This window comes from Poecile atricapillus, chromosome 14 (assembly GCF_030490865.1).
Source record: "Poecile atricapillus isolate bPoeAtr1 chromosome 14, bPoeAtr1.hap1, whole genome shotgun sequence".
NCBI classification, from domain to species: domain Eukaryota; kingdom Metazoa; phylum Chordata; class Aves; order Passeriformes; family Paridae; genus Poecile; species Poecile atricapillus.
Genome location: NC_081262.1, coordinates 9,190,092 through 9,478,449, shown reverse-complemented (window position 1 = coordinate 9,478,449; position 288,358 = coordinate 9,190,092). Strand labels below are relative to the sequence as shown.

Below are 288,358 nucleotides of genomic sequence, written 5' to 3'. Positions count from 1 at the left end.
TGCAGGTGACAGCTGTTTTGCCACACTGCCAAGTTCACAGCAAGCTTTGTATCACACCCAGAGCAGCTCCAGGAAAACTATACCCAGGCCATGAGCCTCTGTGGTGACGTGAAGACTTTGTCAATGGATAAAACATCACACGGTCCTGCCAGGGCACGGGGGAGGCTGGGCTCACCTCAGCTCACCTCCAGCTTTCTGGACACAGAAACATCCTCCTTCTTCCAGACACCCTTAGCAGAAACTGAAATGGGGGGCAAAGGGGAGAGGACATTATTTTTGTCTTGTTTGTACCTTTACAGATTTAGGCTAAGCCTTCAAAAACAAGGGGTATATGTCTGCTGATTTCAGGGAAATTTGGAGCAGTTTAAAACCTCTTGACCTTTTTTTTTTCCCATTTAAATTAACACCTACATTTCTTTTTCCACATTTAATTCAAGCATTGCCAATAACAGTTAGATATTAATTACCATCCTGGGTCATCAGCCAGCATCAAGCTCAGTGGAGGAGAAAGGCATTGACTGCACAGCTGCAGTATCTGCTGCTGCTCAGATCACACCAAGAAATTGGGATGTGCTCCTGATCACAGCTGCTCTTCAATGGTCCATTAATATCTGCTCTGCTTTAAACCCTCTCTTCTGATTTTAATTCTTAGGGCAGTCAATGTCATTAGAGTAACTGGCTTCCTTGTCCCCATCCCTACTTGTATTGTATTGAATTATGTACTTTAAGAACATCTTCCCAACTGACTGATCAAACCTATCTTTGCTGGGTGAGCTCGGCCTTTAATATTGTGTCAGAAACGTGTTGAGTCCTTAGCCTGCCGGGAATAAACTAAGTTTGCTGAAATATTGTAAGAGACTCTTCTCTAAGAAGTCATGAGAGCAAATCACTTTCTCTGTAAGTAAACAGATATACCTCCTGTGAAATACTAAACATTTTCTGCTTTCATTACTTCAGTATGAAAATTGTGTTTTTCTTTTTCTAATCCAACAGGTCAGTTTGAAGGTCTAAATGAAGCTCAGATGTTGTAATGTCCCCGCATCTAATTTAATATTTACCTCTACTGCAAATGTTCACAGTTATTTTGATTTTGGATTTGTGAGTTCAAAGGACTTTACCTGCTCATTGTTTGCAAATTCCTCCACAGAAATGGTACCTAATATATTTAATGAAGACTGGGATAAAGAGAATGAAGTTAGGTGGGAATTTTCCTCCCTCCTTGTTGCCACTTTCTTAATGGCATTCCCTGCTTCCCATCCTAAATAGCACCAGCTGCAGATAGCTACATGTCAGGCACATTTCTAGAGGCCTCACAGCTGCCAATTACAGAAATCTGACTTCATCTCTTGACTGTGAAATGCTGTAACAAAAACCAACTCCATGGCCAACAGCAGCATCTCTTCAATATATGACTCTTAATACAAGAGATTAAAAAGCTGTTGCCTGGCTTATTTAAAAAAATCACACATGGTTCAGAATATACACCTTTTTTGCTATTTCAAAGTGCTTTTAAAATGAAGAAAGAAGGTAAATTAATTACTAGTAGGGAATTATATAGGGATCTATATAAGAGAGACACAGAAAATCACTGCAGAGCACTAGAGAATAACACAGTCACTCTCCTCTCTCACAACAGCCAGTCAGTTGACTGAAATCACCATTTATTATTCTATTTGCATCATCTGAAATGAAGCAGTGTGTTAATGTGCTCTGTCAAATAAGGAATGGTGGAGATCTATTCAGCATTTCAACAAAAAGACGGTGCAGGAGCTGGTTCCTGAGTTCAGTGTGTTGGTAGCACTCAGTACCTGCCCCTGCTCTGCACCAGGAGGGCAGACTGGGGACTTTCCTCTCTATCCCTTGCCAAAAATCTTCTCTGGTAGTTGTTAGTTTCTCATAGAAGCTCATTACCTTTCATAAGACAGGAAAACATCATCAGGCTGCAGTAAGAGGACTCACCACTCTTTTAGCCACTCTGTTTTCCCCACAGCCTGTTCTCTAGATGTTTTTTCCTCAGTAAAGGGCAGCAAATCAAGTATATAAGAAAAACTGCAGCACTTGGATTTATATATATATATATATTTTTTGGACACTTGGATGACTTTTTGAGAGGGTCTGCTTTGACAGGTTGAGTTCATGCCCACCAGACTTGTCTTTTCATTCACAAGTATAGCAAAATCTCCTAGTCTGCATTTTACCTGCCTCCATGCGTCATTTAGTCAGAACAAGGAGCCAAGTGTTACATTTTCCTTGGATAAACATTTTATAAAGTATATATTTCACCTACCCAGGACACACTGATCAACCCAAAATAAAACCTCCTGCTTTTGAATGGTGTCTGTCAAGGAAACAGGAACAGGAGACCCCAGATCTGTGCTCATGTAGCACTGAGCACTCTGACTGCAGAGAGCTCTGGGGGCTTGGAGAGCCTTCTGCTTCTGCTTGGACTTCAAATTAAGTAAGGACAACTGGAGCCTTGATCAAAGCTCTTCACAGACATTTACACTGAGCTGATCCCAGAGGATAACAGCCAGGACACAGCCGTGCTGGATGGCAGAATCTGGCCCCACAAATACAGAGATATTCCAGGATGTTTCCTGTATTAATTTTCTCCAATAAATTTGTCCAATGATTTGAAGGAATTGAGGTGTTTTTTTAAAAAAATCTGAGGTCAAAATGGAAGATTAACAAGTTTTCTGTCAGTGGTTTATGTGTATTTACTGCCAATCTATTTACTGGATTTAGGTAGTGTTATACCCAGTCTGCCAATATCTGACTTTCTGTCTAGATTTGTGAAGGAACATAAATCTGGAGAATGACTGCAGATCCTTTTTTCTTGAAAAATCTAATTTTATTTTCAGCTTAGTGCTGATTCATATAATAACTGATTTTTAAAAAGAACATTTCCAGATATTTTGATCTTACAAGTGTTTTTAAATTCAAGAGCTTCATCCACATTGGAAAACCACTCAGAGAATACATAGAGAAAATTAATTAGAGTTCAGTTCCTGACAGAAGCTGAGCATCTGCTGAGTACACAGATCCCATTTCCAGTGGGAAATAAATAAATAAAAAATCAAACCCCAAATTAAATCAATTTGTATTACAGGCACTCAGAAGCATTCAGAACTGGGCATTTGTGATCTAACTTTAACATAAAGATGTTCAGAGCTAGCTGGTGTAAGCAGCTTTTTCACACCAGTCCTGACATCAGTGTAGCATTAGCACCAAGGAGTTTGGGACTATTTCAGAGCAAGCAGGAGCTGCCTGTTAGCAATGACCTGGATCATGCTCAGTTTTGATTAAAGACTCAAGTATTTTATCACATATCATGACAGATAAAAGTATGATAATTACTATTAAATGCAGCTGGTTTTATAACAGAATTTAGCTCCTTGTCAAGAAACAATTAAACCCTTGGGATAAGGTTTAGTGCAATTCTCAGTGATTTAGCTCTGTGGTTCATTAGAAGTCACTTTTCTTAAAGCCTTCTATGTTGACTGTGAAATTTTTGGCTGTTGCTTCAGATTTTCCTGTTATCTCCCCTCTCTGCACTTCATATCAATAGATCCATTTCAAGATCATCTTTGTGCTTTATTCTGCATATTAAGGACACCCTCCCACCTGGGCCACTGATTTCATTAACTCTCAGTTGCACATATTCTTACCTTCTCCTCTCTAACCTCCACAGGAAAAGCATCTTATGCCTTATAAAGGTGGTAGCACAAATCCATGTATGAAAGTGAATTAGAAGAAAATTTAAAAAAACTAGTTTTTAATACATGATTCATTCAAAGACAACACAGTTACCCAAAAGGTATAAACATGAAAGTTTTAATTTCAGAGGGTCATTAGTTCATGAGAGCAGCAAGGAGCAGATCTTTTGGGGTAATTAACCTTGCAATGCACAGAGGAGCCTGCAGAGAGGCCCATGCTCACTGTGTTGTTGCATGCTGCCAGTACCAAAATTATTGATAAAAGTGTCATTATTCTAACTAGGTTATTGCTGACCTAAAAATGCCAATAGATATTTAAGACCCATTCAATGATAGTTGAGTCTCCAGTGATACTCTGGCAGGGCAGATATGGGTTTGTGTGCAGAGCTTGGAAAATAATAATATCCCCAAAGCCCTGGCCTTCAAAATTCTGCCCTGGACAGAGGGATTGTTTGTAACACAGAACCAAGGTCTCAGGAGAAAGAAATAGTAATAAATTATGCAGCTCTTACTGTTTTAGGATGCTACTGCTGCCTATTCATCCTTTCATTTTCTCTGTTTTCTTTAAAAGACAAAATCTCTCACTAAGCATTGTTGATAACCTTTGGGAATATTTCAATACAGGATCAGAAAACAAAACCAACAGGGAAATACACATCATCCCTACTTGGTAATTAAAAAGGATGACCAGTTACAGTCTAAACCAAAATCTATCACATCACTGAAACAGTGCAGGATGGTAATTAACAGCAAATGGCAGCATTATTACAGCACTAATGCAGTGCAGCCATGTGGGAATACTGAGATCCCTGGAATGTGAGAAGAATTTAAAATCCAGCTGATAAGGCTGTAAATCATCACTCAGTAAGACTGCAGGTATGAACTGGGAAAAAAAAAAAAAAAAAGAGTGGAAAAACTCCATCATCCATTTTGTTATATACTTTCCCCTTCCATGTCTCCCTCACTCTCCCCAGTTTCAATTTCTAACAAAATTGGTAATGGTAAAATTCATGTCCTTTTCCATCACTTTGTCTACTCTCTTCCAGCTAGAACTATCATTAGAATGAAAATTGCTTTCTTTCTTTTTCACTGCCTTTAATAATACACAAGACTAATTCTTTATTTTGCCACAGTTTAATTTGCAGCTAGAATACAATGAAGAGACAGTGCATGCCATCTTGCCAAAAAGAGAGGGTAACAGTAAACAGGATGATCAGTTGACATGGCCAGGGACAGGCCCATAGTGTAGGAAAATTTTTATTGCCCTTCTTTTTTTAATCAACTATGACTACCAATTGATATTTAAAATGGATCCAAGACATTTTTTTACATTATTTTAGTTTGGATGTAGTCAGAAGAAAGAAGCTGAATCAAATCACTGTTTTGTAAAATTTAGTAAAATCTCACCTGAGCCACAAAATGAAGATAAAGTACTGAAATGTCAGTTGAACTAGGAGATTCTGTCCTTTCCAAAATTAGATAACTGTAGGCTTCAATGAATTTTGAATTTTGTCTGAGTTGGGCCTTCTTCAATACAGTTCTGCCTTTCTAGCCTGCTCTCCTGTACTTGCTGCTCCTCTGACTTTGGAGGTGGTTTACTGCATTCTGTAAATAACTATCTGGAAAGTTAGTGCTGGCAAAAAGCACCTAGAATTCTGAAAAGTCTTCTCTTTAAAAGTTAATATGTAAAAAACCACATTAAAAATGCAAAAAACCTATTCCTACTGGACACTAAATTGTTTCCACACCCTGTTCTATTCTGCCTAAATAGAACCTTCCTTTCAGAGGGTTTTTAGCACCCTTGAACTTACACAGGACTTGCAGACTGCCCAGCTGATGGCACGGAATGGCTGCAGCCTCTGCAGCCAGGGCTTGGCTTCCTTTGCCACCTGACACCTCCCCACTGGTCAAGACCAGCTCCATAGAGGTAAAAATCCTCCCTTCCACAAAGTGACAAGCTCTGGGACAGTCCTCTCCTCTCTGTTCAGGCTATTCCTTGTCCAGCACAGCTAAAAGTGTTTTCTCCTTTTTTTCCTTTCAGAAGCTCAGTTAATGTAGGGCAGGGACAAAATCATCACATTCACAGTAAAAATGAGAGGAAGTATTTTCTCAACAGGAGATGGCAGCTGTATTATTTACCAGGAATTAACCAACACCCTGAGAAGGGGATAACCTTAAGTCAAGGAAAAAGATCGCTGCTCAGAAGCCAGGTCATGCCTGGAGAAGTGTCACCTCTAAAAAGGTTTTGCACGGGTTGTTGCAAGCCATGAATAATGTTCTGCACACATACAATATTTTGTGAAACCAAGACCTGAATAACTTCAGAAACACAGATTTAAACATCCTTTGTACAATTGATGTATCACACAATGCTCAGTACATTTTAAGATGTTCTTATTTTTCACCAGCATCGTATGAAAATACATTTATTATTTGTTATACGAGAGATAGTAAAATCATGGGTTTATTCAGATTGGTGGCATTGCAGTATATTACCAAATCCATGTTCCCACCAGATCAAACATACCACACTTTAGATTGGCATTTAATACAGATTTTTGTAGCCTGCAGGAATAATAAATGGAACTAATTAAGTTTAATAATTCAAGAGAACTTGGCATGCCTGATTGCTACATAAAGGCTAATTATCTTTCTCCTTTTCTTCCAGATCTCCCCCTCCTCTCACCAAATTAATCTGGAAACTTCATAAAATATGAAAATATTAAGAAAAAAATCATAATGGTAAATCCTTTCAACACACAGAGAACAACCTGCAACATATTTACAGCTGATGCAAACTTACTAAAATCCTACAGATGTTTTAAAGAGTATTGTCTGTTTTTACAAGTAGTCAGCTTAGTCATAAAGGAGATTTATTTTCTTATACGCCCTCTCATCACAATAACAGGACCCAAAAATTGTCTTAGGCAGACCTTACTAAATCCAAGTCATCAGCAGCACTTTAGCAGAGATCTCAGATAGTGCAGTCTCTGTACCAATTATTTCACATGTGGCACACAGTAACTTTTATTGAAGACCTACTTCATTCAGCAGTGGAATGTTTAAAAGCACTAATATTTCTAGAAAATTACTGCTCTCTTCTTTTCCCACATTTACGAGACAGGGTCGGTCAAAACACAAGTTTAAATTAACTGTTTGAAACCTTAATAGTGTCTTAGGCTGAGAGAAAAACAATTTGTCAGTTAAGAGAAGATAAAATTGAGAGAAGGCTTTATCAGAAGCACTGGACTCAAGAGGGGAAGTTCATATGAAAAGAGTTTGCCTAGGATGCAAAACACTCATTGTGAAGCACTCCAGTTCAGCAGGTACCCACACAGAAAGCAACATGCAGGGTGTTTCTTCCTCACACAGAATGTACCACCAAATTACAACAAAATCCAAGCTCCAATCCCAGCTGCCTCTATTCATTCTCTTCCAAAATCCACTTCTAGCCAATAGTCTTTTTCCAAGGTGAAGAATTAAAGAAAATACTCTTTAACAGATGATTAATTTTGTTCACAGTACAGAGAAAATCTTTAGAGCCAGAGGTTGACTTAGATTACCTTGCTAACTAATAAAGAGAGCAGGTTTTTAATTAGGTTGCCTAAAGCTCATTCTCCCTTCATTATTTATGATTCTTCCTTTGCACAGTGTAATTATTACCAGCAATATGTATGTATAGGCATTTCTGCTGAACAGTAACCATGCAAAGAGAGTCCTGGCACGTGCAAACATCAGTTTTCTCTTCTTCAGGTCCCTCTTCTTCTGGAACATCTACAAGATACAGGAGGATAATAGGAGGGCTGCTGGGCAGTGTAACTATAACCATGGCATTTCTTCTCATTGTGTACATCCATGTGACATTCATTTTTGACTGGAAGCTCTTCCAGGCAAGGCTGTTTTCTTTTTTAGTGCCTAGCACACAGGGCCTTGACCAGCAGTGATGGGTTCTCAGCAGCATCATGAAACCCACCATTTTTTGTGTGTAAAACAGATTCAACATTTGCCTGATGGAATAACACTGAACAAGGCTGGCTCCCACACTGCAGTTTGAAATTACTGGAATGGTGTGTTTCATGTGTACATCGTGTGGGATGTGCAGAGAGCTACATAAAGGCTGTGAATTATTTACAATTTAAGCATTATTCATTGCAGAGGAATGCCTTTGCTCACCATGTCCCATGTTTCCTCATTTGCTGTGACCATCAGGGAGACTGTGTTAAACCAAACATCCACCCAGAGCCTGTGCTAGACTCACATCTCACCGAGGGCTGGAGTACAGCAGCTCTGGGGAAGCTCTGCTGTGACATGTGGGGGAGGTACCAAAGCCAAGCAGCTCCTCTTGAATGTTGAGCTGTCATTATTTCACTGTTTTCAGGCAGAGATGGCTACTGAATACAGGCAAGAAAAATGTAAGCCTACACACCACAAAAATTTACTTCCCAGGTTAAAAGGATTGAAGTCTTCAGTTGCAACCACTGCTTAGACCAACATCTGCAAAGGCTCCAAACTTTGCACAATATTTGGTTTTGTGAGAGTCTTTGGGACAGGCTTTGTTGGCTTCTGTATTTCACCTGTGCAGGTTTCTTCATTTTCCTCTGCTGTGCCCAGAGAGATCATTTGAGGCCAGTAATCACATACCCACAGCACATCCTCCTGCTGCTGTACACTATGCTTTTTCAAAGTTTAATAAGGCTCTGAAAAAAATGAGCATTCCTGCTCAGTTGCACTGGGGTGTAATAAAGTTATTTATTTTTTCCCCAAGGGTTGAATTTATTCACACTAGCACCCTGGCTATGCAGATATACTGCCACCATTATTTGGGCACAGAGGAAAGAAAGTTTGTGGCATTGTTCATTTGCATTATAGCTGTCCTAGAAACCCTGTCACTGACCAAGCAATGCCTTTGGATCCTAAGAGACCAGGAAGAACAACTCCAGTCAATGGGCTCATAATCCAATTTAACTGGGAAATTGTTACTGCTTTTCTAGCTTTGGCTTCTAAGAAAAAAAAGCTTATTAGGCTCAGGGATGACTTTTCTCCATGTGCTTTGCATGCATAAATCAAAAAATCTGGTGCCAGTCCATTGAAAAAGAAAGACCAGAAAATATGTAATACATTAAATAATCAGCAGCACCACCAAAAAAATAAACCAAGAACAAAAACCAAACAAAAACAAACAAACAAAACCAACAAACATACAAACAAACCAGCCAAACCATAATTGTTTTTTGCTTTAAAGCACATGAAGAGGGGAGTAGAAGGCACCCAGGCTTGCTGTTAAAGTAGCTCATAAACATATGGAACAGCAGCTCCCCAGCAGAGATGCAGGGCTCTGTTTTCTGCTCAGACTGGCATGCAGGGTCCTGCTGCAGGAGGGAGGACACTGCCCTTTCTTGGCACCATGAATGCAGAGAGCAGCTCAGGACAGTCAACCCCACAACACCAGCATGAAAACACACTTAGTGCTCTCCCTGAGCAGATATAAGTGAGAAATTTGTGTACACACATGGCTTTAAAGCAGGGAACACATACTGGCACTACTGACCTCCACGGACACTCCGTGCACTGAATGTTGTTGCCCACCATGCATTCACTCATGTGCCTGCAGTGCTCCTGGCAATGCTTGTAATTGCCCAGAGTTGATTTACATGTCGCATTTTAAGCACTAGAGATGAGTGTAAAGTTGCCTGAAGGTCTGAATCCTTTTGAAAACATTGTTTATCATGCTAGGGGAGCTAGATGAACAGTTCTCCGACAATGCAAGAGCAGGAAGAAAGCTCCCTCCAGTACTTCTGCAGCATCTATTCCATACATCAATGACTAATTTGGACTACTAAAACTTCACTTAGGCCCATACAGTCACACTGAAAAGAAGAATTATTCCATTGTGTCTGTACAAGGGCCTATTCCATGATTATTGCAAAAATAAGTGCCTTTTAAATACATACATATCGGTGAATTCAGTTTAGGCATGAGAAATACTGATATACTCAGCGAGCCAACAACAGGACAGATTCCAATGGTGTTACTGATTTGGTTTTGATAGTCTTATTTCAGGGGGGATGTTGTGTGAAGTGTGCACTGCTTGGTAGAAGTGAGACTACCCAGAACCTAATCCTGGATTAGCAATTCACCCAGGAAATTTCATGATCCTTTAAAACCTCAAAGGTATTCATGAAGTATATTCAAAAGTAAATACATATGCAGAGTTATAGGTATGATCCTTCCAGATACTGCCAGAAAGGCTTCACCCCCTGTTTTGGATATATCCACTGTAATATCTGGTTAACTTTAAACACATGCTAAAGAAACCAGTGAGAAATAAATGCCAGCCTTTGAATAGATGCTTCTGTCCAGAAAGTCCCTTGAATCAGAGGTCTACATTTACCAAAAGGCATGTTATTACTTATCAACTCACCAGGAAAAAAAAAAAAATTAATTCAATATCTCCCCATGCAAATTTTAATCACTTTTTCAATGTCAAACCTTTAATTAGGCTGTTCCTAGGAAGAAGTGTAACCAGGCCATTAGCAATGCAGCCACAGAACAAAACTCTATTAGGAAAATGACACTTTCACTACAGCAGACTCAGACACACCAGCATAGTTAATCTAAATCAGACTCTAAGTAAAAACAAGAAAATACTGCAACAGTGTTCTGAATGCCCTCGACTGCTCATCAGAACTGTAATTTGTACATACATGATACAGTAAAACTGTACAGAAATGCCAAAGAGAAAGTCTAAGTTTACTAAAAAGCAAATGTTACACTATGTCATTTTTGCTACTGTTATGAAATTTCTGTCAGAGGCAGCACTTCCTTTATTTGCATCCACCACAGGGAAACAGACATTTCTTCATTTTATTTAGGAGAGCACTGGGACAACTTATGGAACAAAGAGCTTGCAGCACTGAAACCCTGAACGAGCTCATGAACCAGGGCAACAATTGCTTACATTAATTATAGGACTGACAGACAAGGACCTGGACTCCTCCAAAAAACACTAGTGTGTGGTACCTAACAATAAATCTAACCATTATTAGAAATAATGCCATCCTCTTGGGTACTGGGAACTATTGCCCTGGTACTTCTTTTCTCAGACACACTTGTGCATTCTCCAGGGTTCAAGCTGTATTGCAGAGAGTCGAAGCAGAATACACCCTCACAAGGGCATGGCAAAGCAAGAGAACAGGGAGGAAAAGAAAAAAATACCATTATATTCAAGTTACAAAAGGCTGAGCAAAAAATAGATTTTAAACAGTAAGTGGAAAAGAAAAAAAGCTATAGCTAGAGATTAAAAAAATACAGTGGCTAGGCCTTGATGACTTGAAGAGAGTTTCTTTGAAGAGCCTAAATCGAAACAAAAGCTCCTCCATTTGTATTAGTAATGGAGCAATAATCAACCCTCTGGGCAAAATATGGCAGCAAGGCACATCAGAGCTCAAGTGCAAGACGTGAAAATTTTATGCTCAATCTTAGAAGTGAAATGTTTTTATCTGAGGAGGTTATTGTAAACAGTTTTATTTTAGGAGCTGCCCTTTCAAAAGCTACTACACAAAAATGCACACAGAAGAAAGCAAGATGCTTTTCTCTATTTGAACTTTGCCTTAACAGAAAAAATGCTGTTTGATATTTATAAAAATATCTGAGTGCTGGCAGCTCTTAAAGCATGTCCCCATACTTAAATGCTTTTATAGTTTCAAAAATCTCAAATAATCAAGTGATTCTTATATGAAACTCATGAAGAGCTGCTGAGATCCTTATTGTAAAGCTGTAAGTACAGCCCATGAAAGCTCATCTTTGCTCTAGACATTTAGAAATATGGATGAGTTCAATTCCAATTTTAACATCCATGGTCCAAGCAGTGTATGAACCTCTCATGCACCAGTACAAATAGTCTCCATGAATCTTCCATCTCTTTGATAAGCAATAAAACACATCTTAGTTGTTAATACTTACCATCTAAACTGGCAATGTGGAAATTGCCAAGTGACAGAAGTGCAGGGATATTAGACAACAGTGAACTTTATGGGAGGTGGCAATTGTCATTTTTAGGTGTATTAAATTTCACAAGCATCAGAGCTGTGCTGTGACTTTGAGTTTAGTACAATGAACTAGCTCTTGCTAAGGATGGAAACACAGAACATCTACCCAAGTTTGTCTTAGCTATTTATGTGACTCCAGTGTAGAAATTGCTTGTACACAGCTCTGATACTCAAAAATCAACCCAAACCTAAAACACTGGTAGAAGACAAATTCTTCTCATGTAATGATCACTTTAAACTCAGAAAACAGACTTCTGGAGCCCCTCTACTTATGGTAGATAAATGTTTTGATAGCAAGTCCCCTAACATGGTACTGGGCTCTGTAACATGGGCACAGACCTGGGGACACTTTCTCTAAAGCATCACCTGCAATGATTTTCTTCTCAGCAGGTTATTTGACCAAGCTGAGTTGTATGACAGCAGAAATACTGTTCATAGATTTTTTTCCCCACAGTATTTAATAATTGATCCATTTTTCTACTACACAGACCTAAAAAAATGCTTCACCAGCAATTCCCTGCTTCTCTACAAGCTACTTTAACTCCAGCATCTTGATTTAGTCCAGCTCAGTCCAGGAAATATAACAGGAGGTAAACAACACTACCTTCAGCCATTAACATCCTGAAAATGCACAATGGAGCATGGAAAAGTTTCAGACTCCATGATGGAAGTGGGCATGTGCCACCAGACCCAGCCAGGCTCTGCACTAGGAGCCCAGGAAAGGGGTTGAAATGTGTCCCCAGCACACATCCCACAGATGCCACTGATGGAAATTCTCCTGGGAGCACATGCCAATGGAGAATTGTTAATTTACTGTGCAAGTTGCACTTGGCTTTTCCTCTCATGTGCGAAAATATCCAAAAAACTGGCTGAGGAAATCCAGCAGCTACAGCTCAGCTCAGAGAGTTCTCCTCCACCTGCACATCTGCTCCACAGGGACTGGCACTCTGCAGAGGGTTTGATGACCCTGAATATTAACAAGGATTTCTCTACACCACCCAGGTAACCTTGCTGATGTACCTGGAGCGATGATGGTGTTCTACCCTTGAAAGCTCTCCCAGAAACGTCTCAGTCGCTCTATAGGAGACAGTAATAAATTCAGCGAGGTACTTCGCCTGTACAGATCCTGGCTGAAGTGTAATTTTACTGACATGCATGAAGTTACATCAGAATTGATTCACCCCAGTAAGTTAGATTTTAGCTCAGTGTCTGCATCCTTGTTGCCTTTCAGAAGTGTGTGTGCAGTCAGCCCACAAGGACAGACTTGTTGCTTGCTTGAACTCAAGCCCCAGAAGGTGTTCTCGTGGTCAGGCAGAGCAGGCTCAAAGGAAAGGGTTCATCTGGTGCCTTGAGAGGCTGGAAATACTTTTTCAAAGGGGTCAAAACACAGGCTGGCAAAGCCTCCAGACTGCCACAGAAAGGCTGAGAGCACATTTTGGCTATTCCTGAATATGAGCTGTAAAAAATAGCCTCTAGGTTAAATCTGTAGTTCTTATATTGTGTGTGTTAGGACTAAGTGATCCAAAGGATCTAAATGAATTTGGTGGGAATGCTCTTGAGAATCACTGATTTTTAATTTTTTTTCTTTAAAGAGTACAAAGATTGTCTTTCCAGAAGCTCTTTTCTTGTTGATGGTGAAGTTTTGTGTGCCCTTGGCTTCTTGTGATCGGTGGGACATTCAGCAGCAAGCACTCTTTGAGATTCTTTGGTATTTTCAAGGGTAGGAGAGAACTTCACTCCTTTCGAGTACCACTCAGACAAAGATGAAAAGCTTGTGAGGGTGCCAATTATATAACCTGGCTGAGCTGTCTTGCCAGTGAAAAGCTTTGCAGGATGCATTCTGGCTTCACAAGATGGAAATTCAGCTTCTATTCAAGTAGTTTGATTTGGTGACTTCACCATTTAATCCATGTGGCCACTGTGATCAGTCAGAAGCAGTAACTGAAAAGGAGGTAGCTCAAATTAATTCTACCAGGATTTCACAGTGTTTACTATTCTGCATCTCTCTGGCAGCATGCCAGTGGGACAACAGTTCAAGACAACAATTGATGTGTTCTGCACTGGAGACAACATATTCTTACACTACATGACAGAGCCTTAAGATGAGATGCTGGATGAGCCCCAAGTAGGTTCCCACAGTGCAGTGGGCAGATCTGGCCTGGAAGTTGCATAGCCACATTTGTGCTGAATTAAATCCAAATCAGTAAAACCTGTCTCCTGGCTTATTACTGTGGGCAAGGTACCAAGCCATATACAGCCAATACTATTTTCCAGTCTAAACTGGCCTGTGTGCAGCTGACTGTGTCACTCAGAGACAGCACTTCTCCTCTCCTCAGTCTCTGTATATGTGGACTTTAATAATTAAAGTGGCCAGGACTTTGGGACAGGTCTTTTTCTTACAGGTCTGGGTGGTACCTTCCATCTTCTGTCTCACTGTTGAACACAAATGCACAAGTGCCCCTGCAGTTGAGTAACAGCAGCTCTTCCTTGTGTAGCAGGAGGACTGAGCAATAAAACTGCTGCTCTGGTAGAAATTGAGAGAAAAATATCATCAAAATGTGTGATGGAAATGAAGGAAAACCAATTCAGAGCTTATTAGACAAGTTGCATACAAGCTTAAAAAATGTATCAGCCTAGACTTGGAAATTTATGTTGAAAGCCACGAATTCAGAGTTAATTTATTATGCAGCAGATTTCCAGCTCCACTGAGCTAATGGGATTTGTTATTCTGTTAAATGGGCTTTTCCCACAGAGCACCTTGTTTCATTACACCATTTAACAAAGGTTTGGGAGAATGAGGTGTGTAAACACAGTACAGCCATGCCAGCTGCCTCTTTGTTTTGCACACTAAAGTGCTAATTCCACTTACAGACCATGGGGGCACATGTACTGCACTCTGTGCAGGAAGCATGGGGGTTTCACTTTAGTGAAAGCTAAAGAGAAAGTGCAGAAAATTTCCCAGATTTCTTGAGAGAAGGCTTTTTCTGGTGTGTTTAGAGTTAAAAACTGGAACTATCTTCCTTACACTAACAATGTTGATGATGGGTTCTCTAGCACTTTGTGAAATGTCAGATGTAAACAGAACTGTCTATAATTAATAACACTTTAATTAATAGCAGGACTAAGCGGACCAGACAAAATCAAGGCCCTGAGAGTCTCTGTTTCCTGTAAAGTATCAACAAAGGGAAAAAAATAAAATAAATAAAAAAGAGAAGGTGAAAGATCAAGCTCTGTTTCATAGAAGTGAAACCAAGTCATGGAAGAAGCACATGAGCCTGGCAACAGCCCCTGCTTGTTCATTCAACACCCAGATGAAACTCCTTTTCTGATATTCCTCACAGCATCCTACCCCAGTGTGCCCAAACTACATAAACTCCCAATATCCATATCTCTGGTGAGAAAAGAAATGCTTTCACTCCAGGAATAACCGGAACATTAATTTTCTATCAACTTTAAGCTTTTAAAATGAGAGTTCTTTGCCATTCTGATCAGCAAGTTGAGAGCAAATGCTATAACCCTTGGTAAAGCAATGTATCCATTAAGGAGATATGCTGCACCTTTTCAGGATGCAGCCTTATACTGTACAACTGACTGACCATATTCCCACCGTTTATAATAATTCAATTTTCAGTGATTATATTTTGATATTTCCTGAGGAAAACTTAAAAGCAATTCCAGCAGCTATTAGGCATTGTCAGTGAAACTCCATTTATGATGAAAAGAATAAACCTGACAAAATTGTCAAGGAAACCAGGAAAGTCAATGTCTGCATTCCTGACAGCATCAGGAATAACAAATATATTTTTAAATGGCATGAGTTTTCCTCAGATATCCATTTTAAAACTGGTATAGAATAGAAATCTTGTTGAAAGTAAAATTAATGTACAGAACAAGGACTGAAAAAATTAATAAAAGCTGTGGGACTTGAAAAGAAATGGTTTCTTTCTCTGTCACTTTTATTTGTGTGTGTATTCATGACTGTGTAAATCTAAATACATTCCCAAGCCTGAGGGCAATTTTGATTCAGAAACACAGAATAAAAATTAAAGAGCCAATGGCCTGTTGAAATTAATGGCAAAACTCCCTTGACTTCAGCAGAGACAGAATTTTGCCCCAGATATTTGGGCCAAAGTTATCAACAGCCAGGAGGTAGTAAATTTGACCTTTGAAAACCAGTGAACAAGAGAAAGAAAATGGCCTTTGGGTTGTCCACCTGTTCTGTAAAATCTTCCTGAAAATATAACAGAAAGTGTTCAAAACTGGCTTCCCTACCCCCACCTCATTTTAATCTGGTGATGTTTCTTTCTCCACTACTTGAGGGGAGGAGCAAGCTCATTAGTAGATGTGTTGGTCTGGAGTTAGGTGGGGTAATTACACCTTCAACTTCAGGTAAGATAGGGCAGATCAGAATTTACTTTCAAGACCTCTCAGATGACTTCACACTCACTTTGTGCTAGGAGTGTGCAGTGGAGGGGAAGAGTGCAGGCTAACTCATGGTGGACACATCCATGGCACCCCGTGCTTCCACATGGAGACAAGCCAAAGCTGGTTACCCTGGAGTTTCTCACCTCCTCACACTTACCCCTGCAGCTGCTGTGCTCAAATACAGAGAAGAGCCATGGTCCCTCATTTCCAGATGGAGGCACTGAAAAAAGGAGAGACTGTAACTCAGCATCCTTCATGTATTTATACTGATTTCAGAGGCTGGGTTATAGAAAGCATGGATTGGAAGATGGCTGGGAGGGACAGCCATTCTCTTGAACCTGGGAACAGGTTCCTGCAGGGGACAGTGAGGATGGTGATGGGATGTCACCAGCTCCCCACAGACCCTGCATGGTTCCCTTGCACACCCGAGGTCTGGCACCTACTGCTGGTGGTCCTGTGATCCCAAGCTCGTCCTGGCACCCAGCCCCCGTGGCTGCTGAGGATGGCACAGAAAAAGGCTGCTCCCTCTCTGTGGTGTCAGGGAAAATGAGGTGAAGTCAGCCAGACACTGGCTTGTTACAGGAGGCTGTCTGATCTCACAAATGAACCTTCTTTCTACTGGCATGAGCCCAGCTCTTTCTCCTTGTTACTGTAAAGCAGCAGCCACCAGACAGGTAGGATTTAACAATGCCATTATAATAACAACAACAGTCTTCAGGCAGAGAGGAACCCCTGACAGAACAAAGCCCAGCTAAAGGTGGAATAATGCATGTCTGGGACAACCCCTACTGCTCTAATTTTTCTTATGTATTTATGTTTAATTAGCTAGTGATTCAGAATGGCTCTGGGAGTAAATCCCTCCTGGATGAATCCCAAGGTCACTTCCTTAGCTGCAGGATGGAGAAATGCACTGAAGCCTGGCCAACTGATAATCTTTTGCTTGCTTATACCAATTGAATCCTTTTTTCTCTTGGATGAACTTATCTGGGAGCTAGCTAGGCTGTAGGCCCCTGTTAAATAATGATGATTATGTTCTTTTTGCTCACTGTCGACAAAGAATTATAGCCCCTCATTTAGAGCTCATTTCAAAACCATAAGATTCTGTAATTGAAAGTGGCTGAAGCTAATTTGATAACCCAGTTCTGAACACAGCCGAGTAACTACTTTCCCTTTGTCCTTTCAACAGTAATGGCCTTGTCAGGAAAGTCTTCTGTGCTACTTTAAAGAGAGCAATTATGACAGAGGCTAAAAACTATTGTCCTGTGGCAGTGTGCAATTTCAGCACTGCCTTCAGCTTCCCAGCAAGGCCAGGGGATGGCAGGAGGGTCAAACTCCCTCCAGCCACAGCTGCCCCCTCTCACACCCCTCAGTGCTCACTCTCTCGGGTGAGTGACTGTGCTGCGCTCCCCAGGATGCAGAGCTCCATCCAGAACACCTGACTCTTCCTCTGATGCCATGGGGCTTTGCTGGGCTCTCCCAGGATGGGAGGGGGAAGAATGTCTCAGTCTCAGTGTCTGTGTCTTGCCTGGCTCCCTCAGACATGCTGGACCATCCGGCCTTGTGGTTAAAGCCCCACACCAGGACACCCTGGAGGCTCCTTCTCCCTTGCAGCAGCCAAGCTGACTGCACTGGTGGTGTAGGAGAAAGAGAATCCTCCTCTTGTGCCTAAGAGATGGGTAAATTCTTACAGCACAGACAGGCAGGAGAGGAACTCCCCTGGTGAACAGCCCCATGTGGACGAGCAGGACACCGTGGCCCTCAGCAAGGGCAAAGCAGCCCAAACTCACACAAAATAGAATATAAACCCTAAATGGATGCCCACCTAGTGCTCTGTCTGGTGTCCCCCAGACCACCTGGCTCCTGTGATTAACTCTGATCTCTGAACACATTTATTGGTACAAGCAGCAGTGCAAGAAACCCCTTTGGCCTCCAGTTCCTGTCTCCTGTTCAGACCTGTACCTGGATATTCAGAGATTTCAGGAGATGAGAGAAACTTTCCTTAAGCCTCCCTTCCAGTGATCATGGAGAGAAACCCACCAATTGCAAGATGAGTATTTCTGATATCTTAATAAATTTTCCTCATGTATTTTGGATTCTGGGCCTTTCCCCAGGTAAGTGGGGGAAATGTAAATAACATAGCAAACATTTCTCTAGCCATAGCCTGAAGCTGTGCTCAGAAAACTGCTCTGGCTGTTGTAGTAATTAGCACAAACAAATTGCTAAATTGTGTGCCGTGATAAAATGATGGATTACAGCATGGAAGAAATCATTAACTCATTGATTAGCTGCACATGCCTTTAAAACCACTATCTAAGCAAATTCTGAGAATTGTGGCAGTTTTGTAAATGTTACAACTGCTGTCTCCCATAAGCAAGAATCATGAAATATTAATATATAAATCACCAAAATGAAATTTTAACTATTAAATTTGTTTCTTGAATGGTTTCTAATATTTATTGTAGCTGCTCATGTGGGGCTCCTGTTCTGGGTCTCCCTATACTCACAGGGAAAAGGCTGCACTTACATGTTGAGAGGATCTCCTGCTCAAAGTCAGTGTGGTTCAGTGGCAGCATCTGTTTCTAGGTATTCCCTCCTGGTGGCTCTAATAATCAAAGCAGCCTGTTATTGCCAGATCTAATAGCAGTAGACTTCACTTCTTATTCAGCATGAGTGCTCAGTAGTTTATAAAATTACTCATTTAAATGGGTTTCCTTTTATTAGGATCAGCAGGCCAATCCCATCCCTCCTCCCCACATCTCTCCCTCTCTTGTTTTAAGCAAGATGAGACATATTGAATATTATCATTGTAACAGAAATGTGTGTGTCAGTAGCTGCTGTGAAAGTGGGATATGGGAGCCCTCCCCACAGCTCTGTGTCAGCATAGATCCCATACCTAATCCCAGAGGATCCCCAAATTCATTATCAGGAGAACAGAAAATCAACACCAGACTGATTTCACCTATTGACTTGGCTACTGCCACAGTAGAGAGGAGTGAACCTAAAGGCCTTGCTGTGGTGCTCACTGCCAATTTGAGCACCCACTGATGGTGGGAGGATAAATCCAGGGGCAGGGACACCAAAGGGTCAGTCTAGGCTGGGGAAATGCTCAGCAGGGTCCCTCCCACCTCTAACCCCACTCAACACCCCTGAGCAGTGTGATTCAGGGAACAACCCCACCTGAAAAGGGCCAGGTTACCACAGCTTGGTGCTCGGGAGGTTCCCTTTTGCTACCACACTTCTCTCTGCCTTTGCTGGCATTTCTAGCACTCCCCTCCATCCAGCTCATGCACCTTCCTCTGCTTTTTCTTTATTTCTGACACCATTCCACCTTTCAAAGGTGCTGCTCTCCCATAGTAGGGCCAAAGGTTTAGCGATTCTGATTATTTTACATATCTCACAGCCAGGTCATTACATCTGTTTCTGGGTCCTCCAGGGGAACGGAAAGGAAGAAGAGAAAGAGATCTGAAAAACATTTGCATCTGTTTTGCCAGAGGTGAATATCTGGGTTTCCCTTTGTTTCACTGTCAGATTAAATCATGGACATGGAAACTAGTGACCAGATTTCATGTCTGCATCTGTAAATGAAAGAGAGTTTCAGTAAGAGGTTAATTTATTTCACTTAATTAAACCTACTGATTTGTCATATGAATCCATTCAATAAAATGCCCTTTTAATAAGTAAAAGAATACCTTTCAGAATTGAAAGATTTGCAGTTTTGATCTTCAGTTCCCACTTCAATTCAGCTGCAAGGTAGTTCTTGGAAATGAGAGACAAAGCATTCCTCTCCAAGGAGAGTCCATTTTATGAGTGTCTGGTGGCATACTTATCTGCTCACTGTCTCTCTCCCAAAATCTAGCATCTCACTGGAATTCTTTTTTTTTGAAAACTAATTAGGCAATTTTATACATAGTTCCAAGAGTACCTCTTAGGAGAGCATTAATTTTAATAGCATCTTAAAATGACAAATTCAAGATATGCCACTAACAGTGAATACATGTAGTTAATAGATTTTCTTCACGCTGCTTTTGCTTGGCACTACATTTATCATAGCAGAGTTCCTGCTTCAGCACCATTCTCATCCATTCTTTATCCACTGATTTTTCTATCATAACATATCTTTTACTAGCAGCATAATTTCTGCATTACCATACAGGCAATGTCACATACTTAACAAACTCTTCATAAACATTTACATCAGCAGCTGTCTGTTAGACATCAAATGTTCTTTTCTGGAGGAGTCTGCAGTTTCAACTATTATTGTGGTAAATCATCTCCCAGAAACAGTCTTAGACATATCCCTCAAAAATTTAAGCATTGTTACCTTCTCCGAGCAGCCTTCACCCAAGCAGCTGTAGGAAATTGTCACCGTTTTTGTCATGATAAGGAATGTGCAGGCTGCAGGCAGTGCTGAGGAATGACCCAGCAGCCAGCCCCTCCACCAGATACCCCCCATCAGACCAGCCTGACTGGCCATCTCATGGCACAAGTCCCTGTTTTCCTATTTTTAGCAGAATCTTGCCCCTTTTTTGCATTTCTTCAGAGTCTGGACCACTTGACATTATTTGTGGCTGTTTGAAGAGAAAGGGCTGTTTTGCAGTGACACAAATCAGCATGGTATTACCAAAATTTGTCTTTGGTGCTGTTTTTGCTAGGAGGGCTGGTTTGTAAGACAAAGCTTGTGAGTACTCACTCAAACGGAGTTTGCACCTAAAAGCTATGTGAGAGCAGAAACAAAGTTTGGTGCCATCAGTCACAGAATAATGCAGACATTAAAAATCTGAAACCCAGGAAGAACAGTTTAATTTTCCAGGTATGTTTGAGTGATTTCATTTGACTACTTACAATAGTTTTTTGGTACTTCACACTGGAGGTAGCCAGGAACAGCACAAGTTTGCAGAGTTGAAAATGCTTGCCATGCTCTCCAGCACACTGTAGATATTTGGTTATCCTCCAAACCACAACACTTATGTTCCTTCTAGAGCCATCTTGACTCTGGTCAACTGAAGAAAAGAAAACAAAAGCACTGATAAATCTTTACACTACAAAGTTATTACTTGAGTGTTTGACTTTGGGTTGCATCTCACTGGAGCCTGGCAATAAAGTCTGCAACTGGAGATCTAATTCTATCCAGCTGGGGCAAGGACAGGCATGCACAAGGATGGAGGCTGCAAAAGGGCTTGTGTTTTCTTCCTGCTGCAAAAAGTGCATGGGGACAGTGAAGAGGGGAAAAATCTGATTTGTCAGCTCTGGAAACTACTGCTCAGGAGTTTCAGCTGAGGGAAGGTGTCCTAGAGATCACAGAGGGGAGGATTTTTATGTATGGCAAGAAAACACCTCTGTAGGTTTAGTGAGATGAGGAAGAAAAGAGCTGAGCTGGCTGCAGAAATGGGAGGAATGCCAAGCAGCAAGGCTTGCCCCAGGGCTTCCCCTGCCTGCGCTGTTTCCACCCTTCCCAGCCACCACCTGACAGCAGCCCCCAGGAACCAGGTGATGCCTACAGCAAACAGGAGCTCAGGACACAGCATCCTCCTTAGGAAAAGCACTATAAAGCTGTGGTGTGTTAAACATTATAGTTGATGAAATCCTCATTCTATTGAAGGCAATGCCAAAACTACCTCTGATTTCAATGGAGCAAGTGTTTTTCCTATCCCACTGTCTCTCCGATCAGATCTCTGCTCCCTTTGTCACCCATTCTATTTTTCTCAACTCTTTCAAACATTTCCAGAGGAAATTAACTGATTTCATCTCTTCTAGTTTTAACATTTCTGTAATATAATTGTATTCTTTGTCCTAATAGGGAACTCTGGCAGTATACTTTTCAAGTTTTCCATCTTGCACAGTTCATTTCTGTAGGAATCAATAAAGGTCACACTATTTAAAAATGCACAGCCTGAGCAGAGTGCAGAAAAGACCACAGAACTGCTCAGTGTTGCCACAGCAATGCATGTTGGTGGTTTTTTTTTCAGCAGCAGATGGTAGGGCTGACATCTACAAAAGCAAAAGGGCACAGCTGGGCTACATCTCAGGTTATGGAAAGCAACAACATCTACTATGTGTCACCTGTTTTGACTGCATAATTCATTTTTCTCTGAGAACAAAGAGCTTCCCCTATGCATAGAAAATGACTCTGTGTTTCCTATTTAAAGTGATGCCTCTTACTCCAGTGGGATAAAAAATCCAGGGCCTCTAGTACTAATATGACATTCATAACAAAAAGCAAAGCTACCAGCCTCCAAGGTGTTTTCTACATTCTGGAATTAAAACCATTTTCATGACAGATGTTAACCTAAGACCAATAATCAGTATTTTAACAAGAAAGGAAGGCCATTTTCTGTGGGATTGTGTGTGTTTCAGTACTGCTCTATTTTTTAAAGCAATGGTGATGCTTACATTGAGGATGTCAGCTGGAGGCTGGAGCACTGCAGGGGCAGCGAGAGCTGGGGAAAGGGGGTGCCCATGTGCCACACGTGCAGGGGGCACCAGGAACATCCCAGCCCTGCTCCCCCTCCCCAGCTGCCTGCGGTCCTGCTACCCAAGAGGAGAGGAAAACAGCTTTTGGTCCTGGGGAAGGAGTTAGCAAGCAAATTCAAAGAGAGCACACAGCAAGTTTCCAACCACTGAGCAGAAACTGGTGGATTTTAGATCACACTAATTGTATCTTTCTGGCTTTACTGTCCAGCATTGCTGAAAAGAGCTCTTTATAACTCTGTTGTGATTCAGTCTGTGCCAAGTGCTTCCCAGTCTGGATTCCACCCCAGGTATTCTACTTCTGTGCATTACTTGGATGTACTAACCCAACACACAACATCAGAGATAAGGAACTTGTGCAGAGAAGGGTATTCCTGAATGCAGAGCAAACAGCTGATGCTGTCAGATGCTCTCATCTCAGTTGTGTGCATTCAGAGCAGCTGATAATGCAGTTTGGTGTTTCCCTGGAAGCAGGAGGAGGGCATGCACTCTCAGAGGAAGAGATGGCATGGCTGCAAGAGCACCCCAAAGTTCAGTCCCACCCCCTTATTTGTCCTGTATTAAAGATACTCTGTGTGCTTTCTGTCAGGGACTTTTCTGCATGCTGGTGATAATGTTGCCTTGTTCAGAGGGGTCAGCAAGAACAGTACAGAGTATTTTCCTATTAAATGGTTGGAATTACCAAGCTGAGTCCTTTTATTTAAAAAAAAAAAAAAAAGAGTTGCTTAACATTTCAGCAAAACAAGATCTCTTTGGCTTGATTCAGGCTTGCATCTAAAAACTAAAAGGGCAAGAGTGCAAACGGCATCCTGTCCTTGGAGTGGGAAATAAACCCAAAACTGAGGCTACGCCTTCTGCAACTACCTCCAGATCTTAACTCCTGATGTCAGAGCTCAGCTCTGAGGTACTCATACCTCAGACACTTTTGTTTTCTTCATCTGATGTATACACAGTCTCAGTGGGATAGCATTTCACAGCTTAATGGGAAACTGCAGGGCTGTGCACGGCTTTTGAGAGGGTCCAGAAAATCCTACAAAATAGCAATGAGATTAGGTACAAACAATGAGATATAAATACCTCACACCAAAGCAGTCCAACTGCTATCTTGTTATTATTTATATATAGCTGATATCAATAACTATCAAGAGGGTAATACTATACAATCAGACAATAGGTCTCTATCCCCTAATTCTGAGAGACAGTTGATACACAGCTCACAGAGGCTACTGCTGATTAGGAGAAATGACAACAACAAAACAGGATTTTGTTGATTTCATGCATCACTCCAGCCTGGAGGCATCCCTGGCCTCTAGAAAGTGGGAAAGATCTCCCCAGTCTGTCTTGTCAAAGCCAAACGTCTGCAAGTATGGCTTTGAAACCTGGGCTAGGGCTCCCTGGGCATCTTTCTCAAGCAGAAATCAAGTGATTGGCCTGTAATCTCAAAACAAATATGGATCTTTAATAAAGGAGATGCTTTAACTACCATTGGAAGCATCTAAAAGCTGAAAGAGCAATACATGTCTTTCAGTGGCCCAGTGATTTTGGAGCCAGCATTGTCTCCAGCAGCACCAGGAGGAAGGGCACCAGAACTGCATCCTCTGCAGCTACAGACTAAAATCCTAAATTCCTGGGGACAGATCCGTGGAACCACTGGCACTGAAGGCATTTGAGGAATTGCAGAGTAGTCTCTAGCTGTTCTTCCTGTTTTCTCTGTCGGATGGAGAAGCTTTCCCAAAGGAACCGAGGCTGTGCAGAAGATGGACAATGTCTTACAGGGTGGGGAAGAGCAGGAAGTAAAAAACTGTCTGGATTAATACTATCATTAAAAACCAGCAATATATATTTAAAAGCCTCATTTTGCAGGGCTCCAGACCTCTCATTGTGTGCTCTTAACAGCAACAACCAAAAGCACCTGTAGGGGCCACAGAGAAGCTTTCCTCAGCCTTGTCCTCACCTTGGTGGAATGCAGGAATGGGCTCCCATCTCCAACGAATGCTGTAAACTAAGGGCCATTTTCCAGCTGAAATCAGTGAGAGCTGTGACAGCTCCTGTTCTCTGCTTCTCCCTAAAATGTCCAATTAATTCTACCCAAGAACAAAAGTCTGCAACACTTTCAGGTAGCTGCCTTCTAAATTTGGGATTTGAGGTGCCCATCATCCTCCTAATCTCCCTGTAAAAGGCAGAGAGGTGCTCCTGTCTCTGAAAGTGACATAATCATAATAAATGCATTTGCTGGAAGAAATTAAACAACAACAGGTGTCCTTCAGAGTCCTCAATGACTGTCAAAAGAATTTAAATTTGTGAATAAACAGCAGCAGAAATTCTTTTTCTGACAGCTTCTCATTATTAAAATTAGGACCCTGCTTAATCCTGCCAATGTCAGTGGGACCCAAGATGACCTGCTAAGTGCTGGTCACAAAAGTTAATGTTGAGTAAGGGAAGTATTAATGGAAGCAGCCCTTTTTCTTAAAAAAAAAAAAAAAAAAAGTATAAAAAATATTTTGGAGCTGGCTTTGTGGATGTTGAAGTCAACAGCAAAATCTCACAGCTTTCAGTGGAGCAATGAAGAAGAGCTTTTAGAAACTGTGTGTAACCCCTGTGCAATAGCACACATTTAGGGACTTGCACTGGGAGGAAGGTTGTTCCTGTACAGTCAGATGTGCTCCACCAAACAGTGCCCAGAGCTGAAGCTGCACATCCCCTTGGAGAAAATTCCTTATCTGTTCCACAGCCTTCCCATCACCTTGACAGACATTTTTCCCTCTGCCTGCAAAATGAGAATGTTGTGGTCATCTGTACTTCTGATATGCTTTTAAAGTTTAATCCACTTGGGAAGTTTCTCCCCAGTGTTGTTAAATTACCCAGTTTGAGAAATAAGATATCTGACAATGCCATAATTTTGAGTGAGACCTTAAATTCAAACCCTGATCACTTAGCAGAGAGCATATACCACATATGCTTAATGAGGCTTGCTGTGAGCAATGTTAAGGAAGATAGGGAAGCTTTTATGCTGACTAGCTTTCCTTTTTTTTTCCCTGTATATTTTATTGCTACTCAAAAGTTAAGGATTGAAAGGAAAACCATGCATTTGTAGTAGATTTGTCAAAAGGTAAAAATATTGATTTTTGAAGAAGCTTGCCTACAGTGTAAAAATAAGTCAAAGTTAAAATCAATAGGGATAAATTAGGACTTCTCCAGTTATATAAATATTGCAATAAAAGAGGCTTTAATGCATAAAAATACTGTACATCAGAAGACAAAAATAGTTTAAACTTACTTTTTACTTAAATTTAAATTAAAATTAAAATTTTAAAAGGCGAAGTAAAATATCCATTACCTGCTAGTCCAAATTTTGAACATTAGAGCAGGTAATTTTTTGAGAGATATTATTTTCCAGATATACTATTTTTCCAGAGCACCAATCAGTGCTTGTTATCCTCACATCATGATGCTCAGCCAGCATGGGACTGCACAGGTACTCCCTGGGGAAGATGCTCTTGTCCCAGGACTGCAGAGAAACATCAGCTGGGCAAATTTTATAACCCTTTTTGTGGCCACCTGCAAAGGTTTCCACGTGTGTGTTAAACCCTTGTCCCAAACTCCAGAGCCATGTCCCACACCAATGGGGCTTGTGACCCTGAGCTGTTCACCAGTGGGAGTTAGTGAAGGGAAAACCCTGCTCTGAGCCTTTCTGCTCAATTAGATGCCACCATTAGGATACATCCTTAATTACTTTTTCAGTCCAAGGTGTATGAGGCACTGTCCTTCAATAACTTCTTTGCTACTGCTGGACCCATATTACACCTGTTCCCATCTTGTTTTCTCCTTTTTGTTTTTCTTGCCATTATAGCAAGTTTCTAGCATAGCCCCTTGCTTGACCAAGTTGTCCTCCTGCATCTCTCCAATTATTTTAACCTTTTGATGTCTGGTTGAATTAGGCTAGGCACCATGGAAGAGCAGGATTACCCAGGGAGCAGCAGATGTGGCCACCCCTCTGACCTTACCCCATCTTCCTGGAGATTTTGGCCTGGTGATTTTAAATGTCTCCTTGTCTCAAATCACTAAACAAGGGCAGCACTGCCTCTCAGGCACCAGTATGAATCATATGAATATTTTCCTGTATACAAAATTCTTGTAGGGACCTAAAGAAGCACTCTGGATTATTTGGAATACCCTGTGACTGACCACAAAAGGGGTCAGCCCCACAGGTGTTCTGAGAGCTCAGGTGTGGTGAGTGTTTGCAGGAAGGGATGAGACAAAGATTCTTCTTCCAATTGCTGCCTGTCTTACCAACAACTTTACATTCAGCCAGAACTGTCCTGTGAGAGAAGGTCAGCAGCTATTCCCCTTGAGTCTGAGAATAGATTGTTTAAATACTTATGATGGGCTTTCAGACTATACATTTTTGCTGCAGTTATGCTATTCATAAGAAGTGGCTCAAAGGAGACTTTTCAATTGCTTATGTGGGAGGAAGCATTTGGCAACCAGACAGAGAAAACCAGATTTTTTTTAGGAGATGCCTTATCCCCAAAGTACAATTGTTCTGTCACACATTTCTTTGAGTCTCTCAAGGCTGAAGTTTTTGGCAGCAATAATGTGGAGCTTGCAAAAGACATGGTTTCCAGCCCATTGTGTCAGATAACCCTAATGAGACAGATCCTTGGTGTCTGTAAGTGGGTCCAGCTCCTTTTACAATGGGACAAGACTGATGTACACTGCAGAAGATAAGACCCAATATGTTTTAAACTTGGAGGTTAGAATTATAACTCTGAACACAGTTTTATGGCTCAAACCTTTACTCTGTTTCAGTACTGTGTACAATGCCACTGCCATGAACTGTGCTAATGGGAATTATACCATTACAATAGTTTTGATTGGCTTCTTCTTTCTCTGTTGTTTTTTTTTGTTTGTTTGTTTTTTGTGAGGGTTTTTTTTTTTTTTTTAATGAATGGCTTTTTAGTGATATTTTCATTGCATCTACTGTAGTAGATGATTAGACCTGAGAAAGGGAAAGCTTGTTTACTACACTTTCTTGACTAAAGGCTGGTGCAAGTCCTGGTGCCAAACTGTGCAGAGGTATTAACACACGGTGAGGGATGCAGGGTCATGCTGTACAGCTTCACTTGTCCTGTGCTACTCCCTGGCAATATATCAAGAGAAGTGGGCTCTAGGGCCTGTTCTCTTTATCTTTATCCCATTCTCATGGTTTTTCCTTGCTAGAAAGGGCACAATCAGGCCCTGGGTGTTAAGCAAAAATCAAAAAAATCTGTTTTACATGTTTGTAAATTCCAACAGTGTTTTAGCTCTCTGAAGAGTCATTAAGTGCATTTTACACAAAATTTAACTCATTTCTTTATAAATTTCTCCATACAGGGCTTCCTAAAATGTTTACTGGTGCAATAAACCATTACATGGATTGTTTTAAGTCATTTGCCTCCAGACAAAACAGACATTTTAGAGCATTTTGATTTCTGCTGTCTAATAAATGAAGTGCTACAATTCTAAACTTAATATCTGTCATCCCCATTATTTTTCCATACTTTACATCTTTCCTAGAGGTTCACTATGACACAAAAAAGATAAATTGTTGTAATATTTTCTGCACATAAGGCAACATTTATTTTTTCCTCCAAGTTTGTCTTTCAAGATGACTTACTGTAGCTTGCCTTTTTTTATTTTCCAAGTATATTTAGTTTATAAAAGCTTGAGTTCTGATTAGAGCCTAATTCACTGGAGCTTAGAAATGTTCTGTAATAATTGAGAATTGTGGATTTTTGGACAGAATCCCACTTTCTGTGAATGGACCTTGTCCTTGAAAAGCCAACACACTTGACATTTCTTCATTTATTTAAACCATTGATGCTTTTAAATTTGAGCAGTTTTATCGTTTTTCCTGTACTTGTGATTATTCTAAAAAAAAAATTGCCAATATCTTATACTGTTGTATAAACAATCCCCCCCCTCACCAAGGACATTTTCATTGATGCAATTGAGAATTTTATGGCATCTCTTTCCAAACTGGATGCTTTGGCAGCTCATCATTATTTTACAATTATCCAAAGCAGTTAGGTTTGTGATGTCCAGTTGCTGAGTCTGGTGTTTGTAGCAGAAGTCCCTGGAGCCTCTGAGTCCATCTTTTATGACACAAATACTGGGACACAACCTCACAGCTCCTCTGGAAAGAACCCCAGTTTTTATCCTTCATCCCTCATTTCTCTCCATCCCTTCCCTGCCACTGCCAGCACCAGCTCTGCCAGTGTTGAGAGCCATTTCAGCAGGGACCACCAGCCTCTGACAGTGCCAAGACACAGAAGGTCCCTTTGATCTTAAATAGGGTCAGAGAAACCAACTGTAAAAAAGTCCATTCCATGATCTTATTTTCTCTTCTCAGTCTTGCCATCTAAACACCAGCAAAAATGAATGCTTTACTTCAGACATGGTTCCTGTGTCTCTCTACAAAAATTTCTGGCTGTGAAGCTGTTTAACCATTCCAGTTCACTCATTCATTCATTCATCCATCACACGTAATGTCACTTATCTCTTAGCTTCCCGCAGCATTACAACTTTAAGACTCATATTTTATGAGCTGTAACTACATTTGATGCAGCTTCCCGCTATTGAAAATAAAAGTAAGAGCTTGGAAATGGGAAAACAAATCATAGTATGATATCACTTGTATAAAGCATGCCTGGACTTAGTGTTTTCCCCAATAATACTTGGGGAAAAAAATTGCAAAAATTAATTGACTTTGAATGTGTATCCATTAGGTAACTAGAATTTAAAAGCCTTCCTTTATAGGGAATCACATATTTCAAAAGACTAGTTTAAAAGGTAATGGTTTTACATTCTTAAAACCTAATTCATATCTAGTGCAATCTATTTACATCATCCTGCACTGAAGGTTCCCACGTGATGATTTAAGATCGCTGTGCTTAGTTCAGCAAAAGCCTCCTGGTTTCCCAGTTTCACAGCCTGAGGGGGGTTGCTCCAGGCTTTTTGCAGTCTCACCTGTGCCTTGCAAAATACTTCACAAAAATATACAAAATCTGCTTCCTGATCCATTGCCTCCTCCAGTGTTATTTTCAGGGGGTTTTATTCACAGGGAGGATTAGTGTCTGGAAGAGCCATGAGTGATATTTATTGGAATCATTAAGACTTGGTCACCTACATCAGTGCTTCCTGAAGGAACTCGAGTCTTCATTTTGCACAGGACTGATACAACAATTGTTGATCAGAAATGTACCATGATCAACAACAAACTGTAAGACATTTTTAAGCACAGAAATTAATTACTGAATTAGAGCCATTCTTGATCTTTCTCTTCAACCATTTGCATTTCCAAAAAGTCTCAGCTCTTAAATACTTCCAGAGAACATGCCAAAAATGTTTCTCCATAACATGCCATAGCCCTAAAACTGAAACTGGAAATCTAGAAATCATTCTGTATTACCAGTTTCAGAGCAGTCACACTAGAACTTTACAACTTCAACAAAATGGAACCCTTCCTAATGAAATGTCCCAATGTTCACCTGTAACAGTGTCAGCTCTCCCAGCAATTTTATAACTCAAAACAGATTATCTGTCTCTGTATTCTGGGATTAGATTGACTTCATTCATCAATACCATCAATGTATAATCATGATTTATGGAGCCAATTTGCCAAAAGGTGACTTGACACAAACAATATTTGCATGCCTCAGTGTCTGATATGTGCTCAGCTGCACTGGAAGTGGGCTTGAAACAAATGTGGGGAGGAGATGGCAAGAGCACCAGAGATTGAGTCATGCAAGCCCTAATGGTGTTTGCATAAAATCTGCCTGATTGGCTCCCTAATGATGTGCACCTCGAGTTGCCACTGCTCGTACCTGCTCCTGCCTTCGAATCACAACGTGCAAGCTCCACACCCACATTTAGGAGCATTTTGATTGGAGCTCTAGGAAAGGATATACACAACGTATTAAAAATGTGAATCTCTTGTGGAGCTGCCTGAATCAAGAGAAATGTAGGGATGTTCCTGCTCCTCTTCACCCACACTCTGTGAGTGTCCATCAGTTAGGATGGGTTTTGTAGTTTTTTCTTAGCCAAAGGTCCCTGTGAATAGTGCAGGCACAGCCTCCTCTGTAGGTCAAAGCCATGTCCTGGAAAGCCTGGTGTGTTCAGTGCACTGGCTATACCCACACTTTACAACATCTCAGAGCTGTTCTTCCCTCTGCCTCTGTGTCACTATCTTCAAGGAGACTAAATAAAGATTTAGACAAAAAAATTTCTTCAAAGCTGAATTTGGAGGGCTTCATCTGCAGTGTTTGGCTTTCAGTGGTTGAGAAAGTAAAGCAGAGCCAAGGTCTAACTTATCTCTAAGACAGAGGAACACTGGCCTTTATTTATTTGGCCTTTGTATTACAGTGCTATGATGAATAGAAGGAAATATATACAAGAGAAATTAACTTGAGCTTGTGAAGATTATTTTATTCAAGACTTCATTTAACTCTCTGCTTTTTAAATATGCTGTGGTACTTTTCTTGTATCTAGTTTTGGTTTAATAAAAAAGAAAAATCCCTTCCACTGTCAGTCCTGAAAACATAGGAAAAGTGTCTCAGCAGAATGCTAAGAAAATGATGCAGTGAAGTATTTAGAGACAAGAATGTACCTTGATATGAACAGCTGGGATTAGCCTCAAGTTATGTGATAGGAAAATGCATGCAAATAACAAACTCACTGTCATGTTCTTTTTCTCCCTTTCCTCATCTCACTGAAAATTCATTAGTATGGGGACTGCTGAAAAAGTCAACACTCTCCCCAAGAGAGGGAAAACAGAGGTGCCAGGATTAGCCAGGTTCTATTATTTCTGCTTGATTAAGTAGATTAAGGGTTGACAATCATGCAGGGCACCACAACAGGGCTCCATTTTTTGTATTTCTGCGGCTAAGAGCTGACATTTACAGTCTGCAGAAGTACAGGGGACGGCTCCCATCTCTGTAAACTTGCACATCACAATGACTGCACTAGAAAAAATCAGTTTATACATCTAGAGCTCTGGCTATAAAAGTCAGGGTAGGAGCTTGTCAGAATCCTCACCTTTTATTTCCAAACACTGGAGTAGTGGTGACTGATCTTGTCATCTTCTCATCAGCACCAGACAGCTTTGTGTAAAGTGCATGCTTACATTTTTTTGCTCCTCACGTTTTTCTAGCTTTGAAAGTCTCCCTTAGGGCCAGAAATTTATCATCAAGGCTACCAAATCTCTTTGAAGAGTAGCAGCAGTCTTGCTCAGGATTTAGAATTCTACCAGGTCAGTTGGATTTCAGTTTAAGAAGCTTAATAGAACAAATATTAGTTATTAATGAGTTTTACCATTGGGAACTCCACTGCAAACCTGATACAAGTGCCTGGGTGGATCATTATCAGGTATCTTCATTTTAACACTGAAGGGAAATAGAAAGAAGAATATGCACAGCAACATTCCTCATTTTCAATAATGTTATTTACCAGCCCATTATGACACCAAAACATCATCCAGATGTTATTGCAGCCCTTTCAGATCTCTATACATATGTCTCAAAGCAGAGAAACTCAGGCTGAATATGTAACAGTAATTACAAGAGACATCTGCAGCACTCCTTATTCCATTTGAAAATTCTTCAGCTGTTCTGTCTTGGGTTTCTTCACGTTCTTTAAACATGATTTGGCAAAATAATTACAATCAGAGATCAGAACAACACTGTTGGAATGCACTGTCTTATTTCTTTGAAAGTATATATTGCTTCATTGGATTTCATTTCTGTGTTAGTGTTTGCAGTGTTTATTCAGATTTTGTACATCATGCCTTAATATTAATCTTTATTTCATCTGTCCTGGTACAGGAATCCCAGGGTCAGTGATTTTCCAATCTCAGCAGCACAGTCTCCTCGTGCCTGTCATGTGTATCAGACAGGTACTGAGCACCAAATGCTGCTCCTGAGGAGAAAGCTGATGGTGAAGCTGCTTCTCCCTTCTGCTCCTCACTAGGGCTTTTGCCAGGAGAGAGGGACTCCTTCAGCACACCTTCAAACTCACTTTGCAGAGCTGACTCTCATCCATGCTCCCAGAACAATATCAAAGCAATCCTTTGGGCAGAGCTGTGCACAGACCCCTCCAGTGAAGCCAGGAGACAGCAGTGACACCCCACAGCCTCCAGGAGCAGCTGAAGTGCTGAAGGGATGCTCCCTCCCCTCGTGCTGGACTTGCAAAGCCAAGTGAAACCCTTTGAGAGTAACAGCATAAACACACAAACACATAAAACCCCACCCAGCCCAGCCTGTGCACACTGTTAATAGCATTTACACAGTTTGCTGAGGTAAAAGCAGTTCTACAGCAACAGGCTAGAGGGAATGCAGCCGAGTTCAGGACATGGAGAAATTCCCTGGAGCTGGCATCAAATACTGAAGGTAACATGAAAAACAAATTCCTCTTCCTTCCACAGACTACTGCACAGTCTGTTCACTACTCCAAAACAGGATACAAACTCTTCATCACACCAAGACTTTAACTGACAACAAAAAATATTCCTGAACAAGGTAAACTCAGACCTATCTTCCCTGAATGGATGCTGGGAAGACTCTAAACATGGAAAGTCATAACACATGCTGTGAGTAGATGCAGACTTCTACACCTGAATTTATTCCAAGGAATTCCATTTTGACCAAGGATTTCAGAGCCATCAGGTAACATTGAGAGGGGCCCTTACCACAATTTAACTTCAGGAGAGGGGAGTAGGTTATGCTGCCTTCCATTCTTTTCACTGGAACAAACCAGGTGCAGTACCTGCCTTGATGCTGACAGAGGGATCCTTGAGCATCCAGCTCTTTGAAGAGATGGTAACACACACACACATATCAAAGAAGAGGGCCCTCAACTAGGAAATATCCTAAAATACTCTCTGGAAGACACTCCAAGTGTACATTTTAAGAATAGTAATACCCTTCCCCCTCCGGTCTCTTCATTAGCCTTTACCTGTGACTCTTGCTACCCAGGTCTCAGCTTCACAGATATGCCAGGCTGGGTTTGTCCTCCCTGACATTTTCCCTTTGGAACCTTGGCATTTGACATTTTGGAGGACTGGAAACAGAGTTATACAGATTAGCAACCTGGCCTCAATGCAACAGTGGAAACAACACAAGGGACCATGGCTGCTGTAGCTTGTCTAAGTGGATGCTGGTCTTTCCAGCAGTCAACCAACACTGGCAGCTAGGCTTCAGTCTGGCTTCTGGATGAGTTTCAGTTGCATCCTCAGCTATGGCAGTTTCTAAACACTCTTGTTCCATTTTCTCCTGTCACCTAAATTTTCACTTTGCAGGTACAAGCTCAAGAACAAAATACGGCTTAGTCAGAGCAAAGCCTTCCAGAGAACAAACTCCTCTCAGTGCTGAAGTGAGGAAGTGCCTGCTCTGTCTTCAGCATAATCTGTAAACAGTGCAGTTGGCATCATAAAATGAGCCTGGTAGCAAATCTACAGAAAGAACATGTAGTATTAGAGAAGATTCCACAAACTTTATGAAGTCTCTAGAATCTTATGGTCTAACACAAATCCATCCCTGACTCATCACTCTTGATGTCCAGTGTTCAAAGTGTTGTCTTTGGGATAGCCCTTGGAGGAAAATAGAAGCTGAAGGGAAATCACTGCTCACCCAAGTATTTCCAAAAACAGTCTGATGGTGTTAAAAGCAGCTGTAGGTATTTTCAGGGGCTTTTTGGTGAGTCTGTGGTAGTGTATGTGGGGCCAATGTGCTGTAAATCACAGAATAAGATTAACTAATTAACTAATATAGAATGAGATTAGCTAACATATACTTTCTTTACAAGCACAGGGCCATGGAAACATGCAGTGCTTCTATGGTCTGAAGTCCTGCAAAACATCATAGTCTGTAGGGAGTTACTTCTCCATAAGTATGTAGAATAATTGCTTTGTAGCCAGATTCTCTGATTTAAAAATTATTTCTTCTTCTCTTGTCATCATGTATTTTATGAGCACAATACTCCCTGTGTCAGTAGACAAATATTTGGATTCACCAGAGATGATCTTCTGGAAGCGACAGCTTCTCTACCTGTTGTACAGGTGGTAGGAACTGAGGAGCCAGAAAATAGCATTTACCATTCAAAAGAGAGAGAGACTTCTTATACTTAACATTAAACTATGTTAATTGCACCTAACAGGGAAAATAGAGCAGATATTCTCCCCAGCTGAGCTGAGCCTGACTGCAACCTGGCCACCTGTAGTATGAAACTTCATGACTGCAACACACAAATTGTGTGACTTGTCTCCCAGGACAAGCAGGAACATATCTTTATGCTGCACAGTCCTTTTGACTGTAATGACAAGTGAATGACATTATCTGGTGCTGATCACACTTTCTTCTAGACAAATCTGAGCCTTCAAATGAACATTAGGCTAATTTGATACTCATTGACTGAGGATGAGGCTAGAGACAGCCATCTAGTTTCTCTGTGCTCCAGCTTCCCATTTGTAAAATGGATATGATATTACTTCAGGGGTGATGCAAGGACAAGTGAATTGCAATTTGCAAAGGTCTTCAAAACTGTTACTGATGGGAACAGGAATAAGTCTGATACAGCTGTGACCCTGACCAGGACAGCTTTCCCTGCAACAGCACATCACTGCTCTGTGCCCAGAGTATAGGTCCTATATATGTGTGTGTATCTGTATCTGTATCTGTATCTGTATCTGTATCTGTATCTATATCTATATCTATATCTATATCTGTATCTGTATCTGTATCTATATCTATATCTATATCTATATCTATATCTATATCTATATCTATATCTATATATCTATATCTATATCTATATCTATATCTATATCTAATCTATTTAGCTATCTATATATCAGTTCTTCTTTATGCATGATTCTCACTGTATATACAGCTATGCCTGAGAATACAGGTATAGGTAACTCCAGAAAACACAGACACCTTTGTTGAATAGCACAAAGTGATCTTGAATTTGATCTCTGGTGCTACCTTACTCCACCAAATCATCACAGTTCATTTCGTTGCACACTGGGGTTCTCCATCTAGATAGGTTTTCTGCTTGAAATTACACTCCATTCCTAGAAGGTTTTAGAAGAATGGATTCACATTTTCAGGCTGTTTTATTCATTCATATACCACCCATCCAACAAAAAAGGTAGATAAATCAAGACATAGACACATAAACATACCTATAAAATCTCTGTTATTAGAACAGTGCTAGCCTACAGCTAAAGAGTATTTTCATGGTATATGAAGACCCTTAACTTACACTTAGATCTCCAAAGAATAAATCAAGTATTAATTCCCACAAACAACTGGGCAACTCTAATGCAGGAATTATTTCAGTGACTTCAGAGGATCTGTCTGTCCTGAGCTGCACCAGCTGATGCATCAGCTCACTGCAGTTAATTATCACTGTGAAACTGCTGGATAAAAGGCTCCAGAGAAAAACGTCCCAGCACATTCCTCAATTATTTCAAAAGTAGCACTATAAACCAGCAAGGCTGTCTACACTGGGTTTGAGGCTGGGCAGATCTTCAGCTTTGTGTTGGTTCATTAATGGAGGGAACAACTGGGGTGTGACTGCTCTGTGTATTTACTACACTGGTTGGAAAAGCATCTTATATTGCTGCAGATAACGTTGCTGTGCAGCTAGGCTTCCTAATAACCAGTTTTCCTTTGTAAAGATATATGAGAGCTAGAAACAATGGTAATACCTGCAGGATCATCTTTTATTATTTTTCTTTCATAGCAAAGAAAACTGGAGCATATGAATATATACAAGGGGCAATAAAAATGGGGAACAGAATATAGGAGGCTCTTATAAATCAAATGAATAAATTAATGTAAGCTTATGCTTACACTGTTATGCTGATGTATGCAGATTTTTTGGTTCATGTAGCATGCCACCAGGTTACTCAGTGGTTCCCACACCAGGGTATCATCCCCCACCAGGCGTTGCTGCTTTGCTCAGGTGAGTGTCAGTCCAAAGACAGGCAGCTGCAGTGGTGGTGACTCCAGAGCACAGACACAAACACAGATTGTTTTGAACTCATTTCCCAACAGTCTCTCATCACCACAGCACTCACCTGTTACACATCATGACTGGAGCCACCTACAAAACATCTCAGCAACAAACGCAAAATTCAGTTTTGTGTTGGTGCCAGGGAGAGAAGGGCAGGGAGTGGGTGGGGTGAGGTGTCTCTCTGGGAGATCCATGGTTTTCAAAGTCTGTGTGCATAGAAGTCAGGATATGGCAGTGGGGAGAAGCAAGACAAACAAGTGACAGTGATGAGAGCCAGGGGAGACTCCAGGACTTTTGGGGAGCTGTTGGAGAGGAAGGCTGGGAGGGGTGAGTGAGATTTTTGAGGGGGGCTGCAGAAGGGTTTGGAAGTGAGTGTTTCTGAATCCTCACTTCCTCTCCTGCTGTCTCAGGCATGGGACATTTCATGTCATCATAGTCCAGCCCCCAGCCCACCAGCATCCTCTGCAATGAGGCTGCAGAAAGGACAAAGCCAGGAGGGGACAAAACCCCAGAGATTTCTGTTTCTATCAGGGAGGATGGAGACAAGTATGAAGGCAGCACTAGAAGATCCAGTGAGAGCTTCCTGCTTCTCTCTCATCTCCTGGCAGAAGGCTGGGGAATCTGTGAGCAGTTTAGAGCTCTTCTCATCCCTCCCCATGACCTCCCCATTTCTGGTAGTCCTGGAGGAGGAGAGGTGCTCCCTGCAGCCTGGCAGACCTGCCTCCAGCCTCCTCTGCCAGAGTCTGGGACAAGTTCTTTTCCCAGGTCCATCTCAAAATATTATATTTAGAATTACATAACCAAATTCATGTCTAATTTAGCCTAACCTCATCAATGATTAAACAATAAAACTTATTATTGTTTTTCTATCTAATCCAGAAGGCATCATAATGAAATAGCGTGTCTGGAAGAAATGCAAACAGCTGAGCAGTTAGACAGAGATCCAGAGGAGGGATGAAAGCACAACCAGGGCGTTTAATGAGTGTCTGGGTGACCACTTCAAAGAGTTTCATTCTTCCAGGCTTCCCTGTCCCTCGGCATCTTGCAGACAAGGCCACTGTTCCCGTTGCCAAATGCTGGTTGTAAATGTGAAGTACAAATGAGTGCAAGAACGGGATCAGGGAAGCTGAGAGGCGCTGGATCCTCCCTATCCCCAGCTCACAGCCATGCCATCCCTGAGCTCTGGTGGTTTGGGACTGGGCAGCAGAGAGCTGCCTCTGACACAGCTCAGCTGTGACCCAGCAAAGACAGGAGAGGGATTCAGTTTTCAGGAACCACCGGAGCGCACTGACATCGCTCCTTACCCGAGCTGCTGTGAGAGAACATTCAGTGATAAGGAATTACCAGTGAAAACACTTCACCTGTGGAGAACGCCTTCCCTCTTTCTGCCAGATTTTCATGGCATGCTGTATCTCTTGTCTTTTCTCTCAGGCATTTTGGAGAGTTGGTCATTTAAGGACAAGGAGGAAAAATCAGTAATGTGCTACTTTGGCAAGGCTCTGAAGCTTGCCTTCATTTAAAACCTGCCAATAGCTCAACCAAATACAAGACAGTTTTCATTAAAATATTGCCAAAACACAATTAATTCTCTTAGAATATCATATCCATGTTAAAAAGAAAATTGATGCAGAATTGTTAGTCAAATCTTTACATCTCAAACATAAAACTAATCAGTCTTTTTCAAAATTTCTAGAAATCTGGAGGAGGTTGAATTAAAATTCCTGGACCAAAATACCTCTTCAAATCTGTTATTCTGTGTAGCATTCAAAGCACAGGCTCTCATCACTGGCTATCATTAGATGCAGCCCAGGCAACAAGTTTTATTTGTATTGTTGGCATCAACAATACCTGAACCTTTCCCTCTAGCTCACAGCTAATCCTTGTAAAGCCACTGCAGAGCGCAAGGCTGCTCCCTTACACATCTGGTTTGTTTTGGTTCAGTTTCATCCTATTATTTCCCACAATCACATGGTACAATTATCTGATCTATAATTTACACTGCTATTCAGAGCAGTATAAATAGTTTACTTTATTGCTGCAGGAGCACAGCATGTCCAGATAACATCAATATTTTATTTATCACTGTTTCTGTCTGTGTTTGGTTATCTAGGTGCTTATTAAGTACAGAATTATTATAATAGCAGAGAATAAATAGCAACTGAAAAGAAGCAAAAATAAGACTGGAAACAAAACGTGTCTGAAATAGTGTGTTCTCTTTGTGTCCCTCTCCTGTCCACCAAGTATCTAAAACAAAGAGCATATTCAGAGAATTTCCAAAGAGCTAAACCAACCTCCATGGGTGGGGATGAATAATTCTCATTAGTGGTATCTCACATTTCCAGAAACTTTGTCTTAGCTGGCAGGTCTGAATTGAACCACTTGCATTTTCAGGGTTCTTAAAAGCAAATGAAATCCTTCAGGGTGTTGTATTTAATCACCAATTTGAATTTCATCATCTTGACAGTGATATAAAGTGACACCCAAAATTCAAGCAAGAATTGAGTTGAATGGAATGTCAAACAAATAGACTTGTTTACAAGAAGTGAAACAACTTCCTAATTTATTAAAAAGTGACTCGGGTAATTAAACAAAAATTGGAAAATTCTGTGTTGGTTCAATTTTATCTTAGTACAGCAATAACATTAACAGCCCTGGTCTTCTGACACGTTACACAGTGATGGTGGCTTCTGAAGCATTTAACTTTTAATGTGGATTCCAAGTTAAGTGGGCTAAATGCATGCAGAAAGCAGCAGAAAATTTCACAAAAGTTTATGAGCCTGATCCTGCATTGCTTATGCATCATGAGCTTAAGCAGATACAATCCCATATGCTAATCTATTTTATGAATTGTTCAATCACATTTACTTTGGATATATAGATGGAAAAAGAAACATTACTCCCTGATAGGAGGGAGAAGGAAGGCATAACCAGCACCAACAGCTTGCTATTCAGTGGTTTGGTTGTTGTGTCGACACAAAAAATTAAAGTATGTGAATAATAATGCAGGCACATAAACATATGATTATGTTACAACCATATACCCTTGCTCAAAAATCACTTACCTTTTCCCTTCTGTTCTGAAAAGTTTCCCTTTTTCAGAAATATTTTCTGAAACCCAATGATACTCATGTAGAAACAGCAATGGGTGATTTCAACAAAATGCTTTTCCTGCAGCTGCTTGAATTTTGTCAGCTTTTAAGAGAGAATCTACAGGGGGTGTTCACTGTTACAGATAATGAGGAAGTAAAGGAGGAAAAGGTGTAGATCCAACACTGTAAGGACAAATTGTAAAGACAAATACTGAACATTTTGGAGTTGCTTGCTCAGCCTTGGAGTTGGTTGAAATTCTGAGCAATTAACTTCTTTTCAAAAAATCTAGATAGCCAGTGAAGAAATGCAAAAAAATAAAATCCACTCTTCAAATAATTTTCCCTGATTTTTTCCCTTCCACATGATTCTTACAAGCTTCCCCAAACCCAAGTCACTTCCCGAGCTCTCCAGTTTCTGTAATACATTGTCACTGCTCTCCTGTGGTGGAACATCATCTTTCATGCCACAATACAGCCACCATAAAGACAGGATCCCATAGTGGCACTGCAGTCATGGTGTGACATAAATAATTCTAAGCACTGTTCAGAAAAGAAATTTCAACTCTCACAGTCCCTCACTTTCTCTTCGAGAAATAAAGGTGGTTCTGAAAAAAAATAGGCTAATATGATTTATGTACAATGTATTATTTTGGTTTTGGGTGAGTTTTTTTTCATTTCACCCATATTTTCTAATATTAAATTGTGGTTTTACTATTGCCTGTGTAATATAAGCTGCTTAAAGAACAAATGAATACCAAAGGGAGCTGTTTTCTAGGACATATATATAGGCTTGTGCAGGTAGCCCATCATTACCCCAGTTAGCATTACACAGTTCCCATCCCACTAGAATATGCAAGTAAAAAGTACTGTAGGTAGCAAAATAACCATCCTGCCAGGTGGCCATTAGCTAGTGCATGCCAGACACTACATACATTATTTGTGGCAGGCTTCTACCTTGAGAATAATGATAAAAAAGCTTTTGATGAGAACAAGCCCCAAATGGTCCATCACTAGGAACTGCATGTCTTTTGCAAATACGTCAATCAGCCAGCCTGATGTGCTGGATTATAGCTGGCACCAGTTGGATAAGACACTGAGGTCTTGAGAAAAATAATGTGATTTATTTGAAGAAAGGTAATGTTCAACTTCTCTAGTGCCAGAAATCTTCAGAGCAGAGGACCTCTTTGAACCCAAGGCTGAGAGATTTCACCACCAAGAGCTACCTTCTTTGTGAGTGGGTTAATTCAAAATGTTCCTACCTGAACCCAGACACACCCAGGAGCCCCAGCCATGAACAAATCCTTCCTACAACATTTCCTACAGAAATACAAAGAGAGTAGAGAGAGCAAAGTCAGTTCTGCCTGGATTCACTCCAGAACCAGGAATGCTGGTGCAGAACCATTCCCCACACATGCATGCACTGTGCACACAGATACACAAGCGTGAGTTAAAAACCAAAATCTACAATTGTCAGTACTGAAATGGGACAAGAAGGTGAGCTGTAGGCTCTTAAAATTATTATGGGGACAGGGTCCTTTATAGGAAACTGAGAATGTGTAGAAAAGCAAAACCTGAGCTTCTCACTTCCAGGATTTTTTCAGCTGCCCGAGCAGAGCTTTGCCTCTGCACAAACAATGGTGTTCAGAGGCAGCAACAACTGCCACACAATTGATGGGCTGAAGAATAACAAGCTGACGAGTGGATTTGGCATCCCCACAGCCAGAGCCCAAAGATTTATTGCACTGGAGTGGTGCACGTCAGTTTTCTTTATCACTGGAGTCCCACAGCAGATTTATACATGGTGACGTTAATTGAAAAGGAATAAAGACACACATTCTTCTAACAACTGGGGCTCACTCAGCATCTCTGCCTGGCAGCCCAGCAACCACTGCTCTCATCAGGGTCAGGCACCTGGCACTGAGAATAGCCCTACAGAGAAACAGGGTCACAGCTGGGCTCTGTGCTGAAGGATGCTTTAACCAAATGCCAGCTATTTCCAAGGAATCTATTCATCTTCTACAGCTCTAACCTAGAGTCCATTAAATGCATCTCTTCCCTTGCTTCTCGTGACCTAAATGGTTTACGATGTCTTCTTTATATGCCTAAGAGAAGATGGGCTTCTCCCTTGTTATTTAGTTTACTCTGCAGAGAAGTAAGAGAGCCCTTCCCCTGCTTTACAGCAGTTCTTGTTTCCATAACATAACCTGGCTCTGGTCTGGTTGTTTGAGCCTTCCCACTGCCATTTCCTTTACTACCAGAGAGTCATTCCATGTGTTTTCTTCTCTGGGTCATTTGCCAAGCTTGTGGTAGGCACTGACTGCTAGAAAGAAAACCTGGAAACCAAGTAGAAAGGAGTAAATAAGAGCAAACTGTTCTCTCTTCTGCATGTTAAAAAATAAGTGCGAGTTGTGCTTGATAATCCTTCCCTAAGGCCAAGTGTTTCGGCAGGATCACTGAGCCTACTTGTATAAAATATAACTCCAATTCCTGTTCCTCCACACCACCTGGCCAGGGGACACACCAGCCTCGCTCTGCTCCCTTTGGAACCCCAGATATTTGTCTGGGAGCAGAGTCAAAGCAGCTCCTTCACTGCTGAAACCCCCCTGGAAAGCCCAGGCTCGGGACCTGCCTGGGGTGGGCTCACGGACTCTCCTGGGAGGTGCTGCTTTCACGAGCTCATCTGCAATTCCTGCCTTTGAGGGTGAGCAGCTGCTCACAGCTTCTGAGAGGTTTTCTAGGGTTATTCTGTCCTGATGGACACCTGTGAGTCCTGCCACTGACCCAGCCTACCTCGCCCTGTGCCAGGGACCAGCCACCTTCCTGCAGGGAGGAACACAAAATGCCATCCCAGGCAAAGGTGGTTTTATAAGGAGAGAAACCTTGTTATTTCTTCTGTGAACCTTATTGGCTTTTTGTTGTTTCCATTAACTTCGAAAAGTTTAATAAACATGCCCAATTTTAAAAAATAAAGTGTTTTCTCAAGCCTGGAAATTGGATTTTCCATGTTGTCAAAACACAACAGCTGTTTTAAACTGTTCACCAGGAGAAATCACTGAAACAGCACTTCTCAATATTTTTTGTTATTTCACTGTGAAAAACACATTGATTATTTGGAATATAGTCTCTAAATTGATTGTGTTCACTGTTGTATAAACCCAGCAAAAGAGCAAAACCAGCAAAGAACATCTTTACTTATGGAATGACTTAAAATCTTTTCTGCTCAGCTGCTCATTGGCCAAATCTTAAACATAGTGACTCCATTCATTAGTGTATTTAATCTCTTTTGTGATGGTAAAAGTCAGACTTAAAAATAGCAGGACTAACACAGTGACTCGATGACACTTCACATAAAATCAGCTGTAAGTGTTAATGGTGCTCCTGTCTCAGAAGCATGTAAATGATGGCAAATAGAGATCATGGCCAGATAGAATCTAGTTTCCCTCACAGTTTTCCTTCAGAGCTCACCAATCTCACAATTACTGGAGCACAGTGGTAGCTCAAAGTCACCTTTGTTAAACCAGCCAAGCTTTACTCTGTGCATGTCCCTGCAGCCCCAGCTCTGCACCAAGGTCTGGCTGAATTAAAATAGGTGCGAACCCTTCCGAAAACTGAAAGGTCTTTGCAAGGACTGAAAGTGTCACTTGATTACAAGAAAGGTGTCAGCTGAGGGAAAAACACAGCTAATTTAAGTGTTGCAGGACCTGAAATGCAGCCCAGTTGGCCAGAGGGCTCTGGCAAGTGAGGTCAGGTACAGCACCTGCCTAATTACTCTCCCTGGGCTAAATGTGGACATGAACATTGGGTCACTATTGAGAAGCAGCTCCACTGACTCTCAATAGATGCAGAAATTAAATAGGAACTTACTAAAAACCTGCATTTTGTTCTGAAAATGCAGTATATATTTAAATCCCTTTCCAGTAATCCCATAATTATATGTATATATATATATATAATCCAGAATTATAATTTAGGAATACCTAGATTTTCATCTAGCCTCTGTGGAATTCTGCTTTATCCAGCCTCTTCCAAAACAAACCTAATCAGTTTACAGCTACTGCAAGCCCCAAGAAAAATAAAGTGGAGTCTTTGATAGAAATTGAGCTGCCTTTCCTGACGGTTCCCGTGTTACTGTGCTGGGGTAAACTCTAATGAAATATGGACAGTGAGACGAAGGCCTTTCCCTCTCCTCAGCTCATGTTCAAATTATTATTATAAAACCATTTCCAGCAAAGCCATATTTATTTGGCCCAGGCTCTAGGGCAAAAATTCTCTATCTGATGTTTAAATAATGACAACCAATTTGCAGGATCCTGGTAATCTGAGATCAATTGCCCACAAGCTGTTAAAAAAAAAAAAAAATTAAAAACCTTTCTCTGCACACTCTTCAGCAGAATGTGAGCAGGCTGCAGAGTGGGAAAGCTGCAGAGCAGAATGGAGCATCAAACCAATGGGCTTTGTGACATTGTGCAACCAGCAGCTGCAATCTGGAAGAAAATGCTATTTAAAAGTCCACTTCCAATGAAAACACTTGTCCTCACACCTGTAAGCTACACAGAGTAACTCGCTTTCTCCCACGGTTTTCTTCCTTTGCTTTCTATCTTCTGGCTGAAACGTTCAGCTTTGGGGTCAGCAGGAGCACACTCCCCTCCAATGCCCTCCTTCCCGAGTGGAACAGGACAGGGGAGCAGCGGCTCTGAAGCACACCCTGCATGGACCAGCCATGCCCATCCCTGCAGGAACAAAAACAGGGGACAAAAACAAAGAACTCAGCAGGTCAGAAGACTTTTGAGCTGCCCTGAGTCTCAGCTGCACCCACCAGTGCATCCACCTGCCCCATGGGGGCTGCCTCCCACAGGCAGGGAAATGTTCCTGCAACCCTCTGAAAGGAATAACAGGAATCTTCCCCCAGGACTGTAAAGCTGCCCAACAGAGTTCCACCAAAGTGACAAAATTCTCTGTAAGAATCTATACAGCATTCAAGTAGTCTCTACAGAGCTCTGCTCTCTTCAAGTTCATTCCAATTAACAAGCTGGGTACTTAGAGATTAAAAAAAAAAAAAAAGCACAGTTATTTGGTTTTGCCTCATAAGCAAGAGTTAGTTACAAAAATACTTGGTATTTTTAGTGCAATCTGGGATATTGTAACTGGGCTACATAAAATATCTCATTTTCTAACTTCTGTTTCTCAGCCTCGAGATTAACTCTGTCCCTCACTCTTGCTCTCTATTTCTGCAGCCTGTGGGCTGTCACTGAAACAACTTCAAACTGGGCACTTTGGTTTCTTCTTTCTGATCACACCTCATTAACTTAAAGTTCTGAATTTCAAAACATTCCAGTAAGAAGCACATCCCTGCATAGTCTCAGTAGGTGAGGATAAAGCAGGATAATACACCCACTGCTGCTGCCATCCACCAACACACCTGGCTAGCAGCTGCCTTCTGTCACAAAGCCACATTTAAAGGACTTGATCAGCCCTCAGCTGCAAGAAGGAAAACTCAACACAAACCTGCTGATGTCAGTGACATTTCAGTGACTGGGTGTAAGCAAGATGTGAGTGTGGAGCTGGCTCCCACCAGCAGCACACACAACATGGAATTACACCAGGCAAGGTGGCTCCTGCAAAGGATTTTTTTTATTTCTTGCTGCACAGCCCAGCCAAAGCTGGACCTTTTATTTGGGGAATAGAAGAGCCCTGAGCACAGAGCTGTAGGATTCCCTCCAGCAATAATTCAGCCTCACTGGAGACAACCAACTTAATGCAATCTTAATGTGATAAACTGCTAACTTGATTGGATTCAATGAGATGTAAATTATTAGATTCAATAAGTACACAGAGACCATTTCACCTTGCATTCTGCTCAAGAGGGCTCTGCCTCCAGTCTCTTCATCATTCCTCTTAATTATATGCAATGCATCATAAAGATGGGAACAGTTTGGGGCTTAGGCTGTCCTCTGACTCCTCACAAGCATCCACACTGTTCCCTTCTGGGTAGCATGTCTTTTATTGATAACTTTTTCAGAACAGCTGCCATCACTTACAGACACAAACTGATCTTCAGCATGATCAAATTTGATCTAAAAAAACTCTGTTCCCCCATATTTCTGCAAAATTCCCACATGTTTAAGGCAGAGAATGTCTTCCCATGTGGATTAATGTTCAGTACCCAAAAACTTTGTGGCAACCAGCAGACTTTTATAGCTTCTTATTCACTGAAAGATTCTTTAAAATCCGTTCTGCTGAGCAGAGAAATCTGCACTACCATTCCAAAAAAGGGGAAAAAATGATGGGACGTTATTTAAATACGTACAAAGAGATTCACAAAAATATGAGTCCAGCGCAGTGTCTCTGGGCTTGTAAAACTCAAGTGGGATTTACATTCCCCTGTGGTTCATAAACATTTTGAAAAGATTTCTGCTTATAACCTTTTTCAGATTCTGACTCAGACAAGTGAATTTTTTTAAAAAATTATATTTAGCTGGCATATTTCTAATCAAAGAAAAGTGTTGGTTCAGACTTTGTGCACTGTGTGCCACTCACCTTCTCCTCACCTTTAATTTTCCTGTCTGCCATCCAGAGGGGTTTTTTTACCACCCAACTCCTCACACAATATTTTCAGATGTTTCCAATTTACCAAGATGTAATTCATAACTACCACCCTTTTTGACAATTAACCTTTGCTGTGAGGAAGGCACACTTTCCACTTTACAGATGTTGCTTTTTCATTGAACAAGGTCCACAGATTTTTCTTCAATATATAGTCCTTCATGTTAAAAGCCTTTGAGAAAATAACACATAATCTTTTGATCCTATTAAGAACACCATAGTGTACCATTTAGCAGAGATCATAGGTATTCCTTCACTTCAGGCATCTCTGAAAGGAATTCTTTAAATAAAAAAACTCCTACTTGAATTTGCTCAACAGTTTTATACCGAATAAGGCTCTGTCAAAATAAAGATTCTGATCGATGTTCTCAAAGGATTTGTTTAAGAGTTCAAAACCAAATCAAAACAGTTAATTTTAGACTCCACACTTCAAGCTGACTTTTTCATTTTGCCTTTGAGGAGTGTTTCTGAGGTCCCAAGTGATGCTAAGGCTGTTGCCCTATAGTTCCCCAAATGCAGACACTCGACATTCCTCTGCTTATCCATGGTTAAGGATTCACCAACATCAGCAGTACCTTCCAAATGACACTTCTGCCCATGTAAGAGCTGCTCATGCTGCTCTTTTCCCTCAGACTAGAACTGAGCTTCATGCTCCCTGCAATTCTCAAAAATGCAACCTGATGTCTGACTTTGTGGGCATTCTTCATCTCATTTGTTTTCCTACACTCGCTGACAGGTCAGTTATTTCTAGTTTATGCTGGTGAATAGTGAGCAATTGCATTCCCAATTAGAAAATCCCTTTGGGATGCAAAGCCACAAATGCTGCAGTATGGACAGACAGATAATTAGAGGCCAGTTTAATGCAAAATCCACTGAAATCAAGACACAAGAAAGGAGGAGCTATACTGAGTATTCACTGCCCAAAAATACCAGTGCAACTTCTGCAGGGAACCTGTTGAAATACCTCTAAAGTATTTTTGGTGTTGGATTTGGGAAAAGAAGGCAGAAAAATAAAAAAGAGATTGGGAAATCCATCCAGCTCTCAAACAGAGCCTCTACAGTCACCTTGATGGTGAAGGAAAATGTGAACCTCTTGAGGACAACCTGAACTGAAAGAGAAGCATTTTGGGGTGTGAGGTAGTTTAGAGAGAGGTCAAGCCTGAGCAGGACCTTAGCTGGCAGTAATTTTACAAGCTCTGCCTCCAGAAAATGAACTGCTCATCCAGAGCTGTGTTTCCCTCCCAAGTTCATGCTGCCATGTGCTACTCTGAAAGGTCAGATAGAGGCATTAGAGCATTGTTTCCAGACAAGCTGTTAATGCTCAGCCTTACAAACCCAAAGGAAGGCACAAAGCTCGTTCTGCTAGATTAATACAAATAGGGACTTTTATTTCCCATTGACTTATGTGTACTTAGCCATATTATCACCTGGTACTAATGTGTAGCCCAAAGGACAGGATTTGAGCCCAGCTTTAATTGGTTTACTGTAATGAGGTAAACCACATTTCACCTTTCCAAGGAAGTAATTATTTGCACTCTTCTTGCTTTTCAGTACTTGCACCACCTTCTTCATTTGTAGTGGGGGGAAGCTACTGCCTGATTTATCAGAAATTCAGCAGGACCAGCACATATAGACAGAAATGACAAGGAAAAGCTCCTGAAAATGACACAATGGACCACAGGTAAGTAAAGTAAAGGTGTAAAGGACAAAGCCAGCCTTGAGACAAAGTGCTTTTAAGACACGTCACCTCATTAGTGTCCAGCTCTGGCAGGGAAGAGGCCAGTCTGCTGTCCTGTGGTGCTCCAGTGTCCCTGAGGCACCTTGAGCTGGAGGTGAGCATTTCCCAGAGCCGGGGCACAGGGGGCTCTGGGCTGGTGCAGGAGCTCTGGGCTGGCACAGGAGCTCTGGGCTGGCACAGGAGCTCTGGGTTGGTACAGGAGCTCTGGGCTGGCACAGGGAGCTCTGGGCTGGCACAGGAGCTCTGGGCTGGCACAGGGAGCTCTGGGCTGGCACAGGGAGCTCTGGGCTGGCACAGGAGCTCTGGGCTGGCACAGGGAGCTCTGGGCTGGCACAGGAGCTCTGGGCTGGTACAGGAGCTCTGGGCTGGCACAGGGAGCTCTGGGCTGGCACAGGAGCTCTGGGCTGGTACAGGAGCTCTGGGCTGGTACAGGAGCTCTGGGCTGGCACAGGGGGCTCTGGGCTTGTACAGGGAGCTCTGGGCTGGCACAGGGAGCTCTGGGCTGGTACAGGAGCTCTGGGTTGGTACAGGGGGCTCTGGGCTGGCACAGGAGCTCTGGGCTGGTACAGGAGCTCTGGGCTGGCACAGGAGCTCTGGGCTGGCACAGGGGGCTCTGGGCTGGTACAGGAGCTCTGGGCTGGTACAGGAGCTCTGGGCTGGCACAGGAGCTCTGGGCAGGTACAGGGAGCTCTGGGCTGGTACAGGAGCTCTGGGCTGGTACAGGGGGCTCTGGGCTGGTACAGGGGGCTCTGGGCTGGTACAGGAGCTCTGGGCTGGTACAGGGGGCTCTGGGCTGGTACAGGAGCTCTGGGTTGGTACAGGGGGCTCTGGGCTGGTACAGGAGCTCTGGGCTGGTACAGGGGGCTCTGGGCTGGTACAGGGGGCTCTGGGCTGGTACAGGAGCTCTGGGCTGGTACAGGGGGCTCTGGGCTGGTACAGGAGCTCTGGGCTGGCACAGGGAGCTCTGGGCTGGCACAGGGAGCTCTGGGCTGGCACAGGGAGCTCTGGGCTGGTACAGGGGGCTCTGGGCTGGTACAGGAGCTCTGGGCTGGTACAGGAGCTCTGGGCTGGTACAGCAGCTCTGGGCTGGCACAGGAGCTCTGGGCTGGCACAGGGGGCTCTGGGCTGGTACAGGGAGCTCTGGGCTGGCACAGGGAGCTCTGGGCTGGCACAGGGGGCTCTGGGCTGGCACAGGGAGCTCTGGGCTGGCACAGGGGGCTCTGGGGATGTGCTGAGCTCAGCTCCCACCGTGGCTCCAGGCTGCAGAGCTCCAGGGATGGCTCAGGCAGGCAGGACCTGCTCAACACCAGGGCTCTGCTGCAGGGGGAAGGAAACAGGTCTGCAGCACAGCTCATGGGAATTAAACAAAAATGAGGACTTGTAAGTTGTTCTGGCTCCACAGGGCAGTTCCCCATACCTGGGGATTAGGCAGCAAGGTGTCTTATGCTAGGATCCGGTGTACAGGAATACTTTCCATTTTCTGAATGCAATAACACGAAGGATCCCCAAGCTGGGGCTTCTCCCCACCAAGTTCTTTCCCTTAACTCAGAACACTTACATGAGTGTAAAAGTAAGCTAAAATAAGAAACCCAAACCTTGAAAAAATATTTGGGTAACAATGACGTACATTCAAGATAGTTAGGGATGACATCTGCTAAAGGGGAAGCTTTTAGTTTTTACAAAACAATAGGACAAAATATTTATTTTTTAAAAAGGGGCATTTTTTCTTTAAAAAGTGGTTTAGATCCTGCTTTCATACAATGATAGCCCCTGCCAGTGCTAAGCAGCTCCTGCCCTCAGGGGAGCAAATGGGCCAGGGTTGCCCTAATAATAGGGATTTCTGTCTCCATATGAAATAATCACCTGTTTCTCAAAAAGTATTCAAAGGGACTGTTGCCTAAGAGATTCTGAAAATCCCAGTTGTTAAATCTCATCTGTAGATATCTAAATATCTTTTAAAATTTTGTTCTAAATAAAATTGAGTAAGACCTGTCTATGGCTCAGCATACTCTAGCTAAACTCTTCCTGGAAATTTCCTTTTTTTTTTTTTCAGAAAAGGTATCACTGCTGCAAAAAATTAACCCAGGTTTTTAAACAACCTCATCTATAAAAAAAGGATAATATTAAACAAGAGAGCCATGAAATAAGAATGATCAAATACTTCCATGCATTATCATCAATAAGACTGTAAATCTGGCCACACCAGTTCACTTCAGGGCATCTGCTCACATTTAATTGAATGATTGTTTTAATTTTTCATTGTTTAAAACCACTCAACCACTTATCAAAAGTCAGTTCTGCTCCTAGAGCTGGGCATAAAGACTTTTTGCTCATCTACACTGAAAAGTCCCTTTTTTTCCAGGAATCCTGGACCCTGTGAGAGCTGCATAAATCCACCCTGTGGGGTTTCTCAGGCAGAATTCCAAATGTGGGACCAGATCCTCAGACATCTCCCTGGGACTGTTGCTTGCTTTTATCAGAGGAAAGCTAGGGTGCTATTTCCTCCCCAAAACTGTCAAGAGGCCATTTCCTCTCCAGCTTTTTTGTTTATTTAAGGAATCTCAGAGGCAGAACTTCATATGAAATAATGCAGATAAAGGATCGGTGTCCTTCTCCAAACAGCCTTAGTGTATGGATCATTTCCTGTAGGGTCAGATGTTTCCAGAAAGTCTGGAGACTCTTTAAGCAATGTGGAGCGGTGGTGGCACTGGGAGCAGTTACCTGGTTAATACAAATGATGGCATCAGCTGACACCTGGAAGGTCTGAACTCCTCAGCTCATACTGGACACTGTACAGAAAGCAAATTGATCATCCCTACCTTAAAGAGCTTCCATTCCATGAAATCGTGGCAACAGAAGAGAAGAAATCCTTGTCACAGTGGTGCTGGCAGTGCTCTCCTCCTTGGCACACTCAGAGATCTCTGGCTGTGCTGCAGGAGGGGAGCAGAGCCCTGCTCCCCACTGCAGCCCCCATGCTCTGTGTCACCCTGCAGGTAAAGCTGGCAGGGCTCAGAGCCCAGGGGAAAACCCCTGAGAGGCAGCAAGAAGCAGCAGTCAGAAAAAGAGCCAGATTCAGGATTAGCATCCTTGAGTTTGACAAAATGATCCAACATAACCTCAGAACATCTTTTGAACCAAGGCTTAGATTGTGTTTTTAAGTCCTGCTTATTACACCTAGGAAGATGAGACAGTCAGGTGATCCCCATTTGTGGCGAGACAAGAAAGCCAAAGGAAAGGAAATCCAAAGGAAGTCCATAATCCTTGCACATCAAAAAAACTTCTGCTGTCTTTAGGAAAGAGGCCACATTCTCAGGAGTGCTGGCTTTTTCTCCATTGGTACTAAGGGCACAAACCAGTGCAGCATATGTAAAATCCAGCCTCAGTTTATTTTTTCAGGGCAGCTTTCCCTGCAGCATTCATCCCCAAAAAAGCCTGATCTCCAGAATAAGAGTTGTACATATAATGGGTGTATAATTTGTCAAATCTAAATATCTGTACCTTCCAATATTTTTTAAATCATCCCCTATTGTTTTTTTGTTTATTTTCTTTGTTTAATTTACTTTTTTAATAACAACTCAGTTTTGGAATGTAAACACTGTGTCAAAGCAAAAGCTAGAATACTTGAGAAAAATTATTTAGCTTATCCAAAGCAAATGTCTCCAGTTTTTCTCCCAAAGTATTTGCTGAATGTCATTGGAATTCACAGAAAGCTTCAGATCTGCGGAAAATGCTGTTGTTTGGTTTGGGACTTTTTTAAAAAAATAAAACTTTGCATTCACTGAAAGCAACTTCCCATTATGAGATTGGGTCTCTTGTGAGATGGATTCTAAAATCATGAGATGTTAAAAAACATAAGTGAGAATCTTTAGTCCTTTGGCCTGTAAGCCTTGCCTAGTCCCTCAGCTCGTCTGTGCAAGCTAATCTTTGCTACTCTGCAGTACAGAAACTTTTTTTTTTTTAATGAAACTGAGAATCTTATGTAATTGAAAGAGTCCAGCATCAAATATTGTGATACAATCTCAATTTGGGAGTCTTGCAATTGCAGATGTCTTAGGGCTAAAACCTATCATTTCCCTGAGTCTGGACTGATTGTGTAGAATTACTGTGGGCTTTCCTCAGTACAGCAGATGGTGGAGGCTCAAGGGAATCAGTTCCAGGTCCCTGATTCTCCTTCCCATCCATGCCCTGTTCTACATCAAATAGTCCATTATTTTACCACTGGCAAGGAAAAGGCCCCATTCTCACCTTAGAGAAGACATGAGCAGAAGTGCAAGGGTCACGTTCTCCTGCAGATGCTCACCCCACCTTTCCTTGCACTGCAGAAATTTGCTGGGGTCAACCTGCAAGTAAAATCAGATGCTTGTCCTTCCTCACCCCTATGTGACACTACAGTCACAGGCAATAGCCCACCTGAGATGACAGCAGGGGCTGAGACCACCAAATTACCCCAGATGGATGGCAAAACTGAGGAGAGCTCCAAATTTGTAAAATTATGAAACCCCTAGGGCCCAGTGCAAGGATAATTGTCTACTTTAGGTCTTTGAGTGCAATTACCAGCACTAATGGTTACAGGGACAGATTCCAAGCAAGCACTATTTAAAACTCAGAACTGGAGGGTTTGGGATAATGCTAAAGCCAAGCAGATAATCTTTATAAAAGAAGAAAACAAAACTGTGATTACACTAGTGCCACGCTCGCCTGATATTGTAAATTATGTGGAAGTTATACCAGGACACACAATACTGAGAAGGAACAATCTGGATTTTTTTTTTTGCAAATGCTGTTGGTGGTTGATATCCAGACATTGGTCGTTAGATCTAGTTTTATTGCAGCCATAAAAGAAGTGAGTCAACAGCTTAGTCATATCAGGCAGGATATGCTTCAAGCACAGTCTGAATGAAAGAATGAAGTTAAACACTGAGAAATACAAGGTAATTAGAAAAAGAACCCTAATAGTTTCTTCCCTAAACCAGCACGAGGTAACGTGCAGGATAGTCTTCAAGCCAGACTGCACGGCACCCTGCGAGGCAGCAGGGCATGGATTTAAAGGAAATAAGATGGGCTTATCAGCATGTATATCAGGACAGCAGTTTATTAGCTATCACCACAGGTCTTCTGGCTTTCACGTGTATCAGGTATCTTCATCTTGTAAAAGAAATGCAAAGGAAGATATGAAGTCAGGTTCTTGTCCTACATCTGCTGCCTGTTGACTCCGTCTGTGCAGGTTATCTAATTACTAAAGGCAAGTTCTGTCAGTGTGAAGTGTTAGAATAAATAAGAGAAACAGGTCAGCAGGTTCTGGTAACTTCAACATGCCGTATGGGTCTGGAGTGACCTTTCAAGAGTGGTCCAGAAGAGAGTCTGTTCCCTCAGACTGTTATTTTTTATTTTAAACTGAAGTAGTGGCTAAGTACTGTGCCCACAGGAAGAGAAGAGAAAGTTACAGTGAGAGGGATGGGAAGAGAAGAAGGCAGGAAACTTCTGCAGGTAAGTCAAAATTATCATGTCACTGCAGGACTAGAAATAAGTCTTTCAGAGGCAGCATGGCAGATTTATACCACTCAAGGTTTGCCTCCAGGAGGCTGGAAAGTTGGAGTGAGCTTTTCAGAGCGTAGTTTTGTTTCAATGTGGGTACAGGACAAAACCTCAACACTGAAGAAGTTTAATGACAGTATATTTTCAAGGGAAACATGAAATATATATAGACATGGTCACATATACCTCCTGTCTGATGGCAAGGACTAGCATTTTCTATTGCACTAGAAAATATGAATGGGGTTGGGGTTTTGTGAGTAATACACTGGGGTGGGAGAAGGGGACTGTGGATTTACTCCTGAACCCCTGGAGGCCATCAAAAAGGCCAATGTTTCTGTAAGCAGTTAACAAGGTCTTTGCACAGCTGGTTTGCAATATGTGCAAAAAAGGACATTAACTTCTCCTTTGGGATCCACAGATGCAAAGGATCTGCGAGGAAGGATCAATGTGGGTAAAAGTGAATATGCCTCAAGAGAGCAGTGAATGAAATGCGTTGGGTTTTGTTTGTAAGAGACAAGGTACCTGGATAAAACCACTAAACCAGCTAAATTTTACACCTACAGACAGCTCCTGGCCTGATTCGCTGATGCTTTGGTGACTCCCTGTCAGTTTGATGCTGGAATGGCTTGGTGGGAAGCAGAGGAGCTGTGTGGATACAAGAACTCCTCAAGGAATCACACAAGGAGGTGTCCAGTCAGTGCTGCTGTGCTGGGAGCTGCTCACGGGTGAGCTGGGGAAGCGATGACCGGCGGGAGGAACTTTCCTCTAAACACACACCAAGCCAAAAGCTTCCAGCAGAGGGAAAGGCTCCCCAGGCTGGCAGCACACATCAGCTCAGGCACTGCTGCAGGCAGGGCTGTGTCCCACAGCACCCCCTCCCCAAGGGCTGCTCTGCCCACAGGTTCTGCTTGTGCCAGTGGGACACACACACAGCCACTGCTCCACCTCGCTCCCAAAGCATCCTCCAGCCAAGGGAATATCCTTCCTATGGGCTGGGAGGAGGTGGGGCAGCTGCTGTGGTTCTGCTGCTTTATTCTGCTTTGTCCTCAGTGTGCAATTACCCAAAACACAGAGTCATAAGACACAATTTACAATCCCTGCAGCTTTTTGGCATCCCACTGTATTGGCTTACAGATAGAATTGGTAGTAGGATGCAGCAGATAAAGACAACACTCTAATTACAGATTTACATTAAGAGGAAGGTTTAAAAGCTAATAGGACATTATTAGAATAATGATCCCTAGATGTTCTCCCAGCTGAACATCTGCCATTACTAATTAAAAACAAATTAAAGTCAACCTGTTCAAAGAGAAATCAATATTTACAGAAACTAGATACCCCATTAACGTTAGACATGGTGCTGACCTACAAGTCCCTTCCCACATGCCACACCAAATCAAGGATCTCAAAAAGCACATTGGTTATAAATTGGAGCCTGTGCAAAAACCACCTTTGTAAAACCAACTCAGAAATTTGACTCATGTACAGCCTGTTTGTCTCTTTCATTAGTCAGCTGCCCAACAGTTTTAAATTATTGCCTCATAAAATGATAGGTTACCCACTTTCTCAGACTGGGGTGTCATTTTTTCCAAAAGCAGGTTAGAAATTGCATTTCAAGTGGCAGATGAAAATAATCTTGCAGCCTCTGTCTCATCTGTTTGCATCCTTGATTGCTATTGAACAGAGTGTCATTTTGTGGACAGAATCTGCATCAGTCTCACTACATGTAAGAGTCAGTCCTGGAAGTGAAGGCATACAGTTACAGACAGAAAACAATTAGGCCGAAAAATTACAATAGCAAATGGCTTTGAAATCCATTAGCTACCTCAAACTGCAAAACAAGTGCTTATTGAATTGGTCATTGTACAACCATCACAAAACACTACAAATCCCTGAAAATGGGGAAACACTCAGCTGTCTGATCCAAAATGTATTTTAAGATCTACCACCAATATCATGCAAGAGAAATTCAAAATTATGTGAGCTCATACGAAGAATAAAAGAAGGGCATCGAACCCACAGCTGCAGGCAACTCCTTGCTAGCACAGCACCCATCAGTGCTTGCCAGGAACTTAACAAAATTAACAGGGGTTCACTTGCATCAGCTGGCCCAGGACACTGCTGGTACAAAGAAAAAAAAAAAGGAAAGGGTTGAAATCCTCCTAATGATTTGCCTTTCCCTTCTCACATAAACTCAAATCTATTAAAAAAATATTAAAGCCAAGTCTGACTCTGGAATTTAATTTTGCCATTGATCTGCCAAAGCCCTTGCATATCAACCATGAGGAGCAGGTGCACAACAATCAACTTGAGGCCTCAGACTGGAACTGTTGGCCAGTGACAGCTTCCACAGGCGAAGATCAGTGGCCCCTTTGGAAAAAACTGTTCCATTTGTGTCTGGAAGAAGAGCTCTGTGGTCAGTAAGTGCTCTCGCGTTCCCAGGCCAACAGCAGTGGAAGAGGAGAGTCAATGGCAGAGGAGTCTCTGCTTTTATAGCAGTGCCCAAGTTGGACTTCAGGGGCCAATAGCAAGCACTGCATGACCCTGCATTTCTGATTCCATGGGCTGTATTATTGGAGACTTCTGTGTTTGCAGTGTGGGAGCAATAAAGAGCAAAGGCAAGAAATAAAGAGCCTCCGGGTGCTGACATAAAATTAAATCCTGACTTCTCTTTCAAGTTCAAGGTAGGAAAATCACAGCTGTATGTCTTTGTCAAAAGTGTGCCCAAGCACTAATATCATCAAGGACAGAAACTTTTACCATGTAATCTTACCACACACTGTATATCATCCTGAGCCTTTGTGGACTTGGATGTAAAATAAACTACTAACCCTCTTTAAAACATGCCAGCAAGCAGGCATTGGCCCCATTTAAGTAACTTTAGATTACCGATGCCTGATCCACAGGGAGACCAAAACTCCCTTCAGGGCAATATCTGATTAGAGGAGAAACAGTTATTGGCCTCTAGGAAACTGCAAATAATTTTTTGTTCAAACCCTCAGGGATTTTTGCAAGGCCTGCTGAGCCAATTTAAACAGGGAAAAATATCTGAGAACCCTACAATAATATTCTCTGCAGTTTTCTAAAACCCAGGTCCTGCTCATCCCACTCAGTGAAGCAATCTCACTGAAGTTAATGAAACCAGTCCCACCTAGAAGCCAGGCTCGCTGCAGCTCTGCTGCTGCACAGAGAATTGCTCCATGGTCTCGGTTGAGTTGAGCCACATCAGGTTGTTTGCAGTTACATCCCTCTCCCTGCTCATACTGACAAGTTCAATTTTTTCAGTTTGTTTTCCTCCCTTTCTTTTTTTTCTTCCTTTCTTCAATGATGTGTTCCAACATTTTTTCCTCCTGCCATAGAAAGAGGCAGGTGAACTGCAGAATAAACATAAAGATATCAGAGTGCTGCACCTGCCTGTAAAATGACATGAATTTAATCAAAACCATTTCTAGTCTCAGGGCTCAGGCACACGACTGCTCTTGTTGCTCTTCCCCTGGGCAGCTGCTGGTGGTGCCTCTAGTGTGGGCTTGGACATATGTTTGACATCAGCAGCAAGCACTAAGTGAGCTGTAGGGGGATTGTATTATTTGATTTCTGATTATGTAGAGCTTCCTTCCTTTTGTGCTCTCATTGACCTCATGGATTACAGTAAAGCTGTGGCTAACCCGAGACAGATTCTGCTTATGCCTCACTTATGCCAAAGTAAATCAAGAGAAATCGTGGCACAGTCAGTGGAACTACACAAGAATAAGACTGGATACAAAGCTCATTAACATTTTTAATGGCACTACTTTTTGATTAAGCAGTTATTCATTTTACCTAGAACAATAACAACAACAAAAATTCAACCCTGAAGGTGGAGAATGTGTCCACTGACAGACAAATTACTCTTGCTGAAAATTCAAAATAAGGTTTTTGGGGTTTTTTTATAACAAGGAAATAAAACCAAATTAATAGTGGCTTTTATAACCACTTTAAGCATCCACCTGCAGGGATTTTTGCTGTAGTGTGGTACCTAAAAATACCCACAATACCTAGAAAGTGAGAAAAAAAATCAGCCTTTTCTTCTGATCATTTTATAATGGTTACATCTAATTCAAAGTGTATCAGACAAGAAAAGAGAAGTTCAAGGGAGCCAGAACCTTTAATCTACTTAATTAACAGTGGGGAATAGCATGTGAAAGGTTTATGTAAAAGGAGAAAGTAATCTTATTCTGCTCAGGCTGGCTGCGCTTTTGGTGGACGGGCAGAAGTTACCAAGGGGCCCTGCAATCTATTTAATTGGCACAAAATCAGTCTGCAATCAGCCTCTTTTCCATGGAGCAGCTCCTCTGTGCCCCCTGTTCCTTCCCACAGCAAATGAAGGTGATGCTGCAGGGCCTCCCCTCGTTCCCAGCAGAGGCTGGCCGCATTCAGCACTCACGCAGCTGCAGCATTGCAGGGCTGCAGGGGCTGCAGGGCTGCAGGGACTGCAGGGGCTGCCGGGTTGCAAGGGTTGCAGGGATGCAGGGGCTGCAGGGGTTGCAGGGATGCAGGGGCTACAGGGATGCAGGGATGCAGGGGTTGCAGGGGTTACAGGGGTTACAGGGGTTGCAGGGATGCAGGGGTTGCAGGGATGCAGGTGTTGCAGGGATGCAGAGGTTGCAGGGGCTGCAAGGATGCAGGGCTTGCAGGGATGCAAGGGCTGCAGGGCTGCAGGGGCTACAGGGCTGCCGGGTTGCAGGGGATGCAGGGGATGCAGGGGTTGCAGGGGTTGCAGGGGCTGCAGGGGTTGCAGGGTTGCAGGGTTGCAGGGGTTGCAGGGATGCAGGGGTTGCAGGGGCTGCAGGGGTTGCAGGACTGCAGGAGCTGCAGGGTTGCAGGGGTGCTGCTGTGCATGCCCGTGCCAGGCACAGCCGTGCCAGGGACACCCCCTGACAGGACACTGTCTGGAGGAGCCCTGTCAGCAGCCAGCTGTGACCGTGCCACACAGGATGTGGCTGGTGCTCGCTGCGCTCCAGTAACGCAAAAGCACCAAGGAAATACAGGGAAAATTCTGTGTTTTCTTAAAGAAAAGCTCCAAATCCAAATCATTATTCTGAGATGTGCAGGGGGGATCTAACCACACCAGCCAAACATGGTGTTTGTGTAGGAAACCCTAAACTTCAGAATAGAGTACTGAACTTTGTGACTTGATCCTGAAATGAGCCCTAATGAGGTGTAGCATGACAAACAGTAATGCACTGTAATGTTGTAATAATATCTTATTCTTTTTTCAATAATTAGTAAAAGTGATTGGTACAATGATTTTAAAATGAGCAATAATCTAAACTGTTTTCACCCTTCTTGGTATTCACAGGCTGGAGCTGATTTCTGCTCAGTAGCAGGGTAAGGGAAGTGTCACCTCCATTTGTCAGCATTCCACTGTGAGCTCTGTGCATGCCACACCTTTTCTAGTTAAATCACTTGGAATTTCCAGCCCAAGCAAACTTGAACATTCAAGTACTTTCTTATCCAACTTTTTAAAATCACAGTGGAGGAAATGCAGAGTCTGTGACACGCATCTCATATGCTTTCTTTTCATCTTAGGGAGAGGATAAATTAGCCTCCATCTCCAGAAGTATTTGTCAAGTAGTTACTTTTTAATCCTAATTTATTTGTGTCTAAATCCAGCAAAGGATTTAAGCATATGCTTATGCTAAAAATATGAATTAGCCCAGTAATTCCATAGTTAAGCATCATACAAGTACATCATACAAGCTCGTGATGGATCCTTTTCAGTTTCTTGTCTTCCAGAAAGAGTTTGACTTCTCTTGTGTGTAACAGATTAATTTTATCTGAAACACCACCTATATGATCACTATTGCAAAATAGCACTGATTTGTCATAACCACTGCAAACTGGACAGGTCAAATGAGTTTATCTCAGTGCACATTTCTATCAGATGTCTTCAATGTAACCTGAAAAAGAATACACTGGAAAATTAGGTGTATCATCTACCAATTAAATATAAACAAAACACAGTTTGTTTTGTAATTCTTTAAAACAACAGATGTTAGGTTAAATCTCGTGTTCAGGCATTTATCACATCTGTTTTCTGTTCCCTTGGAAAATGTACTCACAATAGAGCTCAAATTAATTACAATGAGATTTGTCAGCTGAAACCTAAAAGGGAGTTCAGGGAATAAACATTTAATTCTAGAAAGAAATAATTGGTGTTTAAAAGCTTTAAACTTGTTTTCAGTAGGTTCACATAGGCAAAGCTCCATTACAGACAGTGTTTGAGACCTGTTGTAACCTTCATGGGGTCTGCAAGGAGATAGGAGGCCAGAGGAAGAAGGGATGAAGAGGAGTCTCCAGGGCTGGGGAGCCTGAGGGTGCAGGCTGGGAACCTGCAGCACAAGCTGCAGAAGCCATGATCCACCCACAGCCTTCCCTGGCAACAAGAAACACTTCTGACCTTAAAAATGAATAAATCTTCACTGTTCTCTCATAAAACTGGAGCCTGCCAATGCATAGGTATTGAGGAGGCTCCAGTAAAGAACTTCCATAATCACCTTTTTTTTCCTTAATGGCTTTTATGAGAACATAGAAAGGTCTCCCTCACCTTCCAAGTCTGGAGAGACCTGCAGAATGCTATTGAAAAAGACAGTTCTTTAACTCAAAAGGAGTAGAATTTGACTCAATTATCCTGCATCCTAACAGTACAGAAAGATAAAAATATTGCTTTGAAGGAAAGGGTTTCATTGCAGCAAAATTATATACAAGCATCAAATAAGGTATAATCTAAGATTTGTCATTCCTATAGATATCATTTTCTCTGTAACTGTTCTGAGTTTAATTCCTGCAGCACTACTACACAGGTAAGACAGCCTTGATCAGGCTCTAAACCAGTTCTCTTGCCAATGTCCCTGGCCTCTTGTAACTGTTAACACACATATTTTTGGCCAAACAACACCTCTTCCTTTGAGAGACTTCACACAGCCTCTCCCAATCCCTTTACACACTCCTTGCATTGTCCTTCCAGTTTCACCTTTGCTATTTCCAGGCATGTTACTCATAGAAATGTGTTGCAACAACACAACATTTGGTTCTACCCCAGTCCCTCAGTAAATGGCTCTTGTCTCCTGAAGTCTCCAGTGCTTTTGTTCCACAGCCTGCCTGGATGGGGGGGTGTGTGACTAACTTGTTCCTCCATCCTCCTGCCCCCAGGATCACTGTCTGGCTGTTTCTAGGAAGGCTCATTTCCTCTAAAAAAAAAATAAAAATAAAAGAAAGCTAACCAAGTTCAAGTACCTCTGAAATTTTCAAGTGAAGTACAGCCACCTGTTATTGTTATGTAGCATGCCATGAAAACAATAAACTGCTCTTAGGAAAAGAATAAACATCATTTGCTGCCTAAGCATGTGGCTGTTTAGGAGATGAGCTTCAGGAATTGTCCTCCTCAAGGTTCCAGAGGCATCTGCGTGTTAATTCAGCAGAGCAGTGTTCTCCTCACTGTGGCCCACATAAATGTCATCCCTTTAGAAAACAGCAAGAAGCTTAAAAATAAATAGCTATAAGTAGAAGCAAGCATTGTGGTTAGTTTTGAATTGGCTTTATTGACATTTCTGTCTGGGGTTCTGTTACTGCACAATTCAGAGAGCAGAACAACCAAATTCATTTCATTTAGGCCAAAAGTGGTTTGAAATTGTTTTAAGGACAGAAGCCCCTCCAAATACCATTTACACACAGAACACAAGAGCAATCTTCGTCTTTACTTTGGGACCTTAATTCTGATATATTACAAAGTATTTCACAAATTCTACTTTAGTGAAGCAAAAGCAAATCAAATGTGGAAACCCAGCTCATCCTGCCTTAGAAGCTCTTGGTGCAGGGAGGCAGAAAAGTTCTTCAAGAAGATTTAATCAAGCCAGCTGAGGTACGAGGAGCAGATTTACATTCTGTGGCCTCTCCATCTGCAGGGCAGGAGAGAGGGAACTGTTAGTGAATGTGAATAAATTTCCTCTTACAACAGGAACATGTCACGTGCATCAGAGCCTCCTGTGAGGCTCTACTGAGAGTTCCAGATGAGAAGATAGGAAAAGATTCTTACTACAATCAGCTCTCCTCAGCACACGAGCAGCTACCTGAACTGGGCCCTGGAGACAATTCCAGCTCTGAGGAAACATATGCTTCTATTACAGAAATGGCCCTCTCCATGGAAGCCCAATTGCTCAGGATGTTCAGAACTGGCCCAGACTTAAAAGTGGCAGCAGCACAACAGAAAATAGATGGCAGAGGTTCTTCCTTAGCCTCCAGCTCCTTGTGGCATTTTCCTGCTGTAACCTGGCAAGTTGAGAGACTCATAGTGCTGCAAACTGGATGTGGCACTTTTTAACCACCACTTGCTCCATTGCCATCTCCTTCTCTTGTGTTGTGTTTTGCTGATGAGCTTCACTTGGCTTCAAAGCAGTGAGTCAGGCTTCCAGCCCTGCTGATGTACTTACTCCCCCCAAGAAAAGGCTCCAGGCAAAATCACTTCTCTTTTGGGAGGCAATAAAAGATTTCTTTCCTCCTCAGGTCTGTTGCAGAAACATGAGAAGAACTTAAAATAAAAAAAACCAAACCTGTAGGTTAAATAGCTCGGGGAAAAAAACAGACAAAGCTGAATTCATGGGACTTACACTGCTTTATACACTGCTTTGTACACTTTTGCTGGTTATTTCAATGAATGGTTTGGAAAAAGTTCTTTTCAAAAGGAATACATCCACATAAAAGCTGTATCAGTAGACAATAACTTGCTTTCATGAAGACATCCACTGAAAAAGCAGAAAAACCCCATATTTTTTCCAGCATGTTTAACTTGGGAAGGTGGACAGCAGTTTCAGTACCACTCAAAAAGTCTAAAGCTAAAAAGCTATTAAGCATTTAAGCACATGAACAATCTTACTGACTGAGAAAAGTAACTTACTCAAGCCCTCACAAGACCAGAGCTTTACTTGCTCCTGGTTGTGTTTCCAAACAAGCTAAACTGCTTCTCAAACAAGACCATGGAAATCCAAAGGTTCAGAAGTCCTTACTTAGTCCCCTGATGGTCCACCATTATCCACGCTAAGCAGCCAGAGGTTTTCAGAGAGTAAGGATCACATCTTTCTTTATTTCCATAAGCCACCTACTGTATCTTGTGTGTATCCCATCAGACACACCTCCTTGAGCAGCCTCACACACATTGCACATGTACATCCCTCTTGGCTTGCCCTGGCAGCCTCAGAAACCCATGGGGTTCTTCCAACACACAGTCCTGGTCTGTGGGGCTCAACCCTACACACTTTGGGTGAAAAGGCATCTTCTTTCCAGCTGAGTAGGCATGCACTGTAATGAAATATCTCTTTTATCACTAGACCATGACCTCCTGGACATATCAATGTACTAACACCTGACCAGACCACTCAGTAGCACAAAGGACAGGGCTGCACAACCCTAACCTAACAAGCCTAACTCTAAACCCTTTTATTAGTTATGCCTGGGACTATGTAGTGACATACACAAGCCTTAAGGAATGAAGGGTGAAGAAGGTTTTAAAAATTCTGATTTCCCTTCACCATTGTCCTGCGGGAGCCGTTCCCGGGGGTGTCCCTGCTGGATCAGGCAGTGTGTCATTGCTGGAGCACAGCAGTGTCCCCGCTGGAGCACAGCAGTGTCCCTCCCCACTGGAGCACAGCAGTGTCCCCACTGGAGCACAGCAGTGTCCCCGCTGGAGCACAGCAGTGTCCCCGCTGGAGCACAGCAGTGTCCCCACTGGAGCACAGCAGTGTCCCCACTGGAGCACAGCAGTGTCCCGGCTGGCAGCACCGTCCTTCACCCCGCAGCACTGCGGGGACAAGAGGAGGACAGTGCAATGTTAACCCGGCTCTGCGTTTCGGTGCCGCAGATACAAACGCCCATGGCTGGATGAGCCCCTGCCTGTCCAGGCGGTCTGAAGCACAGCCCAGGGCTGCAGCCAGGCACGCCGCTGGCAGCCTCTGCTCTTCTCCTATTGACTCGTGCGCCAGCTTGGAGGAAAAATCCCTTTTCCCGGGGCCGGCTGCGGGGCTCGCCCGCTGCCCAGCGCCAAGGCGGCGGCTCCCGGCGGCGGTCCCCGCTCGCAGCCGGGCTGGCGGGGGCGGCCCGAGGCGGGGCCGGTCCCGCCCCTCCCCGCCCGGCCCGGCCCGGCCCCGCCGGCTCCCGGGGGCCGCTCCATGTGCCGCCGCCCGCCGCGGGGCCGCGCCGCGCTCCCGCCGCCGCTGAGCGAGCGAGGGGCGGCCCGTGCGGCGGAGCCAGCGCCGGCAGCGGGGACAGCGGGTCCATGGAGCACAACCACCTCCACCTCCACAACGGCTCGCTCCTGGCGCACCACCGCTATGGCTGCGGCTTGGGGTACGCACCTGTCGTCTACTACAGCCTGCTGCTGTGCCTCGGGCTGCCGGGTGAGTGCCGCGGGACGGGCGAGGCTGCGGAGCGGCTCCTGACCGCTGTGCGGGATGGGGGCAGCGCCCGCGGTGTCCTCGGGATGCCCCGGGCTCCGCGCGGCCGGTTCAGACAGAGCATCTCCCGGACAGAGCATCCCCCGGACAGCAGCATCCCCCGGACAGCAGCATCCCTCCGCCGGGTGCTGCCGTCCCGGCGCTGCCTCCCTCGCCGCGGTTTGTCCCTGCCTGCTCTCGCCCTCCCCCCCGCCTTAGCGCACCCTGACTTTGAACTTGACATACAGAGTGAGCCTGTGGTGAAGTTTCTGCCGCTGTCGTTTCGGCCATGTGAGTACCAGAGCGGTACCCACACGGCCGGGTCCCCACCGATCGCCTGCCGGGCCGGCAGTGAGTGCAAGTGTAGCTGCCGAATTTTTCTGCTCCAAATTCCCACCCGACTCCGTGGGGCAGGGCTGGCTTTAGGAAGAGACACGCTACTGCCACGGAACCTGACTGGGGAAGGAGCACGCTGTCAGGGGCTTAGCAGAGAGTTGTCACACTCGTGAGCCTGTCCCCGTGGCTGGTGGAGCAGGACAGGAGGTAGAAAGTCCAGTCTTGAGGTCAGTGCGCTGCAAAGGCAATGGCAATGCTGACACTGAGACCCCTGAATGCAGGTACAGGGCTCGGAAGAAAGTCCCAGCTGACAGGCACCAGCCTCCAGAGTGTATAATCCTGAGCAAAATTTCCTACTTGAAAAGGGGACAAAGATGATTGGAACAAGAAAAGCTGGAGACGGCACAGATAAGGAGGGAAAGGATGTCCCAGTCTTGGATGTGAACAGCTGTGAGGCTCCACTGCCAGCACACAGCTCCAAACGTGCAGATGCCACACGAGCATCACATCGGCAGCACTGTCGAGCTGAGACAGGGACTGAGCAGGTGCTCCCTCCTGGAGGGGGCTGCCTGTGGCTGCTGCCAGTGAGATTCCTCGGCACACAGGACCGAGGGGAGCTGCTGTAGTTACAGTGGGCAGAGCTGCCATCCCAGCGCAGCTTGGGTGGGCAAACAGCATGGCTTGCTCACTGGTTTAACACCTCCAGCCTGAGAGTGACTTAGAGTGATCCCAAGGACAGGTAGAATGAGTCGGGAAAAAGTTCTGATGCGCTGAGGTGAATTGGTATTTTAAGGGTGTTATAAAAGAGAGTTTGGTTGTGTCTTTGTAGAGCTACACATTTTAAGTGCTGTGTGGAATGGCAAGCAGCAATGATAGGTAATAGCCTACAGTTTCTAAATGCTTGTTCATCGTAATTCCTTCTTCTAGCAATTATTTCATAGAAAAATTTTTAATCAGACATGAAGAGAAGCCTGCCTCTGAGCAGCATGCATGTAATTACCACTCTCTGTATTGATGTGCTTTGTGTTGTTTCGGTTTGGGTTTTTTTCCCATTTCTGGCTTATAATTAAAATTTGCTGATTGGCTAATAGTTCAGAGAACTGGAAAGTTAAGTCCTGTATTTACCCACAGAGGATGCAGAGTACAGGAAAGTATCTGTGCTCCAAAACATTGATGAGTCTCAGTCCTGACCTGAAGAGACCCAGCCAGCAGGGATAGGAGGTTGTTTCCTCTTCATTAATTCCTTAGGGGCTGCTTAGATATCCATAGTAATGTAATAAAAAGGCTCTGATTTCAGCAGCAGTCCCCTAGGAACTGAGCAAGAGCCTCTCAGGATTATCAGGTGAAGAAGTTGCCAAGAAGCACTCTGTGGCTAAGCTTGCCTTTGTATGTCTCTGAAATGGGGGAAAGTCTTGCATGCCCAGACAAGAAAAATAATTTAATGAACGTTCTGCACATACTTGCACCAGCTCCCTTAGGATACTGCATTGTAATTACAGACCCAACACTGTCATTCTAAGAACATGGTTAAAATCAGACATGGTCCAAATTAGCAATGGTTTCATGCATTTCTCAAGGGATTGGAGATTAGAGCAGTGGCACCAGTGCCAGTGCTTAACAGAACTGGCCAAAGTATGTGGTGGTGCAGCCCTGCTGGGTTCAGTGGGCTTTCATCAGGTGTGGATGTGTCCAGAGTGCATTGTCTGAGGACAGCACTGGCACTGACACCTGGACTTGCTGCACATGTACAGTATGCTGAGTAAAAGCACAGCGTGCTGAGTGCATGAGAAATTCATGAGATGCACATGCACAGAGATGAGAACAAGCTGGATGGGCTTAGGGGAAGACTCACACAGCCAGGCTTCATTGAGGTGGGGTACAGCAGTGTTAAAAAGAGCTTTTCGTGTTCTAAGTTGAAGCTGCTCTTTAGTTTTTTAACATTAGAAATTTGTAAAGGTAGCAGACTTTATTGGCTGTTAGAAAAAGAGTCCTGAAGTACATGGGATTAGCGCTGTGTGATGCCAAGAATTTAAGAGAAAACCTGTCTAGGATCTGTCCTCAAATGCAGCAATAGTGCATTGTTTTGCTGAAATGGAAAGAGTTAACTCCTTGCCACAAATCTTGGAGAAAGACTGATGAGAAGCCAGTTAACTGATTCTACCTTTCCTGCTGTACTGTCTGAAGTAAATTTCACTAACTCAACAACTCCACGTTGAGGCCAAGCGATGCCAGGCCTGGCTGTGTGTGCAGTGGAGGCATCCTCTGCCTCCCACCCCTGTATAACCCAGGCACCTCAGCAGACCCTGTTCTCAGCAGTGGCTCCTTCTCCCTCTCTGTTCAGCCAGGCACCAGAAAGCCTGTAAAAAGCAGAGAGGAGAGAGAGCAAAGTGAGCTCCATTCAGCCCTGCTCTGGCAGTAGCACACAGAGGCAAGAGCCAGGCTGCACCCTACAAAGAGAGGCACCCACAGAGGCACCACTGCACACTGACCCTGCACGGCTGGTACTGCACCCGAGGCGGCTGCAGCTCGCCCAGGGGTCATCGTGTCTTCAGGCAGCTGGACCAGGAAACTGCTTCTGTTCCCTCTAAGCAGAGGCTGGTAACACAAAGACAGTTTCTTGAAACTTGTTTTGAGTGCAGGCGTGCAAAGGTGTCCCACAAGTACGCGGTCCTGCTGCCAGGAGTGGGGTGTCTCAGGATCAGGCTGCAGGGAACAAGGAGAAAATGGCAATGCAAACACGAGGCAGAGGTTCTGGAAGTGGGGTCCTCTCCCATTTAGAGGGGAAGGTTTCTTATTTATGGAGCTGTTCTGCAGCTCCTGCTCTGTTAACCCTATTCTCCCTTTGTCTGTCAGAGAAAACCTCTGAAGCACCTGCAGTTTGCTGAGAGGCAAGAGAAGGGCTGGAAAAAGTCTTAATGGAAGTGTATCTTGCTTTAGTGAGAGAAAATGCTAGAGAAGGGATGGTTTTGGATGTGGGGGAGGGAATAAACTGCTCTGATTCAGTCCAAGAAGGGGCTGGTAAAGGTGAGAAAGCAAAGAGCAACAGGTACCGCTCTCAGTCTGTCCCTTTGTCAGTGAGAGCTGCACAAAGCAGCTGCACCAAAGAGCTCCTTCTGTGGTAGGACCACTGAACACACCAAGAAGTTCAGGCACAGAAGCAGCACTGCTTGCTGCAGACACCTGCCTTTGACCTTGATTCCTGCTTCATTAGAAGGAGCAGCAGCAATGTGGCTGCCTTGTATGCAGTCACTTTTTCCATCAGGAGTAGTGTATTGCTGCTGGAAGGACAGAGCATCAGCATTTCCTACATCAGGGTCTGGCCTGATCCAAGTTCCCAGGGCTCATCTCCTCCTGACAGTGTGAAAGGCAGAGTGAAATCTGGCTTTCCTAGCCAGTCCCAGTAGGATTGCTGGTTCCATTTTGCTCCCCAGTAGTTGCCTACCTGGGATGCACTTTGGCTCTGGGGATCATTGCATCCCAGTGACACAAAGCACAGCACCTTTACAGCATCTCCAGGAGGCAACAGACTCACAGTAATATCCCAGGGAGGTGCAACTCCAAACTTCAGGAGCCTGGTCCACAACTGTTTCTTTTATTTGTGCTTTAGGCTTTTGCATTAAACTGATCACACTGATCTAAATGTAGATTCAGGACTTCACAAGCTTGGGAAAGCAGCCTGGACATGGTTGGATGCTCCCAGCTGGAAGGTGTGAACAGGTAGTGTTCATGTCAGACCTGCTGCTGAAGAAGATGACGTGGAGATGGGGACAACCTGGGTCATTTAAAGCCCAGCCAAGCACAGAGTGCATTCACCGGGCTCCATGTGGAGGGGAAGAAGCTGCAGTCCTGACCTGGAGGAGTGTGTGAGCTCAGCAGGGGTGCCTAGCTGGTGTAACACTCTGTGAAGAGACAGATACACCTTATGGGCCTTGCTCTAACAGATGACAGGTTGGATGTCATTGCCCAGCAAGGCAGATGCTTCCCGGGGTGTTGGATTGACACGTGGGTGCACTGTGCCCACTGCAAACTGCAGTACAGTCACAGGCAAGCCCAAAAGATGGAGACATGATCCTCCTGGGGTTTTCTCCCTATATAAAGTTTGGAATGAGGAGGCTCTCTGGGAGATGTGCATGCCTGGCTCATCATCCTGGTAAGGCAGGTGCTGTTGGTGGGCTGAGGACCCCTGATCAAGAGACCTCACCACGCAGCAGCCCAGCTGTGTTCCCTGCACTCCTCAGCTGTGCGGGGGAGCGAGACCTGGAGAGGATTGCTGTGCCCACAGCTGTACCCAGCTGCTACCACGAGCACTGAGGGGGACAGGTAGCAGTGTTAGTTGGTGACTCACGTGGCGTGTAGTAGCAGTAAATACCAAAGCAGGCAGAGGTACATAGAGCACACGACGCTGTAGAAGTGTCTGACTCGTTTTGGATTCCTGCCATCTACTGCCTAGTATATTCTTCTGCAATCACAGTACAGGCTTCTGATTAAAGAGACCATTTCCAAGACCTAAACAGTCTTTCTCATAGCAGCATACCTGAAAAAGAGAAGTGCTAAAGGAAGATCCGAAATATGAGTGGGAGAGTTGTTACAATGTAGAGTTATGACCTTGAAAAAACAGCACTCTCTGCTGCTGCTCATTAGTGAATAAGAACCAAACCCTCCTGAGACCTGATTCAACCACCCTTTTTACTCAAAGGCCATATATTCTCTAACTTAAAATCTGAATTGGATGCAAGGCCCATACATTGCATCCTACTAAAAAGGGGACAACAGATTGCCAGAACTTTAGCTTGGCTATGGAGCAACTGAAGGGTGCTACAGCTCACTTACAATAGCAGTACTGGACAGAGGGGAACAAAACTGCTGCTAACATGCTTAAAATGAGTAATTTCCTATTGTAAAATGAATGCTTGTTCTTTAGGAGAGAAGAACCATTATGAAAAATGACAGATTCATTCTGTTCCTGCACAGAACTGGTGACATCAAGGTGTGCAGATGGGAGTGATTTAGTTTGGTCAGTACATCTGGAGCCTGTAGCCTCTAAAATCTTGCAGCCTGAAAGACAGCATGTGGCTGAATCCATGCACAGATTGTGGAGAAGTTGATTGTACATTTCTGGATGCCACTAGACAGAGTGCAATTGCGAACTTTGGATTTCTTCTGCCACGTCAGTAGGAAACAACACTGTCAGGGCTGTAATGATAATGAGGTGCCATATTTGGGAGGCTCAGCAGACTATGAAGCGCACAACCTTGCATGGCAGGCTGCTAAAATGGATTGGAAAGGAAAAACTCCAAAGTACATTTTTCCTTGAAATGACAACGACACAAAAGAGAGAGCACAGCCAGTTTTCACGGTAGGTGGGTAATGCAGAGCCCCCAGTTGTTAAGAAGTCAAAACATTCAGAAGCACTAGGCAGTCTAATATCCTGCTGTTCTTCATCCACTCCCTTACTTAGTTCTCTCCTCCTCATCCTCTTTCTGCTCCCTTCTGTAAAATGGGGGTGAATCAGCAGAAACAAGCCAGCAGAAGGCCTTTAACCACACACGTCACAATTTGGTGTAGGCAAACAAACAACATGGAGATGTCCTGATGGGGGCTGTGCTCTGCTTTTGCCAAGGGCAAAACAATCCCTGTTCACAAAAGCTTCCACCTTCCGTTTCAGGTGGTCTTTTTGAACCTATAATCTCTTTTCTCATTAGCTTGAGACACCAGAAAAGGAAACAAAGCCAAAATTAACTCCTTGAGCACAAGAGGCCTTACACACAAATCAGTTCTCATTTTGCAGAATATGGATATGTACTTACAGATATGAAAACCCAATGTCTGGAGTGCCCGTGGTGCTGTTCTTGGAGGGACATCATGGGAGAAGATGGTATTGGGTTACCAATACAGTGTGGCTGTGCAGAGAGAATGAAGTGCAGGCAGCCAAGCAGGACCAGAATTAGCAGTACAGAAGATGACCAAAAAGAATTGTATCCCTTTATCCATGGAAGAAAAGAGAAGTTTGCCTGTTGTAACACTGAAATTCTTCCCTTCTACCAGCTGAAACAGTGTCCTTGCAATGTACAGTCATTAATCCTCTCCATCTTTTCCATCACATGGAGTATTGCCTGCACGGACAGGTGCTCCAGAGGTTGCTTTTGGTCTCAAGACAAATCACCTGTCAGTCAGTTACATCAGACTAGGATATTTCTCACATATTTGTTCGCTCCAAGTGTGTTTTCTTCAATGTCCTGACTAGCACACCACAGTGATATATCTAGTGGGGATGCAGTATATTCTCCGTGGGGGAATAAAGCCAAACTGCAATGGTTTTACAAAGTCTGTAATTTCCTGCATACTGTGTAAAATTGGCATCATCTCTGAGAAAGCTTGGCCATGGGGTTTGCAAGCATGAGCTCCTATTGCATTACCTAATGCTTTAGGAAGACATAAAGACTGGTTTATTTTAGCAAAACCACAATCAAAGGTAAAATTCTCTTAATTATTCATGTTCAGTAAAGAATTCATGGCAGTGTCCTTATGAAATCACATCCTCTCTCCATCCCAGTCATCCCATGAAACACCTCTGGCACCTGCCTCGGTACTTTGGCATTTGGTTTCAAAAGGGTAGAATGGTTTTGTCACCCTGGAGCTCAAGTTACTCAGCTTGAGACCCCTTACACTGCCCTGACAGCCCACATTTAGAAGCCACAGACACCTGCCTAATGAGACACCCAAATTGCCCTGAAAATCCCTGTCTGTCCAGATATGTTGCATGAATAACCAAATTCCTTTTATGATTTCTGCATCATTTTGCAGATCACTTTTTCTGTTCCCAGCACCAGTTTCCATTAGAAAGCTGTACTGCTCTAGTAGCAAGATGCAAGGCTAGACTTTGAGATGTGCATTTTAGACATTTTTATCCTTGTGTGGGTACCTCTAAATAAGGCTTTAGAGTGGCAGGAGCAATGTCTGAGATTCATTAGAGACTTTCTGCTCTGTAGGTCCATTTCAGGAAAGGTGGACAAGGAGGGTGAAGATGACAAGAGGAGAACCAGATCCCTGTCCCATTTATGCACATATGGCCCCAGTGAGCCCAAACCAGACCTCCCCACGTCCTTGCCCAGTGTTTATCTGGGCCATTCTCATACTGCAGAAATAGCCCTATTTTATACAGACTACTCCAGAAAACTCCAGTGGTCTGGGAAAGCCAAAAGCAGCACGGTGTAATTGCACCTTTCTGCCAGACTCGGTGGCTGGCAAGGCTCAAAGGGAGTATCAGCCATTGGCATCTCTGTGCCATTACTGTCTGTGCCCTCCAACTGTGAGGAAGTGCTTGTGCTGGATTAAAATCCTTCTCTGGCCTCTGTGGCCCACTGATGGCTAATGCCAGCTGCAGAACAGAGTACCTCTCTCACTGCATCTTTCCCCAGAGCCATCTCAGCTAATAAATGCTGTCAGTGAGAAAAATGGCCCCAGAGGCCAGATTTCATTGTCAGAATCTGGCCTCTGGCACTGATGTCTCATTCACTTGTGACTTGTAAGCACAAGGCCGTGTTGTGTTTTCCCTGACAGTAACTAACCCTGGCTCCTGCACATAGGAGGGAGTTTGGGTTGTCCTGGGCAGGAGCTTGGACATCCTCTACCTCCAGGTTCTCTTTCAGCCTCAGAACTCACGTGTTCTGTCCTGGCACATGAGATTTTCTAAGTGCAAGCCACACGAGGGCCTTCCTACAAGGTGTGAAACCTCCTCCAGTAGCAGTCCTGTCTGCCATAATTTCATGATGATTTTTTTGGGTTTTTTTTCCCCCCCAACATATTCCTCTCCATTCCCCGGGAGATGATGCAGGCACTAGCAGAAGGGGCTGACAGCTCTTCCCTCTTGGGGGTGCCTTGCTGTGTGCTGTTTGACAGCACTCAGACATCTGAACAACAAATAAATCCACTTATTTTCAAAAATCAATCCTCACAGGAACTCCCCGGAAAGACAAAACTTGTATTGCAGTAATTATATTCTATAAAGTATCTCTTTATGCTTCACAGCAGTTTAAGGAAGAAACTCAGAATATGCTAATAAAAGAGAGGAACAAACTGAAGCACCGTTCATTCTGTCCCCATCTGCTCTACTGCTGGGTTTGATCTATATTGGATCAAATCGGTTGTAAGAGGAAAATGTGGACCTACCCTATCTTCTTTAAGGGCAAACAGCATGCTGAGGTCATTTAAAAAGGTCACATAACCAGCTATAGCCAACATAATTATAATGTATTTACGGTGCCACAGTATTCTTGGTTGGTTTCTTTTTTTTTTTTTTTGTTAATAATTTCTGTTATGTAGCACCTTTGTCAGAAATCACCCATTGTCATCAGCTTCTCCAGAGAGCTCCCACACAAAATGAGGGCTGAATGCCATCCTCATCTCCAGTCTGGTAACTACTGGTGAGCAGCTGTGTTAGGAACTGTGGCCAGATCTGCCTGCTGGACACAGTACCTGTTTACATTTGAATATTGCCTCCTAGATTAGAGGAAATCATCTATTTCCATCAAGCCAGAACATCCCTTTTTCTCACCACTTATTTTTAGCATATTGTACTTACATTCTCAGAGTTCTTAACTCTGAGAAGGAGGTGTTACTAACATTTTTTCTGAGGCAATTTAAAATTTACCATTTGTAGCTGTCTCCCTGTGCCAGTCAGGTAACTGCTGCTAAGCCTGTAGAGAAGTCTCACACATTACACAATAATTTGTGGGGATCCTAGCAACAGCTGTGTTGGGTAAAAGGTGTCCATTATATTCCATGACCTAACGTTTATCATGCTCAGTGAGCAACACTCGTGGCTACTTCATTTAGGTAGTTTATAAAGCTGAACTGCTGAACTACAGAACCAGCCCTGTTCCCAGGGCAGGGAGCCACTGCTTGTGTTGTAAAGGCCATTTGACTGCACAGGCTGCTGTGTACGTGCAAAGTGCTCTCAATTAAAAAAAGAAAAAACAAACCACAAATAAAGCCCAGAACTATGCCTATTTCTTCTTTAGACAGATAGAATGGCTCCTGCTTAAGCTCACATGCAGTGAAAATAGTCACTGAAAGGAGCTCTTCCAATCCCCTGCAAAGGCTGTTGTTATTCACTATTTGAGTGATGACTGTAATCCATGAAATGAGAAGCTGGGGGGCAAAACTGTTCTTGAGGCACAGGCACTGCTTTGAGGCAGAGAAGACTGCCCAGGCTTCACAACCCAAATCCACACAGGAACCAAAGTTACTCCCAAAGGAAGATCCCTGTCAGACACAAAGGACCTGCAATGAATTTTGGTGCTGCTGTTTGTACTCAGAAACTGATAAAGTCAGAAGAGATGTCAAAGGAGGGATGTAAGTGTCCTGTGATGGAGCCCAGCTGAGTTAGAAGGTTGCCTTGTTTTGAGCAGCCTGGAACAAAGGTGTTTGGGTATCAGAGGCCTTTGGATGCTGTGTCTCAAGTGTCTCACATCCTCATGCCTGGAGGGAAAGAATTGAGACTGCCATTTTGTACAGTTGCTTCTAATCATCATCATCAGCACCTCAAGGCTTCAGCCAGCTAGTCCCCAATCAAGCCCTGGTTCTCAAACAGATATTTATAAATTCAGAATACTGCACTGCAGCAAGTGACGCTGGCATAAATTCCCATCTGTCATCCCCTAATCATCTCCCAGCACAGTGATCAATCTCTTTCAAATTCAAATGATCTTAACCACTTAGTATCTAGAAAATACATCGCAGGAAATGGGCAGTGTACCATCCAGGACAGTTTAGGGGTGCTGACCTATCCAGCAGCTGTATGTAGCTCCACCTATATTACAGCAGAGACAGATATTTTTATATCTCCATCATCATCATCATCATCATCATCTCTGCCATAGTTCTCCTTACAGACTACCATGCTAGTGCAAGAATTAGTGTCAGCAAGGTTAAAATATAAGGTCACAAATACTCTTCCATCACCTTTCACCCCCAGTGGGTAATTTTTGCCCACCAGAGAGCAGGACACTGAGGAGACACTCAGGAGTTACTGAGAGACTGGCACAAGGACACAGTTGGTCACACAGAGTGGTGTGCCACTCACTTCCATTTTACTGAGCTTTAGACACCCTCTGAGGACACACCAAGGACCAGCTTAACGCTGCCTAGGAAATGGATGAACGATTGAGGCATCCACAGCTTATCTACACTTCCCCTAAACAGTGTGCAGGAGGAAAAATACTCACAGCTCCTGTGCTAAAACACTGGCATACTGGCAACTTTCTGCTGCAGCCCAGTATGTATCTGTTTTCACAAAGTCAGTGGTGTTACTATATTTCATATCATCCAGCAAGAAAAAAAGCTCTAATGTGATCCCAGGGAAAGCATTTCCAATAGAAGATACAGTAACCCTTCCAGAAAAAATTGGGTAGAGTTCGTGTGTACTTCATCACATCAATTTTCTAATCTGGCTCACCAAGCAAGGGTTGCTGGCCTTAGACAAATAACTTGCATTTCAGCACACGCTGTTACTGCTGTGGCTGGGCACCCTGAGAGAGGCAGGGGCAAAGGGTGCAAGGGACTGCTCATAAATCTACTATTTGCTGCTCCTGTAGCAAAACAGAGCAGGGTTAGAAGCAAGCAGCAGGACCCCTGCAATAGATAGAAAGTGTGAGGAGCAGGGCTGCTGTACCTGAGCACAGCATGGCTGCAGCATCCCTGCAGGAGCTGCTCTGACAGTCAGGCCAGAGTTACCAGCAGGGACCAGTGCCTTCAGACATCCCCCTCGCTGCTCACTGGCTCCAGCTGCTGCTACTGGAATGAGTCAAGTCCAGAGGATTTAAAGAGAAGATGCACCCCATGGGTCACATCCAATATCTGTGAAGCTGAGCCAGTCAGCCTGGCTGGCCAAAGCCAGCAGTGGCTGCAGAGCCATGATAAACACTCCAGCTCGAGGATTTCCTTGACAGTACATCACTCACTGCACCTCCAGGGCTCATCAGCAGGCACAGCAGAGGCATTTCTAAGCAAGTAAGTGAAAAATGACACAGCAGTTCTCTCTGTATCACCTCTTGTCTCCCACGTCTGCGCTGAGCTGAAATCAATGCAGTTGCATTCACGTTAATGGAGGACAGAATTGGGAAAATTCCCCTGAAGGCAATTTGAGACAGTACCATTGGAAAGATCGTGCTTATTTTTATTTTTTTTTAATATAGGGAGTTGATTGTCATGTTTGGTTTAGGTTTTTTTTTTCCCAAGATACAAAATTAATACATTCAGTTAACACAAAAATAGGTGAGGGCTATTAGTCAAAATCATTCACTCTTCTGCAGTTCATTTCCCTGGTGGCAGAAATCTGCTCCCAGACAGCAGGCTTTGAAGGCATTCATGAAGGAGGAAGTTTTTTCAGTGCCAAGTAAAGCAGTTTTTTAAAAAACAAGCATTTTCAGTTGTAGGACGTGTCCTAGGCCATCATTACCTTTATGTTACCAACTTCCTTTTTCTCTGGTTTAAAGGAATCTTTACAATTATTGTTGATTTGTTTTGGGAAATCCATCAAAGCTGCAGAAATGTTTGAAGCACTGAATGCACAGAAGAGGTGATTTACAGAACACTTAGGAAAGTATCAACTACGAACATTTGGCAGCCACTTGTACAGTAAACCAGATCTCTGATTTTTAAGTACTTCTTCAGGTATTCTAGCCAAGTGATTCCAGCCTCTTATGGGAGCAATCTTGTGTCTCATTCTAGTCAAACTGATAGTAGGAATAATAGGAATTTATTTTTTTTCCAATTCAAGACTAGACAGTAAGTTCTAGCAAACGAGAGGAAGTAGTTAAAATTTGGCTACGCCTTAGTGTTCCAGCAAATCTCGCAAGTACCACAAGGGCTGTTTATATTCCCTTCTCATTCATCCCTCATTATATGAAAAAGTGAAAAAAGCAAGGTGGGAAATAAGAGCAAGTGTGTGTGTGAGCTTTTTTTCTCCTGCTACCACTCCCTTTGTGTGCACAGACAGGAGTCCCAGCACCCTCTGCTCAGGGGGTGGGTTCCAGAGTTGGGAGCAGGGCCACATGGTCCTGTCATTGCAACACCTGGTCTGAGACACCCAGCTGGGCTGTTTTCCTTTTGGTATCTTGAACTTTAATAAGGTGGTCATGTTGCCAAGTGCTTGAACAACTCCAATCAAGGGCTCAGAAAAGCTAATGTTACATCTTAATAGCCTAACTCTGTGTTTCTTTCTTCACAGCAAACATCTTGACAGTCATCATCCTCTCCCAGCTTGTAGCTCGCAGGCAGAAGTCCTCCTATAATTACCTTCTAGCTCTAGCTGCTGCTGACATCCTGGTTCTCTTCTTCATCGTCTTTGTTGACTTCCTCATGGAAGACTTCATCTTAAACAAACAGATGCCTCAGGTACTGGACAAAATAATTGAGGTCTTGGAATTTTCTTCCATCCACACGTCCATTTGGATTACAGTCCCGTTGACCATCGACAGGTACATCGCCGTGTGCCACCCCCTCAAGTACCACACGGTCTCCTACCCTGCTCGTACTCGCAAAGTCATCGTCAGCGTCTACGTCACCTGCTTCTTGACCAGCATCCCCTACTACTGGTGGCCCAACATTTGGATTGAAGACTACATCAGCACGTCCATGCACCACGTCCTCATCTGGGTCCACTGCTTCACTGTGTACTTAGTGCCCTGCTCCATCTTCTTCATCCTGAATTCCATCATTGTCTACAAGCTGCGGCGAAAGAGCAATTTCCGCCTGCGAGGGTACTCCACAGGGAAAACAACAGCCATTTTGTTTACTATAACTTCTATTTTTGCCATATTGTGGGCGCCAAGAATAATCATGATATTGTATCACCTCTACGTGTCTCCTATAAACAACAGCTGGGTGGTCCATATTGTGTCGGACATCGCCAATATGCTGGCACTGCTGAACACTGCAATTAATTTCTTCCTCTACTGTTTTATTAGCAAAAGATTTCGCACAATGGCAGCTGCCACCTTGAAAGCCTTCTTTAAGTGTCAGAAGCAACCTGTGCAATTCTATACAAACCATAACTTTTCCATAACAAGCAGCCCTTGGATTTCCCCAGCCAACTCTCACTGCATCAAAATGCTTGTTTACCAGTATGATAAGAATGGAAAGCCTATAAAAATATCACCATGAAGAGGCAAATAGCTGGAGTTTCCGGGTGCAAGTTCTTTTCAAGTGGTTACATCTTCAGGATGTAATTTTCTGAAATGGCTGTTTTGAAGAGAGGTCATTTGATTTCATTTCCCTGGGTGGCCAGGGGCAGATCAGACTGTCGGGAGGAAACAGGAGCACTTGATTTTAGGAGCAAAAGTGAGAAGGCAAACACCTCCATCTCTTATATAGCATCTTGAATATCCTTCAGAGTTCAAGTCTTAGTGTTCAGTCACACTCAAACGTTTTGCATCCCAACACCAATGCAATCCAAAGTCATCAGAAGGGCAAAGCCACAGCAGTGTTTAATTACAACCTGTTCAAACACAACAAAACCTTACTTGACCATCAGTTTGCTATTGAGAAAGTAAATGGATGTTTTTGTGTACTCTGGAAGGTGCCATTTCTGAAGCGTGTGCTTGCCAAAAATTCCGTGTCGATTCTGGCATGAGATGCCACCACACACAGTTGTGCTGTCAAGACCTCCTTGCAGGAGGCAGCCTGTGAGACACAAGTGGTGACAAGCCTGGTTTTGGCTCATTTGAACAAGGCTCAAGGACCAGTACAGTACCTGCTGCAGCCTTGGCATGGAAAGCAATCCTGCAAGCTGCCAATATTTGCGTGTTTTAAGTTGTTATTTAAGAATGTGACTGAGACAGGGGAGCTCAGGGAAGGGAGGGATGTTTCTAGAGCCAAGAACAAAAGCAGCATCTTTCCCCAACTATTTCAGTCATGGTGTCTAAGTACTTTCAAGGGTGAAACTGCCTGAAGTGGAGCTCTCACCAGAGCTGCTCCTGTGAGCAGTGATCAGAGCCTTTAGGTTCCTTCTTAATCAATACAGATTCTCAGTTATCCCCTATGTTCAAGCCTTTGGGGATTCACATATAAAAAGCTCAGCTTAAGATTTTCTCCTGATGGATGATGCCATCCTATTGCAGATTTTCCATTTAGTTGTTAAACAAACAAACAAAACAAAACAAAAAAACCGTGAAAGAAACTCATTAAATACTCAACAGCAGTAAAAGCATTAAAGCCTTAGTTTAAGCTGATGTGTTTCCCTTATTTAAAGGTGGTTAACTTCTCTTCCTTCACACTCAGAAAACAGCATCCCATCAATGCTGAGTGTAGAAAATAAGAGATTTACAGGAGGGCTGAAAATGCACTTCTTTTAATTTCTTTCCCTTTCAGATCTTGGCATGTAGTCTCTTGGAGCCACATGCCACAACCTCTTTATTCTACACTGGGCACTTACTAGGGCCTGTGTGGTGTGAGGATGTGGTGAACAGGAGCCCAGCGTGGTCAGTGCACACAGCAGCTCCTCAGGAGCTGCAGATCAGCAGTAGCTTGGTGCTGATGCTGTGTTTGTGCCCCTGCCCCTCTCCAGTGCCAGCAGGGAGCTTGTGGTGCATCAGGAACTAACACAGAGAGTCCTCTGAGGAGGGATCCAGTCAGGCCCACTATGGTGGGATCAGAGGGCTGAAAACATCTCTCTAAGACACATGGATGGCTCAGCTTTGGTGCAAATCCCCTAAGAAATGCCAAGGGAAGTCCTGCTGTGAAGAAGAGCCTGGTTCCCTTCTGCCACAGAGGTTGTGTTTGCACAATGCCTGGTACCCACATCCTGCAAGAGCCAACCCCAGCAAAGCTGAGCTCACCTTCCCCAGAAGGGAACGGCAGCAGAAGGCACAGGCCATGAAAGCCAGGCCCCCAAAGACACACAGGGGCGATCTCAAGAGAGACCCAGGCTCGCTCAGGAGCAGAGAGGGGATGCCCAGGGCCCCAGGACCACACACTGCCCAGGGCCCTCGAGTGGCAGAACTCTCAGCAATTCTCTGTGAGGTGCTCAGGCACCCCAGGGACCACAGAGGCCAGAGCAAGGACAGGGGCACCTCTGGGGAAATGGGCTGAGAGCAAACACTGAGCTTTTCCACCCTTGCCCACCACAGGCTGCTCATCCTTGTGATATCAAAGCTTCACCCTTGCAATAATAAAGTGTAAAAGGGATGCTCAGCCTTGCTGTATTGGTCATGACAAGGTTAAAATTATTGCTCCCTTTATAGTGTTTTACAGAAAATCAGTTTTGTGGCCATCCTCCCTGCCCTTCTCTCAGAAACCTCCCTCTGGTCTTTGTCAGTTGATAGTAACCAAAGTTACCTTATGGAAAAGGTAGTGTACATTTCATTTTGAAAAAAACACTGTATTTATAACTTATTTTTATTCTGCATTTGTTATGAGGAATGCTTGTCTCAGTTAAATGTGAATGAGTCTGAAGTGCAATACCTATATAGATAAGTGGTTAATTTTTGAGAATGTATCTATTGAAAAAATACCTATTTATACAAGAAGTTCACTATTCTACTTAATATAATAGTAACCTTAAAGAAAATAGTGAATGTTTAGGGCTTTTATTTATTAAAAAAAATAAATTAAGTGCATGGCATATGCTGCCATTCACATGCTGTGACATATTAATTTTTGTAACATAATGTTTATCCTGCAAACTATCAGTGTCATCTGTTTTTTTCTGTCCTGATAATGTATTTTTGTAAATTACCATATTTAAAAACAAAAATCTTTCTGCGTATTTTTTTTCCCTATGAAAAAGAACGCATTAAATTCTTCTAACTTATTTGGAAAAACTCACAATTGTTTTCCATATCATTTTAGAAATGACAAGGTGCAATTTTCATGTACAGTGGATTGATCATTTCACTTCTGATAAATTAGGGCTTTAAAATCTTGCTTCCAAAGCCCTTTGAAGTCAAAGGGAAGGTTGCTAGTGGGTTTTGTGGTTGGTTTTTCCAATCCCCATCATTTTAGGAGGGCTTTGCATCAAGCTGTATCTTGTTAGCAGACATTCAAAGCCTTCTTAGAGTCCAGTTTGGATAATAAAGCCTTGACTTTTTAGTCTGCCATATGGGAGCTGCTGTTGATAATACTTGCCTTATTTTTGATTGTGTGAAGCCTCTTGCAATGACTGTTGCTAACTAGCCATTGTCTTGCTGTATTATTTGTACCTCCTAATTTTCCAATAGTAAAAACTAAAAAAGCACATGTAGTATCATTATTTAGGGAAAAAGTATCCTGGAGACAAAACCATCTTTATTGTGGAGATGGTCATTTGTACTCTAATTTTATTTCAAATATCTACAATTAGAAAAAATAAGCTGTGAATGGACAGTTTTACAATTACTTATAGGTATACATTCTTGAAGACCACAGCTAGGAACAAAATACTTTTTAGATGAGTTGCTGGTATATAAAATTATGGGACCTATCACCTATTTAAATTGTGAATATTGATATTTTCATAAGTAGACAATATATTGTGTTTGACAAACTTGTTTGTATTATAATAAATTATGGTGCATAACTTACTCCTGTGTTTGGAGCTATTGTTTGGTTTATGGATTCTTACATACTTCTGATTTATAGATACTTATGATACACTACGAATCAGACTGAGAAAGTGGATGCAGAACCTCAGGAGACTGCTCACGGAAGAAGCCCTACATTTACTGAAATGAAAATTTCTAACATTGCAGGCAAATGTAAAACTATCTGGGATCAAGTTCCTAATTTCTCTGGAGAAGTAAAAGGACATGAAAAGGACAAAACCCACTAAAACTAAACAGAGACTAGAGAAGAATGTGACCAGAAAAGTGCTGTGTCTTAGAGCTCAAACACTGCAGGGTGAAGCACACTGAGAGGAGAGGACCATGCAGGCAGTGTCTGACCTGCTTGTCAGATTTCCCTGCTGTCAAAGGCTTGGGAACAGGTTTTAAAATACAGCTTCAAAGAGACAAATGAGGGGGAAGGGGCACTTCAGAAAGGGGCAGTGTCAGATTTGATGGAGCTTATCAGAGTTGTTCCTTAAGGAAGGAGCCTAGGGTCTGCCTGTCTTGGTGCTTTCATTAACAGCTGTGGCATGAGAAGTACTGATCAAGTGTACAGGCTATAAAAATGGAATTATACTGCTGGCAGAGGACTGAAGGACAGGTGTTTCATGTAAGAATCAGATGACCTTGCAGATTGCAGTGATAAAAATGGGATGAATTCAATAATAATAAACACAAGGTTCTCCACTTGCCTGCCTCTAACAATACATTTTCTGTAAAACCTCAGCAGTCAGAAACAACCAAGAACCCAGTGCTGCCAGCTGGGCTTGAATGACAATGAGTCACCAACAGAAGGCAGCTGAGAAAAATCCCAGAATGTAATCACAGACACTTCTAACGATACAGCACAGTATTAATTGCATTTTATAAGACTTAATGTGCTACATGCAAATGTATATAAAGGGATAAATAGCAGTGCAGAAAAGCTTGATGAAACTGAGATGGAACAAAAATAAGCAGTTATGAATTTTCCTCAGGTAAATTTGTCCTGGCAGTTAGAAGACATTCTAAAGCAGGGAGGCTCAGCAAAAGCCTTGCTAGCAGCCAGGCTGGTTTTAAATGGAGCTTGGTAGGTTCACACATAGAATTATGAGATGAGGCAGGTGGCAAAACACATTGGGACCGTGCTTCCTTGGAGCTGGCAGGTCTTTAACTCAGCTTAAAGGACAGCAGAGGTGTCCATCCCATCTTGTGCTGAGGGACAGTGTGAGAACCATGAGAGCCAGCAGCTACTCAGAGCAATTCCTGCAGTGAGCCACAATTCCTGCAGTGAGCCACGATTCCTGCAGTGAGCCACAATTCCTGCAGTGAGCCACAATTCCTGCAGTGAGCCACAATTCCTGCAGTGAGCCACAATTCCTGCAGTGAGCCACAATTCCTGCAGTGAGCCACAATTCCTGCAGTGAGCCACAATTCCCTCAGCAGCTCTCCCTGTGGGTGCTGCAGGTGGGACCTCTCCAGTGCAGCCCCACTGAACTTGCACCACCTTCTGCCTCAGCTTTCAGTTCTTTAAACACCTCTTTAAACCCGACAAAAGAGTAGAAATTTTAAAAGCAGCCTCATACAGTCCTGAACAATTAAATAATAATCCTGCTCTTAGCGGGCTGTGGCTGGATTTGCAGGATCTGCATTTCTGACAGTATGCAATTAATTCCCAGGAGTTGCCAGACACACCAAGGGGGTTGAAAGGCTCCAGCCTTTTGTAATATATAAGCATCAAAAATGAATTTACTATTAGCTTCCTACAGGGAACCAAATACACATAAATAGTTATTACAATTACAAAATCGTGTCAAAAAATATCAAAGGCTCATGTTTTCCTGCCTTGCCAACAGGCTAGAAATGCTGCTCCACCTATTTCTCCCAATCTGCACCTTCTTCTAGCAGACTAAATGGACAAGTTGAACTGCAGGCAAAAGTATGATATTGAATATTACAGTCTTACAGATTAATTTGCTGCAACAGAATGTACTGAAGACCTTCAGCTGAGCATGGCTCAGAATTGGCTCGTGCTGTACAGCACATAATGAAACAGCCCCTGGTCTGAGGATTTTGCAGGGACACGTGGTGTCCAGGCAGAGCCTTGTGTTCCAGCAGGTCCATCAGGTGCAGGTTAGCCTGGGAAGGGCAGTAATGTGGAGCAGAAAGAGGCACACTGTGATGCTGTCCCTGCCATGGCAGGGAGAGACACCCTGGGATGGGCTCTGCTGCTGGAACCTGGCTCCAAATGGGGCAGTGACCCCCAGGGACAGGCACGGCTCTGCAGATAGACAGTGGCCTTCACACTCCCAAACAAAAAGCAGAAAAGGGTTAGTGTCACAGGAGGGATCAGCTTCTGGTGGCCTAAAACATAATTTCTCCCACCCTTCCAGTGTCACAGCCCAGTGAGGCAGCCCATCCAGAGGAGAAGTGCCAGGCCCCTTGCTGTCCCTGCAGATCTGCCTTGCAGGTGGGATTCCCCTCATGACATGAAGATGACTGTCATGTAGAAAGTCCTCACCAGCCACTCATCCCAGCTAGCAAAGAGAAATTCATCTCAGCCACTGAAAATGCCCAAAGCGCAGGAGAGGGGACACGTGCCATGGTCCCAAGTCGTACATTGTACAAATGAGGACAATGAGCCCTGCCTCCACCAGCCACCCTGCCCACTTGGCAAAGGGCAAAGAGTTTAAACAGCCAAAACTTTTCCCTCCTGGATTTTATAATGGAATTTGCAGCCCAGCCTCAGGACAACCAGACTTTCCAACAGGATTGGAGACATTGAGCCTTGTGAATTAAATATCACCGTGAACCTGGTGACGGGCAGTGGCTTCCAGCAGTACCTTCCTAGTCATTTGTCACAGTCATCTTTGTAAATGTAACTGATTCTGCTGGACTGAGCTCCCACAGGTTTCTGTCCTGCAGGTGCAGACCTTTAGCATTGCTACATTTCTAGAATAAAAGTGTGAATAAAAGACCAAATCTGAGATGTCATGTTCAGGAGGAAATCCACCAGCCTATGACTAGTGCACATCTCAGGTATTGGGCTAAAATCACACAGGGCTGCAGCTAAACAAAATGGTTCATTTTAGCAAACATTGCTTAAAATGGTCTTCAGCAGAGATCCAGTTTCCTGAATTTCTTCTGTGTGTGTTTTATTTTTAATAGGTCTCCACTCTCCCCCATATCCTTTAATGAAGAAAAATAGAGAATGTACTGTGCAGTTTTTTCTCCTTTTTCTTTCATCTACTTATGAGTTTCAGAAAAAGCAACCTAATTGAACTGTGGACAATTTTAAGGAGGGGATAACTGTGCCCAGTAACACGGGAGCAGAGGAATAATTTGCATTACCTCCTCTTTTAAGCTTTATTGCTGGGCCCAGTTTAGACAGAAACAACCCAACCCCCTATCTCTTGCTGTGCATCCTGAACAGGTCATATGATGTCAGATAATTGCTCTGCTTGTGTTTAAGACAAGAAGTTCATGTTGGTGATGTTGAACCACGAGGTGCAGCATGCTCCAGCTCCTCCAGGAGCTTCTGCTCTCTCTCTGAGCTATCAGCCCAGCTCCAGGCTCAAAAATGGTCACCTGTCCTCCCCCTGCCACCATCACAGCCCAGCAGCCCGCTCAGACCCCCTTTCCCTTCTCACCCTGCCCCTGCTCACAGACAGGCAGGGCTGCAGGGCTTCCCCACACCCTGGCCCTGTGTCCAGCCACTGCCTGGCAGGGACACTGCAGGCATCTGCTGCATGGCAAGTTTGCATGGAGGCAAAAATGGGGAAGTTTGGGGAGGTGCTGCTATAAGCAACCCCTTATCCCTAGACTAGAGAGCATTACACAGAGCTCAGGGGTGAGAAGCCAAGACCAGAAGATGCTACTATTTTGATTTTGAATTGTAGATGTCAAATGAATCATATTGTCTACAACTCCCCAATCTCATCAAATAGTCACTTTAAATCTGTTATTTATCACCAATAGAGGTTGTGTAGGGGAAAATTAGCTGAAAGCTGCTTTATAGATTAAAACTGACTCAGATTAGAAAAGCACAAACTCAGTAAAGAGAACCAAGAACTATCCTGATATATAAAAGCCTTTGAAAGGAGTCCCCCTCAGTGCCAGCACAGCTTCAAGTGGACCAGAGGTGCATCCTCCCCCTGAAAAGCTCCACACACCAGTGGTGAGGACAAGGAGCAGCCCTGAGTGCACTGATGGGGTGTAATGTGCCCAATGTGGGGTGTAAAAGCACCCTCAGTCTGGCTGAGCCAACCAACACGCACAACTGCAAATCATCCAAACCATCTCTTGAAGCTGCATCCCAGGGGATCTCCAGCAGACATCTGGCCACAGCTGGCTGCTTAATCAGCTGCCTGCAGGAAGAGCCACATGCATAATAAACCAACTTCATTTAAGCCAATCCTGCACTGGTGTGACCTTTTCCAGGAGTGGCTTTGGGTGAACTCCAGCGATCAGCAGCACTGAGGCTCTGCAGCTGTGGGAGGGGAGGCTGCGGCTGTCGGGGCCTGGGAGCCCAGGGGTGCAGCCAGGAGCAGAACAGCACACGGTGTTTGTGTCTGTGAGCACTGGGGACAGCAGCACTCGGGGGGAGATGATCAGGCTGCACATCTGCAGGCTGGCTGGAGAGGCTGCTTTACATGCAAAGCCACCGCACGGAATGTGAGCTACAGCAGCGCTGACTCAGAGGGGAGAATGAACGGGGAAGGGAGGAAATGTGCAGTTTAATTAAACTACTCAGAATTATCAAAGTGGGGGAAACAGAGGAGCAGCACAGGGGACTCCAGGGGCAGTGGCTGTCACCTCATACAGGAGCACATTCGTGTAAATTAAAGGAATTCCAATCAAGAGCATCAGTGGGTCTCTGGAGGGAGGAATCCAGAGACGTCAGGACAAGAGTCAGGCCACTCAGAGTCATAGAGTCATTTAGATTGGACAAGACCCTTTATCACCTGAAGTCCAGCCGTGGTACAAAGCAGAGAAAGGCCAGAGTTCCTCTTATCACCACCTCAGAGGGGTTGTACGAGGTCCCTGCATAGACTGTGGGTGCTGCAGACCACACAGGAGGGCCTCCCCTTCAAGGCCTGTCCCCATAACCCTCAGTCTTGTCTTAATTAGGGCCAGAGTGAGTATGACAACAGCACTGCGGAGGAAAGTGCTGCTTCCACGTTATATTGGTTTTGAGTGGCAACATTTTTGCAGCAGGGAGGCCCCTCCTGCAGCACAGCCCCCCCTGCCCCATCCCAAAGCAGAGGGGGCTGCCCATGCAGGACATTGCCTCAAGAGAAGAGCACATTAAATGTAAGGCTCTGCCCAATCACAGACATTAACAGCAGCACTTAACAGAGCCTCACACTTGTTCAGTAACCACCTGCCAGCCTGAGCAGTTCCTGCACTGCAACCAGCAGACACACTGCAAGGTTACCCTAAGCATGGATGCAGCCACAATCCAGCAGCTGAAGGCACTGATGACAATCTATCAGTGCTGCTAAGGTACATTAAACAAAACCAAACCATTCTCCACTCGGGCCTCTCTGCACTAGTTACCCTCTTACACCCCCATAAAGCAACACAGGAGAAATATCAATATCTTTGTGGGGCTTTTAACAGCTGAGTTTGTCATTATTTCTCCCCACTCTGTGAGTCTTGGGGAGATGGATTGGGCAGAGGATTCCTGCTCTGTGGTGAGTCCACTGGCCTTGCCCACTTAGGGAGGTGTTTGATTGATAGCAGAGTGAGAAAGCCCCAGATGGCAGAACATGCCACCACACCAGCATTCCCACTGTGCCTCTTCAGCAGGGCAGGACTCACCTGCAGAGACCCAGGACAGATTCTTGAGCACCAAATTGCAGGGCTCTGCTCCCACTGGAGCTGGGGTTAAACTCCAAGAGAGAGCTGAGTGAAGATACAGGTCGAGCAGCTCCACATGGTTTTGGAACCAGGTTTAAAAGATTTAAATGTCCCAGGAGATGAAAGTATTGGCTACTAAATGGATTCAATAAAACTCATCCTTATGCTCACAGGAGACTGAGCACTTAAAATCTACATTGCACACATTTTCTAGTGATTTTCTGGAAAACTGGCTATTACATTACAAGTTAAAAGACTGCTGTAATTTTGTTTGTTTCATTTTCTAAAAAGACAAAACTCAGGCAGGTTTTTACCACATAGTCCTCCTGTCTCCAGGAGGCCATCAGACATCCTTCTTGGCTCACAAGCCACACACACACCTACCCATGGCCACACTGGGACCACAGCCAGTTCCCCCCACATCCATTTCTGTAATGATCACTGGGTCACAAAGAGGAACACTGACCGCTTTCTTGTCAGTCAATAGTTTATGGCAGTCAGTATCAGACAGGGAAAACTCAGCTTTTGAATTCTTACAGGTGTTCTGTCCTTGTCCTTCAGAGCAGGTTTGTACACGCAGAGTTCCCACCTTTACCTGGAGCCACACCAGCCTCCTACAACAAACAGCTCTGCTGACTCCACATAAATCCAGTGGGCCCTGAGAGCTTGGCAGCCTCTGACACAGCTCTCACATTATAGGGAAGCAGGTGGAGAAATGAATGTTGCTGTGGGTTCTCAGATTGGTATATACCAACCTCCTGACGGGTGGGAGTGCCACCACCCCCACCTCGCCTCCCAGCAGAGCCATTTCCTGCACCTGCAAAGCCCCATCTCCTCAGACAGCACTAGCACATTCCCAGTGGCCACAGGAGGCTCATTGGTGGGGTCTGTGACACAGCCCAGACACGCAGGGGCTGGGCAATGTGAGCTGCTCATGTCCGGTGAGCTCCCAGCTAAGCCCTGGGTGATCAGAAGAAATGATATTTCCAAAGCAGCTCAGCTGGATAAGCCTTTTAAATCACATTGTTCTCACCAAGGCATCTCAGTTTTACAGTTCCTAAACCCAACCTCTCCTTGATGTAAATAAACAAGCAAGAGCTGAAGGCTGAGTTAGTGCAGGACAAAGGACGTGCCAATACCTGCAGGCACACGAGCACTTTGTGAATCCAGTTTATAATGAACTGGGCACACTGCTAAAGTTTGGCTGGCCAGGCTGGCCTCTCAGCAGGTACAGAGATTTGCTTCCTGACCTGGGGGTAAGATAGACAGCTGCTTTCCAGGATGTGGGGATACTCCTCAGGATCACTGCCTGGACTTTTTTTTTAATAAATAGTTTGTTTTGAGAACATCATTGATGCAAAAATCTGCTGGAAGGATTACTGCAAATAGATGAATCTACATTAAAGAGCAAATTTTTAGCCAGTGCATGATTTCCAGAAGACTCCTGCCTCCCTCAGGAAACCACAATGTACACCTGCATGCAGGGACAGCTGTACTACAGCCAGTGTCACCTGACAAAGCTGTAACAAGCCAAAGGTGGCTCCATCAATAACACCAAATGCTGTCAGTGCCACATCTGGTCACTTGGGACAAGTTTCTGTTGCAAAGACACTTTACTTCATAGCCTGATTGTAGAGGAAAAGCTGAAGATTTTTTCAATGGTTTAAGGATCAGGAACAAGAACTCAACAAGTCACAAATGGACAGAAGGCTACAAACTGTGGAAACAGAGCCAGGGCTGGGAAATCCAGGAGACCAGGCCAGGGTGTACTTTCCACAGTGGCTGTTAAAGCATTTATCCCTTTCTACCATCTTGAAATCCCTGGGGGGATGGTGGGGGAGAACCACCTTGCATGTCCTGAGCAAGCACAACATTCAAGTGCAGAGGAGAGACTGTTCTGGCATGTCCTGCAGCCCAGCACAAGGTGGAAGATCTACGAGCAGGCCTGGGACATCTCAGCCACCCAGAGCAGTGACACTGATGGCAGCTCTCAGCCTGGACTGTGTCCCAGACCTGGCACCTCACTCAGCTCCTGGGCCACAGGCCACCAGATAATGGAGTAATGACACTTAACCAGACATTGTGATAACTTCACTGTCCTGGGAATAGCCACAGGAGGAGCAGATAACCCCCCACACCTGCATTTCCCACCTGCCCACAGCAGGCTGTGGAGCTCACCGCTGTGCTTTGTGTACATTTGGAAAAGTCGTGTTGCCAAGTGTCCTGCAGTGACTGCTGCAGTAGTGGAGTCCAACGTGAGACAGTCACGCTGCAGAACTGATCCTGCACATGGCTGCTGGAGCAGAGTGCTCCAGAGAGCCTCCAGATGGTACTTCTGGCACTGCTTTATTGTGTTTGCCAGGGACACCCCAGAAAACAGTATGCAGGCATTGAGTTAATGAAACTAGCTGCTAGGCATGAAGGGTTAACAGTTCATCTAGAAAGATTAATTTATGCCCCAAACCCTTTCTGTTGTCACTTACTGAGAGAAAAAAGTTAAGCACTGTAAAATGGGCAGTGATAATTGCGTTTCCTTAAGGACGTGTCTGGCAGGAGGTCGCTATCTGCTCCATGAAGTACGTGACCATGATACTGTCATTTTGACAGAATCAATGTATGCAGTCATTAATCTTACAAATTAAAAACCCATAAATCTCTCTTAAACCCACTGTCATTGATTAGGAATTGCATTACCACAATACACAGAAGCCTTTTAATTTTGTTTTTCCTCCAAAATGAATAAACAGGTCTGTTCAGTTTATCTTCTCCTATGCTGGAGTGATAAAGGGCAAAACCGTTTCATGGCTATGCATCATCGTTTTGGAACAAAATCATACCTAAGAAGCTTGGGAAAGGGGGGAATGAAGAAGAAAAGTCAGTTTCCAGGGATTTAGCCCAACTACCTATTATTACTTCTCAGGAGTATCAAATACTGGGGCAGAATTTGTCAAACCTTAAATCTTGTAAATTTGATTGGTATACACCCTCTGAATAATCCAGCAGGTCTCCTCATGAAAAAGATAAGGCATTTGTTGTGTCAAACTTTTACCTGCTTGCCTACTTTATTTTAATGCTCCTAGTCACTGGAAATAGTCCAGTTTGATCAGTTATACAATCAATTGACCTTCCAAGCTAACAGATAATTACTTCTCATTACAGTAATGACTCAGTAATTCACATAAATGACTAGGAAATCTACTGCCTTCCTCTGAATTTTGACATCTGGGTGGTGCTCTAAAATGCAAAATGCAAATGCAAAATGCTCTAAAATACAAAAGTAGACATGAACTTCAGAATACAAGACAATTCAATTAGAGACAGGGATTGATGTTCTGATAGTTCAACGCACGGATTCTCTCCTAGACCAGCCTGACTCCATCTTCACTACAAACCCTGCAGTTCTGGTGTGATTAGGTCACCACTTCATTTTGTTCAAGTATTTGGGAAGCAAAGTAAGGTCTTTCTGATTATTAGTTATGAAATGGGGACCTACTGTTCAGATTTAGCCATCTGTCAGTTTTATTGTTGGCAGAATACATATAAAAGAAGACTTCTGAGAATAAGGACTCAGACAAGAGCTTTCTGGGGGATGTTTCTGAGAGCAGCTGGTGAGCACAGGAATGGGAGAGTGAGCAGCCATGGATACACACCCAAGGCAAGACCAATGTCCCAGCTGCATTCCAGTAGCTCCAGCAGGAAACAGAAAGGGTTCAAGAACTGAAACTTGTTCAACTCTTCTACCTTCTTCACTTTTCTCACAATGTCCATCCCCTGTAACTACCCCTGACTTCAAACAAGGGGAAAAGAAACTCTACAAGCTGTCGGAGTTTGGATGCAAGCACCTCAATGGAGGCTAATTAAATATAGCATATGTTCTCTTTTAGTACTTGTTTACAGCTGGAAGATCAAATGGTTTTCTCAGACTTTGATCTTGATGTTTCTCCTTGAAAAAACACACAGACAACTTCAATGGACCCTAGCTGCAACTTTTTAGGGATGATGTTGATTGGATTCAGTGCCCCTTAGCAGAGCTGCACCGCTTCAGGCTGGGGAAGCAGACAGTTTTTCCAGCCTGAAAGGGGAACATACCTGTAGTAATACATCTGAACAGCTTGGGCCATGAGGTGCTCCAGCCAAACTGTATTTAGAGTTTATTATCAGACACTCTGGAATTTCTCAAGGTTGCTGAGACATAAGCTATTCTAAAAATAAGAAAGACGAGGCTGAAAAATAAGAAAACAGGACCACAAGAGCCAGATAACAGAGGGCAGTGGAACACCTGGACTGTCAGCAATCCTGTGCCACGAGAGGTGTGTGCAGAGTGTGTGGACAGGATAGGGGCACCAATGAGAAGATGCTTCTTCACATGAACAGTCTCAGTTTGTCCAGTCACTTCCTGACTTCATCATTTCAGGGGAGGTAAGAAGCCAGTGCCCAAATCAAGCTCTGTAAACCAGAATCAAAGCCTACTTCCCACCCCATACAGAGTGGGAGAGAGAAATGCAGGGACAAACTTCCAAGTTACTGCATTGTCTTTGGTGACACCAATGCAATTTTAAACAAAACCTTTTTGTGTGTTTCAACCCCCCTCCAAATACTAAACCCAAAAGCCTTAATCCTTCTCCACCCCATCTTGGGAGTCTCTCAGCCAGCACAGCTTTTACAATGACATGCTCTTTCCCTAATCCTGATTTATGCTAATGTTGTTCTGGAATTGATTACTAGGGCAAACTGCTTAGTGGTGTCTCTCCAAATCAATATTTCACTGCTCTCAAACCACTCAGTTGTCCTCCCCCAGAGCAAAAGCCCATGTGAAGTGCCCAGTAACTTCAGCAGAATTTCAGTGAAGGCCAGCAGTGCAGATCCTCCACCACGCTCAGTCGATCAATCTTTATGGATTTCAGTGGAGCTGCACTGATCTGCACTGGCTGGTGATTTAGACCAGCATCATTACACAGTGGGAGCCTAAAGAAGTTTTTATACCTTTTCACATCACCTATAAAGCAAGGCCTGGTAGCATCTGCAATGGGCAGACCTGCAGCAGCTCCTTTTGGGTAGTTAACAGCCCACACAGCAGCAAATCACCACTAATGTCTGCTTCTCATATCACAGGGGCTGCAGAGCAAACCCACCTCCAGAGCTGCATTCAGAACTGCTGCTGCAGCTGAAACTTCAATCATCTCCAAAGAGGCCAACTTGACCATGCCTTAAAATCCTTCCTCACCTTCCCCTTCAAGGTTCTCCTTTGGGGCAGAAGCAGGTGCCCCTGAGCTGTGGTGGTGGTCACACAGGCAGGGCAGGAGAGCATTTCCCAGCTCCCTCTCTGGAGATGAAAACCTGTGGTTTCACAGGTATTTCCACTCAACAGTGTCTGCAGGGGACAGGAGGTATGTCCTTTTCCAGTTTAGGTCACGATGAAGAATGTGATTCACAGACCTAAATGCAAGTGAATTCTGTGCAAGGACCCGTCCTAACCCACAAAGGAAGAAGGTACCAAGGTGTGGGTCCTACAGCAAATTGATTTCTCCCCTATAAAATATATCTGGGCCTGAAGCCAATTACTTCAGTGTCTGTTTCATGCTAACATTTAGGTCAGAAGCAACTGAATTAAACAAATTCAAATTCCATTTGTATTTTTAGTCTTTATGGTGGTTTGCCTTAAAAGAAAACTGATTCTCAGAAAGTCCCAGGCAACTGAGTAAATGGAGGCATTTTTAATCTCAAGATGGGCACCCAAAGAAAGGGAGTGGGAAGCCATGAGCACTGCTGCTGAGCACTGGTCTGGTAAAAGAGGAAATTATTCCCAGCTCCCAAACTGTAAAGAATTTGGGTAGAGTTCCTTATTTGTAAATGTGAATATATTTTAATTAAAATAATTTGGCATTATTTCAGCACCATTTAAGTTATTTTGGCAAAACTAGTAAATCTGATAATTCAGGACTGAATATAACCAATTAGATTTACTGTATGATGCACCATAATCTGATCAAGCAGTCTCAAAGGATTTGACTTGTTAGCATTTCAAAAGCATAGGAGGTTTTTGAATAATTTATCGCATTTCTTTCAAGCTCATCTTTGTTAATTCATTATGTAAAGATAAGGCAGATATTATACAGAGATATTGTGCCATATATATTTTAACTTGTATTAATCTGTTGCCAAAGACACCCCCTTTTGACAGACAGCTCAGTGAAAATAACACGTACTGAAAATGTTTTAGGAGCAGATGAGGGTTGTGGCTTTCAAATTTCAGTTTTGGAGATAAGGGAACTTCCCACAAACCCCTCCACCCTTTCTGAGAAAGAAGATTTGTTCATTTACTTCTCCCTGGTTTCCTGTCTCCAGTCTCTCTGTCTCACTCAAGTTTAGTTTTAACACATCCACTCATCTTTCTGCTAGGAGCTACAGCATTTCTTGCATCAAAACCTCTGGAAACAGAATCATCAGCTGGGTTAAACAAACCCACAGCAGCTCAGTTCAGCCTGGTTCAGGAGGTATTTTTCCCCCTGCCCACTAACACAGGCTGTGAGCAGGCATTTGCTCACCCAGCTCAGCACCAGACTTCACTCCCTCCTCTGCCTCACAGCAGCTGTTCAGGGGAGCAGTTTCCTGCCTCCCTTGCATCCCGAGGGCACACTCACCACAGCTTATTTTCCTTTGTTCTTCTTCTGCCCAGCAGAGTCATTCACCAGAGGCTTGAATTCCTGTCTACAAACTTTACCTTTTCCATTTGGAAAAGGGCACACGTTCATTGCTTGCTGTTTTCTGGGAGTTCAGGGCAGCAGGAGAACTCTCCAGGGCTACAAACACACAGCACAAGGACTTCTTCTACCTGTAAATACCAAACAGTGACCAGCAGTGCTCACCTGGAAACCTACAGTGAAAATCATCTCACCTCATAAGTGGTAAATAGTTACCACACAAGCAGCTGCAATTCAGACACTTCTCTTGGAATATGACGGATCTGGAGCTGTCTCTCCCTACTGGATATAGGAGTATAGACAGATACCCTAAACTTGGCAGATGTCTAACCCTAGGATGATAGAAAACCCTGTGTTCTTCAGCTAGGAGAGGGACTAAAATTCTGCACTTTGAGACTGTAGTTGTGGAAAGTAGCACTGCTGATGCAGGCAAGCAAAATTATGGTCTTACCCACAGGAAAGAAGAAATCACTTGGAGATTTCTTAGAAGTCTATGCCAGGGCGAAAGATTTAGGCAACTTGAAAGGATGTTTGCTGAAACTGAAGGCAATTTGAAGCAGAATTGTATTAGTAAAAGCTACAGACATGTAAATGAGAACTCTGTAACCCAGCAAGCACAATTCATGAATGAACATTACTGCTCTAAGTGAGGGCTGGGACCATCTGAGGAAGTCCCTGCTGCATCCAGTTCAATATTGTGCTATCCAACAACCCTTCATGGGAAAACAGCCCTTTAAGTGTCCTTTGAACCAAGGCTGACAGTGCTTGCTATCACAGGTCAGCCAAACTTCCCCATTCTAAGTATTCTGAGGGTCAGGACTCAACGTTTGGCTAAGTTACATGGTCAGCATCTGCACCAAGAAGAAAAAACTGTGTATGGAAGCACACTGTAAGATGGGCTTTTAACTCATACCTGTGATGGTGCTCTTGTGCAGTACTGAGCTAAAAAAGAAATCCAGCAATAAAGTTGGAATAATCCCAACATCTAATAATCTTCCTTAGCAATTTGGATTTTTTTTTTTTTCAACAATAATGAGCTTTGAATTATATCATTAGCTAGAATGCAAATTCTGATCCAGGAAGCTGTATTTTATCTTGATTCCATTTTCAAAACCATCTGGACGTAAACCACACAGATGAAGTAGCATCAGAAATACACGGCTATTACTAATTATGGTATGCTGTGCCATTTCTCCCACCACCTGCTAGCAATGACACAACATTACTCAAGAATCAAGCTTGATAAGCTTGATGAATAATTTTAATATTATTTTATTCAGCTTGCAAATTATCTCTGAGCAGATTTTTCCTCCCCCCACCCCTCCCTGTATCTATCTTGTTATTTAAAGTTACTCACAAGGGTTTCGGTGACTAATTTCTGATCTGTAACTTGTTTATGAGAATTGTGTTGCAAGTGTTTGAGATTTGAAATTCAAAATTTGGTGTAGTTTAGATCTGACATGTAATTCAGTAGTGGTTTACTCCCTGATAACAACCCAGTCATCCTCCCAGGGTGAATATTTACGTATGAGGACCCAAAGCTCACTTTTTTTCAATGTGTAGTGGTTCCTTACAGCGTGCTGTACACCTTCACAGAATGTTCTAAGAATGCAGCAACAGTGAAAATATTAAGGAAGCTGGAGGATTGGAGAAAAGAAAGATGTAAGGAATTGCCTGAGATTTTCTGGTTTTATGGGATTAGCTTTGAAAATAACAGTAGAGTCAGCTGTTCCAAACAATGCTTCCAAAAATGTTCACCACTGGATCAATTAACAGGAGGCTTCACAAGCACCTGCAGGCAAAGGCAATGACCTTGTGAAAACAACTGTTCATGTCCCAGCCACCTTCCTGCACAGGTAAGAGTGGCCTTGTTAAGGCAGAGCTCTAACCCTGAGGAGTTGCTCACTGAATTTTGCTTCCTCACTTTTCCCATCTGTTAACCTCCAGACATGCATCAGTTTCCTCTTGAAGCTGGACATATTTGAAAGCACAACATAAACTGAGCAAGGCACTTCTCAGATGGGAGAGGGGTAAAGCAGGATATTCCTACAATCTCCCAGCTGCTCAGATCCAAGCCTACGTTTTGGGAGGGATATTATCACACTGCAGTCCAAGGAGACAACACATCCCTCTCCTCTGTAAACCCCTTCCAGAGCAGCCCAGGAAGTCTCCATTCAGCCCTGTGCAATTCTGAAGGAAGATGAAACACAAGGCAGGCACCCCCAGGAGAAGGATTTACCCACATGGAGCAGAATGCTGGGATCAATAAGTGCCCAGGACTGGGGAGCTGAGCATTGAGAAAGAGCACAGCCACTGCAAACCACAGGGATCAGACCTGCTGCCACCCAGCCTCCACAGGCACTGACACTACTCTTGCAGTCAAATATTTCTGGAAATATCCTGTAGTATATGCTGAATTAAAAAAATAAAAAATAAATAAAATAAAAAAAAAATTCAGATACCCTTCCTTGGCTGATATTTTGCAGGGGTCTGAAGTACTCTAAAAGCATGACACATGAAACTTGTGAGAAAAACTTGCACTTTCAGTACAAAACAGACTTACCAAAGAGTAGAAAAGGCTTATGAAGCAGCTGTAGCATCTGCCCCGTCAGACTACACCTCATGTAACACCCTGGGCCAAAATGCTCTGATTTTATCACACTGGTTTTTTACACAGGATAGCACAAGCAAATCACAAAGGTCCCCCCAGCCTAATGTTTATGAATGTGTCATCACAGAATTTTCTAGAACTGCAGTGCTCACCCAGCTGCCTTGTCACAGGCATTTGAGGGCATGCAATGATGTGTCATAACCAATATTAAACTTAATTATTAATTAAAACACCTTAGAACAGTTAAAGTTCAGTATTAATTTTATTCTATTAATTATGATTAAAGTACTTTTCACAACTTGCTAGTAGCATTTTCTTCATTAAGGCAGTAATTTTACTCATCTGCAAGTCAGTTTCACACCAGCACTTGAGTTTGCTTTGTAAAAGTAAAAGAATCAAAAAGAGGAACCAAATCCACTCTTTCCAATGAAAAGTTCTTCTGTGCTTCAGCTCAGGAAGTTAATTCAGCTATATGCTCCTAATTTACAGTTCTGTCCCAGGGAGATGAAATGCACAGTCAAGCTCCTTACAGGTTTAATTGAATAAGACAGAACCACTTTGATAGAAGATTTAAGTTAGAAAGAGGGGGAAACCTTCTCAAAGCTAGATTAATGCTCCAGTGGGTGCTTCAGATTAACTCCCAAGTTCTGCCTGTTTCTCAGCTATGCAGAACAGTCACGTTTGCAGTTTCCCTGAAAGTTTTTGTCCTGGTGCTCCTGGGTGAAATGCTCAGGTTCCCCCCTCCATGGTGATGTTTCCCAGCAATGCACAAGATCTTTGGCTATCTGTCAGGGTGACTCACACATTCAGACTGGCTCCTGTTTGATGTTACTCACCAGGAAAACAAAGCTTCTGCCTTCCTTCATATGACTTCTTTATCCCCAGATCATAATTTATTGTGTCCTCCTTACCAAGGAAAATTTTATTTAATGGAGAAGAAACCAAACTAGGTTTTAGAATCATTTTGCTGAAAATAAAATGCTCTGTCTGGCACAGTTGGGCATGGACAGCACACATTACTGGCAGCAGCAAGTGGCTAAAGCAAGGATAACAAACATGAAAGGATAAAATCCAGAAAGTGGGGAAAGGACTTTGGCACTAGGACTGCAGGCTGCAAATCTGTTTCCTACTGCTGTGTGTAACCCCAAGAGAAAGGTGAAGAACTGAGGTTTGGGTGGTTCTGTGGGACCAGGAATAGGGCACAAGGTGCTGCCTCTGATGAAGTCCTGCTACACCAGGGCAGCAGTCAGAGCCTTGACTCCACGCAGTGCTGGGGAACAGACTTCATCACAAGGCATGAGGTGAACGGCTCTGGGCTTCACCATAAATTGCAGACTACTGTAAAGGGCCTGTAGGGAGAAGGAAAGAGGAGAGACCCATCTAATTCTTTAGACCTCCACCCCAGCTGCCTAACTGCAGCTGGCTTGGGAAATGACTGTCATGGGGCCCAGCTCTCCACCAGTCAGTGACATTTCTCCTACTCAGCACCTCTCAGAGAGCTCAGGAAGAATGCCAGGGGTCTCAGACCCCCGAGGCACACACCCACTGTGATCACTTGGATGTCAAGTCTATAAAAACAGGGTATTTTCCTCAAAAGCACCTGCTCAGAAGCAACCTGACTTGTCTCATTTTGAAACTACATGAGTATCCACACACACCTTTAAATACAAACCTGGACTTCACACCCAACAGGCTTCTGAAGAGCCTGAAAGTCACCCAAAGGATTTGTTCTTGAGGAATCCAGCCCTGACACCACAGGAGCATCCAGGTTTCATTAGCACAGCTCCTGCACATTTGAGAGCACCATGGATCACCAATCTATAAACCACACAGCCATGCTCTAAAGACAGTAACAAAGCTTGTAGTGCTTACAAGCCACAAACATTAAATGGTATGTATTGCTTATTTAAAAGCATCACAAGGTTCTTATTTGTGTGATTAACAACCTGCTCAGTGCTATAATCAAATGAGAAGCCCGGATCTTTGCTGACCCCAAAACACTTAAAACAATCAGGAACAGCTATATAAGAACTGTCCTCCATTTTACTTTCCCATTTTACCTTTCCATAGAGCTTTCTCCTCTATTGTTTCTCCTCTTTCTCCTCTACACAGCCCCCAGCAAGATGACATAAGTCCTTCCAGGTCCTTAAAAGCATTCCCACAGACCTATTTTTAAGCCTGCTAAAGTCACCTTGTTAATTGTGTCTTCTCAACTTCCTCAGCTGACCATTACCAAGGGTCACTTCATTTTAGGGAGGAATTTGGCCGTTTATGTAGATATTCACATATCATTTTCACAGCACAGACTTTAGCAGAGCAAACATCTGAGCTGGGTCCTGGTGTTCTGTCACACAAGCTGTATTTTGGGGCTCAGGGTTTGGTGAGCACCTGTGTTGATAAGCAATGTTAGGCAGCATGCTCAAGGGGATGCTGTGAACATGGTGTGTTAACCCCCTCAGAGTCCTCCCCAACAGCCAGGGAAATGCTCTGCATGATTCAGGTGTAGGAGACAGGCAAAGCACCTGAGCTGATCTTAACTACCTCAGGCTGGAATTAACAGAAACACAGGAGAGAGCCTGGCTGGCCCAGGCCAGGCAGGGAGCAGAGCCTGGACCTGACAAGTCACCTCTTGGTGGTGGTGTGGCTGCAGCCACGCTGTTGGCAGTAAATCAGATGGCTCCAGCAGAGCCCACTCGGGAAGGGCAGCACAAACCCCACCCACAATGATTCTTCTTTGCCCTCAGACCCACCACCCTGACCCACCGTGTCCCCTCTGCAGTCATCAAGGCAGCAACAGAGGCCTGTATTAACTTTGCTTGCTCTCATCTTACCTCCTCCTCTGGGAAAGTTTTGAGCCTCCTAACATTTGCCACCAGCTGTCAAGATAATTAGAATTATTGTTTGTCACAGCAAAGCCCTTTGACTGACATCCCTGTGAGAGGGCAGAGCTACTGTCCTGTGGCAGAGCTGGAGATAAGCACAGAGTGCCATTAATTTTGAGGCAGGTAGAGAAGAGCAGGGATGTTACTCCTCCTTTGGCTTCCCCTTTATAGCTCTTATTTAAGAGATGACAATGCAGTTTCTTGAGTTTAGCTTTATCTTAAGTGGGTCAGACAGTCCTGGCTGCTGTTTCTTATTGCAATGCTACATCCGGAGAGTGAAGAACAAAGCCCAGCAAATCTTGGGAGGAAGATGCATTTTCACTCTTTTATAAAGGGTCCCAGCATGAGTTTACAAGTGTCAGTGAAACTTCTCTAACTCCAGCCTCAGGAGCTTTGTTAGGTCCTTGCTGCTCAGTCATACACATTACAAAGAATAGACATGAATGGCTTAAAAATACCTTTACACAGGTCAGCATTGGTCCTTCCCTGGGTTACATCTAGGAACTTTCCTGGGTTTTATCTCTATAAATCTACTCCTCAAATAATGTTTTGCTATGGCACAAAGCCCCCAAGAATAAAATAAGAACTAGTCTGAAGTAATAAGGGCAGACCTGTCTACATAAGAAAACGCAAGAAAACAAAAATTGACATTTTGGCTAAAAAATAACTTGCTGAAAGACTGTGTTTGGAACTGAAGTTTAGAGTCTGTTATATAGTTTGTTTAAATACCCATTGGACTTTAATGTTTAAGGGCATGTGAGATACCATCAGCTGGTTGGATTCACACAGGACCAGCACAACTTTAGTCTCAGGTCTTTCTCCTCCATGCAGAAAAGTAATATATTTCCCAAAATGCAAAGGTGACACCAAAAATTTCACCAGATATTACTCTGCTCTTATAAAACTGCAATAAACCAAAACCTGACTCAACAAATCAGCAAGTAATTGGTAACCCCACTGAGTTCTGTTTTTCAGTAGATGTTGAGGCATGTCTGACCCCTGAGGCCAGGATCAGGCTCTGGCAAACACCCATCCCAAAAAGTCACAACTCTGCTCTCTATTTTCAATATACATTAACAGAAAGCATGTTCAGCATCTGACCTTTCCAGATACATTATTCTCATGTCAATGTACTATAAACCTCCTACATAGCTACATTCACCCTAAACTGTCTAAAACAGCTGCTGTTCCACCACTTTACTCCCACTTAGTACCAGGCTGATGAAAGAGCATCTCCTAAGCATTCCTGACTCTGAGTAAGATATGTACAGACAAATAGATCTCATTTTAAGAAGCATCCTAATCAGCACCAAGATCTATGTTCAATGTATATTTAATGTTTTTAAGCAGTAAAAAAAAAAAAAGGCTGAGAAGATTAAAGATTTTTCAAAGGTTTAAAACTGAAATTTGGCACAAGCTCAAAGATGCTTGTTAAAAGGCAAGAAGTAGGAAGAATTTTAATAACAGAGGTTCACTAGTCCATCCCTAATTAACAACATGATAGAGTTTACACTACAACAGGGTGATTTTGGGTAGAGAAAACACAGTATTAGTAGTAAATAAGTATTTATTTTGTATTTGTATTAACACTTGGGCTCAGCATTGCAAAGCACACCCAGGAAAATACAAAGGAAACCCCAGAGTTCATCCATGCTCCAGCAGTTTTTGCACTCCCTGTTTTCTCCTTTTTCCCTGCAATGTAGTCCAGGCCTCTCTGATGCAGCATCACAAGCCATGTGCTCCTCACGTCCCTGGGGTTCCAGAAGGGCCACCAGGACATGGAGCTGAACCTCTGCCTGGGGGGTCTGCGTGCTCCACTTCCCAATGACAGCACCAGGCATCCAAGCCCGCCCTGCATTCACACTCAACTCTTCCTAGAATAAAAATTAAGCAAGGCACACTAACTAGCAACAGCCAAAGTCCTCCCTGCACTTTTTGCCAGGCAAGAATAGGGAGGCAGAATCCTGCTGCTTAACTGCATCTTCATGCTGTAATGACCTGCCATGCCCTGCTCATATTGAAGGCAGTGGGGTGGCCTTGATCCCTTAAAAGATATTGGCTCTCAGTGAAGGATGAGCATCTGCAATTAGCAGCACAGGCTGGTTTCATCCCTCTCCAGTGCCCGGGGGAGCCGACTCTCAGAATAGCTCCAGCTGTTTAATAAAGCTCAAACCTGCTGTCTAAAGGTTAGACCCTTTCTAAACCACAGCAAACACTTCAGGGGGCCTGGCTTTGTGGGCCACTTGCACAAAGGACTCTGCATCCCTTGTCCTTCTGTGATTTAATGGCATAAGGTGAATAGAGCAAGAGGCAGAGGGGAGGGCAGAGAGCACCACTGCCAAAGCCTGGGACACACAAAGGACTGACAACACACTAAAGGGCAGCTCATGGGCTGCAGGGGGAAGTGAAGACCAGGAGACAAACTGCACACAGCAGCAAGAGCTGCTGAACACCTCCAGGCACCTCTGCAGAGGGGAGAGGACGATGCTGCAGTTCATCCTAATCTAACTATGGGCTGTAAAACACAAAAACATGTAGCAAGCTGGTGTGAGGTGTAACAGTGAAAAAACTAACCATGTCAGATTAAAAAGGGATGGGGGTGATGACAATCATGAGAGCAGAATTGTGTGCAGCCTCCCAGGGATGTACCATCCTCCCAAAACAGACAGCCCATCTCCCATGCCAGGCATGGAGCATCCATCCTCGTTCAGATCAGGCCCTTAGTGCAGGCATTCACACTTGGCAAGGTCTTCTCACCCATTTCCCATCCTTCTACTCTGAAAACAGACACTATTCAAAAGGAAAGAAGCAAAACCCCAGAGAATGGGGAACATTTGCATAAAATGTGATTGGAGAGGTTTTCAGCAACAGTTTTTGGGTGGATCAGGGTGGCTGCTGAACTATTAATTTCAGTACCTCAGAATCTGAGAAGAAATAAGTGGAGCAACACTGTATGTTTATGACAGTGGCCTTGATACCACCATCATTTCTTTTTTCCTTTACTCTGAAGTTTCATACCTGCTGTGCAACATCCTGCTGAGGCCAATGCAGCTGCCAGACACCAACACCAGCACCCTGTGGGGGAGCTGAGCCATTTGTGCTCTCCTTGGAGCCTCCACTGCCTCACTTGGACAGGCAGCTTGTGCCCTGCATGCTTTTGGCAAAGTTCCACCTGCTGTCAAACCTGCCACCTTCAGGCAAGTCCCCAGGGACCTCAGAACCATTTAACTCAAGCCTCTTCTGCACAGACCACTGCAGGGCACCTTTGCAGCAACACAAACCACTGTCCCCACTGCACCCTGGCTTTTAAAGAGTGATGTTCAAGAACAGCACCCTTCTCTGTGTCTCACCAAGCCTAAAAAAACCCCAAAACCCAACTCCTTCCACTGCTTGCTGAAGGCTGAGGTGGAGAGATAAGTTTCCTTGGCCAAGAGAATTTGGGAGAAAGCTTTTCTTTCAAAGAGTACAGGCTTTCCTGGACTCTGCCTCTCCTAATAAAAGATTATACATTTAGAACCAATTGCAGCTTAACATCACAAAACATTCACTGTCCATGCTTCTAAGGAGATGAAGAGAAATTGGTCCATGTCTGGAAGGCTCAGAAATCAAAGCTATACAGCCCATAGCACTGTACCTGCACACAAGAAGACAAAGCTGCAGGATCAGCCTCTGGCAAGCTCACCCTGCTTCTCGGAAAACACAGAAACAAGGAAATATTCCCAGCATTTTTCTCTTGGGTCTCATTTAAAGACTGTTTTCCCTAAAGCTAAGGTTCCAACCCAGCAATGAATTTGTAAAGGGAAGGCACAGCAGGCAGCAGAGCTCAGGAAAGCTGGAACAAGAGGCAACACCCAACAGGCTGAAATTTCTGTGGAAAGTAGCAGCTCCAGCCTGGCCAGCCAGTGTCAGTGACACCAGCTGAACACTGCCAGCAGCAGGTACAAACAGTGATTCCGTGTCTCTTCCGCACTTCTAACAGAAATAACCTCTTGGTATAGGGATGGGTCCGTCTGTCCAATCAACCAGAGGTTAGGCAAAGAGCAAAATGGGAAGAAAGGATGAACATACAGTGCCAATTATTTCTTTATCCTCATTTTGGACTCTCTCCACCCCCACCTGAGTCTCTATCCCTTGCAGCCTCTAGCTTTTTCCCCTCCAACATCATGCATCACTTTTATCACTCCTGCCATTTGGTTTCTTAAGTCTGCCTCATCTAATCAGTGAAAACTTTATCTGTCTCTCCCCGAAACAAAGTCTCAGGGAACTATTTTGGAAGAGATGCCAAGAGCATATCTTTGTGCTGACAGCCAAAGTCTGGGAAACTGCCTAATCATGGTCCTGATACCCTGTGTGACAGTCAATTCAATGCATTACCTGATACTTTCTGGCATTAAAGAGATAACATAAGTTTTTTAAAAAGCTCCTAATGCCTAATCTCCGGTGACATCTTTAACTCTGACTGCCAAAACTTGTGCTTACTCATCCATTGTTATTCCCTGTCCCATGTTTTCTGAATGGGAAGTCAAAAAGCTGAACATATTTGAACCTAAATAGAGATTTACTGACATCAACAGCAGCAACAGCTATACATCACTGACATGTTTTATATTTTAAGGGGAAATTAGTTTCTTGCAGTGTATTTCAGCTATTGCCCTTCCCAGGATGGGAGTCAGGCAGGGCTGGGATCAATGCTGGGCAGGCAGGAGCAGACACAGCAGGCAGACTGTGAAGAAAGAGCTCAAAGTGATTTTCCATAGAGGGACAAGCTTGTACCAAAGGTAGAAAAGCCTACCTAAGCATATAATGACATATTATTAGTATATAGTTGCAGTATTACAGTGGGTAATAGGATAATGTATTTGTAGAATAAATATAATTACCACCTAAGCTTTGAGTAATACATTAGCAGTAACTATAGGAATTTCACACTGAATTCTCTGAGTCAGCCCAAGGTCCTCCCTGAGCAGCTCTGGGCTGTTCCTGCTCCAAAGTAAGGATGTCCATGGAATGCACAGAGCGCCACTGCCCCACAGGCTGCTGCTGCCCATCCAGGACCCACTGCAGGCTGTGTGCCATTCCCAAAGGAGCCACAACCAATGCCACCCCCTGCACCAGCACGAGGAACACAATTCCAGCACAGGCCAGCACAGCCCCACTCACTGGGTTTGCTCCTGATCACCGTGGAGTGGAGACTGGAACAATTGGACAACAGTCATTTTTCCTGCAACAAAAGGATATTTTACATAATGTTTCTCATGACATCATAGCAAATATTAATCATGTAATTATACAGTTATAGCAACTTTTTTTAAATTAGTTATGATAATTAGTGTCAATTCTTCTGCATGTAGTACATTATCCCTTCCTATCCCAGCACTATTTTTCCTTTACTTTACACTTGGGTTGTATTGCAGAAGTGGGACATGAAATATTTACAACCATAATACCCCCAGAAAGTATTTCTTTCCTAATTCAAAAACTAGATCCACTAGTTCCAACAAAAGCTTTGATTAATATTATATTTTAATAAAAATCCTGTAGGAAAAAAAAATATCCTTTGAGTAGTTCTTGCTGCAGTTCTTACTCATGTCCCTGTCAGCAGTGCCCACAGCAAGTTCTGTCAGCACGAGCTTATGGCAACCTTGTAATGAGGGACAAGAATGGGATAAAAGGCCAGATGGGAAGATGATAAAGTGAAAGATGGAAAAGGAAAATGCTGTCCTTCCCAGCGCCACAAGCTGCTGTCAGGAGGGCTGGTGAGCCAGGCAGGCTGCAGAGTGCCTGCGAGGGGTTACAGAGCTGCGGGGATGCTCAGCCTCCTCCCGCCCCGCTGCTCCCGGGGCTCCCCGGGACCGTCCCCACAGCGCTCGGCCAGCAACGGGACAAGTCCCGAACCCCAAAAGCGGCTCAAAGGCAAGATCCGAGGCAGCTCTGGTGCTCTGGTACCCTGAGAGTGAGGGATGCACGTACCCTCAGCGCTAGGAGAGGGCTAAAGCTGTGCCGAGGATTGCCCGATGGAGACACCTCGGAGCAGCTCTCCCGAGTCCCACACATCCATCCTCGCTCCCAAGTCAATGGTGCCACCTAGTGCCACCTAGTGCCACCCAATGCCACCCAATGCCACCCAATGCCACCCAATGCCACCTAGTGCCACCCAATGCTACCCAGTGCCACCCAGTGCCACCAGCCCCAGCTGGCACAGCGCAGCTCTCCCTGCTTCACCCACATCCCCTTGGGCAAACTGGCCCGGCTGTGCCTGATCACGCACTGCCACACTGCTAAAGGGAAAAGGGGCAAGGGAGGGAGCCATCGGGAGCAAAACCCCTGAGCTTTGGCATCCTGGATCTTGGGGACACGCTCTGGAGAGGGCAGCTGTGGAGGTGCTGCTGCACTCTAACCTGAGCTTCCATGGCCAGGCTCCTCCCAGGGAAGAGAGTCCCTGTCTGGTCACTGCCACTGGCACTGGCCACAAACCACCTCCTCACAGACCCCACCACACTCCACTTTCAGGCCTCCAGGGAGATTGCAAACTGGGAGTAGCCAGAAGTCATACTGGACACAAGCAGAAGGTTAAAGTCTCACCTGATGAGCCCAGAAAATCTGCTGAGGGTAATTTAACTGTCAGACCTCCCTGAATTGGGGATTTATCCAATTTAATCCTAACTGGGGCTGCCTGGCTGGAGTGCCAGGACCAGTGCAGATGTGCTGGGCCAAAAGGAGAGGAGTTTGTGGTGACCCCAGTAGAGATGAGAATCTCCAGTGGGCCCATCTGTGGAGGTTCACAGGTGACACTCACTGGCTCAGATCACTGCAGCAGCAGACACATCAACAGTGATGCAGCTGCTCCAGGATTGCACCAGCACCTGGGTTTCACTGTGCAGACAGAAGCCAAATCCCAAAAATGGGAGGCAGAATGGAACTTCATCCCCACCACGAACAGAGCCATGGCCCACTGACTCTGCTGTAAGGGCAGGATGGGGCAGCTTGCTTCTCCTCAGGGCAGTGGTGTGTGACAAAGGCTGGTTTAGACACAAGACTGCTCAATACCCCACTCAGCAAATACTTTCCTGCCATCTCTTTGTGCTACAAGCCAGAGCTCACAGGCCAAAGGCAGAAGAAAGAAGACCAGCTGCCTTGCTGAGTTTTTCACCTGCCACACAAGAGTACAATAAACCCATCAATACTGCCAGGGTTCTCCCTCCAGGACAGTACCTCAGCCCAAGAAATTAAGATTAGCAGAAATTTGTTAAAAGGGATACAGTATTGAAATTTTTTTTTCTTTTTTTTTTTTTCTTTTTTTTTTTTTCTTTTCTGAAATCAATAAACTGCATCCACTGGAAAAATATTCATGTGAGAATAGAGCCAAAATTTTGTTACTATTCCAAAGCACAGCCGTGCATACACCAAAGGTAATTTCAGCTAAATTAGGGTGAATTGATATCAACATCATTTCCTCTACATGGAGGTGGGGAGCAAATTTTACTGTCAGCATTAGTTAAGGAAACTCATCACTTGACTGTGCATTTATTCAAGGGTTTCCCTGGGTTTCCAGAAAATCAGCCCAGTCTGTGCTTTTCAGAGGTGCACATGACCTGCAAAGGAATCACTTAATTTCATGGCCTCGAGATACAAAAGGGCAATTCCAGTTTTTGGCAAGAGAATGAAGTTGGGTCTGAAAGACGGGGTTCTCATTTAGATCGAAGTCCTGGCCAGCCAGCACAGTGCTGCCAGCTCACAGATCAGTGCCCAAGCTGCCTTTTGAGTCTCTTAGTGACTGGCCTTGGTCGATGCTTTGAGAGGCTGTTCATGGCTCACCCCATCTCAGCGGTGCTTCCTGGTGATGGAGCCATGCAGGCTCTGCAAGGGGCTGGGTAGTGACATGATCAGCTCCTGTAAGGTGAATTTGAATGTTCAGTTCTTTGAATGTATTTTCCCATTTTCCCTGTTGCCTTCTTTACGCACTATTATTGCTCAACAGCAGTAAATTCATCCAGTGCAGGCAGACTGCAGGGACATGGGGCCAAGAGAAGCTGGCACACAGGGAGCACGAGGAAGGCATGTGAGCAGGTCTGAGTGTTTGTGCAGGTCTGCACAAACATCAGCCTGAGCAAGGCAGAAAACATCCCTGTGCTGCTGCTCCCAGCACCACCCCCTTAACGCCCTGCCACAGCTGCTGGCTCTGCCTTGCCCCCTCTCCAGTATTAATGCCACCAAAACTCACACCACAGCCACACCAGACACCAGGAGCCTCCCAGCACCTGTTTGGGGATAGAGAGGAAGGAATAGACCTGTCAGTCCCAGCCATGAAAGGACCAAGGGTTCTGGTAGAGGGTGTGAGGGCCCAGATGGCTCCAGCTCCTGGTGGCCGTCAGCTCCTAACCCTGCCAGGCTTCACCCAAATCACACACAGCACACCTGGACTCCTCCCCAGGCAGACACTGTCCTCTCCACCTTCCTGAGGCATCCTCAGGCTGCAGATACTCCTGAGAGAGGCTGCACCAAAAGCAGCATGACTTCAGTGCAGGGAAAGAGGAGCGTCCCTCTCTCCAAGCCACGACAAGGGAGCACCTCATGGCAGGGCAGGCTGAGGGAGCGAGGACAGGAAGGTCCATCCACCCTTTCCTAGACCAGAACCAGCCTTATTGCTGCAGGCAGAGCCAAGCTGTGTCAAACACATCATGTATTCCCCAGGATACAGCGATTTAGGTACACTCTTGAAGAGACATTGTGCTCTGTGCCCCTGAGGCCAGGAGACACAGCTGGCACCCACTGTTCTCCCTGCTGGGCTTCAGTGGCTGTGCAGGCAGAGGCCAAAATCCCCGGGAGCAGCAGGCAGAGTGGAACTGCAGCCTCACCGAGACCAGAGGCACGGCCCTCTGACACTGCAGTGAGGACAGGATGGATCCTGCCAGGCAGATCCTGTTGGGCTGGTAGGGATAATCACTGAAGCCAGGCAAAGGCTGTGCAGGCTGTTCGGGGAAAACGAAACCCACTCCAATTCAACCGGGAGACCGTGGGGGAAAGTGCAGGGAGCAGGGAATGTCCCTGAAACCTCTGTTCCACGCATGCCTTTATCTTTCGGTGGCACGGCAGCACCATCTGTTGGGAATGCATGGGAGCCGGGCAGGCTGCTCCGCAGGGATGCTGGGACAGGCACACGGCTCACACGGACGGGCAGGGGCCGATTGAAGCCCCAGTGCCCTGCTTCAGCCCTGTGGTTATCAACCAGGTAAACGTGTGCCTCTCCCTCAGAAACATTAAAGCCCTGTCAAATCTGACATCCACCCCACACCAGGGCACTCCTGCTGCTGCTGGACCTGGTGACTGCATGAACATGAGGACACAGGCGTGGCCACAACAGTGAAATGCGAAATGCATGGGCCTCATGAAGATGAGATTTCAGAGAGGGGTCACTACATCCTGAGCTTGTGCCACAAGCTGCAACAGACCCATGGCTCATTGGAAATTGCTCAGCAGGGGATGATAGAGTTGCTCCAGACACAAAATTTAGCCCTTTGTGACCCTTTGGTTGGACAAAGTGCTGATCTTTACACTTGGAAAGGTTGACACAGGTTGAAACAAAGAAGTACATATGCATTATGCCTTTCTCATGGGAGATCTCCAATTTCTTGTCTGAAATTCAGTAGGGCAGCACAAACCTCTGTTCTCCCTCCCTTCCCAGCAGCAGACACAGAGCCCTTGCAGCAGTGAAGCAGATGAAGAGGTCCGTGATGCCAGAGCAGAAGTGTTACCTCTGGAAAAGGTGAGCAAGCTGTAGAGGTCCTTGCACACTGAGAAGAGTCCACATTTGGATTTGAGCTGATCACCCACTGCCTGCCCAAACAATTCTAAACTTCCTTTTCAGTGAGAAAAGCCCTTCTCAATGCCTGTGCCAGCTTCAGGGATTTCAGAGCAGTGAGTCCTGGCCTGGGGGCTGAGCTCCCACAGCCGAAGCATTCGCTCCACTGGGCATTCCTGCCATGTCCTCCCTGGCTGTGCCTCCACACGTCATTAAACCAGCACTAGCACTGCCCCCTCCTACTGCTGCTGTGGCAAACTGCCCCTGCCCTGTGTCCTGCAGCTCACTAAACACATTTCAGTTTAAAATGTAAAAAAAGGACCAGATTTCCAAAGACTGCACCTGACTGAGCGCGGTGCTGCACAGCCACACTGTGCCCAGCGCCTGCAGAGGCGATGCCACGTGCCTGCCGATGGCCATCCAGCACAGGGGCTGCAGCAGGAGGATCCCTGCCTCCCTCAATCCCAGCCAGCAGCACCTGGGGATCCCTGGGCAGGCCTAGATGTACCAGCCTGGTGACCCTCCTTGTGCTTCAATCCCTGCACCTGCAGTGACACAGGCTCCACTGCTACAGCCAGATTCTCTCTCTGCATTCGTGCACTGCCTTCCTCCCCTGTACTTCCATTTTATGTAATTGGCCATGTCAAAAGAGCCCTTACATAACCACAGCCACCCCAGGCACATGTCTCGAAACACATGCATGCCTCCCCTCTCTGTCAATTGTGATCTTTTGCACATGGATGGATTCAGTCCTTACCCAGGAACTACTAAAAATAAAGAAACCACACTGGCAAACATCAGGGATTCACAGAGCTTGGCATAATGTCTCTCATAGACAGTGTCTGCACACTGGAACATAAAGACCTGGGCACAACACATGCCAGGGGGAAAAGAATAGCTTGCTTTACTGAGTCACCTTCTCTGCATTCAAGCAGAGCAAGTTTTCTTAATGAAAATGTTCTTTTTTAATCTTTGTAAGTGAACAGATCTGTGTGCAAGCCATCCATACAGACCAGGGAGTTGCACAGAGGCTAAAAACACTTTGGACAAAGTTATTTTAATCATCTAAGTGGTTCCATTGATTTTTTTGGGGGGCTACTTGCATATCTAAATTAATCTGAACATTTGCATAACTTCTGCCCAAAAGTTTACTGTCTAAAAGCATTGGCACAACTCCCCATGAGCTCAGCTTTATCACTGGCACAGGGAATCACATTGACTGCTCACACAGATCATTTGCAGGGGCAGAGTATCACTTACAGATGAAACAAGCTGGGGCCTGTTGTGCAGTGGTGAACCCAAGGGGCACTTTGGCACCCACTTCAGGGAAAGGCAGATCAGGGTCCAGATAACCATGGGCATGATTTGTTTGCAAAGCCAAGAGACACTCACTCTGCCTGACCAGGCACTGCAGCCTCACTTCTCTCTGACAGCAAGACTTTGTAGTTTCTTTTCCTGTTCATCTCCCTACTCTGCTTCCACGTCCCTTGTGTCGAAGCTGGTGGCTTTCCTCACCCCTGCCATCAGTAACTGCAAAGCTGTTAACTCCATGCTAAAAGGAGATGGGATCTGATCACATCTGTTAAAATTATTTTGGCCTCAGACAACTTCCAGAATGCTGAAGGCAAACAGTTGTTTGGTCCTTTTTATATTCAGCATTTGGTTTTACAAGGTTCATTGCAGCAGCTCTTCAATGCCCACATAGACTACTAAAGTGTTGTCTGGCCTGAAAATCTTCCTAATTTATGAGATGATATCAAAGCCTTGGACTGGGGAGGCTGTGCTGACATCAGTCCATCTAATGATGGTCTTTTTGGAAGGATCACAGATTGTGTTAGGGTTATTGATGGTGATGGAGTCACCACATAAAGGCCAATCAGTCACTAATCATTTACTTACATGAATGACTTTTCCAGCCCAGCAATTCAGCTGGCACAGAAATGACAGTGGCTTTCTCCTGCTTGGATTTGGGTCGTGCTGGGCTTTGTCCAGACCTGGACATCAGCCCACTGTCAGCCCCTGGGCAGGACATTCCCAGCAGTGAGGCTCAGTGCCTGGCAGGCCACACTGCCTGGGCCACTGGGATACTCAGCGTTTAGAGAGAGGCAGGAGAGCAGGAATCAGGGCTCAGGAGATGCACTCTTTCGCACTGAGATGCTGCATTTTGTGATTTTCTTTTTTTTTTTTAAGTGAAATGGATGCAATTTGAATATGACTGAAGTTACAATGTCAAATTTAGATTGCCCACACTAGAAAAGTTACCACATTTAGGCAAAAGTGTGCTCCTGGTGGAAAAATTCAGACAGCCATGTGCTCAACAACCCTTCACAGGTACTGGGCTGTGGCTGACCTCTGGCCCCTGACTGTGCAAACATCACAATAATCCACATCTTCGGGGTGGCTCTGGGAAGGAACAACTAATGCAGCTGTCAGAAACCACACCGCTCAGTATTTTGACAGAAAGTTTTCAGGCAGCTCTAAGGAGAAATACAGAAATCCCCAGGAGCCTCCTCCCCACCCTGCCTGGCTGTTTTCCTCAGGAGAGCTCTCTGTCTCACGAGCATGAATTTGAGTCGCTGGCTGCGAAGTGAGGCGAGGATTTCTGGGGAAATGTGTGCTCGGGAATCTGGAGATGCACCCACTGGGGTTTGCTTCAGTTCAGCACCTTCCTCCTGTTAGCAACGGTGGATGGGGTTTTTCTAAACTGGCTGAGATTCCCAGCAAAGTTTTTTTTACTTTAAAAGTTAAGCTCTCTGTAATAGGAGATTCTGAAGGATCAGCAGCCTAAGCGCTCATCTAAGCATTGTACTGTTAGCACTGAGAGAGAACACCCAATATGATTTTTGTTTGCCTTTTCCCAAAGATATAATTCAATCATGCTCAGTCTCAGTTAAAGCAAAGCAAATGTTGTGCAGGGATGGGGAAGCATAACACAGCACACACAAGCACTACACAAACTAAAGCCTGTTTTTCTCCTGAAAGCCTCCTGGCTTCCCATAGATCCTCCACATCTCTGCTCCCAAATGCACAGGACTGTCATAGGAATAAATACATGAAGGCTGAGTGTGCTGAGCTGCAGTGGTAGGTAGGACCATAACACAGATTTACAGAAAAAAAACCACACACAGAATTGTTCATATGAGAGAAGCTGGGGTCATTTAGCTTCAAACAACATTGAAGTGAGCTGATCCATTTCCTCCTGAGGCACAAGGACCTTGCTGACCAAACACAAGTTTACCTGTAAGCCAGCCACCCACATTCCCAGGTGTCAGTCAGGAACTGGGACCCAGCAGCTCTGATCCAATACAGAGTCCATCATGCTCTTCACAAACACACAGCAAAGACATGAGCATTGACATAAATATGCTCCTATTTTTGCTGGGGTGGCACTGGGCTGCCAGTGACAGATGGGTAAGCCTGCAGACCCAGGGATCAGCACAGGAGGATGCTCTAGGTGGGAGGCAGCCTGATGGTTTCAGTGTAGTGATTAGCAGCACTTTGGGTAAAAATGTTAAATTCACCCCAATTTTTTTAAGTCTGGTTCAGAAAAGTCTCCTCAGATAGAAAAACAAATAATATTTAAATAACCAATCCATCTTTTGTGGTCAGTCACCAGCCTCCCTACTTATCCCATGCATCCCCCCATCTACTCAGCCCTACTCTCAACTTTTGCTGTGGGATTTCAAACCTGCACTTAGGAATTTTATTTTACCATCTTTATTTCCCACCTTGCTTTCCTTTCTCATGTAATCGATACCATAGATCAAAACATTGTGATGCTTCATAGAGCTGTTGTGAAACCAAAGGCCCTCTGGCTTAGGAGTCTTCCTCAGCAAGCTTTGTCAGCTCCCCCAGCTCCAGGAAAATAAAGCTGGGTCAAGTCAACAGCACAGCTTGTGACAGCACAAAGCATCCATCTCTGGGGATAAACAAGTTATTTGCATGCTTTTTCACTCTTCACCACCGTGTTTGCCAGCCACTGTAAATAGTAAAACAAAGCCACGCTTCATCCTGCTGGCCAGAGGCCTCCATCTTCTGAGGGTGCAATGGCAAACAACAGACAAGTGAATTCTATCCCAAATATAAACAGAACAATGATTCAACCCAGTGTTTTTTTTTTTCACATGGGTGTACAAATTAACCTGCCAGATTAGGAAAGAATTGATATTATGTGGGTACATGGCTGTGTGCAGCACCTGGAGCTGTGTTTGCAGGAAGCTGGAGCTCACACAGCAGTGGGACTCTCCACTGGCCTGGTCAGAACTGGAAAATACTTGAAGTGCCATGACACCTGAGGACTTGCTAACACACACAGTGCTGCTTGCATCCATGTTTGCAAAATCAAACACCTTAAATGCACTTTCAGGCTTTGATCTCCAGCTGTGGCAGCCCAGCTCCTGCCCCAGGGCACAGTCCCTGGTGCTGCCTGCCAGCTGGGAGCACTCCAGGGCTGGGCTGCACAGCCAACACGTGCTGCCCTTCCAGGGATGCTGTGTGCACACATCCCATTTAAACACAGACTTTCTGCCAGGGCAGCACCTGTGTGGATACTGTTCCTCAAGGCCAAGAGTTCATGAAATCAACAATTAATATTTCTAAAATGAAGTTTATAATTTTCTGTCCAATTCCTTCATTTTAGATCCTGAAAACAGAAAGGGCCTTTTATTCTTCCCTACTGCAATATTAACCCCAAGAAAGAGCAGAAACCAGAAGGAGCCTGGAGGAACATGACCTTCGATGGCCTCAGAAACATCAAATGTCCTCCAAAACCCCTTTCAATATCAGCCAGATTTGCAGCCTGAACCTGAACAAAATAAAATCCCTCTGCAGCATGTAGGAGGAACATCAGCTGGCCAAAGGGAGGGGGAGGAAAAGGACCACATTTCTGCAGCTGTGTTTGCTAGGTAGCTTTGCTAATGATAATTTAATTCATAGCCCCACTGGTCTGGCTGTGTCTGGTGGCACTGAGTGCCCCTTCAAAAGCTGCTGTCTCACTGTGGGCCTCAGACTCTGCAGGTTTCCAGCTGGCTGCAGTGAGGACAACCTGCCCTTCCATAGCTCCAGGGGAGGCAGAGGAAGGGCCCAAAGTCCTGCCCAAGAGGCAGGAGGGAGCACACTTGGTCTGCCTCTTGTCAGCAGGGCAGGGGCTCCTATAAAAGCATCCTGACAAATGAATGTCTCTGGCCTTTCACTGCCCCTCAAAGTGTGACAGCAGTGGCATCCTGCACCAGAGGGGGTGAAAGGTGCAGAACTTTGAATTAGGTACACCTAAACCTCTCCCTCATGGTGAGCTCCATGAAGATCAAAAGGCTTCTGACCTCAAACAGACAGGCATCACCTGAAGGGGAAAAAAAAGACACTTAACTTCCTAAACAAATTCAAAGTCAAACTACTGGTGGCAGAACATGCTGCCCTCTGCCTACCCTGTTTCAAGGCTTGGCTGCGAGTCAGTGGTGTTTGAGCTGCAGCCAGCTGTGCCTGCCCAAGTGGATCCCGGGGGAGCCCCAAGCCTGGCTGCCTTCTGCCCAAGCCTCTGCAGTGTCCTGATCTCTGTGACATGGGGTGGATGCTGTGCTGCACACTGCCAGTCATGGCTGAGTCTCCCCAAAAACCAGCACCTTCTCCCCAGCTGCCCAGCTCAGCTGGTGTGGCTCCCCCTCTCCTCCCCAGCCAAAGGCAGCATTCCTAAGGGCAGCTACCAGGGAAACATCCTGCATCCATAACACAAGAGCTTCGCCCTCATGCCTCAAAAACCTCCCTCAAAAATTCTGTTCCTTGACCAAGCCCCAACAACAGCAGCTGTGTCAGCCCCAAGCCATGGGAAATGTTCATCATCCTAACACTGAAATCCAAGACCAGCCAACAGTCCCTGTTAACTCTGGGGCTGTGTCTGAGGGAAGGCACACGAGCACGGTCAGCTCATCTCACTGTGATAACCCTGTCACCAGAAACATCACCGAGCCCAGACAAGCTTCAGGTGATGAAAACTGTAATGCAGCACAAGGACTTTACTTTTGACCTTCAATCCTCCCTTTTGCTGAGATACGTCACTGTATTCTCACAGCTTGAGCAGTCCCTTTGCTGGATCTGTTTGTGACGTGTAATGTTTTTGCTCAAACTCCATTTCCTTCCTTCCAAAGAATTAAGATTTACTTATGACTCAGCTTCAATAAAACACACAGCAAGGACCATCAAAATGTGTGTGCAATGCAGGGATAAAATTCACAGGCTATATTCTTTAGGCTAGAATCTCCACTGCCCTTTATTTCCCCTCAAAAAGAATATGAACTCACACTAAGTCTCAGTGCAAAGCAAATCTACCAACAAAAGAGAAGTTTTAAAGGGAATCTATCTCCATGTGATAAACAAAGTGATAGATGGGACTGCAGAGGCTGTGATAGCCCTGGAGAGCCCACGCTCCTGAGCCTGTACAGGACTTACAGCAGTAAATAACCATCCTCTGCCTGAACAGAGATCCCACCAGCTCCAAGGAAATCACTTGCTGAGGAGTGTGGGTGGAAAGCAGAGAAGGAAGCCACGGGGATTTTTTCTGGTTTAGCATTCACAAATTTGAAAAGAGCATTTCAGGCAAAGCCTCGTTTATTCTCAATGAAGATGGAGAGGCTGTGGTTTCTCTCTGTTGGTGTTTGAGAACTGGCCCCGGGGTCTACCTGGTTGTGAGCCAGAGCTCTTCAAGTTCTCTTGGCACAGAATGGCCTGGAAGTGTTTTGCACTTTACAACAGAGCACAAGAAGGGAGTAGGGAGGTAACTCTGGGGGAGGTAAATGGCATTGGGGTGGAGACTGAGGCTCAGCATCCAGGATGAATCCACCAGTTTCAAAGGTCTCTCAAGATATTTTGAAATCTGATCCTAAATTCTCTGAATTTACGCTTTCCACTGAATTTAGTGGAATTTCACAAAGTGAAAACAACTCTCTGGTTTTCTTTTTGAGACAGACATCCAGGCACGCAGTGTTCTCTAACAACAATAAAGCTTGTAAGTGTCTAAGCACAAGAACAGAGTGAAGGGAAATAAAGGGAAATTATAAACACAGAAAAAAACCGCAACCAATCACAAAAAAAAACCCTCACCAAACAAAAAATTTTAATTTCTAATAAGAAATAAAAATACAGCCACTTTGCATAAATTCACTTCTAGGGGTTGACTCCAGACAGTCAAAAAGTATCTTTAAAGTGCATGAAATCTATTTTTTACAGATATGAACTAAGAGGCTTATGGAAAAACATCCATAAAAAAATCTCTTCTTTAAAGTTTCAGTATGACATGCAGCACAACTTGAGGGTTACTTTAGACATGCTTTCAGGCAGCCATACCCTTGTGTAACACCAAGTGAGCTGAGGATAATTGTAATGAAACAGCCTCTATGGCACCAGCTTTCCTTTCCTATCAGCAGTCCTGCAGGATGCTGGTAACACAGCTCAATTATGTAAGAAAAAGCCACAGATTCTTGGGAAGAACTCTAGACAGTGGTGCTCCACTGGAATAACAGGTGCAGTTCAGCACCTGTTTTACAGCTCAGAACTCATTTCTGAGTCTGAAAGAGAAAAATCACAACTGAACAACGCATTTCAGGTGCTGCAGTGAGCTGCTCTCAGGTCTGGGGGGAAACAGGACAGCATTCCTCAAAACGAGGAGAATAAACCACCCTGCAAACCCTTATTCCAGCTGTAAATTCAGACTTGCTCAGACTTACACCAGCTGAGAGTCTGGCCCAAAGACTGGCAGAGAATGAGCTATCAGTGACAACAGATGGGAGGGCAGGACAAGGGCAGGGCTGAAAGAGCTTTTCAGAGCAATTCTTTTCCTTTCCTGTAAAAGCTGTAGTGTACAGCTTCAGTAAAGGTCCTTTGATTCCTGTTGAGCTCTGCTGGTCAATACAAAGATGTGACCATTTCTTAAGGCCATCTTGTGTCCATGGTCTAATGTGACAAAAACCTGCCAGAGGCAGGATAACTAGTCTTTTGTCTCCTTTTCTTTTTTATTTTTCTCCCCCTTCCCCTGGCTTATTGGTTATGGCTTAGTTTGCCATAGTTAAGCTTAGATAAATTTACTGGAACCAGCATTTTACCCCACAAGTTCACTGTGATAACAACCTGGTTTCCTTTGCATTAAAACTCCATGAAATTTAGATGTTTTATAAATGAGGAAGCTCTCCTGATCTGCCTCCATTTACAGAATTACCTTCCTGTTTAGAGTCAGATAAACCAGGAACATCTCAATGTGTAATTTCTAAAGGCAAACCCCAGTATTTAATCCATCAGCTTCTGAGGTTGTTCCCGAGATCCTGGCGAGCCTCTCCGTGGCCAGCAGGTGACAGTCTCAGCAGCAGAAACCCTGGGCACATCACGAAGAGGGGATTGTTCAATCATTTGCGAGGATACAAACGTTATTTTTTTGGTTTTAGATACATAGACAGTCTACAACATACCACTAAAGAGAAAGACCAGAAAAAAATCCGTGTGTGATTTCCCACTTTCCTCAGGAGATATTACAGATAAGAGCATTAATGATGCTGCCTTCAAGAGGTAGCAGCACCACTCTTAGCAGCATTCAGAAAAACCCTTTACACCTCAGCGTAGGTGTGAAACCAGCAGGTGTAAATAAAAGCACTTCTAAATCAAGCCCATTTGAAGCATAAGTGCATTCAAGGGTGACACAGTTACACTGGGTGATAGCTTTAATGTGTTGAGGAGTGAACAGGATGTGGAGAATCTCTATGTGCATTGTAGGTGACTGTAACAACTCCCTGCAGCAGTCACCCCAAGAAACCTCACTGCACCCAGCACCATCCACAGCTCCACAGCAGAAGATGCTGCTCCTGGCCAGGGTCACTGTCTCTCCAACACATTCACTTTAAAGGAAGTTTTCTCATGCCCAGAACAGAAAGCCACAAATAATTTGCTTGATCAAACTAATTTTAATACAACTGGAACTTTGTCTTGTGCAAAGGTCAGTTATAAACTGTTTAAATCTAAACAGTTTGGCCAGTTTGAGATTTATCTAGTCAATGCCTCAGAGAGGCTATAGCAACAACTCAATATACCAGAGATATGCTGATTTAAATACCTATCTCTATCTGATTTAAATACCTATCTGGTGGTTTTCCTTGTGAAATGAAGATTTGAAGGTGTGCAAATTCCCAGTCATAAGGATTTTAATCATGTGCCTGGTGTCACAGACCTTCTTGACTCAAATTGTGTTTTAACTGAATTCTACCAGCTGCATTAAATCATAAAACTTCCCCATGTTTCTCTACAGTTTAAATAAAGCATTTTTGCATTACTAGTGTAAAGGAATGTGTTGAGAAAACAAATATCATATTGACTGCACTGTAAATCTCACCTGCATCGCTGCTGCCTTGTCCTGGTGCTCAGAGCTGTGACTGTTAAGTGGAGGAGATTCACTGCCTTCCCTGTATGTCCAAACAAGTGATGGGGTGAACCACAGGACAGGTTGTATTTATTACCAAACAGAAAAGGAATTATTAGAATGTGCAATGCTGTAAAAGTGTTTCCTCACCTCAGTTTGTTTAATGCAAGCTGAAAAAACAGGTATAATTTGGATTTGAATGTGGATGTGTGGCCATTTACCCACGCTCTCCGTCCTGAGAGCATCTTTCCTTTGTGCCATGGATAGAAGCTTTTCCAGATTATGTTTCTCCATAATGTTTCAATAATTCTTTCTTTCTCTGTCCTCCATGCATCCATCTCCTTCCCAACACCCATCTTTTTCTTCAAAGTGATTTCAAGATTCTCCTTCTTTCATTTTCCCTTCTCTCCTTCTCCTCACTAACTCCATTTGGTGACTCAGACCCATTTCACAGAGCACTGTGGAGAGCAGACTCTGCCCTGGGCAATGCCAGGAGTGATGTGTGAAACCCTGTGCAGTAACAGAGAAAGCATCTCACAGGGGTCACACAAATCTCGCTGTCTCCTTGATGCTGCCAACCAACGGGAGCACCAGGATTTGTATCCTGCCCTGAGAAAAAGCAGGGCAAGTATTATGCAAACTAATCACGCTGCAGGGATTTGTGTAATGGAAAGTACCTCTGCTTGGGGGTCTGAAATGCTGTGAATCAACCACACCATTGCCAGGGGCAAACTCACCTGGTATCTCCTTATTCTCTCCTGTCAAAATCATTCTTGTGGCATCTCAACCTCTAGAACAGATACCAGAGCCTGGCCACCCCATGATTAAGGCACACACAGTCTGTCTCAGGGCAATCTAAAGTGATTTACACAGGGCTGCCTTCCCCCTGTGCTGTGCAGCCCTGTCTGTGCCTGGGGCCTCTACACACTCCCTAATGCAAACAAAGTAATGCAGACTTAATGATCGCTGTCATTTCCATGTGCCTACTGCTGATCTCTTAATGAAATATTCCACTTAAATTGCACTGGCACAAGCACAGTTCCATGCTGGCAGGAGCTGCAAAACCGGAGTACCCAGTGAAAAGGTTCTGCAGCACAAAGGAAAGCTGGGAGTGAAACACTGCTCAATTGTTTTTGTGCCTGCTCCTGCAATAAACACCTGCCAGGCTTTCTGAAGGGTAAGAAAATAACAGAGGATGGAAACTGCCTTTATCTCAGGTTGGGACACAGGAAAACCAGCTGAAATGAGGATGATGGTCAGTGGGGATATGGATTTGGCATTCATGGATGGGTGAGTGGTGTCCGCTCAGCGCTGCTGTAACAGCCTTTGCTCCCTCCTGTCAAATCCTGCTGGGAGCACTGCTGCAAGAGAAACACTGGGAACATGCAGCACCACACAAACTCTTGGTTTACCTATGGTCACAAGCAGTAAACCAAATATTGGTGGGGAGAAAGCTAAAAACCTGTTCAATGACTAAATGTGTGTTATAGGAAATAGGGGTAAAAATTACTGAAAAGCACTGGGGCTTTTGAAAGTTGACTATAGTGTACACTCAGTCTAAAATAAAGACAAATAGTACCATACATGCTGTTCACCATTCTAGAGATGAGCAAAAGCATTGAGCTTACCTTTCTTTAGACCATCGGCTCTTGCAAAATTGGATGGCAAAAGAGAAGATCTCTAAATTATGTCTCTATTTTGGCCTTGCACACCTCACCCCTTCCTCAGTGTCCTGTAAGCACTGATCACATGCAAGCAGCTGCTGGCTACAGACACTGCAGGGTCCCAGGAACTGGTTAGGTAGGAGTAGAGAGCACCTTCTGAAATGAGGGAATTCACACAGTCTGCCTGGGTCACAGCACCCACTCCATCCTTCCACCTGCTCTCTCACAGGGAGGAAATGCTGAAGGTGCTGATGAGTTTGTGGCTGATTGATACAAATACTTTTCCCCTAAACAAAAGCCTATTTTAAGAGCATATTTTTCAAAGCTAACTAGGTGAAAACTAATGCAACAGGAGTTGTGATTTGGTCCAGCTACTCTACCAAGTCCTTCTATAATTTCCTGGATGATTTGGAGTCCTGTCTTACACTTTTACATGGTAGCTAACACTAAAAACTGCTTCAGCAGGAGAGAAACCAGCCCTATTCAGTACTGATCCACTAGTAATGGTTGAGAGGGGCATTATCTTCCCTGTTCTATCGGTACAAGGCAAATGGGGGAGGCCATTTCCTTCAGGGAACCAGGGCTGTGTTAGAGACACAGGAAGAAGGGAACAATGCCCAAGATTTGCATTTGCTGAAGGGCTCAGTACATTGCTCCCTTGTGAGCCGGCCAAGAGTGACAGCACATGAATCCTTGTGATTCATCCTTCCCCCTGGTCTACCTCTCTGTATCCAGCACGGCACAGAGAACTCTGTGTGTTTATTTATACACAAAAAGGTCTTTACTTGGTACTGTAGTATTTGGGTGCTTGGCTCAGGCTCCCAAGATGGAACAGGGGTACAGACTGATCTGTTGAATCAGTATTTTCTACTTTTCTGCCAGACTGCTGGGTGACCTTGGGCGGTTTACAGCAACTTCACCTCTCACCACCTCAGTTTCTGTAAAATTATCCTGCTTAACTCTGAATGGAGTGTAGCTGTCAAGTGATGCAAGGGCAGGGTATGTTGTTTACGTGTGACTCAAATAATGCCAGTGCCTAAAACCTGAAAGCAGCAAGATAGAGAAACTGAGAAAGAACAGAAATGTGAAATTGTTCCTCCGCCTCAGCTTTTCTCTGCCTGCTGCCCTTCCTAAACACAGACAAGTATAGTCCAACCCCACCATCCAATTTACTCCATGTCAACCATGCTGAGAAGTTCAGGTTACCCCCAGGGCATCATAAATGACAGGTAAATAAGCCCACGCATGTTAGAAAGAGTCTCTTCAAAGGTTACAGCTCTGCTGTGCTGAAGAACGCACGTTTCAGGGCAGGTATTTCCCTTTGGAAGGCTCTGGATATGGAAACCTGGCAAGAAGGGCAGGTGCTCAGGAAGGACACATTCCAGGCACTCCCTGCTGCTGATGCCATGTCAGCTGTGGCTGCCCAGACTATCGTCAGTGGTTTAAGTGGCAGCATAACCCAGGGATGCAGGGGTGTATAACCCAGGGATGCAGGGGTGTATAACCCAGGGATGCGGGGGTGTATAACCCAGGGATGCATGACATGGTGAGGCTGCTGCTCATGGACATGTCTGGCTGTTGAACAGGCTCATGAGTTTCTGCTGCTCATGAACATCCTATACCGAAGCTTTTCCTCCTAGAAATAACTCCTCCTGGAGTTTGTAGGAAGCCCTAAAGGTTATGACTGTCTCGGGGTTGAACTGTGGAGAAGCTGAAAAGCAGGACACCAGCTGCCCACGGGGGGTAGGAGGCAGACACGGGGCAGTGCCCAGCACCGCCTTTGCAGGACCTCCCGCGCTCGCAGGGGCTGCTCCTGCGTGTGAAGTGTCACTTGCACAGCACACAGGGTCCCTTCCGAGTGTTTTTTTAGCTGTTGTCTCGGGCTGTGGCAGGACTGAAGCTGCATCTGGAGAAGGTTTGAACGTATCCAGTCCCTTTCAAAATCCGCCGTTGTCAGAGGGCTGAAAACCCCCTCACCTCTGCAGTCCCACACCTGGCCATAGGTGTGTGCATGCCCAGCCAGCCTGCCCGGGAGGGGGTTCCCAAGCCTTGTTCCCGCACTCATTTGCGGAGACAGGAGCAGGCGGGAATGCCGCTCCGTGTGCCTGCTCCCGGCCCGCGCTGTGTCCTGCCCTCCTGTCACCCGAGCACGTAGGGCTGCGGCCATGCCCGTGTCCCCCGTGCCAGCCCGCGCTCCCAGCGCCGCTACGTGCCCGGCCGCACACGCTGAGCGGTGTGACGGCTGCGGAGCGGGAGCTGCGAGTGTGAGGACGTGTAGCGTGTTTCAGGGACTGTGAGCAGTGTGTGTGTGTAAGCAGTGTGTGTGTGAGCAGTGCGTGTGTGTGTGTAAGTGTGCGCCCTCCCCCGGGAGCCGGGCAGCCCCGCACGGCCACAGCGCCGCTGTCACTGTCCCCAGGGTCCCCTGCCCCGCCGAGCCGAGCGGAGCCGGGCCGGGCAGTGCGGAGCCGTGCCCGAGCGGAGCGGGGCGGGGCGGTGGGAGGGGGTTGGCCGCGGGCCGTGCTCGGTGGAGCGGCGGGGGCAGACACGGCTCCGCTCCGCTCCGCTCCGCACGGCGCGCACCGGGGCCAGCGCTCCATGAGCCGCCGCGGGGGCGGTCGGCGCTGCGCTCGCTCCCCGCCGCGGAGCCGCCGCGCCGCCGGAGCCGGGATGTGACTTGCGGAGGGCTGGCGGACACAGCTGCCCCGCCGCCCTCGGCCGCAGCAGACAGCGGGTGAGCCGGCGGGGGGACGGCGGCCCCGGACCGGCTCCGGGGGTACGCCCGGGGTAACGCTGCGGGCCAGGGGAGCGTAGCGGAGCCGCTCGCCCGGCTCTGCGCCCTGCGCTGCCCGCAGAATTAGCCCGGTGGCTGCCAGCAGACAACAGGATGGATATAGGAATCCTGGGGGGGATTAGACGGGATATAGGGCAGGACGAGGGGGGGGAGGGCTCCGAGCAGGGGGCTGCGCTGCGGGGAGCGGGGCGGAAGGCTGGCGAGGAGGGCAGTGGAGTTCGGAGGGGATGGGGAAGAAGAGCGGGGACGGGCGGGGGAGGAAGAGACGGAAAAAAGAAACCGAAGAGAGAAATGGGCGAAGGGACAAAAGAGCGGAGGCTGAAGCGGGATAGGTAGCGTCCAGGAGGAGGAGGTTGCAGGCGGATTAAGGCGAGCGGAGCGGAGCGGAGCGGAGGCAGCCGCGCACCGGCCGCACGGAGGGGCCGCTTGGCCTCGCACCGCGGTCGTACCGGGGCACTTGCAGCCAAGCCCGGCACCTCATCGCATTCCCCAGCGGGAGCTCAAGGGCAGTGACAGGGAAGAGGCCGAGGGGGAAGAGCCTTTTGTTGGCCCCTGGCCGCCACGGTCCGGTCCCGGGAGCTCGGGCTGGCTGCGGGTGCGCAGCGGTTTTCTCTCTAGTTAATAAAAGCCCTATCTCTGTGTTACCTCTTCGCAAAGCCACGCAGAGAGAGGATTTAGCATTTACGTGAACCCTTTGTTTACACCTGCCTTTAATGTTTATCCCACGGCTAACAGGATTTCCTGCGTGCTGAACCCAAACAGCCAGCTTGGTGATGAGCGCTAGTACCGAATAGCTGTTTAACGGGGATACCCGGCTGCTTACCGGCAGGGAGTATCGGGGCTGAGGTATTGTCTCGCTAAATCAGGAGAAATCAGGTGACAGAACACATCTGCTAGGAGGCTATGGCGTGAATAGAAACAGTATTAGAATTAGCAAAGAAAATAAAAACAGTTGATTACTGGCATTGATTGCTGTCGGTTGTGAATTCAACACCAGGCACTGTGGTTAGGAGTACCTAGGCACACGTGATGCACAGATTCTGGTCAAAGGGAATTGAGCTCCTAGAAAATTAGAAAGATAATTTCTTAGGGTTTTCAGCGTCACAAAGTATTGCTAAATGAAAGCAATACTTTTTCTAGATGTCCTTTTTGGAGTGGGATCTCGCCTTCTGTAACCACGAGGCTGTAACAGAGCATGATGTGTATCTAATGCAGGGGCTGTCAAAATCACTGCTGTAGTTTTGCCTACAAAGCACAATTGCACTATTAATTATTATTCTGGGAATACACACATCTTTTGAGTAGTCTGATCTCAGCTTGGCTGTTGCTGCTCTGTTATCAGTCCTGGAGCTCATTCTTCAGTTCTGATCAAAAGCAGCTGGCAGAGATCCTGTGTTGTGATTAATTCCTCACTCACTCGCATCTCTCCACAACACTTGGTGGTGGGGGTGGTTTTCTTTTGGAAATTGCACAGTGAGCCAGTCTTCTGCCTGTGTGGCAGAGCAGGTTACTATTTGTGCCACTATTGCTTATATTTACTAGTTTGTTTTTCTTCTCTGCATGCATGAATGCATCTCCCTGTGTCAGTTGACTAACGTTTGAACTCCAGGTCCAGGAGCAGATAATGCATCTAACCATGAATAGCCCAACCTTAAATCTTTGCACAATTACAGATTTTTTTCTCTATATATATTCTGTAGCAGCATACAGCCGTGTCTTTTTGATCCCTTTGCAAGCTTTGGTCAGAAGACTTTAGCTACAGAAAGCCTCATTGATTTTTAACCATGACAACTTTTTGATGACAACTGTGAGATTTTCTGTTTCTGCTTAGTTGCTTGTAATTGTAGTTTGTACCCGCTGGGGCAGCTTTGTGTCTGCAATTTCTGTAGTGACTCTATGCCAGATAATGTAATGAAGGGGATCTCACAGTAGAAAATAGTGGAGCTATTACAGCTGTCATTGAGAGCAGATTTTGAGCCAAAAATTGAGTACTGGATTTGAAGCTGTCCTGCTAATTGTTTGCTGCTTTTGCCTAAAATGTGTAAGGCTTATTGATTAGAATATTGATTGTCAGTGTTCCTGATTGCTCTGGTTTCAGGTATGTTGCCTTAATGGCTTTACCAAAATAAAATTCTGGAGAGGAATCTGGGGGGGGGGGAAAAATCTCAAGTTGCTTTTCTTCTCTTTTTCATTGGAGTATGCAGGGGATGTATCGGTGCTGCTGAGTGTATCTGTGCTGGAATGTTTCTGTGGCATTCCTGTGTTACTGTAGTTCTCTGGCAGCAGAAGTGCCAGCCAAATAGAGCGCTATTGTTACTACTGTGAGGTTGCATAACTTTAGTAAGAGCTAATCTAGACATACAGAGGTAAAAATACTCTTCCTCTACAGTTACTGATTTAAGTAACAACCAACAAGAACGTATAGTAAAATTTTACTGTAAAATCTCAAGAGGCACAGAACTCTGCCATCCTACCCACTGCACAGGCTTGAGGAAGATGCTATCTTAATAAAATCCCCATAATGAAGTCTCTTTTTTTTTGTCTTTATTTTTTTTTTTCCCAGAAACAACTTTCCTGGGGAAAAAAAACCTTCACACTTTTCCCTTAAAATTATGTATTCTATGGCTTTAGCTAAGGTTGTGATAGTAATTTGCCAAACTTGTGTGTTGTAATGCAGTGTTTTCCCTTGTTTTTCCAACTGTCTGTGTTCAGTGCTGAGTATCAGCACTAGAAAGAGGATTTTTTCTTGGTTGGTAATGTCTCAGGGGGTAGATTATTAACATTGCCTGTTTTTACCCAGTTAGGTAGAAATGGATAGTAAACAGGTTAGAAACAAACTGCTTTGTTGATAGCAGTTAGGAGGAAAAGATTCCTTCTTTGGAGACTTCAAGCCCTGCTTGCCAGCTTTGGTCTGGGCAGGATCTAGTGTTTAGTGAGACTGACATTGGGTAGGAAATTATTTCACACCAGGAATAACTGTCAGCAGTCCTAGAGATTTCTTGGTCAGTCCTGTGGCTGTCTAGCCCCTTTCTAAGAGGGCCACTGATTATGTCCCATCCACATTCCCAAAAGTAGGAATAAACTTGGGAAAATTCCTCTTAAGTTGAACATCTCTATATTTCAGAATACATATTCTGAATTCTGAATATATTTTGTCACAGCTTAACTCCCCCTTTCCAAAACTAACCATTTCTTCATGGAGGGGGAAATACTCAAATTCATTAACCCTCCCTTCCCCCTCCCAAACACTTCCAAATAGGAAGAGGAAACAAATGATGGCCTGACAATATGACTGCTTACCCATGCAGCACAATCTCCATGGAAACAGACTGTCCTAGAATAGCTCAATCACATGAGGGTTACATGACATGAATAAAGTAACCAGAAAACTGGAAAATATCTTAGAACTGGGGATACTCACACTTAATTCATTAACCCTCAGGTCTTAGGAGAGTAGCTAATAAACAAAGCTTGTACTGAAAGCAATTTGGTTCATGCTTATCATAATTTGTAAGTGATGGGATAGTGGAAAATTAGCATGACCCTCACTTCAGGGCTGTTTATTGTTTCTAGTTTGGGTGACATTTAGAATGAATTTTGAGTCATTTTCCACATGACCTCCTACTTCTTGAAATGGTATCACTGGTTTGGAGCATTACCTTAGCAGCTCCCAGGGGATTTCCCCCCTTTGTGTCAGCAGGCACTGACCATTTCACACTTTTTAGGACGTTTCAAACACTCTAAAGAGGAAATTCACTAGTTGCAATAGGAATTGACTGTGCATAAAAGGAGTTGGAGAACTATCTTTGGAATGTTTTCTTCTAGTTAATTATGTACTCAAAGGGCAAGGGGATTTATTGAGCGTATAGTCAATACAAAAATGAATATATTTCACTGATGGTTGGTTTTCTGTCTGTATAGTCAGTGTTTTTAAGGTGAGTGTTGCAACAGAGTCATTGAAGGACCTGTTACACAAATCAGATATAAACAAGTGTATATTCTACCAATTTCCCATAAAGTAAATTGCAGATAGGTAGAAAACAAATCATTTGTCCTTAGCAGGTCATTGCATCATTAGAACATTGCAGCCTTTCCAATAGTGCAAAGATTCATTTCTGTGGGCTGGCAGAGACTGCCCATTACCCATTTCCTGTTTGTCCAAGCCCAGATCACATTATTTGTCACAGCTTCCACTTCTGAGATGAAGGTTTGGAATAGGATGTTTTGTATCCTGTGTCAGTGAAGACCATGGAGTTATTACACATTTATATTGGCATGTTTACTGTCTTGGTGCCCCTAATAGGAAACATCATAAGCTTCATCATCTGTCTCTTGACAGAGGCTGAAAATGGCCATTGGTCATTACACTGGTTTAACATTGGTTTGAAGATTCAGATCCTCAAGATTTAACTTTGGTCATTACAGGACTGTAAAGCACAGGATTGTAATGCATGAGAATATCCAGAGTTCTCAGCTCTAAGAGATACAGTACAGTTTCAGACAATCTGTGTAAATAGATTTTGTGTTGGTTATGACCAATTGTGCTCAATGCAACATTGCACTGCTACTTTAAATTATTTTCAACTCTCATTAAATTTTTCATTAAGAGCAGTTCTAATCTACAATATCTCTTTGGACAGGTAACCAGTTAGGGCTGTTGTATGGCTTACAAAAGAGCTCCTGATCATTTATCTGCTTTTCATTTTGCATCCTAAACATGTCCCATGAGCTGTGTGACTCATATTGACTAACATTACTGCCTCCTTATGTGGTGCTTTTCTTCCTCATGGTCATACAGTACAAGTGGGAGTCTGAAACGCTCCTCACATCAATGAAAATCCTGCTGGAACCTGCAGCACTGACTGCTAGTGAAGGTTAACAGAGTCAGGTTTCATATCTGCTCCACGCAGTGTTTACTCCAGCCTGCCCTTACAGGGCGGCTGGGGCTGAGGCAGACTGGGAGTTAAAGGTTACATTTTTTAACAATCTCCTTTGCTGTGCTATGTTTAATAAAAGCAAATGCCATAATGTGTGTTTTCGAAGTGCCTAACCCATGTTCTTCCTAAAACTAAGCTGGGACTTGTCTAGGCTTTTGGTCCTGATGGTCAGGTGGGATGTGTTGTGTTCCATTGTCCACTCTCTGGATCCAAGAAAGTGATGCTCTGGTTTTTGTTATTTGTTTCCTTTGAATGGCTTTGGACTGGCAAAGAAGCACAGTGAAGCATTCATTTTTGATTAGTTGATTGATGACACTGCATGTGTGCAGCATTGTCACAGAATATGGGATTTTTCTAGACTACCATTCCCCTTTCCAAATGCAATCTAATATCTGGCCTTTGGAAGAGGATGAAAGAAGTGAATATGATAACTGCCTATTGACTGAGCATGAAAACAACATTTATTTATTTTTTTAAGAATGTACAATGTTTATTTTCCTTGGATTGCTTTATCCTTTAAAAAGTAATAATGTAAAAAGTGGTTTTGACTTTGCCTTTGTTCCAGTAAAAGGAGCAAGGCTGTGGGACAGTGATTGTGATATAGCTTACACCTGCAGCAAGCCCACTGCAGCTTAACCATGCTTTAAACACCTTGACTTGAATGGGATATTACATTTAAACAGGTAGTAAGTGTCTAAGTATTGCAGATAATGTCATATTTGCAACAGGATACATTATTTTTTTTTCTGGTTGTGTTTTAAACCATTTGCAGGGTCAGAGTTTGGAAATGTTGTTTTCAATCTGTGCAAACAGAGCAATGAGTCATTTTGCATTCTGAGTACAACAGGCAAAAGCAGCTTTTGGGAGGGCAGTGAAGGGGGCTGGGGGGAGGCTGTGCCAGCTGCAAATCCAGTGCAAAAACTGTAAACATGGGCTACTGAAACAAGCTGGGCTTCAGAGGCTGTCAAATCCTCCAAACTCAGCTCTAGCTAAACAAATATTTTGTTGTCTCAGACAGAAAAATGAAAACCTACCCAGCCATTGGTTTCTTCCTCCTCTTCGTGATCAGCTATGGCTCTTCAGAAAACTCCAGCACTCCTCGAGGGTGTGGACTGGATCTCCTCCCTCAGTACGTTCACCTGTGTGACCTGGATGCCATCTGGGGGATCGTTCTGGAGGCGGTGGCGGGGGCAGGTGTGCTGACCACGTTACTGCTGATGCTGATTCTGCTGGTGAGGCTCCCCTTCATCAAGGACAAAGAGAAGAAGAGCCCCCTGGGAACGCATTTCCTCTTTCTCTTTGGGACTCTGGGACTGTTTGGGCTGACGTTTGCTTTCATCATCCAGGAAGATGAAATGGTGTGCTCTACCCGAAGGTTTCTGTGGGGAGTTATCTTTGCTTTGTGCTTCTCGTGCTTGCTAGCTCAAGCCTGGAGACTTCGCAGACTCGTTCGCCATGGGAAGAGCCCCTCTGGCTGGCACCTGGCTGGGGTGGCCATCTGCCTGATGCTGGTGCAGGTCATCATCGCAACCGAGTGGCTGATCCTGACCATTGTCAGAGATAACAAGCTGGCCTGCAGCTACGAACCCATGGATTTTGCGATGGCTTCCATTTACGTTATGTTCCTGATGGTATTTACCATGGGATTTTCGTTTTTCACTCTCTGTGGGAAGTTTAAGAAATGGAAGAAAAACGGAGTATGCCTCATTATAACCCTTTTTTTTTCCATTCTGATTTGGGTAGCCTGGATGACTATGTACCTCTTCGGTAACGCCGAGCTCCAGAGAAGAGACAAATGGAGTGATCCCACTCTGGCTATTGCACTGGTGTCCAGTGGTTGGGTGTTTGTTATTTTTCATGCCATCCCAGAGGTCCACTGTACCATCCTTCCATCACAGCAGGAAAACACACCCAATTATTTTGATACTTCACAGCCAAGGATGCGTGAAACCGCTTTTGAGGAAGATATACAGCTTCCTCGGAGCTACATGGAAAATAAAGCCTTTTCAATGGATGAACATAATGCAGGTAAGAATTGGCTATAAAGGACTGTATTTTTTTGTAATGTCAAGAAGACTCTCTGTATGAGGCATTTTTCAGGTGTTGAAAACAAAGGTCATGATAAATACAATAATTTTCACACTACACCTTGTTCCCTTTTACAATTTTCACTTAGATCATCTAGTGAGGGAGAAAAATGAAAAAAATGCAGACAATACAAATGTTAGGTTAAAATGATTCTTCTGCATGTTGATTTTCCTTTGAAGAAGTGAACAACTTCAAATGCAAAGCTAACACCAAAAGAATTAAAAAATTCATTGTGGAAAAAATAATAGTTATTTTAAATAATTTAAATGACATTTTTTTGTAATTAGCAGTTATGAACATTTAATACAAAATATTTTCCAAAAAACTCAAAAAAAACAATTGTGGCCTATGTTACAAATTGCTCAGCCACTTAAGTAACTAAATAATTATTATTAGTTATATTTCCATTAAACTGGATTTAGTGCCACTTTGTGTTCCCTGTGGGGGAAAAAAATGCCAGGTGGCTTATGGACAGTTCAAAGACAGCCTTTGTTCTGAAGGCTTGAATGTCTGAGGTTTCATGGAGGTTTCGAGGTAATTTGCCTTCCTTGTTGTAGAATGATGTGTGATGACACATCATTAAATTTTGCAGTGGAAATGTTTCTGAGTGATTGCTGAAAGGACCAGCAACAACTTCAGAGATCCAAAGCCTTGCTGAACATTTAACCTGTGTCAGAAATCCCAGGGATGCCTCTGTGAGCAGCAGTGGGAAGCAGGAGCCCTTGGTGTTCTTAGGAGGGATGTGGTCTGGTGCTGCCCCACACCTGCATAAGGATTTTGTTACAAGTCACCCTGATTTTTATTCACTCTAACTGAGAAGAATACTGGCCTGCTATCCCAGGCAGCAGTTGCCACATTGCTCTGGCAGCCCCTGACAGAAGGCTTAGGGCACATGGTCCAGGCACTTCACCTTCTTATTCATCTTTATGTGTCTTTGATTTCCTCTGGGTTTGATGTTTCCCTGGGAGGAAAACAGCACTTTTGTTTGGCACAGCCTTGGGTCAGGAAGGCATTTTTTCCTCTAAGTTTTTTAGCAGGAACTTTAAAGGTCTCCTTCTAGTGGGGAGTTTGTTCTGTGAGTAGATACCATAAGGGCAGTGGTAAAACAAAAATAATCACATGAATAAAAGAATGGCTGTTATTATTAATGTTCCAAAGCAAGAGGCAGTTGCACTATGGACTGTTAAAAGCACTCTTTTTTTTCTGTGGTGGTTTTATTTTTACTGTCCTCCATCCCCCATTAAATTAATTTCATAGTAAAGTACTGCAGTGGCTTCAGTGAAGCTATTTCTGGCTAAGGCAGATCTAAGAACAAAATTGGATCTTCCACTCCGTATAATTCTCATTCATGGATGCATTTTAAAAAAAGAACTGGAAGCGCCTTTTTGATCTAATTATTCAGCAATTAAGTTTTTTTGTTAAATTGATAGATAAATGATAGCTATAAAATCATTATACTGTCTATTATAGTTCAATTTATGTTCTGTTTTAATCTATCTGAATTATAATACAATACAAAATATATTTCCTTATCTGATGCCCTTATTAATGTATACCATAATAAATGCCTGTCATTCCTATTCCTGTGGCATATAGGAATTTTTACTACATCAAAACAGATTAAATATTCTTTTGCAGCAGTTCTTTAAGGGCTAGCTTGGGACAGCAGGGTTTAGAGACAAAACTTAGTAGCATGGTAGAGATTTAAATACAGGCAATAATAACCGAGTCACTAAGTCTGATCCCAGTGCTGATGGTTGTCAGAGGCAAAGCACCTTAAACATCATTTAACCAGCATATTAATCTGGGATTTAAATATTTATATGATAGGTTGAAATATCTCTTTAGAAGAGTTATTTTTATAGGTGTGCATTCTAAAATTATATTAAAGTATTTAGAAAACCTGTACAAAGAGCAGTTGACTGAGTTCTCTGTGCTCTCTGGAAAGGCAGTGCACACTAGTAGGGAAAACTCTATAGCCAGAGAGAATTTGCCTTAAACAAGAGAAATCTGGATGTGGAATGTAGAATGTTACAGCTGTCAGGAAACCCAAGCAGCTCTGGTATCATTAAATTTCATTTAATAACTTCTAGTGCTACCAGTCACCGTCACCGCCAATGCCTAAAAACAAAGTGAACAAAATTTAGAACGTGTTAAAAAGAGGCTTTGATACATTTACTTGAATATCCTCAGAACTGCTTGGTTTTTACCTATATATATCCTATGCAAGTGGATTTATTTAATAGTAATGTAAAAAGTACAAGGAAAAATGGTAAAATTGGTGTGAGAAAAAAATCCAAAATGAGTATTTTGTCTACGAACTTTGTCACAGATTCTCATGTCAAAAAAAGTGTAGATGTTTGCAATAATAGGGAAAGAAAATTTAGCAATATGAATTTGAATTTACTGTCTCTTTAAGATAGCTTTGAAATGACTGTGTATGTTTTGTGTAAATATTCTGTATAAATATTTTAATGATGGTGTGCATGATAAATACTATTTTTGTGTCTGTGTGTACTAGCAACTACCGCTGCAATCATGTGTGTTTATCACACAAGAAGTAGTCAAATAGCAAAGAAAAAAATAAGTTACTGACCTTGAGATGGTTAAATATCTAATAAAAAAATACTTAGTTCCAGTTTAGGCATTTTCATAATTTTTTTTCCCAGCGTTCTGCAAAAATATGTAATTTTCAAACAGAGAGCAAGTGAGGGTCTATATGTATCTGAAGTCAACAGCTGAGCATTTGCAGGGTGGAATTTCTTGAATTTCCATGCTAAATCAATACTAGTCTTCATCTTGGTGCACAGCTCCCAGAGAGAGGAGTAGCAGTGAATAGAGGACAGCATATGGCAGTAGGATCCATTTAAATCTTCTTCTACACCGAGCAACTACATTGGAGATAAATCCTGGCTTCATTAAAGTCTGTGTTGAAATTCTCTAAAACAAACTTCAGCTCATTCATGATTACAGCCAGAGACTGTAGAATTGTAATTTGAATTAAATCTAAGAGAAGTTCTTGCCCCAGGTGCCTGAACTGGGCATGTTTCTGTTTAGCAGCTGACAGATGAGTATTGCCCATTGTGACCACGCACAACGTGTGGATAAATGAGCTCTGTTCCCTGGCCACGTCTGAGTTCAGTGAAGTCATTATTTACCCTCAAAATTAAAGAGGGAGTTTGGATGTGCCAATCCCCAGACTGCTTTAGAGAGAGCAGCATATCCCTCACTATGTATATCTCATTCAGAATTTACATCTTGAACCCAAACTTGTACTAAAATTAGTGTGGAGACCTATTTATTCCTGATTTAAACATCTAAAAGGACAATCAGTATCTTCCCTTTGGCTTCAGTGATTTGCCATATTTAAGCTATTCGAAAGCAGTATTTATTCCATCTTTCTAGTTTCTCAGAGTAAATATAATCTGAAACATCTGGAAAATCCTTATATGCTAGTCATGCTGAAGTAATGCTCAGGGGGTTGTGAGCATTGCTTGCTGGCTTGAGCAAGGCTTTGGATCCCTGTCCACCGAGTTTGATAGAAAGCAAAATGTAACACATTTCACTTAACCCCACAGTACCCAGACCAACACAGGGAGCAACTTTGCAAAATGCATTGTTCAGGACATATCACAGGTTTGGTGACTGAAGACATTGTGCTCCCACTGAAATGAGATTAAGCAAGCTTCAGAAATTTGGTTCCTTTTTCCCCCTCCCTAGCAAACAGTTCATTTAATGTAAATCTGATTCTTCTGAGATCCGTTCCCAAAATGTAAGAGAAACAGCTGTTCAAAAGCAACATGGAAGTTAAATCAGTGGCAAAGTTCCCAATAAACTGGAAGGAAAATACTCTGTGATTGCACAGCTTTCCTTGTGTTCTAAGAGTGATCTCTCTTTTCCAAACACAGCGCTAAGAACGGCAGGATTTCGAAACGGCAGTTTGGGAAGCCGGCCTAGTGCTCCTTTTAGAAGCAATGTTTATCAGCCAACTGAGATGGCAGTTGTGCTAAATGGTGGGACTGTAAGTATCAAAATGTGATGATTTAAGAAATCTTTGAAATGCACTGATATATACAACCATTAATAATTGAAAAACCTGCTTTAGCTTATTCACAGCAGGGGGAAAGCTATAAATGAAAATTTAAGGCAGCAAATATGCATGTAATGCTTCCCTTCCCTCTAGAAAATATGTAATTAACAAGTATTTTGCATTTGTTTACTTGGCTATTCACATTTTGCAGTGCAGCTTCAGTGAACCAAGTTTTTTTTGTGAGACAACATATTCAATGGCCCTTTCAAATTAAATTTCTGTTAAGGTATTTAACATAACTATTAAGTGACACCATTTCTGACCTGATTTCTTTCAAGATGGTGTGAGTCACACAGATGTTTTCAGGCAGAACATTAAAAAATTATGCAGATGATGGTGGTCTCTCATATATTCCATTTTCTTGTAAAATAAAAAATAATTCTTTGTAACTTACAGATTTGTACATCTTTTGAAAAGGGATCCATAAGAGAAGAATATAGAATATTTTAATGTTAATAGTATCAATTTTTCTTCCTTAGACAATGGTTTGGCATGTCATTCTTTGATAGACCTGTATTTTTGCAGCCTGGTTGTTGTAAGATTGGTTTAGTGATGCCAAACGGACTTTACAACTGTTTTTCACATTATGTCTAATTTTCACTTAAGACATTTCATATAGCAGACATTATGTTGAAAAAGAAGACTTTTCATCCCCACATTTTTCATGCATATCTACATGCTTCTTAAAAATCTACTCATGAGCTGGTTTGTACTCATGTGAGTTGGGTTTTCTTTCTTTTGAATCATGAGCTGATTCCATAACTCAACCTCTACATTTAAAACCAAATAATGAACTGATTGCAGGTCTGGTTTTGTTTTTAAGTAAGTAGAGTTTTGGCTGATTTTAGTGAACAAGAGGGACTAAATACAAGAATTCTCCTGTGTGGGTAAGATTGTGAAACATGTCAACTTGAGTAAAATGAAAAGGCTTGGCTTTGCTGTCAGTAATGGATTGCATCTTTCAGATGTTTGAATTCATCTCTGCCTGTTTTCTGATACCAGAATGTGCAGCTCAGGAAGAAGGCAGTTAAGGGATGAGAAGCTTGAGAATTTGGTTTTTTTGTTTGTTTTGCTTTGTTCTGAGTTGGATACAAAGCTCATGTGTATATGTAGTCATGGTTTTACAGAGAGATAAATGCACTGTATGGGAGGAAGATGAGTTTCTTTGTATCACTTTGCTCTAGAACTACTATTTGGAAAGCTCTCATGTAGCATAACACTGGTTTTTGAACAGTCTAGATCTCTCAGTTATGGGTTTATTATCCTTATTTCCAGATACCAACTGCTCCGCCAAGTTACACTGGACGACACCTCTGGTGAAAAGCTGTAGGCTGTAGAGAATAAGAATCCTTGTTGCAGATGTTGTTCCCTGGCAGTGTGTCTTTGAGGGAAGGAATCCATAACAGTACCAGAACAAAGCAACAAAACCTCCAGGATTTTTCTAAATCTGCCTAAATGTGAACACCATTGAACGGAGAATTGCGAAAATAAAATCGTAAAACTAAATCTGAATCTAATTTAAAACAGAAGTAGGCACACCTTAAATTGGCAGAGGGGATATTGCATTCTGAAGCGTAAGATACTCTCTTGTCTGTAACTCGTGTGCCAGGCAAGCCTGATTTTGGTGGTTGGCAGTTGCTTGCAAAATACCCTCCTCTCACCTAAACTTAATTCATTTTGCCACGAGAGATTGCAGCTACAGTGTGAAAACACGCAGGATTTTTCCCATTTTGCTCCTTTTCCTGTCATTTCCAACATGAGAAGTCCCTTGTTTGCTCCTCCCTAGCTGTGCTGTACAGTCACTCAGCATGGTGTGTAGTCAGACACGGTCCCTGTGGCGGCTCAGTGCCCGGTGCTCTGTGGCTGAAGCTCTGCTCTCCAGAAGCCGCCCGAGGAGGGCAGTTCTGGAGGGATGGGGTACGAGGGTACCACAGTGACCCGTTCCACGCGTGGCTCGGCCACAGCCGCTCCCGGAACCGGCCTCGAGCGGGGGGCGAGCAGAGAGCCCGCGGCTCCCGCAGGCCAAGCCGCTCCTCGCAGGATGAGTTTGTGGAGGGCTTGGCTGGGAGAGGAGGTGCCTGGCGGTGCTGCTGGAGGGAGGAAGGGATGAAGGGAGGCTCCTGAGGCCGGCCCGGGGCGCTGCCTGGGCAGGGACCCCGGGCAGCAGAGGGGGAGCCCCGAGCCGCTGGCCCAGCCCGGTGCCCCGGACCGCAGCTGTTCGTGCGTTTCAATGTGGTTGTGCATTTTAGTGCCTAGAAAGTAGAATCTCTGTGCTGGAAGTGGTTTGTTGTTGTTTTTGTTTATTTAAGGTGGTTTCTTCCCCACTCCTCCCCATCCATTTTCTTGAGTTGATATAAAGCAGACTTTTCAAAGCTTTTCATCTTCGTTTTCTCCGGGTTATTTAAACGGTTCCCATTGCCCATTTGTTGTGCCATGGTTTTTCATTACGTTCGAGCAATCATTCCTTTCTTTAACATTTAATACATATCGGACATTGAAAACATCACTGTATCCTCACTGTTTGGCCAATGTTAATCTTAGCTTTCCTCAATACTAAAAGCTAATTGTTTTTACTTGAAGGTATAGGAAACATATAACAATTAAACTTTGCATATGCTGTAATAAAAATATATATTTTCAAACTAAAAAAAGAATTAAAATGTACAAATAACTGAATAGCTTAGTAGCTTCACAGAGAGAAGTTACTTGCTCTATACTGCAGAAGACAGACAAGCTTTTTATTTTTCAAGAGTCTTCCTGATTCCTCATGTACCTCCATTTCTACTGAATTAGGAACCTAGTCCTGCAGACTTGTACTCCCACCAGTAGTCCCATCGACACCAGTAGGTCTACGTACCGGTACAGAGGCTGCAAGGCCAGTCCCTAAGTGTTGCACACAGATATATGTATATATATATATGGAAAAGTATATATCGCCATTCTTGCCATGATCATCTTATGGGGTTTTATTTCAAAGCCCTTCTCCTCCAGAAGCAATGTTTTTCTGTCATGCATGAGTGAAGGAGTATGTCAGCTCCCCCCTGCCCTCCCCTCCTCGAGGCAAAGGAAGCATGTGCTTGTTTTAGGGATCCTTTATTTCATTTTCTATGTAACTAGATGGCCTTAGTAACCAAGTAGGGTAGGGGTGGATATTGCATGCTATCCAGTGACTTAGAAATACATTTTGCTTGTTATGAGCAGAGCTTTGATCAAATAAGATAATATTTAAAATAATGATAGCCACCCAGAGGACACGTAATTTGGAACAATAAAAAAAAACCTATTACTATAATTTGCCTGCAGAATTTTACTTTTAAAAACCAGTTTAAAAAAATCCCTCATAAAACTCTTATCATAAAAACATATAAGATGACCATGGCATAAATGGTAGGACAGCTTTCTTTTAAAAAGTTTATCATGCTACAACCAAGACTTATGAATTATAACACACATTTTACAGACCTTTGACAAAATCTACACAAGACACAGTTATCTTAAGAAACTTTATTTTTCTTTTTCTAGATGTGACTGAATTGATAGAGTTCCCAATCCTGCTTCTGATGAAGTTGTTTTGGAATTTCAGGGCTTATGCAAAGATACAGCCAGATTTTACAAACTGCTATTCACATGACTAGTCTCGCTGGGTTAGTCATGTGGACTATTCACTGAATTAAAAATTAGCAGGATTGGGTTTAATGTGTGGTGGTGAAAGTGTGGCAATAGATTTAGGAGGGTCTTTATTTTCCAATTTTATCCAATTAGTAGTCAGCAACTTTTTTTTGTAAGTCACTAGTCTGTGATGTAAAATGCCCCAAAATAAAACTGTAATTGAAGAAAGGCACCTTTATGTTAACTTACATTTTTGTTACAGTATTTACTTTTGCCTTTTTTGAAAGTTTGCTAGAATGTAGAGCATCTGTGAACAACATGAACAAGTAAGCACAAGCCTTTCACAGTTCTCCTAATTATAATTAGCTTTTATACTATAAAAGCTACTATGTTGTCCCTTGATGGTTATGTGCTCATGGTGTTTCCATGCAGAAAAATGAAATCACAAAGAATCTGACAAAGGCATCTATTACCAAAACAAGGTTTATAATGACTGGCTTTTGATAAATGGCAGGAAAAGCGTTCAAAGTCACACAGATCCTGGCCTGCTTTCAGATGGGTTGAGGGTGTTTGACACTTGCCAGAAAATAATGTAGCATCTTCAGAAGAACACTCTCAATACATCCAGCTGTTTCTATAAACAAGGTACATGAAATACTATAGAATTAGCTGTTTCAGCTTCTAGTCTAAACACAGGCATCTTGTTTGGCTTTGTTTGAGCTTGATGCCTTGGGTCTAACCAAAGGCCATACAAAAGGGAGCATTGTAGCTTTTATAATAAAACAATTGGATTATTCTACCAACTTACAGGATTACAAAGCAGGTGCTTTTTATTAATTGATGAGAGCTAAAGCTCATTTTTGATAGATAATATATATTTATTAAATGTATTAACGTGTGTTTTATAACGTACCCTTTTTTCCGCTGATTGTTGCATACTGGTATCTTATTAAGTACATCTTTAAAGGATTTTCAAGACAATCAATGTGTACCATGATGACTGTACATAAGTATACAAAACTACAAAGGTTGTAAAGCATGGGCAAATGTTTTATTTTCAAAATGCTGTTCTTAATGAGAATAAAGGCTTTACTATTTACTTACAATGTTTGTGTCCACTTGGTTTTAAAATCCACACAGATTTTTTTCCATTGCAGTGCTACCAACAGAATTGCCCCTTGGTGCAGGTCTTCAATATAAGCAGAGTTAAACTGAAGGAAAGGGCTCCTAAACCACATTCCTCCACCTTTGGCCATATTCCCACACTTACCCTTAGCTCTGGCACCTATCAAACAAAGAGTGAGCCAGTCAAGGAGCTCAGCAGCCAAACTCTTAACACAAAAGGGATATTTTTTTTTCCCCTGTTGGCTCAGCAGTTTCCTGTTCTGGTTCAATTGCTTGTGCTTGTGAAAAGGAGGAGACAGGAGAATACAGCTGGGCTTGAAGAGTGCAGGATGAGAGTTTTTGCTTCAAATGGTTTGATTTTCCAGATCTGGAACTATCATCACCAACTAGGAAAAAACGCGAGGGGTGGGTCGGTGTAACAGTGAAGACAAAGTCTGTGCAAGTGATGGAAGAAATCCATGTGGAACCACAGCAAGTACTAGAGACCACCCCTGTTTTATGAGGTGTTCAGTTAAAACAACTACACCTTTGATTCCTTACATGGAATTATTTGTAGTTCTGCTACTATCTTCTCTAATTGTGAAATTATAAAGACATAAATAGGACTGTGCTCAACAGGGCTAAGTTAAAAAAATAATAAAGGTTCCTTAGCAAGGGGCCCAATCTGATTTTTACTGTGCTTGGACCTGAAAAAAGTAAGTAGCCAGCATAAGATTGCTGAAAATGCTGACACTGGGATCTTAATTCTACACTTTCTCAGCACATGTGCAAAGTGGTAACAAAAGGGCCTTTGACTTTTCTTCCCTGCAGAAATGCAGAGCAACCCCAGCTCTCATTGCCTTCCATTGGAAGTGCAGGGGCACAGTGTTTCTGCAAATTTGTCCATTCTGAAAAGAGCCAGGAGTTGTGTAAATTGTCACAGCTCTGCAGGAGTCAGAGAAATCCAGTTTATGATAAATGAAGATTTAACACTTGCCTACATGTGAGTAGAACCCCATTTAATTTCATCCAGAGTTTTGTTCCTTTCAGAAAAGGTTTTAAGTGAGGATTCAGGAACACAAGATAAACACAGATTCAACATTTTTGGCTAGATGTATGCCATTCCATCTGTTTTAACAGAATTGTGCTCACTTAGACTAAGACTGAATTTTGTCTTGGCATGCTGGGTCCTTACATAACCTGCCTTTGATTTACAATACCTCACATGTAAAACTTTAATGCTAAAAGCGTTTCTAAGTCAGTATCACAAAGTCCATGAGCTCTGTGCTTTGCAATTTCAGTGAGGAAATTAAAATTGAGATGTTGAAGGATTTTGTGTACGTTAGTCCAGCTCTTCTGATTTGCTTCCCACTGCAACCATACAAAAAATAAATAAATTAACAAGCACAGAAACAAAAAAGAAAACATCCATACTTCCACAGCAAATACTCTGTTGTTCAATAAATAAATAAAAATCCCCTGCCCAACTCAAAAAGTGTATTTCTTCTTTGTATGGCATTTTTTCTCGTGTTTTGACACAGCTTCAGCACTCAGATACTTGCACATAGTTCTCTGTGGCAGCTGTGGGAGTTGTGCATGTGTGGCTGAGAGCAGAGCTGTTTGCTAAGAAGTCACTGGATTGTTAAAAAAAAAAATTCAAAGCAGCTCTTTGAGGTTTTTTCTTTGAAGAATTTTCAATTAAAAGTCAGTGATGAAGTCATACAGTTCACCTAGCATATAAATATATTTTTGTCATTTAGGACAACAAGCAGGGTCAATAAAGAATAGTTTTTCTATGTCTCAGTGGAAAGAAGAATGTTATCCATGTGATTGCAAAGGGTTTGCCAAATGGGAAAAATCAGTCAAACAAAGAGCACAGGGTTGCTTGCTGGAGTAAACAATTCTAAATGAACAAAAGCTCTACATAAAAGTAAAATGTCCCACCCCCTAGTGAAAGCTGTTTTCAAAGCTCTGTATTCTTTCAGAGTGTTGTAATACAGATTAACCTAATGTTTTTCTTCTGCTGATACAACAGTCTGGTTTCTCATTCTATTTGTGTGATTTCAGCTATCTTATTCTGGTTTTGATATTTTTCACTTTTACAAACTGCCTTTCAATTTAAATCTGCTTTTCTATTTCCTACACTTCAGAAGATGTGTCTGTACTATACACTTTTTACATCAAGCAAGTTTGTTGAGAGATTTATATATAAAAGCTAAGCTAGAGGCAAAGAAAGCCAAATAAGCCCAAAAAGATCCCATTTTGAACGTACAGTTTCAGGAGAGCTTAGTTACCCTTCCAAAATACACAACTGAAAACCAGCAAACAAAATCCTCTTGGTGCATACTGGGAATACTGGGCTGCAACAGGCCCATGTGCTAATTTAAGGTGCTCAGTGTGCTCCCAGCCCGGAGACTCTCAGCTCATAGGAAGTTCACGGGAAAAGTGCTGGATGAGGAGGGACACAGCAATCCCTTAGAAACCCAAAATGAGACGGCAGCAGCAGGACAAACCCTGTTTTACAGTGGTCAAGGCAATACATGCTCAGTGCCTTGATGGCACAAGACCTTTCTGGATTTTAGAGCTTCTGTTTGTACAGCTGTTAAGCAGAGAAATCAAGAGTGGATGTAATGTCCCATGTGACTGTGAATGTCCTGTATACAAAATACTTTCTATTGCACTGAATTTTATCTAATCTTCCTTGATGTGATGAGGCTGACATTTGCAAATATTTAATAAAAATTGCGACATTCAGAAACCTCAGGGCTCACACACTTTCAGATTAAAATGAGCAGGTGTTTTAGGTATCTGCTAGCAGTGCTTTTAGTCAGTAGTGTCCTTTTCTTATCATAACCTGTGTTACTTAAGCATAACAATTTCCAATCACATCACACCAAGCAGGAAGCACAGGCTGTCAGCATAAATCTGGATTTCAGGCAGTTATTTAAATAGTTTTTGACATATACTTGCTTCCTATGCAGATAGAAAAGTAAGATGTCCTCAGGATTCAAATAAGCTGGAAAGATGGAGAAAGAAGCTGCCTGGCTACGTATCTCCACTAGAAATTTCCATTGGAGAAATGTATTTTTCAGACTGTGACACCTCAAACTGAACTAGCTTACTTCAAATATTTTTAAATGCCTAAGGAAGATGTTTAGAACAACTTACACCACCTGATAATCCAGGTGGTTTTTTCAGACAACACTTATCTAAAGCAATGAACAGTGTAAATGTCAACATCAACAGCCTGGCTTACAACTGTGCCATTCCTTATGCTGAATTTTAGTTATTCCAGTCCTAGAAGTCTAGAAGTCCTATCATTGTTTCAATAGAGGGATAAACCCCTTTCAGTTTTCAGTTGCATTTAATAAAGTATTAAATCTGAACTTAAGCAGCACCATTCCTGTTCCATCTCTCCGTGTCACTGTGTGCAGTTATGCAGGGCCAGCTCCCACCACTGTGGGAACCACAGCTGTGATTCTGCTGCAATGAAACCATTCCCTTTTCTCTGCTGAGATTTCCTGCATGCTGGGGAAAGGCATATGGACATAACTGGGCAGAACAAACTGGCCCAGGATGCCATTTACACAGTGGGGATTGCAACTGTGCAGGCAATGCCAAGAAAAGTGATCTCACAGAAAGCTGGATTCAGGAAAATTGCAAGCACTTTAAATCCCAAGATGTTTGTGTAACTGATTGTATGAAAACTATTTACAGAGAATGTCTAATTTAAGGAGGTACAGTATTAGAATTAACAATCATGCTCCTTGGCAGCATGATCAGTATTTCATATTCTTCTAAAACATCAGCTCCTATTTGAAGTCCTGAGACACAGAGGAACTGAGGCCCTTAAGTGCTGTAACAGTGTAAGTTAAGAAAAAATAAAATCTCAGATCTCACTTATTTCTTCTAGTACTGGTATTTCTACCTGAACAGGTCATATGGTTTCTCCTATCAGAACAGTTTAAATTTTTAGGACTATGTTTCAGTCTTTTTACTCCTTACTCTTATTTTTTCATAGTAAGAAAACCTGATTAAACGATGCTTTAGTCACATGCACGTTCTAAATCATAGGACACTATAGCCACTACTGCAATAATAAGCACTAGTGGGGACTGTGATTAATTTCTTTGGAGGTGAAGTGGGGGTGTTCTTGAGGAGCACAACTGTTAACTGCTATTTTTGACCTGCTACTCCTACTACAATAAAGTCAACTACTACTTGGTCTGCCACGTTCCTTGGGAATGCAGCTCATTTGACATAGTTTATCATGTCTGTGCTGCAATGCTGAGGCACAGATGATGGCTAAAGGGAGCACTAGAATGTATCTGGATTTACTGTTCATTAGCTCCTGGGAAGGGAAAATTCAAAAATCTGCAAAACTTGGAGCTTTTGTCCTATTTATATAAGCATTAAGATCAAACATCCTTATCTAATTTGGGTGGAAGACATAATTTCCCCTCATCTTAATGTCCAGGACTGGTGTTCTGGTTGGACACTTGGTTGTTTCAGCATAACAGTGAATAAACTATGACCTACTTTGTGCACTACTGTTTAACACAACTGGCTTGTGACAGTAGCTTAGGAAAGGTTTATGCTCCCACTCTTTATTGAGTGCACTTCTTCACAAAACTCTAAGAACTACATTTAGTAATTTAAACAGTTGAAAACCGTAATGAAAACTACTATAGACTCAGACTATAAGAAGATGAAAATCCATTAAAGAAAATCTATTGGAATAACTTATTAGCAGGGGCTTAGAGTAAAATATATATATAGAAATGAGTTTCACCCTAGCCTCCCAATGAAATGCCAAAGAAGCCTGAACATGAAATTGGAGCCACCAGCAATCTTGCCGAAATAAGACCTGACTTTTAAAGAGACAGTTTTTTTCTAAAGCATTTATAGTTTTAGCCTCTTACTATTGGAAGGCTGCCTGTATACAATTATTAGTGAAACCTTTCACTCCAGGAAATATTCAGTCACTAGTGATAGGAAAATGATCTATTGAATACAGATATATTAACCAAAGAAGTGATAAAATGGAAATGATACTCATAGACACTCCTGCATGTCATTAATCTGAAATGGAACTGTTAGAGGATCACTCAGCAGAAGAGGCTTCTGCAAAATGGATTTTTAAAAGGGACAGGACAAACCTAATTCTCCAAATCAGGAACAGAGTTTGTCAAATGCTTAGTCTAGCCTTCATGACTGTAGAGGACAAAAAGTTTCAGGGCATTTTTTAATTCACTTAGGATCAGATTAGCAAAGCAAGAGCTGACATACAGGAGACTTCCAAACACCAACATTCAGCGATGCATATGGGAAATAAGGGCTGAAAGATCTCCAGCAGAATTTGTTTCTGCAATGCACCATTGCTTTCTTCTGATTTTGACAGGAAGACTCAGAATTCATTAGAATATATTTGAATGGCATTTTTACAATTCAAGGTGCACAAAAAGAAGAGAAATATGGGAAGATACAAGTATTAGAGTAGATGAGCAACTGACACGAACACCTCAGGAGAGAAAAAACTTCAGAGAAGTAGATGTACTGGAGACTATTGCTTACAATTATCCAATTGTCCTCCAAATCATTCAATGACCTGAGATTTATGAAGAGACAGCCGCAGAAACACAACAGTTTATGGAACACAACCCTGAACGGAGAAGAAAATCCAGAATGAAGGCAACCAGCACATTTCCAAAGCATCTGATTAATGAGGTACTTTTCAATATAAATAGTCAAGGTAGAAAAAGAGAATGATGGAAACAGAAAGAACTGACCAGAAATAGAAATCATTCCTGAGTGGCAGGTCCTCACCTAAAAGCATTTGGGGATTTACAGGCAGAAACCCAGAATTCCAGATTTGCTGGGAAGCTTCATGAAAACTGCATTTATACCCATTAGCCCCTCTTAGTTCTGACATTATTCCAATTTGCAAAAATGTGATAGGTTCTGCGAAGTTACCGAATTTAAACTCTTGTGCAGACTAAAACAAAGCATCAGGTAAGAAAGCAGACTGTTATGTCAGAAAAGACATCCAGGTGACTGATGCCACAGGGAGGGTTTCAAGGGAGTCAGGGCAAGCAGCTCCGGTGTTCTGCAATCTGTCACCCACTTCTTTGTATTCTCTGAGTCGTATTTTAACACTCCACTAACACCTCGTGGTCTTCCTTTCCCTGCCCCACTTCCCCTCGTTTTGTTTTTTTTTTAACCAAGAGTCTCAAATCTAGTTTTGCTGCAGGACTATTTGGACACTTTCTTTTTCAGTTGGTGACAGCCTTTTCTCCAGGCTTCTAACACATCCCAGAGTTATAAAGAGAAATTTGGGGTTTGCTTATCTAAATGGCTCACAAAAAACACCGGCAGCATTTTTAATAAAAATGCTCCAATGTTTTTCACTTTTAAGGTTAAAAGCAGAAAAAGGAAACAAAGGAGATTGCAGAACCCATGAAGAATTTCTCCTCTCCTTAATAAAAAAAGAAAAAAACAAACAAAAAAAGAAGGCGTTTATATAATCACAGAAAAATCACCAAATTGCAATTGTCCTTTTTTTCCCATTACAAATGATTATTAACAACTGCAGAGTGATGAGTGAAAATACAGCTTTGGTACTGGAGGATTAGTTCAGACTTGTGCTCACAGGCCTGCTGCTGTGCCTGTGTAAGCACAGTTCAGAAGATCACATGCTGTAGTTTATCTAAATGATCATCTTTCCTTTTTATTTTTTCAAACATTCTCAACGTAGTTTCAGAAATTAAATGTTACTGTAATCTTTATAAATTTTCAAAGATGTCTGAGTCCAGGGTGTGGACCAATAAATTGGATTCTGTATCGTGAGTCTTATGACTTTTATCACTACATTCTCAGCTGTTAGTGCCAAGATTAAACTTTCAGAAACATCTCAAGCATTTTGAATTAGGCTTGATGAAAACCACCAGCACATACTCGGCCTTTGGTACTGCTTTGTTCTTTAATTTTCTTTTTTTTTTTTCCTTAAAAAAAATATATATAAATTTTAATGTCTTCTTCTATGTAAGTCAAATTTTATACATGTGCTTTTAAATCAAAAGTAATCATATATTTGCCCCTATTCTGACTGCAGCACTTTTGCTTTCAGAAAGAAAAACCAAATACCTGTAAATACAGTCATGTTTTTAGAAATAGGGAGAGTGAAATTACTTTAAGCACGGTGTCCTAGTGACAGCAAGCAACCTTCCACTTTTAACCTGTTTATAAAGCTTGGTTTGAAACCAAATTATTAGAAAAAATACATTCAACATCTAAGATCTTAATATATATGTGTGTATCTAAATTTTTTATATAGCAGATTAAAAGTGTAAAACCATAGAATATGAGGAGGTCATCACTTAAAAGAATTCCACTATGAGATTAATTAAAGAATTACAGCTGCAGTAAAAGGAGATGAAATTAGAAACAATTATTTTGTTTAAAATCTTCCTCAATTATTTCAATCACCCTTGGTGAAAGTGGTGGGGGGAAAAACGAAACTCTCACATAAAACTAATTCCTTGTATTTTACAGGGCTGAATTTTCCTAAATAAACCACTGAGATGCAGTTTTTAAGAAATCCATTAGCTATCAGATTATGTCTTTTCCTAATCCAACATTATTACCTGCAGTAATTTTAAATATTTTCTTAAGCCTAGTGTAAGATTTCCCATTTACAAAGATATCCTCTCTTCAATATTTCCTTTGGGAAACAACTCAGTCCTACAAACATGCATGTGGTTGTAACTTCATTTATGGCCCCCAATAATAAGGATGTTTATAGAATGAATTTAAAGAAGTTTCACAGTGTGGCCATTTTTTCCTGGTTTTGAATTTAGCATTTTTCTCTTCTCCCATTAATTCTGCTTTGATGTGATATGATTGCATACAGGCATCCTTCAAAAGTATGCAGACTAGACTTCCCCTGTTCAGCTAACTTCATATTAAGCTTTTGAATCCTTCCTCATCATTCAGGTGGAGACATCACAGCTGTATAAGGAATAAATGCATTTCTTTGCTTTTGACACTATGCATCTGTTCCTGCTCTAGCACCACAAATATGCAGCCTGTTCTCCCTTTCATCTCGTTCATATTTGCAAGGATTTTCCAGAACACCTCCATTTTGAGTTCTACAGAGTATTGCTGGATGCATCTTCCCAAGGGAAAAGATTGTTTCCACTAAAGAAGTATTTTTCAAATCTCTCCAGATAGGTAAGTAATAACTTTTACTGCCAAAGGAAAAATACAGCTTGAAAATTGAATGGAATGTAAAAGAATATTCCCTCCTGTATCTGGAAATCACCCTCCTCACCTGCTGTGAAGATCACTTTCTGTCTTATTTTGATTTAACTACATTTTCCACACACTGTGCTTTCTCTGTTACTCAAGTGCCTTGCAAAGCCCAGGCTATGGTTGATTTATAAGACCTGCCAGCTAATAGGGTCACAATAGGTACTGCCATAAACCCAGGACTATTTATTTGTTTTACTATTTTCCCTAAGAACACTGATTTTTAAAACTAAAATGTTACAAATTTTTTGCAGATAAGAAGAACAAGAAAAAATTCCTTTAGGACAGCGTAGCTGAAAGTACTGTTTGTGTAAGAGCAGCATTGGTCTTTCTAACAGCAGAGAAGTAACCATTGCAACAGAGTGTCAGTAGAGTGTTTTGGTCACAGAAGTGATGAACCAAGATTTTGGCATTTTCAGTAAAAAGTTTAAATACTTTACAAATTCCTTGCACTGTAGGACAGACACTTTTTCCTTTCCAGGGCTGTCCCATCAGTACTAAATCTGCACAAAACAGTGCTCAGAAGCACAATCTGCTATTCACTCACATTCTCTGGAGGTTGAGTTTTAATTAACTGCATTTTCAAAGCAAAAGATTTTTTAATTCTGTAAAAAGTTCTGGAACAAATTTATCCCATCAGCTGTGCTACACTAGAGAAAATTCTTTCTCCCTTCAAGTCTAAAGCTGTGAGCCACTAAACTGAGTCTTAAGTGTTATGCTTATCTCTACATTTTCAGTCTGAAATTGTTCCGAGTAAGGACTGTCATACCTTAAATATAGTTCATTTTGTGGAATGTAATTTTACACAGCAGTTGAGCAGTATAGCAAATAAAATGTCAGCCAAGAATGCTGTAGCTTTATGATCCTGGATATATGTTGAAAGAAACACACTTTTTTCTTCTCACTCAGAAAGAAATTTTGCCAGCATATGCATTAAAAGAGGTCAACAGTCCTGCAAGGTGCTATTAATGCATAAAGTGATTTTCATGCAGTTTTCACACTTTCTGTCCTCGAGCACTTTGCAGAACTAATAGTAAAGAGTATAAAAGCCGGGCTGAGAGAGGACGGAAGGGTTTCCCAGGGAGGAGTGGGAGAGCTGGCCGTGCTGTGGAGCCGGGCCCGCAGCTCCCCGGGCTCGCCTCACAGCGAGCGGCCCTCACGGCGCGGCTCCGTCCCGGTCTGTGTGCTGCCCGCAGCCCTTGCTGTGGGTGGAAAGGGTGTCAGTACCGCTGAGCCTGGCAGGCTGATCCGGCAGAAAACCCTGCCGAGAGCGGCGGAGCAGAGCCCAGGAGCGGGGCGGAGGCAGCCGGCAGCGCCGCTGGCAGGGAGCGGGCGATGGCAGCGGCCTCGGGGCTACAGCGCTGCCTTCGGAACGGGAGAGCGGCTGCAGCAGCCCATCCAAACCGGGCTCCTGGGCTCCACTGCAAAAACAAAACACCCACCACAAGTGTTTCATTCTGCTCTAGTTCTAATGAAAACTCAACTGTTTGTTTCAAAACTAACGGACGTGGTTTAACGACTTTCTGAAACACGAAAAATAAATGAAGAATTACTTTTTGGATTTGTTAATTACAATGAGTTTACAATTCTAATATCTTCTTACTATCTTTTTTTTTTTAAGTATCATCCACAAACACCATTTCATAAAGTTATGTTTTTACCTAGAACATACCCTTGCAATAAGGTTTCATTGTGCTGAAAATCCCTACAAAGCAGACTGCCTGTTAGCTCCCATTAACTGAGGCTTTGGCTGATATTTCCGTGGAAGGTATGCTGATCTTTCTAGTAGTGTCAATAGAATCACATTACTGCTCGAGTCATCATTTTCTAAAAGCTATTTGGCAGCTCACCATTCATCCCCTACAGTTAGATTCAACACTGTTTACAGCATCTAATAAACAGCCATATACAAATTAAAGAGATCCTTCATTATATTTCCTAATGTGGTTAATTTCACAATAAAATGCTGTATCTGCTTAAAAATGTTACTCTTTTTCCCTTTGACCATGAATCTTAATGCTTTATTTGTGATATCTGAGTTTTTAGTAACAATAAATGCTTTGTCTGCTTGATGCAAAGAGTTCAGTGGTTTAATTAAAGGGGATTAATTGAATTAACCAAATTATTATAATTATTATAATAATTCAGTTGAAACAAATGCTTAGAAAGACAACGTTAAAAAGTAGTTGAGTTATGCCATTCATTACTGTGTGGGTGTTCACAATCCACTTCAGCACGAAGTCAGCTGGCTTGGATGGAATCACTGGTAAAAGCAGTTAAACTAACCCTGCTGACTATACAATGAAATGGGGTTTAACGACACCAATAAACAGCAGGAGAATAACAGCAGAAAAAAGAGCAGCTGGAGCACTAACAAGATGAATTATGGCATCACAGCTGATATTGATAATGAAAACCCCTGGACAGTAACTTCTCAAACTTGTACAGCTGTTTCCAAATAGCCATCTGTCTGGGCCCCAAGGCTATTTGATGTGTGGATACTCTTAACTTAGCAGAGTTCGGTTAAGAAATTACAGTAACACTGTGATAATATTGAAAGCTGATGTGATATAAGCAGTATAAACTTATATTGGTTTAAGGAACAAAACTGAAAAGGGGCAATTTTGCAACTTTCTTTGAAGTGGTGAAACAGCTGTGTGTCCTACAGTCCTAAAATAAATTATTTGATGACAGGAAAGCTCTGTGAGAGTGATTAAAAGGAAATTTGTTTTTCCTTTTGGAACAATTGGCAAAGGAAGTCTTATCACTACGTAAGTCTCCAAAACAACTTAAATATAGAAAGATTAAATTTCTTCAGACACGGGAGTTTTAATCAATTCAACTGTCAAATGACACAGTCCACCCTTACCCCATTTGTCTTCACTGCAGCATTTTGAGAATGGGTTCACTTGTCCTCTAAAAATGGACTTGTAATTTTCACCTTTAAGATTTTATATGCATGAAGACTGCAAGCTATGACTGTGTAATCACCTAAAATCATATTCATTCTTTTTCACATGGCTGTATTGTGAATATATAGGTTTGTTTCTTGGAAGTTGGAAACATGCATCTCTTACTGGTACCATGGACAATGGAATGAGTGAAAAAACATGCCTTGATGAGATGATAAAAATATTAACAAATTGAAAACAGAGTCTAAGCCACAAACATTAAATTGTAATCACTTAAAAGGCATTAGCAAGCCTGCAAGATCAACCTCTGTCATTATCTCCAGGAATGCAATTCTCCAACAATTAACACTGACAGAATTAACCAGGTATTACAAAGACAAAAATTCATCTTTTATATTTTAAATTTATAATGAGGATAATTTTATGAAAGGAAATTTGAGTTCACTGTTTTCAGATACTTAAATCCAGATATATCTGTGTTTTGTTTCAAAAAGAAAAAATGCCTACACATTTTTACCAAGTCAGCTCATAATAAACTATAGTAGAAAGGCTATGAAATCCCACTTGAAGAAAATTTTGGTTGCTGTGCCAAAATTTTCTTTATATGTCAGTCAAGTCTGCTAGAAGACAACTTAACGTCTCACTGATTTTATCTTTTCATAATTTTTGTGCACTGTTACTACATGATTTAATCTTCTAGGTCTAAGCTACTAAAACCAAGAATTCTACTTCCTTTACTGCATATGAACACCCCATATACACACACACACATATAAACACAGTTTTCCCCAGTTGTGATGTATAATTTTCTTCCTCTGAATTAATTATTTTCAGCTATAAAATATGCCTTAGGCAGTTTCAAGGATTGGTAAATAAAACCTGATATTTCATAGATTAAAACTGCAACATAAATACAAATGTTTGGAGAATCTACACAGCCTTTGTAACAAACTCCTATCACCAAAAATTATCACTCTCCTGTCCACAAACAGGGCAAAAAAATAGCACGTGACAGTGTCAGTTCTTGAAGCAATCTGGCCTTATTTCCCTTGGCAATTTTTTAGGCTGTTTGGGTTTGTTGGGTTTTTTTGGTTTTTTTAGATCTGTGCAGGCCAAGTTCTACTGTAAATAACTACAGGAAAGTGCCAATAGAATATTTACCGGATAGAAATCTGACAGTTTAGAAAAACTGTACTACAACCCATCTGGTAAAAATCAGCTTTACATGATGAGTAGCTGGTAGTTGTCTAATCCTGCCCTAGAAAACACTGTGCCAGCAAATTCATAGTTTCCTGAAATTATTGAATTGTAGATTGTATTTTTCATTGCCACTTTCAGCTGCACAGGCAACTCAAGTAGAATAAGTATTAACTGTAAAGAAACAGCCAAGCATTTCCACCAGAATTACCTTCTCTCTCAGGATTAGTGTCCTACTGTGTGGCCTATTTTTTAATACAACTCAAAGTATAAAAATTCAACACAGTGTAAAAACAAGCCAACCAACCCCACAATTTAATGCACTTGCCTTTGGCTTCCTGTTTAATCCAGAATTTTTTCACTACCTCATTAATGTGCCTCTCCTGTCTCAGCTTCTTTTGCCACTGACGTAGCTCTTGTATTTCACTATCACAACGAACCTGTGAAATGGGAATCAGAAAAGAAAACTATTATTATATACTTTTGTGTTACCCAGGATGAGGATACAAGTTTTTTCACAAGGCTGTGGCTGGGCAAATATGTGACAGCCATCCTCTTTGCTGGGCCTGAGGTAAAAGCAAAGTCACAGAGGTTTACAGTCAACTTACACAGAAATAAAATCCACATAATTGACAAATCCAGTTGAAAATATAAATATGTCTATTAGGGGATCACTTTGCTTACCAAGGACTCCTGAGAATGAGATTGCAGTGAGATGCTAATTCTTTAAATTAATTAAAATTTAAAGCCTTTTGCTGAAGGGTATTAGTGCCTTTAGAAAAGCATAACACTATAAAACCAACCCATTGACCAAAATAATAGAGTAGAAGAGGAGCATGAAGGGTCATGCAGAAGAAAATTTATTCCATCAACCTGATTCACACCTGCCATCAGCTGCAAATAGGCTGACTGGCAATCCCACCCACACAACAGGAGAGCCATTAATCTGTTATTTGAAATGACTGGACTGCATTACATGATATCTATTCTTTGTCAGTCAATCACCCCATGAAAGGCATAATTCTGCTTCCACAAAATTACAACAGTCAAAGGCCTTGATTTCATTTAGATGTAAGTTGAATTTTTCTAGTATTGTTTTTATACTGGTGTAGTTCCTACTAACATAGAAGTGAACTAGCTCTGCATCAACAGCTTTTACCACTCTGCTGCTTACACTTGTTGTAAGCAGGATTTGATTAATTAGCAGTGTGTTGCCCATTACGGGCACAAGATACTGTCCTGAACAGTGGAAAGGGACATGCCAGCATTACCTTAGACACTGGTGATTATTCTCTCAGAGACAGACTCAAATTGTAATAGAATTCTTTTTAAAATGCAGTTTCTGGGGTTTGGGGTTTTTTCCCCTAAATGTTACATATAAAAATGTCATGATATTTCAGGACTACATTTAGAGAAGCTGTGGCTGCCCCATCCCTGGCAGTGTTCAAGGCCAGGTTTGATGGACTCTGAGCAGCCTGGTCTGGTGGAGGGTGTCCCTGCCCATGGCAGCAGGGTTGGAACTGGATGATCTGTAAGGTTCCTTCCAACCCAAACCATTCCATGATTCAAAGATTCAGTGTCCTGGTAATTCAATCTGAAATGGATCAACATGGTAGAAACAAGCAGCAATAAGCTCAGTTTCTCCTGGACACATTTTTGCTTGCAGGAAGATAACCACTTAGTTCCCTAGAAAATTTCTAAATAAAATTGTACTTATTGTATTCTTACAGGATATGGTGAAGGGTTTGCTCTATGACTTGAACGTTATTATATGCTCTTCTCCATTACACTCTGCTTTTCTCTCACTTTGCCAAGACACATACAGAGCAAAAGAGCACGACTTAGTTTTCCACTAGTTATAAAAAACCCTAAACCTTAAAGAAAACAGTATAAATTATTTATCAAAACTATCCTTTCCTCCCAGGATTCCTCCTCTGTGCTGCAGCTAAGAATGCAATAAACAGTAGCTGAACTCCCATAGCACTCTTCAATCCACTTAGAAGATAACTTGCTATGTTTCAGACAGTGCACTGGCAGAGCAGAAATACAATACAAGGTTACTCGATCAATAAAAACAGCCAAGACTTTTGCTCAGTGACTTGGGATCAGATTCATCTTAGACCTCCAATAATATTCCATTATACTGATATAGTTCTGTATAAATTTAAAATTTATAGGGATTTCTTACAAGGTTGCTATGAAATTTTAAAAAATAAAGAACTTGCAGCTACAAGTGACATCTTCAGCTATACAAAAAGATAAGATAATTTTCTATTAAATCCATAGAAGACTATTTTCAAAAATAAAATATAATCCAAAAACAGGATAATTTATTTAGGCTTGCAAAAGACATTTTTTCTTTTATGCTGCTATATATGCTTTTATAAGCCAAATAATTCCTGATTACATGGAGTCAGTTCACACAGGAAAGGGTTAAGGAAATGCTTATAGGACACAAACATGTAAATGACAGAAGTGCAAGAGGCAGGGAGACAGAGAAATTACTACCTCCATATCTAAATATAAAATTTCTGAAAACATGATGTGTCCATTTACAACTTCAGCTGTATAGAACCTGTACTTGGGCTCATGACAGGGCCACAGTTGTCTCTGTATATTGAAAATAAAGACAATAACTCTTAACAGTTAAAAGATTAAAGGCAATTATATTAGATTCTGTATAGTCTCCCTAAGCAAATAAAACAGTGGTAGTGCAATGAAATACACAGTGAAATACAGAGTTCTGAGATAAAGACAGAGCCAGATACTCAAATACTCCAAAGTCAGCATTAAATCCAAGCAGTAAAATGAGCTCCCAGAACAAAGTGTCTTTTTAGAAAAATGGCCAAAAAGAAGGAAAAAATAACACAGATATGCCACCTCCAGTAATACAGGTGACAGGCATGTAACAAAATACATTAAAAAGGTGCAAATATGCTTAATAGATTATAGCTTAGCATAGTTATAATGTAGTTTAGCACACTGATACTTCCTTAGAAAGATCTTTTGTTTTGAAACCAGAGTGGAATGCTAGCATGATGAAAAAGCCATGACTTAGCAGCAAAATCTCCAGGCAAATAAAGAGAGTCAAGAATCTTGTCCAAACAACTGACCTGTCTCTCCTGCAGACCAGAACTGCCTGAAGCCCTGGAGAGGTCTTAGCTTTGAAGGCAAAGTTCACTCCTACACTTGATGTAAATAACAGTGAATATTTGTGTGACCTTCTGTGTTTAAGCCTTTGCTAGTAGCCACAGCTTGCTGGAAAGCAATATAAACTGTGATAGCAAAAGCACAACTACACTTTGCAAGCTACAAAGCAAAATTGAAGCATTTTTATCTTCAACTTTTGTTCAAAAGATGCATATAAAATAGCACTGAGTGTTCACATAATACTGTCTAATTTGAACTCTAAGATATTACAAGATTTAGTCAAAAACCCCATGCTTTCAGTGCTAGGTGAGAACATACACAACAGATAAGGGTGACACTAAAGGTTCACCCACAGACATCAGAGGAAATTCTATTAATGAAAAATTTCTGTTAGTCAAGAATAGTTATGCACATTTTCAGGATTAAAAAGACCCCATTAAAAAAAAATAAAAATGGCACTAAGCAAAGAAACTGCAGTAGAGGGGGGAAGAAATGTATCATCTGTTGTTGGAAAAGTGCCTAGAAAATTGACACCTAGCTGAATACTGCCTTGGCCCGTGACAGATGAATGGAACCTCAATAAAAAAGGATGGTGGAAAGGGAAAAGAAAGAATTCTGATGACAGAGCTGTCTCAAGTCTTACTTGAGTGCTCCTCCTGGCCCTCAAAGAGCCCTCTCAAGAAGATGTCTTCCTTTCTGTGATCTCCTCAGAGAAATCATCAGTTGTATTTTCCACTGCTATTTGTTCTGGAATTCAATTCTTGATTAAACTTGAAATAATTGTCAGAGTGCCCATCAATGTCTTTGTATGAAAGATTGTAGCAAGGACTTGGTTGATGGCAGCCATTAATTATTACTACAACAATTAAACAAGTGTTTTTCTGAGATGTGCTGCAGATAAGGATGAGTTTACTGTTTTGATCATGCTTTATTATAAGAGTTCTCATGATTCTGTACCTATAGCTTCTTCCCCCCTTTACATAGAAAAACCTTTACTGTTTGATCCATTTTTGCATTTTTTGCCATGTGTTTCTGATACTGGCATGCTCAGACAGCTGGAGGTAGCAGAAACAAGTGAAGTATCAAGAGAAGACATGGTGCTCAGTCAGTTATATAACTGGATAAACTCTACTGCCTAAATAAATATGGTCAACAAAATACCTCAAAAATGGTCTGAGTCCATAGAAGATATCTTAGAAGACCAAGGATGAAGTACCCTGTCTCTCCATCCCAGTGTCATGTATCTGTGTGCTCATGTTTAATTATCCACTATTATCACATTGTGTAAATTTTATTTCGAAAGCAGGATTTCAAAGTTCTAAAGCATCTGAATTATAAAACAAGGTTTAATAAAAAACTTCAGAAAATAATTTCAAATTTTGACACAATAATATCTTTAGGATGCAAAAAAGGCATTATTTGTAGGTATTCAGTTATTATCAGCTATTAAATCAGCATTAGCTGACTGAGCTATTTATTTTAAAAGCTAATAATCTGAATTCTTTGGTAATTTTTCATAACATACTTATCATTAATGTGATGAAATCCCATCTAAGATTAGTGTTCTCTTAATCTGCAAGCCCAAGGACAACACATTGCCCAATGTAGTAATTTTTTACTAATGATATTTATTTTATATTCTGATTGCAATTTTTAATTTTAAAAACCCCATATTCTTTCACCTCAAATAAGGTAAAACATTAATACCTAATTTTATAACCTGAATAATTTTTATGTCTCCCACCTTTTATAGCTAGACTTTCTCATTTCTGAGAATTGGTTTAGAATGATAAATACCAGTGTGGAAATCCTGAAGTTCATCTATACAAGGAAGAATTGTGCCCTTCACAAGCTTTCAGAGAAGCAGAAGATATCTGAGCAACCTTGCAGTGTTCAGCAAACATAACTGTTATTGGATAATGGTTGCCTCCACTGTAAGGATGCCTGCAGGGATCCTGTCAGTGCTAATTAATGTTAGTGTCAATGCTGCCTCTGCTTAAAAAAAGAAAAATAAAGGAAAACAAACAAGCAGAAAGAGTTGCAAAAATCCATCAGCCAAGAAGAACATTTCAAGGTATTTCATCAAATTTGGCTGCACAGAACATTATAGAAGCCACTTACATATTCATGCTTATTAAAAATAGTAGAGAACTTAACAGCGTGTTTTATACTGATTGTTATTTAAAGAGCACCTGACATCCTGAGATATCTCACTGTCCATCACAACAAAATTGCTGGAGGCTACTTGGAAGCTTAAGTTTTGATAAAGGAAGTCAAAGACATTTCTTCATCACCAAAGTCACCTGAATTTCAAGTCCATTTCTTCCTGACGTGTGAAGGTATTAGAGCTTTTAAAAAATATATTTTTTATTTTAAACTTTTTCAGGATTTTCAAATTAATTTATTTAGTATCCTAGGGTTAGCATGGCTGTTGCTCTCCAAAATAATAGCACTGGACACTTTTCTTTGCATTTATTTTATGCACCTTGCTTTTCCCCCTTAAACAGGGAATGGCACTAATGCTGTGTTACTAGTATGCCTTACAACATCTGCTTGTCATTTTGTTTCCCTTTTCCTTGAATAACAGCATCCATGCCACTCATAAATCTCCTGTCTCATTCTTGGTCTCAATTCCTTGTCCTTTCTTTCTGTGTGCATTTATTTCTCAAGAGACCTCACCAATCCTCATGCATCCCCACATTCACTCACATATCCCTGCATGAAGCAAAGTCACACTCCATCCTTGAGAACTACCCAAAGCAACTTTCAATTAAAGAAAGAAAATCGTTCAATGTTAATTGTACTTTGGAAAATCAAATTTCTGTGGATTTTTTGTTGTTGAGGAAAACAGTGAGATTACATCAGCATAAATGCCTGTGAAAAAACTGTAGTCACTAGGCATAAGGCAGAGCAACATCCAAAGCCAATGAACCATAGGGGTCTCAGCAGCTATTTATAGTATCCCCTACTTAAAATTTATGGAAGGATTTTCCCCGGGGCCTTCACAGTCCTACAGTTTTCAACATCAAGCAAAATAATTATAGATTACTCTTACCCGATAACCTCTCCAGAAGGACTGAATTAGTATGCTTGCTTCTTCTTCTGATATAAGCAGAGATAGAGGAGTTGGTGGTCTAGGACTTAAAAAAAATGTATTTTTTAAACAGACAGCCTATAAATGTGTAACACTTTCTTCCCTAACAGTGTATTCTATCAAAAAGAGAAATGTTGTTTAGGAGCCTGAAAGACACAATTTCTTACTGCTCTGAAAACAAAATGTACAAAGATTATCTCCTTTACAAATATGTTGTTATATGCACTACAAAGATTCCTTCTTAAAACAAAAATATACAAATGGCATATCAAGCACAGTCATCTTCCTTATTCCACATGTATTTCAAACTCCCTCTATTATGGTAAGGTTTGAGGTGGGCAAGGGAAGCACTCTGCCATTTGTAAAGCAGGGAAGGTTTTAGTGTGTGTGCAACAATGAACAGACTTATGATGTAAATGTTTATTACATGAAGTACACAGAATATAAACATATCTTAGTACATTCATTTACATTATTGTGTCACTTTAAATTAAAACGTGCTGAAAAATAATGATTATCATATCTGCATAGCATGAATCTATGTTTAGAAATGTCTAAACAAGTTCTTAAAATGCTGTGATTTTACATTTGATACCATATACACTTTCTTTTGGTGATAAAAGACTGTAATACATTTGTGAACTCAACCATTTTCAGCCAAAATATATGGTAATTTGAAAACACATTTGGTGATTCTGTAGCTACCAATTTTAATGGGAACAAGCTAGTAATTAAATTCAGCCATCACCAGCAAAATCTCACATGACTATATCAAACCTTGCTTCCCAAAAGCCATTTTTTATGGGTGTTAATTTAATTTCCAGACACAATGACCAAAAAAAATCATCCATTGGAAAGGATAAAACCAAATTTGTTTCTATACTGTCTTTTATAAGAAATGTAATTTGCAGCCAGTGAACTATAGGGTAATAACACTGCAGCTGATGAAAATACCAGTTCTAAAGAGAAGCCTTGGCACAGCTGCCAAGAGCCACTCTCCCTGCATGGGGAACAGACTGAACACAGCCCTGACTTGGAAGAACACACCATGATGAATTTGGATGCAGCACCCACCCACAGACACATGCAGCCCATGCACAAACATGATCTATAGTATTTATTTTATAAAGACACGTACACTGCAAAGCCCATCAATAACAAGCTATTTATTGATGTAGTCTTACATTTTCTGGCTAAAATGCTGCAATATCTTTTGGAAATTTATTTATGGCATATTACAGCCCAAGCTAGGAGGCTTGACAGCTTACATTTTCCTTTCACTTAATTTCATTCATATTAGTCTCTGCCCTAGTAAGCTTCCTATGCTCTCTGATGTCTTTCTCTTAGGGCTTGTCTCCACTGCAGGAGCATTTCAACTTAGAGCACAGCCTTACCTCTTATCTAATGCTACAGTGACTCCACCGTTTTAGTCTGTGTACTCAGCTAAATTGGTCTCATCATCATGTCAGCTGGGTTTTGGCCTACATTTATTTGAATGTGAAGTAAAACCTTGGTCTGTTTGGAAAAGTCGAAATAAGGCAAAAATAAAAAGCAGTCTCTCCATTGAGCTAAACCATCTTAGCTCTGTGAACATTAATTAGCATTTCTCCTGCTCAGGGGAAATCATAAATGCTGGACAAGCAAGGCTTCCTGAGATAACAGCTTCTTATAATCAGACTTAAAAATCTGAAGTTGGACTGTGCTTATTTCCCTGATAGGCTTTCATCCTCTGTTCTATTTTAGATCTTTCTGAAAACCAAAACTTAGGGAAAAATCACAGGAAGACCTACATATTTTACAGCAGTTATATCAAAGACACTGAACTTCCTCTAAGAATAAGTACATCTCCAAAGAACAACTTGAGATTTCTCCTAGCCTGCAAGGTCAACTCTAGCATTTCTTTGCTTTCATTTTCAAATTATAAGAATGTCTAGCTTATAATCCAACACTAAAACTGAGAAAGCAATATAAAAAAAATCAAACAAAACCGGGATTTAATTTTCAGCATGACACTCACTGGCAGATACCAATCCTTTCAATGGCACAGCTTTAAAGACCAGAAGTCATGCCAGCTCCAGTTTGGTCTAAGGGTATAAATGGAGAATATACACAATTGTCTGCAGGTCAAATAAAAATAGAATCTGAGCAGAGGCAATCACCCCTCAGCAGTGAATGAGGGCAAGAGGAGTCTGTCATTTGGGCAGAAGACAGCTGTATGCCTCCAAGATGCAAACTGACAGCACAATGTACACTAACTACATTCTGCTTATTTAGTCCTTGATTATGCATGATCTTAAAAGCCCACATATGAAACAGTGATATCTATTTACATATACATTTACTGTTTAACATAAGTTGCACCTGTAAAAGAGCATAATTTTTTTTTCTTAAGTATTTTATTTTACCAAATCTGCATAAAGCAGACACTGAGCAAAGTTAAATTCCAGAAACACATTTCTTGCTTTCTGAGCAAACTTGTACAGATCTTGAGTCTGTGAGATATTCACTACTTATATGACATTATGCAAGTGGAATTTCACACCCCGAAGATATAAAACAGACTTGCAATAAATAAATGTAGGAGGCATTGAAAAAGGTTCTTAATGAAGACATGTATCTGATTTCCTCATGGACAGAAGATGGGGTTTTCAATGAATTCTGAAAGAGGGAGGAAAAGTGTCTCTCCATTATCTTGTCTCCAAAATAGACAAAATCTCTGGGAGTTCATGGTCACAGTGATGGGCACTGAATCCTGGCACTATTTCCACACAGTAATGCCCTGTCAGAAACTCTGACTGTCTTCACATTCCCAATCTGTCTTACAAATAGGCCTGATTCCTTCCTTGGAAACAAAATATAAGAAAAAATTCAATCAAGAAAATTTTCAGTATATATAATTCAAGGTTTTATAATGGCTCTCCCTGTTCCAATCTGTTCCCTAACAGTAGCAGACAGCCCCCCCATTTGAGCAGCAGCCTCAGAGCCAGGTACCTGCAGAGAGCAGCACTGCCTGGGGCTCGTGGTGTGCAGGTGAGAGAGGAATCTCCAGGTGCAGTCACAGAAGGGCCTGGGTTTATCCCTGCTTTTAGAAAGCTCTTCTCTACAAATACTGAAGCAACCCTAACAAAAAGGTTGAGGAGACTCCTAAGTTTCAGTACCACAGCCATAGTTTGACTGTGATGGTTATTGTTCTTGAATATTTAGATCATGTACGAACACAGGCAATGACAGAGTCACTGAAAAAATCATAATCTAAGAGAACAGGCCACAGAATAGGGGTAAATGTAAGACACACAAGTAAATGACTGTGATGATCTGCATAACTCTTTAAAAAACATTCTGAAAAAATCTGTTTTGGGAAATACTCAAAAAAATCACATGCTGGTCTGAACAACCAAAAAAGCTCTCCTGGAAATTTCTCAAAGTAGTTATCTTTCATATTTGCAGTATTTCTTAGAATCTAGAAACACTACAGCCATAGCTGCCTTCTTTATGTCTTTCTTCTTACATGCCTATCCAGATCTCCAAAAGTGTTCAATAATGAAAAAGTACTGTTCTGATTCAAAATAAATGTCTCAAAAATCTCTGCTTACAAATACTATGAAGGTCATTTACCCAAAAAGCAGGAAAATGGTGGTTCATAAGCAATCAGACACTGAAGTACTGATTCATCTGGCCTGGTATTTAAAATCAATTATATATATTGATCAAATGTTACACAGGCACTGTATGAGCCTCTCAGATTTCCAGGGAAATATTCCCATAGACACTTGACAAGATTACCCCAAAACATTTTCACAGGTCATATAGAGTGTGAACTGAGACCTTTATAACATTTTCAGTATTATTACAATTATTCCATAGTCAGAAAAAAATTCCTAATCACTAGTTTTCTTTTACAACAATCTAAATGCACTAGAATATTATTAGTATTTGAGAAAAAAAAAAACAAAACCCTTACAATATACAAGAAAACATTTTAGTGCATTATATGGAGACTACATTTTTGAAGGATTGTAAATTAAGACCAAATTTAAACCTCTTAAAAGAGGAACTGCAACCAAGTAGATATCTTGAAGTGTGATTCCTACTAACTAGAACTCTTCTTCTCTATCATGCTGTCCAAATAAAAGCTCCTTTATACTGTCAATAGTGAATTGAATTAAAAAATGTTATAAATATATTTGAGAGTGCTATTAAAGTCACCATAGTGACAATATGCATTCAACTGTCAAACACATACCAGCTATTTATATACTTGCTTATCTATTTAAAATGAAGAAAAGACACGATAAAAAGACAAGACAGTGTGGAACTAACATGACAAAGTTGTTATGTGGGGAGGCAGAGTCATGTAACCAACAGGAGACTGAGGCAGAACAGGTGATTTGTAACAAGAATGTCAGAGGAATTAGAAGAAGCACAGCAAGAAGTCTTTGTGATGAGAACATGCCAAAAAATAGCAGAGCAAGAATCTTTTGTCTTCAGTTCTGTCTGAAGATTTCAGTGGATTTCTTGCCTCTCCTTGGGAGGCCGTGTCCATTTTAATGCTCCAGCTCAGCTCTCCTGTGCTTGCATACTTGCTACGGATTTTGGAAGTCACAAAGCATTGCCTCAGCTTTCTCTCTCGTAGGACCAATATTTATGTAGTCAGTGAGAGTGTTTGTGAGCCTGGACTGAAGGAAACCAAACATGGATCTATTCCAAAGGCCACTCATGTCGACAGGAAAATTTCCATCTATGTTTGTGTACTTTAGGTCAGACTTTGTATGGTGAAAACATGGAAAAGCTCCCCTTAGTGCTCCAACAGCAACATTAGGAAGATGTCACAAAGCACTAATAAATGTTCAGTTTTCTCATTGCCATTTTGACAACCTTTATATAAATTAAAGCATTTTTAATGCATCAGATATTACAGCCATAAAACCTTCAACCCCATAAAGCATTGTTACGAAATATAAATATTTTACTCTGAAAATTTCTGCAGTATTTCAACACACAGTTTTTAAGCAAAAAAATTCTTATTTGTTAACTTGAATTCTGCCACATTACTTGAATGGCAATTTTTACTTGGAAACACACAGAATAACATCCATGGAGATGTATTTGTTGGACTTTATTACAATAAAATGTTCTTTAAAGCTCAAATTATTCAAGAAAATGAAAGAAGAAAATATAAGGCAAATGAAGCATACTCCAAACATGGCTGGTTTAGACACACACCAATGAAATATGGCAGTGTGCAGAAAGCACAGCCTGTAGAAACTGGGCATATTATGGAAAGAAAAAAATCAGTCACCCATGCAAAATTAGCCCTATTGGCCATCTGAGAGCTGACAATGAAATCAACTGTAAAGGCAGCTGAGACCAGCAGACTTCACCCAATTAAAATATCTGGGGGAGGGAGAAAAAAAATAATCAATGTATATATATGTGTATACAGATATTTGGCAAAAAGCCACTACTCCAAATTTAGTAATTGTTTATATCTTAGCTGCCCACTTCAGTAAGGCCATGATAAAGATATTTTCTCTGTGTCTGTACACTTGTTTTGGTACATGCAGATAGATTAAACCAGGAAATGTGTCCTTCTGAACTGGGTAGCAAGTAAACCTCTCTAAAGAAAAAGGAGAAAATACAGATTAAAAAATCCGGTGAATTATTTTTTATGTGAACTTCAAAAGCCAAGAAATACTTATGCTTGTTCCTAACATATACCATATACCACTCTCTCTTATTGGATATAAGGTTGAGGTTTATATTGAACAATGCTGTCATATTGTTAAATTTACATGACAGACTTTTATGATATCATTGTTTTTCAGAGCAGAGGGAGTGTTTAATTGGTTTCTTCATATTTCTTTCATTAATATGCTCAAGAAGGTTGGGAAATGATGCTGCCATGTTACTCAGACTATCTATGCCAAAAAAGTAAAATTTCAGAGGGATCAGAGCATCATCAGAGCTCACTGACTTTCCCTGGCCCTGATTTCATACACAGAGCTTGGTTACTTGCAACTGAGCTTCAGTGCTGTTCAACCAGAAACACCACTGGAAAATGCTGACAAAAGGCAACTGTGGTGCTCATTAGCATATTTATAGGATTACAGAACATTCACAGCTCTAATTCTGTTTCCTTGGTTCTACCAGCAGCCTCGAATGGAGGAACAGGTACATGAGTTTGTATCTCAGCAAGCACCCAACAAACAGGTGCTGGTTTTGTGTTCAAGGTCCACTTTCCTGCCCTCTGAAAGGTGCAGCTGTCCTTTAATGCAACAGAAATGTCTGGCATGTGATATGGAGATTACCAGTCAGCACTGAAGCTGCTCCTTCTATTGCTTTTGAAACGTGCTTGGGGAATTGAAGATTCCCAAGAGATGTAATATTCTGTCAGCACTACTGGTAACATACAGAACTCAGTGGAATACAGGGTACCTATACTAAGATGTCAGCAATTATTACACTAAAGCTGGAAACAAATTCAAATGTTACAAGCTCCTTCACCTACAATAACTAGGCTTTGAAGCTACAAGGTTTGCATTTAAAATTCTGAAAACTGAAGCAGCATTTAGGTCTCCTTATTAGGGAAAAGTAGGCTGCAAGATCTCATTTAGAAACGCATTGCACAGAAAGTGAAGCTCATAAGACTGTGGCTTTGACTATTCTTTAAAAAAAAAAAAAGGATCTTCAAAGAAAAAACTGGAGGCACTGGAGGAGAGCCAAAAAAGTCATACTCAAGTATTGAATCTATTTTAAAAAGCTGGATCTCAGATAGAACAAAACCAAAATTCCTCTGGGTTTTTTTTGTTTTGGTGGTTTTTGTTGGGTTTTTTTAAGCATTAGGACTGCTTGGAACTGATAAACCCATCTAAACAATTGGCATAAGGATGTTTTTCATCAAAATTTGACCAGCACTTTTTAGTAGGTTGTCTCATATATTCTTAATCTTGTTAAAAAAATGAAATCTCCTTTAAAAATAGAAATGGCAAAGACAATAAAAAACATAGAATCAATTACATTTTAAGTCTGATGGCTGGAAAGATATAATAATAAACTATTTATGACATATGCAGGACATAATAATAAATTATCTTATTTTTATTCTTATTTAATATTGCAGCCTTTCACTTTGCTCCAATAATATTTACTCCAGAAGCAGCATTTTTCAAATCTGTAATTTTAGGATAAGCTCACTAAAAGTAGTTATTTAATAATGATTTTAATTATTATTTTAAGAGCCTACTGGTTTAGAGCATTTAAGATGAAGTGTATCAACTTCAGTAGGACTCTGACACTCCAGTGTCCTTGTGGAGCTGTCACTACGTTATTTAGGAGCACCACTACTAACAGAAGCTATGAGTCATTCAGGCTGTGATTCCACAGTGTATTTCTCTTGTTGGCAAAGCTGACTTAAGCAGTTCCTGCCACCACCTCTCTATCTTAGCAGCTCATTTGTTCTATTCACCTTGCCCTGAGCCCTTCATTTTAATCCTTTGTTTGTGCCAATACACAGGTTTGTCACTCTCCAAGGTGAAGCAGAGTGGAGAAATTACCTGTTTTAAATAGCTTTACAAACCCTCCTCACACATTTTGGCAGAGAGATTCCTAACTCGGAGTAGGGCCCTGATCAGAATAATCAAGCACCCTACCAAACAGACAAGGCGGTATTAGGGTGCCTACAGCAGGTTGGGGTGAAGAACAGGAGAGAGCAGAGAATGTTTTGCTTAGCTTTACCTCCAAGAGAAACATCTGTAAAACTGATCTTGGAGATTTTACCTTTGGTACAAACATCCATCCTCACAAACCTGCTGTATCAAAACTGCCTTACTGGCCAAGGGCTCTTCTGTGTGCTTAAAGAGATGGGTACAACAGGCAGGCTGCAGCTCATGCTCACTTTACAAAGCACCAAACCACAGCCTTAAATGGGCATCTTGTTGGCAAGAAGTGTGTTTGACAGAATGGAGCAGATGTGTCCCACCAGAGGCAGCTTTGGACAGCAGTGGCAGTGGCAGGACAGCACGATGGCCGAAGGTATCAGAGTTGAGATTAAATGGGTCATTCTCCAAAGGGGTCTCGTACTGCAGAAATGTCCTATACAACTCTGGCCACATGACCACCTCTCAGGAAATCAAAGTTATGATTTTGACAAGTTTTGACAGCTTATCCACAGACCTGTGATAAGGAACTTCCCTCTTGCTCCATTGGCGTCTCAAGGTTCCAAGTGTCACATGTCAAGAACTCAAAAAAAGCTCAATTTCCACATACATCGTGGAACAAAGTAAATGTACCTACAAAGATATTAATCTCTATGTTTTCACCAATTACCAATCCAGATCCCAGTTAAGTTTTCAATTTGAAAATTTTCTTTAAAATCTGACCTCTGCTAGTTTCTTATTCCCTCCTTGTGGACTAATCCTTTGCTTTTCTCACACAGATGCTATATTTTAAAGTAAATGCAGTCTCAAGGACAGTAGCATTTCTTTCAAAACTATTGTGCTGCTTGGTTCTACAAAAATAACACAGAATATATGATTGAGGCTGCCAAAATCAAGTGCTCATTTCACAAATACCTGCAGGAATGCATCCTGACACCAAGGATTGTTACAGGTATTTCAAAAGCAGCTGCTTACAGTTAGAGAAGAATTTGTTGCCTATACTCTCAAAGATTTCCATAGGAGGAAGCAGCACTGAAAACATTGCTTTACTCCTTAGTACTAAGATCTTCATAATACTACCAGACTATTCAAATATTCTGCATTCTACAATTAAAATGTTTAGGAATTCAAAATTAATTTGTCTGTGAACAATTCTGGTACAAAATACCTTGTAATACACTATCACGTTCTTTGTTGCACACAGTAAAGGGCATTTTTGAGGGCACAGCTGCAACACATTGAGGCTCTATTACTTTTTTGGGATAGCAGGGGCAAAAGAATAAAAGGAGAAAAGATCATTCTGAGTACTGCAATAACTTACTGGTCCTTTAGCCAGTCCTTAACAAAAGGAATGGAAAACAATTCTGTGAATGACTCATCTTTCCTCTTTGGATTCTTGCTAAAGAAAAAGGAAAACAACTCATATTAATTTAAATTTCAGCTATTCAATTTGCAAATTAGTGCCTTGGAATCACTGAACACACTTAGTAGCAAAAAAACATGATTTAACTTACTTGTATAACCACTCAGTTAGGAAATCAGAGGGAATAAATTTGGTTCTTTTCCCCTAAAGACAGAACATAGTTTCAAATTATTTATTATCTTTGGATTGGTCATATGTTTAAGCTAAACTGACTGCTTTTATTAAATAAAATATACAGTACATTACTTTGTCTACTCTTTATAGATACTGCCAACAGTCAGTGGTTCACCCAAAATTTTAGAAATTCTGTGGAACGATTTCAAGACAAACTATGAGTGAGAAAATGCTACATAAATTATCTTGATATTTGCTACAGTGTATCTAGAACAAAGATCTCTGAATGGTGCTCTAAGTGGCAATGTCTTTGTGAAGAAATTAACAGAACTCATTCATACATGAAAATATGTTGTAAATTCCTTGCCATTTTGTTTAAAGTTTATTATCATACTCAAAATACTTCATTTCTTTCAAAACACAGAAGGAACATTGATTGGATATTGTTTCCTCCTGCATGGAACCAGCTTGAAGACATTGTGAATACACACAGAGCATTGTGTGGCTGCTCTGACCAAATTATCTGCTGGGTGTCCAGAAAGGAAGGCAAAGCCAAAGGAAGGCATTTGTCTGTCCACAACCACAGAAACCATGGACATTACAGAGAACCAGGTAAAAAGTTCAAAACCTGGAGCTTCACAGCAAAAAAATTGTGCTCTTTGCTCCCAGGTCTCAATCTTAATGAATAAAGAGGATTTTGCAAAATGTTTTGCTGCAGGTTATCCTTAGGGACTCATGCAGCCAGTACCACAGCCAGCCATTCAGAGCCTGAATTTTGATAAAGCCAGAATGGATTAGGAAATCCTTATTTTTTTTAAGGATTTCCTCTCCACATTCCATCTTGACAGATTGAATGTATAAATGAGTACAGGTGCTCATTCTGCTTATCACAAACCACAGCAACCATCACGTGGAGAGTAGAACATGGAGTTCTGGTTGGAATAACAGGAGAGCTTGATCAGCATGTTGAGAACCCCTCTGACATGAGATGTGTTCTGGATGCTCAGTCAGAGTGAACCCTAAAAGACACTGAGCCCCTGCAGCCCTGGGGCACCAAGTGCTTCATCACAACAGCAGCCACTGAGCTAAAAGCAAGCTGAGCTCCCATCCCAACACTTACCCATCAAACAGGAGATTCAGCTGTAATAACTGCGTCTTAGGAAAACAATCCACACCAGTCAAATGCTTTTGTGAAACTGCTTAATGTCACAAAAGAGGCTGAATTCTTGATTAAAATGTAAGAAGTTAAGATACTACTACCACTTGCTAAGGAAAATACAATAAACATGTAATTGAAAATCTAATGCCTGAAAAATGAATTTATTCTACACATTATCCATAGATGTGAACAGAGAGGCAGGAAAAAATTCTCTAGATAGCCTAATTCTTTCAGTTCATGGTATATGTCATAATTTGGGGGTCAGCCACAGGTGAAGTGGAAGAGGAACATTGTGTAAGGTGCTGACTGCCCAGGGAAGAACACAGGGAAGTCATGTAGCTGCGGGATGACAAGTGTGAAGTTTAGTGCTGGACTGCAGGGCAGTCCTACAGGATATCCAGGAAAGCTTTTAATTTTCCAAGGGAATCTTACCCTTGGTAGAAATATGGTCTGACTTCAACAGGGGAAAAAAAAAAAAAAAAAAAAAAAGAGAGAGAGCAAAAGAAAGCAGAAGAGCAGAAGATGAGATCACCATAAAACAATTATTAATCCTGAGCCATACGTGCCTTTATGACCTGTTTTGTGACAACCAAAGCTTTGGGGTTCAGGTAGGGCTCCAGTAAGTGCCTGGCTGGGAAGAAACAAAGCTCCTCATGCAATTTTCACATTTATGCCAATACCAAATGCTCTTCCAAGAAGCCAAACACCTAAACTTTAAGAGACCAATATGTTCACTGCAAAGCTTTCTGTGAGTCACTTCAGATGTTAAATGGACAAATCTTGACTTGCACAGAATCTGTAAGCAAACAGCAGAGTCTGATCGTCACTGTACAGCTATTCTCAGTCACAGGATGAAAATGGGTCCCATTACTTTGAGAATTGTTTCAGAGAATAAATTCTACACTTTGACAACAAAATTCAATTTAATCTAGCAGTTGTAATTTAATCTAAGTAAATTGCTTTTCCTTTGCAATGGGAAAAAACGATCAGAACAGGGTTGTCAAAACAGCCATCACCAAAGGAATCAAATTCATCTTGTTTTATCCTTGTTAGAGGCAATGAACTTAGCAGAGAGGAATTCAATCAAGCTGAATATTTTTTTATTTTATTTTCTTTGCCAGGAAACAGTTTATTTTGCTAGTGAATTCAATCATTAATTGCACAGCAGTCAACTTTTATAAAGGGAAAAAATTACATAAATTGACCTGCCTTTGACACATTCCTCCTATGCTGCATGAATCCGGATAAAAACAGGAAATATCTGTACAATGTGCATTGTTAACCTGCAGATGTGTTTATAAACTGTTTACATTCAGAATTCATTTTCCATTTTTCCTTTTAAATATGTGCTTGGTAATAATAATGAAACTATACTGGTGATCAGAAGATGGCAAAGTCATTAGGAAACCTTCCATTCCCTTTCCCCAGTCTATCATAATTTTAAATATAATATATTCCATTACAGAGCCTGATACAGCTTCCTCCTTCTGTGATAGATAACTAGAAAGAAAAGTCAGAGTTATTCTAATAAAAACACTTTATATACATTGTTCAGTTTAATGCTGAAAAATTAATGCATTAGTCAGTTCTCATGAGAGAAAAGATTTAAGAAAATAGTCTTTCCCCTGTAGGCATTTGACAGCAGATGGGATAAAACACAGGAGAACTTATGGTAGGGGAAAAAAAAAAAAAACAGTGAGGAAATACACTGGGCAACCTAATAGGTTTCTTTCATCTCTAATTTAAAAATGAGGCTTCTGCAGACTTTTCTCATCTTTATGTCAGTTAGAAGTCTGCACATATATCTAGCAGCTGCTGGTTTTTCTAGGCTTTGGCTTTTCAGATCACATAATGCAAGAGAGGCTATTTTAAATTAAATGTGTAAATTGTTATGCCTCTTTATCACCTTTCAAAAAAGATCTTTCCTACACAAATCCCCACTTCCAGCATAACCATTTCCCTTTCCTGACTTTCCCAGGTGATTGTCCAATTCTTCCTCTCCAGATGCACCTTCTCTGGGCTCTTCCTTGAATTCCTCTGCTGGCCCCAGGATCTGATCTTCCTTAACACAATTTCAATTGCTCAAAACCTCTCCTATTTAACTTTTCCTTCCCATTCATCTCAATTTCCTTTCAAAACATGAAAACCCTTAGTCCCTCTCATCAAAATCACACTCATCATTCTCTCTCGCCATTCCCTCTCTCTCCTCCTGGGCTCATTCAACATTGATTGCAGTCAGTTTGAGTATTCCTCCCTTCCTCCCAGGGCTTCTTCCATTTATCTTCCCCTGGTTTATTCTATACAACTGCCCTTTACAGGCTTTAATGACCCATGTCTAGCCAGAATTCAAACTCAGTATTCTTTTCTCATCCTTCATGATTTCAGTTAGTTTAATCACAATTAATCTTCTTCATGTCCTGTTGTCTCATGAATTCCATGAATCTTTTCAATCTTTATTGTCCTATTATTTTTGGAAGTTGTATTCCAATGTGTTTATCACAAGATCCTTTCTCCCTGTTCTTACTTTGGGTTTCTAAGGACTCTGCTTTTGATCCTAAAATTCAGTTCAAGTTATTTCATTAGCCATTTTAACACAAATTATATCAAGTTGGGGTTTTTCCCCTCCAAATCCATACGGAACAACACATTTCCTACCAACCTAAAGGATAACTAAAACCACATCTTTATGTCAGATAAGGAAACAGAATGTGCAAGCACCTGGACAGTAATGGAAAAGAACACAAATACTCAATTATATGGCAACCATAAACAGCTATTGTTTGCCTAGTTATTCTTCAAAAGGAGGAAGAAATGAGGTCACAGTGGAAAACTATCACCTGACATCAGCTTGCTTTTCCAAGCTTGGCTCCCCAGTAGCAGGGCATCTTTCCACATAAGTATGTTTTCTATAAGATGAACTCATTTTTATCAAGTTTCTGTACATTAGAAAATAATTCCTTTTAGTAGTTTTCTACAAAGCAGCACACAGACCTATACAAAATCCATTTTCAGCACAGACACTTTCTAATATAAATATCACTAAAATCTGCAAAATTTCTCAGATTAAAAATAGACAAAGTAATCTTAGATTTGTTCTGAGTTTGAAATGGAAATATTTCTAAGAATTTTAATATTTTTAAATATCTTTAAGTTTTATTGCCTTTAGAAATAGCTAACATCTATCAAAGCCTGTATTTTAAGCCACTTGTAGGACATGCCTTCTTCTTAAAGGATACAACCTTTCAAGAAAAAAAATCAATATAGATTTTATTAAAAGTGTGATGAATAATATATATGTTCAATCTGTTCTTGGCTAGGTAATGTAAATGTGATGGCAGGAATGACAGACAGATGTCATGTAAGCGAGCCATTTTCCAATTTAATCTGTATTCATCACAGCTTAGAGATATATATATACACACCTGTAAATCCATCAGTTTATAGACACACACAGATTTTGTGAAGACCAAGAAAAATTTGAAATAACTGGTATTGAATGTACAGGTTTGGATCTGAAATTCAAATTGCCATGGTTTGAGAAAATAGCAGAAATGATGGGAATCCCCTCAGCTCCCAGTACCTAAGCTATTGCTGGGGCTCTGCTAGGCTGCAGCAATACAATGAAGAATGTATTTGTGCCATATTTTGCACCATTTCTAGTGGGTTTTTAAGCATTTCCTACAGACAATGAGGAATTTCTCTCCAGACATACACTGAAAACAAATTTATAAAAACACATGTAGCAAATAATTATTTTTAAATCTGCATTTTCATAAGCTCATTCATGCTTGATACTGTGTCTTCCAGTTAAATGGAATTTACAGAGAAAAGCTAAGATAGAAAATTTATCTCTATTACAATGCCAGACCAGCAAAAATAATTGAGTCACAAAGTAAAATTCAAGTTCTGTGCATCACCTTCAAATGAGTGAAATGTATTAATCTGATAGGAAGCCTGCTCCTCTAAAACACAACACAAGACTTAGATACAATCAGATACTTAAGGAGGATTTGTAGGGACCTAGAGATTGTCATAATGATCAAGTTCATGTAGAATGTAACCTATTCTGAATTACTGGAGCAAATAACATTTAAAACCAGATCCAAAACTATGCTATAGTTATATCGTATGATTGTGGTTGGTTTTCTTGCAAAAGACCAAATTAAAAAAAATACTGCCTGTGAAACAAAAGGCTGTAACTTCCTGCCAGTGATTTGAAATGAAAACTACAAACTAACCTCAAAGCACTTCTCCTTCTCTGCTTCCTCCACAAGAGCAGCCAGTCCAGGTAAGAGCACTGGGAATATGTAAAACTCCAAGTATTCTCGAGGAGAGCCTGAACAAAACAGGACAGAGTTCACCTACAGCTAAGCACTTGGATTTCACAAACACACAACCATTAGATATCACAGAGTCAGTACCAGTCATTTTGTCATCACAGCTTGGACAAAGCAGATTTGTTCCCTTCAGCCACGGATCTGTCTTCACTTCTCCTCAGCCAACACAACACAAAGTTGAGTAAATTTCAAACTAAAGGTGCACCAACACTGCAAACTCATTGTGCCTCAGATATGTCAGATATAGTTTTGAGTGAATAAACTCATACACCAGAAGCAGTTTAGTCACAGAAGTGAAAAGTTTTATAAATTAATTTACCCTGACAGGAAGAAATTAGCCTGTGCTGAACTCAGCACTGTTGCAGTTAGACCACTTTGATATCTCATGCCCTTTACAATCTGCATTATCAGAGTCAGTCATAAAAATAAATTTCTAGACAGAGGAAAAACCAAAGGTTATATTTTAGTGGTGCTGTGATTTCTTTGTCATAATTGCTTCATACTTGCCAGATCCTTCAGAGAATTTAACACAACTCCATGTATCCAACTTTTCCCGTCTCTGAGGGCTGTCTGGCTTGGCACCTCTCTCCATTTGGGAAGTATTGAGGTCTTGGTGTGATCAGCAAAGATTAAGTCATAGAGTATTCTCTTCTGGCAACACAGCTGCAACACTGAATTTATTCTCAGCTTTATACCTTTAATTGGTTCATATACTGCCAGGAAATGCTCATAATTGGGAGGACACTATTTATATAAAAGCCAAGGGTAACACTGCTTCTGACTTGCACCAGGAATTCCTAATGAGCGAGAATTAATGGAAGAGAAGACAAAATGAAGGCCTAAAATGCATAATAAAAACACGTTGCTGCTTGCTAAATTTATTATAAAGTATAGGAATTGATAAAAGTGGAAGAACAAAACTTCAGAGCTATTTCCATTCTAGTCTGTAATCAGATGGGTAAAGGCAGTATTCTGACAGCAGTTTGCAAATTCAATTGTCTACTTAGTCTATTGATCCTAGTTTTGCATTATTAAATCAGAGGTAGGAATGCCTGCTATTTCTAATTTAAGTGACTAAATAAAAAGTCACTTATTCAGAAGAGCACAGAACTACCTTAGCTAGTCAATGTTATTGGTTTGTAATGCAAAAGTTTATTTTTCTTCCATTGACCAAGTGGCCAAGCTCCTTGTTTTCAGAGCTGAGGCCTAACCATGCAAATCCCACAAAAGCAAAGGCGTTGTTGCTGTTAACACTCTAAATTAAATAAATTAAAAACCCTTGCCATATGCAAGAAAAACAATCACAGCAGGGTTCAAGATAATATACTCCTACTTACATTTTTTTGGATCAGGGGGGTCTCCAGAGGGGGCTTCCCCAAGTGTGGGAACCCGATACTGGGTTGCAGGGTCAGAAAAAAGTTGTTCCATAAGTAATGGCTGCAACTTTGCTCTTTCCAAAGGCACCTGTTCAAAATAAATGTATCCTGCCTAAATACCCCAGCAGACTAGATAAAAATATACAAACCAATTCAACAGAAAAAAAAAATATACAGCTAAAAATTATAGAATTATAATTTCTTATTTAAACACTGCATTATTTATTTATTTTCTGAATACTTAAAAATATATAACTATACTTTAAAAACTTCTGCATTTTCCAGCACAGTAAAATCATCCAAACCTAACAGAAGGTATGTGACTCCTTTTGAGAGAATATGGTGAGATACCACAATTTTAAAAATACTTTATCCATTGTAAGAAATAGCAATCATTTGGAAATTAATACTGGTGACATTTTCTGGAAAAGTGTTTTCCACTCAGAAGTTTATATATCTCTTTCATATTGTTCAGAAGTCCTGACATTCACCTTTCAAAGAAAATAAACTTTTCGTGTTAGCTTTACCCAAGTTGCTTTAAATACAAGCAATTATTAGGAATATTGTATTTGTTGGTTCAAAGAAGTTTGAAAGATAATAGCTTCATTTTATGAGTCTACCCTGTGGGTATCTAATTTTCCCATTTAGCTGTTTAAAATATTTTAAATCCATCACTATGCAGATTTTTTACTTGAATTGTACTTACTGATCCTTGTTTTGATTGAGGAACACCTAAAAATTGAGCTTCATGCTCTAAAAGTAAAAAAAAAAAAAATACATTTACCAGGAGACCCTAAACAATATTTATTTTCCTCCTAAACCAACATTATTTTTAAAGGTTTTTATTTAGGTTTGAAAGAACAAAATTAGTATGCAATAAATATTTGTTTAACATGAAATCTAACATTTTAAAACAAGCAAGAACTTTAGAGACTTTTGTCATGTCCTTTCCAGAGCTCTAAGTCAAGTGCAAAGTTCTCACTGACAAAATAACCCTTTATTGGGAAAAAGGTTTTTAACCAAAATAATAATTCAAACTTTTTCAACATAAGTAAAATGCACATGCTCGCACAGAAGTAACCATTGTTTTTACTAGTAGACAAGACTGCTTTTAATAGTGGATTCGTCTTTAAGCAATTAAATGCCACAAACATTGCCAAGTATTACTGTCTCCACTGAGAAAAAAAAAAAAAGGAAAGAAAACAAATAAACCTAAACCTAAAACAAAAAACCGACGAACTAGAAGCTGTACATCACCCTCAAGGATTACTGAGTGACTCAGGCTAAAAATAAAGGACCAAGACAACGAATTTGAGATGAGAAAGCCTACAGATCCCACAACAGAGAGCGCTGAGGCCAAGGGAGCAGGCTCAGTTCCAGCAGTGCACGGAGGATGAACGGCATCCCAAAGCCACGAGTGCTCCTGGGGGCTTGAGCCAGAACACTCAGCCCGGCTCCGCTGGGAAATGGCCATTTTAATGGAAATGCCCTTTTTAATGGAAATGGCCATTTTAATGGAACTGCAGCACTGCAGTCTCCCAGCTTTCCGGTCTCAGCATTCCCGGACTCTGGCAGGGGTCAAGGGCTTTGCTATTGGAATGGTGCTCTGGGAATCGATGTTTTGTATTAATTTAATCTGAGTACAGGCTCGGCGGCCTGTGTGGTTCCTGAGGGCGGTACGGGCCCGGTTAGAGCGCACCCCGCCAGGGGAGCCCACAGCCGGGGAACCAGAGACCCCGACACCGGTGGAACGGCCCGGCTGCAGCAGGAACACTCGGGCCGTGGCTCTGGGAAGGTGTGACAATAAAACCAACATCACGCCCATGAGCAGAAACGCTCACGGCCTTGGTGCGGGTGAGAGGCGGCTTTGGGCGCCCGGTGTGGGGCGGGCGCAGCCCCGTGCCTGGCTGAGGGCGGGGCTGGCCGGGCAGCGGGGAGCGGCGGCCTGAAGAGCCCCGAGGGCTCGGGGAGGCAGCGCGGAACCCCTGTCCGGGAGGCTCCGAGCGGAGCCGGGGCCGGGGCTCCCACCTGCGCCGAGCCCGGTACCGCTCGGCCGCGACTCGTCCGCCGCCATGGCCGCGTCCCGCGCGTTGCCGCGGCAACGGCTCCGACAGCGCCTGCGCGGGGCGGGGCGGGGCGGGCGCCATCGCTTCCGGGGCGGCGGCGCGCGCTGCACGTGGCGCGAGAGGTGAGCGCGGCCCGGCATGGCCCTCACGGCACGGCCCGCACGGGATGGCCCACACGGCACGGTCCGGTCCGGTCCGGTCCGCATGGCACGGCCCGCACGGGATGGCCCTCACGGCACGGTCCGGTCCGGTCCGGTCCGCATGGCACGGCCCGCACGGGATGGCCCTCACGGTCCGGTCCGGTCCGCATGGCATGGCCCACACGGCACGGTCCGGTCCGGTCCGCATGGCATGGCCCGCACGGGATGGCCCACACGGCACGGTCCGGTCCGGTCCGCATGGCATGGCCCGCACGGGATGGCCCACACGGCACGGTCCGGTCCGGTCCGCACGGCACGGCCCGCACGGGATGCGCTGGCAGCCGCGCCGGGCCGTGCCGGGAGCCGCCGCGGAGCGGGGCGGGACTCGGGCCGGCGCCCCCTCCCCGCGGTGTGCAGCCCGGGGTGGGCACCGTCAGCCCCGGGGCCGGCACAGCCCCGGCCGGGCACGGCTGGGCTGCGGCACCGGCGGGAGGCCCGGACAGACAGACAGACAGACAGACAGGGAGAGGGGCCGCGCTTGCCTGGGTGCTCCTTACGGGGATTTGGTAGGGTGCCTCATTGACATCTTGTGTATTCTTGCAAACCCAGTAGGAATAATTGAGTTTCCTAGCAAGTGGGTGCTAAAGGCTTCTCTGTTGTAATCAGTTCATTGGCAAAAGTGTCCTGAGAAAAGAAAAGGAGAGCAAAGATAAGAAATCACAGATAGAAGCAAATTCAAGGTAATAATTCAGGTGCCTTGGAAGGATCTTGTAATGCTGAGTGGGCAGTAAAGTGATGTGAAGTTCAGTGTTAAGTGAAAAGTCACAGGTGTCTGGAAAACCACTCTAATTGTATCTGTATATATACACATGGTTATGTTTTGCATTTCAGAAAGATTTTTAGAGGGTATTTCTGTAAAAACGTTACGCTCTGCTGCTGGGAAACAGAGAACCTTGCAAACTAACTCAAGGTACATGATAAAAAGAATCACCCCAGTAAGCAGAATTTTCTGAATGTGTCTGTATGTCAGTATATTCTGGTTCCCCATCATTGAAAGCAGACTGAAATCAGAAAGTGTCAGGGACAGTGGGACATAAGGAATGGTCAGAATGAAGAAAAACCAAGTAGATTAGGACTTGCATAATTTCTTTGAAGCAGTTCACTAACATCTTCATTTCCTTTTTCTAGAATGATAATAAAGCATAAGAGAAAAGAATTTCTGGAGGAGCCTGGACAGAAAAAGAAAAAGGTTAAGGCAATCATTAAAATTGAGGAAGATGTTCAAACTGTCATTAAAACTGGGGACAATGGCCATCTCAAGAAAAAAACAAAGACAAGGAAAAAGGAGGATTTAAAAGATGAGTATTTATACAAGTCACAACCAAAGAACAGTAAGAAAAAGAAGAAGAAGAAAGGTGGCTCTGAATTACTCAGAGAACGTCATTTAGAAAGCTTTGTGAATATAAAGGGTCATCTGGATTTACAACTTCAAGAAGAATCAGAGGAACAAGTTAAAATACTCAAAAAGAAGAAAAGAAATGTCCAGTGTCATTTCTCCTTGGAGAATAATGAGAGTAGTGATGTGGACCTTTCAAATCATCACAGAGATTCTACTAAGAGAAGTGAATTCTCTTTTAAAAAAAAGAGGAAGAGTACTGCTTTGGATTTGGAGTTGGATGGTGAGGTAACAAAGAAAAAAAAGAAGAAACACAGTTTTTCATTAGAGGACATCCAGGACAGTGAAAAAAAGCAATCTGCCAAAGTTTGTAAAAACACCCACAAATACATCACACAAGAAGTAGTTTTTATGGGTGAAAACTATGGCACAGGTCATGCCCGGAATGGTGGGGAGACTTGTGTGAGAAGAAAGAAGAAGGAGAAAAAGAAAGATAAGTCTGACTGGTTTTTACCACTGACAGATAATCAGGACAACGTACATCAAGGTCCTGGTAGCCCCACTGCATTAAGTGACTTCAGAAAAAGGAAGAAACATAATTCCTGGGAATTTACATTGACAAACAGAGAGGAAGAGGACAAAATTAAGAACTTTGGGTGTATCAAAGAGAGGAAGAAGAAGAGGAAGAGAAAAGATACTTCTTCCTCAACCTGTGAAGAGGATAAGCCAGACTGCAGTCACAGCATTCCTGATAGACATCTCCCAGCACAGCAAGAGGTTGAGCTTGAGGAAGAAGAGCTGTCTGGAAAGAGACACAGGAAGAATTTCAAGGGTAAGAACGAAGTCAGTAAGAAGAAAAAGAAGAAGACGAAGAAAAAGGAGGAGGAAACAACATATTCAGAAGTTTATTTCAACAATGGCAGTGCCTCCAAAAGTCAAAAAATGCTACTAGAAAGCAATAAAAAGAACAAAGAGAGTGAAATGGAGCGAGCTCAGTGTGTTGCAGGGGATGCTGTAGATGGGGCATTATGCAATAGGAATCCTGTGCTGCATGACAGAAAAAGGAAAAAAACGAAAAAAGTACCACCACAGGACTTTACTGAAGAACCAGGTTCAAAAGCAGATACAAAAAAGATGACAGAATCAGCATGGACTGAGTCACTGGTAAGTGCAGAGAGGAGGGCAGCTTTGCACCCTCCTGCTAAGGAATTGAAAGCCTTTTGGGCGTTTTCCTGCTTTGCAGGCTGCTCTGCCTGTTCCTAACATTGAGGTCAGTGAGGGCCCCCACTGGGTGTTGAGAAGCAGGATCAGCTGATGGATTTCAGCATGTCTTAGTTCACAGACCACAGAATATTCTGGGCTGGAAGGGACCCACAAGGATGATCAAGTCCAGCTGTTAATTGTAGGGCCCACACAGGGATCAGATGCACAGCCTGGGCTCTGCAGCACCGTGCTCCAGCTGAGCTGATCCTGTACAGGGGAAGCACTGATGCCTGCTGCAGTCACCACCTGCTGTTTCACTTGGGAAAATGTAAATATTACAACTAGCAGCAAGTATTGGCCCGAAAAGAAAGTGGGTTTGTACAGTCATAAATGTCCTGTTGCTCTTAGCAAAGTGAAAACACTCTTCATAAAACAGGAGTTTAATACCATGTGATGTATCCTGAGCAGGTGGTAATTGTGGTGGCACGAGTTCATCTAACTGTCTGTTAGACTTTCCTCGGGCTTTGCTGCTGTCAGTGCTGGAATTATATAATGTTAGAAACAAAGGGGAAAGTTAGCCAAAACCTGTTGAATAATTCTGACAAAACTTCAGAGAAAATCCTAGGAATCCTAAGTGTAGGCTGGGCCAAGAGCATTGAAATACAAATTCTGGTAGAAAAATACTACAGGACCTAAACACACAGTTTTAATTAAAACAGTGAATCTATGCAAGAAAATAAATAGATTTAAGAATTGTGTAAATTGTAACTGAAAGTAGCTGGGACTGTATCCTGACTGACTGGCAAAGGAAATCCCATCCCAGAGTCTTGCTGTACTTGCTGTTTCTGAGGTAAAATGAACTGATGAAGTATTTGAAATATTGATAGTTTTTCTTTATCTGATCAAAGTCATGTTTTAAAGCTAAGGGTGCCAAAAGTTAGTACCTACATGCCCAACTTGTGTTATCATTGGGAATTGAGCTGTGGGATGCTCAGAAAATCAGTAGGTATATATCTGTATTTTTAACTGCTTAAACTTTGAGAACAGCACGCTGCAAGTCACTAGGAAGTTGTTTTTATTTCTGTAGGTAATGGGAAGCTGCACTCCACTTGCTTTCTGTCAAGAATTTTGAATGCTTGGCTTATTTAAATGTCAAGCACTAGTTAAGAAGGTATCACTGAAGATATTTGTAAGCTAGGGGTATAGCAGACCATAATGTGAGCTGCTTCTCAAGCTCACTTGATGGTGTGCTTTGCTCTGTCGTGCACTCAGAGGCAGTTCTATGGAAACCTGGCAGCTGTCTGGTGTCTAGTGCTAATAATTAAATATAGATTCATGTGGAGACCCAGATACAGGCTTTTTTTCACAGGTTGTGAGGGGAGTGTGTGTGCTAGCCAGTCATGAGGTGAGCAGATGTTCAGAGCTTTCAAGTTGGATTTCTCCTTTTGACCTTTCAAAAGGACAGGGTGGTTTTATTGCTGGATATATTTTCTAATTAAATTGACATTGCCTTTTTGAGATTGTTGGACATTATTTGGATTTTGCAGCTGCTTACATTGTGTAGAGGCAAAATAAACCCTACAAAGACATGTAAACTTTCATGATCAGTTAATATGGAAACCACAGCAAATACCTTGCAAACTGTTGAGACGAAGGCAGTAGGGTGATGCATGTTCCTCTTTCCCATAGTCAGCTCCTTTAACAATAAAAAACTACTCAACAGAAAATCTGAAGATTGAGGACTCTGGGTTAATCATTTCAAGAGAGTTCTAGTTCCTGCCAGGCCAAAAGACACTGCACTAATAAATGGCTGATAATGTGGTCTTGCATTTAACAGTGCCATAGTCCTGAAATGTTTTAATCTACAGCATGTCTCATGCTCTGCATGCCTTGAAAAATCCTCTGTTGGGTTTGCCCTGCAATTAAAAGAGCAAATTTTAAAGACAATGTGAAGTGATACCCACTTAGTGGGTATCACTTAATATCAGTAAGTGGTGTTTTTCTCATTGGATGCCAATGCAGCCGACTCAGGCCGAGTGAGGAGGAGTGAGGACTCAAGCTTACTGCTTTGATGTTGTTTGCCAGCAGACAGCATAACCCTACCACATGTGAATGTGCTCCTTTTCCATGGAGTTGGAGGAGGCTTGGCACACCTCCATGGGGGTAGTTTTTTCCACTCAGTAGCCCTGAGCAGGTCAGCACCGAGCTGGGAATTAGGAGAGATGGGGGTGCTCCCTCCTTCTGGCTAAAAAGAAAAAAAATATGCTGCAGTTGTTTGCAGAATCCTGTCAGGACAGTTTTCCTGCTTGTTTTAATAGATCTGAAAAGACAGTACCAGGCCATCTAGAAGTAAATTGGGGGTTGTTTTTGGTTCCTTCTTTTCATCCAAGAGCATGAGCTCTGCTTCCTGCAGACACTGTTCCCGCATTTTTAATGGTGCATGTACTTGTCTGTGTGTGAAAGCAGTGTACAAAAGGTAGCTTTGGAAAATGAGGTAAATCATTGATGGCTTTTAGTGTAACTAAAGCCTCAAAAAAGTAACAGCAGGTTCTGCTGACAGAAGTATGTTACAAATCTTTTCTTTGTCATTTCCCTGGCTGTTTCATGCTTGGTTTATTATGTTGGCTGTATCAATAGATCTTCCCTTTGGCCACTTCTTCCAGGCTGGTCTAAAGCTTATGGCTCTCATTTACTACTAGCCTGAACTTATTACTTACCCTGTTACACTGGATGCCCAAAAAGCTTCTCCTAATCACAAATTTGGAAAAGAAAGGCAGGGGAGAGTTGTTTAGGCACGTCGGTCACTGGAGCTGCAGAGGGCTGCGCTTTGTGGAATTGTGATCAGGATCTGGTTGGGTGGAGACTCTGCCCAGATTTACCTCCTGCCATCCAGCCCATCCATTCCTTCTGGAGCTGCTCTGTCTCTTCCATCAGCTCCCTGTTCCTTGCTCTCAAATGTGGAATAATGTGCTGTTTGCTGCCATTGTAGGAGACAGTTCATGTATGTGTCCTGCCTCTCCCTGTGCTCCTTCCAGCCTGGGAGCTCCCTGGGGTCCATCATCCACAGGGAGCCCAGTGCAGCTGCCTCTTGATTGTTTTTTGTTTATTTGTTTCAGAGAGACCTTTATTTCTTTTACCTCCAATTTCTAATTTTTTTTTTTTAACTTTCACTCTCTCTGTGCCTTTCTTCAAGTATAAATTTAAGCTTTTACAAAATGGTTTAATTTGAAATTATTCTGCCTGCAGACATTGCTGTGTGTGCCAGTGTTGTTGGCAGGTCCCTTTTAACGTGTAAATCTAAAAAGCATTTATCTTGATTAAAAGAAAAAAAAAATCTCTGAGTATTTTCCATAGAAATACACAGATTTAATTGGCATTTTCATCTTAGATCTGACTATTCTTGACCCAGAATAGTACTACTGATTGCTCAGTGTTTTAACTACTTTTGTGGTAAGAGCTGTGTAGATTCTAATTAACCAGAATGGATAAAATTAATCATACAAGCTTTTTCCTGTTTTACAGGAACATCTAGATGGTGTAATTATTGTGCGGGAAAAGAAAGGAAACTGTGATGAAATTAACATAGACAAGGTATGCTTTGTCCTAACTCTGGGTAAGATCTAAAGCAGGTCAGCATTTAATGCATAGGAATTGATACAAAAATGCTTTGTTGCTTATCTGGGCCTAGATTTCCCTAATTAAAGCTCTGCTTAAAATGTGCTTTACGTGTGGGTTAAGTTAAAATGTACAGCTCCAGTCAATGTGTGAACTAAGAAACTCATTAAGTTAAATACAGATTTCTTTGCTTCTCATCAATGTTGGCAGTTTCAGTGTAGCTGTTGCTTGCAGTTAGAAAATTAGACTTACCTGATACAGCAAAACACTCATTTAACATACACTAAAAAATTACTGTTCTCATGTTGAGTGTGTGAAAGCATCCCAAGCAACTTTTAATTATCCTTGCAAAATTCTGAAGATAACTAATTATTTTATTTTTTTCTTATTATTTCATTGTGAAGTAATTGTTCAGTTTTCTGCACACTAGGTGAGGCGGCAGGCCCTGCAAGAAGAAATCGATAGAGAATCTGGCAAAATTAAAGCTTTCAGTTCCAAAGTGGGACAGGTAATGTATGAGTTTAGACCTCAACCTGATGGAAATACTGTGTCCCAGGGCAAGTTCCTGTACAAAACACTGTGCTCATTTTTGTATGTGGCTCAGGTACAGCAGCACTCCTGACTGCAGATCTCAGGTCACACTGTGGAACAAGTTGGTACAATGCCAGAGTCTGAGAGCTGAGCAGTGAACTCCTTGGCATTGTACAGTGCTCTAATTCCCATCACCAATCCTCAAAAGCAATATTTTCTCTGGAAAATGAGCCATCAAAAATTGCTACAGAAGCATTTTCTGCTCACTGTGAAATTCAAGTAATTTTTGGGCTATAGATGCAGCAGTCAGTGAAGTGTATCTGATTTCTGGCCTGCAAGAGTTTGCACACATTCAGCATCAGGGACACACATGGAAAGGCAAGTCAGTCCTGTCATGGCTTCTGCATCTTTCATCCACCTCTTGGGAAGACAATTCCTGATTCTTTGCTTCTGCATCCTTCTCAGCCTGGCTCCTGACAGATTCACAGTAAGGTAGTGGAAACTTGCAGTAGTGCTTAGCCAGGGGTAAGAAGATTGAGGTGGAAAGCTTTGCTAGTAATTCAGGCTTCTGTTGCTTTGCAGGACTGCCAGAATGCCTAGAAAGCTGGAATATGCCTCAAACAAATGCCAGAAACAACTTGTGTAGATGTAACATAGTGGGAGGGAGTCTGTGTATCTCTGGAACTGAAACTGTCTAATAGTCTCTGAAGTCATTGAGAAAAATGACATCCTTGGCAGAAAATCTCAGTTCTTTGGCACTGATCTGTCTCTGTTTAGTAGTATGCAGAAGAATAGAAGCTGTGAAAACTAATTCATCAGCTCCACAAAGGGTGAGCTGGAAATGCTTCAGCAAAAGCTGTGTGTAGTGCCTGCCAGCAACTCACTTAAAAACAGAGTTTTGACAAGCCATAATTATATTTGCATCTGTGCAGCTGTCCCATTGCAAAAGGAGGACTTTATCTGTCGTGTGTGTATCTGGATATGTGCATGTATCTGTGTCACACACTGGGCTTGTACAGCAACTTGCCTTTGTGCAAGGTCAAAAGGCTGAAGTATTATGGGTAGCTTTCTTTCAATGCCAGGTATTCTGGCCTGTGATAGTGAATGATACTCCAGCCTTGCATTTTTTTTACCTTAAAATCCCCTGCTGTAGCTTTCCTGAAATTGTGTAGCATGCTGTGTGTCATGTTGGCTGTCTGCTGGAGAATGACTGTTTCATGCAAGCTGCAACTGTTCTGTTGGAAGGATTTCAGGCTGATACAAACATACCACTGAATTCACCTTTTTTATCCTATGGTGTAGCCAGCTTCGTCTATTTAATTAAAAATTAGACATTCTGCCATCTAGTATCATGCCCAGTTTTAAAGAAAAAGTTCTGAGTAGAAATCCTGCCAAAAATATTTATAAATGACTGCATAGCTAAAGCTCAGAAGTCAAATACAACCTTTAATAATGAAGCCTGTTCTTAGGTAACACAAAAGTTCATGAACTTTGTAAATCCTATGGTGTATCTGGGGTTTTCCACAACAGCTGAAATTTCATTTTAGTTTGACATCCTCAGAAATGAGCCAGAATTTGCAGACAGAAGAAGACTCCTAAAGGGGCAGACTAGTTCAAAGAGTACAGTTAAATACAAATACTGTAAATACAAAGAGCACAGCAAACTGCAAGGGAGGGGAGGTTTAGGAGAACTAGACTTAGTCCTGTTGGGTAAGTCCTCTGGTTCTGCATCCTTGCAATATTAGTTGTAATTAGTGGGATGAGAATGCAAATATTACTTAAAGCCAAATTGAACAGTGTCTGCAACTAACAAAACACTGCTGAAAACAGCAGCTCCCTAACTAGGCAGTGGGAAAATGAAAAGGTAACCCTACAAAGTGAGAGTGAAAAAGGATTAACTCTGACAGTTTTCTTGGAATAAGAGATGCTATGTGGCTGTTGGAGCTGGGTGAAGAGAGAGCAGAAAGCCAAGATTCCCAAAGCCAGAAGGAAAGGAGATTCTCAAAGCACATTAACCCCTGTCTCCAGGTCAAATGGCCTGAAATGCTCATGAAGGGGCTGTCAGGCAGAGTTAGGTCAGTCTTTCACCACATCCCTCAAGAGGTACTGCCCATGGAATAACAGTTTCCCAGCTCTGTCACCCTGTCAGGCTTTTGTAGCTGTTTCTGTTCTCATGGTACACAGACAGAAATTGTCTTCCTTGGTCTTGGTATTTCTTAATTTTAGTGTTAACTTTGTTTTGCCTCACAGAATGCGAAGCTTGGACAGTGGAGTACAGCTACTTTTAAAAGTTCTGAGGAACAAACGAAGTTTTTTAGACTGATGGGTGGCTTTAAAAAGGGTTCTGTGCCTACTCAAAATCCCTCAGGAATTCCAAACAAACCAAACATGGCTCTGAACAAGGAAGGGGAGGAGAAGTTACAGCAGGCTCTGAAGATGGAATTTGATAAAGCAATGGACTTGAAGCAACATAGAGGCATTGGTCTTGGATTTCAGCCTACTGCCAACAAGAAAGTATATATAGACAAATATACATCTAGATCTATAAAATTTGAAGATTAAAACTCAATAAAAAGAATGAAATTTCCTTTTACCTTCCACATCTTTTTATTTGAAATAAAGTAACAAAATGCTGAAGAATGTTTATGAGGTACTTGAAATACAAGTTTTCAACTGCATATACCAATGGAGCTGGGTCCTCACTTCATCCAAACAGTTTTTCAAACCTTTATTGTCATTGTTCTGCAAGACAAGAGACAGCCTCTTGCAAAGACTGAAGATGTGTGCCATGCCTGCAATTAATTGAAATTCAGTAAATTTTTTTAAAATGTTGATTTAATAAACTTTCTTTATATCTTAAGTTATTCAAAAGGATTTTATTGCTCTGTAAAATCTTCACGTTTTTTACACTCAGTCGTACAAAATGATGGTGCTTTATTTTGAAGACACACTAGTGGTGTGCCGTCAAATTTGATGAAGACTTTTAACTCAGAAAGTAACAACAGAACTACATTTCTGTAAGACAGCCTCACTTTCCACAATAGTCTTCTGCAATGGACTGCTCTACCTGAAAGCATCTGCCTCCAGCAGAAAACACACTTAACAAAACAGCACTGGGTTCTGATGCATTTTGGGGAACTCTTGAGAGGAAGTGAAAATTATGCTGATTCCATCTTAAGGGGTTGCCTTGAATCCCTTCCCATATCTGGGAAAAGGGAGCTGTTCCTGCAGGGCCTAAACTTGTCTTTGAGAAAACCATCTCCTTTAAAGTGCCATTTAAAACCACCCCTACCACAATGTGAGGATTTTTGGTATCAGTGCTCTCAGTGTTCAGCACCAGCTTCCATCAGCCATTCTAGCTTTTGGCTCTTGTTTTACTAAAATTCAGGTAGTCCAGGTTCTGTTTTCTGGTTTGAAACAAATTCTGAATTCAAGCCCTGAGCTACTTGCCTGGCAAGAAAAAAATAGCCAAAAAGCCACTATGCAAAAGTAGCAATAGATATTGGGTCTCAACATGGTTCCTTACCATGGGGTAGAAGTGGTTTGAGTGAAATTTTATTAGAAATAATAACAATGCATGTAAATAAGTTCCACAAGGGTAAGGTGATGGATTTGTATACACAAAGAAACTCCCCCAGAACACAAAAATGAGCTGAAAATTCTTTTATTCAGTGATAGCGTACTTTGCAAATACAGAGGACTTCGCATAATTTCCATTTTCCTTTGCAGCACTTAAAGATTCCTTTCATTTTACAAAACACCACTGGACTAAAATGAAAACATAAACATGTCTGTGAAAATGTATTGTAGAAATTAGAACAGTAATACTTCAGCCATTTTTCTCTGTTACTGGAACCAGCCAGACAAATGCTGGCAGCATCCCAAAGCAGAGACACAACTTTGCATGACTATTATCTTGAAATGCTGCTTTCTGCAGAGGAGAATGACTATTCTGCAAGAGGGATGAAGTTTTGAGGCTGTGAACTCATTAGTATAGATTATCTTCCTTTTTTGTTAAAATTATAACATATTAGATCTCAAAATGCTTTTGCAACCACAGAGGTTCAAAATACTGTTTAGTGAATGTAAATCAGCATTTAAAATAACAATGCTATGGTAAAACTGGATACAGAAACTCAGGTTAAATTATTGCACTCAGAACAGTTTTACCTTTATTATGCCCAAGTAAATGTGTCTCATTAAGGAAAGTAAAAATGCACTGAACTCCTGCAGTCAGGATGTAGATCAGTGATTTTTGGCCTGGGTTCCATGCTCCCTTGTGCAGGTGACTCCTTGGAAGAGGCACTCGTCAGGTCCTGGACTGCAGAGGAAGCCGAAGGGCCAAGTCTGTGAAATGACTCATTTCAGGTTGTTTGCTCCGTCTCTTGATGTACTCCAGGGTTTTCACCTAGGTTTGAAAAGAAAGGTATTTGGAGATTCTCAATGTTTTTTCTCATTTCATAGCCATCAGTTCATCGTTGTGAAGGTGTTTTAACCAATCTCAGGATTTTCCCTAAATTTCACTGGCTTTGTGAGCACTTGGCATTGCTTATTCCAGAGTTTCTTATCATGTATATATTTATTAAAGGCTCTCAAATGCCACTTTACAAGCTTTCACCAGGCAGTTGGTCCACAAAATAAAAATGCACTATTTCTCTTAAAGCTAGTTTTCTGTACTGAACAAAAAGTTAAGAACAACCAACACTTTCAGGTTCCTTAATGCATGTCATACTGTTAAAATGCTAGAAAGATACAGACCACTTGAAATATGAGAAGCTGCTTGTTCATTAAGAAGCATTTAGAAAAATAAGTTGTTGGGGTTTTAAGATAATTTGGGGTTTTTTTAAGATAGTAGCTTGTAAAGAGATAAGGTTTATTCTGATCAAGAAAATGTTACCTTTTCCCAAATAGAGTGGAAAAAGATACTAAGAGCTAAAACCTCCCTGCACTATCTGTATCCCTCCCTTACCATAGTCTTGGTGTCAGCAAAGCCATGCTTCTGAGCAAGATTCCAGAGATTGACTGAAAGCTGGTTCAGTCTGTTGTTTCGTAGGTCCCCATGAGCCAGAATGGTGTTAAAGAAATAGAGTGCCAGCTGGCTCTGCCGCTTCAGGGTCTATAATGAAAACAAAAATATTCCCATGTTACTCTACACTCATCCCAAATACCCAGCTTAACCTCACCAGCTTCTCTGAACTCAGAAGTTCAAAGGGCACTCATTTTGTAACACACAGCAATAGTTACAGACACAAGAATACAATCATAGTTTTCATATTCCATTCAAAATGCAACAAACAGCAGTAGTTGTAAATCAACAGAAGCTGCTGTAAAATAAAATACATACACAAGACTCCTACGTCTCACAGCACTTTGGCACAGCACAGTATGTAGGTCTGGCACATTTACAACTCCAGACTCCCTACAACTGCATAGAAATCACTCTCCCACCAACCAATCTTGCACTTCGACCACCCTAGCTGTAAATTTTTAGAGAGACCACTATCATCAATCTAAATTAATGCAACTTCAGGCTTTCCCCCCCCCCCCCCCATCTATTCTAATTTATTTATTTAACCAAAGATGTTTTTTCCCTGCTATTCCTTCACTGAAACTCTGGTGATACAAATGTATTTGTAGCTCCTTCCCCTAAAATTGCTGACAAGGGACCTTAAGGAGCATGAAAGCAGTCTTCCTCCCCACACAAAGCACAGGCTTCACTGCTACATGTTCTGTCAACCAGAAACAGCTTGAACTTTTAGAACTGTCCAGAACTAAAAATTTCCATTCCAGAACTGTCACATAAATGAAGCATTCTCTAATACTGTGAAAAGACCACACTGTGTTAACAGTAAGACACATTGTTCTCTTCCAAATTGCCATTTTTGTGAAAGGATTTTATTGTGAGAAAAATTTATTTTCCTTTAAAGCTTTTAAAGGAAATGAACCAATAAAAACACAAAATCATTAGAGCCTTGTTCATTTAAATGAGCAGCCAAGAAGATGAATAATAAAAGGTCACCAACACTGAAGCAATCCAAATACCACAGTGATTTTATGACCAGCTTTACTTCAGCACAATTGGAGATCTCTGATAATATTCTCATCACTTCTATTTCCTCAGCAACAACAGCTTCCTCAAACAACTATTCATTCTTACAAAGCAATTTTTATCTAAATCTCCCAATGACTTTCACTCAACAAAGCAAAACAAATGGTCCCTCTTTGTAAATAAGGATGGACAGAGAAGCAAATCCAAGGCTGCAGAGGCAAAGGCAGGCCAAGCACCTATATCTGCTGCTTAGCCTTAAATCCAGTTTTCGATGCAACAACAGCCTCAGTGAATTAACACAGGATCTCCTTACTCAAAGCATGCTTGAAAGGGGAAAACAACAAAAAAAGGCCTTTCAGAAACCATGAATTTCAAGTCCTACAAACATTCTTACTCACAAATTCCATACAGGAGTCAGATGCAAAAAACTCCCTAATATACAACCCACAGTCCTGAAAACTTTGTTTAAATTTCCTTGTGGAAATTCTTGGACATTCTTAGCTGTGCTAGAATGGTTGTTTCTGCTGCTACTGTTCTGAAAAAGAACTACAGTTCCCTGTGGTGATGTGTACAATGATGTAGAGGTTTTGAGCAAAGGATATTTTCATCTTACATTTCCGCCTTTGCTCAAGGAAGGACAAACAGTATAGCAAAAGCAAGGAAAAGGCTAAACTTAGCACAGTGTCCTCCCAATATGTATCACTTAACACATTCTGTATTGGCAAACACTCTGGGCTACTGTGCAAACAGCCCATCTAAAAAATTCCATCAAATCAATCACGCCCTGCCCTCCCTTCCAGGCCACGAGCCATAAGCTTTCTATCAATAGAAGCCATCCAGAAAGGAGGACTGGGAAGCTGTGGAAGGCTCTGTTCTCAGAAACAGGTACATTAACAGAACAGTGGGTTCTCATTATTGCAGTAAACATCAGTCACCTGCCTTTCACATACAATCCATTAAGCTAGATTTGATCCCTCAGAGCCTCTGAAATCCAATCAAGAAATCCAATAAGCTGCCTAGAGTTTTCTTTATTTTATATTGAACAAATATACTAAAGTCAGAGTAAAGACAAAACAACTATTTCTTCCCTCTGTACCTCTCTCCTGACATCATCTTAGTGCCTGGGATCTGAAACTTTTATAATTACAGGTGGCCTTCATTGTATTTTCCCAGTAATAGACTAACTGTGAATTCTCACTTTGCTAATTACACAACTGGACATCATTTGGTGTCTCCACCACAAGCCTGCTTATGTGACAGTCTCACTTTCTAAACAAGTAAAAACACCCAATTTCCTTTTGTTTTGAGGTCCCTGAACCTTTTGAAAAGACCAAGTCCTGGTCAAGGGCGGCCTGTTTCTTCAACTCCAAATTACTTTTGGTTTTGTATTGAATCAAGCTGAGTAAGAACATACCTCCTCCTTTCCCAGGGTTTTCAGATGATCCAGGATCTGTGATACCACTGTTTCACTCAGTTTATTAATTTCAGCCAGGAACTTGGAGTCTCCACCATACAGAGTATCATTGGAATCAACTGCAGAGATGAATTAAGCTTAGGTCTGGTTAAAGAGCTATACATTTATTTGCTATTGAAAACATCATATATTGATAGAAGACCACATTTGGAAGCCATAAAGTGACCCTCCTCCATGAAACACAAACAGAACTATGTTTTCTAAGTGCCTACACTTGGTTGCCTACTGTCTTTTTGATTTTAGGAACCAAACACTGAGAAGTATCTTTTAGCTTAAAGCCAGTCCTGTATTCCTGGATGCAGCCAGGCTCTCACAGATATCTCCTAGACTTAATGTTAAGCAACATATAATGTCAATTTTTAGGTTTTCCAGAGAGACAGACTCCCCTCTCCCATCACCTTAGAAGAGTATGGCCATCATCTTCAATGGCAGCAGCACTTGACCAAACATTTTGTGTTTTATTTAGTAAAAATAACCAGATTTTCAAAAGAAACTGCATTTTAATTTTTTCCCCTTTAAAATAAACCCATGATTACCTCAGAGTCGTGGACAGAAACTCAAAAAGTGTATTTTCAGTTTCAAAGACCTTAAAAGATTCTTGGGAGGGAGAGAGCTCTCCAAGTTTTTACAGCTTATATAATTGTGATTTTAAACATGTCTTTTGCCCTAATTTATTTATGTTCTATTAAGAAGTAGGGTAGAAGAAATTTTTATGTTTAACTGTATTCTAGGTAAATCAGAAAGCACAGAAGATAAAAGATAATGCTCTGTTCCCAAGTAAACATCATTTTAAGAAGCTAAGGTACAAGGTCCACCTAGAAAAAAACCCCATGGCCCTACTACAGGGGAAAAATTACTAATTTATATTTCCATGCTTGTCTTCATTAAAATCTAATTCATTTAGATTTCCCATCTTGGGATTATGAAGCTATTTTGGTCACATAAAAAATGGAGAGAAAAAAAAAGCTAAAGCACACTTCCTTACAGAATTTGAACAGCAGATTTACTACAGAGTAGCAGTTCCACTGACAGGTATTTTCTGTGCTGCTAACAGCAAGAGGTATTTTGTCATGGGCAGTAAATCTGACAAACTGTTCACCAGAAGAACTGCAGAGCACATTCAGCCTGGCCCTGTTAAAGTCCTGTGCAACTGAAAGAGAAAGTCAAACCGTCGTGGTCTGTCTGACTCATTAATCTTCCAGGGTGCTTTAAAAGATTTTTATTTATTACTCTACCTTAATTTAGTAATCTATAATCAGAAGGCAAATATTCAAATTTTAGAGCATGTCAAAATATTCCAAAAATTATTACAAAAAAGATGACAGCTATTTTACAAAACATAAAATCTATAGAATTTTCTAGCTATTCTGAATATTTCTGTAATTTACTGCAATTTCCAAAACTGAAAGCCTGCCTTCAAAGCACCAAATACATCATTTAAATAATGAAGACTAGGCTTTACATTCTTAAAACTGGAGTTTTTAATAAATGTGGATGAAACACCAATGATAAATATAAATCAAGTTGATACTTTAGAGTTAAATAAAACCCTTCATATGCATAATCATTACTTGAAAAGTTCACATTTATAAGCATTTGCACCAACACCACCAGAAGGAAACTAAGTAACCCACTCTGCACAGATTCACTGCAAAGAACAGACTGCACCTGTTCAGAAACCAGCTCCTGGGATTATTCTAAGTTACAATACCTGGAACTGGACAGAAAAATAATCCATTTTTGAGACTGATTACCACTGGTCTTCATTGACTGGCTATGGTGATAAGACAATACCACAACAGTCCTGGTGGAATGCAAGGAGCCAGAGCCCCCCTTAGGTATTACCTTTATCTACATGGTAGATAAATGCTTCTTGAGTCATTGCAGACAGCAGATGCAAAACATTAGTATAAATCCTGACTTTGTCATCGCTGTTATCCTCCCAAGTATAATCCTGGATCACATTTAGTAATCCTCGCACAAGAAACAACACTCCTTGTTCTGGATGGTCCTACAGAGAAGAAAAAAGATAGGTCAAAACCAATACCACAACCCTGGAACAAAAACAGGATTATTTGCAGTCATTCAGTGGTGTAGAGTCACAGTTTGAGCTCTATAAAAGCAGAACTACAATATAATTAAAGCTGACAGCTACTTTTCTTAAGTGTGCTTCCTGCAAATTCTTTAAATATTTTTTCTAGTTTCCATCTGAAATGTCCATTTGACCCACAATCAGAACATGATCCAGGAAGCCTCCACAGAGGAGGCTTTGAAATACTTTGTTTTGCAGTCATGGGGGAGCAGTACAAAATTAATTGTCAGCTTCTTAACAGCTAAGCCTCTAAAATTAAACAGTGGGTAGATTTTGTTATTAAAATCGTATCAGTAAGCTGTAGTGTATTACTCATATAATTATGAGTTTCAGAAGAACACCTACACTGGGAAGTCAGTTACAGACAATCAACAATCTTTTCACATGAAATGAAAAGAAAGACTCTGCTTTACATAAGCTGGGGGCTTTTACAAGCAGCTTTAATACTGCACTCGGCTAATTCCAGCTGGCAGTTGGAGCAGTGGCACTGAGATACACAGGACAAATCACAATCCACTGGAGACACCTCCTTTTGATCTTCTGTAAATAGGGAACAAAGTTAGGGAAGCTAGTTTCTGAATCCTGGCATCTTGTTGCAAGTTGTTTTTCATTACTGAATCTGAGAGGTTGTATCAGTCCCTTCTTCAGTCACCTGTGTGCTGCTTCACCAGACAGGCAGTCACAGCAAAAAGGAAGGAGAAAACCATAAGGGAGGTTTCAGTGAGGAGGGAAAACTCTCTCCAAGAACAAGTGAACATACTTCAAACTTCTTTTTCTGTTCCTCCAGGTTAATTTACAATTTCCCCTCATTTTTTAGATATAGCTGAAAATATTGGAGGGAAAATTACATCTCTCTCTAAACTTGGCAGTTAGTTAAAAAGTGGAAGGGCGTAGAATAGTAGTACTTTGTGAAATAGTCATCAGAAGAGGAAGGTTATGCCAAAACACATCTTCTAATTATTGTTTTCACTCAAATAATTAGGCAACCTATTTCAAAGTAACTGAACCTAATGGGAATTAGAGCTCTTTATTTTTCCCCTCCTCATGTATTAGGGTTTTTTGAGTACTTCGCTAATAAACCAGTAAATGTTCACACAATTGGAGATTTCACTCTACCCCAAATCCACTTCTAGTGAGAGGTGTCACTGAGAGTGGCAAGCTGTACCTCCACCTCCACAAATGTTCTGCCTCCCCATTTTGCATTGGGGTGAGTGATTTTGCAGCCAATGAGCAGAACAGTCTATCTTTTCACAGAAAACTAATCCTGCACTCAGGAAGCCCAGTCTGCTCTAAATTTTTAAACAGGAAAGTCAAAATAGTCCATACTAAACCTATGTGCTATTCATACACACTCAACTTACCGGAACAACTAATAATGTGGAAAAAAAATTACAAAGGAATTCCAGGAGGAAGGCATCAGAAGGTCGCATCTTCCCATCTACACTGATCATTTTTGGCACTTCAGGAACGAGGCTCACTGCAGCTTTGAAAAAAGCATCAGCTACAAAATAAAAATAGAGTTGCTGTTATATCACTCCAGCTGTGATGGCAGCCATGCCTGACCCAATGGCTGCTTTGAATTTGTTTCAAATAGATTACAGAAAATGAATGTGCTCAACTGCAGAGAAAGCCAAGACTCAGCAGTGCTCTAATTCTTCAGAAACATGCTAATTTGAACAATGGTGTTTCTCCAAAGGAAGTTCCCACATCACCCAAGACTTCTGAAATTATAACTCTTCTCCTTTGCATAACAAGGAGACACCATCATTTCATATGTAATGCATTTATAATAAGAAATTAGCACATGATTCAAAATTGACTTATCAAAGAAATACTTATGATGGGAGAATGGGGAATCCAGTGGGGGGAAAAGGTTCATGCTATCTTGTTCACCAATTCATTCACAAAGGCTGTTAAAGTTCTAAGGAACTACAACAACTTCATTTTTCTAATTATTTATAGTCACTAAAAGTAAAATAATCCTAGTACCATAACCTGGGGTATTGCTGGTTACCTAAATAAAAGGACTTTTTCCAAAAATCACAATACAGGAATTAGAGAAACCATCCAGCATTACAGCCTTGGGAAAATAGCTATTAAGAGGTTTTTCATAACTCTTTATTATGTCTCTAATCTTACAAAAATATAAATTCCAAACAATAGAACATCTATTCCTCAGTTTATTAATATTCACAAATTAAAAGCAACAATATTTTCCCTCTTACACTAGAAGACCTCCCATATATGCTGAGTTCACAAAAAATTTCTGACAGCAACACTGTTTTGCACTTTCTTGGCAATATTTCAGAATCTCCAAGTATCCACATCCCACTCGAGTTGTTGAGCCATATACTTCAAAGCATCCTTCAGAATTAATACTGTATCTTTATTTTACAGGAACAGAGACCCAGGCCATGTAATCAGGTTTTATCAAGGGCCAAAGGAGAATTCTTGGTGAAAGCCAAGAGGTGTTACATGGCTGGGATGGAGATACCACTGACAGGCAGGCATGGGCATTTCCAGGAGCGCAGCTTGCTCTGGAAAAATTCATTTGAGACTCCATGCAAATTTGCTAAATATAGTACCAACTGGTATCTAATTTAAGCTTATGAGGAATACCAGGGAAACATGTGCTTTGGAAAAACTGTAGTTCTCACTCTTGTTTCTTCAGCACACAAGTGCTCAACCCCTCCTGGACTTTTAAGTGTTGTGCTTAGAATGCACACCCCTTCCATCAAACATAGTCCTTCCTTTTATTCTGCACATTTGTTTTGAGGTGAAAGAATGTTTATTTCCAACTTATAAGTTTAGACAGCCAACCCAAAGGAAGGTAAGTAATCTTTCTCTGAGGTTTATTTGAGGAAGGAAGGCAGCAGCAGATGTTCATTCTAGCACAAGTAAATGAATTGCTGTCACTTCCACAGTTGTCTCATCAGAAAAAAAATAAAAGTGCACATCCCACATCACCATACAGTAAAACATGTGACCAGACAAATGAAAAAATGTGCCTTAGAGAATAGTCTGCATACCAAAGTACCCATGTCTGTGCAGGGAATGCTCCTGCCTTCTGAAGTTATTTCATAACAGGACGAGAATGACCTAGGTAGCAATCAGCATCCACAGTGAAAAAGAGCTGCTCACCCTAATTTACTGCCTGCTCTCCCAGCAATCACAATCCTTCACATTCTCCTCTAAACTTCTGCCATACTGCAAACCCAAAACCTCTTATCTTCAATTTGAAAACCTGAAATTTGATTTCATTTACTCTCCTTGCCTCCCGCTGTTGCTGTGAATGAGAGCTGCCTCCTCATCTGCCTGAGCAGCTCCAGAGACACGAGCTCCCTGGTTCCTCGGGCTGCTGAGAGCAGTGCCCGGCTCCCCTGCAGGTGCTGCCCACACCAGGGACCTGCCTGTGCTGCCACAAACTCCCTGAGCTTCCCCCTGTGTCCTCCCCAGCCATGGCAGTCACACAGCTGTGCCCCATGGCCACAGGGCCACCCTGCAAACCCCACACACTGTCACTGTCCCAGCACAGTGGGGACACTGAGGCTCTTGCCCCACACTTTTAATCTTTGTTCCTTGCCTTTCCTCCCCCTGCTTCCCCCACTCAATGCAGCAAGGCAAGCCAAACAAGCAAAACACCACAAAACAGTTGTATTTCACTTTGATACATCCAGAAGAACTGGCAAAGGAGAGTGTGTTCACTTTGCAGTTAGTTCTGCAAATCTGTGCTAACCATGAAATGATTTTATGCTGGTTTTAACACTAAAAGCACATTTCTCCAAGGTATATGTGCTTCATAAGAAGCAAAAATAAATGCGTATCAGTGCAAAGGTTTTTATTACAGACTGCAGAAAATGACCTGTCCTCTAAACATTACCATCCTGGCAGAGAGGTGTCAGAGTTATTACACTCATTAGATGATCTGAGTTTGGAGAAAAGGCTCACTAAAAAGGTTGTCACAGCCATGCTGTTTTTTCAAGTATGAAATAAGCGTCAGTGTTTAATTCTGAATTACATTAATTATGAGGTTATGCAATTATGGTTTCTCCGTATCTTTAAAAGTCAATTTTTAAAACTATTACTGTAGAGATGTTTTAAAACAAAACCATACATCGCTTTTTCTGGCTTCCAAAAGATATAAGGAACCACTTAAAAAGCACGGGAAAACCACAGCAATCTTAGGTTCTTGATTAAAAAACCAAAAAGAAGATAAAAAAGACTTCTTCTGATGAAGGATGCTGTTTTCTTATCTGCCTAAAGTACAATACTGCTTCTTAAGTGAACCAGTTAAACTGGATAAGGCGAGAGCAGCCTGTGCATTACAACAAATCACCATGATGAAGCCTTCCCCACTGCTGTTAATATCTTGTGCAGTGCTCCGAACGTAACATACTTCATGCTTCACTAAATTCATCCTTTCACAGCAGCTCCTTCATTTTGGTTGACCATAATCCTGTAAATCTTTCCCCCAAGCATACATGTTGACCTTCAGGCTAGAAAAACTAACAGGCTTGGATATCCAAGTCAGCACTTCCAGAAATAGCCTCCTACAGAAGAAAAAACAAGTGAAATTGGTGTTGAATGTTCTGCTTTTGATAATATTCATGATGGCACATGTGCACATGTTTAATTATACCTACACACAACTATATGTACCTCCACATATTTCTGTGCATCAATCTCCCTCTATATAAAAATTGAGCTTGCACTGTATTTCCCGTTTCTCTGACAACCAATCAAACTGTACGAATTCAAGATTTCAGGCAGACAAAAATGAGGAACAAAGTCAGAGATGGGAAAACACTTAAACTCCTTAAGTCCACCTTCAAAGAGCAAAAGGGAGCGAGTTTAACATACCTACCCAAAGTATTTTTAGTCACGGCTACAATTACACCAGGCTAAGTCCACCCAAAGGACAAAACCAGGGACCATGCACATCTTCTGCATTCCACACCACTTTCCTGTCTTACAACACTGTCAAACCCAATTTAATACCCTGAAGATTTTGCTTCCACATCCAACAGATGTTGGAGATTTAATGAAGCTTGTACTTCAGTGCAAAAAATGACTGGGAGTGTGGGGGTTTTGTTACATTACTTTTTCTGTTAAATAAATTAATCCATTATTGTTTTGACAACCAAGCATTGTAAACATTTGAATCTCCTTCTTGTCACATTGGTGAGGTCACTGTGAGATATTGTTGAAATGTGGTTTTCCCTTGAACTACTGCAAATTTTTCTCTGTCTTAAAGATCTCTACACATCACTTCCAATCCAGAAACAACCAAGACTTCTTTGAAGGAAGAAACTAGAAATTAGAAACTAAGAAATTAGAAAATGAATGCACTGCTGCTTGGTGAGCTGGAATGTACTGTGTTAGTTCATACTATTTCATACTATGAATTAGCTGCAGATAAAAAGGTAATTACGTGGATGAAGCTTTGTAGAGCCAGTTTTAGGTGAAGCTTGATTAAAGATTACAAGGCATTTGTACTTTGAGACAAAGGCACTCAAGAGGCATAAGTGAAGATCCATACAGGGCCATCAGACAGTATCAGCAAGGACACTGGACAGAAGATATTTTATTCTTTAGGTGTGATGAGTAAATGCAACACACACCTCACCCCACTGCCTCCCCTCCCACCCAGAAAAAATAAACAACCCAAAAACCAACCACAAATTACAGCCTGCCTCTCTAAATTCTATGTAATCCCAAAAAACTGTGAGGTACCACATCAGCAGCACTCTCTATAGAAAGCTCCACCAATAGTATTTTGTAATACTGAAAATTTTGAAATAATAAATGCTGCAGTTAAATAGTATTGTTTCTACTGTTATTATGAGGCAAAAAAAAAAAAATCAAATGAGCAGACATACACAAAAATGATACAAGGCTGGAAGGTCTGTATGATTTTTGCAGAGAGAAATTGCTCCTCAGCAGTCTCTCAAGCCTTCCAAAGAACCAGCAAGATTGTGTTTAAAAGTAATTCCATTAATAAATACTTAGATTTAAAGAAAACTTTTAATATTTATCCTTATAGAACTGGCTCTTTAAACAAATAAGCTGAAAGAAAATAAGGAAAAAGGTTCTCATGAGGGTACACAACTAAATAAAGGATGGAGTGGATGGGGAAAGGTAATAAAAAAGTTTTCAGAGTGAAGCAACATAACTACTGGATTCCTTAAGGTTTTGCAGAGACATGTCCTCAGGATGAGCTGGGAGGTGACAATGTTTGCAGACTGGTCTGGAACGTGACTGCAAAGCATCACAGATGGATCTCATGATTCTGAGCAGTAAAGCAGCAGATGAACTCTAATATTAGTATGGCATGTGGGGAAAGAGACAACCCTTGCTATAGCTATAGAAAGAGAAGCTCTAAATAGGTTATTTACACTCATGAAAGATTTTGGAGTCATTATAGATGGTTTCCTGTAAACTACATCCTAAGCAGCTGTTGAAAAGGCGTGGCAATTACAAGAATCACTAGGAGAGTAATGGAAAACTGAGGTGTCATTGTATAATTTATATTGCTGTTGGGCATTTATACCTGGAATAATCTAATCTAGTCCTAATCTCCCCATTTCCAAAGGCACAAAAAGATAAAAAAGTTGCTAGGGCATGGAACTGTTTCCTTGTTAGAAAAGGCAATACTGACAACCAATTCTTGAGGAAGTTACCAACTACATTATCTCATAGCCACCAAGAAGAAAACCAATCAGGAATGACTGAATTCTGCTCAAACAGATCAGCTGCATGCTCTGAGCCACTCACCTAACATCTAACATAAATGAATCCCTGAACATTAGACTTCCAAGTAGCAGGTAACTGTGGAACTCACTATCACATGAAGTTACAAAGGCCAAAAAGTAGAAGTTGATTAAAAATATTAAATTTCCAAGGACTGGTCCATCTATTTTATTAAATACCATGGTCTGGGCCATACACAAGCTTTGTTGAAGGATGTATTAAATCACCTGCACCTGAAAGCCAAGAAACATCATTCTACGTTATTGTTTCCTTAGTAGATGCTACAAGACACTTTCAAAAACAGGTCATGGGCTAGACAGACTTGAAGAACTGACAAACTGATAAAAAGTACTAGTCTGAAGAGCTTACAGAGAGAGATGTCACCTCTCTCACATCATATGGAAAAGTGATTGGCTGGGATAAAGAGAGGAACAGAAAAAGCTCAGGGGAAGTCTCCAGTTGTGGAAGTCCCAGGTAACAGAAGAGGTCACAGTTCTGTCCAAATGAAACAACACTTAGCATTGCTAGTAAGGAAAACAGTATGACATCATTCTTTTCCCAAAGATCTTTTACTGCCTTCAAGGAAAGCAGTATTTAAAAACGTAACAGAGTCACCATATACTATTCTCACCAGAGAAACATGAGCCAAGAAGTCCTAGTATCTGTAATTAGGAAAATCTCTTCAAGTTCCTACTTCTCTAAATTCTTTACCTCAAATTCTCTGTTTATATTCTTCAGATCAATAAAGAATTTGGGAGATTAAGAAGAAATACTAAAAATTGTTATCTAATGGTACTGAGAAAATACTCTAAACCATTATTAGACTATGATTTAAAATTACTTATTAGATATTCCATACTATAATTTCTCCAGAGTGTTACTGAAGCCTTTAGAGAATACTCATGGAAAAGTAACATTTGCTGCAGTAGAAATTATTTTTGCAATCTACTAGGTGTAACTGTGTTTTAGCCACAACTGGAAAACAAATACCTAGAAGTATATTAAGCACTGTATGCTTCAGAATTAAAATCTGCATTTGCTAAGCAAAATGGTCTGCAGCAGTTGATCTGAGGGACAGGCTGTCCATTTTTATAAAGTTTAATGTTTGACAATATCCCAGTGAAATCAGTCAGACAGAATCAGCTGAATTACCTTATTCACTCAGCAGGTTATTTCTCAAGTGAGGCAAAGATTTCACATTTTAAAACAAAAATGCTGCTCAACACATATTACCAGAAAGTTATGTCATCTCTACCCACCTGCTGAATGCTGTGATCAAACATTAAAAACTCATGCTGTCTCTTTTTTGACAGACAAAAGTAGCATTTCCACAGAGAGGAATGTGTGCAATAAAAATCATATCTACATCTCAGAAGTCCAGAAGAGTGACACAATGGAGCATGCATTTAATCTCAATTTAGTCCAAGCACCCCCATGACAGAAAGCATGACCAATGAGAATTTATTATTCTCTGTTGGCAGCACACAGTGCTCAGTGGCTCAGTTAAGAAAAATGAAAAGCCCATCTCTGTAAAATCTAGCATCTTCCTTTCAAAGGTGGGCTCTTAATAGGCTATCCAGAGGTACAAACTGAGCATCCAGGGAAAATTCACCTAAAACATTTTAAACATAATTACAGATTCATTTCACTTAAAGCAGGTCTTGTGATCTGGAGATGAAAGAGGCAACAGTCATTTTTAATACATTCTGAACACTCCCAGACAGACATCCGTCAGTGTATTAATGCTGGAATTTCATGAGCCTTTGAATTCACAGGTCTGACCCAACTTCATTGTCTTAAACAAAATCTGTTCCATGAAAAATTACAATTTTCTAATACTGAAGTATTTGGATGAGTTCAAACACATGACTTGATTAACAGTATGGCAAATCCAAGCAAGCAAGGCTGGGATAGAGGACATGGGAGCAGCAAGACACAAGGACTGCTGGTTACTACTGCTGCCCCTTGAAATTGGGAATGAGGCAAAACCCAAACTTTTCCAGCTATAAGCAGATTAGCTGTGGCTCTCCAATTGCTGACAGTTTATCAGTGAAATCCTCAGACTCATAAATTCATTTATTGTTATGACCTGCACATCCTCCTTTTTCAAGATAGACATATTGGCAATTTAGAGAAATCTTCCTATTGCCAACAGAAGTTGTGGAGCTCAATTTTCTTATGTGTTTAAGTGAAAACATCTCACTGAAACATCTGGACTCCCCACAGAAACTTAAAATTGAGAAAAACCCAAGACTTTACCTTGCTACAAACACCAGCTGGAACCTTCAAGGAGGAAGTGCACGCACAAAACTCATGCATGCACCTCTGCTGACTGCACTTTTGGATCAGGTACATTACCTTTCAGCTTTATTTCTCTTCACAATTTTAAACCAATTAAGCTAATTCAAATCAGTATGAAAGAAAAGTTACAGCCAAGGCACAGTTTCCCTTCCTGGCCTAATGCTATCATTAATGGCACACTCTTAAATCTTCATGCTGCATGGGTTTTAGTAGATCAGTGTCTAATTGGCATCAATTAACTCAGTTAACTGACTGGAGTGAAATTTGCTGTTATAAATTAATCAGTACCTCTTACTTCCTACTCATTCAGTTAAAATACAGATTAACTGTGTGAAAAGTAACTTTCAAGGACACATTATGTGACTTCAGTGCATCAACATATGGAAAGACAGTTCACAAAAAATGTCCCAAGACAGTGTTTAACACATGCTAAACTACTCATGCAAGTGACATGTCTCTGAGTACAAATTATACCCAGAATAGCTTTGCTAGGGGAGCAAAAAGTGAATAACTATAAAACCTTGGTAAATGAAGTGAGTTACTGAACATCAGTTTTGCTCTTGCTTCATTTTAACAAAAGTAGAGATGAACCAAATGTTCCTCTCTCTAGCTTGTGGGTCTAAAATTCAGAAGAGTGTGGCTAATAAACACGCATTTTAGACTGAGTTCATAATACTTTGCATATCTCTGCTACCTTAAAAGATTTCAGGATAGGATCCTGTTAATTTCTTAGTGAGTGCACTATTCATTTGTCAAACAACAGATGTGCACATTTGTAAACCCTCACACTGAAAAATCTGGACAATTGTTGGGGCCCAGAAGTCTCACTCAGAGAAGAACTGGATCACAAAAATAGTGAAAAAAGCAGAAAATTCAAAAAAAGTTGAAAGATATTAAATTACAGAAGGGGTCCCAACATGGTCAGGGAGTAATTCTAGAAGACCAAATATTAAAGAAAAACTGCTTTGGATTTGCTTCCAATAAGGGAAGCTCTACAGCACAGAAACAATAATGAAAACTGACATAGAGAATAAGGTAAGCTGGTCAATTAAATAAAACACCATAGAGAGAAAAAAAGTGAGTCCATTTTATGTAAACCCTGAAAGAAACTGCACAATGCTAACTGCACAACAACAGACTTTGCAGATCTTTTATTTGCACAACAAACTTGGACACAACAGTCAGCTTTACACTAAATCCCTCTGCTTTGCTGTATGGGCAACACCAGATTCAAAACAAAGAAACACAACAGTCACTGTGCACTAAAAAGTCCTAATCAGCATCCTAAGTCAGCTTGTTTGTGCAGCTGGAACTTGCTGGTAAATGCAGAGCTTGGAAAACAAGCTCTCGTGAAGAAGCACAGAGCTAACACAAAGAATTAATAGCCACAACAAAAGACATTGCAAAGTAATCCAATTTATTACTCTCACAGCTCCACTGGAAACATGTAAAGGAAAAGCATTTACTATTTGAGAGCAGACATTTAAAGGTAGGATTGAAATTGCAAAACAAAGGATGACATCACTTTAAAAAGGAAAAGAAAAATATTACAAACAGAAAAGAAAAATACTATAAACAGTTAAAACTATATGAAGATTTTTAGAATAGATAACTGACTTCCATTTGTTGATGGAACATGAATGAGATCATATTAAATGGTGATACAGACTTAATGTTCATTCTGATGCCAGAATAGCTCCCATTTTTTCACCAAAATCACTTTTGTCACAATCTCCTATTACTTAACACTGAACTAACAGGATGGCTGAAAATGTGCTCAGGCATATTTCAATCAATAATTCAGATCCAAAAAAAGAAAATATATTTTTCAGTCCTCATATGATCTGATATTACACCATTATTTCACTCTGATATAGTGGCACATTTTCTTGGCTAAGCAATTATCATGCAGGTGCTCTGACAGCAAGTTTCTGCTGTCACTGACCCAACCTGGAATTCTTTTCCAGCTCATTGGTGAATTTTGTCAGTCTGTGAACTACTAAACAGATGCTTTCATTTCTTTTTTCAATTATAATAAAGCACATCATTTGTGATTAGAGAGCTTGCATAATTACACAGGAGAAAAACTTTCCATGCTTCCCATAATTTAGGACAACCTACCTCATGGCCAGGACTATGTCAACCACAGTCAGCTGTCTTGGCTCTTAAAATCCCATTGAAGAGCTGCTTTAATATGGCACAGTTTTGCTTTAACAGTGCTTGAAACAGAGCTGTATTTTAATTCCATCATAAATATACATATGACTTAGGATATCAGCCATGTTATTATTCACAATTAGAAATATTTCTGAAATAAGAGAGCCTTTAAGTAGATAAATTCATGCCTTACCTTGTGAAAGGCACTGATTTGCCAGAGCAACCTGTCCAGAGTGCAGATACAGATTAAGACGTGTGAAGATACTGCTCAGAGATGGAATTGTAATGAAGCAGAAGGCAACACAAGCCTAAAGTAAATTTTTAAAAAAATTGAATAAAATTCCTATCTCAGAGTTATAACAATCTTTACTGATTTAATACACAATTAGGAATCAAAATCTGTATATCAGTTTTGGGAAAGATTTTCAATAGAAAGCAACCATTATGTGAGGCCCAAAATCAGCTATTTTAAATTTCTAATGAGTATTTCAATAATTATGTATTTTTTTTAATTGTTATTATTAAAACTGACTCTCTGTGACTGTAGCTCAAAGAGTTCCTCTCTCCTCAGGAAACCACCTTGCAGGACCAAAAGCTAACTAGAGAAGCAGATTAGTGTCCTCAGGGAGAAACCACTGGCCAAAGTGGTGAGAGCAGGTGCTGTGTGTGCACTGTGGGCACAGCCCAAAGCCCTGGCTGGAGCAAGGAGCAGAGAGAAGCTGCCCAGTGCCAGCCCAGCCAGCCTCTGCCCAGGGCACCACACAGGTGCCATGGACTGGAGCCCACTGCACACACAAATAGCTTCCCACATGCAGACAGATGGACACATCTTGCTTGCCACGTTTCAGGTAAGAAGAAGGGAACACAAGCAACCTGGATATCCTGTGATGGCCTGTGCACAGTTCAGAGCACATTTGACCATGTCTATATACACTCAGAGGCACTAAAACTGAAAGGAGGACCTTATTTGAAATTCAAATTCTGATTTCAGCATACCAACACTGATATTATGAGACAGAAGTCTGAATATAGTTTATATCCCATCACCCATTCTCTGTGTCTGAGATACAAAGGAATTTGGTATTTTATTTGAAATATAATTTGAAAAGCTGAGCTTCCCAGAATTCACACAAACACCTCTCTGATAAACCTTTCTTTGGAGGGGGAGTCAATCTTGCTGCTCTTTTTCAACACAAAGCTGCTATTAGATGGTTTGGGTCTTTTTTTCCTTAAACAGCAACATTTGTCTTTAGAGAGGAAAGACTGCTTGTAACAAGAGAAAATGGGACTACAAACAGTTTCAAAAAATACTAACACACTGGTTTTGCAAAAATTATAAACTTAGGTGGCACCAGACAGTATTATCTGCAAATAAAGCAGGCTCAGAGTTTATTAGTCCAACCTACCCTGACAAATGCAGCCGTCTTTCTGGAATGATTTCCTTTCATCACCCTTCTGGTTTCCATTGCTAATTGATTCACAGACTACACACACAAAACAAAAGCAAACCATTAAGAAAAATGCACATCCTTGGTGGCAAATAACAACCTGCATGTTTTACTGCATACATTTAGACAATATCCAGTGTCCAAAGGAACCCTGATATAGTGTGTCCCCACTGCGCTATTTACCTTTTACTGGGAGAATTTTAGTGACTGTTCCTTAAAGCAAATATGACTCAATTTGTGAAAGTAGACTTGTTTTATTCAAGCCTTTAGCTTATCCTTTCCTTCCCAGCTATAGTGCTGTCACCTCCTTTGCTAGCATAACAATCATGATTTCTAGCTAACACAGATTAAAAAAACATAAACCAAAAAAACAAAAGTATTTAAGGGAAGATATAATGTTGCAATGGAATCAGATGCAGCTAATGCTCACCTGTGACTCAATACAGAAAAGAGATTAACCTCCCCAATCACAGCAGGACTCTGCCTGGATCTGCAGCCAGACACAATCTAATCTTTCCTACATGAAAGATTATAGAAGAGGCAACCCAAATTCTGAATGTGCAAAGGTGCCATTTGTTTCATTATACATGAAATCTCTTGCAAGATAGTCCGTTTTCTTTGTTGCACTGATACCATGCATGCCTGTCAAGCAAGAACTTCAGAGTGTTTAGGGGATAAAATCAGAGATGAGATCAAAGTTCACTTCAGAAACACCTGATTAAAACACTTCAGACTTACTTTGCCGTAGACCAATAATAATCTGAGCAGGGAATGGGAGAATGCAAATATATCCCCATTTATTAAGGAAATGTAGATAAACTGTGGCTTACATGAATCAGCTGAACTAGAACAGGCTCCAGATTGCAAAACATTGACCTGGCTTCAACATAGAAACTCAGCTGCTGTTCAAAGTCACGGCCAAATGAAACCTATAAAAGAAAAAAGGCCCCTAGATTTTACCACTGCAGGCCTTAAATATATGTAAAACTGCATGCAGATAAACCACAGATATTCAAAATCAAAACCCCCATATATTGCTAAGGAGAAAACCCAGCAGTGACAACAAGCAGCAGTCACAGAATCTCTGTTCTTTTAACTGTCTGCAATGCTTGAGCTTCAGGGAAACATGAAAATTTTACTATTTTGGTTTTTTGGGTTATTTTTCATCTATACTCCACATGATGGTCTACTTTACAGATCAAGTATTTTTCAAGAAAACAAAATTTAAATCCTAGATTTGTGAAGTGTTTTCAAAACTGGCAGAACTCTTGATTCTTTATGGGAGAGACAAAGGCTTGGTTTTGATCATACTTAGAAAGCAAGACAAAAAACCCAGAAAAATGGAAATAGATCTGTGAATCTGTATTCAGATTTCTCTAATTTCTAGTTGATAAAGGGTCTCCAACAGAAGATAGCATTTTTCCTAATTAGATAAACCAGTAAGAAAAGCAGGTTTTCCTTGAGTTTGGTTAATAAATACATTCTTATATATTATGGCAAAAGCTTTTCATTTGGGCAGGAAAGAAGTCAAAAAACAACCTTTGTGTGAGCACAACTCTCTTCCAACCCTGTAGATTTAAAAAAATCCCAAGTGCTGTCAGCTGGAGTGTCTCAGCTGTCAATTAAAAGCAGAGCATGAGGAACAGTCTCCAGGCAGTCTACATTTATGTATTCTATTGTTTTTTTTTTTCTATTAGAAGTAAAGGTTGCATTATTTATCAATTCTCGAGTCACATGCAAAAGGATTTTTTACAAAATTAGAATAAAATTTACATTTAATCCATGCAGTAAAAGATCAAAGAACCTGCACCAGAAAACAAAGGATTGCTTCTCACATTACAGACAACTGTCTTTGCTTTTCCTCTATTTGTACAACTGCTGATTCTGAGTTCTAGTCTCAGGAAAACCTACCCAAAAATATAAATTTTTCCACCAAAAAGACTGGCTGTAAGGATGACTATAACAATTGCTTTTCCCTCCACATCTTAATTTATGTTGGTTTAAATTCATAGCTAGTCATTTTGCTGCTATGGGATTTTTTTTCCCCCTAAACCAGGACTATCAAGACACATCATATTTTGTTCAATGCAAGAAATCTTCCTCAAGGAAATTATACTATATTATACTGCATGTAAAGCTTAATAAAGCAAAACTATATTAGAACATTAATTAGCAAATTAATATAGCTGAAAAAAGCAACCATCTAGAGAAATCCACAGAACTGCAACAAAGAACAAAGAGGACAAGTAGACACAGAGCCTGTCAGCTCTGTGTGAAAGAAAAAACAGAGATTGAGAGTACACAGTTAAAGAATACAAAAAGCTTGAGAAATCTCAAAACCAACAGAGATCAACAAAAGATTTATTGGAATAAGAGTGAGGGATGGGTTAAAAACTAATTTCAAGACAATACACCTGGGGTTCTCCTGGGACTACTAATTTAATGAAATAAATCTTATTTCTAAATCAAGATAAACAGAGATAGAATAACAAAAAAATTACACTTATTTTGTATTTTTGACAGCTGGTAATGGTTCCATTTCGAGCTAAGTAGGGAACTTCCTTCACATAAACCAGTGACCTCTCTGATGCTTCACTTGCTGTTTAACTTTTTAAATACATGCTCTGTTTTACAGGAGATTTACAAAACTAGCAGAAAATACAATTAAATAAACATGTGTACTTTAAACTTTCATCTTGCACCATATCAGCTTCACCACTGTGTGACATTTTTTTAAACACAGACACACTTATTTCACTGAAATGCACTGTGGTTTTCAGTGGTCTTAAGCAAGTCAGAGACTGGGCTCTGATTCAGTCCCACAGGCAGCTGTTCCTCAGGGATGTCACAAAAATAGGAGCTCTAAGGTGCACACAACAGTTGCACACAACTGGCACTCACCATTTTTATGAATCCATTTATCAGAGCTGCTAACGTTCTTTTCTCATCTTCAAGTGTTAGTGCACTAGAAAAAAAAATATTTGGTAAATTTTAGAATATTGTTTATCCTATTCATCTATAAAGGTTCAAATTATACATAATATTTTATAAATTTTCTGCATAAAACTAATTTTAATGTGAATATCACCAAGTCAGCCATGAACCAAACTAAATATGAGATTTTTTAAAAAAGGAAAAATTGCTGAGTGTCTTTAGATTCTCAGAAACTCAGACTTTGGCAAGAGGAGATGGAAGCTACACTAACGTTTTTTATTGTGACAAACAAATGGCTTCAGGCTTGTGTTGCAACATTAGAACTTGAGTAAGAACTAAGTCTAAAATCCTAAAGAAATTAGTACATCTATTCTTCAAAGAAAGTTATCCTATTTAAGGAGTAAAGTTTTTGAAATACCTTTTAAATATTATGCACTGTAAAACATTAGTTTATTGTTTAGTTTGGGGTTTGTTTTGTTTAAGGTTTTTTGTTTTAAATAACCTTGCCTCTGAATTTAAAAAATAATTAACTTCACCTTGCTACAGTGCTGGTTTTCTTCATGTTTTAGTAAGAACTGAACTAAACTGATACATAAAAAGGAGTTTATTTTCAAAACTACCACAGATACCTATTCTACACCAAGAGTCCGAAATCTAATTTGAAACAAATTTACATCACATAAAAATCTAGTCAGTCAAACCTGTTTCACTGAAGAGGGATGAACAAAAAGCTAAATTACAATTAACTAATACAGTTTAATCCCTTTACTATTATATGCTTGGCTCCAGCTTTGACCTTTACTATATCAGTTACCAATTTCCAACACAGACACCAGATGGGAAGAGAACAATAGTTTTACTATACAAATTCAGTAAGGGAGGAAAGAAAACCTCAGCATGATTAGCTCATTAGTGCATTGCCAATCAAAAGAGTCAACTGATGGGCTCTGAAAGGCTCAGAAGGCTTGTAATGAGATCTCCAGGTCAGTAATAGGTTTGCAGTTCAGTTGTGAATCAGACCCCTACCAGTCTACAGGCTGTTATTCTCCAGCAGCTGTTACAGGGGTCAGCAAGCCCCACACAATGAGCTGGGAGTTTCCTGAATCAGGATGCAAAAACACACACAGGAATTACTTTAAAATAACTGGAATTTAGGGTGATTTAATAGGAGATGTACAACCATATTAGCTCAAGGAACTGCTGGTTTAAGGGATTTTAAAGGTCCCAGTAAACTATCAAATTGTTTTGGCAAAGCATCAGAGGAAGCACCAAATATGGATTGCTATAAACTGCTCTGGTTTTTTTATAAGCTCATTTAGGTACAATATATTGTTCTATTTAAAGGCTGAACTGGCTTTTAGTGCAACATACAGCCAAATAAGGTACTCTAACCCAAAATAAAGCACTCTAGCTGGTATAAATTGAAATTATATTTTAAACCTGACCTCTTTATTCAATAAATCTTGAATCCATGGCCTATCAAGGATGAGAAAGTTTTAAGTTCCTTTGCAGCATCTGCCATACGAAGAAGCTCTGGGCTATCAGAGTGGCAAAAGAGACTGTGCCCTTACAATTCAACCCAAACCAGAAGGAAAAAAAGGTTTGTCCTCTTGAGAGTTAGAATTTGCAGCATTGTGATCCTGGCTGTATTTTCAATCAGACACAGATTTCGGTGTGATTTTTGCAAGTTACCTACAAACCACAATGCTTTCCACACTGCACAACTGCTACTGAAACAGTGAGGGTACAACAGAGCACAGGGGTTCCCAAACAACCTCAGCTCTCAAAGTCAAGGGCAAAATAGAAGAGGAGGAATTAGGGGAAAGATGTAGATGGTTCAACAGTTTCTCAGTTCTAGCTTCCCCTATTGAAGTTCCTAGAGATCTTCCAGGTAACCTTTTAAAGATTTCGCTCCCCTTTGTAATGGCTGAAAACAGTGACCCACAAATCTGATGGCAATCTGTGCTTCAGTAGCTACACATTCACTTGAATCTCAGAAATAGCTTATTATTCACTATAACTCAAAGATTACATTGGTTTCATTATCAAAGTGTTTTGAAGATTGGATTGTAAAGTGTCTCTGCTTCACTGGAAAACTACAAAACCACTGCTACTTCCCTTTTAAAATTCTGCTTCAGTATTCAAAATACAGCAGTAATTAAAGAGCAAATGGTACATGCTGCCACTTCACTGCACAGCTCTTCCCTCAGCACTAATTGGATTCATGTCTTAATCCACCTTGAAACAAACAGCCTCAGAAACATGAAACCACATCAGGCAGCCCAACTTTGCATAAATGAGAGTTCTTAATAGAAGTTCATCTTACTTCACAGAATCATGCATCGTCTTACAGATATGCAGGAGAGCATTGAGTATAACAGGATCCTTTGTTGACTCCTGCTGATGCCTAGAAAGAGTTTTAGAAATAGTGGTGAAAATCCTGCTCTGTCAAAATGGGAAAAAATGAGTAGAATAACATTGGTTTAATGCATAATTCCAATCACCAGCACTGTATGACACTGCACAAGTTTTAAGTTCATTTGTGATCCACAGAACACCAACAATCACGTGGTTAATATGTGTACAATTCCAACAAATGCCAGCCAAGAAATATTATCTTAATATACACAGCTGCACTGCCAAGCCACAGACTCTGACTCCTTAAAGGACACAGTAAGGTGGACATGTGATACATTGAGGCAATCTAAAAACATCAAAACAAAACAACCCTAGATTTACCAAGATATAATATCATTTCTCAGCTACTCAGGGACTGACAGGAAGCATCAGTGTCAGGTTTAGGTACAGAGGCACATGTGCAGAGCAGCTCCATTAAGGTGATTAAGGGGCCACAGCATCTCTCATATGAGCAAAGCCAAGAGAGGTGGCCCTGCGTGCCCTAGGGGAGAGAAGGCTTGGGGGGGCTCAGCAGGGAGTATAAACACCTGAAGGGAAGGTGAAAATGAGAAAAGTGTTTCAAGAAACCTGTTAATTACTTGAAAAGAAAAGAACTGCTTGACCTTCAGAACAGTTGAATATATTTTTGTTTTCTAAGTTAATTTTCCACAGTAGCAATACTCTGTTCTGTACTGTCATAGCAATTGGAATGTGAAATAAATTTCATAAACCAACAAAGGCAACACAAAAAAAGAATAAAAAGCTCGGAGAACAACTATTCTCTTAACCCACAGCAAGTCAGCATCAATATAATCACTTCAACTCAGCTTTCTTTGTAAGCAGTCAAACAGTCCATCAATAGATTAACAAAACTGACACATTTTCTTTCTTCTTTCCAATACCCTGGAACACCTTCACAAACTAAATAGCCAATATACTGATTCCTCTTTCCTAGCCATCTTTCAGTAAGTTTCTCAGAGCTTCCAGAGTGCATTTCACTTCAACAGTCTCCACTCACTTAATAAAAGATTCCATAATGCACTTGCAAACCTCCACTCTCACACTTTCCTTCTGGAACATATCCAGAAATGGCAAGAATTTCTCCTGAAAGTACAAATACATAAACAAGTAAAATTAGGCATGTTACAAAGAACACACTAAAACAATAAATACCTTGGATAAGTTTTATAAGCACAGCTATTTAGGTAAAACTATTTTCATATTTTCTGAAAACCGTAATTCATCTAAAAGGATGAAAAGGTGGAACTAATGGAAAAGGAGTGATGTTTGCAAGATGAATCAATTTACAGATTGCCAAGATCTAGAAGGGAACACAAAATACAGAACTGTTTGAATCAAATGTTGCACTTTATTTTTAAAAGCAATCATATGCTTCAAACAGCTGAAAATCATGACAAATTCAGAGATCCATGGGGAAAAATAGGTAAGATATTATAAACAATTAAAATAGTCCACACATCATCAACAATTTCACATCTATCCAGAGAAAGTTAAAAGGTCTAAGACGTTCAAATTTCCTTCAAAAAACAAGGGTCTAGGTTGTTTAATACACTAAAATGCTTAGTTTCTGTATCATCTCAAGAATATACTGAAGGTAAGTTTTTCAGAATTATCCAAGCAATTTGTGAACAAGACTTGACCCCAAATGCACAGCACCAGTCTTGAGTTTCACTCTTCAAATGGTTTCTGTACTTTGACACACACTGTCTGCTGTGTTTATACCTCATATGCAGCCTCCGACCCCTCTGAGTTCCACTTTGTTTCAAAGTGTAAGTGCTATGAGAGAGTATGTTAAGTATGTATCATAATACAGAAACAGCTACCAGCAATTACATTAACACACTCAAATAAATGGTATTTCATCTTCCATTGATTGTCACTTATGCCACAGTAACAAACAAACTTAGAGAATTTAACAGCCTAATGAAAAAAAGTATAGAAAACTGGAATTGGAATAATAAGTACTAAAGTAGTAAGCAGAAGAAAGCTCACAAAATATTTCTGCACTTAGCTACTTGACAAAAAGTCCTTGCATTCTGTGAACTGGTAAATAATCTAAATATCCCAGTTAAGGTAAATTATCTTGCAGAAAAACTGCCTAACAGTTCTTCTTAAAATTTTATTAAAGAGAATATCACTTACCACTGAAAAAAGCAGAGCAAAGTCATAGATGTAGGTAATAACTTTCTGAATAATTGACTGCAGCTAAAGGGGAGAAAAAGGAAAAGTTAAAAAAAAGGGGGAAATGATTGTAATTTGTTAAATTCAGATTATCCACACCAGCGATTATTCTTCTCTAGTTATTCATAGAAAACCGCTTTGAAAGATGCTTTAAGCATTCATCAACATAATTTCTTTCCCCAAAGCAGGACAAACTATAGCTATTCCTACATACCCTTCAGAACCCATATTGAACAGAGGCTGACCAGCCTGCCCAGGCTTTATTTGCTCTTCACTTCCATAGTTAGGCACATTTTTTCAAATTTAGAATCTCCATGTCCTCCAGCTCTCTGCACTAAAAAACTCAGCCAAATAAATAAAGAAAAAAATCCCAAACCAGTTTTTTAAATATTCTTTTGTAGGCATTTTTTCTACCCCTCAAGTAACCACAAAAACCTCCTCAACTAATCCATATTTCATCTGGTATTCAGTCTCAAGGACTGGACACAATAATTCACTGAAGCCTTAACAATGCCAAGGATAGACTATTTTATGGTTATCTTCTGTTTATACAACCCACCATGATTGCCAATTTCCTTCAGCAAACACCACTGTTAATGTAGGAGTTAACTAATGCTACTTCTAAATAGATACATCATTCAGGTTTAGCATTTCTTAAAATTATAAGATTGATGTGCATGGCAAAAAAGGAGGAATAAATCACAGCATTACAGTGTTCCAAAAGGCTTCCCAAATTATAGCTAGTGTTTAAAAATAAATATCTTATTACAAGAGTTATCAGCAATGCTTAAGAATGAATCCCATTTAAGAAAATGCGTATCAGATTTTTACAGATTTGGCAAAATAAACTCTTTACCTGTGGGTAAGCATCTTCAAATGCTCGATCGGGAGTCATGTGTTTGATAACATCAGCCAGAACTGTATTGACCTCTCGCTTCTGTGTAGCAAAAACCAAGGTTACAAAATGAAATTGGCACATAAATCGAGTCACTAAACACCAGTTGAAGAGGATAATTTATTTCCATTTGCCAAAGCATCAGCTTTTTACAGAGCTCTAGTTAAGCCAGGAACTTTAACCATAGCTCCAGTAAATCCTTACTTAAACTGATCCATCTGCCATTAAAACGAAAGGATAAGAAACATTCAGTGCTGTGGGGTAGTAAAGCTTCAAAGCTTCATCTTTTGTCCTCATTCATCTTTCATGAAAGGAAACATATTTTTTCATTCCTACACATTTATACAGAATAGTCAAAGCCTTTCCATCTTTAATACCAGACTGCTAACACAGCCACTTATTCTGTATCAGAAAAATTCAAAGGAAACAAAGTAATTTTCACCTACCGTAAAGTGTCTGCACGTATACTCCACCCACACTTCAGCACAGTTGATATAATCCTAGAAATACAGGTGTCTTATGATTACCAACATTTGCAGGAGACTGAGAAATACACTTGCAAAAGTTATGCTTAAAAGAATTAATTCCTGAGGTATGATTCATGCAGACCTAAGGATCTAGACCTCCAAAATTGCATGTTTAATAATGTTATGTAAAATTAAGTTATGCTTCAGAAGAGCTAAGTAAAGCAGGTATGACCCAAAGATATTACAGCCATCACATTTTTTTTGCAGCTGTGTGCATTTAGAAAAGGTTAACAATGTCATGCTAAGCACGTGCTTACTGAACAACTGGCTACAGCTTTGCTCTAAACACAGAATCAGTAGTGAAACAGAATGGACAGTAACTCACCTGTGGATTCTTCAGCTTTGTTATAACCTTCCAGGCTTCATTTAATATTTGAAGGCGATCATTTTCAGGAGGATCAGCCAATGCCAAGTTTAATCCCAGGGAGCGAAAGAGGAGATGCTGAAAGTTAATGAGAAATTTTTAATTAAAAGCAGACAATGCACGTCCCTCCAAGACTGGTCTGGCAGGTACAGTGTGCAGAAAGATTTTCAGATAAAAACACTTGAAAAACTTTATTCAAGCGACACACAAGTTATGTAGGCAGATAAGAGCATAACGACCTCTGTCAAAGGAAAGGAATTGTTACAAATTAGATACAAAATGTTACCTTTGGGAATCCAGACTCATCACACTCTTTAATCATGCCAATGAAGTCCATTGATCTCGCAGCAATAAACTCTGCTCTGAACGCCGACATTACTGAATTCAACAGCAAAGCACTGCAATGAACACAACATAAATCAATAGAGCTCAACAGCAACTCAGATTTAGTAGTACCTGCATTTACATTAATCTGAACTTCTTAGGCTAACAACTGTCCAGCATCCATTGTAAATTTTAAAAGAAGAAAGATAATAAGGAAAAAAGACTCTCACATAAATCAAGCCTGCTTTGATGAGGATTAATAATGCATAAGCAAAACAAAAAAACATTAAGCCACCAGATAAGGAAAAGGTAGCCCAGCCTGTAAAATACTTATTCCACGCAAGTGTTTCTGAAGCCATCATTTTAGCAGGAATTTACTAGAAATATCAAGCAAACCAGGAGTAGCTGACATTTAGAAACTTACTCTCTGTTTAACTACAGTTCAGAAGAATACTTACAGACAGCAAATCTCTATTTAAATTTTTACTAATTAATTATATATGCATTATAAAAGCCACATTGATAGGATTAAAATAAATCCAAAGTCACAGTCATGTGATAACTGACAATGACATATTTAGACATTTCTGATTAAACATTCAGACAGGTATTGGTGTTACCATCAAGCCAAAGCCACAATGGAAGAGCGAACTCCCTGCATCACTCTGTAACATCCAGTTTACTCAGCCATGAGTTAGCTCAAGAAGCTGCCTCATAAAACACTGTGCCCTTCACTAGACTCAGACAGTTTGAATACAAGGCAGTTTACCCTGAGGGAAATTCTGTGGAGTGCTTAAAATAACCCAGCAGTTTCTGTGTTTCTGCCTAAGCCTTAGTGGTCCCATCACAATTTGACTGGAATTTGCATTTTATCATTAGACAAGCACTTCCAGTTCACCAGGTCTGTGCTTTGCAATTCAGAGAGCAGGCTGTCACTTTTCACTTAGATGGCTGCAAAGTAGCTCATGGAACATATTGAGATTATTAAAAGATTTATATACTGATGCCTCTTGCTTTGTAGTATTTTGACAGTCATGAGAAGATACAAAAACACAGAACTCCACTTTGGAAGACTACTGTTTTAAACTGGATTACTCAACTTCCCAATAAAAAAGACAGGTCCCAAATACATTTATTTAAAAAAAAAGTCACTATACTCAACATTTTATCCTTTCTTCAAAGAGAAAACATGAACAAAGAGGAAGAACCTAGCCCATCTTCACAGTGAAAAATGCTGAAAGTTGATTTGAAAGTAACTTCCACAAAACAAATCAATACCTGCCCAAAACAATTTGTACATCAGAGGATGTGAATTATTTTTATCTGTTCTACACACTCTGATACAATACCACTTTTACAGCACATTTTTTAAATCATGCTTTCCCCACGCTCCTTAGCTCAGTCACAGAATGCTGGCATTCCTCAGCAAAGTGATTAACATATTTTAGTTCTTCAGCTGCTGCAGAATTGTACTGTGCAAAGCACATCAGAAAAAAAAAATAGATAGCTAAAAAACTTTCACTGAACTCAGCCAAGCTACCCAATAAAAATGAACAGAGAGGAGCCCATCAACAAGGCAGACCGCATTCACAAAACCCAGTAAGTACATCCAATTTTCAGACCAGACCATCTTCCTGAATCTGATTACCCTGCACAAGGACTTCTAGGAGATGTTTGAGATACTAATTTTAATATTGAAAAAGCAATTCCCTAAATATTACCACCTTCCAAAGGTTGCCAGCAGGCTTACAACTTCCCTTGCTGAATGCATCTATGGCCTGCCAGTAGCCAGTGGAGGACAGGGGAAAGAAGGGGAGGAAAACCCAGAAAAGTGAAGCAAAACCAGGAATCAGAGACGTGGCTAACCAAGAACACATTAGAGTCCTAGACTTTGGCTTAGGAGCCAGAATGCAGCAACCAAGTTAAACTAATTAACTTTGGCTTGACAAGTAATCTACCATATTTCAGAATTCATCTCTGGAAAACAGATGTTCATAATCATGATTTAGTAAGCTACTGGGAGAATGAAAGCTGCACTATGCATCCAAACTGTTTCCAAAAAAGAGAGAGAGAACATTATTCCAGGGACTCAGGGGTACTCATTACAGACTCCTGTCTTCTACACTCTGCAACACTTACTTGTTCCCCAGCTTTTTGCATCTTTCCATCATCTCAGTAAGCAGAACCTGGAAAAATTACTTATTAAAATTAGTGAACAGAGATTCTGCAAATATATTCGGCTTTAATTACTGTACTGAAATCTACTAAAAGCTGTTTTAATTATCTCTTCAATACATTCCAATAGTCCTCTCTTATGTTATATTTACAGCAAAACAATGGTGTAGCACAACATAAAACACATCTTCTGGAACAGGTACAGTGGCATTTCAACCAAAACCACCATTTTATGGAAGTCAAATCTGCAATCCTTCATCCATGCCATTGCTCCAGGTAATCAGTATTTGCCAGCCAGGTCAGTTATCTCTGGCAGGAGAGATGAAAACTGCCAAACTGGCAGAGGTTGAAACAGCCTGTTAATTATGTTAAGCTACTGTTTTAGTCAAATCATTTGTATATCTGTATGACAGAAGAAACTGATGAATTCAGGAAATAAAGATTAAACCAGCTAAAGGACAGCAAGAAACAAACAGGAATACTGCCTATGAACTTGAAGTGGTCACACTTGAGCTTTGTGGAAGCAAACATTGTTCCCATACAGAAAAGAGCATCAGACAGTCCTATGTAGGCTTTTTTTACTCGCCTTCACACTCATGTAAGAACTGCCTGAGGGGTGTTTTTTTCAGTAGGCAAAATTAACTCTCCACCACAACACTTCCTTTAGTATTGAACACTACACGTTCACTTACATCTGGAGCATGGTATGCAATACACTGTAAAATCCAGTCTATAGCAGGAGAATATAGGGTCAAATACAAAGGGATCTCCACACATTGCACCACCAGCTGGTTCTGAACTGTATCCCCGTGTATCTGTTGAAATAAGAGACAAAACATGCTGCTGTGAAAAGGTATTTAATGGGAGATATGCCAAACAGGTCAAAGTTTGTGCATGAAAGGAAACAACAACAGATAGTAGCAGAAAAGTACAGATATTCTGAAGCATTCCTTGCAAGCTGGGGGAAAAAATATCAAGCCCATAACATATATTATTCAAGTCTGGAAACATGCTGTATAGAGCAGTTTCAACTTATCAGAATGTATGCAAAATTTCCCATACTGTATCTGGATGCAGAAACACCCCTACATTTGAGAACTTCTAAGATTTTTTTGAAGTATGTGACAGTTTTATTAAGGAGTATATTTATCTGATTTTGCAAATAAAACACTTATTTGCTTACTTGTTTAAATGTTAGGAGAAAGTCAAAAAAGTTTTTGTTCAGGCTTTCTTTGAGTTGTGGTGCCACTTCCATCCCAACCTGCATTAAAAGAAAAATATTTTATAGGCATCTATCAATTCTTCTTCACAGTGAGATAAAAATGCCTTTCTTGAAGGAATACACCTAAGTCACACACATCAAATCAACAAACAGCACTGAATCACATGCTTTTGACTGATTATTTCCTTGCTTACTATTATAGTCATGTCCACTAGCAACTACCCTGAGGCAGTTACAGCTGTTTTTAAACAGATCCTAACATCAGCTCAAATATCTGTAAGCACTGAGGAAATCAGCGTCTACTCCAGTGCACTGCAACAACCTACAGCAGCACATAAAATGATTCCTACTTACTACAAACACTTAAATAGAGATTTCCCATTCATAAAACAGAAGAGAAATAATTTTTTGTTTGTCTATTGAAAGAAAGAGACAAGCTGCTCACTACTTGACATAAAAGCAGTAGTTCCTTGAAGCAGCGGCAGCACTGGCTGCAATAAATCTTTGATACAGATCAGAGGAGGTAAATGACAGCCTACCCTGCAAAGGTATGCTCTGGCATAGACTGCAACCAGTGGATCTCCAATTCCTCTGATCATAGATGTTAACCGTGGGAGACACTCCGAAATGCCCCTGTTTTTATCAGAAATGAAAATGAGCTTCAACAGTCAATAACAGAATTGTATCACCTACAGATAAGTTCAGTAGCTGCCTTGTAGGCTAAGAATTGAGCATGAGTTATAGAAATATCTATCAAAGAAAAAGGATACTAGCACAAAAATTTATTTCGTAAGTAAAATTCTCTGTGTACAGTAATACATATCCTATATTCAAATTGCAGTATTTGCTATTCAGAGCAAGACAAATGAAACTAAAGAACTCCTCCTCTAGCCTGGAGAACAGCAGAGCTATGGAAAAGCTGTAACTCAATGTAAGAAAACCAGATGCTTAAAGCAGAATTGGCAGAACTCCTTCCATGTCTCATTTTCCCACAGGTCCTTTTTGACAGAGCTGTACTAGTGCCTGGATATGAGGCCCACTAATTCCAGTAAAAGAACTGCATTTTAGGGATAATAAAGTTGTCAGTATAGTAGCAATTTGGCTTCCAACACTCATTTCAAAATATAACTGAAGAAGGACAATTATAAGGGAAGGAACATTTTCTGCTCAGCAGCTGGCACTGTTTGGCAACACATTAAACTTATACCAAAGTTTTCAATAGATAGAGGTTCATTGTTCCTAAATGATTTCTCTTACTCTGTCTCTCCCACTATGACATCAATATTTTCCTTTCACTTTTCTATCCTTTTTCCACTCCTCATGTCAAAAATCTCCCTTTCCCTCCACCATCAGAAGCCACTAGTTTTCAATTTGCACAATTTTGCATTTGTGACACCTGATATCACATTTGTACATACATTTGAAAACCGAGAACACCATTGTATTTCAAAGTATATCACAGTTCACCTTTAATTTCTTTCATGGTATTCTCATTAAAAATTCCTAAAGTCCTCTGTACTGCTTCTCAGTTCTGCTAAGATCCTACCCACTACTAATCACAGAACTCTCATGCTTAATTCATTGAATTAGTTCCAAAGTCTGCCCATTCTCTTCCTTCCCATATTTAACATCATTCTTACGTTTTGGATAGGAATTTATTGCACTTCAGTATTGCTGCTTCCACATAACTATATTGAAGCCAAGTTAAGGAACAAAACTAAGATTCACACCAATGAAAAACCTGAAGCAAACATACACCAAATGAATATTGACCAAACTATTTTAAGGCCTTCTCCAATTAATGTCACTACACTTTGCTGACTTTTACAATTTATCTACATGATTTTGTTTCAAAATTTTTCATGCATCATCTCTACTTTGTCACTGCCAAACTGCTCAGAGCCAATAATTAAGCATTCAGTTTACTATGAAACATGACTCAAAAGTACATTCAAAACATACAGCCTGAAACAAACAAAACAAAGCCAGTATAAACATCAGGTCCTGTGGGTTTTATTGAAACAAACATGTTCTCTTCTGGAAAAACCTACAAAAAACCTGCAGACACACTCTGAGGGTCTCATTTGACAAGGATACAATCTGGGAATGAGTTCTCTGATTGAAGCAATCTTGAAAAACCAGTTTAAGCAAGTTTCTTTAGCCGTATCATTAACACTCTCTGGAGAAAAATTATCTGGGAAAACAACTCAGAAATAGTTACATTCTTTCTGTAAACAAGTTACTATTCATGTTAGGTTTAAAACTGTACTCTCTTTCCATTCACCAAGAAATGAAGTGCACAACACTAAACTTGGCAATACATCTGCTTCTCAGCTCTCTTGAGCAGCAGTCAGAGCTGAGTACATAACAAGAAAAGGTAACAATCTTGTAGTAAATATCATTTCAGAACCTGAATTCAAGCATTTAGGGCTCATCTCAGAGCAGCTACTGAGAATCAAACCTCTGCCTCTGCTCTTCCAAAATCAGAAATGTAAAAAAAAAGAAAATACAGAGAATCTGTAACAAACACATGTACATAAATCTATAATGACTAGAGAACATAAAGAAGAGATTTAAGCACTAAAATTGTTTATTTTAAAAGGCTAATATAAATTTTAAATAATGCTATTGCAAGAAGTAGGAAATAATGAATATGGACAAAAACCTTGTTTCTGTACACTGAACACAACCCCTCACAAACTCCTTGTGAAACCATTTAGAACACCAGCGCTCTCCCAATCCTGCCTCCACAAGGTAAGAAGCTCCACAAGAAAGTTTCTGACTTCCATCACAAGAGAAGCCACATGTTAGAACTCCCTGCACTCAGTATCTTTCTCATCTAGGACCTCAGGACTTCTCATTGAACTTTGTTTCATTTGGTTCCCAAGGGAGAAGCTCAGAGGTTGGGCCTGAAATCCCCAAAGGTTCACATGCACAGTCAGCACAGCACAGATTTTCCTTCTCCCTCCCACTTTTAGAGCTGCTTGGGAAGTTCCCACCAGCAATGCCTCTGGCAGCTGCAGCAGGAGCTCAGCTCTCCAGAACAGAGGCAACTGTGCCCAGAAATTGTGACGTGCTATGGGAACTGCCTGCCTTCGTTAATGTTTGTAAGAGCAGTTTGTCAGATCTGCAACAACCAAATTTATCTTAACTGTTCTCTCTAGGTTCATTTCAAATTTCAGTATTTGTCAGTTTCAAGTTTACAGCTCCAATCCTATGGATTTAACTGCAAACTAATGGTACTGTTCTACTGCCAACTACAGAATGTTTCATCTTGCAAGGATGTGCACTTAATGCACTCCAAACTGCCAGGAAATGCCTGTGTTTTCCATGGAATGTTTCAATTTCTTGCTAAAGAGATTCTTTCACCTGCAATGTCAAATTAGATTTTTACATTGTGTTGGAACTTAAACTGAAAAAAGAAAAAGGGCCCAGATTATAAAGATTATGCTAGAAATAGCCTGCTGCTACTTCCAAAATTCTCCTTTTATTACAGCAAAACTATCAAGTTTTCAGTGTAGCAACAAAAACATCTATTTACCAAAAACTGAGACTCTTAGCTTTGTTACATTTCTGCCATTAACCTTAAGCTACTAAACTGTAGTACTCCTAGAAGAGAGCATATACTATGACAAAAAAGGGAAAAAAAAGTCTTCCTTCATCTAATTTGGCCATTCCTGTTTAATTCTCCCTCCTCCTAATAAAATCTGTATTAGAGAATTTACATGATTCTTTGTGATTTCAAGCTCAGGAAGACCCAGTTTACATTTAGTAACAGCAGAGCCACACACACACTTTATTATATCTTAGGTATATCCTTCACAATTAAAATATAATTTTGCATGAACACTGTGAACAGCAGAAGCTGAAAGCAATGGATTTTACTCTGTTAAAAACTAAAAGCTACTAGATTCAAATCAGAACTGTTTCTACAGGAGATAGAGTAGCAATGGTCCTGTTTAACCTTCCTCAAGGTTGGGTATGTTTTTGTTCTGGAGCACAGTGGAAACAAACACAAAGTTACCTGGTAGAGAGACTCGGTTATCCACGCACATTGACAGAATTCTTTCATACACCAGTTTCCCTGGTTAAAAAATAAAAACAAATTAACAAACAATAAAACACAAGATGTTGGTACAAAGGCTCCCTTTCCAACATAGACTGAAATTAAATAGAAAAGCTTCCTAGAACACTGACATTTTGCTGCCCTCTAGTGAGGCTGAAATGTTCAGTGTGATTTAGCACTTCTCACACTATAAAAACATTTTCTGGCTCCCTTAAGTGCAGAGGTAACACACAGGTCAGATTCCTCCCAGGCCAGGAAAGGACAGCTGGTGTCCTGACTTTACTGAGTTTGGATATTATGTTATCTCCAGCAGCTTTCAGCAAGTAGGAAGGAGCACAAAGAGGAAGCACGGCCTGAAAAAACAATTGGATCTCTGTCGCAGCATATCCTGCTGGCACCAAAATACCCTTCAACTTTGAATATCATTGTAAATCTTTTCCATAACATGGCAGAAAAATAATAGAGTCACATGAAGTGGATGACAATTTCACAAGTTTAAAAATATATTAAAAAAATCAGTAACTACATTCTGATCATTTCATAGTCCCTGTTCAGCCAAAGAAAACTTTGACTTCTATTCTTCAAATACAAAAATAATGAAATATTGAGTCAAAAGGCTGCCAAAATCAAAATATTTTTATAATGACAATGTGTTTTAAATTTCAAAATTCAGAGATCATGATTTTTCCTAACATTTTGTTCTAGATGTTCACTAATACATAAAGGACAGAACCACAATATTAAGTATTTTTATCTTAAGGACTTTGCTCTTAGGAGATTTTTCTACAATTATATACCATGTTTACTATTGGTGTCCAAATGTTTTTGTTGGAAATATTCCACGTTAAAACTAAATCCTTTTTGGATAACTCTGATGCTTTCTAACATTACAAAAAATAATCTTATTAACAATTGTGTAGTAAGTCTGGTACAGTAGATACTTACCAAAAGTATCAAGGATATCTGTAATTAAAACAAATTTACTTGGATAAAACTGGATTACTGTTGTGTCTGAGAGAAGCTTAGAACACTAGAAGGAGGAAAAAAAAGAAAAAAATTTAGAAGCCAATACAAGTTTGTGTTTTTATTTCAGAAAAGCTGGAATGGATGAATATCCACAGATGCAAAGGGCCAACATGAACTATGAAGCACAAGGACATTTAACATAGCAGACCATGGTGCTTGTTGTAATTTTCAGGTTTCATTTCCAAATCTACACAGACCTGGTTTTCTTTTATACAGGGTAACCTACAATGCTGAGTTTCAGGTGACCATGAAGATCTGTGCATTTGTTCAGACAAGACTAATTCTCTCCCTGACAAAGCATTAAAAGGCACTTCTTCTCTAAAATCACTTTTTTTTAAGGATGGTGTTCAGTTTTTCACCATCTGTCTAAGCATCCATATCAAACACAAAATGTAATATAGATTAAATTAAGAAACAATTTTAAAAGAGTCGTTAATGAGCTTTCCAATGCATTTCTGCAGCTCACATAACTAATTCAAACATTCTGGAAACAGACTGAGGGACAGCCAGCTCCAGGGAGGACTCTGTAATCAATCACCATCCACTGGACACAACCTGATCATGGCATTTGGACTACAATGATGGCTGGTACAAAGTCACATTTGAAAATCTATTACCCACTTAGTTCTACTCTCATTCAGGCCAAGAAGAAATACATCCATTGATTGTATGAATTCAAAATACATGCTGAGGAATGAAGATATTTCTAAGATATCTAATTAAGTTATACTTTGTTTTCCAAGATTAAACTGGAGTCAAAAAGTTTGGCAGGAGGTTACTCACAAACAATCAGCGTCTACCAAAAGAAAACAGGTGAATGACTGGGGAGAGAAACCCACCTCTTCCTTGCTTAAGCCAAATGCAGCCTCTGGCCTGGCATTTTCTCTGGTCTCCAAGACTGACACTATTTTCTATGAGCTCCATCCTTTCTCTCTCCATCACCATTACCACTTTTCTTAGAGCTCACATACATAATCAACTTACTTCAGCTTACTCTAAGTAGCTTAGCATACTCCAACTTGACCGGTAAATTAACTTGAAAAAAGGCACTTGAGGAATTGCTTAGGTTGGAAAAGACCTTGAAGACTGTTGAGTCCAACCTTTAATCCATCACTGCCAAGATCACCAATAAAAAATATCTGCAAGTGCCACATCTACACATCTTTTAAATACCTCCAAGGACAGTGATGTCACCACGGCCCTGAGCACTCTGGTCAAGTGATTTCACCCTTTAGGTGAAAAAATTTTCCTAACCAGAAGTCAAACTCACTCCTCCTACTGCATACTAACCAGTCTGTAATAATAATGACAGACTATGTATATAACCACAGCCTGATGCCAAGAGAACTGCTCAGCTCATTCAGGGGATACAGCACTCTGCAGGAAGAAGCACAAGTAAAGTTCAATGAGGGTTCTACCCTATCCTGCTTAATAACTATAGAATTATTATCCTTCATTAATTTTTTCAATTCACTTATTACACAAGTACCTATTCCATTCTTAGCCAGTCTTTCAATTAGTGACGAGCATCTGCAGCATTAAGTGCTAAGTGAACAACACTTCAGCAGAGATAAACACATTCAACTTTGGCACCACTTTCCTAAAAGGAAGCACTGGATCCCCTGTTAGAAACTGCATTATTTCAAAATTGTTTGTGAACCAGTTGCAAAAGAACATATGAAAGTATCAATGCATAGATTATCACTGCATTATCACACACACATATATATTTTTACACACAAAACACTGTAAGCACAGTACATCCCTGCTGCTTTTCTTCTCATCCAAAGACAATATTCACACTTCACAATCCTATATATGGATTTTTTTAAAAAGGACAATAATAGTGCTGATTTCATAGTATTACAATAGTACATTAGTCACCATAGGTCACATATAATTGTTTGATCTCACTTCATTAATGTTTCATTTCCTTTTTTGTCTTTACCGCAATTTAAGATGAAATTATTTCAAGCAGTTTTCACAAGAGTATCCATAATGACCAAAAAAATCCTGACTTTATATAACCCCCCTGCATGACTATGAGCATTACATCAGTTTTACAGCTTTTAAGGATGTCATTATCTCATCCATTCTCTGCTGCACTCTGCCTCTGGCCTTTTTTAAAGGCCAAACCAAACAAAAGAGCATTTAACTGTCCTATTTCCCCATGCCCTCCTCAAAGCACATCACCCCAAATGACCCAAAGGAAGACTATGCACAAGTTCTCAAACAAACAAACAAAAACAAACCCCATACAAACAATTTTAAAAATCTGGAGCTGTTTTTGGTAGCTTGCTAAGGTCCTAAATCCCTTTATTTAATTGCCTTGCTAAGTCTGGATGGGTAAAATTCTGGTGTTCAAAAAGCTATTCTGGTATTATTTGTAGGGAGCAAGGGGCCGAAGGAGAAGAGGACAGAAAAGTAAATTAATGTCCTACAAAGAGCTGATATTGCTACATGCTATTTGTTCTAACTATCCTTAAGCAGGTAAAATTTCCACATCTGGTGACTCAGTGAGAATTCCATCCCACATAACCTAGTCAAAACCAATACATAACAACCAAGCTGAAAATCCAACTATTGTCAGAAGTCATAAAACTCTAGAAGTAATGTGCTTCAGAGAAGAGCAAAAGAAAATAATAGAAAAAAAAGTAGAAACCCTTCTTTTCCCAAGAAGGAAACTGGACAAGTTATATCACCAATCTCACTGGTTCTGCATGGAACAAAGATATAAAACTGACCTGGATTACTATTTTGAGAGCTTTTACTTTTTGATCTGAGGACCATGCATCCTTTAAAGACTGATTCAGTTCTTCAATTCGGTTCATGTAATCCTGCTGAGTCAAATTCAACAGCTCTTTCTGCGACCCCTGGCAAGAAACACAAACCCATTTAATAAGAGCAGGAGGGAAGGAAGGAGAGTGCTGTCATTATAGACTCAAATCACCATGTTGGGGGGGAGAATCCTACAAAATTTATTACAACTTCCCTTCAGGTCTTAGGAAAGTAGGTTATGAAACATCTCACTTTTGCACAATAAAATACTGCAGCTTGAGAAATAACTTCAGTACTCAGTATTTCTATCAAGCTCATAACTGTAACTTAAATTAAACTCGGGTAAACATATGCAGCATCTGCAACAGGGGTAACAGAATTATCAGATGTTAAGACTACAGGGCTCCACAAAGTTTTACAGCAGTTAGAAGGTAAATCAACAGCAGTAGATCAGGTGAATTTTGAAAACAGAATTTCTAGTGATACAAAAATATGATTCTGCCTGAATCCTGTAACAATAAGGATTAAAATTACTAGAAGATTCCAACAGAAAGTACATCTTTATCTAAATAGTGCACTAGCAGAATCAGGACCTTTTTTAAAGGCTTCACAAAAGATTTTTATTTCACAATTCTTTTCACTTTCATAATGATGCTGTAACTTCATCAGAAAACTTTCTCACCTCTTCCAGATCATCCAGTTCTTCCAGCCTTGTCCTCACTTTTTCAGAAACTGCTGAACCAGTAGTTGTGGATTTTCCTGAAAAGAATTACAGATGTAATTTTCTTCAACATTTAAACACTTAGACTTCTAAAGAGAAACAAACCTGAAGGAGCCTGACATGGACCAGTCAGCTTCTGTGACAGAAGACGAGTGGTTCAATTCATTTAGTGACTATTCCTGAAGACACATATCTAAACATACCTACAGGGCATTCACTTTGAACAAGGGCAGTAACAAGTAATGAAAATTGGATATAAGTGGATTTTCCCACAAGTTTTACCAGTAAGAAAAGAATCACCATATAGAACCATGGGATAATTAAGAATAGAAAAGCTCTATGGAGGTCTGTGTCCAACTCTCCTCCTAAAAGCCCATCCAACTCTTAAGTTGTAATAGTTGCACACGTTTATATCCAGTCAATTTAAAGGTATCTAAGGATATAGATGTCACACTCTGTCTGAACATCCATTTTCAGTGTTTGACCACTCTCATCGTAAAAAAGTATTTTGTGTTTTTGCAGATGCTGAAATGCTGCATGTTTATTCATACATAAAAATCCTGATTTACTATGCTATGATTACTGCCCAGATTCTCTTTGCTAGAAAACATGATAAAATATTTAACATTTGGTTCTTTTTTAAACACCCAGCATACATTTGAAATCACTTCACTTTCATGTAGAGAATAACTGAACAAGTTCCCAAAGGACTTGTTTGCTTTCCTTCCAGCTACCAGAAGAGTTGATAAACATGATCTTCAAAACATCATTTATCAGTTTAAATGGAAGAAAGTTTTAAGCTACAGTGGAAGGCAGTGCAGTGAAATAATCACAAATTCATAAGTCCCCAGGAATAAAAGACAAGGTGGATGGGTGCCTTATTTTCAATAATTATTTTAAATAAATATCCAGACATCTTACCCACAAAAAAGCAAGGACCATGATGTCAGAATGGGGAGGCAGGAAAACACATTTCAAGCATTCTTGACTACAAACCTGTCACTGCACTCTGCCTCAAGCAAACCCTATTACTGGTAAAGAAAGTGCTCACCTTTTTCAGATCCCATGTATAGATTCTGTAAGGAAGCAGAAAAAGCAGACTTAGAAAACATGTACTCACTAGCATTCCAGGAATGCATAGGGTAATTACACTGATAATTAACTCTTTAATCATTTACAAGAAGACACAAGATCAGAAGTTATTTGCTTTGTTAAAAAAAGACAAAGTGATGGCTTCTAAATATCAAGAGACTTGGACTCAGCTCTAAAACAATCTTTACAAGCGAGATTTGTGTTTGTGATTCAGTTTTCTACAGCATTAAAACTGAAATTTAGAAGACCAGTATTTACCCATGAAAGAATTATAAAATAGCAACATCCAAAATCCATTAAAGGTCTAGTACAAATTAAAAAAACCGTGGCAGCCACCACTTACAATAGAAAGCTTCTCTGTTGTTGTGTATCTAGCAAGGATTTCACCACGTTTGCTTGACCATGGTTCAAAGTCACTTCCTACTGCTGAGCTCTCATCTTTTTCCCGTTTCCTTCGTGCACCATCCTGTAACAGGAGTACAAGTGCAAAAGTTAAATACAGATCTGGAAAAAGAAGAAAAGGCTGATAAAGGCCAACTTAATGTTTCAAGTGCTAGCTGATCCTTTCAAAAGTTACAATAGTTTTTAAAAATCCTTATTTAAATAAATACGTCAACATAAACCAGATAAAAGCAGGCAAACAAAAAAGAATATGCTATTAATATGGTATATTTACTATATTAACCTCTTCACTAGTGAGACAATACATTTTAGCCAGGGTTGGCTTTATGGTTTTGGTTTGGTTTTGGTTTTATTTTATTTAGTTAACTGCCCCCAGAGTTACCGTGGGAGGAACAGTAGTCACAGGATCTGCAGCTGCTGCAAACAATGACAAGGGATCAGTGCCATCCAACACACTGCTCAGTGGGTCCATCATAGAACTCGAGGAAGAGGAGGAGGTGGAAGAAGTACTTCCCTTCCGGTTCATCTTCTTCGTCTTGGATTCAGTAACCTAAAGAAAAAGTTCAGAACTATTTAACAAAAAGGCTTTCTCTTCCCTCACTTTTCTTTAATAAATTATCAAATATATGCTATGTAAATTGTGCTGTTACAATGAAAGCAAGAAGACATCAAACAAATTCTTTGGAATGAGCACCAGCATTTACATTGAGGGCCCCCCTTTTCCCAGAATCTGGAGGCATTTACTCTCCTGTAGCATTTCCACTGCTTTTTTTTTTCCTTCCAATTCTAGGTCTACAAAATTGTAAGAACAACCACTGAGTATCTTTCTAGTACCCCTCCTCTATTTTATTAGGTTTGTCCCTGTCTTCCAAACTCTTTCTTGCTATTTAATTTCCTCTGCCAGTTTCAGCTTTACTTTTCTCATATGAACACTCAAGCCTAGAACATCAAATCCATACCTCAGGCCACCGTCTTCTCTCCCTGCTGACCTCCCTGAGCAGAAGCTGCTGCCCATTTATCATTCATTAGTGGGTAACTCATCTCTTTGAAGCAGGATTTTTTCTGTACATCTTTAAAAGCCTCTTACACATCAAAGAAATTATAAATGTTTTAAAGTACACAGCTGACTGGAAGCTAACCCAAAACCAAACCTTACATCAAGCAATTATGCAGGTCATTCGTAATGCAACAATTTGATTTTAAATTTATCCATTATTCAGCATTTAATGCAACCAAGAAAAGCTACTACCTGGAGGTGCTGTGTTTGTCAGGAGACTCTTTCTGACACCAAACAGCACCAGCAAACTTCTGTAAAGGGCAAACAGAATAAACCTTGTTGCCTCTACAACAGGTCACTAGCACAGAAAGCAACTTCACAAGTACCACCACCAGTCTCGAAGCCTTTTAATTTTAAAGGAACAGACATAAAAAGAGGTAAAAGGAGGAACACAATCAGTCTGAATTCAGATTTTTTTTCCTAAAGCACAAAAAAACTCACTGTAATGGGTTTCAATGGATGGTAATCGCCAAAGTCCAAGGGTACAGATTCCAGTTTGCATACTTCAGATTCTGACACATAGTTCCTTGATCTTGCATGCCTTAAAGAGTGAAGGGAAAGTGTATATGCATATAAATAACCACATACTAAGAGAGAAGCATAGCCTACATACACACAGATGCTTATTTACAAAAAAAAACTCGAAAAATAAGCAAACATAAAGATCCAAATTTCTCTCTACTGAGATAACATAAAACTAAAACTGGAGAATTTTTACTTTCAGCCATTTAGTTGTACTTTTTTTCAGTCTTTGAAACATGCAGAGCTGTTGTTCTTTTTTTTTGTTCAAGATCCTGAGAATGTTTATAGCACACACTACTGCCTCAGCTGAATTAGTAAAATCAGACTCCTAATGAAAGCAAACAGCACTTCCCCTATATAACACACATCTTTCCCAGAAGAATTAATCCAAACTTTCAAATAATTCCATTCCTACTCAAAGATGTAACTCATTTGGAAGATTTTCAGCAGTGCTAAGCAGCCAGCTCTTCTGCAGATACCATGTACCCAAAAAATCCAAGTTTCCTTAATAATGAATTACAGATTAGATTATTTATGGTTGTGCCACTCCAAGGAGAAACTTTTGACATCTAGTGAGATAGAGCAGAGCAAAAGAAAGAGTCCAGTGAAATCCACATGCTTATTTGTTTTCTTGATCTTTTGCTATTGTCCTATTGTTCAATGACTCTTCTTGCTCATTTGCATCATGCGTTAATCAGCATCTGAGTGAAAAATCTTCCAAATTCTTTCTGGCTACACAATTATAACATTTCTTTAACTGTTGACAGCTCTCTCAGCATCCCCAGGCCAAAATCAACTGCACTCAAATTAGTGTAAACACACTGGGCAAGTGCACATGGTAATAATACACATGTGGGAGTGAACAAGAGCTGTAAACTCTGCAAAGAAGTCTTTAAAAAGTGCATTTTTACAATGTGGCTATTCAAGTGATAAGACAGCTTTCAACAGAGCTAATACAGAGGATGAGATCAAGATTGCTCTGGCATTATGTTCTGCTTACTCTGCAGGGAAAGGAGATTAAGCACTCCTTTCTTGGCCACAGCCGTGCAGCCAACTTTTGAGAGGAAATAAAAATAAGACTCTGGCCAAGCTGGGGTTTCAACCTCTGTGCATCCTGCATGATTACATCCTTGCTTCAGGTGCTCTTTTAACAGTGGGTTTCAATCTTTTCCACACACGAGCACCATTGCAATTGCCACCACTCGGCACCCTTAACACCTGCCAGCCTACCAACCTTTTTCTCTCCTTCTGATAAAACGTCTTTTTTCCTGGGACTGCTTTCAGGCACACAGCACTCTCCCAGAGCCAGTGCTTATCCTAAAGGAAGCACTTCAAAAAGCTCACAACAAAGGAGCCAGGCATATAAAATGGAAGAGAGTCCCTTTACAACACTACACATATATTGATATTGGTAATACAATGAGGCATATCCCATAGTGACTGTACCTATCATTATCTGAGTATTAACCATAAAAACAATTTCTCCAGAAATTTATGCATAGCTATTATAAAAATGCATTGTAGCCCTACACTTTATTTTATATACTTTTTACTACTTTAACAAATTTGTTTGAATTTTTAAATTTGCTTAATTTGAACATTATGTTAACACAACTCTTCAGCATCAACAGGTGCTATTTTTTTTCCTCATATGTAGACTGATGATTATGCAGACAACAAATCCACAGAACAGCTTTTAGCATTAATACTGCTTAAAAATAGCTAGTGTTCTGCTAAACCCCATAGCATGAAAATATCTTATTAGAAACAGCATGATGGAAAACATCTTACTCTGGTAAAGGTCTGGTTATTTCCCTGTGGCCACGTCTACATAAGTTACTAGACCTATATATTAAGACAGTTAGCTCATTGCTGTACTACATAAAAATCAGTTTTTCAGCATCTCTGCTGCTCTGCTTTATTTTGCTACTGCTTTTGTCTGTTAGAGAAAGAGTGCTTCTTTTATCCTTCCTTTACCAAACAAATACTAGACTGAGTAATTCCATGTCCTACGCAGTGTAGCCTCCTGAGATGTACACATTTTCCTGTAAAAGCAAGTTGCTAGAAGCTGACTCTACCTCTGTCTGTAGCCCCTGTCTACTTCTAAAGAGCCTGTGAAAGACAACGAACAGAGATTAAACTATGCTAATATCGGTAAATACACAGCACGAGACTACATCTCCACCGGCGAGCTGCGAGCGGGCGGGACAGCGGGCCCGCAGTGACCCCGCCGGGGGCGGCGGGCGGAGCGCTCCGGCCCTTCGCTCCGAGCGGACACCGAGCAGGACACCGAGCAGGACACCGAGCAGACACCGAGCAGGGCACCGAGCAGGGCACCAAGCAGGACACCGAGCAGGGCACCGAGCAGGACACCGAGCAGACACCGAGCAGACACCGAGAGAACACCGAGCAGGGCACCGAGCAGGGCACCGAGCAGGGCACCGAGCAGACACCGAGCAGGGCACCGAGCAGGGCACCAAGCAGGACACCGAGCAGGGCACCGAGCAGGACACCGAGCAGACACCGAGCAGACACCGAGAGAACACCGAGCAGGGCACCGAGCAGGGCACCGAGCAGACACCGAGAGAACACCGAGCAGGACACCGAGCAGACACCGAGCAGGACACCGAGCAGGACACCGAGCGAGCAGGGCTCCATGACAACACACCGGCGAGAGCGGCAATAGCGGGAGGCCGTGGCGTCCCACCCGGCTCACAGCTGCGGCTCCGTCCCGCAGCAGAGCTGTGCCGCCGGCCCGGCAGCCGCGCAGCTCAGTGTAACGCCGGGGTGTTATGAATGTGATCGGTACCCTCGGGTCTCCCAGCCAGTACGCCGGGCAGCGGTCCCACGGCACCCAGCACCCCGCTGCCCCCGCCATTCACAGGCATCCCCCAGTCCCCTGAACTGTCCCGAGCCCCGCGGGCGGAGAGGCCCCGCACTCTCCCCTCTGGCACATCGGTGGCCACCCCCGCCTTAGCCCCAGAGCCCCCCAGAGCCCGCCTTAGCCCCCCAGAGCCCGCCTTAGCCCCCCAGAGCCCGCCGCCGCCTCACCAGGGGAACGCCGCCATCTTGCGCCCCGTCACATGACAGCGCGCGCCGGGCGCTCCTTCCGCCGGCAGCTCCCGGCCCGCCCTCAGCGCCGACAACGCAAAGCTCCAAAAGCACAGAAAGGCGCTTCTTGTTAAAGATTTAGAGTTTATTGTGCAGAATGCTTTAAGTAAAAAGCGAGACTGGTGAAAATGAAACAAAGTACAAAAATAAATAGAGTTCTGTAATGGTACCACAATTCCACACGAAATAAAAAGATAAATATGTATAAATACAAAACAGCAAGTACAAAACCAAATTCTGGCACTTGTCAAGAAAAAGGCCTCATGAAAGTTAAAAAAAAAAAAAACAAACCCTTGTGCTATAATGCTTTATTACACACTGGAAACATGCTTGAAGAACAAGAGGTTTAGATGTGAAACCCTAAGAGAAGGGAAACATTCATTTCTACTAACACACTAAACCTATCTGTGCATCAACATATTGCCTATGCTAATAATAAATACAGCACATAAAACATCCATTAAAACATCAATCTTTAGTGCTGCTCTATCAACAGCACCTTTCGTCATCTGTGACAGAGGTTGCTCTTGTCACTGTAAATTCCTCCTCTCCTGAGATGTTTTCCACTCCTAAGGGAAGCTGGGAACTAAACACAGCTTTGATGCCCATCGGGTGAGCAGGCAACTTGCCTCGGGCATCTTCTGTATTACAACTGAGATTTTAAAGCACCACAGCATTTGTGTGAAGGAGGCAGGTCTTCCACTGCTGTTAACTCATACTTACACCTTTAGGGGAAGCCACGGTCCCAGACTTTCAAACAAACCGAGCAGCATCTCTCTTCAAGGTGCTTGGGCAGTGTTTTTGCATTTTCCAAGCATGGCATTTGGGTAACTTTGTGCCTGGTATAAAGCACCTGTTCTGAACAGCATCAAGTGCTGCAGAGGACAGACTCGGTAGCAGATAAAAGCCACAGGCTGGTGCCACAGTCAAGCCAATCCACTCATCACTGCCCATGAAGGTACTGCCCTCATCCCATTATTAATGTTCCTTTTTCATGCTATTTACCACAATGAACTTTTCAGTTCATGTTTTTTCTCTTACAATCATGTCAACACATTACAAAGCCTCCAAAGTTTAGTGCGTTGTATTGTATTGACACTGGGAAAGTAACAAAATATAACTTAATTTACATTCTGTCAATCAGTTCTCCACTGCAAAAATTATACAGCCGAGCTTTTCCCTCTAGAACTTTGTTAATATCATGTCTCAAGTTCATTAAAAGAAGGTGGAGAATTATGCTCTCCTCAAGCTGGTGGATAATATTAATCAGTTGGAAGACTAAGATAAATCACAACCATGATCTTTTAATGTTAGATATCCATAAATATTAAAGTGTTGGGATTTGGTAGGGGCTCCCCACCTGCAGAAATCGTGAGTTCAGTACAAGGGCCTGTTAGATCACAGCAGAAGATAAACTGCTCAGAAAAACTGCAACTTTCATCAATTAAATGTAACATATCTGAATTACTATTACAGACTGAAATAACTAAGTCTGAAATGGTAAAACAGTTAAAATCTTACCTTCTGAAGTTTCTGTAGAACATACACATCTCCATATCAGACAGATGTTCTTTCCATAAGAAAATGCAGTAGACAGCAGGGCAATAAAAACCCAGGGCTCTTTCAGTAGAGTGGTTTGATTTACCACACATATAAATGCACATTTTTGGTCAGTGTAAGTATGTGTCCATCAGCCCACGAGTGAATCTGGACCATGTCCGTCCAGCTCAGCAGAAATGCAAAACATTTGGTACAAGGCCTTTAGTACTGAAATTGAACCAATCTCATTCCTAAGGAAAGTACATTCAAAACAGCTCCTGACAAATTTACTGACTTGAAAGCTCACTTTTGTTTAAATTAAGTTTGGGGTTTTTTTTTCACATCAGGTGCTTTAACTTTATGGTATGAAACTAAATACCCATGACTTACTTATGGTGGCATTTATACACAGAAATTGCAATTCAAGTAATGCAAAAAGCATGTCAGACACTAGAATTAGAAAGTGTGAAAAAGTCACAAATTACCTTCATGTTGCCCTGTGGTAGTCTTTAAATAAACAAGATTATGAATCTTTTATATATTAATACTTGTCTGTACACAAGTTCTAACATGCAGTTTTCCCACAAGCATTAGAGCTTCAAAGCAGCTTCAATATGATTGTGTTAATGTGTCATCTGAAAATGACAAAGTAGATTTATAATGTCTAAATATACATATATGTAAAGAAAATGCAATATTAAAAATCAGTGCTGAGAATGCCATCATTAAAACATAGACATTTTATCCCAGTGAATGTTGTCTTCTTAAATTATCACAACATTTTGCTTCTTTCTTTGGGTTCTTCCTGCATATGCTCCTAAAAATAAGTAGAAACATCACCATATTACTATTAATAGTAATGGTTTTTGAAACAGGATTATCCAACAAAAATAGCTGAAAAAAATGAGGACAATTTTTTTTTAAAGCAATATTATGCATTCAGTGACTACTTTTAAAATGACAGTTTTCATAATGCCACACCCCAAAAGCCTTATGAAAACTACTTATAGGTTTAAAAGTAGTGTCATTTCATGGTATTGTTTTACTCAATAACTATTCTATCTTCTTTTCTGCTATTCTAAAACAACTACAACCACAATTCAAAAATTTTTAAAAGAACTATCACATAATCAAAATAGATTAAATGGCTGTTAAAATTGCCATGTATTACTTTTAAACAAATTATCAATTAAAAAATATTTTACAAGTTGAATACTTAAGACAACTCTTTCCTTTTGTCAGATTAATTAAAACAAGAGACAGCTGTAGGCTCCCATATGTCAATAAGACAACCAGAATTAGAAGTAAAGGATGAAAATCATCAGGCAGAGTATAAAAGGAAGGATGCTTAAGTAAAAAAATAATAAAGAAAGAAACAAGTAAGTCTTTCCAGAGGGAACAAGTATATACATACATACATTTAAAAATCCACATTATACTATGCATAGCACAAGTATCTTCCAATAATGAGGGTTCAGCACTGCAGGCTGCCAAGAAGCAGCACAACTCAGCATTCTTTAGGTTCAAGCAGTTATCAAGAAAGTGCAGCAGTGTGAGCAAACATTTACACAAAGCAGTGACAATCATACCACCAGGTGCAGAGCAGTGGGAATGGAAGACAGCCATGGAAAAGAAATGACTACCAGGCAGTAAATGAATGTGACAAAGGAAGTTCCAGTCCTTTTTGGGGTCTTCAGTTACTCTTGGTCAGAGCAGTGGTTACTTACAGGAGTCTGGTGGCTACAATTAGCACAGGCCAAAGCAGCTTTGGGAATGCCCACAGCCCTCATATCCCAACAGGCTCCCACTAACAAAAGGCATTCCCACTGGCCCAGCCCTCCCCAGTGCTGCGCTCCTCAGATCACCTGGGATCTTGCAGAACAGACAACCAGGCTGACAGACGTGGTGCTTTTAGTGATTAACACTACCCCTTAACTCACCTCAAGGGCCCTCCAAGTTATATAAAAAATCTCACACAAGTAATAGCATATTACAGTAATGAGTGTGCAAAAATCCCACAGCAATCTAGACTAAGGACTTGCAGATGGCAAATTCAAACAAAAACAGTGACACTTCTGAAAACAATTAATCACCCATCCTTTCCCAGTGGCAAGGGGCAATCACATGAGGCCTCTCTCCTGGGACAAAGGACAGACCTGCTACTCACACACACCAGGTCTGAGGCTTCCTGAAGTGCTGGCCTGAAAGCCAACAAACTCCACAGCCCCCACAATCTCACATGAGCAAGCTGTGCCTTTGGCTCAGCCAAGTGCTGCCACCCCCCCGGATATTCTGTGTGCCTCCTGCCTCTAATTTCCTTTCCACAGGAAAGGAAACTGGGCAGAGGAGATGAAGAGGTATTGTAGGAGCAACCTCATCTCAACCACCTTCTGTCTAACACAATCAGCCCTCATTAAATGCCCTGCCTGGCCCCACTTGCAGGCTATTGATGGAACATCTTGGTCTGATTTAAACTAATTAAACTTTAAAAAATACTGATTTAGAAATCTGTACTTTTCTCTTAAGGACAGAACGTTGGATTGAAGGAGTGAAAACCAACAAAAACTAAGTTTAGGATTGTCACTGGATTCCTAAACACAATGTCTTCTTGCGAGAAAAAGATAACTATCAGTCTGAGTGGTATTAAAGCTACAAAGCACTTTGCAGATAGAATTTAAAACAACAGTGGGGAGAACAAAATTTTAAAAAGTTGGATAAGTATGTTATAATTTTCTTCTGAGGGTTTGTTTCATATCAAAGTTGAATGTATTTATAATAGCTGTATCTTACTAGCCCTCCTTCCTTTTTTGTCCCTCTAATAAGCACAATTTAATTGGTAGTCAGGAATGAACGAAGACAAGAAATTAAATCAACACCCTGTTTAACATAGTGCCAGACTTTTCACTATTCACATTTCATCTATATATAAAGGAAACTATATTCTATTTAAATTAAGTTCGCTCATTATTGCAAAATTATGCAGATTGTTTCTTTCATGCCCATGTAATAATTTCAGAATGCATTTCTATTAATTTAGTACAAGAAGTCTAACCTATTTCTGAAGGAGCACACAGTAGTGTTGGTATTGCACCACAGGAACATGTGTGATGTCCAAGCTCTACATGAGGTCACACTGAGCAACCAGAACTAACCAGCACACAACTGGTTAGCAACATCTGCCTGAAGTTTTGAGAAGGCCACTGCAGAAGGCATTCAATGACTTTCCAGATATTTGACAAACAGCAACAAGGCAAAGAGAAATTTGGAGATTTATCCCAAAGGATTTTTTTCTTTGCCAAGTATGATCTGTCACAAGTTTGGCAATTATGACTAAGATGAACCCAGAACTTCCTTAGCAGAGCAGCATACACTGCCAACAGAGAAGAGTGTTGAATGCTTAATTGGATGTCTGGTGCCAGACACAATGTAAACACCACTGTGGTTCGTTACCAGCTCGGTGTGAATGACATGAATTTGAGGATGGTATCCAAACCTGGAATCACTCCCAAACCTGACCTTGACACCACCCAAACACTACTACTACTCTTTTACAACCTCTGTAATATTGTAACTGTCACAGGTTTTCATTGTTTTGTTGTCTCTTCTCTGTCTCCTGAGAGCAAAGTGTAATTCAGATCTTAAATAGTTTTAAAACCTATCAATCACTTTACCTTTTGATAAATCTAGGTTTGGTGTTTAAGAAATTTAAAATCTAATTAAAAAAATAAAAATTGTATAAGATCATTCATAGTAACTTATTAGAGGTTCAGCACTATTATCAAACCTTTTATATAAAAGGTAACCAATCAGTAATCTCTATATGGTAGCACAGAAATACTCCACTTTTAAACTTGGGTCATAAAGACTCAAACATGCTGTAAGATGCTACAGGAATATATATATATATAATATATATATATATATAATTTTATGACTGTATGATAAGTGAACACCCGCTGAGAGTCTGAAACTGTCCTTCCTGTCCTTTCAATGCACTCCATGCTGAAGATGTGTGTACAGAACTAATAATCAAATTACATGAAGATTCTAATCCAACTGTATTTTGACTGCAATCAATTTTTCAACAGTTCCAGTGAATATATCTGGGAATCTTTTTCATGACAGGGCATCTGGTGAGTGAAAGCAAATGAGCTGTGCAGCACATTCTATATATTATGTTTATAGAATCTGAAAGTGAATGGTTCAGTTACCAGCGCAGGTTTGTCTAAAGAGATAGGATAGACTTAAGGCATAGCAAAGCAGATACACAAGGAAAGGAAAACAATATATTGCCAATTATTTTTTTCTAGATACTAGTAACTTATTTACTATAAGATCCGAGCACCAATTTTCTACACACCTGAAACAGACTTGTTACAGACTCTGCTCCCTGAGGCCTTCCTTCTATTTTGCCCAGCCCCATTCTCTGGGGCCTTAGGGGTTCTAATTAAATATAAAAGAGTTAATAAGTCACTTGCAGCAAAGTTGAAAGGCTGTATACAAAATTATAGACACTATCAAAATGTGTTTGGCATGAAAACATTTTTACAATGTCCCATAGAGCCTTATCCTGAGCACCTGTACAATTCCTACTGATATTATGGCTTACATAGATACATTCAGTAGGAGAACATCTCCCCATGAATAGATTGAAAACCTCTATTCAAGAAACTGATTTTGTTTCTATACCATGGCATTACAGTCTCCATATTAAAATATACATATTTCATTAAGAGGAAGCAAAGCTTCATGGAATGAATGTTACAAATAGAAATGTTGGAACAGTGTAAATGAAGACAATACACAAGAGGATGACAACAATGAATATTTTCCTGCAGTATAAAGTAAAGCAAAGCTTCATCACTCTCTCAAAATACTGAGAGAAGTAATTATTTTTACTCTGAACAACAGTTATGTGTAAACATTATTCATCAATCACTGTTCTTCCACTTTGCATTTAGTTTCATCTTTAGACTAGAAACATGCTGTGCTCTTACCCTTGTCTGCAAAGCAGTCTATGAACTGGGGCATTCTGTCCTTGGTTTGGTTGAAGTATGCTGTTAAAACAAATCTTTATTAGTGCTTTTTCCCCTTAAAAATGAAAGTATCAAGAAATACCAAATTATGCATCATGTTTCACGTAACAAATTTCAGAAAGGTTAACATGTTTTGTAATGCAAATTACATGTAGGCAAAGTGTCTGGGATTAAAATTCCAGAATAGGATTACTACTTCCACTATTTAAAACAAAGAAACAAAAAAGCACACAAACAGATGCCCCACAATAGTGCCCTGGGTTCCCAGTCATTGATGAGAACACATGGTAAAAAAGGCTGAATTGCTTACAGTAGTCCTTGAAGGCTGAATTGTATGAGTAGACAGCACATCTTCAAGGCTTTTGGGCAAACATGGGATAAAAACTGTTTTTAAGGGATGCCAGGTATCTGATTTTTAATATGAGATACATGTACAGACAGGCCTCATAAGAGAGCAGCTGTTGTCTGCATGAACAACATGTACTGAACACTGTAACTTCTGTGACCTGAGCAATCACACAGTCAAGGAACAAAATTTTCCTCACAACAGAAAGTCATTTCTTTTCTGACAGCTTCCTATAGATAAGCATTATCAATAATTACACTGCAAAGTAAAGGGTATTAGGAAAAGTAGTAGTGCCAAACTGAAGCTTAATAGTGCATCTCAGAGAAAACCTTAAATCTGAGCACCAAGACTTAAAGTCATAAATACATAACCTCTGAAGACAAAATTTCAGAACTGACTCTGAAGAAAACATATGTTTCCTAACATATAATGAGCTAATAAACCCTTTTCTTGAGCCATGGTAAATCAGATGTTATTAATTTTCATGATCATAGTAGCAGGAATTGAGATGATCGATGGCAAACCAACAGTACAGATCACAGAATCCATCACTGTAAAACAGTTTCTTAACAGCATTTTAGTACAAGTAACTATCACCCACCGATTTTCAGGAGCTTTTTGTTTGATGATTACTTTTTTACTTGGTATTCCCATTTCAGAAGCCCTAGAGAAACAAAATTATTTAAACATATTTCAATTAGCAAATCATCATCCAGGTCTTGACCAGAAACACTCAAGAGAAAGCCTACAAGAGGAACTACACCTACATGTAATACTGCCACAGCAATCCTACAGATCATCACTTTTTTATTCGGAAGCAAGTGTAACAACTGTCCACAGTTGTTACAAGTTAATGCCTGCTACCATTCCCCAGAAAAACTTTGCCAGAGATACTCTATCAAGTGTCTCTATTGCTGAGCACTTTAAATAGATAAAATCACTTGGGGCACTTCTTACAGTTTGCAAAATCAAACATAAACTAAGCATCCATTATAGTGTAAATGCACAACTTAGAACCAACATTTTTCCTCCTTACAAACAAAGAGTCTCTTAGAAGTAAGAGCAAAATACAATTAGCAAGACACCACACACCTGGAAAGCTTTTTACTCAATTCTTCCTGGCAGAGATGTCAGTTTGAAAAGAAATTTACTCCATAAACTTCTCCTGACTATTTCCTATGCCCCCTACTCCTTCTCTTGAACCCCTTCCATCAACCCTCCCAACCCAAGGGAGAGCTACACATACTTCATGAACTTTTTCCTGTCCAGAGATTTCTGTGTAGCTGTTGAAAGTGGCACTCGTTCTCTTGGGCTCTTTACTTTATCCTAAAAAAAAAGAGAATACAGAAGAAAGTTATCTACAAAAGCATAATTAAAAATTTAGATTTAAGAAACACTGTACATGGTGAGGAAGAATCTCTTGAATGTGAAATGACTCAGTACTTAAAGTCCTGAAACAGTTTACATTCCCTGGAATATAACACACCATTTGCCTGAGCATCTTCTCTTTACGAACTTCACGATCGTGACGCAGAATATTCATTCTCTCCGATGCCTCCATTGTGAAAAAGATGTCATGGATGTCATACAGAGCAGCTCGTAGCTGGAAAGAATCATTAAAATGTTAATAAAATATTCAAGTTTACATGCCTGTGGTTTCGAACATCAAGCATTTTTTGCTTTCAATCTAAACAAAAACTTCATTTTGAAAACCAATTTTTAAAATCAAATAATTTTGTGTCAAGCAAAAAAACCCGGAATCTTCTCTTCTTTAAACATTTTACTCTAAACAAAGCCACTCTCAAGGTTTTATGAATTTATGTTACAAAGGCAGAATAGCTAGGAAAGAAAAAAAAAAAAAAAGGTTTAAATTGTGTCACCTGAGCCATTACTCTTTCATGAAGGGATGCATCTTGTGCTGACACATTTCCTCTTTTCAATGGGGCTTCAGACTGAAAAGTTTTTATGAACTCCAGAGTATCCTGAGAAAGATGGGAAAATAAGAGTAAGCACCAGGCATAACCCTGCATAACAAAGCTATCATTACAAACAGTACACACAGCAAACAGATTCTTTGTTTGACTTGGACCTCATGACACTAAGCAGGGCAACAGACAAACATGTTCATGTGCAGCCCCAAAATCTGAGAGCAGAAAATGCAGGATTTCATCTGTCAGTGGAAGGCAGGAACAAAAAAAAACAGGAGAAGCTGCCTATTACAAAAAAGCTGATCTTACTTTTACAGTTTGCTTAAGATGCTTCAGTTTTTCTGTCTGTAGGAGTCTACGGGTGAGAAATCCCTTTGCCACTGCAGTGATCTTGTCAAACTTCATTTGTATCTCTGGACTGAAAACCTTAAAAAAAAAATAATTCCAAGACTTTTTATAAAAAAAAGCAAGAACTATGAATTATTTATCAAATAACATCCATCAAGTGACATAGGTTTTCAAGTAAGAAATAAGCTGTTGATAAAGCTTTGACTGGGTTCAAAGTACCCACCATAATTTGACAGAAGCAATATATTGCTGTATGATTATTTTGCATATATGAGTAAGAAAAATAACCTACACAGTTCTCTTATGTAATCAAAGTTGACACAGGAACAGATATTAAAATTTTCTGTTACAAGTGCCTTACATAAACATCAGGACCTTTTAAGATAAAAAGAAATCTTTTTTTTCCCCTTACCTGAGTCCACCTAGTTTTGATCCTATTACTTGGCCTGCATACTGAGGTTTTTATAACTCCACTACCTGATGGTCCCCAGAGATAAAATGAAGTTTCACTTGTTGAAGAATAGGTGCTGGGTGTTGTATGAGCAAAACCTGCACAGAAAGCAGAACACACAGTTCAACACACACTTCTGCCAATGAGGTAATGCCTGTGTCTGTATTCTGCTTGGGGGTCACAGCTTTGTCTACAAGGTCAGTTAAAGGCAAGAAGCAAGCTGAATATTTCTGATTGATTCCCACGCAAAATTTGCTAAATAGAAGACAGAACAAAACATTTAATAATGTTTGGGAAGTGGTGAGAGGTGTTCCATCAGCTATAGCTGTACTGCCTTGCAGTTAGGAACCCTTGGCAGAGCCTCTCCAAACTTTCCACACAAATGTGACCACCTGGCCCAGTGCTGTGCAGCTACATGGCACGAGGATAATCCTTCTGAGACACGATGCAAATCCACATCCTCATCCTTGATCAAAGGAGGTTATTCTTAGCTTGTTTTCCTTGGATGTGCCCTAAAACAGTTACATAACAAATGCGGTACACGGAACTGTTCAAGGATGGCTGAACCTGCGCTAAATGCCAGTGACACAAAGATGCAGACTTTGTTTCACAAATGCTGTCCCCAGCTGAGGGCAGCAGCCCTCTGTGTACCCTGAGCAGCACTAGGGCAGGAACCCTGCACTTATCCACACAGTGGGGATGGTCCAGTCAAGCACTGTAGAACAAATTATATCACAACACTTAATCTATATCCTTCCCTCCCAGTTTTACCAATGCTGGTGGAGTTTGTGTTATGGACTGTCTCCAGCTGAGACTGCACACTTTCCAGCAAGCCACTTTCACTTTTTTTCCTCCACTCCAACTCCATCCTACTGTTAATATTCACTTTGGAAATTTCTATTTCCGTTGTAGTAACCTTCTTTCCTTTCAACTTTCTCTCCTGCTCTTCCAGTTCCTACAAAAGGAAGATTCAACCATGAGACTATTTTTCTAACTCTGCAAAGCAACAGAATATACATTTAAACCCAATTGCTTCCTGACAAACTTCCATACAATGCAAAACCTTTGCTTAGAATTTCTCCTGTTGACCTTACCTTCTGTAATTTCTCCTGTTCTCTCTCTTGTTCAGCTATCAGAATCGACAGTTGTTGTGCATGCTGTTCTTCAAGTCTCTTTCTCATTTCTTCAAAGGCCAGCATTTTATTTTTTAAAATATCTTCTGAGAAAATACGTAACAAAGAATCAAATATTAAATTCCTTCTATATGATCTTTGCCAGAGACATCCATCCTTTATTGGAGGTAATTTGCATCATCAGTAAAAAGCAAAAAACATGTCTTTGATATCCAGTTTCCTTGGTATCAAGTTCCCATTATGTATTGCACAGAACCCCATTAATTACTAGTCCTTCAAAATATTTGCACGTTCATATTTGTGAACTGAACTTGTGAATGGAACAGCAGTAACACCAAAAGCCTAAATTAAAGTAGGGACATGGAAAACACAGCTCTAAGAATTGTTACACTTGCTGGAGTGAATTAGCATTATTTATGTCACTTCAGCCTCATTTAGTAGAGACACATGCAGAAATAATACAGTCTTGAATTTGAAGAAAATACCTATATGGTTTTCTTTTCATTTACATGGGCTATCCTTTCTTTTAGTAGTCTTATTTATAAAGACCGCGTGGCATAAAAAAAACTTTCTTAGTAGAACTAAATTCCAACATTTAGACTGAAATGGGAAATCAGTATTTGTGAATTCAAATTAAATTAGAGAAATATGGCTTCTTAAAAGAAACACCCATGACTAATGATCACTGGTTTTTCTAAAATATTTATAAACTGAGAAGAAACCCTCAAGTACAGGAAAACTTTTACCTTTTGCCATATTTTCAAGGACTGCATTCTTGGTAATGTAAACTGATCCCACAGGATATTTCTGTTCTTGCAGCCACTGCTTCTCTTGTTCTTCCATTCCAACCCCTAGAACACAGGAACTGCTTTCTTTTTGGCAGTTGTCGGTGTCCAAATCAAGTCTACGTTTTACCTTTTCAAAATTTTCTGGGAACTGCTCATTTGCTGGGGAAACATTTGGAGTATTATCCATCTGCTGTCGCACATTCTTGCTCTGCATTAGTAGTGGAGATGGATTTTCCACATCAAAAGATTTATTGAGTTCCATTGGAGAATTACATTTTGTGTTTTCTGGCAAAGTAGATGGTTTCATTTCATTCACAGCCAGGATCTTGTGTGCCACTGCAGACTGACTGCTGCCAAAGGGCTCATTCACTTTTGGAGGTGCCATACTAGTACTGCTCTCTACTTTAAACAGCCCTCTGTTGTCCATCACCATCTGTCCTTCCACCGTAGCCGACACTGTTCCTCTGCTTTCAAAGAACCCGAAGGAATGGCGATTCGCTTTGCCAGCCCCCAACCCATCACAAGGGCCTGAAGAACTCCTGGGGACAGCAGGAACTCTGCCAGGGCAAACCGTAGTGAAGTCCACCATGAACTTTGGCACCGATTCAGATACATTGTTTTTATCTGCAATATCTTGCATGATTAAATCCATTGCTCTACCCTTGCCTTTAGGACTTAACTCATAAGCATTCACAGGGTTGTTTATAATGATGTGTCCCATGGATAAAGGTCTGGGGCGCCGTCGGTGCATTTTAGGGCTCATGCTTGGCTCTGGGCTTGGCAATTTGGCATAAGAGCCTGTGAGGCTCCTGACAATGCTATTGTCACGCTCAAACACAGAATTCTTCTTCAATTCCGAATCCGAATCCGAATCCACCAAAGGAGGTGTTCCAACTCTCATAGGTATGTCCACTTTAGAAAAACTGGATAAAGTGGACATATTTGTGTTATTTGTATGAGTAGAGGCACCTTGGAGAAGGGTATTTGATTTATTAAGACTGGGTTTATCAAGTGCCTGAGCAGTGCAACTTCTTCCTGTAAACTTTGCCCTGTCTTTCACAGACTCGGTTGTTTTAACACCATCATTTTCTTTATCCGAATGACTTTCACTCGTACTCCTCTTTGAACTGCTTTTTGAGGTGCGCTTGCTTTGCTCTTTCTCTATGTACTCCCTAGACTTCTTTATCAGATTCTGAAGACTCATTACACATGGATCTTGGACATCCTCATCTGATGGTGACCCCACTCGTCCCTCCTGCTTCTGCAGAGTATGAGATGGGAGCTTGTTACACACCTTGTCAGGAGATGCAGCCTTCGGATACGGCGTGGCTTCTGAGAAGCGACTCTTACTTGGCTTTGAAGAAACATTTTCTTCTGCTGCTTTAACTACTTCTGTCACATTTGATGTTGTTTGCCCTGCAGTATCTGATGGTCTAAGTTCTGGTGTCTTTTCCAGGTTCATGGAACCATGCTTTTCAGGAGAACATGCTGAATTGGTATCTGATAGAGCTGTGAAGTCAGTCAAAGCCTTTGAATCCAAATCAGGGCAAGAACTCTCAGCCTCTGATGTGTTCACATCAGTCATGCTGGGTCCTTTCTTCATCTGCAAATTAAAATTTTAAAAAATGACAGATTTTCAGTGAAATCTCAGAATCTCAGTTTCTTGCAAACTTCACTTGAACTTAGAAAAAAGTTTAAAAACCAAATTTATTTAATTGAGAATTACATGTTACTTACAGTCAACATTTGTTTAAAAAGATTTTCACACTACAATTATCCTACGTGCTGTGTCTCAGTTATTGAAAGAACACATTTGGAAAAAAAAAAACCAAACTTACATTCTTTTTGTACTGAACACACTTTCCTGGTCTGCTGGTCAAACCCCAAGCCAGCTGACTGTTGCTACATGCACTCAGTAAACAATGCAAACTACAAAGTGTTGTTTGGCCCCTTGGTAACTCAACAAACTCAGTATTAACTGTTTAAGCAACAGTTTAATCTAAAGGCTGTATTACAGCTGTACCAGAGACATACAAAAACTCCTTGATTAGGTGTTTTTAGTAGTCTTTTAAATTACAAACTCTATTAAATTCATCATTGAAGCAGCAAAGAAAAAAATAGTTGCAGTAAAATTTTAAAGCACACCACAGAATTTCAAGTTGTCATGAAGATAATTTTAATTCTGTAATCATAAAGGTTAATATAGATTATTTTATGATTAAGCTATAAGTTTGCAAATAAAGCAGCTCTAACACAGGGAGTTGTTCACTTTTAACAATCTAGTTGTTTCCAACACTCTTACAAAAGCAGTGAGCTCTGTCTTCTGCATATAGCAAGAGAAGCTGTGAAAATCAAGTCCCGTGCACTACAATAAGTAGAGTAACAAGATACAATAACTATCAGTAAATAATCAATTATCAGAACACAGCATGAAATACTAGCAAATTCTGGTTCTGAAGAGTTAGCCGCTATTCATTTCATGTTTATATTGGGGAATATTTAACACTTTCTCAACAACACTTTCTCAATATGACTATAAGCAGTGATTTTCTGTAAATCTATGAGGCAGCTTTGGACTAAAAACTACCTGGACATTTTCTACAATCTCCTGAACACGATTCAATAAAGTTTTTTTCCGGGACTCCCGTTTCCTGGTCTCTAGGTCCAGTGCTTTCTCCTTATACTGCTGTATTTCCTTTTTCTTTTCAAGGCTAAGCTGCAAAACAGAGTGTGAGAAAGATGTTTTATATCACTAAATGTAAATTTCAATGAAGAATTAGAGAAATAAATTCAAAAGAAAATTAACAGAACAAAACTATTAGAAGAACAGAAATCACCTGAGATTTTGTGCACATTTTAAATGCCAGCTTCTTCTCAACCAATTTTTAAAGGGAAGGTGTACAAAATGCCTTCTTGGCACCCACACAAATGAATGTGAATTTTAAAAAAATGTATTAACTTTTCCATGAGCATTACACACTACAGTATCAATCTGACACAGGACTCAGACATTTTTTCTAGAAACCCTTACAATATCTATGCATTTATAAATGAAGAATAGGACAATATATCCACAATTTATATCTGCATCATGATTTTTCGACATGGTTAGAGATTATCTCCCATTTCTTCCCATCACTTAAACAAGGAAGTCAGCTGCAGTATTGCAGGAACTACCAACAATCTTCAGCTTAGGTCTGTTTGCATTAGCACATAATGACTTAACATAATTGATGAGCCTGTGGAATACATTAGAGAAAGATGCAAACGCATGCAAAAAAATTTCCATAAAAGCTTTTTAACTATCTCAGTACTTCTTATTCTCATTTTTATTTTAGACCATTAAACTAATTCACATGTTCAATATTTGAAATGTCAATACAATTTTACAAGAAGCCCAGCAGTAACATTATTGAAAACCATCAACACTTGTGCTCCCCTTAGGAAGACAACTCCTGAAAAATTAAATGAAATGTAGTCAGTGTGAGGGGGAGAAACCATTACTTTGTAAGATTAAGGCTAGGAATGCTTAGAATACACTAAGAAGCAGGTCAGATGCTGCTGACACAGACACCTTCAGTAGAATCATTACCATTACATGTGCACGTTAACGCCAGTGCCAATAACACAGTTAGCACAACAGGGAAGAAAAGGAGTAAAAAAGGCCTTACCAGAGGGGAAAGCACAGGGATGCCATAGAATTGAATGAAGGAGATATTTTTGTTCTGAGCAGTCAAAGAGGTTTCTCCTTTTATTGCCTCTTCTTGGATTCTGGAAAGATGCTTCCTACAGAATATTTCATAGTCCTCCATCTTCATATTATCTAAGCTGCAAAGAATAATAACATTACTCTTCCATGTACTTCCAAGACCTCGACAGGAAAACAACATCACCATTAATTGTGTCACTGTATCTTGGGAAGAAAATTCTACATTGGAAAACTGAATTAACTTTCTCTTCTTCCTATCATTAACAAAGCCTGCAAAACTCTTCTTTATTTTCCCCATTAAAGGAGAATAGGCATATATGAGCAAAAATGATAATCAGAAGTACACAGAGAAGAAAGCAACCATTGAGATAATCAGGATTTACAGAACTGCACCTGCTATAGATAATTTCCATCAAAGACTAAATCTTTGAGATCTTCCACAACGAGACAGATCCGATCAACTGTTAAAAAAAAAAACCCAACGAAAAACAGCCCAAACAAAATTGCAGCCCTATTGGATTAAAAAAAACCAAAAAGCCTTTACATGTTTAGGGGGCTGAGAGGAATTTGTGTCTCACTCCCGTGAGCCTCTGCCTCGATACATCCCTGCATGAACAGATGCAAACACTTACACCACAAAAAAAATAAATTGCAGCCTTGTCTCCTTAAAAGCGCCCAAATATCTGAAATATCTGAAATATCTGTCACTGCCGGTCGGCACCGGAGCGATCCCTGCACCGCCTGGCAAGGCCTGACAACGCTTTGTTCCCTCGCACGCCGCTTCGGCCGATTCCTGCCCGCCCGCTCCGGGGCACCGTGCCCGCCCCAGGCCGGGGCCGATGCATCGCCTCCCCCCGGGCTCCGGCGCTCTCCCCACGGGCCCCAGCGCTCGGCACGGCCCCGGGCGCCGCCCAACGGTTCGGTACCTGCGCGGGGCGCGGGGCTCGGCGCGGCGCTGCCCCAGCGCTCCCCGGCAACCGCCGCCACAACGGCCGGGCCGCCGCACTACGGGCCCCAGCGCACCCCGCGCCGCTCCGCCCCGCGCCGCTCCGCCCCGCGCCGCGCCGCTCCGCCCCGCGCAGCTCCGCCCCGCGCAGCTCCGCCCCGCGCCGCTCCGCCCCGCGCCGCTCCGCCCCGCGCCGCGCCGCTCCGCCCCGCGCAGCTCCGCCCCGCGCAGCTCCGCCCCGCCCCGCCCCGCTGCCCGGAGCTACGGACAGACGCTTGCGGTGGCCCGGCACCGTCTCTGCACACAACCGCGGGACAGCTCTGCCGTGCCTGGCGAGCGCCCAGCAAAGGCAGCCCCAGCTCAGCGAGATGAGAGGGGATGGAGCGCCACCCCAGTGCTCCGATTTCCAGCAATTTCTATCCGTAGTTCTCCCAGACAAGTTCCCCTGTTAGCAGATATCACACGGCTATGCAGTCCTTGTGTTGTCAGGACCACAAATGTGCCGCCGCTGGTATCAGTTTCAGCGAGCGCGCTGTGATAAGAAAGATAAGCATGCGCACCTGTTCCCATGCTCTGTGGAAACAGCATCCATGAGGGCATCACCAGACACCTTATCCCTCCCGCCCGGGCGGCAGCCAGCTGCCGGTCCAGCCAGTCCGGGAGCAGGTAACACTCACCTGTCAGACAGGTCAGGTGGAAGGAAAATCCACACTTGTTTGCCAGCACTTGGCCCAGGCATAATTAATTTAAATATATGGGAGCATCTAATTCCCAGTGTTTAGGTCTGTTAAAGCTGTCATTCTTGTTTCAAAAAACAACTTTGTCATCTGTTACCTCTTCAACGATCGTTGAGGTTTTGGGGTTTTTTTAAAAATCTTTGCCTTTGATCTTAACAAATGCTGTTGTTTATAAAAAGACTTGCAAAATATGTTAGACATCTAATTAGACAGTCCATTATTTGTTGTGCTCCTCCATATATATCTCTGATTTTTCTTCAGCTACACCTGACAGAAACACAAAACCACTGACAGAGTATGTGAGATGCTCAGAACCAGCTGGGACACTATGTGACAAGTGGTCATCTCAGCAATTTGAAAAAAACAAAAAAAAAAACAAGAAAACACACAAAAACCCCCACCCCAACAGTTCAGATTACCTCATGCCTGTCTACCTCTCGTTGGTCAGAGCATCTCACTGGAAAGTCAATTGGTCCCATCCTTCCCACAGACACCAAAAAGAGGGTAAAAACCCCCACTTACGTTAACACAAACTGCTCGTTCCTCTGCTTTGATATTCCACTTCTAGACTAAACAAGCCCAGTTTCTCCAGCCTTCACTTAGCCGGTTGTTTCAGTGCCTCGTTGCTCATCCCCCTGGATTCTCCGCGGATGCTGACGCAGGTGTCGGGTGCCCAGAGCCGCGCTCCTGCCCAGCCGCAGCCGCCTGTGTCCGGCCAGGAGGCACGGCCTGCTCCTCCCACGGCTCCTGGGCCGGCACAACTGCAGAGTCAGCTACATAAAACATACAATATATAGCGTTTATATAACAAACCCAGCAATTAGTTGGAAAATAGTCACTGTGGATGTTACGTTTATAATTAGCTAGCTGGCACAGGCAGCTGCAGAAAGCCCTCGACACTCTCCATACACACGGGTGTTCTGCCACTCTCTGGACAGCGCTGGCTTTCCTTCCATTAGCACTATTTACTTTTATCCGCACCATGTTCTATCAGACCCCGTTTCCTTCAGTGCCCCGTGCTTTAGCAGGAACAGCCCGTGTTTCCCGCGGTGCCCCATATTTTAACAGGAACAGCCCGTGTTTCCCACAGTGCCCCATATTTTAACAGGAACAGCCCGTGTTTCCCTCAGTGCCCCATATTTTAACAGGAACAGCCCGTGTTTCCCGCGGTGCCCCATGTTTTAAGAGGAACAGCCCGTGTTTTAACAGGAACAGCCCGTGTTTCCCGCGGTGCCCCATGTTTTAAGAGGAACAGCCCGTGTTTTAACAGGAACATCCCGTGTTTCCTGCGGTGCCCCATGTTTTAAGAGGAACAGCCCGTGTTTTAACAGGAACAGCCCGTGTTTCCCGCGGTGCCCCATGTTTTAAGAGGAACAGCCCGTGTTTCCCACAGTGCCCCATATTTTAACAGGAACAGCCCGTGTTTCCCGCGGTGCCCCATGTTTTAAGAGGAACAGCCCGTGTTTTAACAGGAACAGCCCGTGTTTCCCGCGGTGCCCCATGTTTTAAGAGGAACAGCGCGTGTTTCCCGCGGTGCCTCTCCCGGCGTTACCTGAGGAGGTGCGCGGGGCCCGGGCCCGCCCTTACCGCGGCCGGAGGGCGCGGAGCCGACGCTGCGGGCGCTGATTGGCTGCTGCTGTTACAGCCGAGTGCTGATTGGCTGGTTGATGGCCCCGCCGTCAGGCTTGGCCTGAGGAGAGGCGTTGGCCGCGGTTCCGGCCTGACACCGACTGTGACCCCGGCCTGACACCGACTGTGACCCCGGTCCCGGCGCCGGCCCCGCCATGCTGTGCCACGGGGAGAGCCTGCTGAGCTCCCTGACGGTGCTAATGGCGCTGGCGCTGGCGCTGAGCCGCAGCCCTGGCCTGGCCTGCCTGCTGCCGGCCGGGCTCTACCTGGCGCTGCACCTCCTGGCCCTGGAGCCCGCGGCGCCCCAGAGCGCTCAGCGCGTCCTGCGGCCCCGCGGCGCCGCCGCCCGCATCGCGCACCGCGGCGGAGCGCACGACGCGCCCGAGAACACGCTGGCGGCCATCCGACAGGTCAGCACGGGCCCCGGGGCTGGCGGGACACAGGCTCAGCCTGGGGGGGCCTGGTGGGTTGTGTCTGATAATCCGCCCTTCCAGCACCAAGCCTTTCTCACCGTGAGTAACTCCGGCTGTTCTTCCGATAGCTGCTGGAAGCTGTGGGGGTGGTTGATCCTTCATCCCAAAGGGAACTCAGATCTGTACCTTGTGGGAGCTGTTATAGCCTTGGTGCTGATGAATATTTCAGCAGTGCAGTGCTAATGAAATACTGTATTTTGTTGATGTAACGACAGCACACGGAGAGCGGACAGCAACTCAGTAACAGGTTGGTTTTTTAAACCTTGAAGAGCTGTGATGAGAATCCACGGTTAGGGGAAAATCTGGTACCAGATCTTCACTGTGTGCAGCCCTGCCATGACTTACTGATGACAAATCTGCAAGGCATCAAGTCACAACAGGGTTCACAGTCCCAGTCTCTGGAATGTAGTGTTTCTGTGAAGTTGAGACATTGCTGCTCTGAGGATCTCTGACCTTTGCGTGAGACAAGACTCTTAGTCCTGATAAATTCTGAAGCTGCACGATCCTTACGTAGCAGATGCCTGTAGGTAACCTCTACTCCATACCCGGTTTTTGTCTTTCTGGTGCATTGTCCCTTTTCCCAAGAGGGCATTTGTCCTTCAGAGCAATTGGTGTTGTTAGCACTTCGCTCAAGTGTTTTTCTGAAGAGTTCTTGGGAAAGATCCAGGGCAGGAACAGGGTGTATGAAATACTCTAAGGCAGACTGGCTGCTTCTTGCTCTCTGATAAAGCCATTCCTCAGAGAGGAGCAGGGATTTGCCTGCATCTATCTACTGCTTGGTACACACGTGGTGAAGAGTGTTGACTAAGTGTTAAAGTGTAGGTTATGTAAACTGTAGGCATTTGCTTCTCTTGTCTTTTAGAAAATAACATAACTTAAGGCCTCCAGGGTTATTACATCATAAGGAGAGAGCAGGATTCTTTTCTGCATTTTTATCCTGAAACAGTTCCAATCCCAAGACTCAGGCAGAATCATTATGGTTTCAGCTGTAAAATAGATGGTTCAGTTGATCTATGAATGCTCTAACAATGACTTGGATAAAACCTGCTTTGTTCTGCAGATGAAGACTACTGAAAAGTACATTAATATTTTGTTACCTTTTACCAAAATACAAGCTAATTATAGCTGTACCTGTGTAAATCTATAAAGCTGTCTCTTCTGTTCTGTATGTGATTTTTAAAACTTTTTTTAAGGCAGCTGAGAATGGAGCAACGGGTGTGGAGCTGGATCTTGAATTTAGTGCAGATGGTGTCCCCATTCTCATGCACGATGACACAGTCGAAAGGACAACTGATGGGGCTGGGAGACTGCGGGATCTGACTTTTGAGGAAATCAGGAAGCTTAATCCATCTGCAAAACACAGGCTACGGTAAATGAACTATTCTGAAATTACACTTTCAACAGAGGAAAAATGATTATTGATGAACAAATTGATTATTGATTTGATCTATCACTGATGAATTTTTTTTTTTTAATTTAAAACTTAGTCCTATATGCTACTTCTAATTTGACTTCAGAGGCATATGAGGCTCTATCTCCCTACCCAACAGTACCTTGGGAACAGTGAAACAGAGTCAAAATAAACTGGTTTTTGAGGACAAAATCCACTGGCACTAATGTGAAACAGGTCAATCTCTACATAAGCTTGTCCTAAATTGACTGCAGGACACTAAAGGTACTGGGATCTTCATGATCTGTCAGAATTGGCTAGAGGACTTACTTCTAAGATTAATTTTATTCAGATGTATTTCTTGACTGATTGTGTTTTGTATACATCAGGTTTATACTGTTGAAGAGGAGCTAGACAGATTTTGGGTGGCCTCACTGTGACTCTAATGGCTGATTAGGTCCTTCGTAGGGGTATGCAGGGGTAAATATTTTTATCCATTAATGTGCTCCTGAGACACTGCATTAGGGAATTCCAGAGCTGCAGACGTGCTACCTGTGGTGTGTGGCACAGGGAGTATCTTCCCTGTCTCACTGGAAAGGTGACCTGGGCCATGCAGCAGGAATTCCCACAGGCAGTGACTGCTGAGCAGCTGCTGTTCACTGTCAGGAAGGAATGAACTGTCACCCCATCAGGAATGATTTATTGATGGGTGAAGCTGCATCTGCTGAATCCTCAGCTTGTCATGCCTGTTCTGCCAGGACCTGCATTTCTGGCTGGGGAGTGCAGTGAGAACAGGAGGAAGGCAGCAGTTGGGACTGAAAGCTTGTTTTTGGGAGTTGGGGAAGGAGGTGAAGGGGTGGGGTTGGTGTTTTGGGGTGGGACACAGGGCCAGTGAGCACTGGATCCTACCTCCAGTATCAGTGCAGCAGTAAACTATGTTTGATTCAGCCGTGTGTGCAGCCCCATGTGTGTACACATGTATGGTGTCTGCATTCCAGTGAGTTCTCCATTTCTACAGGAGCCAATTCCAAAATGAAAAGGTACCAACTCTGAGAGAAGCTGTTGTGGAGTCTATGCATCACAATCTTACAATCTACTTTGATGTCAAAGGCCATGCAAATCAGGTACTGCTCACTGCAGCATGACACCTCCCCTCACCCTTCTTTGGGTTTCTGACCTGCTGTTGTGTTGGTCTCAAACTGGTCCCTGTGGTACAGTCCCTTCTTTAACATGAGGGAGCCCAGGTCTGCTGCTTGTGACACCCAAAGCTGTCCTGGGAAGCTGCAAGTTAAAATTGGCAGCACAGGGCTTGTGCAAGTGCTGCACTCAGCTCACAGCACTGCTGTGAAACAGAGCAAAGGGAATTCCCTGCTCTGCTGAGGGGAGTCAGAACCTCATCTTCAGCCTCCAACGAGGGATTTATAGTTTGCATTACTGAAGGCAAATGCAAATGATCCATCACTAACATTTCATATAAATTAAAGTATTTTTTTTCTTTAGCCTAGCAAAATACAGGAATAAATAATTTTCCTCTTGAGCTAAAGCCTAGGTAGTACTAAAAAAATTATATCCACAACATATTTAAGGCTATTTCAAACACTGGGAATCCCACTCATTTTTGTAAATAGACTAATGAACAGAAAATCTTTTGCAAAAACATCAAAATGATATTTCTGTGTTAATGCTATAAACAAAATGCTGTTCTTCTTTTCCCTTTCTATTTCAATCTTGCAACGCAGCAGGGAAGTGTTTTAAAGATTGTTCTAAAACAACTTTGCAGTGTAAATTAAATATGAGTGTATGTATAACATCTCTGTGTGTCTCTAATTGCAGGCAGTTGATGCCCTGAAACAACTCTACCAGGAATTTCCACAATTGTATAACAGCAGCATAGTTTGTTCTTTCATGCCAGATGTTGTTTATAAGGTGATGCTTCCTAAAAGTTTATTTTTATTTTTTTTTAGTCCCGTCTGGGAATTTCAATATGGTATTAAACTCCCAGTTCCAGGTTACTTCTGGGCTGTTCAAATTCCTAAGGCTTTTAAAAACAAATGAAGCATAATGCATAATCTTATTAGATCAATCTACTCGTTAGATGCAAATAGGAATCTACAGCAATTCCCTCTCTTCTGAAAGCAGGGTAGACAGATGTGATTGCTCTTCTAGTTGGTGTCTGGCCAGATATCTGTGTGCAAGGTATCTTCTAAATAAACCTCTTATTCTAGATTACTCCTAAAACTCTTTCTGCCAAGTCTACTTACTTCCTTTTTTTCCATTGTTTACATTGCATGACTGCTGTGTAATTTCTTTAACATAAGAGCTGGTGCTTATTCAGTATGATTTGGAAAAAAATAACCCTATGAAATATCATAAACATCTTTCTAAAAGAGTTACAAAAGGATCTGGAGGGGAAGGGCAGAAGGATTCTGGTAGACTTGTAAGTGCAAGCTAGGACTTGTTCTCTCAAAAATTATATTTAATGCAGCTGGGCTTTTGGATGAATTAGTCTTTTTCCTTTGGTCCTCCAGATGAGACAAGCTGACAGAAATGTTGTGACAGCACTGACACACAGGCCCTGGCAGCTGAGTCACCTGGGAGATGGGACACCTCGATTCAATTCCTTCTGGAAGCATTTCTTGTATATGGTGATGGATGTCATTCTGGACTGGAGCCTACACAGTTTCTTGTGGCGATTGTGTGGGGTTTCAGCTTTCCTCATACAGAAAAATTTTGTTTCTCAGTAAGTGCTAAGGTTTGCTCATATATCAGGAGATATTCTCTTCTCTTAGTATATAGGGTGGAGTTATCACAGTATGTGCTTGTCAAAATGTTCCATTTAGTGTTTGATAAGGTGTCTTGATAATTTCTTTACTTCACACTGCTTTATGATTTTAAACTTCTATCTTTTTTATCTGAATTTTTACCTCTGTTAGAGCCTACATTTAATCTCAAAGAGAAAAAGTTTTTCTTTTCAAAGTTGCTTTTACCTGTTTACAATATGAAAACACAAAAAGATGATGTTGCAGAAGGTGACACACTTGTTCCTTGATGTGATGCTGATGCAAGACCAAAACTCACATGTAGCCTCACTGTCCGCCTTAACTCTGTGTAGTGTCAGGCTCCTCTCAGGGTGTCTCTGTTCCTTGCAGGGACTATGTGAGGCACTGGTCTTCCAGAGGAATTCGAGTGGTTGCCTGGACAGTGAACACATTTGCAGAGAAAAGCTACTACGAAAGTGTCCTTGACTGCAGCTACATCACCGACAGCTTGGTGGAGGACTGTGACCCTCACTACTGACCCAGCCCAACCACACTGCCCTCCTGGGGCAGGTCTGCAGCCATGAGGGCATCCAGCAGTGCTGATGGACTGCAGAGGAGAGCTCTGGGAAGGGCAGAGCAGCAGTTGGCTTCTGCCTGTGGTCACATCTCAAATGCAGGAACCCTCTGGTGCAGTGGCCAAAGCTGTGGCACAGCCACACACAGTCTGAGGAAAGCACTGTAATGTGAAAGAATCAAATTGACAACCCAGTTGGGTCAAACCTTGTCTGTGCAGGTTGCTTGATAATTCTCTGGCTATTCCTTGGCCTTGTTTAAATTTTGGTTCTAAATTTATATTAACAGTTTTGGTGTCAAAATTTCAAATCGTAACTTGATGTTAGTAATTTTAACAGCATGTTCTACAAGTGTGTGCTAATTTGAGGTTGATTTGTAGCACCTTAAAATGATTTACATTACTGTACTTAAATCAGAAACTGGGAATAAGGGTATAATGGTGCCAAAATAGATGACTGTATTTCCCTGCCCTGCATGTAAAGATGGCTGTGCTGAATCCTGAAAGAAAAAGCCAATGTGTGATGTGAACGTTATGAGAATTAACAGATAAAACTTGAGTAGCTTCTTATCTTCCAGACCTTTTAAGAGAACCAAGGGAGGATAGGAAATTGTTTCTTCTAATGAAGAAACATCACAGCACATGAATGTATTTATTTTTAAGAGAAAGCTGTATATTGAGTGCTGATAAACAGTAGAACAAATGGAGCTGAAATGTCTTTTTAGTTTGCCTTTGGTTGCATGATTGAAGGGCACTCAGAGGGGTATGGAAACTGTAATCCAGATTTAACTTGAACTCCAAAGAGTCTGCAGTTACAATAAACAAACCTCTGAGAATTCATGGGGAAGTGTTCTTTATCACCTGTGCAGAAGGCAGTGATGTAAAATGTCAAAATCAGTGCAATTGTACCAAATGTGAAATATCACAAATTCATGCTAGGACCTGCCAGGGGGTGATGGATTTTTCATTTGTATCCCGAGCTCCATCCAAGCACAAGGAAGCCCAAAGGAGGTGCTTTTCTCATCCTGTCAGGATGAGAAAAGCCTCTTCCATTTGTTCACTCACCCCCCAGCACTGCAGAAGCACCAATCTCAGCCTCCTGATGCACATCCTACAGAATGTGTAGGTTTATGTCCAGATGCTGTCCTGTGGCCTCTGCTGTTACTGCTGAGCCCAGCAGGGGCTCCCCACTGCAGGGCAAATGACTCTTTGTGGCAAATGGCCCTTGCTCCAAAGGTCCAGCTGTTGTTGCTGCATGAGTTCCTGGCACTGCTGAGTCACCATCCTCACTGCAAACACCGGGTCCATGTCCAATGCCCACAGCCAGACTCCACAGCTGTACGTGCAGGGAAACACTAAAATTGAATCTCTGCTCTTGCACTGTGTAGTTTATCCTTTCTTATGTGCCTGTGGCGGCTGGGTTTGGGTTGTCTTTAGCCTAAATTATGGGCAAGAGGATGTGCCTCATTCCAGAGCAACAAGGGAGGAAAAAAGCAGGCACTAGTAGAAAATGAGCTAAACAAAACAAAACAAAAAATTATGGTGGTGGCAAAGTTGTGGCCTTGAATAAAAAGAAGTTGCATCAAATCTCACACTTATATATGATAAAAAAATAAATCTTACTTGTGCTAATTCCAATCAGTCCTTTATAGGAAAAGATGTATAAACTTTCAGTTTACAAGCAATAGTTTTATACAGATGGGAATTTGCTGAGTAGTCACTCTTAATTCTGATAGCTTCATAAAAGCTGCTCTTAAGTGACTCTAATAAACTAAAAGTGGCTTAGAAAAATGAACCCCATTCACACAAATTATGTCACAGCCATTACAATGTCTCAGTCATTAAAAACAACTGCACTTTAATATACTTCTGTTTATTTGACCAATACATCAGGTTTGGTTTAGATCAAAATATTGTTTTGGATTTAAACAATGTAACTGTTTGAAAAATATTTTTAAAACAGAACTTTTGTTTACAGTTAGGCACAAGTTTCCTTATATTTAGTCAACAACACATAGTCAGCTGTGGAGGGAGCCTCACTGCACCAAGGTGATGCCAGTCCTGAGGGAAGGCTATTACCAAATACCACTGCTGCAAAACAACCCAAACAGGTGGATATTCCCTAACACAGTAAAAAAAACAAGTCCTGATGCATTTTGCAATCTGTTCTTCTATTATTTTTTCTTCCATTTAGATGTAAAATGGATATTTGGGTGATTGTTTCAGTCATTAGTGCAACAGAGGATGGCTTTCTGCAGACAGTGCCTTCACTGGGTGCTGCTCAGGGCTGAAATCCTCCGCTGTCCTCCGCCAGCGCCGCTTCCCTGGCGCGCAGGGCGAGCGCCACGGCCCGGGCGGCACCGGGCTCCGAGGCTGTGCCCCACAAGGCAAAGAGCGTTAACTGCGCTGCTGGGGACAAGAACCCCACCAGAACACCCCTTCAGGCATCTCATCTGTCAGGTTCTTGGGATGAAGTTACATGGAAGTTCAAACTACCACCAGGATCCCATAGCTTCATTTTATTTTGAGTGTGATGTTCTCAGGGTTCTATAGCATTAGTGACCTGAGATTCACACCAAGATGTGAAGGCTGTTTCTAACGTGATTTAAAGTTTTGCCTCTCTGTTGGGTGCTTCCATAAGACAAAATGGCTTGTTTACCCAGGAATTACACTCTCTAGTACACAGAAGCTGGTGGTCAGTCTTTAGAAGTCACCAACACCAGAACAAGCTACCAAAAAGCACAACCTATAGAAAATATTCACCCCAGAAGCCCAGTCATTTTGTTTTCTCTTTACACAAGACGCTAAAAAGCTGTGTCCCTGACATGCAGCTGTCACACACTGTGTCTGTACATCAAACATTTTTACTGAGCTGAATTTTTAAGAGCTTTCTGTGTTTCATCTTAGTTGCTTACCTGGTAGAAAGTCACTGCTGCTCGAGATCTCAGCAGAAAAGGGATGCTGAAAACAAAATTCACAAACATGTTTAGGTCATGATTTCCTTCCCGTGTGTGTTATCTTGTGTTTGAAAAGATAACAGTTATCAGTAACAAAACCATACTCTCCAAGTCTTGAGCAAGTTTGTGATTATCAGTGTTCAATAGCTATTCTGATCACATTTTTATATCTGTTCAAGTTAATCTTTAAAGTTGTTTCCATGCATACAGGACTTTGCTACACATACACCCATCACCTATGTCATGCCCCAGATTCTATTTAGGGGAATCTACATTTCCCTCTTTTGACCATCTCACCTCATCGTAGGATGTGTTTTGGTTTGTGTCAAATGCCCTTCCTGGATAGCCTGGCACCTCCTGGGCAGGTTGCCTGGAGGGGTGGTATGAAGAGGAGCTTCTCTGAAAAACAGTATTTGGCATCAGCAGTCTGTGTTCTGGCTTCCAGCTGTGACTGTATGGTCAGCACTGCTCATCTCCCTTGTCTCAGGGAGATGGCCTTTCCACTAAATCCACAATGAAGTCATTCTGGCATCTCCTTCTGAAATCTGACATGAACAACTACAAGAACATCCACACTTGGTAGGTGACCAAATCTCCCTCTCAGGAGTCCCACTTGTGACACTCAACACAGGCACAGGTTGAAAATCCCCAGCACACAGAAAATGCCCATTCATATTCAGCTTCTCTCTTTACAGTCAATATTTATTTGTATTATCACACATATATTTATAGTTAAAAAAGAGATCAATGTCAATTATTTTTTCATTTATATAAATTATTTTAAGTCATAAAGGGGAATTTGTTTTTTGGGAGGAAGGAGAGGAATGTAGCAAACACTTTTTCTCTGCCAGTATGTAGATCAAGGAGGTTTAAATCAAAATAAAAATCCAGACAGGACCTATATGTCCTCATTTTAACACTAACTTGATGGCTCAGCACACAGGACTGCCTTGAAAAATAAATTTAAGTTTAGGACAATAGATGTCTCTCAGTGTTGTATGGGATTTAAAATGGGGTTAGGTCAAAGCACTCTGTTTTACCTCAACTGAAAATAACCACAAATCATAACCCCTTAAGGAAATCCATAGCCAGGGAGGAAGGCAGCCTCCTTGTTAGCTTAGGCAAGGTTCAAGCGTGACCAAACCCTTTGGTGACCATCACTGCACATTAACATTAAACGTTTTCTTGAAGTTTCATAGCCATAAATTATGTCTGGTGAGGGTAAGGACTTTCCTATATCCTTATCAGGTTGAATTCCAGCCTGGAACAGTTAGGGACCTTTCACAGCATCCTTTTGCTGTCTGGAATTAAGTAGTAAACATTTAGATGAAGTTTTAAGTACAGACTTTTCCCAAACCAGCAGCCTGTTTGCACAGCTGGAGGAGCCCCATGGAACCCTACCAAGTAATTAAAGAGGAGAAGCTGAGCAGTCACACTGACCTGCTGGCCTCTTCCTCCCTGTGCAGATGAGCTTCGTTGTGCCCTTTGCTTTGCCTGTAGCTTTCTGCGCAGAAACACCTTATCTTTTCCTGCCTGTAGTCAAGACATATTTGATCATTAGCTGGAATACATTTATTATCCTTGAGAGGCTCAAGGCCTGTAAGCAACCAGTGACCAAAAAAATTCCTTCTATTCTAAAATAATCTGTCTGCAGAGGGAGCTGCAGCAGCACATCTTGAAGATAAAATTCTTTTGCTACAACTTTTTTTTTAGTTAAATTTCCCTGCAACTCCCACGGGGAAGGACTCCCACCCTTCCTTTGCACAGTTGTAGGAAAAACAGGTTACAGCCCCACAAAGCTGGATGAGACAATCAACATAGAAGCCAAATTATACAAAATATACAGCTGAAAGCCAAACTTACATTATTAATTTTCTTAAGTAAGAGTTTGATCATGGTCTTTCTTCCTCGTATTATTTGCCAGTAAAGATAAGTAACAATTCTAAACAAAATAAAACAAAAAATGGTCCAACATATGAGCACTTAATTCTAGTCAGTGTCAAGATAGAAATGTATCTTGTTCATTTTAACCCATTACAAGACACACTTCTCTATATATACACACACACACACACATAAAATAGATATATTCAATTACACAAGGAATGGCAAACACATGGATTTGCTTAAAACATGGCAAATGCATGAAATTGCTTAAAACATTATTTTGGAAAAGACAAAAATTTATGGACTTGTATTCAAGGTGAGAGGTATATTTAAGTGAGTCAACAATACAAGATGCGTTTCAGATAACAAAATAACACAGAATGACTCTGTCATTGCCAGTTTTTTCCACTTAAGGCCTTTTTCTGGTTCTTTTCATTAGCAGATACTTACAGTACAAAAGTAGAGAGGATGAAGAAAAAAAGTTCACTTGTAATTAAGTTATGGTAGATCCACACTACCCATTTTGAGGCAGTGTAATTTTCCAGTATCTGTATCCACTCAGTGACTGCAGCATACATAGAAGACAAACCTCTGAAAGGACCACATTCTTCTGAAGGTTTTAGCCTGAGAGTGTGATAAAACAGCTACTTACAACTTCATATGTTAACCAGTTAATTAGTTAATACTGTGATTTTTGCACATCAAGATGCTCCTCAATTTTCTATAGCCCTCTACTGTCTTTGGAACTCTGAGGGTACTTCCATGATCTGTATTTCATTTTTAACTTGTGTCCCTCTCCAGCCATTAAATGCCCACCCCAGAGTATGCAATGAGGCATGAGTCCTTGCTGCAGTGGATCAGTACCAAGCACTGGAAGCACAGTCTTAACATAAATAGAACATGTCAATAATCTGCTACAGGAAATTGAAAAACTGTATTTTTTAAACGTTTCATCACAAGGAACCATCATTTCACCTTGTCTTCAGGGACATGAGTGGCTGCAGATCTTCAGTAACAACAGAATATGGTGAAATGACGCAGCACATTATTAGAATTAACATTTTCAGGTAGACTGAAATAGGACAGTGTTTGCTTTGATACTGAACCACTCCAGAGAGTCTGAAATTCCCACTTGCCATCTGGAAATGATGGCTCTGATAGCTTTCATACCACCTGGTTTCATGTGCAGTCTCCTGTCTCACTAAATATCGAAATCATGTTTCTGACTATTGTCAAGAGAAAAGCATATCCATGCTGCCCTCCTTCCTGTGACCAAAGTAAAACACACAAAACCAAATAAGCTTTAAAATATTAGTAACAACCCAGATGCATTGTTACAGAGTCAGCACTGCCTGCAGAAAGAACCTCTGAAGTTCATAAATAATCCAGAAGCTGACCTCAACTGAGTTTTCCCTGAACTGAAACATTGAGGTGTTTCTCTGCTGCAGACCTAGAATCACCTATACTAGAAGTAAGCTAGGAACTAGGACTTGGTCACAGAAACTTTTTCAACAGGAGGAAAAGTAAAATTTGATGCATTTAAATAGGAATCCAAAACTTCAAAGCAACTTTGTTTCTCCTCTCACTTTCTCGTGGGACAAGTTACTCAGTGAGCCACATTCTCACAAGCTCACAGCACAAGTCTTGTTTTCAGAATACAGAGCATCTCATGAACACCTGAAACCTTCCACCAGCAATTAATATAAATTCTTTTATAGACAATTGCAGACTCCTCTGCCTGGTGTCAGGTCACACAGCATAATTTAGTAGCCCTTAATGCCAGTGATTTTCCATACCTCCAGACAGTGACTCCAATGACAGACAGGACTCCAAGGAAAGAAGGACAAACCAGCAGGAAAATGAAGGATGTCATCATTTGAGCAGTTCTCCACACTTTGCAAGGGGGCTGGCAATTCCTTATCAGGCTGACCTTTAAAGATATGAAGATACTTTAGGATGCTGTTACCTGCCACTGCAACTTGGTTTAAGTCAATCCCACTGAAATTGCTGAAAGCATCTATCAGGAGTTTCCAAGAACAACTTTTATGTGAATTTGATAGATACAGTGTCATTTTAGAAAACTTCAAGAACATAGTCTTAAAAGAGTAAGAGGTAAAAGGAGGTTCTGATGGGTTCTTCAGAAGTCTGTTGGGTAGAGTTTGCTTTTGTAGCATATGCAAACTCATGGTTCAGGGAAATTTGAATCCATCTTTCTACCTACAGCTTTGCTCTTCTACATTCAACACTACAAACTGCTTCATGACCCAACAAACAACTTATCATCTGGTCATACTACTAAGACAAAGAATTCTGAAAAGAAGATATTTCTGCCATGATCTTTAGCTGAATCACCCTGCTTACACCTAGATAACTTCACAGAGGGGAGTTGCTGGAGAGTAACTGGGAGGCCAAAGGCACAACCACAGGCTGAGTGTCTGTACTGACATATGCACTTGACCACTGCTAGTTCTCCAGCCTTTAATTTTACTGCTTTATTATTTATGATGAATACATATGAAGTTTGTTACCTTTTTCACAAAAAATACTATAAAAAATGCTATCATCTGGATACCAGGCAACAGAGGTGAGAACAGGATACCAATCCTACAAGAAAGGATTTATAGAAGAAAAAGGTTACATCTTCACTACTCAAAATTCAGTTCTCAGTGCACTGAAAGCAGAAAAATACCACAATAACTTCATATACAGATAGCGTGGAATTATTTGGAAATGTGATTTTGTTACCCTTGATCCTCTAGCAGTTAGTCCACCTTGGAAAATATGGAATTTTAAACACACATCTATGTACAGATCTGCAGAACCCTCTTATAATTGGAGTAACATACTCATTCTTGGAAATAAGGCATCTTTTCCAGCATTTAATACTGAGAGACTATTTCAACAAGAGCACCATCCCAGTGGGGAAGTAAACAAAACTCCAGGATATTCCTGCAGGAACCTATCAGGTTTCTCCCACACCAGGTGGCCACTGGGTAAACTACTGACTGAAGTTACTGTTACTATCCACATAATTACTTTGGCAAGTCACAATCCTTACCAAAGGCACTGGACAGCTCATCTCCCAGTCATTTATCCTGTTGTGTCTGGGAATAAGATTTTTTTTCATTCTAGTTGTATGTGCAAATGAATTTATGGCTGTAAATTGAACACTTACCAGGTCAAAGTCTGTGCATAGATCAAATCTAAAACGTTTCGTCCAATATCAAATTCTGGCAGCCCCAGGCTCACGCAGACTGTAGTTCCAATAATTCTGGGGGTGGGGGGTAAACCAAAAACTGTAGCACAATAGCATTTGCTAAAGAATAAAGTCATCTGTAGAAATCCCTGTAAATGACCTTCTGAATATAAGCATCAATGACAAATTATTTAGAGGCTGCATTAGTGTCATGCAAAGCACTCACAGCTCATTCATTCAACAGCTCAGCAAAAATGAAACAATTTGGAAAAAAAAAATCCTGTAAAACAAAACAGGGTTGAAGTAACATATCTATACTATAGTAATTACTTGTTACTTTAAGCACAAGTATCCTTGTGCTTAAGCAGCTGAAATGTCAAGGGGCCTTGGTATAAAACTGTAACAGCTTTTTCAGGTCCTGAGAATTTTCAGCCTCAATAAAAAAAGAATGACATTTGCACACTGATACTCTTAATGTACCCTCAAATAGATCCTACTTCAAACTAACTGATGTTGCAAGGAGCTGAAACAGACAGGCAAGCAAGTACTGAGAGGATTCCTACTGAGGACCAACAATCCCTTTTCGTCGCCTCATTTTTCCTGAGCTGGGGAGACTCAGCTTTTTGCTTGTTGTAGCAAAAGCAATAAACATTTTGGTAACAATCACATCTTGATACCACCTTATCAACTGCATCATCAACAGAGCTTGGCTTTCAGGAGGTTACTCTGAGCACAAAATATTAAATACAAGCAATTGTACTTTTAACCTTTCACAAGCCTACGTCAGGTGCTTTTGCCCAGCTTAGGAGAGACCATTCATCACAGCTGACATTGCACTTTTAGTTCTGTGACCTTTTGCTGGGAGGTGGTTTCCTATTGAACACAACATGAACAGGAAGATTAAAGTATACTGGCAAGAGCCATAGAGAAAAAGTCTTCAAGAGCTTCTCAACATTGTTTTGTATTAATTCAACAGAAAGCTAACAAAGCCCTACCTTGTAAACCAGTCTTGTTCAAATCATGGGCAGAGAACAAATAATGGATCTCCCTACACAAAAGTATGGCCAGGGATCTAAACGCCCTGTAGAGCTGGCAAGCACTTAAATACTACCTAAGCCATAAGTAATGTTTAGCACTAGGAAGGTTCACACAGCAGATGTTAGAAGTAAATTATTTTTTCCTTATATACAGAGCTGCATTGACATCCAGTTCACAATACTTTCTCATTTATCATGCTGCAGACCTCCACATTTGAGAGACTCATTATATGCTTAATAAGACTGATAAAATCAGATTTTAAATTTGTGGACACTATAGTAACATAACTAAGAGAGAAAAAATCACAGTGGGGTACACCAAAGAAAGGCAGCAGCATGTCCATTCTTATGCAGAAAAGGACTTGTTTTCACCTCACTCTCAGGAAATCCATGAGAGTAGAATGTGGCTTCCTCCTTGGTAATGTTCCATCTCCAGAGGGAGAAAGGACACACTGACCTCCTTCTAAGGAGGAACAGCAATATACACAAAGCATGTACACAGAGACTCTGCCTGGGAGGGAAAATCAAGGAAACTTCAGTGGTGCCACAGCCATGCTTCTGCTGGACTTTTCACACATGGAGAAAACAGATTATAACTTTGGTCAATGAATGCAAACAAGATTAGAAAAGTAGTGCTCACCTTCGTAAAAACTCTCCAAAGAAAGAGCCAAGCAAACAAAATATGAAGTCAACGAGAACAAGACGATAGATGTCTTGGCCAACCAAAGTTTCCCAGCACTTTAAGAAATAAAATTAAAAAAAAAAACTAAAACCAAAAACATACTAGAAGTTAAAAATTATGTTATTAAAATATTGTTCCCAAATACTCAGGCATCTGAAACTTGATCAAAGATCTGAAAACTTGATCAAATATATTCTAGCAGCCTGGCAAATCATAGCTGACTTCTCAGTGAACAATGCTGCCATCCAGCTGAGACTTGAGCCCGGCCATCCATTTTTTTCTACAGTTAATTTCTCTCAAGTTGCTAATAAAAACTGTTAGGGTAGGAACTCAGTGCTTGCCTTTGCTGAAGCAAGTCTCTTATCCAAATGGTTCCTCACCTGGCACTGTAAGTCAGAGATTTGTGGTTTTGAAACTTTACCTGTGACTGTGAGGTAGCCACAACGTTAAGCCAGTAGTAGCACAGTATTCCAACAATTGACATTTTCAGGATGATATTTCTAAAAAGAAGAAGGAACAATAACTGCACCAACAGCTGGTCCATACCTGAAGGGAGTGATGGCAGGGTGACCATTGGTTACACTTTTTTACCTCCTCTTGGCACTGCAGAGTGCCAGGACTAACAGGAGCTCTCCTGGGAGGTCAGGTGTGGCATTGTTCTATTGTCCTGGCAGAAGGGGAGCTGGGCATGACAACCTTGGCACTGACATCTGCGTAACAGGATGCTGGCTGGGTGTGGGGGCTCCTCAGGGGAGGGAGGGCTGAGGGACACCAGGGTTAGGCAGTGTAAACTCCAGGCATCTGTTTTTAAGTGAGATGACCTCAATCCTCTTTCTCTTCCCTTCCTTTCCTGGGGAGGGGCCAACAGCCCAGGGGGCCATCAAGGACTGGTACAAGCCCAGTGTCACAGTGCACCCAGCTGGGAGGGAAACCATTCCTCATCCGCATGCAGAGACATAACATCCCAGAAGCTCATAAAAGACAAATGGTTGCTAAGACAAGAGCACACAGAAGCCTTTGGAGAAGATTAATTCTCCTCCATAGCTCCCTATTCCCTCCACACCACCCAGACACAGCTTTGTATAAAAAGAACTCTGACAACTTCAGGCCGAGAACACTAAGAGGAGGCAGCAAGAAATACCTGGCCATAGTGACATATATGTGCTGTCCAGGACTCTGAAACTTCTCCAGGTGCCCGAGCCAGGAGAAGAAGAATGGGATCAATGTGTTGAGGAGAGATACAATCACAGGTAGCACCAACATGGCAGTTTGGCTCTCTAGATCATTTCTATGCTCTTTCATAAACAGCTTAAAGAAAAAAAAACATAATCAAACAACCCAAACTTAGCGCCTTAACCAAAATGCTGCCTCAAGGCATGTCCACAGCAAAGCCCCCTGGCTCTCCTCCCTGAATGTTCTCAGGTTAGAGACTGTCATGTTTTATGGGCCCATGAGCAGCAGCACAGAGACCCTCTCCCCTTCCCCTAAATTATGTGGGACCAAGGGTGGGAGCCCCAGCTCAAATGCAGTTCCTGGGGGAGAAGGGGCAAGAGAGAAGCAGCTGGGGTTGTTTGTCCCCAGGTCACCAGCTGCACTGTCCCTAAGCTGACCATGGGCCCAGGCAAGCAGCTGCTGGAGAGAGGAGGGAGATTTGCTCAGACCCCTCAGGTCCCACACTCTTGCCATAGTCCCCAGTGGGGGACTATGCCCCAGGCCTTGCAAAGCAGCTCTTTAGGTCCAGCAGAATTTGTGTGTGCTCTGGCAGCAACAGCAGCTCTGCTCCCCTGTGCTCCTCCTAGTGAGCAGAGCAGCGCTCATGCTCAGTGTGAAACACCTACATGAAAAATACAAATCCTGGCCTTACCTCGAGGTTATTAATGGAGAGGAAGTAAACACCAGTGCAAGCAGCTACTGCTGTTCCCAGGGAAGCAACCCAAGCAAGAAGATGAATAGCAAGACGAAGAACTCTCTCCTTTACAGAAAAACTTAGAACTTCTGTGTTTACCTCAGTGAGGCCTTCCTGCGGAGAAACAATTCCTAATGAAGAAGTTCTTAGACAACAGCATAAGGCAAAACTCGTTTCAAGGAACTACCTGAGAAACAGAATGAAAGATTATTGCTCTAGAACTTGGACAGAGTAACATCCTAGGAACATTTACTGGGCAACTTTGTGTTCCTATCCTAGAAGTCAAGTTTCACAGATAATATTTCCAGCCTGCTTTTTGTTTATAAAATATTTAAATAGCAGGAAGGAGAGAAAACAGAAGAAATATTCTGTACAGCAAATATTTAGCAGTCACAGAGACTCATTCAATAGAACAGAAGCATACAAATATTTATATGTAGCTTAAACAGAAAAGGAAAACAAGTAGCTAAGCCAATGCCAGGAGCTCAGAGCAAATGAAACTCAGGAAGCCAGGAAGATTTAAATCTCTTAGGCACAGAACTAGCATGCTTGTGTCACTCTGCCAGAGACTTGTATGTGCACACACAAATTCATATGCACAATTAAGTCTCTAGAAGAATGACTCATGCACATTAGTTTTGTACCTCCTGTGGTTTGTACCTTTATTTGCATGCAGAGATTCTTCTGTTTCAGCTTCACAGCTTTTTCATTAGTTATATTGAAGTCCCAAATGCAGAGCAATTTGCTGGCATTCACAGAAAATACCATAGGGTTAGTGAAGTTCCTGGAGAAGAATTTTACCATGCTGCAATGAAAATTAAATTGGTCAGATGTGTAACAGGGAAATTCATCAAGTCTGTACAGCAGGGCAAGGAGGGAGATTTGTCAGCTTTTCCATCCCACCACAAGTTTATTGGACCTAAGTCAGAGTATGTCACATACAACAATGTGGAAAGTAAATTTTAATGTAAGAAACTCTAGCATTTCCATCTTGAGATTGTTGCTAACAATCTTCAGCCTCTGGAAGGCCACATCAATAAGAAACAATGTTAGGAGCAACAGCTTACAAAAGGGGATCACAATATTCCCAGTCTGAAGTGGGATTCTCTGTATGTCCCTTACTATTTTGCAGTTATTTTTAATTTCTGTAATAAAGGTTTGATTCCTGAAGACTTGTCTTTTGAGCAGAAATTTCTACTTAAACTTTACACTTGTAAATGAAGACTTACAGAAATGTACTCAAGTAATTATTACTTCTGTTGACAGGATGGGTTTTTTGATTGTGTGGCTATTTTCCACTGAATAGAAGAGAAATAGGAATTCACAGTCAGTTTACCTGAACAACAAGATAAGAAAACAGATGACAAAATATATTCCAACAGTGAAAATATAGGCCAGCTGCATGTTGTAAGATGGACCATTCTCCGTTTTACTGATTGTAGCATTGGTGTAAAAGCCATAGTAGAGCACTGTTTGTTGAAAATAACCCTGAAAAGACAAGGACATCATTCAGAATATTTTCTATCACCTCCATGGTGGAAAGCATCATCATCTGAAGAACAATTACTAGAGGTGGGAGCTGTCCTATTCCTTATCATGAAATTACAGGTGTGATTAAATTTAAATACTTACAGCTCCAGTGAGCAGCTCCAGGCCCGTGAATGAAAGTTTATTTGGTTCTGCTGCAAGAAACTGAGGAATTGTGATGAAACCAAAGTTTATGAGGAATGAGAAGATGTTAAAATTTAGCAGCCACGTCAAGAAAACGAAGTAGGAAAGAACACTTGTTCCAAATTCAGCACCAATGATCTTCAGAGTCTTGTGCCATACCCGCAGTTGGTGAAAATATTCTGAAAGGGTATTTCCAAATCGCCGAAATGACTGATAGGAAAAAGAGGAGAGAGATGAATCTCAGCAAGTAAACAGGACTCAATTTCACATAATAAAGTTTCACATTTTAATGTTACAGTCTCCTTTTGATGAAGAATGGATTTACCCCACTCCATGTACCATAAGATGGTTAACTGGTGCTACTGCAGTGCAAGTCATTATTAACGAACACTGCAGCAATTAACTGGATCTTTGGTAAGTAACATGAAGCAGGACACCAGATTCCTCTGGGGACAGTGGTAACATTGCAGCTAGAGTGGTTTGCTCTGTTGTGACTGACAGAAGTTTCTGGCACTTACCACTGCTGCTCCCTGCAGACACTGTCTACAGCAGGAAGGTTGAGCACCACGGTGCCTTGATCTTTTTGTTATTTCTTTAAGAACTTTATTTCTGTGGAAGAGCAGGGCAGGGGTGACAAGCATTATAGTATGAGCTGTAATTGAATCAAGAAGCCAAAGAAGATGTTGCAAATATAATTTCACCCCTGTGCACATGAGCAGAATTAGTACAACATGGAGATGTTCTCACTGATTCATTTTATATTAGATGATGCCTTGGCTCCTGTCCCTGCTATGGCAGCATGTTCTAACCCCTCCAGTAACTCACACTGGCAGCAGAATTTAAATTTATTTTGTGTGGAGACAAATGGATGGTTGAGATAATGCTGTCTCCTCTCCATTTTCAATGACCAACATCCAAGTTTCCTTTGAAAATAAATCTCAGGTCATCATTTATAACCAAATCTCAGGACCTTGATTTTCTGTTTTATATTACCATAGAGATTCTTCTCATCTTTATCTGTTAAATTATTTTCTCTTGCAAAACATTAACTTTTTAAAAGTGCATTAAAAAGTTCTTTGTCATAAAGTGATAAACCAAAGCTCAGCAAATGGCAAAACCCCATAACTGATAGCTAGATGTTGCTAGAAGTAAATGTTTTTAAAACTAAACAGATAAAATCAGATTTTTACCTGATTGCTCTCTTTTTTCCCATGGTCTCTGGCATCTTCTGGATTGCTTTCATCCTTTCATTGGTGGACATACTTGCAAGACTTCCAACTAAATCTTCCTCTGCATCAAACCCATGCAAAAAACAAAATTGTGGATAAGAATACAGTCATTTTTATACACAGCCTGATGTGGATATAGCAACATCCCCTATTCACACTGCTACCAAGATGTGAAAGCTGAGACTTAATAATATTGTCCAGAATATCTTCAGTTCCCTCAGAACTCTAATCAGATGCAAGAAAGTAGTCCAATAATGTTCACAGGAAGAGCTACAATATAAAGGAAAATAAAATACTGACAAGACTCCAAGATTCTGGTCCATTGCTTAAACACTGTTTGATAGTTACACTTCTGTGATGCTGCATATTGACTTGAAAGCTAAACTTTTGCTTTTTTTCTTCTATAATTGTAGCTGATGTTATTACCCATACTTAGCACTACCTATGCCACAGACACATCTCTATGACCTGATAATCAGGCTGCTTCTGCGTAGTTGGAATTTGATGCTAATTCCAGACACAATTAATCTATTAGCTGGTCAAACAAATTCTAATAAAGAGCTTAGCATTTCTTTCTACAATTTAACACCTTCATACTGCTCTGCATTTCACTTATCAGGGGATTTGAGTGTGTTAGGAGAGGATAAAAGATTAATCACTACCATAACACAAACCTAAGTCGTCCCTATAACCACAGAAGGGCTGTACCCACAATTCTGGTGAGAAACCAAGAGCAGCATCAACCACACCCATCCTTGTAGAAGATACTGTCAAATATTAAACCACTTATCTAAACCCCTACCTTCACTGCACGCTGGATCTGTTTCCAACGTGCTGGAAGAAGACATGAAGATCTCATCAGGTGGTCTTCGGTTGCGTCTCCGAATGAAGCTGTCTAAATAGCATGCATTCTTTAGGAAGCACAGATAGTCCTGAAAATTTGACTTAAGAAATTCAAATTTCACTTTTGCAAGAACAAGTTAAAAGTCTGTCCTTCAATCTCACTAATTTCATGCAAACACACTCCCCCACTCACTTCTTTCCTGGTTGTCTTTGACAACCACAAGCACTTTTTCAGGTAAGTGCTGGAAAAGACAAACTGAGCCCAGTCTTCAGCTGTCATGGAGAACTCCATCTAAGCCACTCACAAATGCACACATTCATTATTCAAGACTTTCTTCCTAGAAGACAAAGCCTATCTTTAAAAATCCTTCCCCTGCCTTGAGGGGGAGCATTTTAGAATCATACTCCATGATGCTGAGTAAGTTATATGTGCCAAACTCTTATTTCCCTGGGGCCAAAATGCAGCTGCTCTCTCCACCTCCTTTCATCCACTTATTCAAACGCAGGTGACTACACTCCTTAAAAGCATCTGCCTTCCAGCCATGACACAGATGAGTTTAGCCACAGCTTTCCTTGCCTGGCCTTCCCAGTAAGCTAATGGCCAGTCCCAGTGTCACATCCCAGTGTGGAGCTCGGCTCTCTGATGTGGAAGGACCCCATTTATGACTCCTTTTATTATGTGAAGATATTGATACCTGAACAAGAAGGCTTTAAAATATTTATTAGTATTATTTTATGGAGGGTAAGATTGGCATGCAATACTGTGATGTACCACAATCCTTACCTTCTGATCCACTGGAAATTCCATGAGTATAGGGATAATCCAGCAGATGGAGGGTAGAATGTCGGGTGTGAATCAGTTCTGGCTCAGACTCAAATGAAATATTGTCTGTTGAAGGGAACCAGAGTTACACAAAGTTGCAAACTTCTATGGGCTATTTACAGACACAGAATGCCAACCCTATGACAAAATCCAGATCTACTGCCAACACAGCAACCTATTCCCAACAAAATTCCCATATTCCACTCCAATATACATCCTAGTACTCAACAACTTACTCAGTCCATATAAGACAATATTTATTGATCTGGTAATACAACAGACAATCCATGGATTTGCTAATAAAATACCTGAACTGCTTAAAAAAAAAATGAAGCTAAAAATATTTACAGAGTTGAGCTTTGCAGAGCTGCAGGACTCCCTCGTGGCACAGCCAACTGTTATTTGTTCCAGGGATTTTCTAAGCTGGTCACACGAGAACTACGTACCTGTGAAATTTCCATATGGACTTGTGCTGGGTAAATCCTGGCTGTAGTCAGAGCCAGGTCCCAGGGAGGCCATTGGGATGGCCACAGGGTAGTTCTGCTCCCTCCCTCTGTGTTCTCCATAGGAACTGCGCAGAGATGAATCATAAGGAGTTTGGTGAGAGAATGGATTCCTTTGAGAGCTCCCTCTGTGTAAGAAATAAAAAAGAAAACCCTGACAATCAGAAAAACCCTCAATAGGTATCCTGAATAATTTGCTACCTATTCTCATCAAATTTAAGTATATTATAAAACAAATTGTGATACTGAGAGGTATTTTGTATTTAGAACTTCAACACTGTAATTCTGACTTGGTCATCAAATGAATTAGGAAGGCTAAAATTTTATCTGCCTGAAGTTAGCTTAGACTCTTAAGTAAACAGGAATACCTGCTTTGAAAACAAAGACATCCAAGGTTATAGCCCATTGTGAAAATTCCTGGAACTAAAAAATATGTACAACATTATGGCATAAATAAATTTAGCTGAAATTCATCCAACATATAAAAAGTAAACACACCATTTCCCTGAATGCTGTCTTCCTGGAAAGAGTTTTAAAAACACGTCTGAGAATGAAAGCATAAAGGAGGGATTAAAATAAATCCACAAATTAAAACTCCAGAGAAGTATCTTCTGCATATAAATAACCTTATTTCTTATGGCACAGTCACACAGTAAAATAAAATAAACTCACCTTCTATCAATTTCCAATGTCTCTGAGAAGTGGTAGTCTGGATTTTCAAAGGCTTCATTGTAATGATAATGCATGACAAGTCCTTGATTTGGAGGATGAAATCTTCCTTATTTTTGTCTCTACTGCTTCATTAATATGTTAATGGAAAGACTGATTACAGACCTGATTACAAAACAGATGCAGGTACATAAAAATTAGAAGGAAGGAACTACACTTTAACAACTCAGAAGATTCTGCTGTTCTACTAACAAATAACATGAAACAGTATAAATCAGCAGTGGTTGTAGCTTCATCATCATCGAGAAATCTGGGCCCACCACTAGTTGCAGGTCAAACAGGAACTCATATTTCTCTATAGTTAAGTCTCTCCAAGCCTGTGGAACTGCAGTGCCACGGAAGTTTTCCCAGCACTAATGAGGCCAGGCTTTAGAAGCATGTCAAAACATTAAGAAAAAAATTTAAGTCCTCTCTCTCCTCCTTAAACAGCAAAAGCCAAATGTGCCAATTTTCTCAAAAAAAAAAATCATACATTTCCAAAACTAAAGAGGTGAAGCCTTCTCTTTTCCTTGCTAGCAGCATATCTCTAAGCCTTAGTTGTGAATAAGGGACCTGCAGGACAGTGACTTTGTACAGAGCTGACAACATCTAGAGACTCATTCTTAATGAGGACTCTTCTAATGGTTTAATCCTCAGCCCTTTAAATAGGCCTGGTTTTATATTTCTCACAGACTGTCCCATTTGAATCTTAAACAAGCCAGACTTAGTCAGAATTTATTGAATGGGAGTCCTCATGAGTCAGTAAAAAGGAAATGTTACATTAGAAAAACAGAATACAAATTAAACAGGCAATTCTTGCAATTAATCAAAAATCATACTCAAAATAAAAAGGAAATTATTTTTAGCATTTGTTCTTAAAGGCACCGTGCAAGTTTCCTAAGCTGGCAAGCTATTCCACAGCAGGGAAGGAAAAAATAAACTATAAAGGGCACAGCCAGAAAAACCCATCAAACCCTATTTTTATTTCAGCTCCATTCCTGGGAAAAGCAGAGTTGAATCTCTTTCAAGAGTAGAGTCTCAACAAACTTTTATTTGCAGTGGATATTATTTGTGATATTTACTGCAGCAAAGTATTATATGAAAAGTATCTTCAAAATGGATATTTATACAGTGTCTAGTTTCTGAGGGCTTTTCAAAGTCAAAAAAAAATCAAAATCAAGCATCAGCCATCCATATCAGCCAACGAGCTGACATCAACCAAACAGAAGAAACAGATCAGCCTGGCTGGAAAACACATCCAGCATTTCTTTCTCTTATTCATTTGAGAGTCCTTGAGGCTAATCCATAAGGGCTTCCTCAGAAACTCAAAAATGCCCAAGACAGGTTCTCTGTTGGCTCTGTTATTACCCACTTTATTTTCTTTGAGTCTAATGGTACACTGCATGCCAGGATTACTATGAAAATCCACAGGGACACTTACAGGCTAACACTGAACCCAGCATCTGAAAATATCATTTTTTCTCCACTCACCAGGCTTTAAGGACTTCAAATGAATTTTCCATGTATGCTGAGACAAACTAAAATCTGGCCATTTATACATTTCTGATCAGTCATAGCTCACTAGAAAGAACCCAAAGCAGGTAATGGTCAAACTAAACCATCTCCTTCTTTTCAACCTATGATGGAATGCAACAAACCATAGCTCCAGGAAAAGATAGGACATTTAGACCTAGTTTTTCCTTTAAAAAATTATTTAGAAGGAAAAAAAAAATTGCTGGAGGTCAGAGGTTTTTTGTGAAAGACAGCAGGATCTTGACAAATACTCCCTTTGCAGAGTGGTGTCTGCTTGTGGATTAAATTTTTGGATTTCAGCAAGCAACTTATCTTGCTGAAACAAATCCTGTGCACCTTCTCTGGAGTACAGAAGCGTTTAAGATCAGTGGGTTTAATGATCATTAATATGTAAATCAGTTAGAAGATCTGTGGAGGGTGAGTGCTTTCCACTTAAATTGTTCAACCCTGTAATGATATAGGTCAGGAAACTCCAGGCAGTGCTTGGAGACTCATACTTCTGGATCATTTCCCAGAAATACTACTGCATTCAAGTCACAGATCAATGGCCTTGACAAAATATTCCAGGTGAGTTTCATCCCTTACCCATGTGCAGGTAATGTTCTGCTATAGATACTAATCCTCAAGTAGGATATAATAAATCAAACATGAATGTCTTGTCAAAATAGTACTTTGTCCTGGCATCAAGTTTCAGGAAAGCCACTTTGACCTTCAAGCTCCTTACCCGTAATCCCTCAGTAAAAATGATTTCATTAAGTAAATCCTATTTGCACACATCTTGAAGTGGAATAAAACCAGGGAATTCCAGAACTGCATCACAGATAACTTAATAATGTTGTATGAAGGGAATAGAACCCATGGAAGAAGTGATTCAGAAGGCTGAATGTGATCTATTTCCATAAAGATAGTTTCATTTTGTAGGGTATCACTACACAGGGCTTCACTGTTATCATAGTTTTATTCATTAATCCCTGTCCTGTTTAGCATGTTCCCCACATCTTCACGGTGAAAAAAAAAAATAAACCAGATTGATTTCTAGAAGCCAAAAGTGAGTTTGAGAGACAAGCTGGAGTTTTACATTCTGCATCAGCAGCTGGATTCCAGTACTGATCACTACTCTTCCACTATCTCAGTCCCAACAGTTTCAACACTTTTGCAACAGACCAGGAAATCCTCTCAGAAAATCTAAAGGGCCTGTGAATTGCCACTAACCAAACACTACACTGAAGAAAATCTCATCTCTGATGTATTAGCAATGGAATCAGCGTGAATCATACACGGAAGCAAAAGCCACTTATCTTTACTGCATCTTGCCAAAGTACCCAGCCAGCACCAACAAACACCACCTCTTACAGGCTTCCCATTGTGGTTTTATTGATGTCAGCAGGGTCAATTACAGGAACCAACATCAACTCTGCTGTTCTAGACCTTGAATTCAATTTAGCAACCTAAATTGTGTCTCTGCTACAAGAGATCTTCCCAGTGACAGATGACATGCAGCAGCACTAGAGACTCATTTGCTTACTGCTGCATAGTGAGAGATTAAAAAATTGGAAGGGAGAGTGACAGCATGCCCCTCCCAGCCACCATGCTGCTGTCTCTCCCAACAGCTTGTTGGATTTGGAGCCCAAATGGATTTACTTCCTACTCCCATAGTGCAATGGCACCTACCAGAATCCAGATCCTACTCTCCCTATCCCTCAGCTGCTCCTGGTAAGAGTGGGGTCCAGAGAGCAGCCAGACAGAAAGAAGCAGAAAAGTGTCTGCCTCCAACTGCTCTTCATCATCATGAGCTCTGCTCCTTATTTACTCTTTATCCATTTTTTTTGTACCGACTCACTTTTTTACCTTATCACTTCTATTTATTATTATTCCTCTTGTAATTCCCCCACAATATAGTAAGATGACATATTTTCTTCGTGTTCACTTTCTTTGCAAGTTAAACCCTTTGTATCATCTGTGGTTGCTTAGATAAAGTTTTTGGGCAAGGACTGACAGCTACTTTGTGTATGCCATGTCCCAGACAGGTTTCTACTTCTTCACCTGAGTTTAGAAATCTGTATTATAAACATGCTCCAGAAACATCTAAAAAATTGTTACAATATGTAGTTAAATTTTAGTGTCACTTTAGTAAAGTGTTATTAATGTAGGCACATAGAGTTTTTGCATAAAGGGAATGGGTGAAAATTCAGATACTTCATCAATTCTGTGAAATTCACTGTACTCTCCCTAATCTACCAACACATCCCTGCTTCTCCACTCAAAAGGCCCCACAGATATACAATTCCTGTGGACTGAAGTGACAATGACTTTGGATAATCTGATTCTTTCCCTGAAGGTTCCTTTGAGAACAACTTTCTGTGTTTGCTGCTTTTATTCTCCTAACTCTGACCACAAGGGCAAACTTAATTCATTGGGAAAATCATAAGCACTGAGATATACAACTATTAAAATTAGAGAGTGGGAACTGAAGAGCAAGAACAGTATACTTGGCAGACAAAGGCAAGGTTAGCAAGAATAAGAAACAGAACTCTACATTACTTCTTTAACCCTTGAAAAATATTATGTAGCTCATACTCTGACCCTTAGAGGGAAAAAAGGGCTGAAGCAAGAATCATTTTGTCAGTGCAAGTCAGTCTTGTGACTAAATTTCCAAACTGCAGACTGTCATGTTCTCTGCATTTAGCAGGACTAAGTCTTGCCTTGCAAAACAAGTTTTTTAAGTCTATTAACCAACATTATCAGCTACTTCTATATGAAGGAGATAACTTCTTACAAGAAAAAGAAGTGAGTTTTGAGTAGCTGTTTGGAATTAATTTTCTGCTTTCAGTGGAAAGGCAGCCAACAACACCAGGCCTATTAGAAGATATTGCTTACTAAAGCAATTCTGACTTAAAAGAAAGCTCTGTTTATTCTGCATTTGCAATGGATACCTCTCAACTTGCAACCTGCAAATTGTATTTTAATGAGCAGTATCAGTTACAGGAGTATCAATCACCAGTTTGAGTGGAAAAGCTTATGAAGACTACACACGTGATCATTTTGGATAATAAACAGGAGTTTACACACACTCAAAGATCTTGGACTGAAAAAAGGCATTGTTCTGTTTGTAATTTCTGGCTTAACTTCCTGTTAGGATATTGTTGTCCTGTTACTATTTACACAAGCAGCATTTAACGGACCCTGAGGGAAAACAAAAAGTTTATCTGACAGAATATTGGGACTACCAAGAAACTAGAACATTGATAGGGGGAATCAGTCAAAAGAAGAGAACTGGTTTTGTCAAAATCCTTATGTGCAGTTTTCAAATTGTTTGACAAATAATTTCACATAAACAGAATAGGCTTTTTTTCCCCAGACAAAATCCAGCTCCATTAAAACCCAATGTAGCCTATTAGCATGTTAAGAGTCTATTCTGTAATGAACATACACAACCTACAGACTATACAAGTGGCAATTAGAGACTTTTTCACCAATACATGAAGAGGACACCACTGTAAAGTTCCAGCTCCTCTTATACCTGCCAACATAGCCATACCACACCACCTCAGCACTTGATCACTTTCCAAGGTAAAAAAGTCCTTCTGACCAACTTACCTTGGGGGAAAAAACAACCAACCAACCAAAAAAGCACCAAAAGACTAAACCCAAAACTACAAAAAAAAAAAAAACACCCTCAAAAAATAAGAGTTCAATTGCTTTGGCTGGAGTACTGACATATCAGCCCAGCACAGGTGCCGTTTCAACTCCATTCCTTTGCACCTCCAGCCTGCTGCTACCCTCATCCTGCCCTAGGGCTGTGTCACACGGGCAGGGACTAACACACATCCACACCTGAACCAGCGCACCTTGAACGTGGCTCTGGGGCCACTGACCGGCTGCTTCTGCCACCCAGAGCAGGATCAGGCTGCCGAGGGTGCCAGGGCTGGCAGAGGAGCCAGCGGTGACACTCAGGGGGAGCAGAAATCAGCACAGCTCCCGTGCAGTGCCGCTGCTTGCAGGTTTGCTTTACCAACAGGGCATTAGTAATGACAGAGGCTTAGCAATAAAACCCGGGACATGAAGATCAGGCTTTTAGATGTACGTTAAGTATTCTGCACAGAAACGTTTCAGCCCTTGCAGGTGAAACAGTAAGTCTGTGTATTTTGAGGGAGTGACAGAGTGAAGGACCACAAAGAACACGAATACTGAAGCCCGAGATTTTCCCCACCCATTTAATAAAAATTCCCGTTACTTATTGTAACAGAAAAAACTCACAGCCTGCTACCTGGAAAATACAGTGCCACATCCATTCACTAGCATGGCTAGCAGACACCAACATGCAACCAAAGCGAAATGTCACGCTCTAGGCTGTGACCCAGCCAGGCTGGTGCCACACCTCAGAGAGAAGAATGACACACTAGCTAAATACCTCAAGGAAATGTGGCTGGCTCTCCCACGGGACCAGCCCTTCCAGCTAAAGGCAGAGGAAGCTCGGATGTGACTAAGAGGGCGATAAAGCTGTGAGGCGCCGTTCGTGCAGCAGGGCTGACACCAAGCTCCGGGCACCGCTCTGGGCAGGTGAATTTCAGCGAGCAGAAGCCGAGTACCTCCCTGACATGCCCGCAGTCCGACCCTTACGGTTCCATCATTCCAAATGAGCAGCAGCCGTTTGTAAGCGGCAGGCACCTGCCCAGCCTCTCCGGGACACAGAGCCCCGGAGCTGCCCATCGCGGCTGCTTACCTCGCTCCCTACCTGACCGCCGGGAGAGGCTGCCCGGCCCCGGCTCTCCCGCTCTAAGCGCCCGGGAGCCGCCCCCCGTCCCGCCCCGCCCCGCCCGGTGCCGCCTTCGATCCCCGCGTCGGGGGGCCCGCTGTGGCCACTCCTCCCCTTCCCCTTCCCCTTCCCCTTCCCCTTCCCCTTCCCCTTCCCCTTCCCCTTCCCCTTCCCCGTGCACAGAAACACTCCACCGGAAAGGAGAGCTGAAGTCCTACCTGTGGAGCTCAAGAGACAGAAAAACAAGTTATTTTCTGTTACCTGCCGTGGACACTTTGCTATGTTTCTGTTTGAGCTCCAAGATATTTGCTCTCCTTCTCCCATGAACTTACACATGCTTCTTTTGGCCTGAGATAGCAACAACCTCACAATAAAAGGAGACAGTTTTCAGACACAGGACACATTACCTTTATCCCTGGATTAATCATTTGTAGAGCTAAGGGACAATCTTACATTTTTACTTGAATTAAAGAGAGGCTCGTCTAAGGGTGAAAAATTAGTTTGCTCTAGTAGAGAGCATAATCCACAGTTCCTGGACAGGGAGTTTCATACCAACCCTTCCTGAGCTCTGCATGGACCAGAAGGAACTTCTCCTTTAGCCTGACACAGAGATACCAATTTTTCTTGCCTTTCTCCTTTCCCTTCCTTTTCCCATTTCATGCAGAGGTATGAAAAACTACGGATTGGACAAAGCTTCAGCTGAGCACCAGGCAGGGTGCAACACAGAGAAGCCAGCTAAGTGTTGGGGTGGTGCCTCTAACAGGAATTTCTATCCCAAAACAGCTTAGCAGGGGCGCCTTATCTTCACCCACTCCACTGCAGCTGGACTCAGACATACCCCAGCACACTACAGTCACTGACAGCGTGTTCCCAGGGCCCTTCCCAAAGGCCAAGGCTCTCCTCTGGAGCAGGAGCATCCTCAAACTGAATGAGGGGCCAAACAGCCGCCACTGGGGTGGGCACAGACAGAGCAGGAAACAGGGTAAGGAAAGGACTGGCTCTGCTGCCCATTGCCTTTTTCCTTGTTGTTAATGCTATATAGATTGTAGATCCCCAGCTGCTTTTGTGTCAATATAACCTGTTACACCATTTTTGCATATTTTATCTCCCCAGAAAACCACACATCTTAAAACTTCTACCAACTATACCTAAGTAACTTCTCTGGTCAGCAAGACTAAAAATACAAACAAATGAAAAATACCCCGTCAGCCTTTGGATTAATGGCAGCAGGGAACTGGTAATAAATCAATCTGCTGTGTTCAGAAACTGTACTGGTGTAACTGCTGACAATCACTTTTAACAAATGACTAGTGTTTTTCTAGCTCCTGAACTCAGTAAAATGTGTTTATCCTGTACCAGACACATTCTACATAGACTTAAGTGAAGTTTTCTAATGCTTCTTTAAGATTACATTTTGCCCAAAGCAACATTCCTGGCATGGCTGCAGAGGACCTGTCTGCAGATCTCCTGTACTGACCCAGAGCTGCCTGCACAATGCACAGGCCACAGCACAAGGCACTGGGTAGTCAAACACGAGATACCCCCAAAAATTAAAGCAATCACTCCGAAATTCCCTGAATGCTTAGAAGAATTTTTGAGCTGAGGCATTAGGAAGATGAACCACACAAAATAAAAATTGTCTTGAAAATGGATGGTGTTGTTAAAAGTGACAGATGGATCCAGCATCCTGGGAAAAAAGAATGTGACACTGGCTCAGCACAGACTGAGATCTTGTGGATAAGGAACACTGGACAAATGGTGTACAAGTGGAACTTACTGCACTCCCTGAGTGTGACTGTTGTGCTCTGATCCATTCTCTCCTCCTCAGATTGTCTGTCTTCCTGTTTTTCCACCTGGAATTGCTGTGATCCATAAAATTAGTTGAAACATTTCCAAGTGTCATAAAAGCTTTCTCAATGGAAAAAAAAATAATATTAGAGAATGTTCTCACAAAATTCCTGAGGAAGTGAATCTTGTTTCAATTCCTCCAATCTTTATTTAAATTTGTTCTCATGGGATCATTAACACAATACTTCTCTAGAACACAGAGTTTCAGAAAGAGTCTAATTAACCTTGAGTGTATTATTCACCTTTCCTCTTTGTATTCTTCATGGCAAAAAAAGAAACATAAATAAAAAGTGAAACTGCCACTCCAGACGACATCCCAGGGCAGCTTTACCCCATAAATATTCCTGTTTAGGGCCACACAAAGACAGCCCATGCTTGGGTGGCTTCAAAGCACTGGTAGCAGTGAGTATAAATGCACATTCTTATGCAGCACATGAATCACTCAGCACGAATGCTCAACAACACTACATGATTTTTCAAGAATGCTGCTGAGGGGTTTTATTTTCCATACTCTGAGTTTTTTGGAAGGATCAGCTGGGAGTTGTTAAAATGAATTCCATTAAATGTGTCACTCAACCAAGGAACTACAATCACCTGTGCAAATAATATCACTGGGGTGTCCAGCTCTGTTACCACCATCCCGATCCTGCTACACTTTCACAGCATTAGCCTTTGGTATACAAAAAATCCCACCTGGCAAAAACCATCCTGGAGATCTGTGAAAAGGAGAAGGGGAAAAAGTAATTTGCCTTTAGAGTGACTTATAGAAGGATAAGGGCAAGTTACAGCTTGTTCTCATAAAAAATAGCTAAAAATCCATATTAGTTAGAGAATCATTGAACCATCAAGGCTGGAAGTAACTTTTGAGATCAAGTCCAATTGCCAAAGACAAACCTGCCAGCATGAAGGCAAGAACACCTCCACAGTGTGTTTCTTCATTTGTTTCTTTTAAGTCATTCAGTGCAATAAGGAAGTTGCTGTGCTTTAATTCCATGTCTCTGTATTACACAACAATTCCCCTTAAGATACACCTTTCACCTCTGCTGGTAACACAGATTACAAACATGTACATCTAAATTACTTTGAGAACTTTTATTTTTATCAACAACTTTTTATGGTTCTATTATGAAAACAGATTACCCACATAGATTCTTATTGCTAGCAGTTTGAAGATCACATACCTGAACTGATGACACACAGCTAACAGAAGCATGCTCATTTGTGTCTGATTCAGCATTCTGAAGCCTAGTAATGACTTAGTTTTAAAACTATTGCAGAAAGTGCATGAAGAATGTTCAGAAAAAGCTGGTTATCTTTTAACTATCAGTAGAATAAAGTAAGGAAGGGTAGAAATTATTTTTTCCTCCACCACGTAAGGCTTTTGAGACTTCTAGGGGTATCATTTCCTTATTTGCCACACATGCTATTATATTCAAACAAAAGGCAAGAATTGTTCCAAGAAATAAGTCTCTCTGAGACGTTTACTAGAAGTTCACACGAAACCCACCCTTGCTCTCAGATGGGAAAAAAAAGATTCAACATCTACTGACTTTACTTGCTTCAGTTCACACCAAGTTTTCACATTCAAGAGTAAAGCTGTGTTGTTTCCGCTGCAGCCTGGGCCACTGGATCACAGAATAAGCTGTGAGTTTGGGCTTGTGACCCAATGAGAGTTGACCAAGTATTGGAGTTTGTAAGTTTTTACAGCACCCGACACCAGCACAGGCAGTTAATGCAGACGGAAGACGTTGAAACCAAACTTATTTCCAAGCCAAACGTTGGTGAGAGATGCTCAGCAGCCACAACACCCCCAGCCCCGCACCTGGGGTGCGTGAGCCCCTTCTAGCGGAGACGGTGGGCTGGTGGCAGGAGCCTTTGCACCTTGCCGTGTATCTCCACGGAAAGTTAAAAACCAGCCAGGGGCAAGAGGAACAGAAAGACTCTGATGTCCCCAGAGGCGATCCTGTTGGCTGCGGGCACCTCGGCGGGCGTGGCCCGGGGGAAGGCGGCCCCGGGGCAGCCTCACCCCGCCCGCCTGCCCCGCTCCGGCAGCCGCCGCTCCACGGCCCCGCCGCGCCCGGAAACGGCTCCGGCTTCCCCCGCAGACATGAGCGGGCTGGGGGCTGCCGTGGGGCCGGGCTGGCAGCGGGACAGCGGCGGTGAGGACGCGGGGCAGGCGGGGCGGCGGTTCCCGCAGGTGGCGGGGGATGGAGGGACGGGACGGGAGCGGAGCGGAGGGAGCGGCTCTGCGGGGGCCCGGCTGCCCTGGTGCGGCGACCCCCGACCCGCAGCCCCTGTCTCTCCCTCGCAGGGCTCTTTCTCCTTGCCGAGGAGCCGCACGGCGCCGCACCTGTGGGGTTCCTGCAGGAGCTGCCCAGCTGCCAGTCGATGCGGAGGCGCCGCGGGGACACCCATGGGGACCGGCCGGCCACGCTGGGCACCGCCGGCAGCCGCGGGACCGCGGCCCGGGAGCTGCTGCAGGAGATAGGCGAACTGGCTGGTCGCCCTGCCAGAGAGCACCCAGTGTGCATGGCGAAGAAGAGGAGAATCAGGTTAATCTTCACTCGTTTCTTCCTTGGTTTGTTTTTTGCGTGTTTGTTTTTAAATGACTTTTTCCTAAACACAACCCAGGTGCGCTGGAAAGCTGAAGCAGAACTGGGTTTGGCTGTATCTGTTTCACCCTGTGGCATGTGATTCTGACAAGAAGGTGCCCGAGTGCTCTTGGCAGGCACGAGGGAGTCGCTGACTGGGGGCAGAAGTAGGTTGAATTGGAAGAAATTAGTCGAAACTGAGAATTACCTGTAGCAAACAAACGTGTTTCTCACTGTTTTACGTTTTGATTTTTTGCTGCTTCTTTTTTTCTTTTTCACAAAGGGTTTTGTGCTTTCAAGGGTCCCTGTGAGTTATCTGTATGAACACCCCCGCCGCTGCTATGCGAGTGCTGCTGCTCTTGAGTGTGCTTAGCTGCTCTTAACACAATGCAGTGTGCTCTCTCTGCTGTGGCTCTGTACAGTGGATAGGAAGCTTCCCAGGACCTTTGCTTCTTTTTATCTTCTCCCCCCGGCCCATTCCTTTTTAAATGACTCTTTCCTGTGCGGCGTTCCTGCCCCCCTGGTGGTAACCCCTGAAGGGAGGGATTGCAAAGACCTTGCTTTGCCCCGCCTGGATTTCAGTGGTGGTTGTCTCATATCTCACTGCTGGGCTGAAAGCTGCTGTGAGAACAGAGGATACAGGATGTGGTTTTGCGCTGTCAGAGAACAGCTGCGCCTTTAAATCAGGTACGTTGTAGTTCTAGTTATGAAGCAGGAGAGAGGTAGAAGTACAATTCATGTCTGTTACTCCAGAGAGAACAAGAACTACTCTATTGCAAGAGCAGTGGCAAGCAGCCTGACCCTGGCATTTAACCCTATAGCCTGTACACAGGAAACAATAGAAGATCTAGGTCACGGTAAAGGAAAGTGCTCAATACCTTGAACTTTTATTTGAAGTTGAGTATCTAAAGTTCAGTTCTTAAAGAAAAAGGAACTGGAGGGAGAAGTGGCGTTGCAACGTCCCAGGCTTGTTTACACATGTTAGCACTGAGAAATTCTGGTGGGGCTTCTTGGCACTTCTACAGATTGGTGATCTGCATTTGTGCAGCAGCTGCCAGCACCAAGTGCTTGGCATAAACGTCCTGAGAGCTGAACACTCAACTTCTGTAACTCAGATGAATATGCAGCCCACGCTTCTATTTAAAATGCAAACTGAACATGAGCCAGACAGTTCTGCAGAGTTTTAAAAGCTGCAAACTGCAGCCTGTAGTTTCCACAGAATGAAATCTCTGGAGAGGAGGTGTATTTGCTCTTAAAGCTGAGGTAATCTGCTGCCTGTCTGATTGTTCATATAGGTTTAATTTGACTTCCTGCCAAAATGCTGGAAGGATGTGGGAACAGGCAACACAGAGCACACATGGCAGTGCATCCCTTGGGCACATAAGTCGGGTTGAGTACAAGTCTTTTTAAACTGAAACCTTGGTACCCCAGCACCGTGTCCTCATGGGTACTTACCTAACTGCTGCCCTTCTTCTGTGGTGTCAGAGGCTGGAACAGAATTTGATGCATATGGGTCCATTTTCAAGCAATGTTTCTGTGAAGTTTTGTCTGGTTTAAGGTTTCTTAAAAGAAGCAACAAAATGAAAACTCTGAGACAGTCAGGATTCTACTTGATGGTGTTGCTGACCACACAGCAAATTTTAAAATGCAAATGTATTAATACAGTATGAAAATCCACAAGTGAGTGGTTAAAAATTACAGACAGTGGCATATTCTCAGTTTTTGTTTGCAGCTTGTTATTAGAACAGTGCATCTCCAGAGAAGTTGGCAAAAAATATTTTATTGAATTCATTGAATTGGCAATTTCCAACAAATTTTTCAAAAAGCTGTTGTTTTCAATTGTTGGTTTGGGTTTTTTTTCTCCAAGAGAGGTGAGTGTTTTTCATGAGAAAGCTTGCCCTATTTGAATTAAGTTGATGTTGCCATTACCAGCAGGATCAGACGGGGAGATGTTACTGTAGATATCCCCCTGAAGGCTGCGGGCAGGCTTCATCCTGTTATGTGGAGAGAAAAACTGTTTCTTGTGCTCAGTAACTGTATTTCTTGATTCTTAGGGACTTTCAGCAGGCTGATACAGAGCATTTATCCACATGGAAGTGGAGAAGAACTAGCAGTAAATCATTTAAAAAAGCACTCAGTGAAGTCAAAGGCTTGTCATCTTACCTGGTGCTTTGGCGACATGATATTCACAGCATAGAAGGTATTTCTTGTCTGATGTCCATTTCTCCTCTGGAAAGTTGCTTCTGTTGTTGGCAGTTTTACCTGTGTGTGCATAGTTTCAGATATAACTACATGTGCTTAAGAAGTTACTTTCTTCCTTTATTATTGCTGAATGAAAAATCCATGCTATGGTAGAAGGAAATATATTGGAAAAAATTATTAATATGTCCACCTGAATTTCAGTTATATTGTTAAAAGTCTGTGGTACTTCAAAGTACTTCAGTTCAGTGAAACTGATTTTGTAATCTGCTCTCGCTGTATTTCAAATGGTTTTGTCATCTTAATTATTGACACATGTTTCTTTTATTCCCAGGGAAATTTGGTACTGGCATCCAGTCCTACTTCTCCTTCCTGCGCTTTCTGGTCCTGCTGAACTTTATAATTTTTATCCTGATGTTCAGTGTTGTTATTCTTCCCACCATAATTTATAAATATGGAATATTCAACAGTACCATTGCTTACATTTCTCCAAAGAAGATAGGTAAACATCTTCTCTATGTACAGCTGTTGTAAGATTCCCCTTTTCCATCAGCTTCTTCTCCACCTCCCAGAAAAAAAAAGGAAAGCCTTTTTATAAGAATGTGGCATGTTTGAATTAACATGATCTTTCAGTTCAGTGGGCATTACCATTTGAGTGACTTTTCATGCCTTTTTTTTTTTTTTTGTCAGAGGATGTCTGCACAATTTATGAACCTAGTGGTAATAAGGGACTTGTTTACTTCTATACTTACCTCAAAGATTTGCTCAGTGGCACTGTAAGTAATTTTTTTTTTTTCTCATGTAGCATTAAAAATGTAAAAAAAAAAAAACAAAAAACTACTTTTGGAATGAAAATTGAAAATTTTGAGAAATGGTAAGGCGTATGCATCAGTGGGGTATGTTATCTCTGAGAAAGGCAGTTTTCAAACTGACTTTTACTGAGCGACCACAAGGCCTGGTTGGCCACGTGCTGCAGCCTGTGCCTCTCCTCCCCAGCTGCTACCCCTTATTATTCTGGAGCACACTGCCTATTGTGCTCTCTGTGTAGGGTCCCAGTGTCTGTGTCCTACAGCTCTGATTGGAGAGGGGAGGGATTTTAAGCACACAGTGCCTGCATTACAGCTTGGTAGAGGCAATGGCAGTGTTTAGAAGCTACAGACTTGTAGCTTGCTGGGGGCCCTAATTTTAAATTTACGACACGATTGCTTATTGCTAGGTTGGATTTAATGGGGCAGTTGTTGCTGCTGTTACAGATTCTATTTCAACTTCATTTTCACAGGGATTCCTTGAAGTGACAAGTTTGCTTTATGGCTATTATTCAATAGATGCTGCATGGCTCAGTGTCAAGAAGTACAACTTGCCTCTTGCATATCTACTGGCTACATTTGTCTACCTTGCCTTAAGTTTCCTCTGGATTATAAAGAGGTAAAGATGTTGGTGTTGTTTTTTTTACTGTTACTTGTTGCACAGTTTACATTGTATTCCTGCTTGAAGGAACATGCTGTATTCTGGAGCTGTTTATGTGGAAATGGGGAGTCTTTTGCCCGACCATGCCGTACCGCAGAAGCCTTTGGTGTGCTTGGGAAAAAGCAAACAATTTGAAGTATCAGTTTTTCATATGTATACATAAGCAGAAGCCCCTCAACGATACTGAATTTGTTGGATTTTCTTTAGGGGATTTTGGTGGAGTTTTATTTGTGCTGTCTCAGTTTCCTTTGCTGTGTCTGGGTGAGGTGAGAAGGAGTGACTGTGAAGTGCAGGTGGGAATAACCTGTATCAGTCAGGGTCAGCTGCTGCAGAATTTCACACTGAAAGTGTCCCAGACACTGGCTGGCACTAAGAAAGGTGACAGTTTGCTCACAGAGTGGCTCATTTGCTCTTTGA

General features: G+C 41.6%; 9 protein-coding genes across 18 annotated transcripts in view; 5 read left to right on the top strand and 4 right to left on the bottom strand.

Moving 5' to 3' along the window:
- The first annotated feature begins 63,980 nt into the window (after positions 1–63,980).
- Positions 63,981–77,637, top strand: GPR139 (G protein-coupled receptor 139). Its single transcript, XM_058849999.1, has 2 exons — positions 63,981–64,101; positions 76,703–77,637. The coding sequence occupies exons 1-2, from the start codon at positions 63,981–63,983 to the stop codon at positions 77,635–77,637; spliced, it is 1,056 nt and encodes a 351-aa protein (XP_058705982.1).
- A 44,810-nt stretch (positions 77,638–122,447) lies between these two features.
- Positions 122,448–138,563, top strand: GPRC5B (G protein-coupled receptor class C group 5 member B). Of its 2 annotated transcripts, none has more exons than XM_058849849.1 (4): positions 122,448–122,673; positions 128,689–129,698; positions 133,667–133,779; positions 135,124–138,563. In XM_058849849.1, exons 2-4 carry the CDS (start codon positions 128,693–128,695, stop codon positions 135,166–135,168), a joined length of 1,164 nt encoding a protein of 387 aa, XP_058705832.1. In that variant the 5' UTR covers positions 122,448–122,673; positions 128,689–128,692; the 3' UTR covers positions 135,169–138,563. The 2 variants fall into 2 exon arrangements, with proteins under 2 accessions (XP_058705832.1, XP_058705831.1); XM_058849848.1 differs by having other exon boundaries at positions 128,685–129,698.
- IQCK (IQ motif containing K) lies at positions 138,487–175,101 on the bottom strand. The gene is made up of 9 exons (XM_058849968.1): positions 174,966–175,101; positions 173,992–174,038; positions 173,247–173,373; positions 171,811–171,908; positions 166,391–166,443; positions 166,198–166,275; positions 157,183–157,267; positions 151,306–151,417; positions 138,487–139,932 (listed from the first exon to the last, which is right to left on the bottom strand). The coding sequence occupies exons 1-9, from the start codon at positions 175,099–175,101 to the stop codon at positions 139,904–139,906; spliced, it is 765 nt and encodes a 254-aa protein (XP_058705951.1). The 3' UTR covers positions 138,487–139,903.
- Positions 175,102–175,419: 318 nt separating this feature from the next.
- On the top strand, positions 175,420–185,240 carry KNOP1 (lysine rich nucleolar protein 1). 3 transcript variants are annotated; one of them, XM_058850062.1, is made up of 5 exons: positions 175,420–175,473; positions 176,680–178,051; positions 181,613–181,681; positions 182,136–182,213; positions 184,487–185,239. In XM_058850062.1, exons 2-5 carry the CDS (start codon positions 176,681–176,683, stop codon positions 184,796–184,798), a joined length of 1,830 nt encoding a protein of 609 aa, XP_058706045.1. In that variant the 5' UTR covers positions 175,420–175,473; position 176,680; the 3' UTR covers positions 184,799–185,239. The 3 variants fall into 3 exon arrangements, with proteins under 3 accessions (XP_058706045.1, XP_058706044.1, XP_058706046.1); XM_058850061.1 differs by lacking the exon at positions 175,420–175,473 and adding an exon at positions 175,875–176,057 and having other exon boundaries at positions 184,487–185,240; XM_058850063.1 differs by lacking the exons at positions 175,420–175,473; positions 184,487–185,239 and adding exons at positions 175,875–176,057; positions 182,310–184,475.
- Positions 185,241–185,884: 644 nt separating this feature from the next.
- Positions 185,885–232,329, bottom strand: VPS35L (VPS35 endosomal protein sorting factor like). 2 transcript variants are annotated; one of them, XM_058849812.1, is made up of 31 exons: positions 232,263–232,329; positions 229,131–229,230; positions 228,015–228,182; positions 227,574–227,696; positions 227,190–227,214; positions 226,100–226,176; positions 225,384–225,512; positions 222,559–222,643; positions 221,572–221,631; positions 219,645–219,741; positions 219,188–219,235; positions 218,087–218,180; positions 217,509–217,586; positions 217,018–217,140; positions 216,290–216,336; positions 214,113–214,224; positions 213,788–213,904; positions 213,382–213,435; positions 212,897–212,977; positions 212,002–212,064; positions 210,857–210,942; positions 209,768–209,848; positions 207,409–207,472; positions 205,338–205,436; positions 204,466–204,543; positions 203,253–203,367; positions 193,213–193,352; positions 191,605–191,770; positions 189,700–189,818; positions 187,206–187,352; positions 185,885–186,644 (listed from the first exon to the last, which is right to left on the bottom strand). In XM_058849812.1, exons 1-31 carry the CDS (start codon positions 232,277–232,279, stop codon positions 186,546–186,548), a joined length of 2,892 nt encoding a protein of 963 aa, XP_058705795.1. In that variant the 5' UTR covers positions 232,280–232,329; the 3' UTR covers positions 185,885–186,545. The 2 variants fall into 2 exon arrangements, with proteins under 2 accessions (XP_058705795.1, XP_058705796.1); XM_058849813.1 differs by lacking the exons at positions 219,188–219,235; positions 219,645–219,741; positions 222,559–222,643; ... (5 more) ...; positions 229,131–229,230; positions 232,263–232,329 and having other exon boundaries at positions 221,572–221,616.
- Positions 232,330–232,396: 67 nt separating this feature from the next.
- Positions 232,397–250,851, bottom strand: CCP110 (centriolar coiled-coil protein 110). 5 transcript variants are annotated; one of them, XM_058849888.1, is made up of 16 exons: positions 250,836–250,851; positions 249,806–250,056; positions 247,563–247,719; positions 246,479–246,607; positions 243,850–245,494; positions 243,065–243,189; positions 242,742–242,925; positions 241,932–242,068; positions 241,481–241,597; positions 241,124–241,225; positions 240,730–240,846; positions 240,490–240,569; positions 239,845–239,907; positions 238,859–238,918; positions 238,222–238,304; positions 232,397–234,678 (listed from the first exon to the last, which is right to left on the bottom strand). In XM_058849888.1, exons 3-16 carry the CDS (start codon positions 247,707–247,709, stop codon positions 234,626–234,628), a joined length of 3,042 nt encoding a protein of 1,013 aa, XP_058705871.1. In that variant the 5' UTR covers positions 247,710–247,719; positions 249,806–250,056; positions 250,836–250,851; the 3' UTR covers positions 232,397–234,625. The 5 variants fall into 5 exon arrangements, with proteins under 5 accessions (XP_058705871.1, XP_058705869.1, XP_058705872.1 ...); XM_058849886.1 differs by lacking the exons at positions 249,806–250,056; positions 250,836–250,851 and adding an exon at positions 248,233–248,621; XM_058849889.1 differs by lacking the exons at positions 249,806–250,056; positions 250,836–250,851 and adding an exon at positions 248,233–248,621 and having other exon boundaries at positions 243,065–243,186.
- A 155-nt stretch (positions 250,852–251,006) lies between these two features.
- On the top strand, positions 251,007–257,006 carry GDE1 (glycerophosphodiester phosphodiesterase 1). Of its 2 annotated transcripts, none has more exons than XM_058850059.1 (6): positions 251,007–251,322; positions 252,579–252,754; positions 253,794–253,899; positions 254,609–254,701; positions 255,304–255,515; positions 255,925–257,002. In XM_058850059.1, the coding sequence occupies exons 1-6, from the start codon at positions 251,068–251,070 to the stop codon at positions 256,070–256,072; spliced, it is 990 nt and encodes a 329-aa protein (XP_058706042.1). In that variant the 5' UTR covers positions 251,007–251,067; the 3' UTR covers positions 256,073–257,002. The 2 variants fall into 2 exon arrangements, with proteins under 2 accessions (XP_058706042.1, XP_058706043.1); XM_058850060.1 differs by having other exon boundaries at positions 251,191–251,322; positions 252,583–252,754; positions 255,925–257,006.
- Positions 257,007–257,836: 830 nt separating this feature from the next.
- TMC5 (transmembrane channel like 5) lies at positions 257,837–279,819 on the bottom strand. Its single transcript, XM_058850058.1, has 23 exons — positions 279,481–279,819; positions 273,512–273,661; positions 272,783–272,967; positions 272,298–272,402; positions 271,473–271,565; positions 270,632–270,731; positions 269,960–270,050; positions 269,403–269,651; positions 269,107–269,258; positions 268,431–268,575; positions 267,729–267,884; positions 267,006–267,172; positions 266,286–266,364; positions 265,823–265,920; positions 264,125–264,220; positions 263,478–263,553; positions 262,746–262,879; positions 261,400–261,573; positions 260,926–261,004; positions 260,503–260,595; positions 259,360–259,461; positions 259,021–259,066; positions 257,837–258,478 (listed from the first exon to the last, which is right to left on the bottom strand). The coding sequence occupies exons 2-23, from the start codon at positions 273,583–273,585 to the stop codon at positions 258,387–258,389; spliced, it is 2,586 nt and encodes an 861-aa protein (XP_058706041.1). The 5' UTR covers positions 273,586–273,661; positions 279,481–279,819; the 3' UTR covers positions 257,837–258,386.
- A 3,878-nt stretch (positions 279,820–283,697) lies between these two features.
- Positions 283,698–288,358, top strand: part of TMC7 (transmembrane channel like 7) — a 14,650-nt gene continuing 9,989 nt past the window's right edge. The window contains exons 1-6 of the mRNA XM_058849814.1: positions 283,698–283,843; positions 283,996–284,236; positions 286,330–286,475; positions 286,809–286,976; positions 287,165–287,250; positions 287,754–287,899. Coding sequence (XP_058705797.1) covers positions 283,792–283,843; positions 283,996–284,236; positions 286,330–286,475; positions 286,809–286,976; positions 287,165–287,250; positions 287,754–287,899 — 839 coding nt within the window. The 5' untranslated portion in view covers positions 283,698–283,791. The remainder of the gene's footprint in view (positions 283,844–283,995; positions 284,237–286,329; positions 286,476–286,808; positions 286,977–287,164; positions 287,251–287,753; positions 287,900–288,358) is intronic.

Bases quoted from the DNA above. Each gene is read 5' to 3' on its own strand.
- VPS35L (XM_058849812.1), bottom strand. The intron at 226,177-227,189 runs GTGAGCACTTTC...AATTCTTTTCAG, and splicing joins ATACATGGGATCTGAAAAAG to GAAAATCCACAACTACTGGT. The intron at 225,513-226,099 runs GTGAGAAAGTTT...GTTTCTTGCCAG, and splicing joins AACTGGATGATCTGGAAGAG to GGGTCGCAGAAAGAGCTGTT.
- CCP110 (XM_058849888.1), bottom strand. From the start codon at position 247,709: ATGAAGATGGAGGACTATGAAATATTCTGTAGGAAGCATCTTTCCAGA. The intron at 242,069-242,741 runs GTAAAACTGGGA...CTTTCTGTGCAG, and splicing joins CACAAACTCCACCAGCATTG to GTTTTGCTCATACAACACCC. The intron at 241,226-241,480 runs GTAAGATCAGCT...CATCTTTCTCAG, and splicing joins ATCTTAAGCAAACTGTAAAA to GATACTCTGGAGTTCATAAA.
- TMC5 (XM_058850058.1), bottom strand. From the start codon at position 273,585: ATGCATTATCATTACAATGAAGCCTTTGAAAATCCAGACTACCACTTC. The intron at 265,921-266,285 runs GTAAAGTTTCAA...TATTTCTTAAAG, and splicing joins TGGCTACCTCACAGTCACAG to TGCTGGGAAACTTTGGTTGG. The intron at 260,596-260,925 runs GTAAGTTTGGCT...TCTTGACTACAG, and splicing joins TACTTAAGAAAATTAATAAT to GCAGGAAAAGATAAGGTGTT.
- GPRC5B (XM_058849849.1), top strand. From the start codon at position 128,693: ATGAAAACCTACCCAGCCATTGGTTTCTTCCTCCTCTTCGTGATCAGC. The intron at 129,699-133,666 runs GTAAGAATTGGC...TTCCAAACACAG, and splicing joins AATGGATGAACATAATGCAG to CGCTAAGAACGGCAGGATTT. The intron at 133,780-135,123 runs GTAAGTATCAAA...CCTTATTTCCAG, and splicing joins TTGTGCTAAATGGTGGGACT to ATACCAACTGCTCCGCCAAG.
- IQCK (XM_058849968.1), bottom strand. From the start codon at position 175,101: ATGTTGGTTTTATTGTCACACCTTCCCAGAGCCACGGCCCGAGTGTTC. The intron at 171,909-173,246 runs GTAAGTAGGAGT...TGTTTTGTTCAG, and splicing joins CCCCCCTGATCCAAAAAAAT to GCTCTCCTCGAGAATACTTG. The intron at 157,268-166,197 runs GTAAGTTATTGC...ATTTTTTTTAAG, and splicing joins AAGGACTGGCTAAAGGACCA to TCCTAGACCACCAACTCCTC.
- KNOP1 (XM_058850061.1), top strand. From the start codon at position 176,681: ATGATAATAAAGCATAAGAGAAAAGAATTTCTGGAGGAGCCTGGACAG. The intron at 178,052-181,612 runs GTAAGTGCAGAG...CCTGTTTTACAG, and splicing joins CAGCATGGACTGAGTCACTG to GAACATCTAGATGGTGTAAT. The intron at 181,682-182,135 runs GTATGCTTTGTC...TCTGCACACTAG, and splicing joins ATGAAATTAACATAGACAAG to GTGAGGCGGCAGGCCCTGCA.
- GPR139 (XM_058849999.1), top strand. From the start codon at position 63,981: ATGGAGCACAACCACCTCCACCTCCACAACGGCTCGCTCCTGGCGCAC. The intron at 64,102-76,702 runs GTGAGTGCCGCG...CTTTCTTCACAG, and splicing joins GCTGTGCCTCGGGCTGCCGG to CAAACATCTTGACAGTCATC.
- GDE1 (XM_058850059.1), top strand. From the start codon at position 251,068: ATGCTGTGCCACGGGGAGAGCCTGCTGAGCTCCCTGACGGTGCTAATG. The intron at 252,755-253,793 runs GTAAATGAACTA...CCATTTCTACAG, and splicing joins TCTGCAAAACACAGGCTACG to GAGCCAATTCCAAAATGAAA. The intron at 255,516-255,924 runs GTAAGTGCTAAG...TGTTCCTTGCAG, and splicing joins CAGAAAAATTTTGTTTCTCA to GGACTATGTGAGGCACTGGT.